The sequence below is a fragment of the Anastrepha ludens genome, chromosome 6, assembly GCF_028408465.1.
Source record: "Anastrepha ludens isolate Willacy chromosome 6, idAnaLude1.1, whole genome shotgun sequence".
NCBI lineage: Eukaryota > Metazoa > Arthropoda > Insecta > Diptera > Tephritidae > Anastrepha > Anastrepha ludens.
The window spans coordinates 59,796,724-60,085,081 of record NC_071502.1 but is presented as its reverse complement, the minus strand read 5'-3'; the positions used below and the strand labels follow the sequence as shown (position 1 = coordinate 60,085,081).

General features: G+C 36.7%; 3 protein-coding genes across 3 annotated transcripts; 2 read left to right on the top strand and 1 right to left on the bottom strand.

Moving 5' to 3' along the window:
* Positions 1–35,364: 35,364 nt before the first annotated feature.
* LOC128867740 (calcium-binding mitochondrial carrier protein SCaMC-3-like) lies at positions 35,365–36,444 on the bottom strand. The gene has a single exon (XM_054109199.1). It carries the CDS (start codon positions 36,404–36,406, stop codon positions 35,489–35,491), a length of 918 nt encoding a protein of 305 aa, XP_053965174.1. The 5' UTR covers positions 36,407–36,444; the 3' UTR covers positions 35,365–35,488.
* A 114,721-nt stretch (positions 36,445–151,165) lies between these two features.
* On the top strand, positions 151,166–282,976 carry LOC128867730 (cyclic nucleotide-gated cation channel beta-1). The gene is made up of 10 exons (XM_054109187.1): positions 151,166–151,829; positions 155,185–155,527; positions 163,911–164,920; positions 241,077–241,228; positions 241,933–242,074; positions 248,422–248,559; positions 277,039–277,206; positions 278,438–278,603; positions 281,544–281,710; positions 282,564–282,976. The coding sequence occupies exons 1-10, from the start codon at positions 151,274–151,276 to the stop codon at positions 282,884–282,886; spliced, it is 3,165 nt and encodes a 1,054-aa protein (XP_053965162.1). The 5' UTR covers positions 151,166–151,273; the 3' UTR covers positions 282,887–282,976.
* Positions 282,977–284,752: 1,776 nt separating this feature from the next.
* Positions 284,753–285,028, top strand: LOC128867716 (trigger factor-like). Its single transcript, XM_054109167.1, has one exon. The coding sequence runs from the start codon at positions 284,753–284,755 to the stop codon at positions 285,026–285,028; it is 276 nt and encodes a 91-aa protein (XP_053965142.1).
* The last annotated feature ends 3,330 nt before the right edge of the window (positions 285,029–288,358 follow it).

Below are 288,358 nucleotides of genomic sequence, written 5' to 3'. Positions count from 1 at the left end.
TTAAAATAATTTTTTTATTAAGTAAAGTAATTATTCAAAAATAAAATGGATGATTAATTATGCGCCACCTTGTATAAGCAACCTTTGAATGGCTAAGAAATCGTGGCGAAGTTTATGAAAAATAAGAAATGGGTGTCAAGGGCGATATAATGTAGGTCAAAATAGCTTTTTAAGTCTCAAGCTTATTTTGTTCTCACCTACGCCATTCGATTTATTTGAAAAAAGCAACTTCATACTTTGGATTCAATAACATGTGAAAAATTACACTTATTATACTACCAAAAGCACGCTAAAGCTTTTCATCAAGTTTAAAATCTTAATCTTCCTCTGGTGGTTTTACTAAAAAGAACTCATTCGTTTTATCAACAACTCACTCCCATGTGTCTTTAATTATTCCACAGCATTTTTAGCGGAGGGTTATTGCCCAGCTTGCAAGGAATGTCATAAGTAGTTCTTCACAAAAAGAATCAAGATTGTCCAAGCAATTTCAATTTTCGCTGCTTTATTTCAATTTAAAATCCGATACCTCCTTATTGATCCCCCTTTATTTACAGGTGAAGCGCAGAAATCCTGCTGACACCATTTTGCAAATGGAAGAATATGTCAAAAATGCTATTTGTTCCAAGTTCGAGAGTGAAATGTGGTAAAGTGAAATTCTTGCTATTTTACGATTTTATAAAGAAAGTAAAAAAATGAAAAAAGTAAAAAAAAAAACAACCAATGGTCGTGATTGAAGTCGTATCCAAAATTTCAACAGAAAGAAGTATATATAAGTAAGTGGGGTTTGGCGACAGTTCCCTAAAAACTGAAATTCATAGCAAGTTCCACAAGACGAGCTCACAATCTCTGCAGCATATTTTGTTACTCTTAGGTTTTAGTTTTACGAAGAAAATTGAATAAATGTTTTATTAACCTATTCCTTATACATAAAATTATATTCTGTCTGTCTACGGAGGTGTGACCGCCATAACTTTGAAACTATTTGAATAATTCGTTTCTAACAAACTGCATCTAACAAAGACAGTTATAGGTATATATCTTGAGTCATACTTTGCTTTAATTTCTGCGCATGTTGTGGAGGTAATCGGCTCCAAATGAGCCAAATTCACCTGATAACTGTTTTACCGTCCATATTTGTTTTCCTTTGCGTTTCTGCTTATTTATTGCCCAAAAATTTTGAATAGGATTGGCATCAGGCGACTGTGAAAGCCAATCCAATATTGTAATCCCATTTTGCTGTTTCCATTCAACACACCTTCGGCTTCGAAGTTTGAGAGAGTTGTCTTCTCATATAATCTAAGAGTGGCTAGTCCAAATATTTTCGGACCTGATGGCAATATTGCTTTTTGGTAAATTGTGTTCATCACTGCATTCAAAGGCCGTTTATCAAGGCGGTAAACGCAAATAAACAGCCAAATCCTTTTTTGGAGAAGCAAGGGCTGGGTCATGTTGTCCGAATGGATACAAACGCTCCGGCTCTGAAAGTATTCGATGCGGTACCAGCTGGTGGTAGCAGAGGAAGAGGAACGACTGGCGCGCTTTGTTAAACTCGGCCAAAATCGCGTAAGCGGTTATAGCGCCAATTAAGAAGAAGAAGAAGAACGCCAAACCTGAACCTTAACTGGATGCACATCAGAGTCGATGTGTACTATTCGCTCAAAACGAAGATTCATCCGTTAATATTTCGTTTGCCCAATTCCGTTAATAATTTGCCAGCCTTTGTTTTTTAGCTCGACCCTCGTAGCCGAATAGGTTGGTGCGTGACTACCATTCGGGAGTGCGGAGGAATCTCCGTGCATGAAACAGCAAAATGAAAAAAAAAATCTAATAGCGATCACCACTCGGCAGGATATCACAACACTCCGAGTGTATTTCTGCCATGAAAAAGCTCCTCTGCCATGAAAAAGCTCCCCATTAAAGTTTTAAGTGCATCTCCATTTGTGGAACAATATCGAGATGCATGTTACAAATAGATACAATAGCTCGACCAAACACGTAAGAGAAGTGTACACGCCGATTATTTATTTTTTATTTAACGAGAGCAGGGGATTTTTTAATATGCTCCGGAATTTGAGGTCTTCTGCACGTAGCCATCCTTGAATCGTATCTTTGGATACATTAGAACTGTTTTTCCTCAAAACTGCTTCAGCTTCACGCAACTATAAGCTCGGCTTTGTCAAAACCAAATCAATGATCTTCTGATCTTCTTTGGAGGTTTTTTCGTGTCTCATCCAGGGAAGTCGTGAATGTTTTTAACTTCGGCATACCATTGCATCTATTTATTTATGAATGTCTTCGACTTCTTGAAATATTTTGCTGCACAAGCACGTGACATTTTTGGGCCCTTAGGGTGCATCCATAAAAGTACTGCTTCAAATCGTTTTTTTATTATTTTTTCATAAAGTTAACAAAATGTAAGTTTTTCTTATAACCGAACTTTAGTTTGAACTTTGCTGATAGGCTTCTATTAGACGACTGTTTTATATATTATATATATTAATATATTTTTATACGGTTGGTGGACGTGTAACTGGGTAAAATTTCATCATATTCAGATCTATATTTCTATTGGTAAGGCAATAAATCGGAATGAGTATTACCGCCCCCATGGAGGGGTAGGCGTTGCAGTGAGCCAATCTTTACCACATACCATATAGTATTTCCTATTTTCTAAGTGAAAATAAGGAAAATACAAAATTGTAGCCAAATTAGTGTACGCTTCCTAATTTTGGCCACAACTTATATGGGGACGTTACCCTGTGCGGCACTTTTATTTGATTTCATAAAAACGTAAACGGATGGCATAAAAGACATAAATGTATTTTCCTACAAATACCTATACAAGTTTATGAATGCGCTGCCACATATACGCACATATGCATATATACTAATGTACGTTTAGCTGTATCAAACAAACTGATACTCCAACACACGGCCGCACGCATAACCTATGCTGCTGCTGCTGACTTTCATGCTGACAATAGTAAATGGGGACGCACACTTAAAGCCATCACGCCAACGCATTTAGCTATTTATTTGTGTTGTAGCTGTTGTTATTGCAGTTGCTGGCTTTCACTTCATCTCTGTCTAAGCTAAGCCGAGCATTACCTTACTGTGTGGCTGGCGCTTCATCAGTTTGACATTTATGAATGCGCGTCACAGTTGTTTGGCGGAATTTTATCACGGCTGGGTGTAGAAATATGTTTTTTCATGTTTGCGGAAAAGTTTCTGTTCTATGTGGTTCTGTTGCTTGTGCCTTCCTCATGATTATCATAAATATAGGCATCTACTAGACAGTAAATCTGATTGTGTGTGCAGTTGCATACGATGTATTCCTGTTCCTTAAAAGAGATATATATATTACGGAAAGTTTTAACTCTTTAATATGCACTATAAAGAAATATCCGAGTTTGCAGCCGATCTTCGTATATACTAGGGTGGTCCAAAAAAAATTTGTATGCTGCCATCCCCCAAAATAGTAAAGAATGAAAAATAAAAAGACCCGTATTTTTTTTTTTTTTAATCAGACCATATTTAATGGTGCCGCCGGGGCTTTGAAATATCCCATGTATTTTGCATGGGAAAAAAATACTTTTTCGTAGATTTCATGTAAAAACCTGGAAAATGAATATATTTTAACCGGATAACTCAGTTTCTCTTCATAATTGGTCAGGGAATAACAACCAATTATGAAATAATTAATTTTTTTTGTATTAACTATTTTTTATAGAACCCCAAAAAGCCCCCATAAAACGAAAATCTAAGAAAAAATCGAAAAACAATATTTTATATTACTTTTATGATATTTTTTTGTGAGATTGGTTGTTATTCCTTGACCAATTATGAAGAGAAACTGAGGTATCCGGTTAAAATATATTCATTTTCCAGGTTTTTACATGAAATCTACGAAAAAGTATTTTTTTCCCATGCAAAATACATGGGATATTTCAAAGCCCCGGCGGCACCATTAAATATGGTCTGATTAAAAAAAACAAAAATACGGGTCTTTTTGTTTTTCATTCTTTACCATTATGAGGGGCGGCAGCATAAACATTTTAATATAAATTTTTTCGAATGCATTTTTGGACCACCCTAGTATATACATACCTCCAAAGGTTAGGTTAGGTTAAATGGCTGCCCTAGCTTAGGGCGCACTTGGACAAATATTGAAAATTCGTCTGTTGTGACGCCATACAGGGGAGAGGAGAAGGGAAGGAAGAAGGAGCCTTGGGATTAGAGACGATGATGACCATTCATTTGACGATGACGCCGACGGTGGCTGATTTGCGTTCGTAATTAGCCGCAACAAGCTACTGATGAACTTCACCAAATTTGTGATATATAGACCCGCTATATACGCAAGCGTAGCGAAAAAATGAGATCTCAGATGTTTAAATCTTTGCCAGACGAGAGCCCAAGTCTCACAGCATGAACATTTAACGAACAATAATCGGTAAGGATACCCACCAAATTCGAGAGCTGGGGCTTTGTTAGCCTTAGGAGTTCTCTCAAGCGTCCCCGATCTACCCGTGGCCAGAAGGATCTCGTGACCTTGCACGTTTGCGCACTAGCCCAGCGCTCGCTGAATTGCCTCGAGGCTCATCTTTCCAGGAGCAGACCACAGGTTCTTAAGGGAACCCCAATCCGCTCATTTCGCGATGAAACCGCCTCCAAAGTTCCCTGTCTAGCCAGCTCATCAGCCCAGCAGTTTCCCTCTATGCCGCTGTGATCGGGAACCAAAATGAGCCTGATGTCGAAGTATTCGGATGCAATCGAGAGGAAAGCCAGACATTCCCGACCAATCTCGAAGGCAGAAGCAACGAACCCAAGGCCCTAATTTCCGCTTGGATAGCGGAGTAAATATTTACTTCCTTAACGGTAATTACCGAGGTAAGTAACCAATCCACCGCTTCCTTAATTGCGGATACCTCCGCTTGGAAAACACTACAGTGGTCTGGAAGCCTGAATTTAAGTTTTATGGAACGCTCCTTACAGAATACTCCCCCACCAACCCTTCCGTCCAACTTCGAGCCATCCGTGAACATGTTTCCTATGCCTTGCTGCCAAATGTTGCACCCCGCCCACTCATCCCTTGAGGGAATATGAGTAGAAAAAGGTCCGCTCGGACCAAGCGTGGGTGTACAGTGATCCAGCACCATGGGGATGAACTCAAAATTTTTAAGAATGCTAAATCTAAATCTAGCTTATGGCCCGAACACCTTAGTCTGATTGCGGCGCGTGCAGCGGTAGTTTTCCTACAATGTCCACGGGTGCCACATTCAGCATAGCGTTAAGCGTTAGAGTAGGAGTGGTACGGAGCACCCCACTGATTCCAATGAGGGCAGACTTTTGTACCCTCTCCAGCTTCTTAACTGATACCATCCTTTCTAGCGAATTCCACCACACAAGGACTCCGTATAGCAAGATTGGTTTTATAATCGTGGTATAAAGCCAAAAAGTGACTTTAAGCGAGAGGCCCGTCAATAGCGCCCCTGCAACCACACAAGGCGACTGTTGCCTCGCTAATTCTCTCCTCAATGTTTGGCTTCCACGTAAGATCTCTGTCAAGGATAAGACCCAAGTACTTCACCTTGTCAGAGAGCACCAATGGAACGCTCGCTATTGAGGGGAGAAACACTCTAGCTATTTTGTATTTCCTCGTAACTAAGACGAGCTCCGTCTTCAGAGGATGTATCGAAAGGCCGCAATTTGCGGTCCAATTCATAACTAGATTCAGATAACCCTGCATCAGTTCCATCAGAGTATCTAGAAACTTGCCTCTGAAAATAAGTGTCATCTGTCATCCGCGTAGGCAATCACCTGGCAGCCCCTCCTCTCCAGCTCCTTCAGCAGACCGTTAAGTATGACAATCCCGAGTAGTGGCGAGAGAACACCGCCTTGCGGAGTGCCTCTGTTCACTTGTCGGCGGGGAGAGGTGTCGCCCCAGTCTGCCACGACCGTTCTATCGCTAAGCATCATGTGGATAAGCCTTATAAGTTCGGTTCCGACTCCTAGTTTACCCAGAGACCTGGTGATTGCCTCCGGGAGGGGATTATTAAAAGCCCCCTCGACGTCGAGGAAGGCGCCTACAGTGAACCCCTTCTGATGGAGAGACACCTCGATGTCCTTAACAATTGTATATACCGTGATTTTTATATCGTGCGGGGGGCTACGCCCAAAGAGACGTTGAAGCCGTTCGTAGAAATGGTCTGTGGTTGCGTCGTTCTTCTCTTCTGTTGGGGCGTGAGACCCCTCAGAGTTAAAAAACGCATTAGGCTGCGCAGTCTCTCTCCCACAGCAAATTAGACACTATGGCCGCTCCGCTCCATGGCTGGTCCTATTGTCTTGCTCTATCCATCGCATCTCTTGGATGGTGATGATGTCATTCTTTACTTTTACAACATCATTAACCAACCGGGTAAAAGCATCCGCCCTATTAATGGATCAGATATTCAAGTTTTATGCCTGCAAGTCATTGTCCCTTAAACTTTGGCCATAGTCGTCATCAACAGCGGCCGAGCCCAAAATCGGCTCACAATTCCAAAAATACTTTAATATAGCCCGCCGCTGGCTTAAAGATGTGCCGCTTACAGCAGCACTTCCTGGTGAACATATGGTTGAGTTACTTTAATGGTTCCTTAAATCGAATGCGTCAGAGCTCTCACTCTTTCCGCCATGATCTATCGGCATACACGTGGGAGATTTCACGCTATAGGATCATCTTCTTGTGTCTCTATCTGTGCGGCTTCGTATCGAGGTTTATGTTTTTCCATAGTTTGTTCTCGAAGTAACTTTTTACGGTGCTCCGGCAGTCCTCGAGTTTGAACATTTTGCTAATTATATTGCTCGACGTGATATCACCAGTCCGCTTCCTCAGGGCATCTCTTTCCGTGTCATAGCTCGTCGCTTTGCAGTATATGCTCTTGGGATCGCTTACCTTGGCCAAGCGGTATAGGTATCTCCGGAAGTATCCACGGCCTGAGAGAAGCTAAGTTAAAAAGTAATTCACTTCCCCGAAGTTCCTTGGACCCATTTGTCTATTGATGGAACAAGTTTCGCCATCCTTCTGCCTCTCAGTTCAGCATGCCATCGGCTGGTTTGGCATTTCCGTTCCACGACGCTAGTGAAGGCGGGTTTCCTCTTGGAGTTCCACGCAGATCACAAGGACTACAGCGCGAGAGATAGTGCGGTAGGCTGAGGCAGCTCTGAGTGCTGCAGTTCGTTGCAGAGTCTCCAGTGCTTTGTACTTGTCTTTGCAGTTTAGCACATCTCCCCATACTTCGCTGCCGTACTGGGGAATTGAGCTTGTGGCCGCCATGATTAGCCTTATTTTGCTCTGTGTTGGCCCACCGATGTTAGCCATTAATCAGCTTAGCATTGTCGTGATCTTTGCTGCTTTGGTAGACGCATGCCGTATCTGGGCCCAGAAAGGAAGCCTACATTCAAGTTGAATACCTAGGTATTTCACTACTTTTAGGGTCACTAAGGAGGTGTCGGCTATTTGCATGTGGGCCTGGAGTGGCATGTGATCTCGTGTCACCAGGATGCCTTCGGTCTTATGTTTGCCGAGTTCAAGGGCATGGTCCTCATGACATATTTGCGTCCTTATCATAACTTGGTTCAGTTTCCTCTTTGCGTCCTCAGTATGTCGGGCTGGTACTATCAACGCTATATCGTCCGCGTATCCCACTAGATATATAATATGTATATCTTCTGGCTCTTCAATGCTCAAAATCTCGTCGTAGCAAAGATTCCAGAGATCGGGGCCAAAAATAGTTCCTTGGGCTACGCCTGAAGTTACCGCTTTTGTTTCCTGACCATCTCTCAAATATTTATTTTATATGCAGTGTCGGCAATTAGCTGTTTGTGAACTTTTACTTTATTTTATTTTATTTTTATTTCAAGCAATCGTAGTTTGTTAATATAACTAAAAATGGTTAACTCAATTTTCATAATATTTCTTTGCTCGAAAATTTGGTTAGCATTTGCGACTTATCCTTTGTTTTAAATTTTCCATGAGTTTTGTATGGAGTTAAGGCCTAAAGACTTAAGGTGCCGCTGCATTGTAATTATAACCTAATTTTCACTCACATCACTACGAGCTTTTGATCCTATTAGTGGTGTACTACGGTGCGCGCCAATCCACTGCGCACACTTTATTTCTCTGGAACCACGATTGACGACCTTTGCCGTATGTTTCAGTTCATTGTTCTGTTGGAAAACCTATATTAGTGGCATTCCCCACTCGGCATTCAGTAGCACTCTCGTTTGACCACACTAAAAATCCACCTCTGCTCAGCTTTCCTTTTTACGTGGAACTACCGTTAGGTAATGCTTCGCTGATGGGGAACGGTCTACTGCCTTTCAATGAAGATTTGCGGATACGCCTTTGTGAGCATCTTATTTGCCATATTCCAAGCAGAAAACCAATTGTCTTTTGACCCGGGTCATTAAACGGCCTTTCTACGTAGATTCGTGAGGACCAGGTTCACCAGGTTGTCAACCCTAAGTGGCTTCCCCACTTCATTGCTCAGGTAATCCCTTTCGGGATTAATTAAGATCGCCTTTGTGTCCGAATTTATGAAAGCAAAATTTTAAATATCCGTGTCCTGCCAGTATTTGGGTAAGGTTTCCACCTTTCATTTCCCTATGTTTTTATGACTTTTATCAACTGGAAACCGTTGAAAAACGTCAGCTAATTTTTTATTTAAATTAGTTTAGTTGAATTGCGGCACATAATTCATTCAGCTTTATGAGGTGGTGAGTTTTTTCTGGATTTTTTACAAGGGTTTGTTTGCTTTGGCATATAGGGTAATGTTTCGTCAGAAAAATGTCTTAGCTCCATTAGTTGTGTTAAATGAAAAACACTTTGTCATTGGTATTTTAATCAAGTATTTTAGTAATGGTTAATAAGGGCTTGGTTAAAATCCAAAGTTTCAAGCGGAGCAGCAACTTTTAAACGACTTACCACTCCTACTGAAAATTTATGGACTCAAACAATTCCCTACCATGTTGCTAAAAACTTTTTAGCATCACCAAATGAAATAAGTAGTAAAAATATTAACTTTTCCCACAAGGTGCTAAGAAAATTACGCTCATTTCATTTCTAGTTTCTTCCTGCGTGCGCACACTTTTGCCTCATAAAATTCTATTTTTCTCAGTGGACAAAGAAAAATTAAAATAAAAATGCAACTCCACGAAAAAAAAAACATTCGAGTACGTGTGGGTGTGCGGCATACACAAGCGCTCTATAGCAATCAAATCCTCAAATGTTTCTTCTTGCTTCCTTTCTTCCTTTTGATGAGCATCAGTTAGTCAGGAGAGTGTTAGACTTTTTTTTAAATTTTTTTTTAGACAAATTTATGGCGTAATTGTCTTAAGAATCAAATTAAGCTACGCTTGATGCCCACTCAGCGTTTTCATTTAAGAGGATTAAAAACTGTTTGCAAGGCGGGACAATGTGATGAGTGTAATTTTCGCGCAGCGACGCTTTTCAAGGGAGTACATTTTCTTTCGCCAACATTTTCATGTGACTTTCGATGTATTATTTTCAGTATTTTAAGTGAAGAATTTTTAATGAAAAATAAACGGTCGTTTTGAATGCTGAATTGGTAGCTAGCGAATGTTGAAATGATAGAATTGTTGGAAAAATAAAAAAATAGCAGTATGGCTAATGTAGTGGAGTGTGAACATGAATTAGAAGGCGGCAAAAAGTCATTTTTCGCAAGCGAAATATTTAAGGCAAATGTTTTGGCTAATTTTGGCAAATTTTTATTCCACGCAAGCTAACCAACTGGCTACGTACGTATACTCGTACGTACACGCCTTCAACACATCCACCGAATCACATACTTTCAAAGTGTTTGCACTGCAAAGCCTGTAAATGAAAATTCTTATCACGTCGTTGCATCAAATGCTGTAACTCAACTCACAGGCTGAGCAATAGAGTCGAGTCGAGTGTGGCTGGGTATTGCGGCTAGCCGCTGACTCGCAAGGTTGTGCATATGTATGTATGTAAATATGACGGAGTGCCATTTGGCGGATGCCATCAACACGCATCAGCGGCAAAACTGGCGCATCAGCAACGCAATGAAGTTGAGTGAATCAAGCGAATTGGTGTATTTGCATGCGCCGGAGAGTGTTTATTTGTTTCTTTGTGTGTTTGTAAGTAAAAGAGAGAGACTTGCAGATGACTAAAGTGCTGTCTCGCAGGCCAATATGATACACCACGGATATTTGTGGAATTGCTGGTCTAAATGAAGAGGCGAGAGGTGTGGCGATACGCAGCACAACCACATTAGCTTCTCGCATGGCAGTGACTGTGCTGCAATAGATGTTGTTGTTGGTACTGTTTTTTTGTACGTTAACGCACCAACACATTACATGCATTTCAATGCAGCACAAATGATTGAGTTTATATAGGCAGAAAGTGAGAAGAGAGGGAGAGAGCGGGAAAAAGCATGCAGCAAAAATTAAGTGAAAGTGCGTGGTAATGGGCTTTGCTTCAAAGGAAAAGCGTGCAGTGAATTTGCATTCATTTGTGTGTTTCTTTGGGTGTTGCGATTGGCCCAATGCAGTTGTGATTGTGGATGCGTAACGAGAATTTCGTGTTACAAAGGCAACGGGAGCGAAATGCGAAAGTAATTATGGTAGAGTTTACTCTGTTTTTCAGCGAAGCAATAAGGTGAAGGAAAAAAGGAAGGCATTGACCCTAGATGGCACTTATTCATCGAATCGGCAACGCAAATTTTTTAAGTTAAAGTTGATCGAAAAGTTCTTATTTGTTTATATAACCACTCGGTTTACTCACAAAAATGTAAATAAAAACAATTCAAAATAGCACAAAAAATAGTTTTATTATTTCAAAATTACATATATAAAATATAAATAAAATAAATAATAAAAGTTAGTCAGTTGATATTGTACGGTATATATGGTTGTAAAGGGTTAAGGTATGGCCCTGCGACCATATTGATCTATTGTGCACCCTATGCTGTCTATTGACTGTTAAGTATGCTTATGAATTGTACCAGCTCCTTCTGAGGGAGTGATTGAAGGTCTTCATCTGTAAGCATGAACTTGTTTAAAAACCATTTCCTTCTATGCGTCAACCCCGGACATTCGATAATGAGATGTTCTATAGACTCCTCATCTTCGCAGCAGAATCTGCAGGTGCTGGTGTTAGTTATGCCTAATTTAGGTGAGTGTTTGTTGCAGGTGAAGTGACCCGTGAGGGCGCCTGTGAGAGTGCGAATGCTCTTTTTGAGGGCTATGTTAGCTCTTTTAGCGTTGAAACTTAGGAAACTTTTTGGAGTGTCTAAGACCCTCTACGTTGTTCCAATGCTGATTTAATAGAATTTTGGCCCAGTATTTTACTTTTTGTTTCAGGTTGTTTTTGTTGAATCCGAAAATAGGACTAGGTCCGATGAAGTTTTCATCTGCCCCTTTTTTGCCTTGAAAGTCTGCCTTTTCGTTGCCGTCATATCCCTCATGCCCCGGTACCCAAATTAATGAAACATTGTTTTTGGATGCCCGGTTATTGAGTGCCTTGTGGCATTCTAAGAGGGTTTTTGAGTTGTAGGTATAGCTATCTAAAGCTTTTAGAACTGATTGGCTGTCCGAGAGTATTTTAATCTTTACTCTCTTGTGGTTTCTACGTTGCATGATGTTTGCTGCTTCCATTATTGCGTATAGTTCCGCTTGGAAGAGAGTGGTGTCCCTGGTGAGAGTGTATGATTTGTGGATTCTGGGCCCCACTACTCCTGCTCCTACACCATAAGGTGTATCAGTGTACCATTTTTGGGAATCATCATTCATCCATTTCGGGTTTGTTTTCCACCCGATCCTCTCAGGAAAAGTAACTGTGTATCCTTTTGTGAAACAGAGGGTTGGGTCAATGTGGTCAGAAACTTGAGCCATGCTTTTGGTGTTTTTGATTTTATTTAGGATATTTAGGTGACCAGTGAGGTTGCCCAATTTGAAATTTTCTTTCATGTGTAGTATGAGTGCTTGCATAGCTGCTTCCTCTTGGATTGCTATATGAAGTGGTGGGAGATTAAGGAGTGCTTCCATGCCAGCTGTTGGGGTAGTTCTCATAGCCCCTGTGATGCATAGGCAAGCAAGCCTTTGTACTTTTTCCAGTTTGGTTATCGCTGTTTGTTGGATAGATTTGCTCCACCATACAAGTGCCCCATACAGTATGATTGGGCTAACCATTTGGGTGTATATCCAGAGGGCCATACTAGGGCTGAGGCCCCAGGATCTCCCTAGTAATTGTTTGGTTGTCCACAAGGATTTCGTGGCTGTTTTTGTTATATTATTTATATGTGATTCCCAAGTGAGTTTTTTATCAAAGGTTAAACCAAGATATGTGACCTCTTCCTTTAGTTCTATCACTGTTTCATTTATTTTCAATGCAGGAAACTCTAACTTTCTTTTTCTTGTGAAGGGGATTATTGTGGTTTTATTACGGTATATAAAAAATAGCTCAAAATAAAAACCAACTGCAAAATTTTGGTTTATAAAATATAAGAAAAGAAACCATTAGCAGAAGCCGGTATAAGTGACGAGTAGCGATTAGCAAGCACGATTCGTTCATGTTCATGTGTCGGATATAATAAAGGGTTTTCCAATCAGAGGTGTTATTTTAATATTCAAAGAAAAATGCTATTTTTTAATATAAATGATCGCATGTTTATTTCATTATAAAGAGGAAGGTTAATAGTGGAAAATAACATCATACAAATGTCCACCACGACCACGCTTGCAGAACAATATCCTTTTCATGAAATTTCCCATAACCGAATTGCAAAGTGACTGCCCTATATCCTCGATAGCCTCACGAGTTCCATCTTTAAGGTCTTGAATCGACCCTGGGCTGTTGGCATAGACCTTCGCTTTCACGTGGCCCCAAAGAAAAAAGTCACAAGGTGTTAAATCACAAGATCTCGATGGCAAATTGTGATCACCTCTTCGAGAGATAACACGGTCCGGAAACGTTTCCCGTAAAATATCAATGCTTTCGTTGCATGTGTGGTACGTAGCGTCTTGTTGAAAATAAACGTTCTCCAGATCAATACCATCCAATTCCGGCCATAAAAAATCGTTAAACATCTCTCGACAGCGATAGATAACACTTGTTATTGGAAAACCTTATATAAACATGTCGAAACCTGCAAGCATCACTCGGGTTGATGCTTTAAAGTATGACCACCGCACGCGAGCGCGGTTTGTTCAAAATCAGTAAGCGAGTAATCTATATAATAATCGTATGCAGAAACTTAAAAATTCTACAATTATATACAAAAAATAAATCCTTTAATTGAAAACATAAAAAATCCGAATATATTTTATTTCGGAAGCACTGCACATCAATTTAAAATAGGTTGACAAAGATGGGCATTAGCGTTTAAGAAATAGGAAGTGCTATCTGCGGTTAATGTACATTCTTTTCCCTGGTAAGGTTAAAGAAATTGTCGACTGTACGATTGCCTTATTTAATTTATTGCGCAGCGCAAAAAAAAAGTTTCCTCATGAGAATAGCTATAGAAGTACATAAAATTCCTTCATACAGGATTGATATATGGATTTTATGTGAATGGCACACTAAAAAAATTTCCAAAATTCAAAAATTGCCCAACAATTTTTTATTGAAAAATACGTCATACATATCCTTCCGAAAAATTAAACTTTTTTTACATATGAGAACCTTAATGGTTGGGGAATAAGTTCGTGGCGTTTTTAACAAAAACTTTTATTTAAACAAAAAACAAAAAATATATCATTAAGTTAATCAATTTTATACTCGTCGTCGCTATTTACAACCTCTTCGTACCTCTCGACCCATTTGTTAATGCCGTTGCGCCAAAAATCGCCTGGTCTCGTGTCAAAGAAGTTGTTGAGCCAGTTTTAAGGACCTCTTTGTTATCGAAGGTAACTCCTTCATATGGTTTGACAGTTTCTGTTAATGAATAAATCCATTCCAATGCAGGATTGAAGCCTATTCCTGCTCGGACACAGTGACCTATGGTGAGTAAGTCACTGTGATTAAGGACTAAAAAGTAATTTTAATTATAAATACCAAAAAAAAAAGCTATCTATCATGTTCTTCTCAGTACCAGCTAAATATTTTTTTCCAATCCCTGACAATAAAAGCTTATAAAAATAGTTGCAACATTGCCAATATTAATAAGAGTGTGTGTGTGTCAATAAACACACCGCCAATAGCAAAGAATAATATTTATTTTTCAACGCGCATGTAGCTACTTGGGTTACGTAAACCTCCACACGCAAATACACTCCATTAGCATATCAGCTAGTTTGAATGGCTTAGCCATGGCCAGTCCCATCAAGCAGGACCCAAGAAAGTTCGTTGCAGCTGGGCACAGCTGGTCAATATGAATGCATTGAATGTAGAATGCGGGGTATGTAAGTGTGTATGCGTGCGTGTGTGTGCATGTAATATTGCTTGAATTCTGTTCTTTCGTATTGCAAGCGGTGCTGACGATGACAATGACACTGACAATGACAACAGCAGCGGGTTTGTGCGCTGCTGATTTGCACACACCCATACATACACAACGCTGCACGTGCAAAGCTAAATGTTTGCTCGTCTAGAGTTGGCCAATCACATATGCAAAAAGTTACTTCGATCTGACTTATATACAGTGGTGTTCACAATAATAGCAGTGAACAGCAGTGAATTGCAATTGACTAACTTTTTTATATTTAATTGTTGTATTTTTAATTCTTTATTTGATATTTGGTTTTTATTTCTTAATAAACAAATATTTCAAACTGCAAAAAAATCCATATAACACAAAGTTTCGACTTTTGTAGAAAATTTAACAAAGTTTAACAAATTTTCATGAAAATGTTAAACTTTTTCGTCAGAATTATTGGAAAAACGGAAAAACCGTATAACTCAAAGTACCAAACCTCATACAAAATTTGAACAAATTCAACAGATTTTTATAAAATTTCAAAGAATTTTGTCAGAATTTTTTGAAAAAAAAAATACTCTGTAACTCAAAGTTTTGAACTTTGCACAAAGTTTTAAAAATATAATACATTTTCATAATAATTTCAAACTTTTTTGCTAGAATTCTTCAAAAGAATACAAAAATCGATAGCTCAAAGTTTCAAATTTTATACAAAATTTTAAAAATTTTAACAAGTTTTCATGAAAACCTCAAACTTCAGAGTTTCTAGAAAAATTTTGGACATGCAGTTATTTAGCCCATTTAATTTTAAAATGCCGCGACAAGGAATTTATTTAGTAGGTGCAATGAAAAATCAAATTCTTGGCAGCAAGCTGCCTTCTAATCAAGATTGCTTATCTGTTTTATTTAATAATATGCGAAATGTGCGCTTGAATTTGTCAGAAGCGGCAAATTTAGTGATCGACGAGTGTGAAATATTTTGGCGAAAGGCAAGAATTCCGACCAAAGACAAGAGTGATAGTGTGAAAAAGTTAAAAAAATTGTATGAAGAATGGCGAAATTTAGAAAAAAGCTGTAAACGAAGAACAGATAACCAACAAGGTAAAGAAAAGGCGTTCAGCGAAAAGTTAAACAATCTGTTTGACATTGCCCATGCAAATGCTTTGAACATTATGTCTATTGAAAAAGACAAACAGTTTTTAATTGCCCAAAGAAAACCAAATCGTGTAGGTAGTATGCTTGGCATAGATAACAAGATAACTACAGCAGAAAAACGAAAAGCGGTAACTGAAAAAAAGAAAGAGTTGAAAAAGCAAAAACTACAAGCTGAAAAGAAAAAAAATCAAACCTACGGTAAGTAATATATTAAATTTATAAAATAGCAATTAAAATACATAAATAAATATTTCTGATTTCTAGTTCCAACTCCCAGATTTTCTTCTTCTGATTCAGAAACTTCTGAAAGAGGCAGCGTTTTTGGTGAGGCAGAACCTCGACTTCTCAATACTTGTTCCGATCCTACAGCATCATGGGAAGAACAAAATAATTTATCGCTTGTGCCTGATAATAGAAAACTCCGCAGAGCAAGAAATTTGATTCTGACTGGAAGACTTGCTGCTGCTTTAGATAAATGTCATGTCAGTGATAGAGATGCAGTACATATTTTAAATGCTTGTGTGGAAAGTCTTTCTTTAGATCCAATGGACTTTGTCATAAATCGGTCATCTATTAGACGAGCAAGACATAAATATCGCAAAGATATAGCAAAAGATATCGAAAGAAATTTTTCAGGCTTAAATGTTGACTTTGCAATAGTGTACTGGGATACCAAATTACTGCCAGATTTGACCAATACGAGTAAAGTTGACCGCCTACCCGTTATAGTCAAAACGCCTGTAATCGAGCAGCTTTTAGGAGTTCCACATATTCCTTCAGGATGTGGAAAAGAAATCTCCAGCGCAGTTTATGACACATTAGAAAAGTGGTCATTGCAACATAAAGTTGAAGCCTTTGTATTTGATACAACATCTTCCAATACCGGCCGATTAAATGGAGCCTGTGCCATGTTGGAAATGAAACTTGGTCGCAGCATTTTATATCTAGCTTGTCGGCATCATGTTTATGAGTTGGTGCTGCAATCGTCTATTTCAAGTGTAAAACTATTTAAATCTACTGGTCCGGACATTCCATTATTTAAAAAATTCAAAGCTAACTTTTCAAAAATCAATACACGAAATATCTGTGACTTTAGCACAAGCAGTATGTTAATGACATTATTAGAAGGAAAACGCGATGAAATATTACAATTTTGCTTGACAACACTTGAAAAAGAGCACCAACCACGTAATGATTATAAGGAATTCCTTGAATTATCGATAATACTCTTGGGTGGAACACTTCCTAAGGGCAATATCATACGAAAGCCAGGTGCTTATCATCAAGCTCGGTGGATGGCAAATGCCATTTATAGTATAAAAATATTTCTATTACGGAATGAAGTCGAAACAACGGAAGATGAAAAACAAGCATTATGCAGAATATGTGGTTTTATTGTTGTTAACTACATAAAACCATGGTTTAGAGCAAACAGAGCAATCGAGGCTCCATGGCAAGATATTTGTCTTTTGAGAAACTTGAATAATTACCTACAAAAAGACAAAACAGTGGCAAAAGCATGTATAATGAAGTTTATAAATCATCTCTGGTACTTGGCAGATGAGGCGGTCGTGTTTTCATTATTTGATCACAATGTGCCAATTAAAGAAAGAGAGAAGATGGCGCAAAAGCTTAAAAATATAATGCAGGATAAACAAAGTGAATCAAAAAATGAAACCGATGCCTCGAAAGAACTTTCTGTTCAATACAAGGGCCTGAAAATTTTTTTACAAAAAGACCTTCCAAGTTGTTTAATAACTGAAAATTCAATGAATTTATTTGAACGCTTCAATATAAATCCCGCATTTTTGAATGAAAATGCTGCTGAATGGCATCTTAACCCGAAATATATTGAAGGGGAAAAAATCTTGGACAACATTAATGTAGTCAACGACACAACTGAAAGGGGGGTGAAGTTGATGGAAGAATTCAACAATTCTTTCACTAAAAATGAAAACCAAAAGCAGTTCGTTCTTCAAGTAAGTAAAACACGTCATACAAAATTTTGTTATTTATTAAAAATTAACGATTTTCATTTATATTATAATTATAGGTTGTGGAGAAATATAGAAAAACTTACCCTAAACACACCAGAGAGGCTATGAGTGTCGACTTCAGTAACAAAAATAACAAGTGAACTAAGTTTTTATTCAAAAATTATTTGAATTTCTTTTTATTTATGTTTTTTTTTTTTTTAATGAGAATTTGCATAAAATAAAAAAGCAAAACAAAACATATCGTCAATTTTTCATATATCTTTTCTAAGTATGATTTCAATGGCATTGCGGCACGTGATAACGGTAATTTATCGGTATGAAACTTTAGGAAATATTTTTTTTTATCAAAAACAACATAATGAGAGATTCCTGCATTGAAAATTTTGATTTCGAAAAATAAGGACCACCCTAACACCCATACATACACAACGCTGCACGTGCAAAGCTAAATGTTTGCTCGTATAGAGTTGGCCAATCACATATGCAAAAAGTTACTTCGATCTGACTTATATACAGTGGTGTTCACAATAATAGCAGTGAACAGCAGTGAATTGCAATTGACTAACTTTTTTATATTTAATTGTTGTATTTTTAATTCTTTATTTGTTATTTGGTTTTTATTTTTTAATAAACAAATATTTCAAACTGCAAAAAAATCAATATAACACAAAGTTTCGACTTTTGTAGAAAATTTAACAAAGTTTAACACATTTTCATGAAAAGTTTAAACTTTTTCGTCAGAATTATTGGAAAAACGGAAAAACCGTATAGCTCAAAGTACCAAACCTCATACAAAATTTGAACAAATTCAACAGATTTTTATAAAATTTCAAACAATTTTGTCAGAATTTAAAAAAAAAAAAATACTCTGTAACTCAAAGTTTTGAACTTTGCACAAAGTTTTAAAAATATAATACATTTTCATAATAATTTCAAACTTTTTTGCTAGAATTCTTCAAAAGAATACAAAAATCGATAGCTCAAAGTTTCAAATTTTATACAAAATTTTAAAAATTTTAACAAGTTTTCATGAAAACTTCAAACTTCAGAGTTTCTAGAAAAATTTTGGACATGCAGTTATTTAGCCCATTTAATTTTGATATATTTAAGTTTAAGTGCAAGTTTGATATGGCTCAAAATTGCGTTGATTTTTGATAATTTTTATTTTTTGGTGACGGTGTTATCCATTTACTTCCATATAACGATGCCCGAGATTTTTTTATATGAAAAAATGCACAAGACCGCGAAGAAAAAAATTGTAACAAATCAACGCGATTTGTGAGCCAATTGAAACTTATACTTTTTTGTACCTACTAAAATGAAGTGGGTTATCAAATTATATACTCGAATTGTATTTGTATTTTCTTAAATTTTGTACAAAGTTTGCTCTACGACTTTTCTTGTAGCATGAAATATATTTGTAATAGCTAAAACATTAGACAAACATCAAAAAAAAAAAAAAAATCAATAAATAATAAAAAAAATTGTAACTTGTCGCACTGCTATTATTGTGAACATCGGTGTATATTAGCTTTACATGCTAGGGCTTGTCCGCTCAATGTACGGGCTCTCCGATTTTTTGCTGTGCCGCTGTTGCTGACATTTCATCGGTGAAAGTCAACAATGACAGGGAAGGCTGGCTGAGAGTTGTACTGGTTGTTGTTGTTGGCATTGTATGCAAGTTTGCATTGTTGCCAGTTAATTGCAATACTGCTCCAATTGAATTTCAAAACATTGCCATCACGCCTCCGTCTACCGTTGCATTTTCTGGAGGGGACTGCAGCTCCGGTTCATGCTAATAACTATTTCTGTCGTTTGAATTTTTGTCTATTTGTTTTTACCGTATTGTTATTGTGCAATTATTGCCGGTAAGCCACAATCGGTCTTTATTGTTGCTGTTATATTCGAAGTTTTGTACTTGCCGCCGATCTTTGCCAATAAAAGCAAAAGCCAGACAACTAATCAGCCATTCAGTCAACCAGTCAGTCAGCTATTAGAATTAGCCGCATAAGCCCCCGCATATGCCATATTGGCCATTAAATGCAATTGTTGTTGTTTCGCAGGAAAATTGCATTATTTCTACTTATTTATGTGTTGCTCTCTACTTTTTTCCGCCTTTTTTTCTCACTTTGGTTTTTGTAACACATAACAGTTTGTTTTTTTGGGGCGTTGAGCCTGTTAGGCAGTTAACGGCGGCTTTATTGCGGAAATGTACAGAGCCAACAGCCGAGAGCGGCGACTGATTTATGACAATTGGTGGTGATTTTTTGGTTGGTATGCCAGTGATTAAGCGCAGATTGCAAATACACAAATAGCGGCTGATATGCTGTTGTAAGCTCTACGGCTCCATTACTTTATTATTTTTGTAACGAAATTTTTTTGTAAATTAAAATTAAAATTTAGGTCAAATGTTCTCGTAGTCAAATAGTTGCTATTAACGTTCTTTTGGTATAGGTTCAATGTGCACTGTAAGCGTGAAACATCAAACGATAGAAAAAAGTATGTCTGTATACGTTCGACCTCGACATGCAATGGTGAGTCCCTGAGTGCATTTCCGCTATGAAAAAATTCCTCTCGGAAAACTAGCTGCTGTTTGGTGTTGGCTCAGGAACAGCAGCAGCAATTGGGAGAGAAGCTCGGACTAATATAAGTACTTTTATTTATATGACTTAGGACGTCGCACAGTTCTGTGGCTCCACATAAAAAGTGGACAAAAATAGGAAAATGATGGATTAGTGATCGATCTAATACGGCTGATACGGCTGAGAATTTATGATATTCGCATATCACTAAGAGCTTCTTAGGTTCCGATAACTGCACGGTATCACGATGTAAGACTAATAAGCGAAGCCACTGTTGTTAGGTGATTTATTGATAAGGTGCTGAGCGCTGTTCAAAAGAGTAACGGCGGTGCTCAGGTGATCTGCGAAAAGCGTCGCTGAGTTGTGACAGCGTTGTGCTGTAGTATGAGAGTGGTGTTTTTTTTCGTTTTTTTACGATGAGGAAGCATCGAAAATCTGCTCCCCATCAGTTTAGGACTTAACCCAAACTAAACCTCCTGCCGTCATGAACCGATCCCCTCCCGGTACAACCGTTAGGTAAATCGTCGGGAAGGCGGTTGAGCACTAGGCTCTACATCAGTTACATGCAGTCCGATAAAAGTTGCATGTACTTTAATCCTCCCCTAATTTTGTTTATTCCCGAAGGAAACCACCCTAGTTGTGCCTGTCCACCTCCTCCCACCATATTTGTAACACTTCAACTTTCGAGTCCGTTTCTTTGTCAAGTATCGTCTGTTTGGCTGCCACTTATCTCGTGTTTGTTTGCGTGCTTTAAGGCATGTTGCATATCATTGATTTTCGCCGAAATTTTATCCCATGCATACTTTGAACACATTATGACGTCGAATATCGAATCTTTTGATAGCGCAGCTAAATTGCCTGTGATAGTCGCAAATCGTGGGAATACGAAAAACACGTGCCTTGCATCTTCCTCTTCGTGGCATAATAGACATAAAGAGGAGTCACGTATCCTAAGCCGATGTAGGTACTTCTGGTAGCAGCCATGATCTGTCAAGAATTGTGTTAGGTGGAAATTAAGCTCACAATAGCTTCGATTTTCCATATTTGGGTTTAACGTATAGGTCCACCTTCCCTTTGTGGAGTTTTCCTAACGCTCTTGCCACTTGAGTGAGGATATAGCCTTCTCTGTTTTCATGATCGTTGCTATGCAAATAGCAGAGTTTAAGTGATGACGCTAGTTAGTAGTGTGCGTTTGCTGCTTCTCGGCCCCTCCTACGTTCGGGAGCATTCTAGAGAGTGCACTGAGCGTTCTTGATGCTTTGCGGGTTGTATACTCCGCATGTGGCCTAAAACTGAGCCGATCGTCAATTATGACACCGAGATATTTCAGCTGACGAGACGAATTAAATGTGTATGTACCTATGCTGAAGGAGGTTATCTCAGGTTTCTTACAATTATTTATGAGAACCGCTGCTATGGATAAACCAACACTATCCAGCCAGTTTGTTACTATTGAAATAACAATATTTGCCTTGAACTCAATATCGCTCACCAGTTTGGATACGATTACCAAAGATATATCATCCGCAAAGCCAATGATGTGTACATATGTGGGGAATGGCAGGCGAAACACTTCATCATATATAATATTCCACAGCGTGGGTCCTAGCACTGAACCCTGCGGCACACCTGCTGTAACCTCATACTTTTTTGTTCCCTCTTCTGTGTCATATTTCAACACTCGATTGCTCAGATAGTTTGCATGAATGTGTGTAGATAGTTATGTTGAGTGCATTTATGTAGTTATGTGCGGGTGTACATATACGAACAGCTGCGGTTTGTGCATCGTGAATTAAAAGTTGATTCGCTGAAAGCCGCTCTTGCGATGAAATGTAATTCATTCATGTTTAGAGTTCTACATTAAAAAAGAAATCCATAACTGCTCCACCAAATTACAAAAGAATACAAATACAGCTTGTTTAATATGTCTTGTTTGGATCTGTCAGCAAAGCAGGCAAGTCTTAAAGGAACGTTGTGCATTAAGCTTCCCATTTTTGTTGCCATGTTAATTGCTTAGATCTAGAATAAAAATTGCAACAGTTTTTACTGAACACGTCATTGTCATCAGGTGCCTCCCTCTTCCTCCAAGATTTTCATAAATATTTCATTGGAAACGAGTTTTACATAGACGATCCGATGTACAGCACAGAAGCCGCGCGATGCTGAGCTTAAACTTTTCGAGGCTATTTTTGTATTAATCGCAACATCATTTACCAGCGGTACTAAAACTTATATAGACTATATACTCCTGTGTTCACAATAATATCAGTGCGACATATTGCAAAGTTTTGGTAATTTATTTATTTTTTTTTTCATTTTATTTATAAAATATAGTTTATACTACAACAAAATCTATATATCTTAAAATTTCAAAATTTGCACAAAAATAAAAAAAAATTATTATCAGCATATTTTCATCAAAGTTTCAAACTTTTTATAAACATATAATTTTAAGAAGAATTTTGAGTACGCAGACTTAGAGCTTAAGCATTTTTGCTTTAACTAAAAGCAAGTTTGAAGTGGCCCGAAATTCGCATTTTTTCTTTGATGGTGTGGGGAATTTTCCCTATATAAAAAAATTATAAAAAGTCAGCGCGAATTTTGAGTCAATTTAAATTGGCACAATATTTTTCTAAAATCTCATGGGCTGCTCAACTGCATGGCCAGAATTTTTCTAAAACGTGTGACATTAAAAGAAACATTTGCTGATTTGTTTTTGTTTATTTTGCTCAAATTGTGAAACTTTGGTTGAGGTATTGGAGTATTTTAATAAAAAAATTAAAAAACCAAACAAAAAGTAAATAAATTTTGAACTTAGATACATATTTATATATATATTTATGGCGCATAAGCTCCTGCATGCTGAAATAATAGAATTAAATTTAGCTGGCATAAACAACGTGACAGACAATAGACGCTTTAAAATGCCACCTCTGAGCCACGGCTGCAAAGCAACAGCAAGGAGCTTGTATGTATATTTATGAAGGTGTATGTAATAATTTGAACTATGCCCCTGCATAACAAATTACAAATGAACAAGTCAGCAGCGGCATTCAAATGGTCGCTAAGGCATACAAAGTTGATAATCTAATAAGGCTTCCATAGCTTCGGGGAGCTGTTGTACCGCTTCAAATAATTTGTCTGCTGAACAAAGCGAAAATTACGCTAGGCGCTTGACACAATTTAGTATGAAATTTTAGGCTCATATCTAGACATTCTGTTGTTGGAGAGAATAAACTTTTCTGTTGACACTTAGTGAATTGGCATGGGGAGCTACCATTTAAAACAACTAAGGAGTTGGGCAGTGAAAAAGATGAAGGATGAACGGCTTACTTGGGGAATGATTGAAGGCTTGGCGACAGGAAGACGAAATGCAAAAGAGCGATAAGGGCAAAAACTTTTCAACTTTTGCATGACAATCATATAAATAAGTGTGCACATGCATACATATATTTGATTTTTAACAAATGTTCCTGCTTGTATTGCTAAGGAAACCAACAGCAGACGCGCAGGAATGTAGTGTTGTGGTGTGAGGTTTTGGATGGATGGAGAGAATGTGAGTGGAAAGTTGGAAGGACCAAAGTTTAAGATGAATGTGAATAACGACATGCTTGTTAAGCTTTCCACGCGTATTAACATACCAACAAAACAAAATAACATTAGGCCGGAGTTGACTTTTCATGGGTGGGAGGATCGAAAGAAAAATGGGCTAACGTTTAAAAGTAAGAATTTTAACTTAGACGCTCAGCTATTTGCAAAAGTACGTTAAAATATTTTTAATGCCAAAACAGAAAATAAGCAAAACAATGGGAGGAAATATGTGGTGACAATCGCCAGACTGAACGAACACAGCAAGTGTCTTTCATTGCACGAAATGGGTAGAATAATAACATAAACAGTAGGCAATAACAACTAAACAGACGAATAATAAAGTGAGAAGGCAGTTAAATGTAAGGACAGTGGATAGGAAAATGTTTGAATGAGAGTGGACGAAGTGAATGCAATTTCGGTGTGAATAAATTAAAATGTTAAAGATTATAATATAGAAAAAGTAAAATGAAATACATTAGCATAAAAATAAAAATATAATATAAAGTAGAATAAAAGAAAATGAAATAAAGTAAAATAAAAATATTAAATTTAAAAATAGTATGAAATAAAATTATAACATAAGTGAAAATAAAAAATAACATAAAATAAAATAAATTAATTAATTAAATAAAACATATAAAATAAAATAATCAAATAAATGAAAACGAAATATTATATTACAATACATAAATAAAAATTTATAAAATATAAAATAAAAATATAATATAAAGTAAAATCAAATAAGTTAATAGAAAACAAGAACATACCCTAAAATAAAGTAAAATAAATCAAAATAAAAAAATAATATTAGGTAGGTAGGTAGGTTGGGTGGTTGTCGTAGCGACACACTTAGACCTTTCGCAGGTCCTTGTGATACCACTGGAGCTTATCCTTACCCTCCGTGTGCCTTTTCAAACCATCCGGTAGCTTTAATAAACGAGCAGAGCTTCGTTAGTTTTAGATGCGCTATGTCCGCTACATCGGTTAAAAATGCTGTATCAAGAGTGCGCAGCCTCCTCATAGCTAAGCTTTCACACTCACATAAAAGGTGTCTGACTGTTTCCTCTTCTTCTGCATTAAGACAGCTTCTACAGAAATCGGGGGAATTTTCCTAAAATTGAAGAGTGCCCTTTCTGGTTCGTTCTGAGTAGGCCGATTCCTCTTAGTCTGAGAGCCGCGTTGGCGGCTGTTTGCTTACCGAATTGCTCTATTGGTTAAAGATTAAGCATAATGCTTAGTGCTTCTAAGGGCCCCGCAGATGCAAAAACTGGTCATTATTGGTACATGTACCATGGTTCTTTTAATATATAACTTATCTAAAGCCAGCCACCATACTAGTATACCGTATGTTAGGATTGGTCTAACAATTGCTGTGTAAAGCCAATATACGATAGACGGGGAAATACCCTAACTTAGTCCTATCAGCTATTTACAAGAGTAGTGTGCTATTGTTGCTATTTTTACTCTATACTCGACATTTGCTTTCCAACTTAGTTCTCTGTCTAGTCTTAGACCTAAGTAGCGGGCTTCATCACTGAATGACAGTGCCGTTCCACCTAGAGTCGGGGGAGCTATATTTGGAATTTTATGTTTCCTGGTAAATAGGATGAGTTGAGTTTTATTGGGGTTTACGCTTAGCCCATTAGCTTCTGACCAGTTTTCAATCATGTTTAGTAAAGCTTGCAAGGCTTCTCTAAGTGTATTGGGAAATTTCCCTCTTACTACCATTGCAACATCATCCGCATATGCTACGAAGTGTTGCCCTCTCTCCTCTAGGCTCTTTAGCAAGAAGTTTAATGTCAGCACCCAGGGGAGAGGGGACAGCACACCGCCTTGAGGTGTTCCTCTACTAACTTTTTTCCTGATCTTTGGGGTCCCTAGGGTTGCGATCAGAAATCTGCTCAAGAGCATGTTTTTGATGAACTCAACCAGAGGCCCAGAGATCCCGAAATCAGTTAGTGCCTTTATTATGGTATCCGGTAGGATGTTGTTGAACGCGCCCTCGATATCAAGGAAGGCTGCGAGTGTGAATTGTTTATTATAAATTGGCTTCTCGATTTCTGTAACAAGTGAGTTAAGTGCTGTTTCAGTGGATTTCGTAAATAATATTAAGTAAAATAAAATGAAAAATCAAATTTTAATTGTTTTTTGTGGGAGTGGATTTAGAATGCCGAATGCATCATCGCATTACTTCAGAAGAACATTCCATATTGAGAGCGAAAAATAAAATAAAACTAAAGCAATAACAAAAATTAAATATTATATATTAATATACAATATAAAAAAACCAAGAATAAACTAAAATTAAATTATGGTTAATCCAAAAATTATAAAAAACAAAATAAAAAAAATTTAAATAAAATAAAACAAAATAAAGCAAAGGAAGCATATGAAATGATATTAAAAAAAAAAAAATGTTTTACATTAAAACAAAAAATTAGAAATTGATAAAATAAACTGGTGCGAAGTGAAATTAAAATACAATGAAATTAAAAATGAAATAAAATACTTAAATTAAATTAATCAGTCCAATAAACAAAAATTTAGTTAAAAAATAATATATTGGGAGGTTGAATTAGTTTTAAAGGTGACACACAGATGGCGCTATTTATCACTTTATCGCGTTGGCAATACTGAATATATATTCATGACAAAGCCTCATCCCTAGGCTTTGTTTACCAGTATCTGTCATTTCGCTGAAGTATAAACAACGCAGTGTTTTCGTGCTCCGAGTATGTCAACTTTCGTGCCGTCGAAACGCAATTTGCGGGAAGCTTTGCTTTTCTGCTTCAATTTGAAAAAAAAAATACAGCCCAAGCCCGTGAATTGCTGCAGGAGGCCTACCCAGACCATACTCCGTCGATTTCAACATGTGAGTACTGGTTTCGACGATTCAAAAGTGGTGATTTTCGCACCGAAGACAAGGAGCGTCTTGGCCAGCCCAAAAAGCTCGAGGACGCGGAATTGGGGGAATTGGTAAACGAGGACTCGTGCCAAACCCAAGAAGAGCTTGCTGAATCATTGGGCGTTGATAAATCAACCGTTTGCAAGCGTCTAAAAGCGATGGGAATGATCCAAAAGCAAGGACATTGGGTCCCGTACGAGTTGAAGCTGCGCGACGTCGAACGGCGATTTTTTACGTGCGAATTGCTGATCGAGCGACAAAATCGGAAGGGTTTTTTGCATCGGGTGGTGACTGGCGACGAAAAATGGATCCACTACGATAACCCAAAACGCAAAAAATCATGGGGTTTGCCCGGCCACGCATCAACGTCGACGGCCAAGCAGAATATTCAGGGCAAGAAAATCATGCTCTGCATTTGGTAGGATCAGGTCGGCGTCGTATATTTTGAGCTGCTCCAACCGGGCGAAACAATCACGGGGGATCGTTACCGACTGCAATTGATGCGTTTAAGCCGGGCATTGAAAGAAAAACGGCCGGAAACGGTAAAAAGGCACGACAAGGTTATTTTGCAACATGACAACGCTCGGCCGCATGTTGCTCAACCTGTCAAAAAATACCTTGGAACGCTTGACTGGGAAGTGTTACCCCACCCGTCGTATAGTCCAGACATAGCTCCCTCCGATTATCATTTGTTCCGGCATATGAGTCTCGATTTGGCGGACCAGCGGTTCTCCTCGTACGAGGCTACCAAAATATGGGTTGAGTCATGGATAGCCAAGCAGCGGCCAGAATTTTGGAGAAACGGCATCCGGAAATTGCCCGAAAGATGGGCGAAAGTTGTAGCTAGCGATGGCCAATACTTCAAATAAAATATTTTGTACCGTTTCTTCACAATAAAGCCCCAAATCTTCGAAAAAAACCTTTAAAACTAATCCAACCTCGAATATAATCAAAAAACTAAATTAATTTATTAAAACAAATCATAATAAAGTATTAAATAAAATAAAATAGCGCAAAATAAAATGAAATATGATAAAATAAAGTAAAATGAAATAAATTTATGGAAACAATAGAAATAAAATTGAATTAAATTAAAAAAAGTAAGCAAATTGAAAAAAAGAAAAGTGAAATATTATATAATCAAATAAAACATCATAAAAAAAATGAGATAATTAAAAATAATATAAGATAAAAAGCATAAAAATAATTCAAATAAAGTAAAAAAGTGAAATAAAAAAAATTAAAAAAGTATAAAATAAAGTGAAGTAAGATAGAATAATATAAAGCCCACCAAAATGAAGTAAAATAGAGTGGAATATTATTAAAAAATAAAACATTTTTTATTACAAAATATAAAATATTAAAATAATATGAAATAAAATAAGATAAAAGTATAATAAATTAAAATAAAATCGAAGATTCACCTTAAATAAAACTAAATTCAAAGTAAAAACATTAAGGGGACAGATACCTGTAAACGGCCATATTTTCCCTCATTTTTATTAAAATTACTTAAAATGGAGAAATCAATATATTTTTTTCAAAATTGGCACACAGTTTATTTATACATTAAAATACTATTATATTTTTTTTTATTTTAATCATTTAAAATGGCGGATATACACTCAGTTCTTCCAGGAAGGTCATAGCGGGGCTTTTCAATCGGCGGGTATTGTAGCATCGGCGTCAGTGACCTGAATACAAAAAACCAAATTTTTTTTTGCTTATTAATGTCATAATTTCTATATGAATTGAAAACAAATGGGGGGAAAAATTCGAAAATGAATTTTGGGTCGAATTTTTCTACTATTTTTGCTTCGAAAAAATAATTTGTTTTTTAAATTTTCGAAAACTAAAATTCACATAGAAAGTAATATAATATCATAAAAAAGATGTGTGCAAAATTTCAAGCAGATCGGTCAACAACTTTTCGAGTTGTCGTGTACGCCAATTAGAAAAATATAGTTTTGAGAAAAACGCGTCTAAAGTTTGAATACAACATAACTATGCTCCCAGCGCTCGAACGCAAAGAATAGAGTCGTCAGGGTTGACGATCTAAAGGGTGGTTAAGTTTCAAGAGCCGGTGTTGATTTTGAATAAAATACAATTTTTTTAGAAAGGAATTGTAATTTTTCTTTATTATGATAATATTTGTGTGACTCAATTACGTATGGGACAAAATATTGGCCAAATGGCCGACGCCTCGGCGGCGCACCTCCATCCGATGGCCCAAATTTTCGATGACGCTGAGGCATAATTGAGGTTCTATGCCCTTAATATGCCAAATTATCTCATCCTTTAGCTCTTAAATTGTTGCTGGCTTATCGATGTACATCTTTTCTTTCAAATAACCCCAAAGATAGAAGTCCAACGGTGTCAAATCACATGATCTTGGTGGCCAATTGACATCGCCGCGACGTGAGATTATTAGGCCATAAAATTTTTCGCGCAAAAGAGCCATTGCTTCGTTAGCTGTGTGACAAGTGGCCCGTCCTGTCGGAACCACATATCGTCCACATCCATATCCTCCAATTCGGCCTATAAAAAGTTCGTTATCATCTCACGATAGCGAACACTATTCACAGTAACTGCCTGACCGGCCTCATTTTCGAAAAAATACGGCCCAATGATGCCGCCGGCCCATAAACCGCACCAAACAGTCACTCTTTGTAAGTGCATTGGTTTTTCGGCAATTACTCTTGGATTATCATTCACCCAAATGCGGCAATTCTGCTTATTGACGAATCCACTGAGGTGAAAATGTGTCTCATCACTGAAGATGATTTTCTTCGATATGCATTTTGATTTAAACACCCGTTTTCATAATAAGTCTGAATAACTTTAACGCGTTGCTTGATTATGTATCTTTCCATGGTTCAAATTGAGTTAGTGTTAAACTAGAAAATGTCAAATGACATGCAGAAAAAACTCGAAGCTTAGGTGTGGTTCACATTCAACATCGGCTTTTGAAATTTAACCACCCGTTATAATATAACAAATACTTAAATTTCCATTCTAAAATTTTTTTGGCATATTCTTAAAGGATTATGTTAACATTTTATGAAAAAAAAATTTTTGTTTTCGAAATTTTACAGGTATCTGCCCCCTTAAAATATTAAATAGAACGAATTAAATAAATTATATGAATCCGTAATTAAAGTAAGACAGAATAATTACAAAAAAATTTCAGATGAACCTGAATGTTATATATATTTATTTATATTTATATTTATTTAGCGCAAAAATAATTTAATAAATATTTGGAATACAAGAAAAAGGGACATACCTACAATTTAATGCCAGTCACGGACAGCAGATGGTTTTTATTAGAAGTTTTCTTCATGGCAGAAATTCACCTGAAAATTTTACGGTGATTGCCGAGAAAAAATTTGTTTTGTATCAAAGTCAGAAGGCACTGCTGGCATGGCACATATAAGTGTACCCGGCTACGGCAGCTATCATTGTATCCTTTAATTTCCGTCAAAATATAAGCGACAAAGGCGCATTATTTGAATCCCTTAAATACATACGCCAGTATATCACGAGTTTCGAATGCGGGGAAAATGGAGTGAATAGAAAATGTGTAGAAGAAGTTTTAAAAGCAGAACCGGTGTACAATGGCAAAAATGCTAAATAGGCAAGACAAAAAAGGCGAAGTCAAAAGAAAAAAAATAAATGCTAGACTAGACAATGCCATAGACAGATGAATCGGCTAAATCAGTAAAAGACCCTCAGACAGCTAGAGAAACGATTAAAGCCAAAACGAATATGGCGACAGCTGGTTTTCAACAACAATTGTTCACATGCTTGCGTTTGTAAGTGCGTGCTAAGCGGCAACGCTATATACGCGATAAATGAATCAAGTGACATATCCTACAAATGCATACTTACCAACATACATACATATGCAAGTGTGTACTCGTATGTATATTTACCACATCACACTTCGTTGTGGTCACAGATCTTTGTGTTTGTAGTTGTACCCGTATGCGAATGTTGGTTTATATACATATGTACATCCATACATACATATGTATGTATTTATGTTTGAGATTTTGCTGAATTGTAGTGTGATTTTTGTCGTTGACTTCGGTCGTACGTGATGTGTGGGCATTGCGAAAGGCGCCAGCATGGCAGACAGCTGAGGCATTGAAGTCAAAGATAGTTCATGAAAGACAAAAAAGAAGGATGCCATACATACAATATGTATATGTACGAATATATGTATGAATACACATTAGTACTCACATAAAGACGTCTACTTGTCTATTGACAATTGTCTGAAAGCGCAAATTATGCTATGAAGTTTAATTTGACACCAAGGAAATGATAAACAGGAGAAAGTCCAAAACAAAGTAAAGTTGGAGAGAGGACGAGAGGCACAAGGCGAGAAGGGAAATAGTATGCCATATTTTAGTTCGTGTAAAAAATATTATAATTAATAATATAAAAACAAAAATTTTCAACTCACTCATTATGTCATATAAATGTCAGTAATATTCACGACTTGCGCCAGCAATTCTCATTAGGTACACGAAATACCTGGTATATATTAAATGCTGTCTTTTGTCTTTTATTTCAAATAGTAAAGGTTTGCTCAATTGTGGTATTAGAGTTTTGAGTTCATAACAAGTCCAAGCACTCAGTCAGTAGACCACTGTACTACACCCGCATAGATATCAGTAGAAAGAATACAGATAGGAAATATAAAAGGTGGATGGTAAAAACGGATAAATTAGTTTGAGGTCACTCTTCCACAAATCTCTTGGACTCATTGATGAATTTTAAGAGATATGGAAAAGGAAGAGTATGAATTTTGTCCATGCTCAGTGTGTCGCAACCCAATATCCTAAGCCTGATTCTGGAAAATGCAGGACAGCTACAGAGAAAATCCTCTGCAATGCTGTCATTCTCAAGACAGGATAGGCATATCGGGCTACCACACCCATAGTAGCCATATGCTAGCCACAGACGTTGTGCCCTGTGATTATACCCACCAGCACTCTCAGGTTCTTCCTGCTGAGTTTTTTGTGAAAGATCGCTGTTTTCCTGTTTGATTCTTTCACAAAGCACTTGGCTACTCTGCACGAGTTCAACTCAGACCAACGATCTCTGTGGGTAGACCTCATGAAGTCGTCAATCCATAGTTGAATCGATACGGAATTGATACCTAGAAAGCGTTCATGGCCTAGTGGCATACTTGCAAAGCCTTCATTAGCCAATTTATCAGCTAATTCGTTTCCTGCAATACCACAATGTCCAGGCACCCAAATAAGACTGACTTTGTTGTGTTTTGCAATACTGTTCAGTTTTGTCTTACATTCACCGACTAACTTCGAAAAGCAGCGTGGGTTAGCAAGGGCTTTCAGTGCAGCTTGACTGTCACTACAAATTCCAATAGTGCTACTACGCCACTTTTTCTCAATTAGTCAGTACGCCACATTCAAGATGGCATATACTTCCGTAAGGAATACCGGGGCCATATGTTCTGTGGCATAGGAGTACTTAGTGTCTTCGTTTAAGTACCATCTAGATCCGCTCCCATCATTGGTTTTGGATCCGTCGGTGTAGAAAGTGTATAATAAGTTCTCTGGGCTTAACCATTGATCTCTATCTGGGATCAAAACATCATACTTCCTACCGAAGCTAACGACAGGCACCCGATTGTCAACCGGCATCGAGAACAGTGTACACCGCTCCGACAACTGGTGGTATATCTGACAGTGGCCAGTACTTACTTCATTTCCCCAGACTCCGTTTAATTTGAGCCTGTAGGCCGCCTTCATTGCTTCCTTTCGAATTTGAAGGTCTGGAGGTTGCAAGTTCAGAATGTCGTGCTCATGGCACCTGTGATACCCAAGCATACACTTCTCTGTAGCCTCTTTACTATGCTATGCCCACGAAATTTGGAGTTTTGACTCCCAAGTTGAGATTATTCTTACATTCTTAACTACTTGATAAACTACCCCGGGCATGAAGCACCAAAAAAAGGGGAAAAAGTTGTTTGCAATTGCGGAAGCTCCTCGAAAGGCAATGGCACGCTAACGAGTATATTTCTGTTTTTAATTTTTTAAATTATCCGGTGACTAGTGGTAAGACATTCAGATTTATTAGTTTGCTCTTTACCAACAGAGTTGCAGGCGACGATTAATTACAAACACTTGTTGGTAAAGCAAATTAGTAAGTACTTCCACTACCTGTATTAAATAAATAAATAATTGACGACCATACTTCCTACTTGTGGTGTGCGTCTTGACGCATTAGTTTTGCGCCCTGTATTTCGCACGGTGGCGAGCATTCAAAAGGTGTGGCCAACATCAGGTCATTAACCGCTTTTCAGCAATTTCGCTGATGTGACAGCTGTTTGCTTACGACAAAACTAAGATTGTGTTGGTGATAGAAGAAAAGATCAACGCAGCTTGGTACTACAAGTACTTCTTTGCCAACTGAACAGCAACGGACGAGTATGAAATGAGTGGACAGAATTCTGCTGTCGAATCCCCTATTCAGCATAACTCGTCAGCAGCCGAAGTTACTCTCACAATTTTGCTTCGGATGGCGAAACCTTGTAATCAATCATCCTTGAGTATTTCGTTCTTACCTGTAGCCTATTAAGACATTTGATTACACTCACGCGCTTGTGCACAAGAGTATTATAATTTAGTGCACATAACGGTTGTATGTAACAGACTTAGAGGCAGATTTATAAACATACCATGCGTGCCAAAAGGCTCATACCATGAATGATCCAATTTTCTCATGTGCGTCTATTCATCCATCCGTCAGTGCGCACAATGACTCGAGCAAAATTACTATAACAACGGAGGTAAAATTTTGAAAAATGGGCGGTGCCAGACTTTTTTTGGGTAAATGCATGCATCTCCATAATGACTCAAAAACTCGTCGGGGTACAAAACGAGTAAGCGATACTCATCAGTTGTTGTTGCCAAATTATTCTTTATTATTCTTATGACAACATTTTTGAAAAAGTTGATGAACAAAAAGAATTATGGTGTTTGCTTTGCCGTTTATAAATCAGAAATTAGGCTTGGCTTAAAATATACATCCGGACATTTTCAAACTACATTTCAATATTTTGTTTATTGAATGCGGTGAAATATATTTTTACTAATAGGCCTTTTCTAAAATGAAAGTTATAAATATATATTACATCGACTAAAAATGTATAATACTGAAAATTCATTATTTGTGCTCGGGTATTTACTCCAGTGTTTGCATTAACTACTTCGTAGCAGCAATAACAACGAAAACATTACTCAGCTCTCGCTACTGCTCTGAATTTGAACAAATGACTAGTGGAACAGGTAGCACAAAATGCGAGATCAACTGTTTTGCTCTGCTCAAAGCTACGTTTCGTTACTGGTGCCATTACTCAGAGCCATGATGAAAAGAGTTTTAATGGTGTGACCAATATTATACGGTTAGCCAACTCTCAGCGAACTTAACAGAATCATCGGATGGGCTGGCGTAGTCCGGGTAACGAATTGGTTTGTTTACGAAAATACTAAAAATGTGTGAACAACGACAGATTTGACGAGAGTGTGGAATTAACGTGCAGATTTTAGCTGTCGATGACTAGATTGTCGTAGTGACATACGAAAAACATCAACACAGTCTCGCTCATGTTGCTGCGTTGTCATCTGAAGAACAGCTGAATAGGCGAGTGTGTGAATACATGTGAAATGATCGTGCAGAATTCGGCTGACGTATCACTCCCGTTACGTAATAGTAAAGAACTTGGAATCGGCCGGAGCGCTACTTGCGAAATTATTTATGGTACTCCAGCTACTACTCTCGCTTCTCTTGCTCTGCTACCATTCCCATAGCTGCTATTCGAGATTTGTTGTTAGATCCATTTTGTATGCATTTTTGCGGGGATGTACTGAAAATATACTGTAGGTTGTAGATACGGTTGAACACTACTTAAAATTATATTATATTTTATTTTATGTAAGTCCTAGCCCACTAACATTTTATATTAAAAAATGTTTATATATATATGATGCACTGTGCAATGTTATGTAAATGCAAACAAGTAAGTAATATTTACGTAAAACAAAGGCTCTCTTTTCAACCATGAAAGTAAAGAAAAACAGCAGGAAACAAAATTTTTACTGTTACGGTTGCGCGAGCCGATGGTTCAGTGATCTTGAAACTTGTGCCATTTTCACGAATATTAGCAGGTAAGCGAGTGATAATGCCACAATTTGATTGAAATTTTTGCAAATGCAGGCTAGAGACTCTGGAAAAATCTAAAAAAATGCCTGATTTTTACAAAAAATGATTTAATTAGTGCAAATGGGAAAAGTTTGCAAAAATTATAAATCTTCCGATAGGATGCATTCATTGCATATGCATCATAATTAGGGTAGAGTGCGAGGAGCAAAACCCCGATATTCCTGAGTGACTAAGCCTATTCCGCCCATTCCACGCACCCTAGTAGCCAAACATGCCAAACTTTATTATTTAATTGCCCACTTAGTCCAAAAAATGCATATTTCGTATTTTCACTTTTCTTGTTATTTATTTGAAAAATATTGTATAAGCAGAATTGTACTTATTACACATTTTTACTTAATTTAAAGACATAAATAAATAAACTAAAATATACGATACTTTGTTTATATACTTTATGATCTGTTATATATAAAACTATATTTATATAAACCAGATTATACATTATATGTAAGTCTACGACCATCGTTGTTGTCTTTTCATTATTTTAAATTATTCTTTCCGTAATTTAGTATCACTGTCATTTTATATCACAGACTTCTTCGATCTCAAGCAGAACTATCACGTCATACTCACACCTAAGGCGCGACTTGAGTATTCGTACACCACGTAGCTTATGGACACGGCTGGTACCATTTTTATAAAGTTGGGTGTAATGCCACGGTACAATCCAAACACACCTTCATTATTCACGATCTTTCGAAAGACACCGATCATGTTGTCATCGTCGATTGAGCTCATTTGCCTCAGTGATAGTTTGAGAGTTGGTGGCATATTTTTATTTACGCCTTTTAATTGCAGTCGCGTTCGTACTAGCGCTAATGGATATGAACATATTTGTCCCAAGGTGCTAGAGACACTGCCGCAAGCCAATAGCACCAGGAAGCTTGGTTGTTCCACATTATGACTGCTTACATACTTCTTCTTCAAAGTTTCATACGCTGCAAGATCAATGCCTGCATAAGGAATAATACCCAACATATTTGGAACGTAACCACGATAAAAACTTCGTGCACCCTCTTGCAAATAGATTTTCTTCGCAGCATACAAAATACCCTTATACTGACCAGTTTTACTTAATGCTAACCGGGTTTTCAATACTTCCATTGGATAGATGGCAGTTTGCGCAATACTACCCGCCGTTGCACCCGCCATGAAACGTTCGCTAATCGTCATCGGCCGCTTTTCGTCCCCACGTATTAATCGTTTCATGTGCTCATATGCTGCAAACTTAATCGCACTCTCGGGAGCAATTTTCAAAACGTTCATGCCATTGCCACGCCACATACTGCGGATGCCTCCTTCATTTAGCATATATTTGACAGTGTCCGATATCGCAGTTTTATGTGGTTGAACCTGCAAGAATACCTTTATTCTATCCAATGGAGCTGTGCAGGTGCGTGATGCTGCCCCCGCAAGACCACCAGCAACCAAGTGACGCCACCACAAGCCGGTTTGAATTTCGTTTTTACCTTCCATAGCGCCGCAAAATATTTTATGTTTAGCAGTTTACTTCTCTAAAGGCACACAGAAACTGAGTTCGCTGCAACTCGAGCACCAAATATTATACTGTTTTTGCAGGTACAAAATACAGGCTACCCAGGTTCGCAAGAACGTTAGCAAAAATAGTGCACATACACATTTGCACGCAAAGGCTTATTTATTTGCGATACTGACGACACTCAGTTGTCACATCCGCCAAGAACAAAGAACAAAGTTCTCGGAAGGAATTCTTTCTGTATTCCCCTACAGCGCATTTTTACTTTTAGCTCATCTGGAAATTCCTATTAATTATCATGAGACCTCTTCTATTCGTACCTTCCCTGCTCGCTACCTCTATGCTCGATTAATTTAACGAAAAATTCGCATGTGAAAGCAACAACGAAGTTTTCCAGTAACTCTTGAAAACCAATTGTTTAGGCTTTTTCGCTGCTACTGAATGTATGTTACTTCGTGACCTTGAAATGCTCTTTATCTGCATGATTACCGTAATGTAATAACAAAGGTCAAATATACCGCTTGTTTTGAGGCTCTTTTAGCTCAACTTTGTGTTTTGGAAGTGTGAGAGAAAGGGAAAGAAAGAAATGCTACTTCGCGGAATAGTACTAAATCTAGTCATCTTATTCGTAGAAAGTACTACATGAAATTTTAAAAGTCATAAAGTATGGTAAATGAATGCATACACTAGTGACCAGAAAATTAATAAACGTTTTAATGCGTTAAATTTATAAAATTTGTATATACCGTCAAACTTCTATAACTCGAATCACCATCATTCCATGAAAATGTTCGACTTATGGAAACTTCGAGCTATAGAATATTATTATATTGTTTTTTTTTTTTTTTGTTTTTTTGAGAAACTGCAAATATAAATAAAAGTTGCAATGCATTAAAATAATTAGAAATTATTAACTGAAAACCTAATTTCCTTTTGGAGTTTTCATTAAAAAGATATTCTAATTTATTCAAAGTCTTATAGGGAGCGAAACTGATAGTGTCATTCGCTTCGAATTATAAATTATTACCTTCACTGAACCCTCATCAATATTTTCCATTCCACTTAAATCCGAATCCACTGCTGTGGTGCTTAATAATGTCGAAGTCTGTGGGTAAACCTACTACTGAAACTGGTTAGGAAACGTTACATAAAGAAGATACGTCAGAAAGAAAAAAAAAACATTGCTTTAAAAATATATTGAGAAGAATCGTAATTAAACAAAGAAACATAAGTACTTCACCGAATACAGTAAAAAAAAAATAAACACTAAACACAAAAAACTAAAACTAAACAAGCACATAATTTGGGATTTCTCTTAATTCGACTTCGAGAAGCATGCGCTAAAATTTTTATTCGAGTAATAGGAAATTCGGGATAGAGAAGTTCAGGTTATTGGACTAAAATTTAGCCTATATTGCTCTCTAAAAGCTACCGTCACTCGTTTAACTTCGAGTAGTAGACAAATCGAGTTTTAGAAGTGCGGGTTATGGAAGTTTAATTGTATTGCGATGTACTTAAATTTAAAAGGTAACTTGGTTTGTTTAAGACATTGTTCTTGTTTCTTCTTTGTTGTTGATTTTCAACGTTGAAGACAAAAACCATGACCATGTCGAAGCAACTTTTGAGTGGTGAACTAATCGAAGCGAAGCATAGAGCAAGTCATCAGTTTTCAGTACCTGATATTGACGATAACATCGCATTGGAACTTGATGAAGTAGGTCAAAATGTAAGCACCAAAAACAACACAAATTACCGGGTACCTGAGCTCCTATCAATCGGTACAGTGTGGGGAGATACTATATTGTGTACCTGAGAGATATAGTGTGGAGAAATAAAAACAGGAATGTTAGGATCAAAACACGTTTTTAAATACATATAAGTACAAAACATGTGCCAGCCCTATCACGATATATACAGTCGAAAAGAACGCAGATATGACCACAACACTGCGCCTATCCTTCCCACCATAGAAATGCAAACGCTCAGAGCGGTTTGTGGGCGTACAAGGCTTGATAAAGAGATGCGTTCATTATGTGATATTCAAGCCATCTGCAAATGGGCCGAAGACGACGGAAAGAGTGGTAAAAGGCTAGGGAGAGAATAGCGGCTGACCGTGTAGCAAAAATCGCAATCTAGAGTAAAGCTGCAATTAGTGGTGCCGTAGACATAAGGCGGGGAAAAACCAAAATTCAATATAACATACGACTACGGTTATGGTTACGACTTTATGGTGCGGCACATATAATCAGAACAGTGTTTGATCAGAACAGTGGTTATGGCTAAGGTACGGCACCACTAATTGTAGCTGAATGGCTGAATTGTGTATGGAGAAAATGATCAAGACAGGATCAAGGAAAAATATCATCAAATCAACGAGTTGGCTTACCAACATAAAACTTGCACTCTTTTACATTGAAATTCAATGGATTATACGACTGAAAACAAAAATATTTATAGAGAATCAAATTAAAAACCGTGGAATTGTGAAGGAAAACTTAAAACATTTTTTTAATTTTTGTGTAAGGTTTGAGTTTTGAATTTAAATTGTTTTTACCAGACAACCAGACAGTGTTGTTTGTTATTTACTTGTCAAAATCGCGAAAAATTAAGTAACTATTTTGGAAAGACGCCTTGTATAGTACTGAGTTACCTATATTCGACTGACTCATCTGGCAACCCTGTATCTTTTGACAGAGACGGCAGATCGCTTAATGACATACCGCGTTGGAAGCGTCAGTCCAGGCAGATTTTTACCATGGAACAGTACACGCCACGCGAGCGCTCCCAAATTGTTGAAATTTACATTCAACAAAAGAAGTCAATTGTGAAAAGAAGAAGAAGAAGAAGAAAATTGTTATTACACAATACATTCACGTCCAGCCGAGTTCATTAAAGGTGGTAGCACTGGATCACGAATAACTTTTTGTACGATAGAATGTCACGACAAAAGAATGTAGAAAAAGGACAAGGGACGAAATAAATTCAACATGCAGGTGAAGCTAGAAGCATTCGACAATGGTGCTATTGGAATGGCTGTTCGCTATTTCATTTTGTGCTAACATCCTAATGTAGAAAGAAAACAAAAACAATTCGGCTGCCCTAGTAATAACATCCTTAACAGATCCTTTTTCATTCATGAGAATAATTAATTTCTCTCAGAGCTAGCACAATATGACACAACAAACGGTACACAGAAGCTAAAGGTGACGCCTTCCGAAAATCCTTACTTTATTTTTCGCGATTTTGCCAAGTGATTAGATTTTTGCGAATTCAGTGAATGGCTTGGTGAATAAGTGGAGATGCGTGATTTTTAAATTGAACAAAATTATAAAAATTGGGTGACGCGTGTTAAATCGTGAAAGCACGAATTACAACAATATCGCTATCTTCAAATGTGTTTTTTAGCGTTTTTTGTCGATGACGCCATGGCAAGAAAGTGCGTGTGTGCTTATAATATCTCGTGGCAGTTTCCAGTGCTTTTAATCACTTTTCCTCTTCCCAAACAAGTAATTTCTCTTCCTTTTGTTTGTATATTTGCACCGCTGACGTCATGGCGAATTGGGAAGGCGCATTCTTGTATTCTATTCATTCTTTTATGTGCATTTAGCCTTTTATCACCTTCTAATGTACTCACAAAACAAAAGTGTTCATTTTGCTGCTAAATAAAGTAATGAGCTGATTTGATTTAATAATTGTGCTTTGCTACAAAAAATGTATATGAAAGAGCAAGACATATAATGACAGAACTCAAAATAGATACTTTTTTTCTCCAGCCTAGAATCGCACGCATATCCTCAGCATTGGAAATTGAAGGGTGTCATCCCTATGATTGTGCATTTCCAAGAAATCTTATTACAACTAAATTTTTCAGATCGCTGATAGTTGAGAATAACGGACAAGAACAAACGAAAGGTGGCCATCCGAAAAGTAGAGCACTCAGTTTGTCAGATGAGGGGCTAAATTCGTGATAGTTGCAAGACTTCGGAAAATTGTAAAAACATGGGATTATTATTTATGAAATGTTAAGAAAATGCAGCGAAAAAATTTAGTTGCTCGATTTTCGTTTATTAACGATTGATATTGACATCAAGCTTGATTGTTCAAGTCTCCCTACAAATTACATCAATTCTGATTTGCCATATGTGAAGAAAATTTACTTCACTGTTGACTATTAAGAAGCATTAGAGGGAGCAATACAGCCATGTCTTTAATTTGTCGACGAAATCCATGAGTTAGAGGAAGATGCAAAATCACACGTATAAAAATGTCTCTCTCTCTTTGTGCTGAGCATTGCTGAATATTTTCATTAATCCATCATACGATCGGCCGAATGACTGTTATTTTCTTGTGGGGGACGTTCCAGTTTAGCTTTGATAGCGATTGCTAGATATTTGGTTTTAATGTCTATATGAATGTCAGGATTACCTTTATAAATTATTATCTTATTATCTTGGACTGTCCTTTTATTTTAGACGGTGTCGATATGTCTGCTGTATACAGTGTCGGAAAAAACATATAGTGAGAATCTACTGCTGACACTATCACCTCTTACTCTGTAAAATATTTTTCTGAATAAACATAATAAAATTATTTAAAGAAAGAAAACATACACAATCATAAACTTTATTTTACAGAATTCATTCACGAAAAAAATTGCGCTTATTCAGTATCAATAATGAAGAAATGCTTCTTGAAGGATGCATAGAGGCGTGACCAATGTCATTTTCTATGTTCGCGTAAGGAAGTGTGACGCCGAGTCTATAATTCCCTCGATACCATAATAGACTGAAACCCATGTAATATTTGACGCAGTCATCTCGTTAAGAGAGCAGCAAATCATGGCTACCATGGAGGTTGTGGACTGCTTTGTGTGGAGTTCTATCGCCGTCTGACTGTCAGTGAAATGGAGATATCATTTGCTGGTATCGCATCTCACTGGATAGAAAAACAGTATTTAAAAATACCGCAGGTGATATTTGTAATAAAACAAATTTCATTTAAACATTTCATTAAAATTGGTTTGGTTTATGAAGAAAGGAGACATGAAACTTATGCCGCTTGAAATTGGATTTTCTGACGAAATGTTTTATGAAATTTGGTAACATAACATTAACACAGCATAATGAGCCAACAATTCAACGGCGTCAAAGAGCGCATCTAATCGGCTTCCCAGAGCTTTCAGCATCTCTGTAATAGATTCTCAAAATTTTTATGCGTTCTATACATCACAAAGACTAAAGATGACTGCTGCCAAACAGCAATGCTATACGTCGGTCAAACAACAAAAAAAACGAAATTGTCTTCAAATAAAACACTGTTAATTGAATACCCTGTATTATGAAGTATTTAATTTACTCAGAAATGGAAATAATTTATGCTATTTCGATTCAACTCTTGATAATTACGTCATTATTAATTCTCAATCCCAACTAGTCGCGAACCAAACATTTTTTATTTACTTTAGTTCCATATGGCTAAGCAATTTTTCTGTGAAGATATTAATTTATTTGTGTGTCTTGCTGATTGCTTTGGCCTTTGTTTAGTTTGCCTTTTGGTTTGCATTAAAAGACAAAAAAAAAAAAACAGTAAATACATCACCTTATTGGCATTAGTTGTGTCCTGTTAAGCCGCTACTAAACCCTATCGGCATATGGTGTCTACTGTGGCTTTGTTCAGGAATTATAGCAAATTTATACGCCTGTTGTGTTGGTATCGTAGGTGTTGTAGAAAAGTTCTTTGCAATGGGAGAAAATGGCATTAGGATGCTGCTTGCTAATATCATTGTAAGCTTATATTTACACGTGTATGCGTATTGGCTTGCTTGTTTGTATGCAAGTGTTTACCCACACATACACATATGGCTAAGCTATTTAAAGGCTTTCACTTCGTTGGTTTTAATGTTGCCTCCCCGCCAACCTTTGTTTTTCTAAAACCAACAGCGGTTTGCATACTCTTAATCACGTCGCCATGCGCGTGTTTGCATGTGTAAAACTATGCCGGCCGCCTTACAATGCCTAGCTAATCCTTTGATATGCGTCCCAGCACAAGCTAAACACTCATAAGGGCGCTCAACTCTTAAGCTGCAATTAGTGGTGCCGGACTTTAGCCATAACCGTAACCATAGTAATCAGCTGTTCTGAGCAAACACATAGGGATTACTGTAAACGAGTGTAGGTGCCGTACCATAAAGCCGTAACCATAACCGTAGCCATTTGTATCTATTGAGTTATGGTTTTTCCCCGTAACCGTAGGCAGCTGTAAATACTTTCCATTTATTTTGATATTTGCGATAAAAATCTGAACATTAGAAATGAACGACGAAAAATTATTAGACTTAATAGACTTAGTGGGAAATTATCCGTGTTCTTATGACAAAATGCAAATGATGTCATTAATTTTATTTCAATATCAGCTGTGAATGGTTACGGCTTGACTGATCGACAAATGCGGTATTGTTGCGGCTATGGTTATGGTTACAGGTATGGCGTTATGGCTACGGTGCCACTAACTGCAGCTTAAATCGGCTGCGAAATAATTTTTCTCTCTCTCTCTCTCTCTTTATTTTTCTCATGACTCAGTTTTTATGTTCATTGACTTTTCTTTATTAATTATGAATGTGATGAAATGAAAATGGATTAGTAAGTAACACTCGATAAGGTTGCAGTCTATAAAGTATCCTCTTCAAAGGGTAGCATAGCGGGGTCGGCAGCAGCGAGTGTGCAAGTGCCACTTCTGACTGTGAAAGAGTTTAAATATTATGAGTACTTATGATGACAGCCATATATGTAAAGTATGTAATAGTCACACTTTTGTTGGTGTTATTATCACTTAGCTATTTGAATGCCTACTTGATTGTCTGCCAAGTTTTGCTTGATTCTGTTTAGTTGATTGCCTACTTAATAGGAAGTGCACTCTTTTGGGTTATGTGTTTAGGCTTTTATCCTTAAAAGTAGATCTTTTAATAAGCGGAAATATTCAAATGACTTGTTGAACCATTAAATGGTTAATTTCTTACCCTTTTGACTTCGTAATTGGATGAATGACTAGTTAAAATGTTGACGACACCGTGTGGCAGTAAAAGGATAGGAAAATGTATATGTGCACGTGAAACTATAGATTCTATGTTATATAATAATGCTGCTTAATCACTTTGTCCTTTTCTCATCAACTAAATTTTTTAAAGGACTTTGAAGTTTGAAAGGAGTAAATTTTCAGAAAATAATTTTAAATACTTAAACTCACTCCATGACATTAAAATAGGTGCTAAACGAAAGACAATCCATTCAGCTATTCAACAAAATTTTTATATTTACAAATACAGTCCAATAATGCCCTTTGAAAAATGTATCCTTGAATATTCTTTAAATTGCCTAATAAATTATTTTGGAAAAAAATATATGTTAAATATTCCTACATACCTTAAGTTCGTCTTTCTTGTTGTCTTATAAAAATGTAAAAAAACAGTTAAACTCTTATAAAATAAAGTACAGGTAACGGAGTCTCTGTCTGCATTTCCTCTGTACAATTTTAAAGTCCTTTAAAAAATGTAATTGATGAGAAAATAAAAAAGTGAGCAAATTAAAAAACCAAAAAAAAATCTGAGTAAATTTCAAAAAGTTTAATTGATGAGATGGGGTATTCACCTGTAGAACCTTCGGACACAGCTCAATAGGAAAGTGGGGACCAGGTTGCACAGACTACATGACTCCATACTTTAATTGAAAGAGAAGATTTCGTGCTACAATTGAAGAAGAGTGATGGCACAAAGGCATGAAGCCTGACCATAGGACTTTTCACATCTCTAAAACTTTAGACGGAGTGGGAGCGGGTATTTTCTGCTCAAAACTAGGGACAAGGCAGCCACAAGAACAAGAAAGAACTCAACAATTAATATATACTATACTATACGTGGACAGTCAAGCAGAAATAAAAGCGATGAGCTCATATTGAATTAAGTCCAAAAATGTTCGACGGGCAGGGAGGCTATAGAAAGGCTAGCCGGAAACAGAAGGCTGCATATCTATTGGATACCCGATCACAAGGGCAGTATAGGGAACGAAATAGTAGATGAGATAGCAAAAAGTGCTGTTAGACTGCAATTTAGAGAGAACGACATACCAAAACCGCTAAATACTACTCGTATATACAAGGAAATGGACGACTACATGAAAAGGCGAGTGGAAGGTGGACTAATCTGGCTACATGCAAAACAGCAAAAGTTATGTGTAGAACTAACGACAAAAAACTTACTCAATTCGTACTTACGCTCTCGTGAAAGGACTGCAGAACTATCATAGGTATGCTAACAGGTCATAATCTATTGGCTGCACATGCGTACAAAATAGGGATTGCTAACACGGACAAATGCAGGAAATGCAGAGAGGATAACCTCCTAAAGGAGACTTTAGAACACTTTCTGTGCGTTTGTCCGGCATTATTAAAAACGCGTTTAACTCAGGCTAACTCAACCATCCTATGCTTGACCAAATGTTTATTAAATTATGTTTGCTATAGTTGTATACATGTATAAATAAAGGATGATTTTTTAAGAGCTATAGGAAAGGTTTTTCAAAAAAACACAAGTAAAATTCAGAAAAATGCATGACATTTTTATTTAAATCGATATAGACCAGTCCATATAATTTAATGTTTCAAGATTATTTCATGCAAATGCTGACTGCGACTGCGCTTCAAATGGTCCATCCGCTTAGTCCAATTTTGGCATACTCTTTCCACTGTTAAGCTTTAGCATAGCCCCGCAAAAAATAATCTAAAGGCGTTATATCGCGCGATCTGGGTGGCCAATTGACAGGTCCCGAACGTGAAATAAAATGTTCACCGAACTCGCCTCTCAACAAGTCCATTGTTACACGTGCTGTGTGGCATGTGGCACCGTCTTGCTGAAACCACATGTCATGCAGGTCAAGCTCTTGCATTTTGGGTAAAAGAAAGTTGGATATCATTTCACGGTAGAGCTCACCATTCACAGTTACGTTACGATTCGCAGCATTTTTGAAGAAGTACGGTCCAATGATACCTCCAGCTCATAAACCGCACCAAACTGTGACCTTTTCTGGATACATTGGTAGCTCTCGTAATTCTTCTGGCTGATCTTCACTTCAAAATCGACAATTCTGCTTATTTACGTACCCATTTATCCAAAAAGGAGCTTCGTCTCTGAGCACAATTTTTCGGCTTTAAACTTTCTTAACAGAACACGCATTTTTATAATAAAATTCAATGATTTGCAAGCGTTGTTTGTTCGTTTGTAAGACGATTCATGGTTAAATTATAGACCAAACTGAAGATGTTTGACAGAAACACGAAACGTGCGTCAGATGTTTAAACTAACTGTTTAAACCGATAATAGCTAAAAAATCACCCTTTATAAATAAATATATATAACTTTCAGCTTCATCTGAAGTCATATTATAATTATTCTATCTTACTTTACTAACCTAATTGATGAGAAAATTGAAAACTGAATAAGCACCATTCCTAAATAAAATCAAAAGTTTCCGTTGCATATGAACTTTTTTGTGGATAGCAAGAAAGTTTGGTTTTTGTTGCACGGTATAATTGAGAATGACGATGTCCAAATGCCTTAGTTACAATTGGTAAAGCGCTATTAATATTTATTTTGGAAAACTACGATGAAGTTATTATGCGTGACTACCATTCGGAATGGGTTGGTGCGTGATCTCCATTCAAAAGAGCACAGACTCGAATGTCCGGGCCTGAAACACCAAATGACAGGAAAAGTTTTTTCTAATAGCGTTCCCCCCTCGGCAGGCAATGGCAAATCTCCCAGAGTATTTCTTTATTTGTAGTTAATTAATTTATTAATAAATCCATTGTGACAGGCTGAATGAAATGATTTTTCGATATAATGTAGACCAGCTGACTTTTTCTTCTTGATTTTATGTGTTTAGAGATAAGTTTTATCCCATGGGTGGTGCTGTGATACAGCTTGAATCCAAATTGCTCATTTCGGGTTATTTGATTTTGATTTAAAAAATGTAGTGACGTTTTCCATTGAGTGACTGAAAGATTTCATTTTAAAATGTTGCTTAGATGAATAGGTCGGTAACTACATAACAGCAAATTTTGTTGGCTTACAGGTCTTGCGTATTCATATGATTTTAGGCGTATTCGAGTTGCTGAGAAAATAGTATAAATTGAGGCTAGAGTTTATTATAAAAGTGCGATGTAGTATTGCTTCTTTAGGCAGATATTTCAGTAGGAAATTTTTGGTATCACCATACCCTGCTAGTCTTCTTAGTGGTGCTTCATAAATAAGGTCTTGAACACACTTAGTATCCACGTACTCGGATTTTGAGATGTCTATTGATATCGCATGAAGTTGAACTTCGATTGAAACTAGTACAGAGATACACTGCCGGCTTCCCTCTTTTTCTACGTTCGCTTTATTTCGTTTTAAAGGAGTTTACGTGAGGTTGGTCGAGTATATATTTACGTAAATTCCTGAGAGATCAAGATTTTCATACATGGCATGGCAGGTAAAGATATACGACCGACATAAAGAAGTATTTCAGTTGTTTTTGTGCCATAGTGAACTGCGTCCACTTATGAGATCTATTGAGTTTTACTGCTTGCCCATATTAGAAGGCTTCTAATGAATTTGAGTACTTGCGCAGGCTTCCACAAACGAATATATTTTAGTATAATACTTCTTTCATTAATTAAAATGTTATCCTAATGAATAACCTATTGGATCGAGCTACAAGACAGATCATTAATTTTAGTTCTTTTTAATCGGCCATAAAAGCAAATTTTGCTTACGGTTTGAGTTTGAAGAGATCCTTTTTTCTACCTCTTGACGACTACCATGTTTTCATTTAAATAATTTCTGAACGATTTAACTCAATGAACTCAATTAAATAAAAGCTCTTATTAATATCTTACACTTCAAGTGACTACATCTTTTCCTGCTCCTAAGTATGAAAAACTTTTATGTAAGTGAGACGGAATTTTTAAATAGGTGTGTTTACAAAATGTATAAATATATGTATGTGTATTTAAATACCTTACATATAACTATGTGCATTTGTATATATGTTTGTATAAGCTTATTCAGCAAATATGGGCAGAGTGAGCATTACTTCTAAGTTGAGTGAAAATCTCTTATCAACTCAAGTGGAAGGTATTAAAGTGGAAAAAGGCACACACACACAAACAAACGCATTACATAGTTACTAGTATAGCAGTGAAAAATACAGTAGTAGAAAAACAGTTAAGACTTGAAAGTTTTTAGGTTTGCATACTAGCAAGCAAACAATCTGGCTCGTGAGAAAATTTTACTTGTAAGTATGTATGGGTAGGAAATTAATGTGTATACATATATGCTAAGGATGCCAGTTCCGGAATTCGGGGATCTCCGTATTTTTTATTTAAATCACCAACAATTCCGGGCTTACGGGATTTGTAATTTTCTACGAAGCAAAGCAAGCGGCGTAAAAAAGTAACATTGGATTACATTTTTGGCAGATATGGATGTGTTTGAACGTTATTTTTAATATAAAAAAGAATTCATATATATGTATGTATGAAACCCCTACAACACTTCACTCATTCGATACTTAGTGTTATGCACTTACAACCTCAACTCAAAATGTACACAATACTAACTCAGCATCTGAGCGAAGGGGCTTCTAAATAAGAAGCAAGAGTGCGCCACGATATCCGGCAGACATTGAACCGTTAATCGGTTCTCTGCAAGTTTGATTGAATCAGCTGATTTGCTGACGTAACAGGGGTTATGACAGCTGTTTGTTTACGAAAAAACTAAGACTGTGTTTGCGATATTCGCAAAAAAAAAATCAGGGCAGCTGCCGTCTGAACAGCGACTGATTCGACGAGTGTGTGATGTGAAATTCTACCACAAAATTCTACTACCGAGTCTCCGATGACGTGGCAGCCGAAGTAACTCTCACAATCTTACTTCTGATGGATAAACCTTGTAATCTGTAATCTTTGAGAGCGCACCTTACTACTCTGCACTAAAGAGAGAGAAACATGTTTGCTTTTGTAGTTCATTGTACTCATAACTCCAAAGGCATTTGTTATTTACGGTATTTCGATTTACTACCAATGAAATAATTTTATCTTTTAATTAAAAAAAATCATTTATAAGTTATTTATTATATGATAGGAGAGCTTCTCGAGTAGTACTGATGCAATTTATTTAAGTTGTAGGAGTCCCGGGATTCTGAAAACTACGGGATAGAAAAAGTTTAAAAACTTACATCCCTAGTATTTATGTACACAAATGTATAAACGAGGGTTGTTTGAAAGGTCCCTACAAAAATAGAAACTATGTAATTGTTTGGGGTACAACTTTTTAAACATGTTTGCAACAATCTCTTTTTAGGCTTATACACTTCGTCCAACGTTGTTCTACATAGTTTGTTGCTCCCTTCTGAATAATGCAATTTGTCCAAGTCTGAGGAATAGCCATACATTTCTGTAACCACCTCTTCGGTTGTATAAAATCTTTTTCCCGCCTGCCATTTCTTCAAATTGGGTAGCAAATAGTAGTTTGAAGGATAGGCGTGAGCCAAGTATGCAAAATAGGCGGGATTCGAAACGAATTGGAAGCCTATTTCCATTAATTTTGCGACCAAAACTGCTGAGTGTGCGTATGCAGGTGCTTTGTCGTCATGGAAAAGGAAACTCACTCGACTTTCTCGATTCAAATGAATGCCAAACGCAAAGGAATATACCGATCTGGCTGATACTTGGTGTGCGTTCTTCCAAGAGATGCTACTAACTAAAAATAACTCCGATATGCGCCAGTAGTGCCATATTTCTTACTTTGCACGGACTTTTCAAACGGCCCTCGTACACGTGAGTAGTCAGAAAAAGTAAAAAAACCATTCAAATGCAAACACGTGACGGATGCTGCAAGTAAACCAAGTACGAGTACATCTTAGTTATTAGTAGACGAAGTAAGAGTGGAGATAGCAGAAAACTGAGAATGAAAGTAATAATAAGAGCATGCTTTAAGATTGCATATTCAACTTGTTGTTGTTGCATACTTAAAGAATGCACAGCTATGTTCTATGTTCTAGCGACGCGTGTGTCTTTTGCTTTCCAGCTGTGCGCACCACCAGTTGCCAACTGCCACCAAGTACCAAGTTTAAGTACCATCCACCCACTGCGTTCGACCACCTACTCACCCTTTCACCTATTCACCTACCTGATTGTCTGTCGGTTTTGATGGCATTTTTTGTTTGCACAGTTTGGTAGTCACGTTGAGGCAAAGTGTGTAAAATACATATACGTGTACAGGTGCTGCTGATGCCACACTTGTCTGCCAAGGCGCAAACTTGCTCGTTTTTTTTTTGGTGCTTGCATACCTATAGGCGCTCGAACGCATAGTAATTTCAGTAAGTGTGTGCGCTTAATACTTTTGCTAGACGACTGTTGCTTTTCGTTCATTGCTAGCGACGAATGATTAAATCGTTTTAATTAAGCAGCTTAAAACACTTTAAGTGATTGGAAGGCGCTTAATTGTTGATCTCACCGTTGGATTTGACAATGAGGCAAGAAGGAAGACGTGTAGGTCTTTCAGAACTTGGGTTTCCTGAAAAGTATTTCCAGTGGTATCTAATTAGATGATCTATAATTTTGAAAGAAGATGAAAAACAGATTTTTATTTGTTGAAATAAAACACAGCAATGATGAGTCCGCCTATCAACAATGTAGCTCCGAGGTTTTAAGGGCTTAGCTGCAGATATTTACAAAAATAAACTGCATAATTTTTGGCTTAGTTAGAAACCATCACAAAAGTTTCGCTAAAATGTTTCCGAGCATTTTTGCTGCAACTGAGAAAAGAGAAATCGAACGCTATGCGTGGTTCGGTTCACATAGATTGTGTACAGTAAATATAGCACTTGGTCAGAACTTTTGACAAGTTACATGATTCTTATTTATTTTAATAATTTTTTGGGAAATATATTTCCAAGGCGAATCTATTAAAGGCGGTATCGGTAAATCAGCTGATTTGTTCTTTTTCTCTCGCCGTGTCCATGTGGCTGTCAGCACAGAATGAAACAAGGCGAATTAATTTTTTCCTTCTACTTTTTCAATACTTTGCCATTACAGTCAACATTGTTGTTGCTCTATTGCCACCACCTTTAATGAATACGCCTTATATATTTCTTTCTTCAACAAAAACCACAAAAATCCAAGTTTGTCACATTGTGCAAATTTAAAGATATTCAAACAAATTTCATGAAAATGTAAAAGTTTGAATCGGGATTTTTTAAAACATTTGGAGTATGCAGTTTTATAGCTTATTTAATTTTAGTATACGTTTGATTAATTTTTTTTTTTGTGGTGCCCCACTTTTTTTCCATGCTCGATTTATTTTTGATGTAAGGAAATGCCTAGCCCAGCACAGTCAACAAAAACAAATTTTAAACAAATAAAAATAAAATTTTTTTTGGAGTCACTTGAAATATCACTGCATACCCAGACAAATTTTAAAAATTCTGAAGTTCAAAGTTTTGACGGAATTTTACAAAATTTTTGGACCAAGTCTGAAACTTTCTGTTATATAGTTTCTCATTATAGAGTGAACTTTTTTTTATAAAAATAAATAGCAGTGTGTATCGATTAATTTTTTTAATAACTTCGTTTTGCAAAATAAAACAAAACGAAAAATCATGCAAACTTTTTAAATGCCCTAGTAGAGGTCGCAGATTTGATCGAGTAACTAACAAACATTTTTTTTAATATCCTTAAATTCTCAAATTATTCATAAAAACACCAAATTCACATGACTTCACCTTCAAAACAAGCCTTAGCTTCTTTAATTTTTTTTGTAAAATTAAGTTTCATTATCAGTAACAAATGTTGCTCAAATTGTTTGAATATTTGGGAAAAGTTTTCAGTCAGTCGGATTTTTATTTTTTATTTCAAGTTTATTGTCTTCTTTTCTACAATTTAACGAACACACAAATCATATTTTGAATAGAACGTTTTATTCTGAGCAACACAAGGAATCAGTATTTAAAATTAAATAAATGGTTATAAAGTTACGACGTTTTATATTGTTCATAGAGAGAGAAAAAATCTTGCCTACAAAAGGAATTCTGATTTTCAAATTCACGTCTGAGTTTGAAAAATTTAAGCAAGCAGAAATTGCAGGAGAGAATAGAATCAGACCACTAACGAAATGTTGTGAACTTGGCTGCTATATTGATCTCTCTCATTACCTTCTCTATCATCCCTAAACCCATCACATTTTTAAAATCTCTAAAATGTCTGTTAGGGTAAGCTGATAGTGATACTGCGACCAGTTGTTTTAGAAAAGGCAAAATTTATAGCGCCAACGGCGTTGCGGAAGAGGTTCTTCATTCGATCACATATAGAGATACTATAAAAAAAATTTCAAGTCGTATTTAGTTTGGCGTCTCGTATTTTTCTTAAAACTTAAACATAAAAATTTACTTTAACTTTAAATTATTAATAAACAAAAACTTATACCAATTTTCTCTTTTGGCACATCACCCGACATTTGCGCTTTAATTACCTGTCGATGGTTGGTTGCAAAAAATAGCGTAATGGTTCAAGGCGCTCCGGTACCAACCGTATGCTACTTAAGGAGTTGAATGCCCTTAAATCTTAGCTTCGAAACGCCAAACTCCGGTTCGCTTACGTTGATTGTAAGGTTGTTTTCTCTCAGCTGTTGAAACACCTGACGAAGGCAGCTTGAGTGATCTTCCACAGAAGTAGATGCAATGCAGATATCATTGAGATAAACGAATATGAAATATAAGTCGCGAAGAACTTCACATATTAGCCCTTGCAACGACTGCGTATCCTTTCGTAAACCAAAGGTCATGTGGAAGAACTGAAAGAGTCTGAACGGAGTCAGTAGCGTCGCTGTACTTATGCCTTCGCCATTTTCCGGTGCTTGGTAAAAATCTGGTGTTGAAAAATATGAATTTTCCGGCCAAAATGCTCGATAAATTATACAGGAAAAGCAACAGATATCCGGAACCGACACTGCATTTAAGGCCCGATAATCATAGCACGGTCTCCATGTACCATTTGACTTATGCACCATATGCCAGGGGCTCGCCCAGTTATTACTGCGTAGATGAGAAATACCCAGTTTCAGTAGCAAATCAAACTCAACTTTTGTAGCTATTTAGTTGAGAGATCGCGTGAAGACGGGTTGGCCGGCGAAGACTATTCGGTTTTTTACGGACAATTTTCTTGCTGCTGTTGAGAGGAATTGAGTGGGTGCTATCACTGAACTCTTCGAAATTGTATGATAAACTAAATTTTGTAGTTTCTTTGCTATATGAAGAAACTTTGTTAAGCTCATAAATCAACTGTAAATCGGCTTTGCGATCGAGGAAATACTTTTTTTTCAAAAGCTTGATTTGAGCTAAATAATTTTCCAAGTTTTTATGCTATATGTGGAAGCTTTGTCAAGTTCGTAATTGGTCAAGTAATTCGGTCCTCGTTGGTTAAGGAAATTTCTTCCTTTTAGATCAGACAAAAGCTCGTATTGAGCTAGAAAATCAGCTCTAATTACCGTTTGGGAGACATCGTCAATTAGAAAATTGCATAAAAGATCGCAACGTAAATTTAGTTTAAGTTTGGGGATAACCACGCCGAATACTAAGACAGGTGAACCGGTTTTGTACCGTTTGGTGAAGCTCGCACGGCGTTCGCGCTTTTTGGTAAAAAAAAAAAATTTTAAATGAATTTGAACTGACGCATCCTATATACGCGATCGGTATGTCTGAGCGGCTTCAGACTGCTTGGCTATATAACGTTGATCGACGATAAAAATTGCAAGGCTTTCGAAACTTAGTTGCCTTCTCGTCGAATTCAGTATGATACCAATACGTATTTTTATTAATTTTATCTAAGTGTGTAAGCGATCCACGCAACCTTGACTAAGACCGCGAATGAACGCATTGCACCTTTCTGCTCAACAGTTTTTGCCCCTCCTTGGCTGATTCAGATTTGTTAATATTGGGATGAGAAACCTTACCAACCGCCGATACCCCGTAACTAGTGGTTGCCACATAAACTAAGGGTACGGGTACATGAGGAAAATTAAAAATGTTCCTGAAATTGCTTACGTCAGATATTTCTGACATTTTCATTACTTAGCTTTTAAGCCCTCCGCTTTTCTTGAGTTTTCTTTTTTGGGCAAGAACGTAAATATTTCACAACCTTTTGCTTATACAGCTATAAGTAGTTATCTTAAATTTTAATTACTATTTGTATACATACTTACGAGTAAATATGGCCAGCTACCCTCCTTTCTTTGCAGCAAGAAATCAAAGAGATTTAACAACGACTCGCTTTTTGCTATCTACTGAGGAGTAAAAAGCAGATATGAACGAAATTGCGCTGATTTTACTTGGTATTTTATTTTGAGTCGAAATTTTATCATCATAATTTAATTACCATCCATAAGTTCCCAGAATTGAAGGCAAAAATTCCAAAAGTGTCCACAACCCGTGCGTTGCTTCCCGGCAATCATGAGAAAATGGAAGCCAAAAGACGCTGACGGTTCTTGCGAAAAATAATTTTATACATTATTGTACATATAAACAGCATAATTTATATACATACGCGTATATGTGTGTACTTATTAGCCAGCGAAAAGTTGACTTGCCATTCATGGCGTATGTTCGTACGTAATGAGAAGCGCACTCATTAAATTCTGCGAGTCATATTTTCTTTTATTATTTTGAACTTACGACTGAGCGTATTTTTAGGCATAACGCGCAGTAGCTTCTACCAGCAGCTTACTCCAAGAAAAGCGAAAATATTGAATATTTTATAAGTAGATTGAAGTGAAGCGGGTATTATCCTCAATTACAATGAATTCTTACTTCTCGGTCATGCATTGTTCTTGATTGGTGAGTGCGAAGCTCAAGGCCATGGAATATGGTTGAATTAACATGTCGCTCCACTTAAAATGGCAATTGGTGGAAAGGAAAAGTGGCACGTCGAATGAGAGATTATTATTTAAATTAAAAACGAAAACAAAAACAACTCGAGCACACCATATGCAGCTTGCTGGAGCTGTGGAAAAGGACAAAAAAGATTTGCGCGCGTTATATATCTTGGCAGTGGTAGTGATTTCTGCAACACTGATTAAATGCCCGAATTGATTTATTAATAAGTAAAGTAATTTATAGTTGGAAAGTGAGAAATCAAACATGAAATAATCCCATTTAAAAAAACTTATTATTTTTTTATTCATATTTGTAAACCTGGCCAGGCTTCACTGTGGCTCAATTTGCTAAGAAATTAAGTGAAAAGTAAACGAAAGCATTTGAAAGAAAATATACCATTCAATTCTACTTTGTTCATGCTCTCGTGAGAATATATATATATAAAATAGTCCCTGTAATTCGGTCGAATATAAGGTGGGGTCGCTCAAATAGAGCAGATTTTAGAGATCTTTGGATTACAGCATCATCAAACGAGAGTCAATTATGGACCAAATAAACAAAATTTTATTCGAGAATTCGTTGTTAAGGCGCAAATATGTTACAAAGTACAGTAAAATAGACGACTTACCACCTTGATGAAAAAGTTCTCGGAAAAACCGCCGGGTTACGGTCTAAGTCTTTTTGTTAGGTTTCCACATCTGGGATTAACATTCCTACCAAAATTTTATAGGCATTGCTTGACGTTTGTGAAATTTACGCCGTCTTAAGTACATCTACCTACGCATGTGTTTTTGATTTTTACAATTTTAAAATGGATTTGAATTTGCAACAATAAGTTTGTGCGTTAAAAACGGATTTAATGGTGCGAAAGCTAGAGCTACGTTGTTTATCAGGCTCCCTGTAGGAGCCGAAGTGTATCCCGTTAAACAGTATTTGTTGCGACCATTTTCCAACACTAATTTAAGCAACTATAAAATGAAATTGTATGAGAAACACAGAATAAAAGCAAGGAAGACTGTGGACTATGCTCTTTTGGGTGCATTACCAGAAAGTGGCAAATTTTAGTGGTCTTCTCAGACAAAATCTGTCTAAAGTGAACATTAAAATTTGCAGAAACTAAAATAAAGGGTTTTTCAATAAGGGCGGGTAGAGTTGCAGAATGTCAATCGTGGCGTTTGCTGTGTGGCACGTAGCGCCGTCCTGCTGGAACCACATGTCGTCTAGGTCCATATGGTTCAATATGGGCCATAAGAAATTCGTTATCATCGTTGTGTAGCGCTCGCTGTTGACGGTGACCGCCTCACCAACGTCGTTTTCAAAAAAGTACGGACCAATGACGCCGCCGGCCCAAAATCCACACCAAACGGTTACTTTTTGAGGATGCATTATCAGCTGGTGAACCTCGTGTGGATTGGTGTCGTCCCATATACGGCAATTTTGTTTGTTAACACAGTCATTCATCCAAAAATGCGCCTCGACACTAAAGATGATTTTTCGCCCAAAACTGGGGTTCTTTTCCAAACGATTTGAAGCCCAGTCAGCGAACAAACGGCGTTGTCTATGGTGATCAACTTTGAGCTCATGGGCCAGTTGGATCTTGTACGGGTGTAGGCCCAAGTCCCGACGCAAAATTCGCCATATTGAAGTATGCGAAAGGCCAAGTTCTTGTGCACGGCGAGGAATAGACTGCCTCTGGTTCTGCTGTACACTTTCACGGATCGCGGCAATGTTCTCGGCTGATCTTGCGTTCCTTGAACGTACGGGTGTTGGCTGATTGTTTACTGACCCGGTCGTCTCAAATTTGGCCACCAAACGTTGAAGAGTCGACTTTGAAGGGTCACCACGTCTACCGAAAATGGGCGCAATGCGCGCAACGTTTGCGTTAATGAACACCCATTTTGATAATAAAGTTTTATCATTTGAACGTGCTGTTCAATCGTGTAACTTGCCTTGATGATTTGGCATAAACAACTGAATAATAAACAAAATATTTGACAGATGTCACCAAAACGAAATGGCTGCCACAGGGCGCCAAAATCGACCCGTGCCAATTGAAAACCCCTTTAGTAAATAGTTGCCCAGTTCCTCTTATGATGAGCAACCCCTTTTGTTTTTGCTTTGCGGTATTTACTTTGCGAATGCACAGGGTTGCAATCTGTGTGTGTGACTTAGAAAAGGGTATGCTTAACTATATGCTCGTATTTTGCTTATTGCTTAACTACATATTCCGATTTTGTTTTGCTGGTCCTTCCTTTGATATTGAAGCATCACCACAAAAGTGCCTGTATAAATAATTATTTTCGAAATAGTCAAAATTCATTAACTCTGCTGTTAATATTTTATCAAAATTGATGTGATTTATTCTAGAAAAGTGCATAGAAAGAATTTTAAAGTTTTTGCTGGTTACCTGATTGTGCATGAATGCGTCAAGGGCGTGCCAACTTATCTGGATTACATCAACATTTATTCATAAACGTAACTAGATGCATTTGCTATAAAAACTAATTTTCCAACTGGGAAACAAATACACCGCATTTTAAGTTTGTTTGTGTACTTATGTATATGTAGAGATAACATTCACTTAAACTCACCACAATGGCAGAAGAAATTGTGGCCAAATGGAGTGATGGCAGCTTGCTATGGTGCTTCAAAAGGCAAGAGCAAGAACGTAGCAGCAATAACTCGACAAACACTAAGCCCATCTATTGAGCAAAGCTGATGACCACGGCAAAGTTGATCGAATATTCGTTGATGCTGTCTGCTTTACTAGTCGCCATGGGCTATGGGATTGTGACATATTGGTTATAGCCTCACTTGAGAAAATGTCAGGATGACAGAGATAATAATAATAGTTGGACTAACATAACCATAAGAGAAAATAAATAACAGCAAAAACAACTGCAAGAAATCTCATGAAAAAGCAAGTAAGCTCGAGCACACCATTACACACACACATACATACAATTACTTGCATTTACAATAGAGGGAAAAAATGTTGGCAATTCAAAAAGTACTGAAATGAAATTCAATCAATTACCATAAAATGTGATTGAGAACGTACGAATCATTGACGGAAAAGATGGTAGCATAAATTGTGCATGTGTATATGGGATCTACAAATATAAAATAGTTATGTATGTCAAGTAAAAACCGAATATCGAAGTAAACTTAAAAAGTGGTTGCCAGGCTTAGTGCAATTTTCACATTGAAGCCGTTAACAATGACCGGTTGCTGCACAAGCAGGATAACCAACTGACTGAGTGGTTGTGCGGCGATTGGTTGCTCGGTTGGTCAGTCGTTCGTCGGATCGGTCAGCTCAACATTCATTTCATTTGTTGACTCTTTTCAGATTTTAACGTTCAGCTTTCAATCTTTTCGTTTTTGTTTTATTTCTATAGATTTTTTAAGCATTTTTTTTTTGTTTTGGTTTGCCAATAACTTTTTGGTCCTCGATTTGATTGATGTGCTTGTGTATGGACGTATAAAAGCAAACGGTGCAAAAATATGCATGCAATTGAAATGGGCATTACATATGGTGAAGTGGATCAAATGGTGATGCTGTATGTGTATACATCTACGTTCACAATAAAAGCAGCGCGACATAGTGCAAAGATATGACTACTTATTTATTTATTAATTAATTTTCTATGAAATTGTAGCAGAACTGTAACAAATACCATAGAACTCAAAAAACAAAATTCAAAAAATTTTCATCAAAATATAAAATTATTTAGTCAGAATTTTTCGGAAAAGTTTATAAATTTTCATCTTCTTTAATTTTGCCGTAGGAATTTTTTTTTTTTTTTTGGAGGTGAGGCTGAGTTAAAATTGCCTTCGCACCATATAGTAACCGTCGCTACTACATGTGTGGTGATTCCACTAAAAATATCCCTCCTCTTCTCTTGGATTTTTCCCTCCACCCTGGGACTGCTTCCGCATTGCTTCGAGAGAGCCAAGACGGCGTCCTAAGAAGGACACTTACTTACTCACCCTGCGTCCAGGGTCGCCTGTTTTGAGAGACCTATGCTCAATGCTCTTCAGCATAACTTTCCATTTCGCGCTTCTTTTTTCGGATAATATCCTCCACAAAATTTTTGACGGCATTCCATTTTTCTTCGTCTATCATCATTTTCTCGATAATTTCTTCAGGTGTAAATACACCAATAGCTCGTTGCAGACCAGTTCTTTCTACGTTCCACCTCTCGCATTTAAAGAAGGTGTGGTCCGCATCATCATACTCAGTATCTCCATATATGCAGTTTGGTTGGCTCACTTTTCCCATTCGCCACAAATACTTGCGAAATGACTCACCGTGCTTTCTTTCTACCCACTGTTTTAGGTCGGGTATTAGTCTCCCTGTCCATTTACCATACCGTTCAGAGTTCCATCTTGCCTGCCAAAGTGTGAGCGTTTGAACTCTAATATAGGAGAAGCGTGATACTGGGATTCCTGTGTTTTTTGCTTCCCATCTCCGTTTGCGCTCTTGTGCTAGAATATTTATAGGAATGGTTCCGCTGATAACTAACACCGCTGCTTCAGATATTGTTCTGTATGACGAAGCCACTCTGAGAGCACAGGTGCGTTGCACAGATTGCAGAATTTTCCGCCGACATTGCACCCTTGGCGAATCTGCCCATATTTCGCATCCGTATAAGAGAATCGAGTTCGTCGTGTCCATTAAAAGTTTTCGCTTGTTCTGCGTTGGACCTCCAAGGTTTGCCATGAGCTTACTTAACATGCCGCTTACTTTGGCAGCTCTTGTGGCAGCATGGTTAGGTTGCAGCGGTTCACCATTATGGAACACACTTAGGCTCATAGCCCATTGTCATACCGCGTGGAGCACTGGTACTTACTTCTCCTAAAACTAGTGTGAACTTTCAAAAAATGTTAGAAGATCCCTGATTTTCACAGTACTGAGATCTTCTGGTCATTAAAATTTGCTTACCTAAAAAGGTGGATTTACTTCTGGATAGAGGAAGACAATGGCACAGAACGTGCGAGCTGGTCTCTTCCTCATTTAGTTAGCTTCTGCCCAAGTAATTGCGGGCAAATTTTGCTGTAAGAAAATTCAAGTTTTAAGTGGCTCAAATTTCTGTTGATTTTTGCAAATTTTTGTTGAAGGTGCTATGCAATTTCTTTCTTATAAAAAATGCGGCAAAATTTTTTATATGTGGAAAATGCACAAACACTTAAATACATAATTAAAGCGATCACTGAGCTCTTTCAAACCCATACCAAAATTAAATGAGCTACAAAACTGTATATTAGGAATTTTTTAAAAAGTCTGACAAAAAGTTAGCATTTTTTATGGAAGTTTTTGTATGTTTCTGTTTTTTACTTTGTACGGCTTTTGTGGCAGTATAAAACATATCTTATAAAAAACTAAATAAAAAATAAAGAAATTGTTAAAACTTGCAACAAGTAGAGCTGCTATTGTTGTGAACACAAACATATGTAGGTATAAGCCATGCCAATACCTTAAAATCATTCAAAGCAAAGTCACATCTTTTTGATAGTGGCTACAGTTTTTTTTTTTTATTTTACTTTTTTTATCAATGTGATCATTGAAAAATAAAAATATATTGGCACTTGTCAAAAATTTGCATACATTTTCGGTATTTGAGTGAGTCACGTCACCTCGTTTGACGCGCACATTCACTTTGGACTTCGAATTGTTTTATATGTTATACGAGTATGCAGTTTTTTTTTTTTCAAATAAATATAAGTAGATATTTTTGTTTTGACTACCTTTATGGAAAACTCTTTCAAACTTCAAACATGCAAGTACACACAACTCTAAGCTCTTCAAATAGTTTAGACAAGGCTGGAAAAACTGTAATCATATGGTATTTCGCCTAATATTTGATGATTTTAATATTTTCAAAGCGCTTTTGTCCGAAGGCCTGCTAGCTGAAATCAATGTGACGCGGCTAACCAAGGCACATTGAGCAGATGGTAGCCGTAGAGCAAAAATGGTGGGAGCATTACAAATAATGATAGGAACCATATTGTGCCCATCAGAGAGTGCGTGACGTCACGTATGCCGAGTTGTGCAGTGTTGCCAACCATTTGCTCTTCGCAATTAATTTAGTGCTTTTTTATACCCAAAATGAGACATTTTTTAAGTTTGGTGTTTGTTTCTTTTTTCTAAAGGGTTTTTCAATTGGCGCGGGTCGATTTTGGCGCACTGTGGCAGCCATTTTGTTTTGGTGATATCTGTCAAATCTTTTGTTTATTATTCAGTTGTTTATGCCAAATCATCATAGCAAGTTACACGATTGAACAGCACAAACTTTATTATCAAAATGAGTGTTCATTAACGCAAACGTTGCGCGCATTGCGCCCATTTTTCGGTAGACGTGGTGGCCCTTCCAATTTCTTATGGCAGATATTGAACCATATGGATCTAGACCACATGTGGTTCCAGCAGGACGGCGCTACGTGCCACACAGCAAGCGGCATTTTATTCCATTTCAACATATACCCGCCCTTATTGAAAAACCCTTTATTATACTCGTAATTTAAAGCTGTAAGTAAAAAAAACTGTATTATTGAACAAAGGAAGTTAAAAAGTTCACTATGAGAAGATTTTAGTACTAATGGAAATTTGTTGATTCTTATAAAATTTGAAAGTGCAAATTTAATTTTTTGTGGTTATGTTAGAATATTATATCTTCTTCTCTCAACCTTTTTACACATTTTAAAAAGCGTTTGAATTTACTGAATGCGAATTAAAACCAAAGAGATGTAATCGTTTCGTCCGCTCCTCAATCCTTAGTCGGGCATAGGGCATTAAGAGGTGTATTCGTAGTAAAAATAAGCAAAAAAAATACCAGAAAATACTAAAGAAACCATAATGACATTTTTACAAAAAGAGTACCTTATCTAGTTACATAACCTCAAATATAGCAAAAAAGTCGATCCCTTAACAAAAGAGTTTCTCTTAAACATGTCACGCATACAAAGTTCTTTAAGTAGTTCAATAAAAATTTGGTATTTTAATTTCTTTAAATGGGCATTTTAGTGCGTTTCTACATCCAAATCTGGTCAACACTGCAGTAGCAAGAGGGAGATTTGACTGCGAAAGCAAAAGAACGCCAATAACAACTGCAATCGCGGACAATGCTACCAGATGTTAGAAAAAGTAAAGCTAAATAAAACTAAGTGAATTATTGAACTAATTTTACAAAAATGTATATTTCAAAATTATAAATATTACTTTTAATTAGAACGGGCTAGAAACATGTAATGAAGGAAGAACTAAAACTCCGAGACTAAATAACAAACAGAAAAGCTAAATCAAGTTACGAAAATAGTAATCTGGCCATACTGGTGCTAAAACGATGTAACTCATTGTCAAATTCGCTGAGCGCAAAGTAACGGTACCACGATAGGCGCCATCTCATTATTCTTTCCATCATCGAGCATTACAGTTTATTTTCATTGCAAAATGTCAAAATCTATAATCCAAAGTAGACAATTTAGAGTAATTTAAGAAACATTTTGCAAAGTTACATTTGCAGCTAGTGTTGCCAGTGTAGCTTTGCGGCCAGTGTTGCCAGTGCAGCTTTTTTGAGGTTATATTCATCATTTTATTTTGGTTTTTAGCTTCGTTTAACGTTTGACTTTAAACAATTTTTTATTTTGAGCAACTTTTCGTTACAACTGCCATTTCATCTAAATTGCCCTTCCGCAACAAAATGGGGAAAATGGAGTTAAGTAAGGCACATGTGATTCATGAGCGACTGACTACCCGCTTTTTGCCACTAACTCTCTTCAAGCTTACACCAATGGGGCAGTTCGTCAGAGCCCTTGATAGGACTGATGACTCTTTTAAATACATATCGTTTCCCTTATGACCGAAGCATGAATGTAGAAATTTTCCATTTTTTAATTAATGAGTTCATTGAATTAACCATTGAATACTTTACTTAATACCAAAACCCAGAATACCAGGCACGCAAGGAAATCACAATTAATTTTGCATGTCACAAACGAAATCTTCTAATTTTACAAAAGAAATTAACTTTCAAATCTGATTTCCCAACATTTTAATTTTACACATTCATGTTTCTGGCATAAGGGGACGAAATGTACACTCCTCCACCATTTTTCTATTAATTCTTTTCTTCTTATTATTCATTCCAGGTATTTAAAATGTTGTTTTTCATTTTTGTTTAATTGCATATTTTCATTGTTGTTACACTAATTTTATTACAATATTACATTTTTACGTTTAATTCCATCGCCTCGTCGTCAGACAACTACGTAGCTTCTCCATACATGCATAATTTTAATGCAGACATATTAAATATTCACAGACAACATAACATGGTTGTGCTTACTCGTATTGTTGAGCTGTTGGCAGTGTGAGTAAGATAGAGAGAGAGAGAGAGAGGAGTGGTAAGTGTCATTGTCAGCACAATCATTTCTGAATCACTCAATAATGAATGCGACAATTATAATTTGTCTGGGATGTTTTTGTCGCATGTCACTGAGGACGTGTACTAATTTATGTCCAACTAAGAGATGAATATGTAAATATGTCGGCGAATGTGGTGAAATATTAACATACGCATTGCGTACTCTCTTTGTAACTAATGTAGTGTAAAATTTCTGTAATGTAAAAATGATTTGTAAATTGGCGCGCTTATATTCATTTGAGACATTTTTAAAGATATATTATATCTCTGCATTGTTTGCACTTGAAGTTCCATAATTAGTGTGAGTAAACATTTTTTACTCTATAGCCCTAATATTCTCACAATCTAAGCTTGTCAAGTAATAGATTTGAGACACTCGAAGCATTGTTTTGTGACTTCTCGCAATACAACTATATATAATTTATTTATTCTTAGTAAATATAGATATATATGAATTCCTACACACTACTACAAAGATCCTTAACGATTATGAATAAAGCAAGGTCGGCGTTCGGGCGAATGCATACAGTATAGGCGAGTTCATCTCCAATCTCCAGACGCACTAAACAGTGAATATTCAGCTTATGTGTGAAGTCGGTATTGTTGTATGGAAGTGAAACATGGACGTTCTCCAATACCAACACACAAAGGCTACAACCTTTCATCAACAAATGTCTTCGCATAATCTGTAGAATATTTTGGCAACGACGCTCTATGGAGATCAATGCATGAGGAGCCCATCCTATGGCAAATAAAACGCAGAAAGTGGCGATGGAGCAGAAGTCGCGGTCGGCCAAAGATTACTTGGAAGAGATCGGTGTTGCGCGAGCTAGTGCACGATGGAAGAGTCTTGTCGAGGCCCTATGCTCCCGAGTGGAGTGAACAAGAATATAAAAAAAAAGAAGAAAAAAAGTGCCTAAAATTGTAAAATTCTTCCACTTACGAAACAAAGTATTTCAATCTTCCGCTCCCATGCGAGTTGTTGTTCCTATCGTCACTCTCAATTTTCCCACTCACACGCTCCCACGAAAAGAGGTGCATCCTGTTTTTGATTCTTTTGAAATTTACCCGGCACCGGAGAAATTTTTTTGCAAACATTAGCGCTCGGTAATGTGGTAAAAGGCGAAAAATCAAAAGCCAAAGAATTTGAAAATTTATTTAATTGATTCAATATTCTAGGTATCGGAGCCTAAGAGGCATAAGCCGTTCTCACTCGCTCCAGAAATCATTATTCGGCAGGTTTTTTGTGAAACGTAAAATAAATGCGCTGTAAAAGAAGACGATAGTCAATTATACCACTGCTGCTATCAAAAATAAAACAGAGTGAAGGAATTCTCCTTCTAGTTTGTTACGATTTCCAATTTATTAAGGCACATCTTGCAGTATTCACAGGAATCGGATGAGGAAAACGAAGGGATCTGAGAGCAAAGCGAAGAAAATTCTTTTGAATTTGTTCAAGCCTATTAATGAAGAAAATCTGATATGGCCTCCATATAAAGATTGTATATTCCAACTTAGAACGCACAAGTGAGGTAAATATGTAGACAGCATGGATCGGTAAAGTCACCACCAAAACGCCAAATGAAGTCGAGTGTAGAATATGACTTAGAAATTAAATACTTTAAATGACTTAGGAAAAGGGATTTTTAATTAAAAATTACACCGAGATGCGAGACTTCATTCATAGTGATGAGACGCAACTGTTTAGACTTAGAAAACGATATGTGACTTAGAAAAGGATATCCTGAAAATTAAAAGAAATGTTTATCACATTGCTGAATAAAAAAATAATTGGCACGACACTTCTGTTAGGTGTCGAGCTCCTCCTCATATTTGTGACGTGCGCCTTGATGTTGTTCCTCAAAAGGAGAGCTCTATAGTCTTACAGTATTAGTCTCCGGACGGCTAATGGTTTTTTATAAGCAGCTTTCATATTAGAAATACCCTCAGAGGTTTGCCATTGCCTACCGAGTGGCGACCGCCATGAAAAAAAAACGTTTTCTATCATTTTGTGATTTCGTGCTCGAACCTACGCACTCCCAAATCGCTTCGGCTGGGCGAATATTTTATGTTAATAAAAACTCAACTACAAAAACTAAACTTATATTAGAATTGAAAAAGCCAGAGAGAACCTTCACCGAATCTAAATGAGTGTTGCGAATGTAGTTAGTCGTTTGGAGTGATTACTGTAGCCTCGCTACCTGAAGACGCTTCTTGAGATCCAAAAGTCTATTCCTTACCCACCATAAATGCAACCTGTCCAGATCAGCCTGAAGAGCGTGCGAGCCATTCATAAGTTTGATTTCATAGTAACTTTTAAAATCGTCAGCATAATGCATATAATTAGCAGCTGAGAAGCACGGTTCCATAGCATTTATAAATTAAAGACAGCTGACAGAAATTTACATCTGTTTGCCAGCCGTTAGAACTTCTGGAACAAGATAATGTGCTTTTTTTCGGTTAAATCTCCGGCATTGGTCATCTGCCGAACCTCCGGGTTGGTATAGTTTTTGAGCCTTTCGGCATGAGCTGCAGCGAAATGCTTAACAACTTCTGATACTGTTGACATTTCGAGGTCACGATGTACATTTGAATTCCTCACATACCATGATGCCTTGACTGCGCTTTTCATGAAATTGGTTTGAAATTGTTGAATTTTTTCAAGTTGAGTTTGTTTGGCACAGCCCCGCAGCTGTATGCTAAAAGTCCACACGGGTTTAAACACTTGGTTATAAATTAAAAGTTTGTTTTGTATGGAGAGAGGCAAACTTCTTCCAGTAAGCCAGTTTAATTTTTGCATTTTGAAGTTTAGTTCCGCATGATTTATTTTCACGTGCTCTTTCCAACATAGTTTGGCATCAAGCGACATTCCCCAGTACTTCACAGTATTGGAGTAATTAATTTGAGTGCCTGATGTGTATCATATTTAGGACGATATTAAATTTTTTTACTCGCAAAATCCACATGAAGTGAGTTTGCTTCGTTAAGTTTTAAACGCCACTTCATAGTCCCTTCGGTGATTTTGTTAGCATCTTCCTGAAGTTTCCGAGTGGACTGTGTCTCATCACCTTCGATTGCTAAAATGCTCCTATTGTCAGCAAAGGTTGCCGCAGTGCTAGTCTTAGAGACCGGTAGGTCTGATGTGAAAAGTATATAAAGTATAAGGCCAAGGATACTGCGCTGTGGAACCCCGGCTTAATTGGCTTTGGACTTGAATAAAAGCTATTACACTTGATCCTGAAATATCTGTTAATTAGACACGAAGTAAATATGTCCGAAAAGTCACTTGGAAGCAAGATTGCATGCTTATGAAGTAGTTCGTCATGCCATACTTTGTCGAAGGCCTGGGAAACATCGAGAAATATGGAAACGCACACTTTTTTTCTTTTCGATTGCTTCTTCTATCACGTTTGTGATCATATGCACTTGTTCAATTGCTGAGTGCTTTGCTCGAAATCCAAACTGGTGAGAAGAAATAAGGCGTTAGTTTTCAATCAAAGGCTTGAACCGCTGCAGAATTATTTTTTCGAGTAGTTTGTACATTAGGGGTAGCAAGGAGGTCGGTCGGTATGATGACTTTAGACTTTTTGAATGACGGGGGGACTTTTTGCCATGTTTATCATTATTACTTCTGACACTTTACAGTACGTTGGCACATACCTTAGCTTAAGGCATGCGTTTATAATTTTATATTTAATATAATTTAATTTAAATATAATTTAATCTTTAGCTAAGGTACAAAATTACATGAATCACATGAATAACTTTATTTTTAATAAGAAGCTTTAAAAAATATTCATATATTTCGCAACGTAAAGCAGAAAAGCCGTATAGTCCTTTGACCCAACCAGCGCCATGCAAAAGGAACAGGATGGCCGCTGGTGTGACTTCGTGGCTTCGTGGCAATAGCTGTGTATTGGCGCTAACCTCTTATAATCGATGTTGTTGCTATTATTTTTGCCCACAAGCAGGAAATTGATTACGGCAGAATGGTGTCAACTATTTTCATTTATTTCTCTTGCCATTTCCTTGGCTTCTTTAGCGATTGCACACACCTCCATGTCACCGCTTCCGATAGCGCCGCCTGTTTGTATGTATGCATGTGTATATGCTGCCTTCTCTTCAACTGCATATTTACTTAGCTTTTGCTGCTGCAGCTCCATATTTACGTCTTTACTTATTTTCATTTATTCCCATTTTTTGTAACTTTTTATTGTAATTTTTTTTTTCTTGATTTTTCTCACTCGCTTGCTTTGGTTGTAAAATGCAAATTGCCTGCGGTGATTCTAAAGTTATTGCTTACTTTGCTGTAGCCAACGTTACTGTCAATGACGGCGTCGACGTCGCCACTGCACTTCGCAACGAACGTCTACTGGCAATGCAGTCGGCGCTGGTTTTAAAGCCACAGCTGCAGCCGCAATGCAGCAATGCAAATGCAGCGCAAAATTGCAAGCGTGATTGTTGTTGTTGGACGTAGTTTGGTTTGTGCTTTTTTTAGCTTTATTTATCTGTATGCACTTGCTGTGGTGGTCACTGACCGAGCACCCACTAAGCGGATGGCGGATGGCGGATGGTATTTTAGCAGCAAACACCCCATATAGTGAAAATGTTGGGAGGCGCTGAAGTCTAAGCACAGCGAAGTGGTATGAAAGAACACCAATGTTGGCGAGCGGTTGGTAAACTCACCGCAACAGGATATTTGCGTATTTTATTTCTCTCTCGTTCATGATTGGCGTACAAACATTTAAATGTACAGTTGCGTCCATTGAAGTGTAGGTAGGTGTTAATTTACGAATTCAGTTGTACCCGGCAGCATAAAAAGCATTGATTTTTTATAAAAAATTGCGATAACTTATTGCTTATTAGTCGCGATACAAACTTTGCTCGCTTCTCGGTCGCACAAATGTGAGTAAAATTAGGGAATGGAACTATGTATTGTAATAAAGTGTGTGAATTTATATCTAAAAGTGAATAAGTGTTTCGTAGAAAAAACACCCGGAAGCTCAAAGTTTTCATGTTTAGTTACACTTAGGGTCATTGCACTTTTGATAGTCGTTACAAAGTGAAATAATTGGGTATGATCTTTGATGCCAAGTTATCATTGTTCAAACACTTTGATTTTATCGTTTGGTATGGGCGGTTTTATTTGACGGAAGACTGAGGTTTCTTAAGATCCCCAACCTCTAAAGTCAATTTACGTTTGTCGTTCCTCGAATTCTCGTTAAATACGGTTCAACAATGTGGAATCCATGTTGCTGTTGTTGTTGTTGTTGAGGTGGTTGAACATTTCTGAACTGAAATGCTCCTAATTAGTGACCAGCACCGTTTTACTACCACTATCTCGTGTGATGATGATGTTTTTTTTTTGTTTCCAAGTCAGATCCATTTAGTGAGATCCAAGTATAGTAGCAAATCCTTTATCTCGATGTCTGAGATCTCCTTAATTTGCTGTAGGAAAGGCTTACCGAAGGATCGGAGTCGTGCCCTGGCTAGTCCCGGACATTCACATAAATAGTGGAACAGACTTTCCTTCGCCCCTTCCGCTTGACAGCTTCTACAGATAGGATTGAAGGGTAGATTGAATCTAGCTGCATGATCCCCTACTTTCCAATGTCCTGTAAGGGTTGCAGTGATAGGTGAAATGTTTCGCCGAGAACATCCCAGCAGGTCATTCGTCCTTTGGATTTTGTATGACGGCCATGTGTTTTTTGTTGTAATACATGTAGGTATTTGCTTCCATCTTCTTTCGGCTAAAGCATGATAGTGTGAAGCAATGGATGCTTTTAGTGTGTTCAGTGGGGTGGAGACTGCCACCGCCTCTGCTATGTCTGGTGTCGAACCCTTTCTTGCTAGCTCATCCGCTATCTCATTGCCCCGTATGTTCCTATGACCGGGAACCCATATCAGAGTAATTTCAAGCCAGTGGCTGAGCAGTTTCAGCTCCTCTCTACACTGTAGGACCAGTTTGGATGAAATGTAGCTGGAGTCTAAAGCCTTAATAGCTGCTTGACTGTCTGAGAAGATAGCTACTCTTGCTCCAACTTCTTTGTAGAGTTCTAGGGATTTGCATGCTTCTCTGATCGCTAAAAGTTCTGCCTGGAACACGCTAGCATAGTCAGGAAGACGAATTGATTGAGATAGGTTGAGTGGCTCCGAATGGAAGCCAGCTCCCACTCCACAGTTCATCTTAGAACCATCGGTATAAAATTCGATATCGTGTCTTCCAATCACCTCTCCTTTGCTCCACTCGGTTCTCGGTGGAAAACGTACAGTAAAGCCTTTCTTGAAGTCGACGTCGGGGACTGTGCAGTCTGATCCGCTTTTGAGCAGCGAGGGTCCCTGTAGGAGGATCTTACTGTGACCGTACGACCTTGTTGTCCAGCTTCCTATGTCTCTGAGTCTCACCGCGCTACAAGTAGCTATTGTTTTAATGTGTAAATCTAATAACAATAGATGTGTTAGTACATTGAGCGCTTCAGTAGGACTGGTGCTAAGCGCTTTTCATTGTATCTTGTTCAGCTTAGTTTTGTTGTATTTTCTTTTGCAGGCCACCAAACTAGTGCCGCATATGTTAGTATTGGCCTTACAATGGCTGTGTAGGACCAGTTGGATAGTTCTGGTTGGAGACCCCATTTTTTTCCCAACATTCTCTTACACGTGTAAAGTGCTATATTCGCTTTCTTTACCCTGTACTCTACGTTGGACTTCCAGCTGAGTTTGGGGTCCAGGATAACCCCTAGGTATTTTGCCTGTTTGGTTAGCGTGAGGCTGACGCCGTTTAGTTTTGGGAGATTAAAGTTTGGCACCTTGGTTTTCTTGGTGAATATCATCAGTTCAGTTTTTCTCGGGTTTACACTTAAACCACAGTCCGTGGCCCAATTGCTGAGTAATACCAGAGCTCCTTCCATAATCTCACTGATTGTGGTTGGAAACATTCCTGAAACCATAAGCACTATGTCGTCCGCGTACGCCACTACTTTAATTCCCTTTCGGTTGAATTTGGGGAGGATGTTGTTGGCGACTAGTAACCACAGCAGAGGGGATAAGACTCCTCCCTGAGGGGTTCCCCTGTTGACAGAGCGTTTTACCGTGCTGCTGCCTACCTCACCGATGATTATTCTAGTTTTGAGCATGTTCTCTATCCATTCGTTGAGACCTATGTCTGTGCCTAAGAGCCTCAATTATAGATCTTGTGGTAACATTGTTGAAGGCCCCCTCTATGTCGAGAAAAGCGGCTAGTGAGTATTGCTTGTATTCTAAGCTCCTTTCAATCGCACTTACAACCTCATGAAGAGCTGTCTCTGTGGATTTTCCTTTGAGATAGGCATGTTGAGACGGTGAAATCGTTGTGTCTGTAATCTTTTCCCTGAGATATACATCCAACATTCGCTCGAGAGTTTTGAGGATGAAGGAGGATAGGCTGATGGGTCTGAAATCTTTCGCTGTATCATGACCGCGTCTACCAGCTTTGGGGATAAAGATCACCTTAACCCTCCTCCAGCTTTTTGGTATACGCCCTAGCATAAGGCTTTTTCTGAAAAAGACCTCCAGCCAAGGAATCGTCGTTTCTTAAGTGTTCCACAGCATGGCTGGGAATATCCCATCTGAACCGGCTGCCTTATATGGTTCAAAGTTGGAATCCATACTAGGAAATTTATGTTAGTTCGAGGGTTGCTATTTATATTTGTGGCCGTGGACACTACTAGTGTTGTCAGGCGCCACCTGACATTTCCATTGGAGAGTTTGGCTGAAACCGTTCTTCAGAATAATAATTTTTCGATTGTTAGGCCAGTAATATAAATAGAAGGCCTTGAACAGTAGAAAGACAAGTTTTAACTACTTTGAATTAATTGTGTACGAGATAAAATGGTCTTGCCCAATACATTGACCGTTTAAATTTTGTGGAACACACTTCAACGATATCCGGGTTTCAGTTTCACTATCACTGTTGGCACGATTGAAATCATGGAGCGTAGCTCTTATGACGCAATAAGATTTCCGGCTCGTAATGTAGGGATTTCAAGCAGTTGGCGAGACCTAACCGCCAGTCTAATTTTGCTTTGTGCTTGTCGCGATTCATGTGAAGGAAAGGGTCGAACAGAACTAACAAGAAATATTTTTTTTAAAACATGGAAATATTATATCAATGGGTTAACCACAAGGTCCAGTGGTTTGTACAACAATGGGTTAGCCAGAAGGTCCAATGGTTTCTGGTTAATTGAATGTACGGCGAACTAGTAGCTGTAGGTACTTTAATTCAACTATGTAGAAAAGTAAGTGAAATCCCATTATGAAACTTTTAATATAGCTATTACAGAAAAAAATCTGAGAAAGATTGCCTTTCAAATATGACAAAAAAATATTTTTTTCTCTAATATTTTCATCAGATAAGTAAAATTTCTTTTTAAAGAAATATTTTGTCCCAAAACTTAAAACAAAAAAATTAATATTTTTTATACAAAAATACATTTTAGAAAACAACAATCGAAAAATTTTTGTAAGTACCATGAATTTTTACATGCTCCGATTCTAATGCTCACACCTGTTCTGCATTGTAATTATTGAAATTTGGCCGCGAGATGGCTGATAATCTGTGTGTTTGTGTGGGATGTGTGCCGCCGAAGCTTTTAGCTTTCAGCTGTTAGCTATGAGTTGGTTCCGATTGCTTTTGTTGATTGCTGGTTTCTCGTTTACCTTCGATTTATTGTCTAATTATGGGCTACTCACCGGATATTGATGCTTGATAATTAGCAGTATTTTGTTGTAAACTGTGAAACAATTTGTTGCTATGCTTCGCAAAGCGTTGTTGGAAGGTGAATCAGAGCATCAGCAATGAAGCGGAGGACAGAACATAAAATTGAATATATTTAAGACTACTACACAACATTTCTAGGAAATGAAATCGTAGTTCAGCTGGCAACAAACTGCACTCATTAGACTTACACATTTTTGCAACTGTATTTAGTCTTCTTAGAAGAAAGAATACAAAAGGGAGGAAACACTGGTATATAAAACTCTTGCATTAAACAATTATGAGATTGAAATTTGAGGAGTTTTTACTGGCATTACGCGAAGTTATTGGCGATGGAGTTCGCGTAAGAAAAACTAATAATAAACAAATTCATTGAAAATCCTACGTCGTCAGGTTCAAAAGTGTTGAAATTACAAAAAATGATACAGAGAATCAAAGATACATTTAGCATTGATAGAGCTCAAAAAAGTAGTTAATAGATCGGCACTACAAACTTTTAATTGGACGGCGTTATATGTGCTCTAAAGGCCATAAAGTCTTTCACTCTGTTCCTAAGTTCGAAGATCTAGGTGCGATCTGGGACTCCATCTTTCATTCAAAAGCCACCTTAACTTTGTGAACATATTTCTTACTCATTTTTTTGGTTTTGTATGGCGTTATAGTTCAATGCACCCTCACACCCTCAAATTGTTGTTCACTTCATCTGTTCGCTATAGATTAGAATATTCGCAACTACACCAACCAGAAACTACTAGAATACAGATTACTCTCGAGCTGTAAATGTTCTATTTACAATAATAAGACTAGTTTTGGCGTTTGGCTATGCATCAAGGATGAAAACACTGTCCGAACTTTCGAAGGAATAATTTAACGTAAAGTGTATGATCCAATCCGGCATCAGGATGGTTTTTATAGAATTAGCTAAACGAGGAGGTGCTGCGTGTTTGCATAGGGGAAGATGTCGTTACGTTCGTCAAATTGCAATGTCTCCAATGGTTAGGTCATGTCATACCCGATTTAATGGAAGGCCTAGGAATCGCTGGTTCGAAGACGTCGCCGAAGATAAGAAGAAACTGGGAGTGCATAATTGGTGGTATGCTGCCTTGAATCGTGTAACTTGGAGAAGGCGGTTTGATGAAGATAAAGCTCACCCCGGGCTGTAACGCTACCTGATGATGATGCTAATACATACATATGTACATATGTAAAAGGATACTAGTAAACAATTTTCATTTCATAATTTAACTTGTTTTATGGGGAATGCATACTCGTACATGAGTGTAGAATGGGTAACTTTAGCCAGGAGCGCTCTTCTACTCTGAGTGGGACCACCGATGTTGGCCATAATTCTTGACAGTGCCGCCGTCACAATGGCTGCTTCTCCGCATGCTTTTTTAATGTGATCCTTGAAGCTTAGTCGAGCATCGATCATTACACCCAAATATCTTAGTGCCGCTTGTGTTGTGACGTTAAACTCACCAATGCTTAGTATGGTCGTTTCTAACTTTTTTCTACTCGCAATGAGAACTTCTTCTGTTTTTTGTCCTTCCAGCTGGAGTTTAACCGCCGTTAGCCATTTTTTGACCTTTGTTGTTGCCTCGCTGCAGATGCTCTGAATCTGAGAAATTGTTTTGGCGACTATGGTCAACGCGATATTGTCTGCGTATCCTATAATTTGCACTGCTCTCGGCATTGGGAGTTGCATTACCGCATCATATAGTACATTCCATAGAATCGGGCCCAGTACACATCTCTACGGTACTCCGCCCGTCACTGCATATCTATTAGGACCTTCATCTGTATCGTATAGAAGTGCGTACTCTTTCTGACACAAAATTGCTTATAACCCGTACTAGGTATGCTGGCGTTTTTTCTCTTCCAGAGCCTTCATAGCATGGGGCCAGTGTGCCGAGTTGAAGGCATTCTTGACATCCGAAGTGACAACTGCACATGTGTGTGTATTGTTGCCTACGTGTATATGTACAGCTGCGTCACAATAGTAGTAGCACGAAAAATTGCAAAGTTTTAACTATTTATTTATTTTTCATCTGTTTTTTATATTTTTTATAACTCTAACAACAACAAATCATAATGTTTGAAACTGTGTCCAAAATTAAAAAAAAAAAAATGTCAACAAATTTTAATCAGAACTTCAAACCGTTTGCTCAAAATTTTTTGAAAAAAAAAATACCAAAACAAAAAATCTTCAAACTTGTATCAAAAATTCAAACTTTTTACTCAAAATTTTAGGAATGTTCTGGGTAGTTATAAAATTCATTACACTTTGGGGAATAAAGTGCAAGTTTGAAGTGGCAACAATAACGCGTTGATTTACAAAAATAGTTTTTTGCTGATGGTCTTAGGTATTTTCTCCATACAGAAATAATTTTAAGAAATGTTTACCGCCATCAAAGAAAAAAATATTAAGAAAAATGGGCTACATAACTGCATGCCCAGAATTTTTTTAAAATAACTGAATAAAATAAAAAGTTGTTTGATTTTGATGAACTTTTGTTGAATTTTCTTAAAGTTTGTAGAAACTTTGAGATATATATGTATACTATGCCCTATGTTAAGTAATATGAACCATTTAAAAAAAAACACGAGTTAAAAAAATAAATAAATACATAGTTAAAGCTTTGAAATGTATTGTGCGGCAATTGTTGTGCACACAAGTGTAGGTAGCATATTTTTACATGCACTTAATTATGATGCTAAGATATGCACAAAACTCTGACAGCTATTAAGTAAAGTGACGACAACAACAATAGCAAAAACAGCGCTGCTAATGTTGACTTCAGTTCCGTTATATTTATGTGTGTGTACGCGTTGACATTTTCAAACATTAATTAAACTAATTTTCAAAAAATATTTTACTTTCTCTGAAAGCAAATTAAATCAACTTGAAAGATGGCTGTTGGCTGTTAGTTCCTGGCTGCTGGCTGCGCTTGTTGGCTGGATGGATGGATGCAACGAAGTGAATGAGAAAGTTTAAGAAAGCTGAGAAAGTTATGCTGCCGCTGAAGTTTTCAATAAATTTGCAGCCAACTTGAAGCGGTGGCACCGCATGAATCGACTGAGTTTTGGTTGGCACACATACATACCTATATAATACACGAGAATGCACACTAACATGATGCGTCATTGCGGTAGTAGAGTTTTGCGTCTTTCTCTCTAACACCCACACACGCACGCATACATACACTGAATTATTTGCATATCGTTGCAAAGCTGAGTGCTTTGAATTCCCTTTTTTGTTTTGTTTTGTTTTCGCTACTACACTTTCTCTGGCACAACTTATGTACTTTTGCATCCTTGCAGTTTCGTCGCATTGCATACATCAGAATATCATCAATCTTCGTTGGGTGTTGTTCGCATTCTTTGTTTTGGCTTGTGTGTCATTCTAAATCTTGAAGATAATTTAGCATAGACTGTGCAGTTACACCAACAAACACGCCCACGCATCTTCATAGGTATGTGTATGTATGTGTATGATAAGAAGTTTGAGCATCTAATGCCGCACCTATTTACCGTATCCTCTTTACGCGCGCAAGTTTGTGGCTTGCCACGCGAACGTCTGCTTGACATATTGTATGGATGAATGTGCGGTGGTTCAGTTGAATACCGAGTAGAAAGTCAAATACAGAGGAGTTCACAATAATAGCATTGCTATACTAAGATTCATAAATATTTTTTGAAATAATGCTTTTGTTTTAATTAAAACAAATTTTTTTTATAAAAATATAGGTCATTCTACAACAAAATTCATGTGGCTCACATCTTGTCTAAAATTAAAAAAATGTTCATCAATGCCCCCATTTAAATTTGTAGTAACATTGCCCAAGTTCAAAGTGGATAAAAATACGCGTTATTTGTGAAAATTATGCAAAGTTTTTTTTTTTTTTTTTTTAATTTGAGAGAAAATTCAAGACATATAATATAAAATGTGGCGCAATTTTGTTTTGAAGAATTTTTTTTGTTTATTTGTTGTGAGGGAGGCTGTTTTTATCGCCTCTAACACTTCTTCTCTGGACGCCATCTCGTCAATATCTTTTTATAATATTTGGATAGCCGTTTCTTGTGTTAGGGAGCGAACCTGTGCACTTTCGCCGAGTGCACCTTCTACTGCTGTCTTGAACTTCTCAATAGCGGATCAGCTTGCCGCTTTAGTTCGAATAAAAATTCATCCTTCGCCGTCATTCTAATGCTCTTTACGATATGTCTTAGTTACTTAAGCTCAGGTTGCGATTTAATTTTTTTTAGTATTTCCGCTTATGAAAGTCCACCGACTTTCTCCAGGACCAATGCGTCAGGTTTCGTTGATCTTTTTTGCGTGATTTTGGTCTTACCTTTGATCGCTGTTGACTAGCCTTCCCGTGATTGTGTGCCCTCCACGCCTAGCCCTCCACGCATTCATGTCTACGGTTGCCGCGCTTTGTTTCTGTCCAGCAGTCACTTCTTTTGGTTGGGTGGAGCAGTGTTGTTGCTCTTTGGGCCTGACCTCTATTGGTCCTCTCGACGATTCTAAGCTGATGCACTTTGCGCTTTGCTGCGTGGAATTGGGTGCATCCTGCCCGCTATTGGCAGCCGTCCGGGCTCTCTTTGCTTGCTTTTTGCGATCGTTCTCCATTGTATCGGCTTTTGTTTTTTTTTTTTTTTTTTTGTTAACGAAGGGGGAATCTTTCATACTGCCCCTCGTTCTCCTAGTGTATTGCCTATTATTGAGGTCAACTTGGTTTGTTCACCCGCATTTGATAGCTGGATGAGTATTTCACCTTTTTGCGTTCGCCTTATTTTTGAGACCATTTTACCAAGTTCTCCGAGTTTGGGGTCGGATTTTACTGACTAGTATTTCCGCATAGGAAGTTTCACACTTCGCTTCTATCACTATCGTGTCAGGTCTAACTCTCCTTGCTCTTGCATCCCTTGGCTTGGTTTTCTTAGCCACCGTTCTCCACTGACTTGCATCTGATTTTTGAGTTTCCCTCCGTGTGGTGGAGGTAGGTGGTGTTCCGGTAACTTGCTGTACGCCTGTTCTATTCTTCTCCAAGTTGGTCCACTTATGTTTTGGAGTCAAAACCGCACCATCCAGTTTCCTCTTGGGGTCTGGGTTGTGCGTTAGCCATGTGAATGTTTGTGAACCGCTGCTACTCCTTATTACCTCCTTGGCTTTTTGGTCTCCCTGCTCAATGGCTGCCAGCTTGTATAGTGCTTTGATACTCTCTATGGCATCTCTCATAGGCTGGTGTATAGAGCACCTTTTGCCATCCTCCAGCATTTTACCTAGGCTACGTATTTTCTCGCCTAGCCCGCAGAATGCCGTTCGCTTACTATCCGCGCCGTCCACGATATTACCTTTCATCCCCTCAGTCTCATTTTCGCGCGATACAGCAGCAATAACGAGAGATCTGAGAGTTTTTGATGTCCTCCGGAATGCATTGGCTTTCGCCAATCCCACCTCATTATCTCTACTGCCGTTATTGCTGCCGCTTTTTTCTTCTGATTCGTTGCCACTTAATAATGTTGTTGTTTTTGTATGTAGTTGTGTCTCCATTTTAAAAGGGTCCCCACTCAGGTCCGGTATCTCTAATAGTAGTGTATTTGCCTTATAACCCCATGGTTGTCTATACTATGTACTGAGCCGGGTCAGCACTAACCAGGAAAAAATTCAACTGGACCTACACGACCAAGTGAATGGTGACGCTTAGAGAGCATTACCTGAGGCCTGCCAAGGTTTTAACGGGACGGGGGTACTGTGACATTAGCCCAGGAGCCATTTCGGCAAGATGTCACCCTTGCCTACTAAAGTCCTAGAATAACACAGTAATCAGCCCATGTCGAACTAAATTCCTTCCCATTGCCAGCTTGCCATAATTAATATCTTACTGGTCTCGAAATTCTCAAAACACTTACTACCACGCTAGCACAGCTAAAACAAACTCTCCTTTCACTCAACCACGCCTGATCGAAACAACAGCTAAATTTAGAATAAATGAGTAAGAATAAATAACACTCTCTCTCTCACTCATTATACAGCCTTCAGGAAAATACAAAAAAAAAAAAAAATTAAGAAAGATAATGTAAAACAACTATTCACACTTTTCCCATAAAAAACGTAGCATACTTTAAGGGATCACGGAGGGAGTGCTGTACGTATACAATTTTTGCCTAAATGGGTGTACCTCGATCACCCCTCAATGAAATTCACCCAAACTGGGTACACGTATTGTTCCCAACCTCATTTACATTCGACATAAATAGTATTTAAATCTGATATAAACTACCCTCACTTTTTATAAGTTAAAACTGAATCTGATGTTAGAAGCTTTAACTCTTCCCGCTTATAGGTTTGTTTGATTCCAAAAATTATCATCCAGCTCAAGTTAAATTAAACACATTTTTCCCCTACAATTTGCATGCCCTTAATTTTAATATTTTGCCTGAGATATAACAATAGATTTCCATACCTGCATAAATAATATTTGTTAATTTAAAAAAGCTCATCTATTTACTTTACTGTTATTAATTGCTAGAAAGTAGCGTTATTCTAATAACGAAATGGTAAACATATGTTTCTCTAGTTATCATATACATAGCGCTCTCATTGTGCAAACTTCTCTTTCGTGTAAAATCTAGATAAGGAAGCACATCATCTCTTCGTCAAAATGTCGGAAAAAGCCGGCGCACCACCAGTACCTCAACTAAAATGTTCTATCAACATCTCAGCTGAACTATATAAAATTATTCTATCTAAATTCGCTCCCAATACACCAGTCGTTTGCGCTCAGCAAGATTCACAAATTCATATAAAGCCCACTTCACCACCTAAGGCGAACCCCGTTTCCAATATTTTCGAACAGCCGATAGCGTTGAATCCAGAGGACTTTGGGGCACGCGAGATGGTGGATGCTGCTGATGCGGCCACAAGAGAGGCTGAGCGAAGACATGAATATCTACATACATATATAATATTTAGCAAAATTTTCGAATGTTTCGAAAATTTCTAGATATATTTTAATTTACTTAAATAATTTTATTTAAATCTTCAAAGAAGCCATTTGATATGCTCATCTGTAATTTTCACCGCTTTAATTTTAGACCGCCAAGCACTTTGTGTCTAACTTTTGTTGTTGTTGTTGTAGCAGTACCTTTGCCCTGCCAGTATAGCGTAATCACCGGTCGTCTCCGTCTAGCTCATCTAACGGTAGGCCCAGGAAACTAGCTGTTTCGACGGGTTGGGTCCAGAGGGAGAGGGGTGTTAGATGAGTGGGTTTAATGGGGCATGTGAAAAGGTGGTTAGTGTCGTGCGGGGTGCCTTCACATGCTGGACATATCGATGGTTTTCGGTAAAAGTGACATAATTCAAAAATACAAAATACTGAGTTGAATCAGTTTTCTAGATAAGTGACGCGCCAATTCGATCACCTGACAAAACGACACTAAAGCCATCTCTCAGAATTGCTTCAAGATTAGCTTATGACGTTTTTCCATATAAAAATATATAAACTCTGTAGTTGTTTTTTACCTTTAACGGCAAAACTCCGAATTTTGACTTAATTTTGAGTTGTATCGCCACATCGATATGTTTAGTATGTCGGGGTCGATTCTGGATAAGTAGGAGTTTAACCTGCTACAATATCCAGAACGTAATTGCGCCAAGGTTACGCGGGACTCTCGGGGAAGTTGGAGCTCTTCGGCTGCGATTGCTGGTGGTTGAACTCCGGTAACGGCATTAGGTGTTCGGGAGTTTAAGAAGGAGGTGAGAGTCTCCCTATGAATGTCGTTTATGGTATGTCTGTACACTCTCCGATCCAGTAGCTGTCTGTTTGTTTTGTCTGAAATCTCGTCCGCGTAGTTGAGGAAATGCCTTCTGATATGCCTGGGAGGTGGCTCAGGCTCAAGCAGAAGTCTGCATGGGTGAGGCCTGCGGTGACACCCTAGCAGAAACTGCTTGCTGAGCAGTTTGTTATGCTCCTTCACAGGTAGCATATAAACCTCGTCATGCAGGTGTTGTATAGGGGACATCAGAAGACATCCTGTCGCCGTCCAATTAAATTTATATAAAAAATCATTAATTCGTTATATGATATGGAGAAAATGGATGAAAAATGAGAATGATATGGATAAAAATTGTCGATATTTTTGAGGAACTTCAAAGTTTCTATTTATTGCGCTACAATTAAATGGACTCTAAAACTGCGTGCTCATTTTTTTTATAATAAAAGTTTTAAATTTTGATGAAAATTTTTGGAATTTTTATAATTCTCAATCAAAGGTTAAAACTTTAATCTAGATGATATTTGTTGTTGTTGAAGTGGTTGAATATTTCCACTGAAATAATCCTAATTAGTGACCAGCACCATTTTACTACCACTGTCTCGTGTAATAATGTCTTTTATTTTTTATTTATTTATTTTTTTGTTTGTTTCCAAGTCAGATCCATATGTGAGGTCCAAGTATAACAACAAATCCTTTATCTCGATGTCTGAGATCTCCTTAATTTGCTGTAGCAAAGGCTTACCGAAGGAGGGGAGTCGTGTCCTAGCTAGCCCCGCACATTCACATAAATAATGGAAAGACTTTCCGTCGCCCCTTCCGCTCGACAGTTTCCGCAGATGGGGGTAGATTGAGTCTAGCTGCATGATCGCCTACTTTCCAGCGGCCTGTAAGGGTTGCAGTGATGCCTGAGATGTTTGGTCGAGAACATTCTAACAGGGGATTCGTCCTTTGGATTTTGTATGACGGCCATGTGTTTTTGTTGTAATACATCTAGTTCTTCTTTCGGCTAAAGCATGATAGTGTGAAGCAATAGATGTTTTTATTGTCTTCAGTGGGGTGAATACTGTCACCGCCTCTGCTAAGTCTAGTGTCGGACCTTTTCTTGCTAGCTCTTCCGCTATCTCATTACCCTGTATGTTCCTATGACCGGGAACCCATATCAGAGTAATTTCAAGCCAATGACTAAGCAACTCCAGCTCCTCTCTACATTTCAGGACTAGTTTGGATGAAATGGAGTTGGAGTCTAAGGCCTCTTGCTACTCTTGCACCAACTTCCTTGTAGAGTTTTAGTGATTTGCATGCTTCTATGATCGCTTAAAGTTCTGCCTGGAACACGCAAGCATAGTCAGGAAGACGAATTGACTAAGATAGGTTGAGTGGCTCCGAATGGAAGCCAGCTCCCACACCACAGTTCATCTTAGAACCGTCGGTGTAGATATCGATGTCGTATCTTCCAATCACCTTCCCTTTGCTCCATTCGGCTCTCGGTGGAAAACGTACCGTAAAGTCTTTCTTGAAGTTAAGGTCGGGGACTGTGTAGTCGGATCTGTTTTTGAGCAGCGAGGGTCCCTGTAGGAGGATCTTACTGTGACCGTACGGCCTTGTTGTCCAGCTTCTTATTTCTCTGAGTCTCACCGCGCTGCAAGTAGGGATTGTTTTAATGTGTAAATCTAATGGTAGCATGATATTTTTTGTAGTATTAACTATATTTTTATAAACAAAGAATAATTGAACAATTAATTTCTGCAATAAAATATTTAAAAATCTGTGTTTATGACAAAAGAGTACAAATACTTGGGTGGCGCAAAATAAATAACCCTATCGGAAGATTTATAATTATTGGAATGGCGTCGCATGTCAATCATATTTGACACTTGTGAACTAGAGAGGTGCAGCGTACAAAGTGTCGAGCAATGAAGGGTGTCAAGATGAAGATTTCCAGCAATCAAAATAATTTTTTTTAGCTATACAAAAACAAAATTTGATGATTAATTTTGCACCCTCTATCCGTATGTATTAGTTTCATCCAAACATTTTCTCAGCGTAATCTGTACATCTTCTTTTTGCCAAACGATTACTATTAAAACCGCCACTTTCTCAACCAACCCCCAGCGATCAGCCTTAATGCGGGCGAGTGCTTGTTTTTTGCCGTTGGAAAAGCAATTTTAGTATTCAACTTAAAATCACTGCTGCCAGAAATGCAATTTCAGTGCATTCCTCTTCATTTCCTCTTTTGCTTTATGATACTCGTAAAACCAATCGCAAAGTCAAAGGAGTAGAAGCCATATCGTACACAGGATATTTATTTCATTTGATCGAAACATAAAATAAATGCCTTGTACAGCTCAGTTTTATTGACAGGAAAATAACTCAAATTAGATTTGAAAATTGTTCAATGGAAAAGAGGCACAAATATTATGCGGAACTCAGTGGTTGAGATTGCTGCTTTTATAACCAGCTATAACTGCTTTTTAAGTACTAAATTGAACAGAACCAACAATTCTGAGTTTAGGCTGGCTTCTTTTTATTTCTGTTTTTGTATGAACTAAATAAAGTAGACACTAAAACAGCATTCTTACCGAAATACCGCGCATTTTGTTGTTATTTTCTATTGATTACGAATTTTAGAAGTTCGTTTGTTACCGCTTCACGTAAATTTAATGCAGATAGGGCTGGCTAGTTCTGGACGAGTACGAGATAAGCAATAGGGAGAATCGCTATTGTTGCATAAGATCAATCGAGTCAATAGTCGACTCGCTGAATGACTGTAACGTCGAGATGTTTAGATTTGCCGGAATTTTACGAAAATGTTCACGGTTTAGTTCCATTTTTTGGCCGAGTTGCATTTTTAAAGCCACTGTTAACAATACTAATATAGCTCATACATCAAAACGCTGCTGAGTGCGTTTATGGCAAAATATGTCAAACTTTGCAATGGAAATGCCAGTTGACGCCTGACAATACTTGAAATGCCCAAGGCCGAAATATAAATAGCAACCCTCATATAAGGCGCATCCCTCAGGGATTTCGTACTGTCTCGCGTTTGTTTCATTTCCTGTTAAGCATCCAACCCCTAGAGTTTGCTATCGTGACGAGTTTAGCATACAACTCCCCCAATAGTCAACTACTATACTTAGTCGTATTATGTGAATATGAAAATTTGTTATTGTATGGGTTACCGGAAAACTTCTACTAAATTCACCTTTAACTTCGTTGTTGAAAGAATTAAGTTTTTCGATTTGAAATGAATGTGGAATATAAAATACAGGGTGGCTGATGAATTTTGCTACATTAAGAAACTCAAATAACTTTTTTTTTAGTGTATGGAATTCATTTATTTTTTTTTCAAGTTGAAGATCATTAAATTTTATTAAATGTAATATAGCTTAACTAGTTTTAAAAGTAATTGAATTTAAATGCCCCCCATGCTCGCTGACACAAGTGCGGCATCTTAGTAAAAAGTTGTTCATTGCTGCTTTGAGAGTTGCGACAGGAATAGCCGCAATTGTTGCCCGAATGGATTGTTTTAGTTCATCCAAATTTGTTGGCTTTGTTTTATAAACTTCTTGTTTACATAAACCCCACAAGAAAAAGTCAGGTGCAGTAAGGTCAGGCGATCTGGGGGGCCAACGAAATTCGGAGTTTCTTGAAATCAGTTTATTGGGAAATTTTCGTCGCAACTCTGTCATGACAGTGTGGGCTATGTGAGACGTTGCCCCATCTTGTTGAAACCACACAGAGTTGAAAGGAATTCTCTTTCGGCGTAGTTCTGGATAGAAAAATTCTTTCAGCATTTTCAAATAACGGTCTCCAGTAACCGTAACGGTGTGACCATTTTCTTCAAAAAAATAAGGCCCGACAATACAGCGTGAAGAAACCGCACACCACACTGTCACGCGAAGAGGATGCAATTCCGTCTCGTGGAGTATCTGTGGGTTAGAAGTACTCCATATTCGACAATTTTGTTTGTTCACATTGCCGTTTAAATCGAAATGGGCCTCATCAGACATGAAAAGGCAGTTTAATATGTTTTGGTTTTCTTCCACCATTTGCAGGATCTTCTGGCAAAATTCCAGGCGAATCGGCAAGTCTGCTGTATTCAGTTTGTTAACCATTTGAATTTTGTAGGGAAATAAGTCTAAATCTTTGTGCATTATTGTTTGCAAAGACTGTCGGCTGACACCAAGTTGAGCAGATAAGCTTCTTGTTGAAACCCTTGGATTGCTTTGTATAACTGCAGCTACAGCAGCGATCGTTTCCTCCATCCGAACTGGTGGGTTTCGATGATAAGGCCTTCTTGCGACTGTTCCTTGCTCAGCAAAATTATTCACCAGTCTTATTATGGTCCATCTGCTCGGGGGATCGCCGCCAAACATCCGCCTGCACTCTCTCTGTACCAAAACTACGGACTCCAGTGCGTGATAGCGGCGGACTATCCAAATTCTTGTTTGCGTGTCCCAGTTATCCATTTTAATACATTTTAAAGATCAATCTGCAAATTTAAACAAAAATGGAACAGATAACTTAAAAAGAAAAAAAGTTATTCAATTTTTTTTTGGTAGCGGCTTTCATCAGCCACCCTGTATAAGCCATCTACCCTCATTTGTCATTATTTTTTTTTCATTACAAAATTGAGATATAAGAAGATTTGTCTTATGCGCACCACGGATACCAGTTTGTTGGCTTGTGTTCCTGGCATTTGCTGCGGATGGGTGCATTGTCGTGCATTTATGGTATGCGCGCGACATGGGCATTCACCGAATAATTTTGCTAAATTTTAATAGCATGCGCACAGATGTATATTATGATATGTATGTATGTAAATGATAACGATGATCATAATGGAGGCAGCCCTACGACAAAGGCAGCAACAGCGAATGAACAGCTAAAAGAAACAAAAAGGTCAATAGGCGGGATTTGTTGTTCATGAGTATAATGGGTAGCATATGACCGCCACCAAGCACACCAGCGAATGTTGAACAAGTCGACTAGCAACAGCAACAGCAGCAGCAGAACCAGCAGCAGCGGAAGTTGGAAGCATCCTAATGTTTTCCGCGGCAAAGGTGGCCTGCTGTCGTTTTGTGTTGACGCTGATGGTGCTTGTTATTGCTGGCTGATGGCTGGTAGCAACAAATGTTCGCAATTAAGCCAGTATGCATGCATGAATGACAACAACAGCAGTGTTGTAAATTACATAAATGTTGTGGTACACGAGCGAGAGCATCAACAACAGCAGCAGCAACAACAGCATGCTTAATATATAAATGAATATGTGTGTGTGTGTGCCCCTTCTTGTCCCTTCGTTCGTATAGCACGTCAGGCGAGTTTTGAATGCGTTAATGGTTGCCACATTTGCTATGCCATGCTTCTGTTTGTTTAGTTGTTGTTCGCTATGCTGCTGTTGACAGCCTAACGTTCGTGTTCATACGCCAGCATGCATCAACTCTCCAGCATTAATAGCAGCAACAGCAGCAGCAGCAGTCAAAGCGCCAAACAATAGTAGTGGCAGTAATATGGAAAATAACAACAACAATTACTGTGAAAAATTATAAAGCATACCGAGCTATGCACATAAATATGTATGTGAACAATGAAAAATTCTGCTGATGTATTCGTGGTTGGCTTTTTTTATTTTAATTTTGTAGCAATGACCGCAGCAAAGTGGATTTCTATGTTCTACTCCTGGTTGTTGTAGATGGTAATTATTGTTGATGAGCTTGCTCTTCAGTACAGAATATACATCAGGTGGCGCAAAATTAATCAGCCTATCGGAAGATTTTTAATTTTTGCCAATGCCGTCATACGTCAATCATATTTGATATTTGTGAACCAGACAGCTAAAGTACATACAAACATACAAGCAAGGAAGCGTGTAAAGGTCAAACTAAACATTTCCATCACTTAAAATCTGTTTTTTCAGTAAATAATCATTCAAACTAAAGTGAAATGCCTAGTAATGATTGCTAAAATGATTAATTTTGCACCACCTTCTACGAATTTACGTACATAAGTACAAGGGGAACTCCAAAATAAACAAGTCTGGCGTGATAAAAATGTTTTTGGTGGCGCCATCTTTTTATTGAGTAAGTGCGTTGGAAGTTACCTCCCTAGTTGACTTTCAGTGAAAGCTTGGTGACATTCGGTTCAGTGGAAGCGAAGTTGTTGCGTCTGAAGTGTCAGTATGTTTGTGTCATCGGTACGAAAATAAGTTTTGAACAAAGAGCTAATATCAAATTTTGTTTTAAAATCGGAAAAACGTTTACGAAATAATTGAATTGATGGAAAAAGCTTATGGTGATGATTGTCTATCTCGTGCTCGAGTTCATGAGTGGTTTACACGTTTCAGAGATGGTCGTGAGAGCATAAATGGCAATGAACGGCCCGTATAAGTAATCACCGAAGACTCCATAGAAATTATTCGTAAATTTATCAAAAATGAGCCGAAATCATCATTGAAATTCATGGAATCGGAGTTGAATATCTCAAAAACATCGATTTATCGTATTTTAACTGATCATTCGGGCTTACGAAAGGTCTGTGTGCATTTCATTCCGCACAAGTTAACTGAGGAGCAAAAATTGCTCAGAATTCAACATTCGAAAGACCTCATCAATAAAGAGGCGGAAAAAGACGAGAACTTTCTTTACAACATTGTAACTGGTGATGAAGAGTGGCGTTTCCAGCATGAACCTGAAACTAAGCGTCAAAGTGCCGAATGGAAGGCCCCAGACGAGCCACCACTCAAAAAATCGCGCTTGAAGAAGTCAAAAATCAAATTGATGCTCACTTGTTTTTACAATTCTAAGGGAATTGTTCACAAGGAGTTGGTGCCAACGGCCAAACCGTCAATGCAATTTTCTAGCTTGGTGTCTTGAAGTGTTTGTTGCATCGCATTTGTTGAATTGGCCCTGAATACCGCGAAGCAGGAAGCTGGCGCTCATTGCATGATAATGCACCATCTCATCGATCCACTCTTGTGACTGATTTTTTGACTAGAAATTCCATTTGAACCAGAAATCTCTCACCGTATTCGCCTGATATGGCTCCCTGTGACTTCTACCTATTCGGAAAATTGCATTTGGCCATGAGAGGGAAACGTTTTGCGTTCTTAGAGGTCATCCAAAAGGCTTGCACCGACATCCTGAAAGACATTCTTAGATGTGGATCATGTGGGCTGAACTGTGTTGCGAGTTTAAATGCGAAGGTTGCTTTTTATATTATTTGTAAATACAGTAAAATAATAAGGAAAACGGCATTCTTGTTTTTCAAAATATTGTGCACCCGCTTGAACTAATTTCCAAAGCCCTTTTGCACTCAGAAGTGGATACATTTAAAACGAGCTGTTAAGACGCCCCACCAGCTTTTTCATGCGTTAAAAATGTTGACCACGGATTTTATTTTTGACGTCCAGGAACAAAAAAGGCATCATTGACCATCAGCGAATGACCTATTAATTCGATATTTTGGGTGCTCACAAACTCACTTGTGTGAGCCGATACGAGAGAGCTCGCATTGTCTCGGTGAAGTGGGAGACAAATCCCGGCGGCTAAGTTTTTTAATTTTTCGAAAACTTCTGGCACTCAGAATTTACTGTTTTTAGTTTCTCGAGTGATACAGCTGTGACATGGCCAGATTTTCCCAAAACAAAAAAAAAAAAACAGGTGACCGTTTGCTTTGGTGTGCTTCTTCTGCGAACAACTTTTGTTGAATTAAGCTCGTCCTGCAACACCCATATTGTTTTGCTGGCTGTTTTGTTTCCAGGTCATACGCATGGATCTACGATTCGTCAACTCACACGATGTCATAGACGTGCTTTGAACCACCGTTTTTGATTTTCTTCAACATTTCTTTAAACCAATCCACGCGATTCTTATTTTGGACAATTGTCGAATCATGCGCTATCCAACTATAATAAATCTTCTTGACGACCAAATGTTCATGCAATGTTAAATATATGCTCGTCACACTAGTGCCCAAAGATGCCACATGACGATTTTGCGTTATCAACTGATGCATAACAACGATATTTTCTGGCACAACAACTGTTTACGGGTGGCCTTTGCGAAACTCATCCTGCACGGATTGCGGCCATGTTGGAATTCGTTTCACCAATGTTTCACAGTGGCTAAGTCGCTAAGTAACAAGTAGCTAAGAGTCGAGGTAAGTTCATTAATGCACTCCTGATCTCGATAAGCCACGTTGAAAATCGTAGTAAATCATCGCATGAAAATTTCCACGAGCGAGATGCATTTTTCAACTCACTGAAAAAAGAATAAATAAAGGTCGTAAGTGAAAACGTTATATATAAGTTTTTGCTAAAAACTACTAAACCATGCGATAAAAATATGGAATTAGCTTATCACACGTAGTGTTTCAAAGGCGACCCTATTAGAAGGCAACCCTCGTTTATTGGGCTATTGCCAATCGACTTTTTTCTTCCCTTTCTAAATCGACAACTGCGACTTGAGCATGCTCGCGGAAACCAATAAAAGGTGGTCTCTGACTATTCACTGCAAGGTCTCTGAAGCGCTCTGGCCGAGACTGAATCTTAAAAGCACAAAATGTCCACTTGGATTTAACAGATTCACTCCCAGCGCACATAGGTAGATTTTGAAGATTTAGGCGGCCAAAAATATTTGACTGCATAAAACTTAAAACTGTTCAATAACTAAAAATTTATAATAAGTTGTTTTACTAATTGGGTTAATTAAAAAAGTTTATGTATTACACTGTGTAACACTGAAAAATACCTTAGCAGTAAAGCTCCTTTTCTTGTAGTATGACAAGAACTGTCAACACTTGTTTGTATCTTATTGTGGGCTACACATTGACTTTATACAACAAATCTTGACCTTTCCCAAAGTAAAAATAGAGCCCATATTTCACTAGTATTTGCATAAAAGTTACCTTAATCGATTTTGAAAAAATTGTTTTATATATAATAGAAAAATATTTACAGATATATTTGTTAAAAATACACCAAAAGCACAATAGATATGTAGGTATATACAGAAATTGATTAATTTATTAGTTTTCGCCTTCTGAATTAAGGTGTTCTGTCACATCTTTGTCCACATATTTAAAAGATACGAGCAGCTTAATTGTGTCTGGGCTTAACGACTTTGATTCTTTTTTCTTTCTTCTGCGATGAACTGAAATACTGCTCAAAAAGGGGTCCGAGTTCAACAACAATCGGTGGTATATGTCGCGATTGCACTCTTCTCGAGAAAACGTCCGTGCATAATTTTCTCGATACATCCGGAAGTGCTTGTTGCGCGCCTCTTGAGCCTCCTCTGACAGTTGTCCTATTGGTAATAATGAGTTTTCAATTATAGCAGAGCCATGGACTAGTACTTTGTGCATTGTGCAGAACGGGTAGTCCAAAATCAAGGGAATCTAGGCTAACTTCATTCTTTTTGTCTAGATTGTTAAAGTCTTTCGATGTTGCTTTACACAAATAACATTGGCTAGTGGATCTGGTATCGGTGGCAGCATTACAAACCTTACCATCAATCATCGTCATCTTAAAAATATGCCGGAAAACCAATTTATTTCCTTGCAGCTCTATTTCAGACGCAACTAAGTTGTTTACTGAAGATTCAACAAAATTTATTTCTTCTGTCGTGACGTCTATACTTTCTTTGATAAACCTAAATCTTATCGGTCTACAGAATCTGAGAGATGACGGAGAGGGGCTTTGCCAAACAATTTGTCTGATTTCGTTTCCACAGGTGATTTGTAGTGGCACAAAAGAGCTAAGAAAAATATTGGCATCCGAACCAGAAGTATCCTCAATTTTTTGTTTATATTTAGCTTGCTGGGAACCATCGCGTCCCCACTTGCGTATTATTGTAAGAGAATTTCTTTCGTCCTCGCTTAGAGTGAGGAGCACCTCCTCTAAATACATTGCATAAGCGCATAATTGTCTTATCGATAAGGATTTGCAAGTCAGTTTCTGCGTAAGAACTAGTTACCCATGTTTGCGTTTGGTAACATTCTTTTTTAGCTTCTAATAAGCGACCGTAACAGGGATAAAGGGTTTGTATTACGAATTATTTCATATTGCTCTCTTGTTAAGTCTGCTTCTACAAAAATAGCTAAGGCTGCATGTGGTGTCAATATATTACCTCTCCCCGGGCTTGTTGATTCTTTGTATGCACTTTTGTATTTTGCTGCGCGTGATGGTGATTCTGCGATTTCTTTCAGAATTCGCGAGGCGTCCCTCTGCCCTTTTGCTATTAAAGTGGATTGCGCAGCATGTATAATAACTGTACCTTCTACCATGGAACCGACTTCTTCCGTTTTCCTGCGTTTACTTCGCTCACTACACTTTTCGAATGATTTCAATGGACGGCCAGGGCGAAAATGTGACTTATTTGGAATTTCGATTGTTCCATTTAACCAAGACTGGTTAGCTTTTAGAAAAGCGTCCTCCTTTCTTCTGGCTTTAGTCCACTTTTCTTTAAGGTGTGCTTTAAAATCAGAAAAGCTTTTCTTAAATGTTTGCACATATTCAGCTGAATATGCATGACAAGACAGCAGGTTATCTTCTAAGAAATCTAATTTTTCCTTCAAAGATGTCAAATTCTGTCCTTTCATTTGATTGTAGAGATATTGACAAGTTACTTGTCTAGTGCCTTATGAGCTGGCAATATCTAAGATAAGCAAAATTGGCTTAGGAATCAAAACAAATGCAATATTTTTTATATTGACTTTAGACAAGCGTGTATAAAACCCTTTATATGACCCTCTATCTGCAAGTATCTGCAGCTAACTTTTATGCGCGTGACGAGCTAATTGCACCAGGTATCATGTTCAGCACTAACTTTCACTTGGACGGACTTGGAAATATACCAAACCGGGTTTTCAAAACCAAAAAACACAAAAAAACATAAATAAATTATAACCTAAATGAAATAGGCGCTACTTATCCATTTATAACTATTAATATCACAACCACCATTAACAAATGATAATATTCACCTGAAATATCATAATCCATCACGGTTACTCAGCTCGGTAACTTAAATCCGTAAATATTCACGTTAAAACATATGATTTTACAGCGGTTAAACAAAAACGATAACGTGCGTTTCAGAAATAGCTATGTTTTGATTAACTGACAGCTAATGCAAAGTTTGGGATTGACCGTAGGAGGTTGAATTATTGTTCTTCGGTCTATTTTCAAGTTGTGGGAGTGCTTTTTTTTGTAGTTGTGACAACTTTCTGAAATCCAATTATGGCCGCCTAAATAGCTTAAATCTACCTATGTGCAGCGTCCTCATACTACCTGGCATACTAGCTAGTAGAATAGATGTACCTCAAGGTGAGTTGTGGCGATGAAGAAGAAATTTAGTCGCTACAAAGCCTCCTCTGTGGATGTCCTGCACCTGCAATGCCGCCATTCTAAATGGCTTGGTGATTATTTCGTTGACAAATGGGTGGAATTTGCAAAATACATCGCAATGAACCTTAAAGTGTCTTGCCTTAGACGAGCAACCTGGCTAACCCAACCCAATTGTAAACTTAACATTACCAACGTCAAATAAAGTAAAGGCGCCAATTGGCGAAGTAGTAAATTGTTTTTACTGACTGAGTTACTTAGTTCGATTTCAACTGACCAAATATCTTCATACAATAATTCCAGTGACAGTTAATTGCGCATAAATATTAAGTTTAGAATGTTAGTTTACTGCATTAAATTATGGCAAATGGTTTTTTAATAATTATTTTTAACAACACTTGAATAAATATGTATGAAATAAATTGAATTTCGAAAATCTAAAATTATAATTCAGAAGCAATAATTTTAGCAACTAATTATTCATAAAATTTCACACATCAACACTGATCAAGTGATGCCGAAAAAAAGATATGCATATTTATTAATTTATCCAACACAGTTAGAAACGTATGAATGTATGGGCAAACTAACACATGTGTACTTGTATGTATAATTGTAGAAATTGTGTCAATTACATTTGCATTGACAATTACATTTGTTAGCGATTAGTCAAAGCTAAAGTGAAATGGAGAAATGTGCGTTTTTGAAAGTGTTTATGCAAATGAATGTCCAAATGCTATCGGTTAGAAGCCAAAATCGAATAATTACGCATCGATATATGCATGTACATATTTATTAATAGGTGTACACTCCGCAATAAAACTCTACTATATCAATATTTTGAACGATTTTGTCTATTTTGCTATCTTTTTGTAATTTTCATTTATTTAAATCCAATTAGTAAGACTCTACTTTATTCTTCTTCTTTTTCTTCCACTTCTACTTTATTTAAGATTAGGTATTGTTATTTCAACGAAAGTTCTCTTAAGGCTAGAAATTCATATACTAGGTTGTTCAATAAGTTTCGCGGTTCAATAAGAAAAGCACAATTTTATGGCTTGAAATGCACTTTATTATCCAGTATAGTCTATATTCTATTTTATGTGTGACCACGCACAAAATGCATACAGACGCACCTATGTAGGCCAATGCACGTCCTGCCAAATATTGAAATTAAATGAAATAATTGTATGTGTATTGTGCTCATGCAATGCATAAAAATGTGCATATATACGATTATATAATAGGACTATGAATAAGTTCGTGCGTTTTTTTTCGAAATTTGAAACTTTATTGACGTAAAATGGTTACAAATTTAATATTCAAAATATTGTCCATCGCTTACTACTACTTTTCCCCATCTTTCTGGCAATTCACGGATTCCCTTTGTGAAAAATTCGGTCGGTTTTGCCGCAATCCACGAATCGATCCATTTTTTGACTTCATCGTAATTACGGAAGTGCTGGTCAGCCAGGCCATGTTGCATCGATCGGAAGAGATAGTAATCGGATGGCGCAAGGTCTGGACTATACAGCGGGTGGGGTAGGACATCCCATTTGAGCGTTTCTAAGTATGTTTTGACCACTTGTGCAACATGTGGCCGAGCATTGTCATGTTGCAAAATAACTTTGTCGTGTCTATCGGCGTATTGCGGCCGTTTTTCTCGCAGTGCTCAGCTCAAACGCATCAATTGTCGTCGGTAGACATCCCCCGTAATCGTTTCATTCGGTTTCAGTAGCTCATAATACACAACACCCAGCTGGTCCCACCAGATACACAGCATAACCTTCAGGCCATGAATATTCTGCGCCGACGTCGATGTTGAAGCATGGCCAGGGTATCCATACGTTGCCCGACGTTTTGGATTGTCGTAATGGACCCACTTTTCATCGCCAGTCACAATTCGATGCAAAAAACCCTTTCTTTTGTGCCGTTGAAGCAGTTGTTCGCATGCCATAAAACGGCGTTCAACGTCTCTTGGCTTCAATTCATACGGCACCCAATGGCCTACCTTTCGGATCATTCCCATGGCTTTTAAACGTTTGGAAATGGTTGATTGATCAACTCCCAAAGTTTTTGCAACCTCTTCTTGCGTTTGAGCCGGATCTTGATCGAGCAATTCCTCCAATTCGGTATCCATGAACTTTGGCGGCGCACCCTCGCGTTCTTCGTCTTCCAAGCCAAAATCACCACTTTTAAAGCGTGCAAACCACTTCTGGCACGTTCGCTCAGATAGAGCATGCTCACCATAAACTTCCACCAAGATACGATGACTTTCGGCTGCTTTTTTCTTCATATTAAAATAATGAAGAAGAATTCCCCGCAAAAACACATTATTTGGCACGAAATTCGACATTTTCAAGTGTGGTAAAAATATTGTTGTTTACGCTTCAAATAAAAAACTTATACTGACGTTTGTGCCTTACGACAGTAGCTCTCCAATGAATGTTTGGAAATGTGGATCGATGGAATAATAATCAAGTTACGCCATCTGTTGTAAAACCGCACGAACTTATAAATAGACCTATTACATATGTGTGTACGCATTTGTTTACTGCAAACCACATTTGTTGCAATCTGATATTGCCATGTGCTGCCACATGGCTACAATTTGTGTGGTCATAGCTCCTGAATTCTTAGATATGCATATCGATGACTGCGCATCGATGGGCTGAAGCTTTACCAGCCTTGGCTGCCTTCTGTCATCTACCACAAATTCCTACACAATGTTTCTGCATATTTAGTAACAGCGTTTTATTACATATCCGCAAAAGTTGATCGTCGTATAGACTCCTTAATCATAGACCGCAATTATACTTATACTTAGTGTCGTAAGTCTACGCTCCTTTGTGGATAGTTGAAAAAGGAACATGAAATAAAAGGTTTTTAAGTAAATGAAATAAATTTTACTTAGTTTTAACTTATGTAATGACAATTTATGAAAGGAACTTTTTTATCAGATTATTTAGCAAATAAATAATAGATTTTATTTGAAACGCAAAAATGAAAGACTCTAAAAGTCCACTTTCATTTTTAAAAATTTTAACAAAAAACACTGAAAAATATTTATATTCATTTGGTATCTTCTAGGATACCCACGATATTTCAACAATTCTCTTAGTCTATTTTGCGTAGAGTTTAGCAATTTGGTAGACTCTTCGACATCAATCTACTTCAACTCCTCCCACAGAACAACTTTCGAGACCTCTTGCTTGTCATGTTGTGCTTCTTTATATTTCTTTGTACATAGAAGCGCCCATAAGTGTTCAACAGGGGTTAAATTGGCCACTGCGGAGATGTTGGCAGTAGTTTGGCGACATTATTGCGAAGCTTTAACGATAATTTGTGAGTCCTGTGCTTGGGATAGTTGTTTTGTTCTAAGTAGTAATCATTTTATAACTCCAACACTCCAACGGCTTGCTTTAAATTTTGTTTTAAAATATCTAAGTTAGCAAACTTATTCTTTGTTGCATCAATAAACTGCAAGTTTCCCACGCCACCAGCTGTCATACACTACGTACCATCACTCCACCACCATTATGTTTCATTGTTGGTAATCAATTTTCTTTTTCTTTCGGCGCCATACTAGATTTTCCCCACACAATTTTTCTTCCTTTTATAACGAAAATGCAATATTTGCTTATATCCAAAAAAATAACCCTTTTCCAAAATCTTGCAGGTTTATGTAAGCTCATTTTCAAAACCAAAGCGTTTTTGCCTTTTTACTAGGATAGCTGACTTTTCATACAACTCTTCTGGCAGTTGAAGCACCAACATTTTTTTGAAACTAAATGTGTTACGATTTCAGCTAGACTAAACTACTCATAGATAACGGGAAAGAAGGATGATAGATTTACCAGATTTGGCCCTTGGTTATAGTGAAAAACAAAATTGTGCGAGCAACTTTGGTTGTTACGTCATCGGGATTCGGCAACAGAATTCTGCTCGCTCATTCACATGTTTTCTTACGCTCATCCAATCGGGCGTTCTTCAGACGGCAACGAAGTAAGCTTAGTAAAGGCTGCGCTGATTTTTTTTCCTATATCACTAACACAATCTTAGTTTTTTGGGTTACATGTTAGCCCATCGTGACATGTTAGCTTCGTGACATGTTAGCCCATCAGCTGATTCTGTCAAATTCGCTGAGAGCCGGTTATCGGTCTGATATTGGCCACACCTAAAAAAATAAGGTTGGATTATTATATTATGAAATTAAAGCTAAATAAATGTTAAAATTTTAACTTTGTGTTTTATTACCTTTAAGCGCGCGCCTTTTTATGTCGCCTAGTGTAGGCATGTGAGTGAGTGTGCGTGTAAAAGTAGATAATGTAGGTAATGCAATTTATTCTAACATGCAATCTAATTATTGTACGAAAATTTACTAATTCTACCCTACTACACGTGTATCTGTTGTTATGTGGTGAATAAGGAGGCGGTTGATGGCTATTATTTGCTCTCATGAATGTATTTCACCTAAGGCAAGCAGAAAACATAGCTTCAAACTAATTGCTCATGCATGATTGAGTTGTTTGCAACATTCCTGTTACATAAATTTTCAATAAAATTCATCTAGTTTGTGTATTTTGGGACCAGCTAACTTTTGTAGATGTATCCTTAGCTAGGAGAAATCAGTTGTTGCCGCAGAGTTAAAGTAATTAATTTACTGTGATTGGGGAATGTGAGGCGACATGCATCCCATTCAAACACAGATCACATTAGAACTCTTTAGCAAAAGTTATTATTATTTCATTTGGATTCATATATTTGAAATAGGTGTAAAAGACATGAGCCGGGTTAGTTATGGGATAGAAACAGAGATAGTTCTTGCTGCTCAGCGTCATAAAGTGACTTAAACCCCAAATGGGATAAAGCTGAACTTTTCAGGCTTCTTTAGAAGTAGCCCATGCGATTTTAAGATAAAAAATTTAGTTATAGAATAATGCCAAACAGCGCAACAGTGCGTTCTCTAAATGAGTACTAAAAGACCCAACCAGCGCGACAGCGCTTGTTTTATTTTATGTTGAGAAATACCAATACGAATACAATTTTTCTTTTAAATGTACTCTTTCTTTTTTATAGCATATTATTCTACGAATTCTAAAAGTTACTATTTATATAGGAAGAAGATGTGTGACTTACTTCCTTCAGCAAATCTGAGCGCGCAACTTCAACACTCGGGAAACGCATCGTCAGTTGTCCACAGTTTATTGTTCGAGTTGTTCTGGGTCTTTTCGATATAAAATCTTGCGCTGCTTGGGGCTCAAACGGTTAAATTAAGGCAAAATATCTACTTTTTCGAATTCATGCCAAAATATGGGTACGAATTCTGCACCAATGAGCAACGATGAAAACATTTGATCAAAATGTGGAGGCGAGGGTACAACTCCTAGGCTTAAACTTTCCTAAAACAATAGCAATGAAATACACGTAGGAGCAAAAAGTAGCAAATCAGTGGGCAGACCGTAAAAAGACAAAGGAGAGAATGTTGCATGCGTCCTTTTTTGCTTCCTTTTATTTGTTTGTAGCAAGCGTATATACGGCCTGATTGTAGGAGCTTATGTTTGTATTGTGGGAAATTGAAAATTGGCGTGAAATCGCTAGCGTTGGTCGCGTACACACAGTAACACTAAACAATACATACATACATGTGCACAGCTGGGAAGAAAAAAATCAACAATAGAAGCGGAATGAAAAACCAAAACATGTTTTGGCACTCGTGTGATCCGCTGCATTTTGAAAGAGAAATGCGAGAAATATGCAAGTGGACAGCGAGCTGCACGTAATTACTATTTGCACGTATGTATGCAAATATGTATGTGTATAGTGGTGGACATAAAAATGTTTAATACCCAAAAACAAATCGCAAATCCTTATGCTTTTCTTTTAAATTTTCTGTTCTCTTCAAATTTTTTTTTATGGAAATCAGTAGAAAACATTCTTAGTTTATTAAACGGAAATTTTTCTAAATGGTATCGATTCTACAAAAGTGGGAATTTTATATTATATATATATTTTTTTTTATAACTAAAGTAAAGCGATAAAATTCTTGGTTTATGAATGTTATATACAAAACAGTTCAAAAGCAAACTTTTAGTAAATTTTAAAGTACTTCAGTCTGAGGAAAGAAACGAAATATCTTAGTGGGGCACAATTAGGGATGCCCGTATCAAAAATCTATCCATATATTTCTTAGCAGCAATAAAATAAATGTACATCGATATTTTTCGATTTTCATAGAAGTTTCACAGTTTCTTATTATTACTACAACTGAGCTAATTATGTTCCTAGTGGACTACTGACTAAGGTAAAAAAAATTTAAGTCACCAAAAGTTATCCCTTCATTTTTAGGTTTCTAAAAAACCCTTGCTTGCAGGTCGGTTGGCCATTTCATTCGATATTATGTTTTCTCGTTATCACTTGCAACGTAATTTAAGGAGGTTTAGGAGGCCAAATTTTGGTGTTTTTCGGGATTTTTTTAAACAAAGAAGGAATAATCAGAAATTGTTTAAGTTTAGAGGATATTTTATTTATATTTTTAGGTACACTTTTAAATTTTTTTGAAGCTATTTCCGCGGGAGATAGTGGCGTTAGAGCGTCTGTCCATTAACGATAGCCATCCGAGTGTCTTGCTGGTGGGAATTCCTGAAGTTGTAATTTTTCTTTGAAATCAACAGCAATTTTTTTTTTATTAACAAAATATTTCCAAAGAATATCAACCTAATTGTGGTAAAAAAATATTGAAAAATTGTTACCATATTTTTTCAACTATTTTGCTTAAAAGAAATATTTTTAATAATAATATAAACCCAAAATTAGGTTCAAATGGATGAGGATTGAATAAAGAATACTTCGAAAAAAATTTATAACGATTGGTCTGTAACTTTTTGAGCTAGACTGCCCACCAGTTGAAAAAAGTAGTTTCGAGAAAAACGTTGTTCTAACTAACGCGCGCTATGGTGCGGAACCGACGGGCAGTCACTTAAGTGCTCATAGAATCAGGAATAATGCGAATTTCGCTTTAAAATTTTCACCACATATTCTTGAGTAGTTAACCTAACGATTTATGCAATAAAAAAAAATCGATTTTTTGATCGATCTAAACCAGTTTTTCCCCCCTTAATTTGATATTGGAAAAATGTGGGCGAAGACCATAAATAATGCTTTAAAAATCTAAACTACTGAAGACAATTGCTTCATTCGTGAAACTTAATCTATTTGAATGGGATGAACAACCAACCTGAGACGAAGACTTTTTCTAAATAACCTACAAACTAGTACAATTTTTTGTGCAAAATAATTTTTTTCAAAATTGGAAAGCTAAAAAATACACTAAAAAAGACACTTTTCCAAAAACATTGTTTCATCGACTATTCACAGCGCCTTTCAAATGGCGCGCCTAGATATTGGACGCCGTAGCCGAATTGTTAGTGTGTGACGAAGGTAGGTTGGAACGGTTACCCAGGCAGTGGGCACACTTTGACGAAGATAAACGGATTCGAACCGAAGGGTTGAAAGGGGACGGCGGAGAGAGGTGATGGTGGGATGATTAGGAGGATGGGTTTAGAGTGTTTGGATTATGAACGCGTTTGCGTCAACCGCTTTTTATGCTGCTGTTGAAGTTCATCAGATTTTTAATGCCAACGCCAGCTATATCAGCAGGCTTAGCAAAGAAGTAAGAGCTAAGATGCCTAGATTTTTGTCCCGACAGAGCAGAGCAATGAAGGAGAAGGTGCTGAGATGATTCTACCGCGCATAGTGCCCTGTGAGAAAACCCACGAGGTTTGAGAGCTGAGATTTTGTCAACCTCAGAAGTTCGCCCGAGCGCCCCCGTTCCACACGTGGCCAGAAGGATTTGACGACCTTACAAGTATGTATAGTTGCCCACCGTTCGCTGAGTTGGCGCGAATCCCATCTTTCCAGGAGCATACCGCAGGTAGCCAGGGGATCCCAATTCTCTCCATTCGCGGGAAAATCACCTCACATGTCATGTTTGGTTTCTGATGAACTTATTTGTGATTGTCTTATATCCATGGGTTTCTGGGTTTTGTTATAACTTAGAACATCCAAAGGTTAATTGAGTCAACACATTGACCCAAAATTGAAAAATCCGCTCATTCATACCACAGGCATAAGGGCGACGATACGTAATTCGCAATAGCTGATACTAAAATCTGAAGAGCCGCTAAATTTGTTTTTGCTGTAGGCAACCACCCTGCGCAATTTATTGACAACAACTTTGTTGTGAGGTTTTTGTTGTTTGCAATTATAAAATTTTTCACAGATTTACTAATATTTTTTTTTATTTTCAATTAAAACCGGCTTCCACCTCTGATCGCTTTGGGTTTCTATTTTTAATTTTTATAGCCGCGCGTATTTGTTTTCTTATGTTTTTTTGCTTTCTCTACTTCTTTTTGCTCGTTCTTTGCTGCACTGAACTTTTTTTCGATTTTCTCTATACGTTATTTCCTATTTAGCGCATATTTCTTAGATGAAGAAATACAAAACAATTTAATTAAATGCCTCAACGTGCTCAGCGACCTTAGCAAGTGCTTGGTGGAAAGGAAAATTTGGTCTCATTAATTGGCAATCGTTCTTTGGTGTTCATTTGTATTGCCATGGTAAATCATGACGAATGAACGATATATGTATATATATTTTTTTCCATTTCCATTTGTATAAAACATCGAGACGCACACCACAAATACACAATGGATTTTGTAAATCTGTATGTGTAAAAATTTAATTAAAATTTATAAGCCTTCTTCACCAGTTCATTTGGCATCGATTTCTAGGATTATCCAGACAAAGGGGTGCCTGTAAAGAGCGTAAGAAAATAATTTAAATAGTGGCAGAATATTTCGCCAAAGGTTTAATAATATAAAAAAAGTGGTTTTAGGTAGTGTATATTGTGATTTCCAGATATGTCACGGCCAGTTAGGCAATGGGCAGCTAGTTTGACTGAGCATACATACCATTATTATCCTGATCTAACTATGATCTAACATTTGTAAAATATTTACTATAATAATTAGGTAATTACATAAGCATATTTCTTATTATTATATTACAAGGGGTCTGTTGGGGTTTTTCGTTTTAGTCTCTTCTTATTGAATTTTTCTTCATCGTCGGATTTGTGTGCGTCAGAAGTCTCCTTATGTGCCTGCTGCTCGCAATTTGTATTGCTTCGTCAACTGTGTCGATGTTTAAGTCGCGGTGAATGTCACCGACTGGGCACGTTGCAGTACTGCCAAATTGGATTTAGAAGCTGTGCCCCAAACTTCTATACCTTCCTTCCAAATTGGTGCAATTATCGTTTTGTAAATTAAGGTTTTGTTTTGCAGCGAGAGCTTTGACTGAGGTCCTAGCAGCCAGTACAGTTGCGAAAATGAGGTTTAATTTCGTTTCTTTTTCTTTATTATATAGTTCTTCCAGTTTAGTTTAGAGTCAATTGAAATACCTAAGTATTTAGCTTTCGTATCAGTAATCGCGTCAGAGTTTACAGTCTTTAATGAGTACATGGTTACCTTTCTGTTCGTGTAATTGACTTGAATTGTTTTTTGAACCAGTCGAGTGTTTTGTTGAGGTTGTTTTGTAAATTTGTTTGTGCTATTTTCGGGTCTCTATGAGATGTCATTAGTACAGTGTCATCTGCAAACGTCGCAATCATGCTATTTCCTGAAGCCGGTTCCGGTAAATCTGCGATGTATGTAGATAAGATACAGAGTGAGTTCATAGGTTCAATGTATGAACATGCGTCGTTATATTTAATATAAAATTTTCTATCTTGGATATACCTTTTTGGCATTAGAAAGTAGTCATATGGCAACCAAGATTGGAGTTTGTGCAGTAATCCAGGATGCCATACTTTGTCAAAGACTTTGGCTATGTCGAGATATACAGCCACACATACTTGGTCATTGATCAGGTCTTTTTTAATTTTGTGAGTGACTCTGTGCACTTGTTGGATTGTCAAATGTTTTCGCCTAAATTCGAACTGATGTTGGGGAATTAAATTTATTTTTGTTATAATGGGCTCTATGCGATCAAAGAGTAGCTTCTCAAATATTTTTGATATTGTCGGTAGCGGACTTATTGGTCGGTACGACGTTGCAAACGTCGCGTCTTTAGTGGGTTTTGGGATCGCAATGATGTCGGCAATTTTCCATGTCTCTGGGAAGTATTTGAATTTAATAGCAGCATTAAAAACGTTCCTGAGATAAATTATTGCTCTGTCGGGCATATGCTTTAAAATTTTTCCCGAGATGAGGTTATATCCAGGGGATTTGTTGTTTTTTAATGTCGAAATTAATTGGTTTATCTCTATTAGTGAGCTTTTTTTGATGATTTGCTCGTCTTTATTGCTCGTTGTATGTGTCAAATCGAATTTGGTATTATTTTCATATGAAATATATTTTTAAGATGTTGAGCTAAATAAGTCGCTCTTTCCGATGATGTTCGGGCCCACTGTCCGTTTGCAATTCTTATTGGTGGGAGGAGTATTGTAGCTCTGACCATCTTTTTTGACGCCTTCCACAATGAATAGCTTGTAAATTTTGTTGCGTCAATATTTTTATGGTAATTGTTTAGTTTTTTGTCATTTTCATGTTTCAATAGTTCTTTAATTTTTTTAATTAATTTGTTAAGTTGTTTTTTGTCATCCGGCAATCTTGTAGTCTGCCATTTTTTTCTTAGTTTTCTCTTTTGTGTTAGTTTCTGCTTTATTGTGTCAGGAATGTTATATTTTTTAGATTGAGGTTGAAGAGTTGGTGTGGATCGGCTTAGTGACATAATAGTCGTGTCATTAAGGTATTGCAGTTTCAATATCGTGGGTAGTTTTTAATGGGATTTTCCTGCCCAGGCTTTGTTCCAATATTTCCATAAAAGCCTCCCAGTCTGTTAGATGGTTATAGGGTGTCCGACTAGGTGTTGGTTGTAGGCGTTTTTGAATTGTCAGGATTTTTGGTGAATAGTGAGCCGAAAGTTCAAGGCAGTAGTTAATTGTCAGAATTTTGAAGTTTCTTGATTTTGTTATGAAAAAGGCCAGGAAGTCTGGTACTTTACCAACACAAGTTGGCCAGTAAGTGGGTTCCCCTGTACTTATAAAGTCGCAGTTCAATTCTCTGATGACGTCAAGTAGAGCTTTTCCGTTGCTATTGGTTTCCAAGTGTATTTAGGTAGTCGACATAATGGCTTATTTTATTATTAAATTTTGGTGGACAGTAAATATATATTATATATATCAGCTGCATATCTACCATATGCCATATACCATATCAATAGGCCATGAGTGTCATTAATTTGAATTGTCGTTGCTTGTAGGTAATCCATTTGGAATTTCTCCTTTTCATTACATATAACATTAAGAAACTTAAAACAGTTAATTTTGGATTCTTGAAAAAATTGTATGCCCTTATTGGTATGATATTGATTTGACAGCTTCAGTGAAAAACAATTTTCTTTATAGATAAAATGATCTCTAAACATCTTCTGTAGATGTTGGATTTTACATTTTTGATCTTTCACTTATCAGAGAAAATTATTGATTTTAAAAATAAAAAAATTAGTAAATGTTAGTCACGCACCAACCAATTCGGCTGCGGCAGCCACCTAACAATATTAGTCTTACATTTTCTAAGTAATGATGGAAAAGATAAAATACACTTACGGTAAAAAAAGCCGGTTTGGGGTAATATTTTTAGTATATAAATTAGGTCCATTTGCATTTGATGGTTATTAGATAGTTAGAAATGTTCGCTTGCGAAAAGCTGTAATCGGTTTTAAGGCTGTTCATCCAATAATAATAAAAGTAAAATGCATTTTATGGAAATCACATTCACATGCTCATCTAGGTCAAGTGACTAAAAAGGGTTATTTGTATAAAAAAGTAGATACGTTTATGCTTGTTGTATTGTTTTATTAAATTTTTAGAAATTTTATTAATAAAACACGTATTAAGTGGCTTTAATAGCTGGTATGACCGCCTCTTACTTTTATGACACATTCCATCCGAGATGTTATGCTTTCACACAGTTGTTTAATCAGGTCTAATGAAATGCCATTATACCAAGTAGTTTTGGTTAATTGTTTTAACATTTTGAAATTAGTCGGCTTCTAGTGGCGTATTTTTCTTTTTAAAATAGACTACATATTTTCAATGGGATTAAGCTCCGGACTATTAGCTGGTCATGCCATTGTTTCAATTTCCTAAAGAGTTTTATACTCATTTACCTATAAAGAGACTATTATTGTAATAGGTAATGTCATTTCGTTAAAAGAAATTGGTGTAAGTTTCTAATTTCAGTGGTATGCTACCGACGTCGATCGATGGCAAGGTGTAGAATCATCCGGAAATATAATATTTCTTTCGTGCTCCGACAGCTGTTTCATTATTGGTAAACCGCCTTGTTCAATGATTTCAATATTCGTATGTAGAAGAATTTACATCTACTTCAAGAAAAAAAATTCTCCAACATCGTAGCTTGTTATTGCCCGCCAACCCGTTACATCAGTCGATATGTGTCCAATTTCGCCTTTCCTGGCAGCATTTTAAGCAGGGAAACGCATTTTTGCTCTCAGAAGGGGTTTTAGCGGGTATGTGATTCATTAAATTTGCTTCTGTAAAGCGACGCCGCACAGTTGAGATGCTGATTTCTTTGTTATGGCTATGCTTTAAATCTGCAGCAATTTCTGGAGCAGTTCTGAATCAATCGCGCAGAGCTATCTTGACCATATCTCTATCATCATGCTCAGTTGTCTTTCGTTCCACTTCCAAAACGGCGTGATAAGCTTTCCGAAGAATCTTCTAACGGACAAAAGGGATGATATATTCACTTGCATACTTAACATGCATATGTATTCGTTTGAATGATTTAAAAAGTTAATTAAAAGGCTAACGTCAACTAAAACAAATAGTCATGCATAAATCGTTTCAAGATTGGTACAAATCTGGTCGCATTCGGACGAGTTCGATTACAGTTAGGCAATTATAGTCGAAATTAACATTTTTTCTGACTAATTCGGTATTTCACCGCAGGGCAGAACTATATGATAGTATTTGCTTGGTATATTATACATATATAACTGGCGCTTACACCCGTTTTGGGTGTTTGGCTGAGCTCCTCCTCCCATTTGTCGTGTGCGCCTTAATGTTGTTCCACAAATGGAAGGACCTACAGTTTTAAACCGATTTCGAACGGCAGATATGTTTTTACGGGGACCTTTTTCATGGCAGAAATACACTCGGAGGTTTGCCATTGCCTGCCGAGGGGGACCACTATTGGAAATTTTTTTTCTTAATTTTTGTGTTTCACCGAGATTCTCTCTGTGAATTTCGAATGGTAGTCACGCACTCACCCAGTAGGCCACGGCGGTCAACTCATTTTTTTGTTTTGTTTTATTTTTGTTTTGCCTGGTATATTAGGGTAGGTATAACTCAGCCAACGACAGTAAATTCGCCAAATAACCAACAAATTGAAATAGAGCCAAACATCTATGCAACTCATACCTAAATATGTGCATATGTTTTTTAGATATGTAGATACTTCATCTGTTTTTGCCCTCAATGGACTTAAGTACTTATACAAGTGCTTGCGATATCAAAGTGAATGGTATAGTGAATGTGTATGTATGAAAGGATTAGTGTTAGCTGATTGTCGTATATTGCCAACCAGCCATAAAAGTGCCAGCGAGGGGTTGCGGAAAGTGCATGAGAAATTAGCAACAAGCTAGTTTTTACAGCAAAGTCAAAATGTATTTGGCACACTGTCACTGACTGCAAGCAGAATTGCACATACCAACATATACATATGTACATACATATACATATATGCAGCTACATCGAGCGCATACATTACAATTTCCTCTGACAACACAACTGGAAAACTACTTTGGACAGACGTCAGAAGAACTTTGAACACTTTAAACTATTTATTGTATATACAGATTTGTGTGAGTAAGCACGTCCATATGTAGACAAAATCCAATGAGCTAAAGTTGGCTATTGAATAAATGTCCAGTGGAAAGACATTTCTAAACTAAAGAGCGAATGCTTGTTCGATGTGAGTTGGATGCATTAGAAAATATGTGCAAGCATATTCACAGCAAAGCCAATTGAGTGCAGCAATGTGACGTTTGTAGTCAAGTTAATGCCAGTTGAATAATTGTTGCCTGCAAGGTATTACAATATGCAAGAATTCGAGAGAGCATAATGGCAGTGACAAAATGATATATGGCTGTCTTAGCTAAGCGGTCATTGTCTCAGGAGTTGAGACTGCTAGCGGCAGGCTTTCGGACACAAACATTCACTTACTAATACGTATTAGTTATGTCGTTATAAATTATTATCTTGTCGAATTGAGTTGTTTTCGCATACCATACACAAGTTTTGAACGCTTAGTGAATTAAAAGGGGAATTAATCTTAGTCATTCCATATGATTCTCTCACCGCTCTCAATTTACGTAATTTACGAAACTTGTGAATCAAAAATCAATTGCTCTAAGTTTCTTAAGGCTGGTACAATCATTTGTACATGTTTCTCATTTCACAGGTTGCTCTTAAGTTTGTTAAGTTACCTTTAAGTAATTACATTAGCTTCAATTTCAATATTTTCGGGGGTATTTTTCCGAGTGTATTTCTGCCATGAAAAAGCTTCCTCTTAAAAGACCGTCTGCCCTTCAGAGGCGGTGTAGAACTATAATATATAATAGATCCAGTGTTGCCATTTTGGTGATTTTGGAGCTATATTAGATTTAGCTCTTTTTTTTTAAATTGCTCCAAAAATTTGGATTTAGCTCCTAGCTCTTTTTTTAGCTCTTTTTAAAATGAAATAGTTCTTTTTAGCTACAAATATTTTAAATATTTAAACAAAATAATTTACTACTGTTTGTACTTAAATTAATTCGACGTGTTTTTTTTGTTGCCGTGTGGTAACTCCTGTAGCCATGAACGATTTCTATGTTCTATAATCGATTAGTTTCAAAAGTATCATATCTAATACTATTGGCGCATTGGCACTTAAAAACGCGTAATGGAGAGGTAAGCTTTTTTTTATTTTTCTAATTAATAATACTTTAAGATCACTTTTTACTTATGCAGATTTATAAGCAAAAGACTGCCGACTGCCGCCAATGAGGGTTCTGACCATGAATGTTTGGCAAAGCAAATAAGGTAAAATTTTTGTTATTTTGTTTAATATAAAAATAACCTCTTTAATGCTTATAGGAAGTACGAGCAAAAACCGCGATCTACATGGCTTCAAGTCAAAAGATTCAGGAAGTGGTTGATCGAGACTGGAAAAGGTTTGCAATGTAAGTACTGCCACTGCAGCTTGAAATCCAAATTACACGGCCTTATTCGTCACGCTGCCACAAGCAAGCACATACATGCAGCTTCGCCATTTATGTCGGGCTCTCAGCCGACAGTTTCATTTATAAAAAAGCAAGAAATGGAAGTACACAGAGCGGAATTGGCTAATGCGTTATTCATCGAAGTACACACTTCAATTAGAGTGGTTGACCACCTAACCATTTTGCAAAGCGGGATATTTTCGGATAGCAAAGCTGCACCCAATTTGAAGCTACGAAGATCAAAGTGTAGCGCTATACTTAAAAATGTGCTAAGTCCCTATTTTAAAAGTTTGCTAATGGCTGATCTCGAAGATAATAAATTTAGTCTAATTATCGACGAAGCAACAGACATAACTACAAAAAAATATGTGGGCATTGTAGTCAGATACTACAGTAACTCATCGAAAGTTTTCGTTAATACTTTTTTAAAACTCGCGGAGTTGGAAAAGTGCACGGCGGATGGCATTGTGTTAGCCATTTCCAATACATTAAAGGAATTTAATTTAAGTTTTGAAAACATGGTGGGTGTAGGAACAGATAATGCTAGCGTTATGGTTGGGGTTAATAACGGAGTCATTACTCGACTGAAGGAATTCAATGCCAATATCAAACTCGTTCCTTGCATTTGTCACTCAATACAACTAGCTGTTTGTGCGGCTTCGAAATGTATGCCAAATGAAATCGAATTTATAATTTCCGAAACCTACAACTGGTTTTCAAAATCTTCGCTGCGACAAGCACAATACGAGTCTCTATACTCTACCATTAACGAGCGTGTGAAACACGGTGGCTGTCAATCGAACCAGCAGTCAAAAGAATTGTAGATCAGTGGTTGGAACTTAAAACTCATTTTGGCATAGCCGCTTTGAATGAATCATGTCACTAAGCCCAACTTCTTTCAAAAATGTACACTGATGAAAATTTGGCATATTTCCAGTTTTTAAAACCAATTTTAAGTGAAGTGCAAAAAGTGAACAAACTTTTTGAAAGTAACATAGCTGACCCTATGAAATTGTTTTCCGAAGTTGTATATTTAATTTCAAGCTTGTGCATCAGTATAGTGTCACCTTCTGAAGATTTGAACCCTTTAACGTCTGAATTAGACAATTTTTTTACTCCTATTCCTTACTTTCATTATAATTTTGAACAATTTATTCGACAAAAAAAAGAAGAAAACACCATAAATGAGAGCACAGAAAACGAAATTCGTAATATTTGTCGAAAATTTATAATGAAATTAATTGAACAGTTGAGGCAACGTTTGCCACATAACATAAATACTTAAAAAAAATTGATTTTTTTTCCACTGAAAATACTCTAAAAACAATAAAGCCTCAAATTTTTGATTACTTTGAAAACGAAAAAAATAATTTCAATATAATATAGATGAAATTACATGCTTGGAAATGCAGTGGCGCAACATACATTTATATGATTGGAAAAATGTGAACAATACTTTAGATTTTTGGATCGAGGTTAAGGAATATAAAAATTCTGTAAATGATAATCCGTTTAATGAACTGGCAAATTTTGTATTTTCTCTTCTTGTGCTACCACTTAGCAACGCTGAAGTTGAAAGAACTTTTTCGATGATGAATTGCATTAAAAATAAACAACGCAATAAAATTAATTTGGTTATGTTAAACACTTTGTTAACAATAAGATGTGGGCTTAAGGTACTTGACCACCTTATAAGTTTCAAAAAATTAAATTTTTTTTTTTACATTTTTTCAATCCTTATACTTTTAAAAATCATCACCTGAAACTGTTTTTTTAAATTCGAATTCTAACAAAGTGAAATCAGTGAAAATGTGCAGGCGCATCCTGCACTCATTACTTGCTGACTCAGCTGAAAGAAAATAGCAAGTTTTAACTTTAAACGCGTTTTTCCAGAAATTACTTTTTTCGAATGGCGGACACTTTATCTCCGAAACTGCTTAGCCGATTTTAATGATTTTGGTCTTATTTTATTTGTTAAGATGTTTTGTATGCCAATTTACCACATTTTGCAAAAAAAAGGTTAATAAAGTATTGCTTTTTAAGCATAACATTGTGAAAAACAGGGGTGTTTTCTTAACTTTTTTTCAAACATCCGCCATTTTTTTATTATTTTTTTTCTTGTCAGTTTGTGGTAAATTCTCACGCAAGGAACCTTCCTTTTGAAAATTTTGTTTCTCTCTTTTGTTTTAGAATTACCATTTCTAAGATTAACTGTCCGCCGCAAGACATGATTTTCTTCAGGCCTCGACTTTGGCGCCTCCTGGATATATGTTAAAAAAAGAAATTTTAATAAATCAATTTTTTTTTTGTATTATATAAGCTCTAAATAAAAATTTAAAAAAAAATTTATTTTAATATATTATACAGAACATGAAAAAAAATTATTGAATATGTTGTACTTTTTAGCTTTCCAAGGTGGTCAAGTACCTTAAGAGACTTAATGAGTGTTGCCATGATTTTGTCATAAAAGATGATCTCTTAAAGTTGATGAGAAATGATATATACGACTGCAACAATATTGATGATATTGTAGAAGATTTTTGTGGTGATGAAGAATTTGATATATTTTGATATATTTAAATTGATATGTTATATCGTTACACTTTATTTAAAAAAAAAAGTAAGAAATGTATTTTTTTCATTGTTTTCCATACATAAATGTGTTCCTAATGAATTCTTTAAAGTACAAGATTTATTTAATGTGATGTTTAATAGACTATTTTTTTTTTGTTTCTGCTTTTGCAAATAAATGAATATATTTTTAGAAACAGATATTATTTTTGAAGTAATTTTCAAATCGGTTAAGCTAACGAATATTCTAATATTTCACTGTACCTTAAATATCTTTGGTAGGTAAGTACGTCGAATGCTTCGTTTTTGAATCAGTATCTGTATGTACGTTTTATTAATTTATATCAATGAAAGTGAAAAAGAGTTAAAAATGAATTCTACTATGAATGCCAGTTGATATACAACAGTATCATTTGAGGTGCCCGAAAAATCTTAATCTATTTATTATGTCTGAGAGCTTTGCTGCCTCAGAGTAGCAAAAGCTTCTGATGAGAATCTGATTAGAGGCGAACTCATATTCGCTTGTGCAACATAGAGAAATGTTGAGAATTCCCAAGAAATAGAGAGAGTTTTGGAAGCAAATTCAATCAAATCTGTGTTGCTGCTACGTGTAATTTTTATTGCAAATTGAGTTTGACTTACTTTTACCTCCGAGTATTTCTAGCTGCAAATTAGTTGGAACACAAACTTTTCAAAGTAGAAGAAATATGTCATGATGTAACATACATTTCTTTATGATGATTTTAATAGAAATATTGACTGTGATTTATTATTGGAATCTATAAAATCTCATGCATGAATAAAAATTTTGCGGCGATGCAAGATATTTTTCGTTGACGTCTCTAATAGCAGTTATGCCGTGAATCGGCCCATCACACGCACTCTTATTGAATTTACTAACGTTAATAAACAAAACTTTATCGATTTTTCTCTAAGTGAGACTTCTTTTAAAAATATATTAATAATTTATTTCGGAAAATGTATTGTTTTTATATTTATTAATTTTACCAGATTTTGATTTGTGAGGTCACATATTGACTCAATAAATTGAAATAAAAAATGAAAATGAAAAAAAAAATACGCTGAAATGTCTATGTTATTCAGACAAAAATCAAATTAATCACAGCAAAATTATGGGAATAATTTAAGAAATGTAGAATGAGAAGTCATACAAAATTCTTTGCAGCCGCTTAAAAGTGGATATGTTTTAGTTATTTCATCTTGGTAGCGAAATGAAATCCTCAAAAAAATATTAGCTACTTATTATTTTATGACATTTTTACAAACAAATCAAAAGCATTTTTATAAAAAACTCACTAATAACCGTTGTTGTTGCGGATTTATCAGATTAAAAAAAAACTAAGAATATATGTATGTATGGGTGCATGAAAATATTTGATTTAGCTGAGCTTACGCTATTCAGCTCTTCCTTTTGTACAAATAGTTCATTGTCAATCTTAAGTATATACATATACTCGTATACGTGGATATTGTACGCGTGCATTCAATGTCTGCGTCGATGGCCTTTTCATTGCTACTTGATAGTGTCTGCCACAATTTTCTCGCCTTTTAATTTGGCGTGTTTGGCAATTTGTATGGCAAATATCCTCGAGGTAATTTTTTTTGTACAAATATCGACCACCACCACCGCAGCAATAGAAATGTAGAGCAAAGATGGGAATGTAACATGTGTACATACAAGCATATACGAGTATTACAAAAAAGGAAGACCATAGTGAAGGAAAAAGAAATGCATACATCCTAGGTTGTTCAATATATTTTGCGGTTCGACAAGAGAGGGCGTTACTACTAGGGTAATTTTTGTTGTTGGTACACTTTGCATATGAACCTATGAAGTTTTATTTTAGTCTGCCAATTTATTCTTTGTGTACAAGCCATTTAGTATCGACGTGTCACAGTAATTTCTACGGGTGGGCCATATAGCGTTTGCTTTTTGAACGACCTATTTTTGTGAGAATGACATGTCAAATGTGTTCATAATTTACTTAAAGGTTTGACATTTACGAAATGGGACGTTATACGCTTGAACAAGATTTTCTTCTTCTTTCTCTTTCTTTTCTGATTTTCACATCGGTGGCTACGTCAATAAGCAAAATTGTCGGATTTGGGGCTCAGAAAATCCACACGTTACTGTAGAGAAGCAAATGCATCCACAACGAGTCATCGGGCCATTTTTTTTCCAAAATGAGCGAGAAGCCGCGGTTACAGTAAATGGCGAGCGTTACCGTGACATGCTCAACGAGTTGTTTCCAAAAATTGAAGGGACGATATGGACGACATTTGTTTTCAACTTGTCACACTGCCAAAGTTACACTTGAACTTTTGGCTACCGTTTTTGAAAACCGAATAATCAGCTGAAATTCCGATATCAATTGGCCGCCTCGGAGCTGTGACTTAAGCCCGTTGGACTATTTTTTGTGGGGAGCCGTTAAGGGCAAATGCTATGCGAACCATCCAGAGACGATTGACGCTTTAAACACGAAATCGAAGTTGCCATTCATGAAATTGGAGCCCAAACAATCGAAAAGGTGCTTAAAAATTGGGTTGATCGAATAACCTCCTGTAAGGCCAGTCGTGGCAGTCATTTGAACGATATTAGTTTTCATTCATAAATGACAATGTTCAATCTTTAAAAAAAAAAAAAAAATTGATTAGTTTTTTTTTATAGCCGATTCAAAACGCAAATTTTACATGGCCCACACTATACAATGGAAAAAGTCATTGGGTGTCAAAAAGCCGCATGGTTGCCGCATTCGCTAAGAATGAAAAACCCCCATTCGAAAGGATAAAGTAAATATTCCGCGTCAATTCATAGACTTGGGTCTATCACCATGATTCCAAATCAAAAGAAAAGCATCAGTTTTTTTGGATGCGAAAGGAATTTGCAATCTGGTAAAAAAATAAATTGTGGATATTATTTCAACCTTTTAGACCAGCTGATATAAAAAAAAGTCGTTAAAAAAGACTCAGTTTGAAAAAGAAAAAAATATTTTTCATCATCATGCACCGTGTTGCAAGAGCATTTTGTCAATGGCTAAAATCCGTGAATTAAAGTTCGAGTTGTTGGATCAATCATTGTATTCAATAGATTTGGTCCCTAGCGACTTTCATCTGTTTTCAGAGCTGAAAGATGCATGCCCGGAAAACGTTTTTCATCAAATTATGAGTTTATAGCAGGTTTTCCAGTTTTACACTTCAGGGTTGGAGTTCATAAATCGGAATCTCATTGAAACAGTGTATTAATATTCAGGGAGACTATACTTAATAATAAAGTGTATTTCAAACCATTAAATTGTGTTTGAAAAACTTATCAAGCAACCTAGTACAGAACGTATAGCATAGTGAAAGCACCCTGCAGCAAAATATAATTTAAAAAAGTTGATACTCCCTAAAACTAAATGTACTCCCATTCTCATGACTGATTCTAAAATTTATTTTGGGAAATAATTTGGCAATTTTTTCTAGAGGAGTCTCATGCACTTTCAAACCCCTGTATTATGCGAGATATACTCGTATGTGATAGACATGATATCAAGGTTGCTATTATTATTTGTCGTTTTCGATTCAATTCTTCTCTGCCCGCTAGAGAGAGAGAGATAGCTTATAAAGTGACTTTGTTTATAGTCGCTTCGCTCACAAGCGGTAAGCTTAAACCAGTGCTTCCAATATTTGTTGTATTATGTTTTGCATACATTAGGTGCGATGCTTTAAAAAACCATGGAAATACGTATGGTGAGGAGCAGGACGCTTGCCTATTGACCGTTCCATGACGGCATCAATTTTGCATAGTTTCAAACGGAATGCTTTGAATAGCAATGCTATTATATAAAAGTTTGTCAACATGGAAATAACGCAGTGCTGCCAAATCATAAGTTGCACTCAAAAGACATTTTTTGTGGATTTTCCCAGTGGTGGGTGAATCGAAAGCAGCTAATATTAATGTTGCGCATAGACAATTGCAATCTTCAAATATATTGTGAACCTTTAAGAGTTCAGACAATATTTTTTGACGTGATAACGTCTTATTATTCGATTTAACAGGCTGCACGCACGAAAAAATGTGTCGATACCTTGCTCATTAGTGTTACCTTGCTCATTTGTCGTTACCTTGCTCATTGCCGTTACCTTGAATGAACTGCAAGCGAAAGCGCGGAACGAACAAAGCAAACGAACGCAACGTTCGACATCTTGTTCTCTCCTACTTAAGTGAGCGTATATATGTATGTATATGCGCATATGTACACATATAAATTCACGTATTTGTATTTGCATATGCTTTCTTATTGATTATTATTAATTTGATTTACTTGAAGAATTTAAAATAAAAATAAAGTTTGTTAATAATACCTGCTGTTTTAATGTTATTATTATTAATTTTTTTATTATATATGAAGGAAAAAATGTATGGTAATATTTACCACATACCTTATAAGATATATTGTATACTAATATATGTATATAAACATGCATATACATATACAATTGCGCGCAATTTTCAAAAAGAACAAATCTATATGTAAAGATGCATACAAATCATATGGACATATCAAATATACGAATCTATTCCGTACGCAAGCAAATGTAAGCTAATGTGCTTGAACTGCAAGCGAGAGCGCGGAACGAACGACAAAGAGCACAATCGGTCCCCGCGTTCGGCAAAGTTCGACATCTGGCTCTGTCCTACTTGAGTGAGGATATATATGTATGTATATGCGCATTTGTATATGAATTCACATACTTGTATTTGCATATGCCTTCTTCCTGTGTGCATGGTAATGAACCAATTCTCTGTTGAGAATAAACGATGATAGGAAAGATAGGAAATGAAAGGGAGTGTTTCAAGTGTAATGTGTCTTGAGAAAGTCAAATCGATGATGATGCCTCTTAGTGTTGTTGACTTATTAACGTCTGATGCAGAATCGAAATTGAAAATATCTTTCATGAATTTGATAAATATTTCGTCATTTTTCACGTTTGTGTAAATGTAACTTGACCTATTCCATTGCAATTCCATTTACCTCCTCCTCCATATACAAACAAAATATATATCAAACAAATAAAATTAAAATTTTGTTTTGAAAATGGAAACCATTCCATCAATATTTTCTTATGATGTTGTCACGTTAAACTATCGTCAGTAAACCGACTTTGCAGACAACCTCTTTTAATCCTACTTCTAGGATCAACTTTTGTATGGTCTCGAAGTCACTAGAATTTATAGTTATTCGATGGTCACCCAGATTTCTTGCCGTTTCTGCATCATTGCAGGACGTTTCAAACGTAGAAATTAGTAATTTCGTTAATCGATAGTAGATACATAATTTTTAAAACTGCTTGTATGTTGAAAGTGTAATAAGCTTGATGAGATTTCCAACTACAGTATTTCATAATATGTTCCTTTTGATCCCGCTTTCCTTAACCGAAGATGGGTTCACGCCTTATGAAAGGAGTTGTTGCTCCTTCTTTGCGAGTTTGTTAGCAATACTATTTAGATAAGTCAAACTTGATTGGTCATGCCAAGTGAGTTTTGTTTATTGATGCCGGTTTGGAAGTTACCAGGTTGTACCTGACGGCGTTAATAGTCGCTTGACTTCAAAGTTGGCGTATGTGACGAGGATTTCTCACTCGAAATTGGGTTAAGTGAATGGAAAGTGGAAAAAGTGATTTATCGGGCCACTTTGGCCAACTAAATACAAAAAGTGTCCTTTTTTCGTGTTTGGAAAGAAGCGCTTGGGACATTTTTCGAGAATTGCAATTTTTGAGTATTTTTACAGTTGATGGTAAATATTCCTGGAAAAAATCAAAATATTGGCATAGACTGCAGATATATTTAATTTTTGCTTAGTATTAATGTTATCAGCATCCAGATTCTGAAGGCAACATATTTGGAGAAATCGAAAAGTTTAGGTTAAGAACTTTTCGTTGCAAGGGTTAGAGAAAATATGCCGAAATACGCAAATGGGGTGAAAATTTATTTGAGCTAAACAAATACATTTTTTTGCATTCATCCCAGGGTTTCTGGTTCGTTTAAGTTACCTCCTTAAGAGTAGCTCGCATTTAAAGGGAGCCGAAATCTTTTATCGATATTACTTACTATCGATATATCGATACCAGTTTCTCTGTGGTTGTGTATAAATGCGACAAAATGTAGTTGTGTATAGCTGTTTTATAGCATATTTGGCAAAAAAGCGTGTTTACTCCAACAAAATATAAGGAAAAATTAATTTAGTTTACGGCACCGCAAATTTATTTAAAAACTTAAAACTATGGGTATTCATTTTTTCAATATACAAACATTCTGGGGGTGTCGTAACAAATATTTAGTACTTCATTTGGATTTTTGGAGCACCCCAATTTATACCTCTATTTATGGTGCGTTTGCTGGAGGAACGTCATAGTTGAGAAAATTGGCTTTAGCGCTTTTTAATTTATTATTCCTCTCAAAGTATAAAAAATACACATTTTCTTCTAGTGGGATACTGTTAATATGCATGTATGTATGTGTATGTAGATACCACTGGATAAAAAGCATAAAAGAAGAACTAGCCGGTGTACTAACCTAAACATTTATCTGTGTTATATTAGACTATGATGCGGTTGCAGAAAATGTATGCAAGGTTTTGATAATTCTGACTGCGTGGTATTTTAGGACACATTTTTCACTGCAAGTAATTACTTCTACTATTGCATACTATTGCCCTTTGTAAAGATCCTATATTTATGTAGGTTCTAAATTGACATCGTCACTTTGCTTACATAATTTTGCTCATCACCTTTTACGACATTGAAAAAATGCTCAAGTTTTTCCTTTTGAGTATTTATAACATTTAATAAATCTATTCATATTTCAATGCGTTGCCATGCCGTATAAGCTACTTTAATATGAATAGCATCCAGAGAGAAAACGAACTATCACTGTACAAATCCATATACTCGTATGTGTAACAGCTGTTAGTGTCATTTATGTTAACTACACAGGGTCAGAAGGGGGAAAAAAATTCAGCTTACTTGGATTAAACTATTGTTGTCCTATTGGTTCTGACTGCGAATTGCAAATTTCGACTTAAGTTGTTCTGCCTCCGATTTAGCTGCAGCTGTGACCAACAAAAAGACTTGAGTAAGCAATTCTGATATTTGACTACATACAGATAGTACATATGTACGAGTGTGTTTATACAATTGCCAATGCTGACATGTGAACAGGCTACGTGCTTTCTTGGGTATTTGCTGTATTCGAAAACTTTGTAAACTGTTGAATGCTTGTGAATGCCTAGCAGACATATTTGCTGGATAAATAAGACAATATTTAACATTTGCCCTAAGGTCATTGCGCACAGCCGGTTTCCGAGTAGGCCAATTTTAAGCAAAATAGGTGGATAGTGGAAGCCAAAGTAGCAAATAGAAATGTATGTAGATACAATGAGAATGAAACTGAGTTTTTTTGGGACTATATAGTCTGTTGCAAAATTATAAGATCACCACATATTGACAAGTATTGATTTTTATTTGTTTATCTTTTAATTTCAGTGATTTTTTTATAAAAACTCATTCTATAACAAACACAATGCTGATAACAGTTTCAAATTTTGTACTAGATTTATAAAAATTTGACTAATTTCCTACAAATATAAAACTATGGCTATAAACTAGGCGGTTTTACAGTTTCTTAAAAAGTTTTGATCAGAACATTTAGCTTTTTAAACATAATTTTCAGTAAACTTCTAGGTGTGCTATTTTATAGCGCAAAAAATGTTGGTCATCAAAAATGATGTAAGCAAATGCATATATTTGTCCTACAGAGAAAATCTGCAACATCATCAAGAAAAAATTATAAAAAATCCAGGAGGATTTGAGCCATTTCAAACTCACTTTATTATAATAAAATTTATGTAGGCAAAAATATTCTAAAAACTCTCAATAATAACTGCGAAAATTCGGTGGAAATTGCGTGAATGTTTAAAAATTTTACCTATACATTAAATTTTAACCAGGGACTTGTCTGGTTTTTGTTAAAAATGAAATACATTTTTTTGGAAAAAATAATTGAAATTAATTTAAAAAAAATTAATAAAACTTAAAACAAATTTAGGTTACCTTATTATTATGTACTCATTTAATAAGTAAAAATAAAAAAATAAAATATTTAAAAAGATAGCTGAGTGACCTAACGTACGCTTTCTTTACTTCAAACATAGCACGTTTACTTATATTTCTATACAATTTTTATTTATCTACTATGGCCTTGGCATGAAGAGTGCAAATATTGATAGTCAAAATTACGGCGTTTGTTTGTGGCATAGAAGCTGCTGTCGGTTTGCGGAAGTCGATGCGCTAAAAATTCATTACGAGCGACCCATTAGCAGATGTTTCACTAAAAAATATACCAAAAATTCGAATTATCTACCAAATAGAAAACAGATAAAAAGAAAAAAATCATAGCAAATGAAATTAGGAATTTGAGCTGGAATGTATATCTAAGTACTGACCAGCTAGAATGGCCAGTAAGAAGAAGTAGAAGACACATAAAAACCAATTCCTGAAGGCACAAATATATAGTTAAAGGCGAACTCAATGAAATAAAATAAAACAAAATGTTAAGAGTGGAAGTTTTTCAAATCAAAGGAAATTCGGTGCAAATTGAAAGCGACAATGTGTATACATGTTTGTGTGTATGTACATATATAGTAAATGTATAGAGACCCATGCAGCAGGAAATAGCAGATGAACCCCACCAAACAAACGGAAGCAAAGCGAAAGTAACAACAAATACCCTCAAAACGAAATATCAGCCACCCATTTTCAAAACCAACTACAGGGTGAGCATCTGATTGTGGTGATTAAGGGGGGAGCCTGGTTTATGAGGTCTAAAAATTGCATCTCTTTGCGATTTTTTTTTTTAAGGAAAAAATTAATTTAGCACTGCAAAGTTTTTTCTATCTTTTAATGAACATTTAAAAAGTATAAAACATTTTTGTACTGGGTTAAAATAAGTTGAAAAAAATGTTTAACATAGATATTAGTAGAGCGTTGCAACGCTGCAGTTTCCAACTGGCGTAAAAGATACAGCTCGTAATTATTATCTAAAGCAAAAAATTCAAATGGATTTCTAATTATCATGATTTTTTATTCTAAATGAACTAAGAAAACTGAGAGAAATTCCAAAATTTCAACTCTTTGGAGGTTTTAAAGAAAAAAAATGCCTTTCTATAAAAAAAAATTCACTTCAACTTGGTATAAAAATCTTGAAAAATTTTTTTTTATCTATTTTGTTAGTTCAAATAGAAGGGAACAAGCTATGATTCATTTCAAAAGGTTCATTAGTTTTTTTTCATTCATGTACGCCAATTCAAAGAAATCATAAAAATGAAAAGTCGAGAAAAGAAGATAAAGTTTGTACTATAGCTGTCCGGTCACAGCGTAACTACCTGACGCTCGCCTACCTTTGGCTTTGTATCTACGGAAATATTGAGAATTAGGCTCTGTAACTTTGTGTGAATATTCTGAAATATATTAGGAATCGCTTAAAATGAAAAAAAAAAAAAATTGATTTTTTAGACCTTATAAACCAGGCTCCCCCCTTAAAGTCTTTTATATACAGAGCAAGTATTTGTGTAGTTTATATTGCATTGAAAGATTAGTGAGTTGTTGGGAGTAAGTATCTGCAAAGGTCATCAAGTTTTTTCGCACTCGATAGCTGGTGCTGTGAAAAAAGTGCCGCTTCGAAAAACCGTACATACGGTCCGATTAGGTTCGTAGTCAGTACATATTTAACTACTCAAAGCAAATATTTCTGGAGAACAACAAGCACACCCGCTGGGAGGAGTTATGATCGGTGTATTTAAAAAAATTTCAAACATACCACCTTGATCAAAAAGTTCCGCAAGATGTCTTCGAAACAACAGCTAGAGTTCTATTTTTTGTTTTTGTTTTTTTTGTTAGCTTGCCACATCTGTGATTAACATTCCTACCAAAATTGTATCGCCATTGCCTGACATTTATTTATAACAGTCATCTTGAGTAAATCTATCATACCTCTGCACGTGTTTTCGATTTTTTACAGTTTTAAAAAACGACCGCTTCGGAAGAGATCGTGAGCCCATGGAGGATGATAAACGTAGTGGCAGGCCGTCGACATCGAGAGTTAGGAGAAGACTTGAAAGTTGGTCCAAAAGAACCTGAATTTCATGCAATAAAAAATGGAACTTCTAAAGACTAAATCATTATTAGAGACACGACGTGAGTTTATAAGTACGGAAGCCTCTCCAGACATCAGGCGATTAAGTTGAGAGCTCCGAATGTAAATTTAACGAAATTCAACACATTTCCAGAAAAATTTTGAGTAAGCAGTTTGATAGCCCGAATAGGCCCGAATATGTAGTATCAAATGATAGTCATACATAAACTCCCTTATCTATGAACAAAACCAAGTTTTTCATTTTTGGCATTTTCTATCCCAATTACCAGCGTTTTGGATAGGTTAACCGCCATTTCGGCTCGAATTTTGAGTTTGAGCCCTTTTATGATGTTTGATTTTTTTTAGCGTAAACTTTGCTATTAGAGATTCGCCGCAAAAAGAAATGCAATGGAATCAAATTCTAAAGTGTGGGCGACCAATCAATATTGTCTTCTTTGTAACCATACGTTACAGGAACTTTCGGTGGCACAAAACGTCCATTGCCGAGCTTTGCAGTCTTGCATGTCACATCGGCAGTGGGAAGGAAAAGTGTTCCCTACTTTTCCCAAGTATTATATTTGCGGTAGCACAAAGTGTGCTAAGTTTCTACAGTTCTGTACAAGAATGACCCAATGATGTTATGTGAACAAAAGCGTCGGCCCAGTTGGTCACTGTCGGCATATGTCGTTTACTATGCCGCACCCTGTAAAAAGGAAAATTGCAGAGCAACACTAAAAATACAAATGAAGCTAAAACAATTCCACAAATACGCGACCAACAAATGAAACGAAAGTTGCATACAAATGACGGCACAATTGGCGGATAGTTAGGCAGTTGTAGACAAGTATAGACGCACACGCGCGTAATGTTCACGAACGTGCCTGACCATATACACAATGGCACACGTTGGTGCACTTCCGTGTAGGAATTTCAACTCCATTTAAATATAATTTACATTTAAATGCACTTTTTCTTAACTATTGTCAAAGATATTTTGATTATTTGACTTGCTTTTAACTGACTACTATTTCATGACGATGTCGCCAAAGACGGAGATGATTTTAATTGGAAAGGATCGGAAGACTTTAGAGTAGATTAGATTAGATTAGATTGGATTAGATTAGATTACATTAGATTAGATTATATTAGATTAGATTAGATCGGATTAGATTAGATTAGATTAGATTAGATCGGATTAGATTAGATAGGATTAGATTAGATTATATTAGATCAGATTGGTCTTCATGAAGCATAGCAGCCTCATTGTCACTCCGATCAGAACTAATCTATTGCGAAAAATCTCTTCTAAAAGGTCTTCTCTGATCTACGTCATTTAATGTACCCCAAAATATGGTTGGTGAGATTTTGTGCTTCCAGGGAGAGTCGCTCTAAGGAGCGAAGGACGCGACTGGTAAAGGCTTCATTTATGTATCTCGCAGCTTGTACTAAACAAAATATGCTACGCTCAAATTTGGCACGTGGTTCATTTCACTGCAGTGAGAAAGACAGTGACTACACTAAAGTAATGCTGGGTAAGTTTAAAGTGGTGAATCTCCTTGCTGAAATTTCCGGTTTGAAAGATCTGACTTGTTTGGCAATGCCCCTATGCTTACTGTAATTTTGAATCGCTCATTCATCCAGTTTCATGCCAATCCAAGAAGGGATCCTCTTTAGTGAGGTCCTTTTACCGCTCTGTGTGTTATACACTGTGCGCAGGTACCAACATGAGTTAGGTATGTCCTGTTCATTAATTATTAATATTTGAAGTATCTCAACTTCAGCTTTAAGCTGAAGGATTTTTGATAAAGACCATTTATTATAAAAGTAAATAAAAGTAATAGTTTTTGTAAGTGATGGTAAAAAATATCAATATTTTTCCCCCCTTTTAAACCTGAAGTTGGCTTAACCCCTTGAAACGTATTGTTCATAAATTTATGAATTCGAAACTGCATCAAAATTGATCATACAAGCAGATTGCTTTAGTGTTAAAAAACTATTTTGATATCTTCTTTTTTTTTAATTTGACCTCCTACTAACCCTGCTTAAACTATCCTAAACAACAAAAAAACGAATATGTTTCACCTCTTGGCGCTTCTAACACTCCATGATTGCATCTTGATGATAGTAATATCCAATTAGTGCGCAGCTAAGCACAGCTTCCCATTAAACATTCAACAAGAGCTTTCAACGACTTTTTGAATCTTTATTAAAAACGGTGAAAAAAAAACAAAAACTTCGTTGTGACAAGCAGCAGAGCAAAAAATTCGCCGCAAAGAACGGAGAATTTAATTGTCATAAAGAGTTAAGATGTTGAAGGCAAACTTTGCTTGACGCCGAGCAAGTCACTTTAATTAATAAAACAAAGGAATTGAGAAAAAATTAAAAATAACCAAAACTTTGGGTTCACTCAAAATAAGTAGAGGACAGACAAAAAAATGTTTTAAACTATTATGAAAATTAAAAGAAAAAAACGTTATGGCCAACCAGGTTGCATTACACTTGAGTGGTGGCAACTTAAGCAACAGAAAAGAATGAACAATGTGCTTGCATATATATATGTATCTATATATGTGCGGGTGTATGTGTCTGTGTGTGTGTGTGTGAATATATGCTACTTTAATAACGTTCGGTGTTTTCTACCTGCCTACAAAATGAAGTGGAACAAATTATTTAGTAATGTCGGAAGAGGTGTACATTTATTCGCATAGAACAGCAAATGGCTGGGAGTCTGTCAAATACAGTGTAACAGCAACCAAGACAGGGCGCTAGGTACCCAATATTCTTACATACATGCACAGATATAAGCTGATGGAAACTCGAAATTTACAATTACAGGAAACCATGTTATGAGCTATAGATGGCGAATGGCCTAACAGATGAGAAGAAAAAAACAGGAAAACACGTTCATCTCCTAGCAAACCTAGCAGCACGCTTTACTGGCTAAAATGATAAGCGTCCAGAACAAGCCACAGCATTTACGGTTAAGTTGCGTTGCCGACCGTTATTGGTCCTTTGACAGTGCTTGGCTGTTCAGCACTTTGTAGGGCTGCTGTTTGGTTGCTTGGCACGGGTAGGCAGGTTGGATGGTTAGCTGACCGGTTGACTGACTTCTTAAAGAGTCAACGAGCAGCTGCTGTCACTTCGATGTAACTTAAACTGTAGGAAATCGGCAGCAGCAGCAGCAACAATAATGACAAAAGGGGGAAAAGCAATTTTTACTTAAATGCTTTTATAGCGCTTCTCTCTTATTTTTATTTCTACTTTCATTTATAAACCTTCATCTAAGGAATAAAATGTAAAAAACAAAAGAAACTCTATACTCCACTAGTATATGAAAGAGAGCTTTGAGGCGAACTTAACGTAGAGTGTCAACACATTTTGTGCTGTCAATTACATTTATTTTGAAAAAAAAAAAACAAAGAAAATATGAAGTGAAAATTTAAGTCAAGAAAAGTGAGATACTATTGTGGTCACATAATTAAGTCTCTATATCTGTTTGGAATATTCGCTACATTTTTCGTGCACCATTTTGTTGCTTTAATTTTATACAATATAAAAATATATTTTCTAATATTTAAACATTTCTGAAGGTACTGTAAAATATGGAGTCTTTTCAAAGTACATATTTGACATTTGAATTAAAAAAATTAACTGAAATTAGGACTTACAAAAGTTTTGGTTTAAATAAAAAAAAAACAGAGTAGTGATATTCTAGTGTAGCGACCAAAAGGTAGGATGGGGAGGGAGTAGAAAGAGGTTACTACACAAAGAGATTTGGACCTGCAGTTTGGAAGAATCGGATCGCTCTAACAAAGAACAAATCAAAATTTCCAACTTTTAGTCAGAATCTTTAGAAAACTTCTAGGCATGCAATTTTATTGCTCATTGAATTTCAGTCTGACAAAGTGAAGGCTTGAAGTGACCAAAAAATTGCTTTGGCTTCGGACATTTTTTCCACAGACGATATTTGGTGACTTCATCTACATAAAGAAAAATGTTAACCATGCGTTATATGGAGAATATGCACGAAACCGCCGGCCAACGGAAAAAAAACTAACCTATGTTGTGAAAAAAATTCAAATAAAATAAATAAATAAGTCCCAGTGAGCTATAACACAGCGCACTCAACCTTTTTCTAAAAACTCAAAGTTTAAAGCTTTTATGGAAATTTATTGAATTTTTCATTAAGTTCTAAACTTTGATTTATATAATTTTTGTAGCGGAATAAAATATATTTTCATACTATATTGAAATTAAATAAATTAAATTATTGAAATAATTAATAACGAATAAATTTTTAAAAAATTTTGAATAAATTCCTGCGCTATAATTCTATTTATTATTCTTTTATTAAATTATCATAAGCCTTGAATATTTAATATAAAGAAATGCTGATACTTATGTATGGTTTTTCAAAAGAAGAATAAGCAAAGCCTCTCTTGATCGAAAAATAACAAAATAAATGTGTATGAATGAAATGTATGTATGTATAGGACAGTTAAAAGTAACCGAAACAAAAGTAGGTATTTATAATTTTTATCACACCCTAAAAACGTAACATTTTGAATTTGTTCATTGAAATTTTGATTTAGTGCCTTTATAGACTGTTTACAAGAAAGATACATCGCGAAAGTTTTTTAAGAAATATTTCTTTAATTTTTGTTTGCAAAAAATCTGTGTTTTATGTTTAGTATAAAATATATTTTTTAACAAAATATTTTTATTATTTTTTGGCTATACATTTATACTCAGAAACGCATTACCTTTGCATAGATTTTCACTCATAATTTTTTTGCTTGTTATTTTGTGATACAATTTGCTTCCTAAAATTTTTTTATTGCAAATGGAAATCTTTTTTATATTTTTTGATGACAATTTTGCCCACATACTCACGAACGCTGTATTTCTACACAAATTTTCGCTCGTTATTTTTTATAATTTTTTTTTCGTTTCTTTTTTATACTTTTGTGGTAAAACAAGAATGCTAGAAACAAGATTGCGCCCATCCGAGAGTGCGTGACGTCCCGTTTGCCGAGTTGTGCAGTGTTGCCAACCATTTGCTCTTCGCAATAAATTTAGTGCTTTTTTATACCCAAAATGCGAAAATGTTTAAGTTTGGTGTTTGTCTCTTTTTTTAATTCAAAGCTACCGAAACTTAAAAAAAAACTGTATTATTAAACAAAAGAAGGTTAAAAAAGGTCACTGCCTTTTTAGGTTATGCCAGAATATTAAATCTTCTTCTCTCAACTCTTCTTAAGATTAAACGTTTGAATTTACTGAATGCGAATTAAAACCAACGGGCATCAATCATTAGTCGGACATAGGTCATTAATAGATGTATTCGTAGTACAAATAAGGGGGCGTCCATAAATTACGTGAGATGTTTAAGGGGGCGGGTCGAGTCAAATCTGATCTAATCTTACGTTGGAGAGAGGGGGGGGGGGGGGGCAAATATCACGCAATTTTTTTCTGATTGAAACAAAAAAAATTGTACATGCTTAAGATTTAATCTCAAGCGTAATCGTAGTATGATTAAGATCATTCACTAATTCGTTCAAAAGAAAATAATTTCATTCATACTTCGACGTTATACATTACTACTGTCAAACCACCATATTTGTTTTACACCAAATAGCTCAATTTAATCTGAATTTGCGGTACAGTGTAGCCCGTCGGTTGTTTTCGCGCCACTATGAGCCGAACGCCCTATCACTCAGGTTGACGTTTGACAATTCCGGACTTTAAAGAACATGACGGAAAATTATTTGCTCCATTTCTAATACGCGTACCGATTGAACCGCTGAATGCCTTCATCAGCACACCTATTGATCTCTATTGCCCAAGTATACGTGATGATTTAGAGAAAATATGCAACAGTACATGCGGTATTTACTTCGCATCTATCACAAGAGCTGCAGAGCACAGGCGAGCAGCTCACATTGCACCAGCTAAGCAAGCGCATATGTTCCGCATAGTGCGACCCTCACGGATTGTCACAAGACGAGCTAATGAGTTACTGTGCGCAAGCGTCAACGGCTTAGAGTGGCTAGATTAGAACGAAGTTGAAGGAGCACATGATTTTACTGAATATCATATGGACATGTTGGTCCCAATAGTCTCTCTTGAAACCGCGCATGATTCTCCATGGACTGAATTAGAGTAGATATTCTTTTTTTAATCGCAGTAGTTACGATTTAAGTCTTCTATTGTTAAATTTTTATTACACTTATAACTCTCAGCAATATTGATTACTAGTCTTAACTAGTCGTAAATAAAAGCACGAAGCAACTTTTTTTTCTTTTTACAATAACAATCCAACGCGTTTACATAAGAAACCCTCATTTTGAAAAATCTCACGTGAGATTGGGGGATGGGGGAGGGGGTTGAATAAAATCTCACGACATCTCACCAGGGGGGGAGGGAGGGTTTTTCAGAAAATTGAAAAAAACACCTCACGTAATTTATGGACGCCCCCTAAGCAAAACAAAAATACCAGAATATACTAAAGAAACCATAATGACATTTTTACAAAACGAGTACCTTTTCTAGTTACATAACCTCAAATACCTCAACAAAATAGTTTCTCTTAAACAAGTCACGCATACAAAGTTCTTTAAGTAGTTCAATAAAAATTTGGTATTTTATTTTCTTTAAATGGGCATATTAGTGTGTTTTTATATCCAAAGCTAGACAACACTGCAGTAGCGAGGGAGAGATTTGACTGCTGAAAGCAGAAGAACCCCAAAAACAACTGCAATCGCGAGCAATGCTACCAGATGTTAAAAAAAATGTAACGCTAAATAAAACTAAGTTCTTTTATTGAAATAATTTTTAAATTATATTATGTATATTTTATAAACAATGCTTTTAATTAGAACGGATTAAAAAAATTTCATGATGAAGAACTAAAACTCCGAGACTAAATAACAAAAAACAAAAGCTAAATCTAGTTACGAAAATGGTAATCTGGCCATACTGGTGCTAAAACGACGTAACTCATTGTCAAATTCGCTGAGCGCAAAGTAACGGTACCACAATAGGTGCCATCTCATTATTCTTTTCATCATGGTGATAAAATATACTTCTTAAAAAAATTATTATTTTTAGAATTTTACGCTCACAAACACTTAACTTACATAGGCTTTCGCTCATACATTTTTTTTTTTTTTTTAATTTTTCGGGATAAAAGTTACTTCCTAAAAAACGTTTATGGAAAATGGAAATCTGTTGACAATTTATTCCATATACTCACTTCCTAAATAATTTAATGGGAATATTTTTTTTTCTTTTTTGTTGAAAATTTTTGGAAAATTTCTTAGTAAGATTCCCATAATTTTTCGAGTTATATTCAAATGCGTTCAGTAATTCACTGCAAAATACAGCTCAAAAATATAAAAATCTATAAAAACATAAAAAGAGGCGAAGCTATTTCACATTCACTTTCACTTGGTACTAAAATTTTCAACATTGCCCAAATCTCAAATAATTAATTTTTGCCAACATTTCTTCACTTTGCTTCTTATTGCACTCCAGCCTACAAATAAACCTGTTTCGAAAAAATCGACGACAATATCCAAAATTCTCGAATCACTTGACAGAGAATCGCTCAGTATGTTTGTGGCGCTCTTTCTATTTCAAAGTATTTCGCATTGTGATCGAACATAGTAGCGCACTGCTCCTTACATAGTAGCAACTTGCATCTTTGAAAACTTGCATCCGGAATCCGGTAAATCATAAATTTATTTATTATGTGTAATAAAATTGTTTCAAAGTTGTATCGCATTTACATTAAATTTGCAAAAAATGTTCGACACTTGCCAATAGCTTCAGATACATCCAGTTACTTTATGTAATTTCCGCAGAAAATAAGTGAAAGCAAATACACACACCCACACACAGAGGCACATCAACAACAAAAGTTTTATATAGATACGAATTTTTTATGTTGGCAGTAAAAATTTAAAAGTGCAACAATATTGCAACTTCTTAACCCTGCAAAAGGCAAGTGCGTGTTCCATTGGAGGGAAATTTGTGAAAGTAATGCTGGAAAGGGTCAAGCAGTTCGTCATGCAATAAGTAACCATTGAACTGCAGCTGTCGTCTGTATTTATTTTACGTGCATACCTATGTATCCAGCTTGTCCATTTTGTAAGGGTAATCATTTAAAATATATGCAATTTTGTTGCCAAAAGTTTACAAGCTGTGCTTCGTTTTGCATCATCAGTAACAGATCGTTAAAGTGTAAGTAAATTGAAAAATTGCCAACCGGCAGTAAAAAATAAAATTTGTAGAGTAAAGAAGAATTGAAAAGTCATTACTTGATCGCTTGCTTTGAACTTTTAACACCCTTTTGGTTCTCTTAGTAATACCCTTTCACTCTTTCTACGCAAAGTAGCAGTCATTAAACCTTTGCAACTCTCAACTTTGTGTACTTGCCTTTGCTTATGTTTGTATGTATGTATATGTGTATTCATCTATACGTATATAAATCTGTATCCCCTACCATCCTCGGAGTGATGGCTTATTTCATGAAAATTCATTTTCATTGCAATCTTTAATGGTTGTACGCGAATTTATTTTTAATTTGACAGTTGTTGAGCTTGGTGTGTCTTATATAATTTTATTGTCTGTTACTGAGTTTTGCTGAGAGCATATTTTACTATAGCCATAAAGTGGGAAACGAGTTTTAAAACTTCTGTGATATCTCACTTACCAAACTTAATTTATCTGTATAGTGACGAGCTGTATGATGTTCGAATGCTTGAAGATTTTACGGCTAAAGCAAAAATTGCTAGGCAATCAAGTAAACACTTCGCTAAGTGCCAGAACTGTGCGGTGGTCGACTAATTTTCCAAATTGTTTTTTGAATAATTATTATTCTGCTTTATTTGGCCTACGGTAGGACGGAATGCACTCAATGTGTGATTCTCTTGTGCTTGCGTCAATATATTTTTCAAAAGGGAATTGTGCATGCTTTCAAAGACCTGCTATGAGAAGTTCCTCAAATCATGGAAGAGAAATCTACGCGCTGGACTAATTATAAAAAAATAGATATTCTTTTGGGAGTTTTCTTAATGTGTCATGTTTTGTCGGACAATTATTATTATTATTTTTTTTTTCATATACGGAGGGCAAAGTTCGGTAAATTGAATTCAAAATAGATTATATATTTTTTTTTACTTTTTTATTTTAATCTTCATTGTTTTATTTTATTATCTTCTCATCATAATCACCTTTAATTTCACAAATTTTTTTAATTTGTAATTCACTGTTCTCAAAATTGCGTTTTTGCAGCTTTTTATGTGCAGAATTAACTGAATTGCTTCCAAAGAAATTCAAACTCAAAATTTTGAATTTTTGGAAATAATGGCGTTATAGAATTTCTTCAATGTCAGAATACCCAACGAAGTTACGTGCCATTTCAACAGTGTTAGCTGGCGCAATGTCGTTCTGTAAGAAATTGTCCTTGTGGCGGCGCAGTTCTTCGTTTTTTTTCTATTTGCAAGAAAATTTTTGAACACTTTTGGTAAGCAATTTTCAGTAAACCATTTGATAGTTATTTTCTGAGAAGCATCTAATGAAAAACGAGCAACCATTATTGCTCTGGTGAAGTAAATCGAAAGACTTTTGGCTCCATACCATGGACTGCTTTTAGGTTTCCATGTCACAGTTAAAACACTAAGTTTCGTCACTTGTTAAGATCATATTAAAATTGCTAGAATCTACGTTTTCGAATGTTCACTACATATAATTTTCTGTAATAATTTGTGGGTCTCCGTAAACTTTTCGCTCCACCAGGGCAACATTTATCTCGTCGGTCGACGATCTTGGTCGTCTTTCTCGTTCTTTACAGAGAAATGTCCGGTCTGAAATCTTTGATACCCTTCACAAAGAGATGGAGTGTTCATTTTACATGCAATTTTGAAGTCACTGAAAATTTCCACAGGGACGCTGACGTCAAAAGCTGTAAAGTATTTAGTAAAGAATTTCCTATTGCGTCGTTGGCGGTATCTTTATTGGTATTGCAGCAATTATTTCGCATTTTCTCTTCTTCATTTTGGCCTATTTTTCTGAAATTTTAAATGAAACATCGTAAAAAAATAAAAATGAAACATACCATCAACTAACCAGTCTTTTTTTATTCCCCCGTAGCAGATACAGACGTTTACTTATCTTTTACTGTTAAAAACTGTTCCTCATTCTTCCTCCATTTTGTTAAAAATTGCATCAATGACATCATTATTTGACATAATGCAAAGTATAGGACCGTATTTTGTACCTTCATCAGTGAGATATTGTCAACTATTAATAATTCGTTTCACAAATGAAAGTAAAGACATGAAAGAGATATGTATAAGTAGAGCAACAGACAAAAGTATTCACCTTTGAGAGGTTTTGACATCTCTCTAAAGAGAGGTGAGCCTGTCATTGATACCGAAATGATTGATGAGAAAATATATAATGAAATTAGTTTTTATTGATTTCGAAGACAAAATTGTTCAAACATGATTACAATTTTAACATATATTCACTTTAGCTCAATATGACCACCTTTTGCCTTGACTATAGCCTTCAAACGGTCAAAAAATGAGTTGCATGCTGCACGAATGTGATCTTGAGGTATTTTGGCCCATTCTCGTATAATTGCTTTTTTCAACGCATCCATACTGGCATATTTTTTGGTACTCACCTTGCTCTCCAAAATGGATCAAATGGAATGGTCCATCGGATTTGCGTGTGTGAAATGTGGAAAATGATTTTTTAACCATTCTTGGTTCACGCGAGCTTTATGAGTAGGTTCTGAGTCTTGTTGGAACGTCCATGATCTACGACCGAAATGTTTGCGTGTCCACGGCTCTAAAGCAACTTCTAAAACATTTTCCCGATAATAAGTCGCATTCACTTTGGCACCAGGCTCGATAAACACGATTGGTGAGCGTCCATCTGCGGTCATTGCGGCCCAAACCATTACTTGCGATGGGAAATTGCTTCGAGTGGCATACGTAGGCTCAAATTCTCGTATGAGCGTTCGGTCAAGTAAACACGATCGTTTTGAGTGTTTATGAACTGCTCAATTGGGAAACTTTTTTTTATCAGAAAACACAATGTAAGGAAATTCGCCACGTTCGTGCAAGCGCAACAACCCCCTTGCTCTTTTGCACCGAACTTTCTTTTGCTGCGGTGAAAGATCGTGTGCTTTTTGAAACTTGTAAGCCTTGACCTTGAGCTCATTTTTCAATATGCGTCGAATGCTGTCTTGCGATATTTTCAGTGCTTTGGCCATTTTTCTTCCACTTCGACGTGCATTTCGTTCAAGTCAAGCCTTCACTTTCCGAATCATTTCTGGCGTTGTTGCGGTTTTTTTTTGGTCCACCTCCATAGCGTTTTGCCATGCTACCAGTATCATTGTAACGTTTTATAGTGCGATACACAAATATTTTATTCACTTTGAGGTGACTGAGCTCACGAACAATGGCTGGTTGTGACAGACAGGGCTAAAATTTATATCAATTCTTATGACTGACATCCAGTGCTTCAAAAACTATTTATACATAAACTTTTGATTCATAGCGGAACAGTGATAACAAAAGCTATACCTAGGTATTACCAGCCGGCTAGTTGTGTGCATTACAAGGTACATATTCCGAGAAAATTTTCAAATGAGCTATACCACCGAGATGTTTTGTGTAAATTATTGTTAATTATTGTAAATTATTGCTAATTTTTGAGCTCCAGTAGACGCAGGCCGCAAAGGCTAAGCCAATTTCTTTTAGTAGAATCATATGAACTTCTAATTTTCGAAGAACTTTACAAATCTGTAGACACCATTTAAGTGACAATGACGAAGAAGACTCGGATCGTAATGATCGAACTGATTGTGAAATGATTAATTAAACATAAAGAAGTACAATAAAATTGTAAAAGCGATGGTTTTTGACTAAATGATTTTACATTTTTGAAGATAAAATATAGTTTTTATTTAATTAAAGTTATTTTATAATTTCTAAAGTAAATACCCCTCTATGCGCCGTAGCCGAGTGATTTATGGTTGATTATTATTCGGTTGAGCTCTAGTCCGAAATTCACTTTGGGCAGGAAACACCAAATGATAGAATATTTTTCTAATAGCGGATGCTCCTCGGCGGGCAATGGCAAAGCTCCGAGTGCATTTCTATTATGCAAAAATTTTTCATAATATTGAGAGATAAAAATTAACCTTAAAGAATATCACAAAATAATGTAAAAGTTATAAAATACTTTAAATTCATAATTTTATGTATTGAAAAAATTATGTCAAGCACAAGATGGCGCGAAATTAATCTTCTTATCTGAAAAAGTCAAATTTTTTACAAATGGCGTAATACGTTAATCATATTCGACGCTTGTGAAGTAAACGGCTGCACTATACAAGGAGATAAGAAATGGAGCGCGCCAAAGTCAAATTAAAGATTTCCGTGATTCAAAATCATTTTTTTATTTAATAAAAACGTTATTAAAACAAAGATTTAGATGATTAAATTTGCCCCACCTTGCATCATACTTTTGATAAAAAAATTGTTTCACCTCATTTTACAAAAATATTGTGTCTGCCGTCTCTATGCCGGGCTGTTGCTTTTCCATGCTAATCTCTGAAATGAGTGAAAACATTTTAATGCAAATTTTACTGACAGGTGAACAGATCTGTGCTAAGCCATAATAAGCACAGGCTTAGCACACTGACTTCCGTCCTTCGGGCAGACATGTTCAGAGAATAGGCGCGCAGAAACATAACATTTTTCAGAAGCCGCTTAGATGAGGAAGAGGTAAAGACGAGTCTGCACCTTCTGTGCCACTGGCCTGCTCTATCCAATACACTTTGGCATTAACTTACAGCTACAGCTACGAACACAATTTTTTCGAGTTGGATAAGGCATAATTTGATAATCGCTCAAAAAAAAAAAAATTAAGAGAATTAGGTCGATTGCTTCAAAAATTACCTGTCGAATGATAACATTATGGATGCAGAAGAAATTTTAAATTTTCCAACACAAATAAAGAATTAGTTGAACTTATGTTGTTGGTGTACCCTTAATTCCTCTCCGCAACATAAAACATAATCTTGATAATGTAATCGACCAGCCATCAGGCGGAGATTCAGTGATAAGTCGAAGTTGGAGTATGTTTTGTTACCAAAACTTCCTTTGATTCTCACAAACTTGACATTTGTGTTCAAGCCTTTGCAGTTTCTTTTCCCGCTCTAAAAACAGATAACGTAACTCGCGCCTTGAGTGGCGAAGTGTTTCCCAATTGGCGAAAACCCACCCGCGACTGTTCGCTAGTTACGGGTTTTCATGCAGAGTCAGTGCGCTTACATATCTATGTGCGCAGGTATATAAATATTGTAATATACAAATGAATCGTGCTTATTTGAGCTTGAAGAGGTCTACTATTAGTAGTAGACTGTCGACGAATTGTTCAAGTGGCTCAGGCTTAAATACTCTTATTTATTTATAGGCTCTGTATGCTCTTATTCACGCTTCTGAATATATTTATATGTGTATTTACATATGCACGCGAACGAAGTGTGAGCCTGTTCGAGTGGATAAAATGCACTTATTTAAGCATCCACTTAGTTAAACAAAGCCCTTTAAATGAACATATGCCAGAAAGGATTAATTAAACACAGACACATAAGCATTAATTAATACATACTCGTACATCTATATATGTATGCATGCATGTAGATTCATTTGAATCCGACGAATAGGCTTGTTAGTTTATTTAATTTTTATTCTCAACTGCCAGGTAAACGGGAAAACTTTAATTCATATTCACAGTTAGTTATGCAAATTCATGCTTCTATTGTTTTTGCTTTCGTTGCTTCATTCAATGGCCTGCTCTGATTGACCTTAAAGCTTCTTAAAGCAGCTGATACTATAGACTGAATATGTTGATACGAGGTGTAGCTATCAAATAACTAGACATTTGTAAATGTTATTAATTGAGGGAATTTCCTTGCGGTTCATTCAGCTCACAGCCACTTGAAATGGAAAATCTGAACCCACGAAAATTAAAATTAATTGTTTTTAGTTTTGTCAAGTGGTACGAAAATGAATGTGCTGCGCTAGTGCGCTTCTAAGTAGTTTGCTCCCTTTTCCAAAAGCAAGCCACACTAATATTTCTGAAATGAATGGCATTTTTATGTAATAAATTACTTTAGTATTCCCAATTAAATTATTTTTGGCAATAATAATTCCAAGAAATTAATTTTATTTTTTTAATTTATTTATAAAATATTTATAATTTTGTTTATATATTATTTTGAAAAAGCGGCCCGAAACTCTTCAGAAAAAGCAACCGTGTAAATTCAACATTTTAAAGATGAATTTAAAAACAATAATAACGACAAAAATCTCACTGATACAGCAGACGAGGTTCAGAGCCATATTAAAAAAATCGCACTTACAGAGATCAAACAAATAATAAAAGCTCTAAAGAACAATAAATCGCTTCGATACAATAAAATTTCGGGAGCAATTATGAAACATATGCCTGACATCCAAGATATGTTTCCAATGATGCTATAAGCCTTAAATGTTTCCTTAGGATCTGAAAAGTAGCTGAAATTAACAAACAAAAACGCTACACTAACTACATCATATCGACCAATCAGCTTGCGACTGACAATCTCAAAAATGTTCGAAGAACTACTATTTGACCGGCCTCGGTAGTCTAGCGTAAGTGCACTAGCCTGCCATCCCAGAGGTTGTGGGTTCGAATCCCACGTAAATCACGGTTCTCACACTTTTCAAAATGTATTTACTAACAGGGATAGTAAATACAAAAATACAAAAAAAAACATTTAATTCCTCAAAGCCAAAAACTTATCCTCTCAATCCTTACTCACGCACAATAGTCAGCGTATTATTTGCATTGTGGCTGCTAAAACAAGCAAAAACAAACAGTTACACATATCATCCGTGGTGCCAGCAAGAGGAAGCGGGAAATCACGGTAATCGCGCAGCAACACCAATTTAGCGGAGTCCTCAGCCATCTGTGTGATCCTTCTGGTACAAAAATGTGACGCACAGATGGCGCTCCAAGCACTAAGAAGGCGTTATTCCTAAGCAACGACAGGAGGGCATTTACCTATTTTTACCGCTTAGGACTGGTAGCGGCAGGATAATCACCTACCCTGTCAGAAATCAAAACAGATTAACGAAACCAAGTAAATACATGCCTTTCGAGGGCCTATGCGCCCGAGCGGAATGGACAAGGAAAACAACTATTTGATCGCGTAAACCCAATTATAATGAGCATGAAGCTGATACCCCAACACCACTTTGGATTTAGACGAAATCAATCAACAATCCAGCAGGTTCATAAAGTGGTTCATAAAATTACTGATGAATGATGTCAATATATATCGATGTAGCTAAAACTTTTGACAAAGTATGGCACTGGGTTGCTTCATAAATTAAAACCATGGCTACTTAATGACTTTTACCTGATGCTTAAGAGTTACATCCAAGACAGGAAATTCTATGCTAAATATTATGACGCACGTTGAGACATTCAACCTATGAACGCGGACATTTGCGGATGACACAGTCCTAAAGGTACAAAACTAGCAAAAAAATCCACAAAACGAGTTAAATGTGACGTTAAACTGGTTCAAAAAGTGGAACACCGAAATTAACACAAGTAAAATAATACAAGTAAACTACACAAACCGAAGCATAACCCCCGAACCAATTACGGTTGGCAATTCCGACGTGCATATTGACACCAAAGCAAAATATCTGGGCATTACCACTGACTCAAAATTAAGGGGGTTGGTCCAGAAGCGCCGAAAATGCGGCAAAAGAAAAACTGTTTTTAGAAGGGATAACAATAGAAATAAATATAAAAAAATGTACATACTGTTTATTAGTACTTAAGCTATATAAAAAAAGTACTTTAATTTTTCTTTAATAAAATTAGTACATATATAAAAAATCACATGACCCAAAGTACAATGAAGAGAAAGTAGCTCGACGGTCGGAATCATTTCTCCTTGAAGTGTTGATTGATCTCTAAAAATTGAAAAAAGTTCTTGTAAAATAAAGTTGTAGTTAATGCCTGTCTAGCCAGATTTTTATATTTCGATGAATTTAGCAAATTTACGCCATTTAAAAAAAAGTATGCGTTTTACGTCATAAATGTCACACTTTAATTCTGCTTATAAATTTTTTTAAAACAAATATCAATAATCTAATCTGCAGAGATTATCAAAAAAAATCGCATCACAAAATTTTAAAAACTGTATGAGTTATCATGCAGACCGTGCCGCAAATAGTAGTTTCGGGAAAAACCAGTTCAAAGTTTCAGGTACAGGAGCGCGCGGACCGCTCTCTACGCAGTTAATGGGCTGTAGATATTAAAATACTGAGAGTTTGCGCATGGAAATTACGCAGTATAGTCGTAAGATACTATACCTTCGCAATATCGAAACAAATTCTAACCCTTTAAACTCGCAGAAGTACAGCACATAAAGGAAAAACGAGAGGAAGTTAAAAATCGTTTTAAGAAATTGTACTGCCTGCTAAGACCTCAGTCAAACTATCATTGCAAAATAAAGTACTTATGTACCGAACGAACTGGATATATAGAATCGAGTTTTGGGGCACTGCTGAAAAAGTAATCTAAGCAAACTACAACGAGTTCTGTCTAAAAAAAATAAGACCATGACTGACGCATCTTGGTGCATACCCAACGCACATATCCATCGCCATCTTGACATCGATACTATTAACGAGGCAATACAAAGCGCTAGCAGAAGACAAATAAGCAGACTATTGACGCATACAAATCTTGTGAGGAGAAGGCTCCTAAATAAAGAGAAATCTACCCAAAGTCGGCTTAACCGTCAAACACCAACAGACCTTGAAAACCTAAGAATTATGAACTGTCAACTAATCGTACATGTCCTTGTTTGTTAGTCAATCGTTTTAAATTCCATGTATATTTCATCTAACTAAGCTTGAGAGCATTGGCCTTTCAATATCAGTCTCATTCTGTCTCATTATAAATAAATTTACTTATTGTCTAAAGACAGGTGTATTATTTTGAGGAAGCAAATAAAAAAAAGAAGAAAAATTTTGGTTTGATTGATTACTTTTTGATTAATTTTCCATTGAGACTGCCCCTATTTCATTCTTTATTCGCAAATTGTAAGATAAGTTTTCAAGTAGCCCAAATAGCAAATATGAGTACATTTGTTTAAATTTTGAACCCTTCGTATTTTAGATGTGCATTCTATCAAGACTAATGTTACTTACATAAATAATTGTCGAAAAACTTTATTTTATACTTTACTGCAAATATAAAAGACCATGTGGAGCTGCAGGTACAGCACTTCGTTATTGTTTATATACATATTAAATGACACATTAAAATTGAGAAGTAAATATCGAAAGAGTTAAGGTTATAAAAAGTTAATGTTCAATCGTGGTATTAAGCCAAAACCATTACAGTTGCGTGACGGTATTTGCATACCGAAATCCAGGTGCGTGCACGAGCATGCTTATGCGATGTGTTTCAAATGTGGCTGCAGCCCAGTAGTGTAAGCAGTGAATGTTAATGACATTGATGTAAGTGCACACTAGCATGTATGAGCATAGCATAAAATGTAAAAAATGTTAAATAAATGAGATATGCCAAAGTGCAGGTATGTAAAAGTTGCTTGCGCCATATGGGGTGAGGAACTACATTTTCAGGTGCCTCAATAAAGAGAAACATAAAAAATAACATTAACATTGTAAATTAACTGCAAGTCTTCACATTAAAGCGGGAAAGTGTATGCCATGTTAGCGAAGTTCACGTAAACTTTTGGCGTATGTTAGCAACAAGCAGTTTAATTGTGCTGAGTCAATAAGAATTTTTTAAAAACAGTATTACAAGAAAATAAGTGTTTGAAGAATCTTGAAGATAAAAATATGCTGGAAAGTGTTACGATACCACTTAAAAAGTGAAGAAAATGTATTGTGTTTTTTTTTTGTGTATTTACCTTGAAAAAGCTGCTCATACAAATATCTGCGGTTCGGAGTCGACTTGAAACTGAAGGTCCTTTCATTTGTGGAACAAAAGCAAGACGCACGCCACAAATAAGAAAAGGAGCTTGGCCAAACACCCAAAAATGTGTACACGCCAATTATATATAATATATACCTGGGGGCAAAAAGTAAGGTGAATTTGGTTGTAAAATGAAAAATCTTTATTTATTCTTGTAAATCAATTTCATCCCATTCAAAATAATCCCCTCTCGATGAAATATACTTATGCCAACGATTTTTCCAATACCCGAAACATGCCAAATAGTCCATTTCCGGTATAGCCATCAGCACCTTCTTCGATTCAGCTTTTATCTCCTCAATCGACTCGAAACACGTTCCCCGGAGTGGTCTCTTGAGTTTTGGGAATAGCCAAAAGTCACACGGAGCCAAATCAGGCGAATACGGTGGTTGGGGAACGATATGCGTGGAGTTTTTGGCGAAATGGTCACGAAGAACGAGTGCAGTGTGAGACGGTGCATTATCGTGATGCAAAAACCAAGAGTTGTTGACCCATAATTCTGGTCTTTTTAGACGAATTGCTTCACGTAAACGACGCATAACGCTCAAATAATATTCCTTATTCCTAACAGTTTGACCAGGTGGAAGGAATTCATAGTGCACCACACCACGAAAATCGAAAAAAACGGTCATCATGACCTTTTTTTTTGAACGACTTTGACGTGCTCTTTTCGGTCTGGCCTCGCCTTTAGCACGATATTCGCTTGATTGGTCGGTTGTTTCATGGTCGTAAGCATAAATCCAAGTCTCATCTCCCGTAATGATGCATTTGAGCTTGTCCTGATAGTCTGAAAGCATTGTTTCACACACATCAACGCAACGACTTTTTTCCAAGAAATTGAAAGTTTTCGGTACCAAACGAGATTTGACTTTTCGTAGGCCCAAATGGTCTTTCAAAATGGTTTTCACAGATCCTTCTGATATTCCGAGCATATCAGTAAAGTCTTTAACAGTCAACCGACGATTTTTGAGCACTAACTCCTTCACTTTATTGGCGTGTTGGTCATCTGTTGACGTCGATGGTCGTCCGGAGCGCTCCAAGTCATCAACACGTTCTCGACCCTCTTTGAAGTCTTTGTACCAGTTATAAACATTTTTCTGCGACATGGTCGAATCACCAAATGCCTTCTGCAACATGCTAAACGTTTCCGCAGCCGAAATTTCATTCCGCAAACAAAACTTGATGGCTCTTCTCTGCTCAATCAAATCAAACATTGTAAAAATCGAAAATTGCACTCTTGGTCGTTTGGTAAACGCAAGCGTAAATATATTACTGATAATGACATTCACATGAAAGTTGGCCCAGATGTTATTAACAGTGCTGCCAACTCATGAAAAAAATAACTAGAGCGAAATTTCAATCCCGCGAAGTTTGACAAATAAATTCACCTTACTTTTTGCCCACATACATATATATTTATGGATGTAACATAAATAATATATATATATCAGAGTTTTAGTTAAACACAAATTTCAAATATAAATTTTACACTGAATATATTTGAGAGTTTGTGAAAATATATTCGATTGCTGCCAACTGTTTAATAGTTTCTATAACAAACTGGAGCGGCTAATCACCAACCCTGTTAGAACTCAAAACAGATTAACGAAGCCAACTAGAGGAGTGAACCAGGAAAAATAATTAGCAAAGTGATTTTTCTGCATGTATGCATTCACGTTCATATATTTATGGGTACTGAAATGGCTTATTAATTAATGCACTCCAGAGTTTCCGTATTTTCTCTCAAGTTCAGCTAAATTTTAATAAAAATTTCACGCAGAAAGTCAGTATTCGAAAATACTCAAGCATCACTTCACTGAGAGTTTTTTTCTTACAAATGTATATATTATATGTACGTTTCTACGTCTGTATGTAAGCATTTCAACCCCTTGGTTGAGCTTTAAAATCTGTTTCAGGAATCATTTGAAGCATTAAAAATGAATATTCTAGAGCTGGCATTGGAAAAGTCTAGAAAATATATTAGGTGCACAACTAGGTTATCGCTGTTTTTTGATGAAAATACAACTTTATTCTGAAAAAAAATGTTACAAGTGAATCATTGAAAGTAATGCCCATCGCTGGCTATTACTTTTTCCCATGTTTCTGGTAGATCTCGTATATAATATGGCGAGTGGGGTAGGATTTCCCATTTCAGTGTTTCCAGGTAGGTTTTAATGGGTTTAGCAACATGAGGCCGAGCAGTGTCACGCTGTAGAATCACGGAGAGGCATGAAACTCCGCGTATTGCGGCCGCTTCTCGCGCAGTGCTCGGCTCAATCGCATCAATTGAAGTCGATACCGATCCCCAGTGATGGTTTCGCTTGGTTTTAACAGTTCATAATAAATAAAAACTAACTTGGTCCAACCAAATACATAGCATAACCTTCGCAGCGTGAATATTGCGCCGAGGTGATGACGTAGAAGCATGACCGGGCAGTTTCCATGACTTTCTTTTCTTTGGATTGCTGTAATGATTCCATTTTCCATCACCCGTCAGGATGCGATGAAGAAACCCCTTCCTATTTTGCCGCTGGAGCAGTTGTTCACAGGCGAAAAAACGGGGTTCAACATCCCTTGGTTTTAAGTTCTAAGGAACCCCTTGTCCCCTGTTTCTGAATCATTCAGCATGCAATCGCTTGGAAATGGCTTGGCGGGTAACTCCTAATACTGCAGCAAGCTCTTCTTGCGTTTGACACGGATCCTCATTGAGCAATGCCTCCAATTCAACGCCCTCGAAGGTTTTTGGCCTTCCTTCACGCGGACGGTCGTCAACATTAAAATCACGGTCTTTGAAGCGACGGAACCAAACTCGGCACGTTGTTTCACTTAAAGCAGCATCTCCATAAACTTTTTGGAGCTACCGGTGCGCTTCAGCTGCCGTTTTTTTGGAATGAAGGAGGAAAATCAACACTTCCCGCAAATGACGATAATTCGGCAGGAAGTCACACATTTTCACAAAACCAAAAGTATATGATACCAAAATAAAATCACTAATGTGTTGAGGCAGTTTGTTTACCATATGTCTAAGCTTGGTTTATGACGTTTAGGTTATGTTAGAATCAACTAGCATACACTGCTGGCGGCATCTATTGACAAACAGCGGGAACTTTGTTGCGCACCTAATACAATAGGGTATTTTAACCCTCCGTTGAGTACCCTAGTCTGACCAGACTTTTTCGACTTTGAACGTGAATTAAACATATTTCTATTATAGCTAACGGCTTGTGCGTTCAGGTAGTTTCGTAAAATTTAATTTTCTATTGATTTATGGATATAACCTTTTAAAAATGATCCTCGAAGAAGAAGAAATAAGGCCAGAGCCGGTTGCGCAACTGAAGGTTTTAAAAAGTTGTCCAACGGAGGGTTAATAGGTGTGCCCAAATGTTGACGGTGTATAAATGCAATGTAGGTAATACTGCACCATTCAAATTCAGCGGAATACATACACATTTAGTATTGAAATTTACCGAACACAATTAAACAAAGCGCTGAGATTTTCAAAGTATCCAAATCACCATCCAAGTTCTGTATCCTGTATCCATTTTATGACCTTCGTTGCCGTTCGAGGTGCATTTACGATTGAACTACTTCGAAAACAAGGAAAATTTATGGATTTTGAACGACGGAAATCCACGAGATGTTCATCATATACTTCCGCACTTTCTCTTTGGTAGGAAATTAGGTCTAGCGATAATATCATAGCTGCACGCACTATCATTCACGACATATAACGGTCAATGATAATAAACTTTCTGTGCCTCTGGATCCATGCTGTTAAACTAACAAATATGTGGTGAGAAGCATTGAATTTATTTAATGAGACACTCGGGGTGCTCATCATCTCGCATGAGGGTATATGAAACAACCTATAAAAAATTGCCGACATGAAAGTCAACATAATTCACATAATTCTTCATGAAACTGATTACCATTTATGTAAAGATGTTTTCCAGAAGTGCTTCACTACAATGCAGGACTTTCCATAGCGCAGTCATGTCAGTCATTTGCTCAAAAGTGTATCCCAAAAACAATTCGATTTTTTAAATTTCATAGCTCGAGTGCTCATAATAGAAATACCTATAAAGTACGTATTAGTACACAGAATGTTATATTATATAATATTATGAACATATATATAATTGCCCCTTACACCCTTTTGTGTGTGTTTGGCCGAGCTCTTCCTCATATTTGTGGTTTGCGCTTTGATGTTGTCCTACAAACTGAGAGACCTACAGTTTCAAGTCGACTCTGAGCGCCAGATGATTTTTCTATGAGAAGCGTTTTGATAGCAGAAATATACTCGGAGGTTTGCCGTTGCCTGCTGAGCTGTCACCCATATTAGAAACAAAATTTGTTCTACCATTGTGTTTCATGCACTTCCGAATGGTAGTCACGTGCCAACCCATTCGGCTACGACGGCTGCCATAGGTGTTTATTAAGAGGTTTGTTAGATTTATATTTAAAAAATATAGAAACTTGTGCTTGTATATGTATAAATATTGTAATTTGGATATCGTATTAAGATTTTGAAAAGGTGATTACATAAAAACACATCTGAATTTAAATTTCTTACCAGAGAGTTTTGACACACAAGTTTTGTCTTAATAGTTCAGATCTAACTACATGCAATATAAAAAAAATGCAATCCAGTTAAAAAGATTTCATTTTAAAAAGAAATTAGCACCGTTCTTTTATAAAATTTTGAAAAAAAATTCTTTATTATACGATTATTATTGCATTAAAAAAATTATGAGCTCTACACTGCAATGAAATGAAAAAATTAGTTTTCTGATTTATTGTGGCAAATAGGAAGACAAATGAGTTATCAAATATTCAAATCAGTATTTTTTCTTTTCTCTTATGCCTTTCAAATCAAATATTCCAATATTCCCACATGATGCAACACATTTTGTGTTTGAAATTTGTTATTTTTTGAGAAAAGCACGTACAGATATAGTATTTATTTTTTTGCCTCTAAGGAACTTAGTTTTCAGTTCTAAGTAAATGATATTTTCTTATTCCTAATCAATTGTAAAAAAAGTCGTCATGTCAATATTTCAATGACAATCACTAAGGGTATTAAAAGTTTACAGATATACCTACACAAACATATATATCTGATGCAAAATTCAAATAATTTGACATGATTGCTAATACTTTCTTGATACGTAGCCGGCCTCTTACTTTTAAAGTCCATTTTGCAGATTTCCCCTAATTTGAGCTAAATATCAGTCACGTACGAAAAGCTCATTGCTATTTAAGTCTACCGCAATTTCCTTCTTTCTTTTTATTAAATTTGTAGTTTAGCTTAGCAAATTCAGTTGAATTTATTTGCTGGCAAATATAAGTGTGCTGCTATTTCGTAAGTCCGCCACCCCATCATTACTTTTATTTCACCAGGTAAAGGCTGCCAACAAATATTCACACTCTCACCAACATATCAGCCCACTTACTATATGTACACTACCGAACAAACAAGTAGCCAGCAGAGAAATCGACTGGTTTTGCACTACTTTACCGCCACTTTGCTTTGCAGCTCAAATAGTTCGTATTTTATCTTCTTTAATGCTAGCATTCCCTCTTCTACGAAATGCCAGTTGCCAGCCTCTGTATCAGCATTATACCAGTTACTGAACTAGTCCATTATAGACAAAAAAAATTCTTGTCCAATTTATGACGAAAATCTCCACTTAGGGATGAGTTGCAAAAGTAATTGAAGATGGACGAAAGAAAGTTTCAAAAATATTTTGTTACACCGTGCAACAAATAAATAATTAATTTTTTTTCACACTGCAACAGGAAACTATGTATTTTGTATAGTAATGCTACGTACTCAGGTTTTAATTTGCTCATCAATTGTATTTTAAAAGAACTTTAAAGTTTCAAACACGAAAACTTAAATAGACGTATCCATGGCGTATACTTTACTTGATAGGAGGAAAGTACGTGTTTTTGTTCCCCAAAATAATTCATTCGGAAATTTCAAGATTGTTTAAGGTTACATTTTGCAAAGGACATTTTTGCTCTATATAAGTATAAAAAAAAGTGAACAAGGATTGTTTTAATAGGTCCATATATCTTCTTTCGTCGGATTGGGAGACCTTTCACTGTTTCACAAAAAACTTATAATTACCAGCAGATGTGATTGGTTTATTACATCCAGGATAGTTAACGAGGAAACGATAAGGTTCGCCTTCTCGTCATTCGAAAATTTTAAGTCCCCAGGACCCGATGACATTTACCCAATCATGCTCAAGCGGGGCGGAGAGCAACTAATGAAGACTCTGAAAAGAATCTTTACGGCATGTCTTCCGCACGCTTATGTCCCACACTTGTGGCGTTTGGTGAAAGTTGTATTTGTCCCAAAGCCAGGCAAGGACAGCTACGCTTTACCAAAAAGTTTCAGACCTATAAGCCTGACATCTTTTATGCTTATGCGTCTGGAACGTATGGTGGAGAAGCACATTAGGACGAGCGTTCTAAGTCGAAACCCTCAAGGCTACAATGGTTAATTCCAAAGTTAAACCCCTAAACAGGCTACAGAGAAGTGTGTGCTTGGGTATCACAGGTGCCATGAGTACGACATCTGGTGATGCCCTTAATGCCATTCTAAACTTGCACCCTCTAGATCTTCAAATTCGAAAGGAAGCGATGAAGGCGGCCTACAGGCTCAAGTTAAACGGAGTCTGGGGAAATGAAGTAAGCACTGGCCAGTGTCAGATATACCACCAGTTGTCGGAGCGGTGCGCACTGTTCTCGATGCCGGTGGACAATCGGGTGCCTGTCGTGAGCTTCGGTAGGAAGTATGATGTTTTGATCCCAGATAGAGATTAATGGTTAAGTCCAAAGAACTTATTAACGGGATATCAGCACACTTTCTACACCGACGGATCCAAAACCAATGATGGGAGCGGATCTGGATGGTACTTAATCGAAGACACTAAGTACTCCTATGCCACAGAACAGATGGCCACGGTATTCCTTACGGAAGTCTATGCCATCTTGAATGTGGCGTACTGGCTAATTGAGAAAAAGTGGCATGGTAGCGCTATTGGAATTCGTAGTGACAGTCAAGCTGCACTTAAAGCCCTTGCTAACCTACGCTGCTCTTCGAAGTTAGTCGGTGAATGTAAGACAAAACTGAACAGTATAGCAAAACACAACAAAGTCAGTCTTATTTGGGTGCCTGGACATTATGGTATTGCAGGGAACGAATTAGCTGATAAATTGGCTAATGAAGACTCTGCAAGTATGCCACTAGGCCCTGAACCCTTTCTAGGTGTCAATTCCGCATCGATTCAACTATGGATTGACGACTTCATGGGGTCTACCCATAGAGGACGTTGGTCTGGGTTGAACTCGTGCAGAGTAGCCAAGTGCTTTGTGAAAGAACCAAACAGGAAAATAGCGACTTGTCTCCTAAAACTCAGCAGAAAGGACTTGAGAGTACTGGTGAGTGTAATCACAGGGCACAACGTTTGTGGCCAGCATATGGCTACCATGGTGGTCATAGACAGCCCGATATGCCTATCCTGTCTTGAGAATGACGACACTGCAGAGGATTTTCTCTGTAGCTGTCCGGCATTTTCCAGAATCAGACTTAGGATATGGGGTTATTTTACACTGAGTATGGACAAAGTTCATACTCTTCCTCTTCCGGATCTCTTAAAATTCATCAATGAATCCAAGAGATTTGTGGAAGAGTGACCTCAAACTAATTTATCCATCTTACCACCAACTTTTTATCTTTACTATCTGTATTCTTTCTACTGAAATCTATCCGTGTGTAGTACAATGGTCTACTGACTGAGTGCTTGGACTTGTCCAACCCCCAAAAATCTAATCTAGTCCAATCTCACAAAAACTCCTTATTTAAATTAATTTATTTTATTTATAAAAATCACAGAATTCATGAAATTTAACCCTAAGTTCTGTTAATGATTGAAATTTTATCTTTTATTTCAATACTTTCTTACCTCATAGTTTGCCTTCGAATTGCTTGGACGGCCAAGGCAGTATTGCAGAAATGATAAGATTGAATTTTAGAATTCACTAGATAAGCGCACGATTGGCTCTATGAACACTTTTATTTGTCTAATTCTTATTTCATGCATTTTTAACGTTCGAAGTTTTTATTTTTAATAGAAGAAAACTTTCTTTGCATAGACTTCAAATTATCCGTTTTGCAACTGATGCAATTCTAGTCACTTTTTCAGTTCAAGAACCAGAAAGTAACTTAATATTTTGGTCCATACTGGGTACATATTCGCATATTCCACTACTCATACATCTGTATGCGTGTACTTTTGGGATACTTGTAGAGCCACCAGTTTAATGTCGAATGCGCCTACATTTTGCCAAGGCTGTTAAAATTAAATAAATATTTAATGATGCCAGTGTGTGCGCGTAAACAAAACCACGCGAAAATTATCTCATGTGAGCAAGCAGTAATAGCTCTGGGGTGTTGTAGGTAGTCAAGCCGAAGACAAGCTGTCAAGCGTAACCCTGCAAGCTTACGACAACGACAAGAAAATGAAGAGAAAAAGCATAAAAATGTAAATAAAAGTGTGGTTCTAGGAAATTCATCTACGTAGGGATTTCTTGCCTTGAATTAAATGTAGGTATGAAAATAACAATCAGTTTCAAATTACGAAGGTAGAATTCCTAAAAGTGCGCTTTTACTTTATTGCTTATAGTACGAAATTGCAACCCCTATTCAGCTAGTTTTTATTTTTATTTCGTTTTTTTAAATCTTTTTTTCTTTTGTTTTTTGCTTTTTAGTAGATGTTAGACGTCTAATACACTTTACTGGATTTTGCCAAATCTAAACATCTTAAATTATGCAACTTTTTCTGTTGTCAATTACATTATAAATTTACGAATAAGAAAGCATTAATTTCCTCCAGAAGCAATAAATTTGAATATTAGGCTAATACACACAAAAGCGGTATCCACTGCTGTTCAACGTTTAGTTTACTCAATGAACAAAAGCTAAGGATCTAATTAAATTCAGTGTTGGAAAAAGATATAAACTTTTTATATGCAAGCCATGGATAGAATTCTTCAATTATATTCCCAATTAGGAAAATTTTCCTTATTACTTAAATTTAACTCGGTTTTGGTTTTTACGAGTGTGATGCTTTTTTTACGATCAAATGGTTGTAAAAAGAACTGAAAACTGTCAAATCCGGAGTAGATGCAGAAAGAAAAGGTGTTTGCCCCATTCACATAGACCTTTAAATCAATTTCCTTAAGGGGTTATATACCTTGTGTTTTTCAAAAAAATCAAAATAAATTTTATTTCTTTATCGTAAAGTACAATCCCTTGAGAACGTTTTCCAAAAATTTCATAGAGGTCTGAGCAATAGATCGAAAGTTACAGCGTTTTAAATTGTGCGTCGTCACGTCCTGAGCGTACGGCCTCATGCGGCGCTTGAAACTTTAAACGCGATTATCTCAAAAACGTGTTTTTCCAAAAATGCTTTTGCGGTGGACGCGATTGCAAAAAAAGTATTCAACCGATTTTTATAATTTTTTTTTTAAATTGTTCGTAATTGATGTCGCCTCTTAGTGAACGATCAACTTTTTATGTATAAATTTTTATTTTGCAGATATGAATTTTTTAATGCCAATTTTAGGACTGTAGAAGTGGAGTTTTTTAAAAACATGTTCCTATTTTCACAAAAATCAAAATATTTAATATATTGATCGTTCACTAAGAAGATATAACCCTATACTAATGAAATCTTTTCGATTTTTTGATTTCAGTTGACTTGGTGGACTTGAATCGCGTCCACCGCAAGCCTCTTCCAAAAAAAGGGTCTTGGGGGAAAACGCCATAACTCCGCCATTTTTAAATATTTTTACACAAACAAAGCCTTTTTTTTCTTTACACATTGTAATATCCAATAATAAAAACTTTTATACAATAAAATTATTGCTACATATCTTTAAAAAAAACCCAACTTTCGCTAATTTCACCGGACCACAAGGTATATAACCCCTTAAAGCTGCTCCCCTTTGCACACAACCGATCGGAGCAGCATGTTTCTTGGGCCTACCATTAGATGAAATATACGACGACAATCACTGACTAAACCTTACTGGCCAATTTTGTTATAAGATTTTAGTATTTTCAGAGAAAAGCGACTCAAATATGGCACCATAAATTAAATTTCTGATACATCGCGGTTGGTATTTTAATAGCTAAAATAAAAAAAATCAAGAAGAAAACGAATAACTCAAATTTCAAACGCTACCTGAATGACCCTGTGTGTGAATGCTGAAAAGTTACAAGAATCTGTTAATTAACAGTTAATTAGTAAAGATTATTTCAATATTCATACATACATTGGTACTTTTCTTTTCCAAATGTGTTTTATTTCGTAGTGAAAATACAATATTTATAGCGGTTTCTTAAGCTCATTAAAGAAGCTAAGCTTTATTTGTTTTAGAGACAACGAAATGGCAATTCACTAAATTATGTGATAAATTTATTAGTGCCATAAAACGCGTATAAGTTACACAAATAAAATATACCATACAAACCTTATTGACATTATTATTAATATATGGATTATTGTCACTAAAGTGTTTAATGTTTCGAATGTAATCGAATGCAGAGAATTTTCTAATGCGCCCAAGTGGATGTATGACTGAGTGTGTGTTTCTGTGCAGTAGAGCTGTGATCGTTTTCCAAATATTTAATTGTTTTTTATGAAAGTCTATTTAAGTGTTTAATACGTTTTTGTAGAATTATTATAAATTTGCACGTTGTTATTGGCATGTTATAGACACAAACCAAAAAAGTTGCCGGAAAATGAAATTTCCACTGGCTTACAGAGAAATGCGTAGAAATTAATGTCAGTGTCCAATTCATTTGTAGAATTACGATCAGGTTAAGAAAATCGAGTTTTTTTTTTTAAGGACAAATTTTCGAGATACGCGCAATTCACCGTTACTCGGCCAAAAGAAAAAGTAGTTGCAGTTAATCACTTACATATCTACATCATCTTATGCAATTCATGAACAACCTTGATAGAAATAAAGGAAAAGGAAGACAACAAAATTCACTAGAAACAGTGTTTACACCAATATTCGATAGGTTTCAGATTACAGTTGCTGAGAAATTTATGAGTAATTTCGGGGTTTTTATGAAAAAATTTCCAGCTTTAATAGGGCAAAAATTTAAAGATAACTATCTGCATATTACTACTACATACTATATAACTATCTACATACTATGGCGGAATAAAAGTCCACACACATTTTTATTAAAACTTCTCCCTGTTTTCAACTTCTTCTTGTTTTTGATTGGCACTCTAACTGCTTACGCGTTTCTGACCGTTTCGTTCTCGTTCTACCCAGAGCCAGTTGGACACACCAAGTAAGGACAAGTCCGTCTCCACTTAATCTCTCTGACGCAGAGGAGGGGTTTCTTCCTCTGCTACCACCAACTGGTACCGCATAGAATACTTTCAGAGCAATAGCATTTGTATCCATTCTGAGGACATGATCCAGCCAACGAAGACACTGGATCTTAATTCATTGCGCTATGTTTTTATCGCCGTAAAGCTCATACAGCTCATCGTTCCATCGTCTACAATACTCGCCGTCGCCAACGTGCAAGGGTCGAAAAATCTTCTGTAGAATCTTTTTCTTAAACACTCCAAGTGACGCCTCTTGCATATAGTCATCGTCCAATCCTCTGTGCCAGATCGAACATGAAGAGAGCCTTATAGACAACTGCAGCATGCAAACTAGACAGGCGAACTACCCTGGTCAAAGTGAAGGTCAGAATAAAAATACGCATCACTGTAAAAAAGTTATTCAAGAACAAAATTGGATGATTACTTTTGCGCCTCCTTGTATATAAATATGCTATAAAATTGGCTTTTATAAGGGGTTACCGGGAAACTGATTCTAGTTACTTAAGGGTCATATGGTTTAGATAATTTCTATGTGCTACATAGTGCGGCCCTAAATAAAAAAGAACGCAAATGTCACAGGGACGATTCAGTGTCAAGACAGAAATCAGAGAATTCAGTTCACGAGCCAAGTCATGCAATCAGCGGAAGGAACAATCGAAAAATTCTAGTGGAGTTTATTTTTATAGATCTTTTCCACGAATGAATCCCATAGGCGTAATAAATAATACGCGGAATACATGTATATAACTTCCTATGGTTCCGCGAGGGCACAAAGGACCACGTGGTTTCGTTGATAGGTTTGAGTTTAAGATTTGCAGGTTATCAGCCTACTTCTCTGATTCCGGTGTCCCAAACACGTGGTACCAGCTCTGTTTGTAATATTATTTCTTCTGTCACGGATGGTTAGGTTATACCACCTATACTTGGTCGTCAGAGCCCCATTAGTTTTGAGACAGGGAGTACCGCGTGAAGGTGAGGTTGACATTTGGGAGGGGTAGACTACATATTCGCATCACCATTAGCTTACATTTTATAGGCCCACAAACTATGCGGAATAGCTTCCATGCGTTTTTTTTGAATGATGTGAAGTAGCAAACACTTAGAGAATAATCGTGAAGTAAAAACTTTATCACGCAGACATTTTTAACAGTCAAGGCTTTGTTCAAATATTATTGATGACTTATATTAACTGATGCATCTTTTAATATCTAAATCTTCAAAACAGTAAAGTTTTGGACATTAAGTGGTAAAACAAAATTAATGAGAAATGACCCATGTAATAAGGTGATTATGCCTACGGTTTAACTAAACTACCCGCAAGAGTCAATGCCGTGCACTAGCATCTAAGTTTTGTTAATTAAATAAATAAACAAAATAAACAGTAAGCGTTGCGTAGAGCGAATTATTTTAATATGCAAATACATCAAATAGAAAAGATTACAGTTAAACTAAGTATAAATTATGTTAGCAAAGTTAAGTTATTATTAAAAAAGTATCATAAATAAATGTATTAGTATTCGTAGCATATCCGCCAGCTCATGCCGGTCGCTGTAGGTATACATTGACAATCCGCGACTTGGTTATCTTCACCAGATCATACACAACTATTATTATTTACGTAGTTTCTAATTATTTATTTACGTAGTTTCTACGCTAGTAGCTTGATTTTTTTCTTAAAAGAACAGGTTTCAATATAAAGGAACAAAATTTAAAAACAACTCGATTTTCGGAATCATAGAGCAATTCTACAAAAGATTTGAATAGTAGCATGGGCTGCGCAAAAAAAATTAAATTTGTAAACCAGTGTTATTAGCAAATAATCAGATACAGCTGCATAAGCTAAAAAATAAGATAAATATAAAAAATAAAAATAAAACAACTTCAACCAAGATATAAAAAACTGTAATATGTAGAATAATAAAAAAATGTTGTTTCATGTTAGTTGTACCGTTCAAAAGTGTGAATCCACTAACACTCCCACAGTCATTTATAAAGATCACCACCAACCCCACTATCACTAGCATTACCAATACCACCACCACCACTAGTAAACTGCCGCCCAAATCCACCGCTATATCCACAATGCCCAAAATGCTGTGTTGTCCACCATTACTGTTGTTGTTTTTTTATTTGTTATAGTTCATTTCAGGTAGTCCATAAGCTAGTCAATGGTCCAATTTGCAAAATAGTCAGCAAACACAGACAGCAAGATATTTATACCACGCTTAGTAGAGCCAATCGCCCGCCTGCCACCACTACCTTGCTTGTACCTAGCCTAACACATTTTCGTTGTTACTATTCGTTTGTGTTTTTGTTTTTTCATTATGTGAATGCTTTTCACATGTTTCTCTTCGCTTAGCCATAGCGATTTGTGTGAATTATTGAATAACCACATTTCCAACGGTCTATTTCTTTCTCTCTCTCTCTCTCTCTCTCTCTTTCCCACACACATATATATAAACATGCTGTCTTAATCCTCTTACTGTTCGCCAAATACGCCAATACATCGTATTACCTGTATCCGCCTTCCGTTTGTACTCATATGCGTCTGCACAAATGCCCGTTCGCCCGCACCATAAACCATTTATCGACTCCTCAAACTACATATACGTACATATTTTATAATGCAACAACAACAATCCCATATAACAACTAAATATATAGACTTACCACCAACTTCACCAATTTCCGGTTATTTTCATAGTCACGATGATGGGCAGCGGATCTTAGATGTGGACGAGCCGGAAGCAAATGGTCAAGTGGTAACGACCAAGCGGCATCGGTTCAATCAGTTCAAACCGAAAAACGCTAGTAAAATAGCAAAACTAACAACAACAGTTACAGCGAATAAAGTGACAGAAAGCAAATGCTCCACACACACAACCAAAGCGAAGACAATTCAAAGTAAAACTAAAAAAGTGATATTCAAAGCCAAAATCGCATCGTTTAGGCGCTTGAAAATGAGCAGCGATATTGGTGGCGTTATTCGTGCAGGCAAAAGTAATGGTGGTAATGGCAATGTTGGCACTGGCAGCGGCCCATCTTCAAACTTAAATCCACGCAATTACTTCTCGCTGAGCCGACAGCCACAGTCTTCGCAAAAGCCGCGTGCCAGTTATCCCGAGATAATGCATCCGCGTCTCTCCTTGAACGGTACTTTGCGCCATTTAGTGCCCTCCCCACGTCCGCTATATCGTGATCACAGTTCACGCTCGATACAACCGCTCACGGCCAATGAACAACAAATGGCTGAGTTAGATGGCAGTTTCTATGGCAACACTTTGGGTTGCTTCAGCACGAGCGGTGGCGGTGGAGGTGGTGGTGGCAGCAGTAGAGCTGGTGGTGGTGGTGGCGGCAGCAGTCGTGTGGGCTTTAGCGGTGGTGGTGGTGGCGGTGAAAGCAATACGGGCTTTCACACGACAGAGTTGTCGATTACGCCAACGCTGATGGGCGATGAACAATTTATCGATTTGGGTAGCTTGCGTCGCTTTTCAATCGATCGGCAGAGTTTTCTTGGTAAGCCTTGAAATCAAATTAAATGTGTAGTGTTTAGTGGCATGCTGGGAAATGTAGAAAAGGCTCATTCATATATAATATTATAATATTCACTAACATATGTGACTTTGTTGCATTATCCAGTCAGAAGCTTTTCTGGAAAGATGCAAGCTTTAGTTGGAAAAGCTTTCACGAACCAAAGCTTTGAAAGTTTAGTTTTCACGCCGTTTTATTTGACTATATTACGCTCATGCTTTAATGTCTTCATTTAAACAGGCCAACAATTTTACAAAAATGTTACCTAACACGAACAAGAGGATATCTACAGGATCAACTGTGTCGAAGGCATTACTAGTCCAGAGGGTATGAGTGAGTTTTTTAAACTGTAGCGTTTTGGTTGAAAGTGCGAATAGTTTATTGAAAATATTATGTATAAAACTATTTAAATATGATGAGATTGGAGTGGCTAAGGCTTCTCTATAAGAATTTAACGAAGAGTTTTTGCAGCACATTTAATCTTCTATATCCTACCTGAATGGGCGTCGAATCAAGCGTAATAGAAGCTCACTAAAAAGTCAGTTAGAGCGTTAAATTGTTACGCAGAAATTTTAAACCGACAATTTTATTGGAGATCACTGAAGACGAAAAATCATACGGGGTATGATGATTGCGCAAGATCGCTCTGTCCGAGTTAATGTGTGCGCATTCGGTATTGATACATTGTAAACACATTCTACTATGTGCACTTGGAAGCATAAAAGTACAAACTAAAACAGAGAAGACTAAAGTCGTACAAAATCCTTACTTTGATTGGGAAAATTACATTAAATTAGTTTTTATATCATCCCTTACATTACAGTAAGTCAAAAAAAATAGAAAAAAAGATTTCGATGCAAATTGAACCTCCCTTGTAACTATTTACAGTTTTATGTGTTTTAATGTATCTTTCCGCCGCCATAGCCGAATGGGTTAGTGCGTGAAGTTTCTTCTAATGGCGGTTGCCCCTCAGCAGCCAACGGCAAAATAATAATTTTATTGTGTATAAAATTGTGTATTTCTGCAATCAAAAAGCTTCTCATAAAACCATTTGCCATTTGGAGTCACCTTAAAAGTGTAGGCCCCTCCTTTTGTGGAACTGTATCAAGACGCACGCCACAAATAGGAAGAGGAGGAGCTCGGCCAAACACCTAGGAGAAAAGTATGTTCCAATTATTTTCTTATTTTAATATAATCTTCCAAAATGTTTAAAAATTATGTTGTAAAAAGCTGTTTTCGTGCACTTACCTTAAGCCATAACAAATTACGTCCTGTAAATGTGTCAATTTGAAATTTATGCGGATCATTTTTTCCACTTAACAGACTTTTTAATCAACTTTCATTATTCCTTTTTTAAAAAGGATCATCAATGCCCATTTTGGTAGGAGATAAAGGATAAAACTGTACTACAAAAAATTTCCCCTTTAAATTCTCTTATAGAAGTCTGGTTACAGAAATAATATTTAAAGACATTTTATGCATAATATTCGTGATAAACTATTCGTGCTTTCACTAAAAATTTTAAAACTTCACGCGTTCGCAAAAAAAGTATTCAGACCATCTGAACTAGCATTGCCTTCGGCAAAGTTGAACATGTAAATATCCTTCTTCTTACTAACTAGCATTTGCTCGTGTTGAGTAACCAGTGTTGGATGGTCTTGTTATTTCCCGTTATTTTTGTTTACTGAAACCCATTAAAATTTGTATTTGTCTTCAGTCTGATTGGCTCTCATCAGTAGCACTTCCTTCCACTTTTTATACTCTTATCTACTTTCTACTTCCAAATATCCTACACCCAAACCCACTCCAATCTACTTCTGAAATACCACTGTACTCCAATCTTGTCTATTAAAATACACTTTTCTCCACTCCCTTCCAATCCACTTCACTGTCATGTACTTCTTACATCTCACTTCTCTTCCCTCCACTCTATTTCAATGTCACACTCTACTCCAATCCATGCCACTGCTACCTACTTTGTGCTTCCTCCATCTTACTACTCGTCACTCCACTTTTCACCTTACCCCACTCTACTTCAACCTATATTTTCCTATATCACGCTCTATTATTGCCTTCTCCACTCCAATTTAATCCTCTAAAATCCATGCCTGTTCATTCCTATTTCCTTCCCATATATCTCCTTCCACTACTATCTATTTTTTGTTTGTCAGTCATCTGCTTTTTTATCTACTGGATGCAATCTGCTCCATTCCGGCCGTCTTCATTTCACTCGTGCCTTTATCCCAAACCTCACTGCCTTCCGTTTCTATCTGCTTGGCACATCCCACGCCACTCTATTCAACTACACTTCACTTCAAACCACCTTATTTTTATCAATTTTATAAATAATAAATATATGCAATATATCGGGTGGCAGAACCTCGCTGGCAAATAGAAAAAAAAATTTATCTGCGAAGCGAAGTTCAGAGCATTGGCGGCATCTTCGGTCTTTATTTCTTTTGAAATGGGGAAGGAGCTGCTGTTACGGTGAATGGCGAGCCCTACCGAGCCATACTAACTGAATTTTTGTTTCCAAAATTATTCAGCTAAACATCGACAACATTTATTTTTAATAAGACGGCAAAACTCGTGCGCTTAGCAATCAATTTATTGCAATATTCAAGCCACGACTGACGACTTACGACCAGCTTTATTGGACTCGTTGCTGCGGCGAATATATCCCGGATATCATATTAAAAAAATGCCATGAAATTATTTGCCAAATGATAATATAAAAAAATTAATTCCAATATAATTTCTGTTTTGTATTACCATTTTAAGTTCTCAAGCTCTTGAAAAACACCCGATATAATATATTCCTATATTTCTCTTACCCTCACCCCACTCTACTCTACTCCACTCCACTCTATTCTACTCTACTCTACTGTACTCTACTCCTATGAGCTTTCACACTCTCACTCCACACGTTTTTTTATCTTTTTTGGTACATTCCACACTCCACACTCCATCGCACATAATTCGACTCCACTCCCACACCACTCAACTTCAAATCAGTATTATTAATATTGATTTTCTGAATTCAGTTAATTTTATTTCCATACTTCTCCTTTTAATTGAATTCCAGTTTATCCGGTCTATCCAGTCTATCGTTCAAAATCTTTCAATTCCGCCTCTCTCACTCATTTAGTTCAATTCTAATCTTTTCAGCAAAGGCAGCGGCTCCTTGAATATTTTCTTATAAAACCCAGCCAGTTCATATTTTAAATGAGTTTATACACATTTTTATGAAATTTTCTCTTAAATTTCTATTAAATTTTGTATCAAATTATTAAAATCACAAATCTTTTTATAAATATATTCTCTTTTCTGCTTCTCATAGATCTCGGATCGAAATTTAGCATGCCACAGCCGAAATTCGGTCAGAGCGTCTCACAGCAAGGTTTCTTCACATCACACGACAGCCTCGCCACACCATGTGCATCACGTGCCTCCAATCCACATGTGGCCACTGTAAGCACTGCCTCCGAAATGGATTTACTGCACAGCAGCAACAAACAGCGACGCAAATCGCGCGGCCGCCTGAAAGCGATGTCCGGCGAGCAGCCTTTGCTCGATTCGTGGCAACGATCGGCGACGGCGCGCGGTTCCCAAGACAACACATTGGCCGGTGGATTCGCGGGGAGTAATCAATTTAGCGGGAATTTCTGCAACGGCACTGATAGGTGAGATTTGATAGTTTTCATAATATTCAGACTTAAACTTACTTAGCATTAAATCATTCACAAAAGGTGGCAATACTAGTGCTGATTATATTTAACTATGAACTTTGAACAGCTTGCAAAGCGAGATACTATATTTCAGTTCGCTATATGAGTTAATAATAAATTAATATTTTGCGACTGCCCAGTGCCCTGGAACAATTTACAGATTAGCTCATTCACATTCACTTGATACATTTTATAGGGTATATAAGAATATCGCCGTTTCAGAGCGGAGGCGTTAGAAAAAAGTACTTAAAATGAGATGAGGACGTATGAAATCATTTACATATGTATCAATAAAAACTAATGAGTTTGAAGCGAATCATTAGAAAAAAACGATCAGCATAGAGGAGAATTGGCACAGTGGAAAGTTGAATCTTCAATTAGATTTTTAATGTCTGGGTGCACGAAAATAGCTTCTTTGATTTTTGGTTCAGCTCCGCACAATTGTTATTGTCTGTCGAACTACAGTTGCTTTCTGTTTCCTTTTAACGTTGAAGTGGGCTCTTAAGAACAGGTTAATTGTCGGATGTGTCTGTGGTCTTATTATTAACGACACATTGTCATACATAATTTCTTGTTTCGATTTTTCATAAAACCTCTTTAATTGCCCTAGACCGAAACACCAATCGACGGTATGATTCAGACTCAGTTCATATCATTGACTTACTAAATGAAATTTGGTGTTTTTCGCCTTAAACAAGTGCATTCAAATATTTAATATTAATTAATCAATAATTGTTACTGCTAAGTAGTCTAATTGGCTCACTCCCAACAATGGGAACTTTTTGACACATGGAATTAGCTAAAAGCAGATTGAATGCCGTGATTTCCGATGGAGTATGATTTCTTATTCCCACCTTTGCTTGTGCGTAGGTACAGGATATGCCAGTGGCTAAATCGTCGTATTTGTAATAACCGCTGCGACCTATTGATGAAATTCATCAGGTGTGTAAACCTGCTATACTCGCTGGTGTGAAGAAGATTCTGAGATGATTTCATCCCATCCTCAAGACATCTTTGGTAGAGAAGTCTTGAAACAATGCCAAGTCTCATCGCATGGATACGTAACGGACAATTCCCGCTAAGGGTTCTCTAAGAAAACCCATATAAATTCCCCTGAATGTCTCCGATCTACTCGTGGATAGAAGAATCTCGGGACGTTTGCGCAATAACTCAGCGCTCGCTGCGTTGACATGAAGCCCATCTTTCCAGGAATAGACCACAGATTCTCAAGAGAACCCCAATTTTCTCATTTTGCGGTGAAACAGCGTTCATGTTCCCCTATCTAGCCTGCTCATCAGCCAAGCAGTTTTCATTGCCACTGTGCCTGGAAATCCTGTGACTTATTTCGAAAGCACAAACAACGAGCCCAAGGCCCTAATTGCCGCCTGGTTGTCGGAGTAGTTATTTACCTTCGTTCGGAAAACATTACAATGGTCCGGAAGCCTGAGTGAAAAAGGTCCTCAATATAAAGTTAATCATTTTTTGATATGAAGGATATTTCAATGTATCGAAAACTTGAAACTATCAAAGTGAGAGCTGCGTTTGTCGAAACTGTGCAATGCAGAATAAAAGAAGTCAAAAGAAGAAAAAGTGCTTAGCAGTTGTTGTCAATATATTATTTTTTAAAGACTTTGAAAGTTCAAAGATATGATTTACTCAACAAATTATTAAAAAAAATTTAGTGCAATTAAGAATAAAAAATAGAAATAAATAAAAGCAAAAAGGTAGCAACTAATGCCGGAATCTTTTTTAAAGCACTTTAATATTTTAATGATATGATTAACTCAATTTTTTCTCAAATTCAGTGCAATGTAGTAATTAAAAGAGTAAACTATTTGGTATAAAAGAACGCATAGATATTGAAAATGGCCTTTTCAATCTTCATCCTTGAATATTCGTGACACTTTATGACAGTTAACTCCACAAAAATAAATAGAAAAGTAAATAAATAAATAAATGAATTACGACAAAGCGGAAAATAATTAAAAAAGTAAACAAATAAATAAAATAAGACAAACCCCGGACGGCCACGCACAAATACACTAAATGCAATATTGCTAAAATAGGGGGCGTGGCCAACTCAAAATTTCTTTATCAAACTGGCTTTATAGATGAGCTACTGCAAATCAGCCAAATAAACTATTTGAATCAAATGATATTCAGTAATTAATTGGAATATTGGTTGTGTTACTAATACAATGAAATTCATTTTCTATACAACTTTTATGGGGAAACCAGCCGGTGACCTACCTTTCATGTTCAAATGTTTATTTCTGACAAAAAATGCTTTTGACTAAGTTTAATACCCAATACTATATTCACTCATAGGATTACCTTAATTGTCATTTCTCACATATAGGAAATGCAGAGCTTCTCAATTATTTTATAAAATTTTTCCAATTTTCAAAACCACAAATCCACTAAAACTATTTGCTAGTTAAGCTTCTTATTTGTGGTGAAAAATATTCGCGCATAAAAGGATTTTTATTGATTTCCTTTTTGTGTAATGCATTTATATCTCTTGGTATTGCTGAACATACAGCCACATATTTGTGAAAGTAAGACCGACGCTCCTTTGCGCATCAACCAAATGTGTTAAAATATTATGGTATCATGAATGAAAGGTAAATTTACCCAGAAGGAATTTTTAAGCAATAAGGAAATAGTGGAATATTCCTGTCATATTCACTCTTCTGGTGATTTGATTTATTCTTCATCATGCTGGGGGCTGCAGCCGCAGCCCTGTGTACCTCCATAGATCCCTGTAACGGTCGTGACACGGGATAGTTCCTCAACAGTTTGACCAGCGTTGCCTTTTTTTGACAGTGTTATGCACTCTGTATATCAAAGTTACTTTTTTATATAGCAGAATGAGCTCAAAAACTAATCAAATATGTTTATCCGTGGTCCTTGCGCCGTTAGATCTGATCATTGCCATGGTATGGCTTATCGAGCGTCAGACGTCATAAATCTTAAACAATGTGATATTGAACAGTCTAAAGTATGCACTCTAATAAATACGCATGAAACATCTTTCTGGAATACTTAGTTAGCTTAGCTTAGTTAGATTAGGTTCGTCAGTCTTCGCTGGGGGTCACATTAGGCTTCTTGCCATTTATGATATCACAGAGAATTTAGAATTACCGCCATCTCTAAAAACCAATTTATTCTCAGAATAAATAATTTCAGGTTATTGATGTTCACGGACGTCTAACAAGCGTTAAACCCATTCACTTCCTTCTTCTCCACATCGCTGCTTACAAGATAAATGGCTTCTTAAAGCTGCCTCACTCCTTATTGAATGAGAACACTCTGAAAGGATACATCGTACCCGAAAATCCACCTTCTTAACCCAAAAAATGTCGAATAAAGACAGACGAAATGTTTTTCTCTTGTTTATCCTCCTCCCGAAAGAAGACAAATATTGGATTACAGATGATGCCTTTGGTAGCCGTCCGTTCACACTAGAAATATTACGCCACGATCAACCCAACCACCGATCGTATCATAGTTTCTTCCCTTTCAGCCCTATAAAAATCTTGTTACCTCCTGTTCAAGAAGCACTTAGTAGCTTATGGCTCGATTTACTTAACAGTATTTACGAAATCTGGAACATAATTGACTCTGATTCCATTGGATGAGTCGCAGATACAGACTTCGCCACTTCGTTAGCCCAGGGTAGCAATATCTTGATACCTGTTCATGTTCTAGCTGGTTTACCTTCACATACACAGTCTTTGAGTGCATATTTTCAGTGTCTTTTGCAGCAGCCTGACTGTCAAGACAATCTGTTGGACTACCCATTCCTTTGCAACTTCAGATTTTAAAATCTTGACATAATACCGCTAGATAATATCGTATATTAGTTCCTTTTCGGCCCAGGAGCCAACTATAAATAAATGTTTTTCTCAGACCGATAATGATTTTAGATCTCTTTATTGTTCTCCAGACGACATACTTACAGTGTTTTCCACAATAAAGGCTACTTCTAGAGCCGAGTAGAGTAAGTAATGGCAGACGCGCGTCGTGTAGTGTGACCCTTCTATTCTTGTCTTATGGAGTTTCTCGATATAAAAAAAATCGAGCATGCGTCATACCACCAAACAAAAAAAAAATATATTTACAAAATTATGAAAAAATAAACGCGAATTTCGAGCCACTTTGAATTTACTTTTTTTTATACCAAAATTGAATGAGTAACAAAACTGCTTACCTAGCATTTTTCTAAAAATTCGAATTGAAAGGTTTGCAATTATAATGGAAATTTATTGAATTTTATTAAAATTAATACCAAGGTTAGAACATTGAGTTATATGGTTTTTATTGCAGTGCGAACTACATATATTTTAACAAGAGAAAAATAAAAAAGTTGGATAAAATATAAATAAAAAAATCTTGACAATATGTCACACTGCTGTTATTGGCAGGTCTTTCTCACATCCTCACACGCCCATTACTTTACCAAAATGGGCCAAACCCCAATCGGATTGGCTTGTGATTCACTGTCCTGCAGGCAATTTGCAACATTTGATTTCCAAATGTCGCGCTAAGCGTATAAATTTTCCTCTCACGTTGCTCTCAATGCATCACACTAAATCCAAACGAATTTATGGATTGCATTCGCTTGACGCATTTAAGAATCCAAATGGATTGGTGCACATGCAGTGAAGCAAATACATAAAATCAATTTGCCTGCTCGTACACACACTCGTACCTCTCTTCGCCTTTTCCGCAAAGATTTATTTGAATTCCTCGAGGTGATTTACGCGAGTTGAAGTCACGTGGCAAATTTTAAAATTTTCCTTTTAAAATTCAGCCAAATTTCAATCAAATTGCTGCAAATGTGCGCGGTTGGCTTTGAGCTTTTATGTGAATTTATTTTATTTATTTATTTATTAGCATATTTAGTCTATGAAACAGTAATTTCGTATAGACTAATTAACAATTATACTAAAATTAAAGCATCGTATTCAGAACATCAGTACACATTTTTTTAGGCAAAGAAAAGAATCAAAATCAAAAGTCGTTGAGATTTGGTTAAATTCTCAAGTATCCCTTCCAATGGGTGCATTACGTGCATAATTCACTCTGAAATTGTCTGCATAGAAAGACAACCTAAGCACGAATATACCTGAGCGGAATATTAAAATTTATTCTTTCTAAAAGTGACTGATAGCCATAAACTTCTTGCATCTTGCAAAAAATAAAAGTTAAAGATTATATTGACCTTCTTTTGTCCAGGGATTTCAAATTGAGCAGCGCTAAACGTGCAATATACAAAGGCATTAGATCCGAGAAACCCATTGCACGAGGCAGATCCTATCCTATCAATGTGGAACTGGTGGAAAGGGAGCCAGATTATTGCAACATACTTGAGATTTGAGTGAACAAAAAGGTATCAAACAGTTTTAACCAAGCATAGCTTATGCCTTTGTAACGACAAAATGAATATTACTGAACATAAAATATAACTGAAATATCAAAGATAACGCCAAGATCCTTAAATTCTTGAAGGGATTGCAATATTCCTCCATAGAAGCTTTACTGCATTTTTAATAACTATATGATTTTGAAAAAGAAACATAGACGCAATTTTTAAATATTTAAAGAAAGATGTGGTCTCAGCTACCAATAATATAATTCATGTATAATATGTATTTCGGATTGGAGTTTTAGTTTTTACTATTCTTAACCACTAAATAAATCTTCATACTGTCGGCGTATGATAGAAAGTTGGCGAAAGAATAGCAAGAACGGATGCCATTTATAAACAGAATAAACAGGAATGAACCCAGAATGTTACCTCATGGTACACCAGAGGTGATGAAAAAAGGTTCAGATTGAACAACATCGAGTTTGACAACGCACTGCCTTCAACTCAAAAGGACCTAACCCACTGAAGAAAAGTAGAATGTAAACTTAAGCAAGCGAGCTTGTCGATCAACACCATAAGTGAAACTTTGTCGAAGACTTTAGAAAAGTGCAAAAGCTGCAAATGCAATCAACTTGGCACCCAGAACAGAATGCTGAGATAGAATACTCACTAAAGACAGACAGATTTGTAAACGTAGAACGACTCGGCACAAATCCATTCGGGCAATTGAACTAAATTCTATGTTTGATGACGCATTTCAAAGGCTGAAATGCATTAGTGGGCATTGAGATAGGTCTATACTTGCTTATATCACTCTTATTGCCGCTTTTGAATACATACCTATATAGAAGTTATGGAAGCGAGTTTCCAAGCATCAGTGAATTTTCCAGAAGATAATGACTTATTGAAAATCTATATATATAAAAAGAAGTTACATTTCCTTGGTAATCTTATAACTCAAGAACGGGCTCACCTATCCAAACCAAATTTTTAGGCTTTGTTTGGACTATTCAGTAGATGGTTTGTGTTTTAAAATTTTAAGAATCGGATACCAGGGTCTCGAGAAATAGGCCAAAACGTGAACCCGGGTAACCCTAGGATGTGTTTGTACAATATGGGTAGCAAATGGAAGCTGTTGATGATTCTATAGTATAGAGTATTTTTGATGCCGCTCCGTGACTAGGGTCTCGAGATATCGCCCAAAATGTGGACCCCGATAACTTAAGGATGTGTTCGTACAATATGGGTAGCAAATGGGAGCTGTTGATGATTTCTATAGTATAGAGTATTTTTCATACCGTTCCGTGACTAGGGTCTCGAGATATAATCCAAAACGTGGACCCGGGTAACCCTAGGATGTGTTTGTACAATATGGGTAGCAAATGGAAGCTGCTGATGATTCTATAGTATATAGTATTTTTGATGCCGCTCCGTGACTAGGGTCTCGAGATATCGCCCAAAATGTGGACCCCGATAACTTAAGGATGTGTTCGTACAATATGGGTAGGAAATGGAAGCTGTTGATGATTTCTATAGCATAGAGTATTTTTCATACCGTTCCGTGACTAGGGTCTCGAGATATAATCCAAAACGTGGACCCGGGTAACCCTAGGATGTGTTTGTACAATATGGGTAGCAAATGGAAGCTGCTGATGATTCTATAGTATAGAGTATTTTTAATGCCCCTCCGTAATTAGGGTCTCGAGATATCGCCCAAAATGTGGACCCCGATAACTTAAGGATGTGTTCGTACAATATGGGTAGCAAATGGGAGCTGTTGATGATTTCTATAGTATAGAGTATTTTTCATACCGTTCCGTGACTAGGGTCTCGAGATATAATCCAAAACGTGGACCCGGGTAACCCTAGGATGTGTTTGTACAATATGGGTAGCAAATGGAAGCTGCTGATGATTCTATAGTATAGAGTATTTTTAATGCCCCTCCGTAACTAGGGTCTCGAGATATAGACCAAAACGTGGACCTGGATAACCCTAGGATGTGTTTGAACCACATGAGTATCCATTTCGGCAAAAATGTAAAGCAATTATGGATTTAATCGTGAAATTATATGTATTTGGGGAGGTGCGTTGCCATATGTACTTCAGCGAATGGCAGAAAAGGGGATTGCCGCACGCACATATACTAATTTGACTGGTACATAAAATAACTCCGGATCAAATCGATAGCCTTATATCAGCTGAAATTCCTAACCACACTGCTGATCCTGGGTTATTTCAAGTTGTCGTTATATATTACATTTCTTGGTAATCTTATAACTCAAGAACCGCCAAACCGATTGACACAAAAATTTTAGAGTTCTTTTCTATCTTTGAGGAGGTGGTGTGTGTGAAGTTTGATTGAAATCGGCGCAGCCGTTCCTGAGTTATGATATTTTATGTGAGTAATGGTTTCCTCTCATACGAAATGCCTGTATGGGAAAAACAATAACAAATACACAGCCGCTTATGAGCGTTTCGGTTGTACTGTTGTGGTTGTGAGTGTATTATGTTAATATTAATTTTGGGCGAAAATATAATAAAAACTGGAGCATTCAAGGAACTGGAAAAATATTTTTAACTTTATTTATTTTAGCATAATTTATTTAGCGTAAAAAATTGAAATGGAAATTAAAGAATCAAAGTTTAATTACAAGTTTTTATCGGCTCTTTCACCTTACCTGTATATAGGTGACCACCACAATCAAATTTTAAAAAAGTACAGAAAAGGCTATTGTGACATCTTTAGAAAGTATGTTGAATGAAAAAAATCAACTAATTCAACTGTTTAAACATTTTACGAGTTCTATAAAGAAAAACTAATATGAAAAATTTCTTGCGATATAAAAAAAACATTTTATGTATGGTGGTGCGAAGCCCACTGGGTGATGCTAGTTGCTATATAAAATGAAATATTTTCTTTTGGTTCATTTGGTAATTTTTCTATTCTTTCTCTTTTTTATCAGATATCCCCGCTCACGTTCCGGTACCTCTACGACCACTGCCCCGCCACATAGCGGCCCCTCACAATCGCATCACTCGTCACATCAGCTGCACCATTCGGCATCGGTGTCGCATGCGCACCATCCTCATGCGCATCATCAATCGCATTTATCATCAACACAACAACAACAGTCCGCAGCGTCACATCATCAGCAGCAACCACATCGAACCGCCTCGCAACGATTTCGTGCCGCCACTGCCTCGCGTAAATTCCACTTTGTGTTCGATCCGGCGGGGCGTCTGTGCTACTACTGGTCGATGGTCGTATCACTGGCGTTCCTCTATAATTTCTGGGTTATAATCTATCGTTTCGCCTTTCAAGAGATCAATCGACGAACGATTGCCATTTGGTTTTGTCTCGATTATTTCTCAGATTTTTTATATCTCATAGATATATTCTTTCATTTTCGTACCGGTTACTTGGAGGATGGTGTACTACAAACGGATGCAACCAAATTGCGTCAACACTATATGAATTCGACAACATTCTACATTGACTGCCTATGTTTGCTGCCATTGGATTTTTTATATCTATCAATCGGATTCAATTCGATATTGCGTTCATTTCGTTTGGTGAAAATCTATAGATTTTGGGCATTTATGGATCGTACCGAACGACATACAAACTATCCGAACTTATTTCGTTCGACAGCGCTGATACACTACCTACTTGTGATATTCCATTGGAACGGATGTCTGTATCATATTATACATAAGAACAATGGATTCGGTTCGAGGAATTGGGTATACCATGATTCCGAATCGGCCGATGTAGTTAAACAATATTTACAAAGTTATTATTGGTGTACGTTAGCTTTAACGACGATCGGGGATTTGCCAAAGCCCAGATCGAAAGGTGAATACGTCTTTGTGATATTACAATTGCTATTCGGACTGATGCTGTTCGCGACGGTGCTGGGTCATGTGGCGAACATTGTGACGTCGGTGAGTGCGGCACGTAAGGAATTTCAAGGTGAGTAACTGAAAACAATTCAAAATAATTTAAAAATTCTAAACCTTCAAATATGTAATGAAATCAAGATGAACTTATATTTACTTGGCATAAAAGTTCTTCTAAATTGATTCTATTAAAAAACAAACACTTTTAGATTCTTATTCGAATTATAGTTTATTTCCATTAAGAACTTAACTGCAGTAAAGAGTTTAAGACTTTGCTTAAAATTTTATCAAAACTTTCAACCTTTTACCAGAAGTTTTAAAATTTTTCCGGATAGGCAGTTTTATAGCCCATTGAAAAAAATGCATGACAGCACAACAAATTGCAAAAAATCAGCGGTATTTTTGTAGTCTCTTTAAACTTGCAATTTGTTGCATTAAAATTCTGGTTAAAATATTGAAAGTCGTGATGAAATTTTGAAAAATTGTATACAAAGTTTGAAATTTTGTGTCACCTGGTTTTTTTTTGGAATACGGACTATAGTTTTGTATGAAAAATAGTGATGTGTTTATAATACACATTGGGGTGCATATGAGAAGGGGTACGAATACTTTGATCGAGTTTTATTAACATATATTTTTTTCTACTACGAGTGGCTGTCAGGGCTGCTCTATTTTTATCACAACAGGGTTACCTTCGAGTTTTATGCTGAGGATTCTTTTTTAGCATTTGCAATATCCAAATAATGAGTATTTACGTTTACCACCAAAAATTCAGACGTACGAGTACACCGTGAAAATGTTACAAGAAAGTATTTTTCTGAACCCACTTTTTTATATTCAGTTGATAGAATCTTATCATTTGGAAAACCAAAAACAAAAACAAAATGTTTATACTATACCTAATTTTGGTTGACTCTCACCAAATACATATTATGATAAGGTAAGGTTAGATAAGACAGGCTAACACCCATTAGGGTTTCCAGGAGAGATTTTTTCTGCATTATATTCTCTATAGCTCCCTACTCTTACATCAAATCTGTACCTTAACTGTTTTAAAAAATTTCTCCAGTCCTATCCGCAAATTTCTTTAAACCATACTTTCTTTTTGGCGAATCCAATCTACTACCCCATCAAATCTATGCCTAAACTGTCCTGGTTCTCGAAAAATTGGCACACCAGAAATCTATTTAAAGCGCTTTCCTCGAAGGGCTGCTATACTTTCCGAACGCTCAATGGACTCTACTCTACTTCTACATCATGACACACACATATAAGTACAGCACTTATAGAAATAGTTCTGCGCCAATAGTGTAGTGCGCTGTTAGAATTCTTCCGGGAAACTGTTATATTCGTTGTTGAGGGCCTTTGTAAACTCGTCGTTATTCGTTCTCGAGTGTTAACCAAAGCGAGCGCGATAATCTTCAGTTGTCCATATTGGTTCACTTACTGTTGGTAGCTGTAGATATTCTCTTCTATGCTTCTAAAAACAGTTCACCCAGGGAGGCTTTTATTCCTGAACTTGATTACCCAAATCCTTCATCAGATACTTTCTTCATGCACTCATCTGCTTTCTCTAAACTCACGATGCCTCAGCATTAAGCACAGATGGTCAATGTGCTGTTACATAATATAACTGTATGACAGACTTGTGTACATTTTGGGTTGGTAATTATTGATCTTAACATTTTTATGACAGCTTGGTCATGGAATGGACTAGGAGGAGAGTTTTGAAGCAACGAGATCCATTATGCTTACTAACGCTGCAGTGGTCTGGCTGTCTACAAACTTATCTCATTGAATGCAGCTGGAAGAAATCACCGGATTCTCCCCAAATATCCATTTTCAAACCAGCCATAATAGTTGTAATCTCATCAGCGCCTGGAAGGGTATCCGTTTCTCAGTTACTTCTATTGAAAGGTATGGAAGTTGTGGCAAATGTCGATCTCCGTGATCTATGAATACTTTCTCTGTTTAACTCCCATTGTTCTGTTTCTAGAGCGTACCATGGCTTCTGCCCATTATTCGCAACACCCTATACTTTAGAGCACACTGGACACTCTTATATTATATTATAATTTTATAGGTGAAATATTCGGAAGCATTCTGCTTTTATTACAAGTAGGGCGGATGGGATTTTATGTAATCCATCTCCCAGCTGACCAACGCGCGAGAGAGGAAAATGGGTTTCGCCACCGCTGTAGTCATCTCATTTATTATCTGCTGATAGTTAGGATAGAGCGGAGTGGAGTATCATAGATGTTGTTTTGCTTGTTTTTCTCGATTTTAAAGTAAGTTAAGCCGAAGCCAATTTTAACTTGTTGTAGGAATTTTTCTTGAAACATTGACATTTACATATGTATCTTCCTTTTCAAACAATTCTACAATAACGCATGATTTCGCTTGCTCTTGGTTTGAAATTCCCATTACTGCGGCGCGAGTTAATGCATTGTTGGACTGTCTTGCGAAAATTCTCACCCTTTTGGTAGTAATTACATTGTGCGTCTATATATGTAATTCTCCACGACTAAGCCGCAAAGTTCACAAATGCCAGCTGTCAAGCAACAGCGCTGGTAGTTCGACACACACTACTATTTTCCACCACCAGAATAAATGTTAAAAGGTCGTTACCATGATAAGATATAATAACAAAGCTTAACTGAAGAGTGAAAAAATATTTGCCAAACAGATAAGACTACTAACTATACAGAATATTGAAAGCGTGACTTAGTGTACAGCAAAGGGTGAATATCAAAGCATAATCAACAACAATCATAACAGCAACAATAACTATGCATAAGTAACATTCATATGCGCAAGAATGGCAGAGGAAAACGCTAAAGAGGCGTGCTTGTGCGATACAAGCTAAGAGTTAAAAGCATGATTGAATGAATGGTTGAACGAAAGTAGGAGCTTAGCAAGTACGTGAGTGTGGAAGGGCAGGATATTCAATGGTTCTATGAGCAAATGGGTATTGAAATCTTAATTCCACTTGACTTCATTGTCGCTTGATAATACCCAACAAATGTAACGAAATAGACAGTAATAAGAACAGCACAAGTGGCAACAGCAACAACCAAAACCCATATAGCGCAGATACAAGTCACTAGAGACAAGAACAAGCAAAGAATTATAGTGGAGTGGAAAGGAGTCGAGTTTAGTGCTGAAGAATATGAAGAGTAGGTCAGAGTTGATAGTGGAGGTAAATGTGCGATACGCCGTCAAGAGAAAAACAAGAGCGCTGCTGCTGTTTGAAACCTTCATTTTCAGTAAACGACAAGGGGCTTGAACCGCCCAAGCATACTCAGCATACTCGTACACGAAGGTAAAACTGTGGCTATGAAATATGAAAATGGCTGGTATGTTGCAAACAGAGGCCATTGGAACCCATTTCAACTTCAACGCTTTCGCTGATGTCGAGAGTGGGAGTGGGAATGAGTGACGTTGAGTATGACGACGATGATGTTGCTGATGAATTTCCAGTTGAATGAAGATGCAGATATAATGTTCTTCCTTTTGCTGCTCTCGCGCCAGCAAGTAGGTTTTCATTATACTCATTTCTAGTTTGCTAGAAAGCAAAAAAAAAAAAATAAATAAAAGAGATGAGTTAAAAGACTTATGGAAGGAATGAGGCTGCAACTACTATAAAACGATTTATTAGAAAATATAGCCAGCTCATGAAATCATTTTTTAGTTAAATAGTTGTTTTAGATAAAGGCAAGAAAATGATGAGTGATTGGAAATATTTGTAAGCTAGAAAACGTTTTTTCCCTTCCTCGATTTATAGCCTTTAAGTCATTGTAGTGGCGGAAGAAGAACATACTTCACAAATTTTTAAAGCAGGTCTATGAAATAAATAAAAATTCTGAAATAGATACTTTATTGCACCTATAAAATTTATTTTTTCCGACGTACTATAAAACAGAATTGCGGTTGCTCAGCTTTTCTTCGATAAAACTTTTTTTGAATCAAGATCAAGGACGTACGTGGGAGTTTTTGGTATATGCTATACAATTTTGCTAAAACAACTAATTTTTTTAAGAAATTCAAAATTAAAAACAAACTAAATTAGAAAAGGTTTGTTTTAAATGTTCAAAATTAAAAGAAGGTTCGAAAAAGTTCAAAAAAGTTGAATTAAAAGGTTATGTTTGAAAAAATCAAAATTGAAAAAAAACCACACGTTTTTTACATGTAGGGAGTTTTACATAATTCAAAATTAAAAAAAAAATTAAAAAAGTTGGAAAAGGTTTTTTTCTTTAGCTCAAAATTAAAACAAATTTCGATAAAGTTAAAACAAATGGATTTCTGAAAAGTTCAAAAGGTTAGTAAAAGGGATTTTTGAAAAGTTCAAAATTAAAGGAAAGTTGAAGTTCAAAAAAACTAAAAAAATGTTTTTTTGAAAAGTTCTAAAATGGAAAAAATAATTCAAAATTTTTTATAAAACAAATATCATAAATCTAGTAATTCAAAATTGAAAGCAAATCTCTAAAAAGCTAAAAAGGTTTTTTAAGTTGAAAATTAAAAGAAAGTTAAAAAAACTGAAAAAAAAAATGTTTGTTTTAAGTTCAAAATTGAAAGAAAATTCATAAAGAATTTTTTTGAACGCTTTAAATTCAAATCAAATTAAAAAAAAGTTGAATACAGTCAGCAAAAATGGTTTTGTTTTTTTGAAAAAATCTAAATTGAAAAAAATATGTCCAAAAAATATTTATAAATATCGAGGAGTCCTTTTTAATGTAATTGTGTATAGTCAGTGAAAATGTAAAGTTAATCAATCAAGATTTGTTCCAGTTATATTGGTAGAGTATCACCACTTTGATCAGTTTTGCCTATTTTTCGTGTTTTTGTTTTCAATTTTCATGCACTTGCACTTTATTATAATATATTAAAATTTAATAAGCTATAAAACTGCATACCAAAACTCTTTCTAAAAATTTTAATTAAGAGTTTGTGGAGTTTTTCTTATTTTTCAAACATTTTGAAATTGGATTTATATAGTTTTTTTAGACAATAATAAGCTGTACTTTTATACGAAAATAATGCAAATTCAAAAATGAAACCAAAACGAAGCAAAACTTGTTAAAATTTCAATCAAAAATGTTTAGGTTAGGTAGGATCGCGGGCTGTATGAATTCAGTTAGCTGGAAAAATTTCGGTTCGAAAAAAATGCTTTTAAAGGTTTTGGTATAGCGGGGCAAAAGTGTACCAGAAGAGAAGTGCAGCAGTCGAGCAGCACTCTTTGCAATGGAGAGCGTCCAACGCTCAAGATTCCGCTCCAGATGTGAATACATTGGAGTACAGAATTGGAGAACATAGCCTGTCGAAGGCCTCACAGAAATTTGGAGAGTCTTCAACAATCTTTGGTTTGAGCAGCGACGTCAATATCCATGGAAATCGTATGTGCTACAATATCTGAATGGTTTAATCGTTTGAGGGCTTGTATAAAAGCAAATGGTGCCCATTATTGAGCCTTCTTTTGCATTTTTTTGTTTTTGTTGGTTAAGGTGGGGTTGAAAATGCCTTCGCATTTACAGCGACCATTGTCTACTGCATCGTATGGCGTGGCAAATAAAACAATCCCCCCTCCTCTTCTGGAAGACTCCCTTCCCGGCGCTACTTTCTGCATTACTTCGAGAGCGCCCAGAATGTCGTCCATAAAATGGACCAATTCCGGGTCCTTCATGCTTGTAGCCAGCTTTATGTTATATAGGCTCGTCTTCTTATGTTTCTGTCTGTGAAGCTTCGCTTTGTTGTATTGCGTCGAGATCTATCTGTTTTCTCCGTAAAACGCCTTCAACGTATTATTTAACCGCATTCCAGTTATCCTGGTTCAGCTGATATGATCGCCGATATATTGTCCGCGTATCCCACGAGGTATTTGTGTTCTGGCAATTCTATACTCAGGACCTCATTGAAGCTCAGATCCCCAAGATCGGGTCCGCTAATAGATCCTTGGGCTGCCTTCTTTTACATAGGTCGAGACGTTTTCTAAGGGAGCATTAGTTACACTCAGCGCTAAATTTTTAAGAAAGACGGTACATATATTACAAGCTACTTTTTGTTTTTAACCAATTTTTAATTATATTTAGTAGTTTACAACTTGTATCTATAAATTAAAGAAATGCACTATTGGCCACTGACTTCTTATTAGATATTATTAGACTGTTCAAATAGCCCTGTCAATGCGTCTTGCTGTGATTTTGAATAGAGGGATGATCCTATTTTTCCCCTTTCTCCCTGCTTCCAAAATGCAAAAATAGATTAAGGAGTGCCAAATTTCAGTTGTCACTAAAAACAGAACCTTGTATTATAAAATCATGCAAAAATACTAAATTTCAAAAAAAAAGAGGTTGTCTGTAAAGTCGGTTTACTGACGATAGTTTAACGTGATAACGTCATAAGAAAATACTGATTGAATGGTTGCATTTTTCAAAAGAAAATTTTAATTTTATTTGTTTGATAGATATTTTGTATGGATATAGAGAATGAGTTAACATTAACATAACATAACATAACATAACATAACATGCTGTTCAAGCAAGGTAACGACGCATTTTTTGGTGCGTGCAGCCGGCTACATAGAATTATAAGACGTTATCACGTCAAAAAATAATAACATTAAAACAACAGGTATTATTAACAAACTTGGTCTTATTTTAAATTCTTCAAGTAAATCAAATTAATAATAATCAAAAATAAATAATAATAGCATTAAAACAGCAGGTATTATTAACAAACTTGGTTTTATTTTAAACTCTTCAAGTGAATCAAATTAATAATAATCAATAAGAAGGCATATGCAAATACAAATACGTGAATTTATATATGTACATATGCGCATATACATACATATATACGCTCACTTAAGTAGGAGAGAGCAAGATGTCGAACGTTGCCGTTCGTTTGCTTTGTTTGCTTTGTCGTTCGTTCCGCGCTTTCGCTTGCAGTTCATTCAATGCAATGAGCAAGGTAACGACAAATGAGCAAGGTAACGGCAATGAGCAAGGTAACACTAATGAGCAAGGTAACGACATATGAGCAAGGTAACACAAATAAGCAAGGTAACGAAACATTTTTTCGTGCGTGCAGCCTGTTCAATCGAATTATAAGACGTTATCACGTCAAAAATCAGCCTACTTTTTGTTAATCTCAAGCCTATAAATAAACTAATAATTTTCAGAAAAATGGAACGCCGTAGAGTTCTGGAAAATTGTTGAGACAAACAAGTATATGGTATGGGAATAAGTTTCCGACCTTTCTTAGCCAAAGTTACGAATTATTTAAACAATTAAATAGTACCTGCTATCACGTGAAGTATGTGCCTGACGAAAAATTCGAGTTCTTTTGGCTTGCTCCATTCATTGAGCCAGTTTGCGATGCTTTCGCAGAAGTGAAGAAGTGAACCGCTCTTCAATAAGGGCTGACTAAATTGATCGGAGATCGGAACAGATGGTAATCAGAAGGTGGAATGTTTGGAGCAAAATTTCCCAATTCAGTCCCTCTAAATATTTCTGGATCGATTTAGCGACGTGTGCCCTGGCGTTGTCATGCAGCAAAATCAGTTTGTCATGTCTACCGTCCCATTCCGGCCACTTTTCTTTGAGAGCTGGATTCAAACGCATTAGCTGCAGCCGGTAACGATTGCCAGTGATGGTTTCAGATGGTTTAAGGAGTTCATAATAGATGAAACCCTTCTGATCCCACCAGATGCACAACATAACCATTCGCTATCGATGCACCTGGTTCACCTGGCAGACTCCAACATTTTCGACGCTTAGGGCTATCTTAGTAGATCCATTTTTCATCGCCAGTGACGATGCGATGCAGAAAACATTTTTGTTTTTTGTCGTTCAAGGAGCATCTTACACACGTCACCAAACGTCTTTCGATATCCCTCTCCTTCAAATGATGTGGCACCCAGTTATCTGCTTTCTGGATCATTCCCATCGCGTGCAAACGTTTGCCGACGGTTGATCTGTCAACATCCAACTCTTTAGACAAAGGTTCGACATGCGTCTTCATCCAATAATTGTTATAGTTGAGTATCTTCGAATTTCTTCGGTGCCCCTTCGCGATCTTTATCACTCACGTCGAAATTGCCACTTCGAAAGCGTCCAAACCACTCTTTACAAGTTGTATTTGATGGAGCGCGCTTACCATAAATATTGATCAAAATACGGCACGCTTCAGCTGCGCTTTTCTTTAACAGGTAGTAATGAAGCATGACTTCCCGCAAATGCTGTTTTTTTTTCGGAACGAACGTAGACATTTTTGACGACAGATAAAAAAGGATCTTTACGTTTCAAACGAATGTCAACTGCTACGAACGAGGGCTTACACATACACGTTCAAATCACCAGTATATTACTAGAGCGAACACAAATACAGTATGAGCAGCGACACCTCTTTTACGAGGGCGGAAACTTATTCCCATACCCAATTTTGGTTACATCATACATGTATGAGTGACAACACATTTCGCTTTTACGCCAAGCGCTGAGTGGCTAATCAACAACTCTGTGATGGTATTTCCGGGGGGAGGAGTATCAACCAATGGTATGCCTTTAGGAGCTCTGTCAAAGCCAAACTGGTACATGTACAAATGCAACAAAATAGAGTTTCTGCTTGACGTGTTAATGCGCCGATAGTGTTAGTTAGTCGGCTTCGAAGTGCTTATGTGTCGCCGTTAGTGTTCGTGTGTATGTGTGTGTGTGTGAATGGACAGGTGCGAGCGCTTGAGGCAACTATGCATTTGAAATGCTGTTTATTACCGCTTGTTGCTATTAGTAATGCTGCTACAAAGCACTTTTTTCTCTTTCATAACTTTTAAAGCGATGTGACCTTCTTTATTGCACTTGTGTAGAAGGTTTTGCATTTTACTTATAGTCGTTACGTTGCGCTGAAACAAAGAAGCGACAAAACAAAATTAGGAAAAATTTCACTCATACCCCTTTATGAGCTCACAATTCAGGTACTACATTTTTCGGTCGAGTCTGTCAATTTTACAAGAGTAATGGGAAGTTGGAAGGGTATATTCTGTTGCTGGTTGTAGATTAAGTTTACCAAGCGGTTATCCACCTTTGCACTCACTTATATCATGGGTGTATGTCTGTATTTGTGTACATTTGCTGTCAAATTAATAGCTGAAACGTGTTTTTGAATTAATTTCGAGTTGCTCATCATTAACTAAATATAACAACACATATTTCTTAATGAAAATTCAGCAACAATACCCTTCCTGACACATCTGTTTCTGCACACACTTTCTTTCGACCTTTGCACCTTGCACCTTTTTGCAGCCTCTCCTACACCTTTTTGCTACCATTTTTTGCGCAGCCATTTCTGTTTGCATGTGTTTACGGAAATTAAGAGCCGAAAATTACCATCTGATTAGATCTAATGATACTTTAAGTGACAAAGCATTTTTACTGTGCTGGGGGCATAGAGCTCGTGCGCTTGGAGCATCTGTTTGGTTGGCTGTGCATACTATGCATACTATGTATGTTATGTATTTCATAATCAGCATAATTCATTTGCGGCAAACGTCTAAAAAAACGACGACGAAAAACTTTTCCACTTTATCAACAATCGACTTATTCCTGCTCTTCCACCTCACTAATACATACAAGTACATACTTACGTAGGCACTTCTATAACACTTTCTTCAGCTTAGCTATCCAATAAATCTACTCGCACCACTTAACTGAAAAGTTTGGCCTATTAAACTTGATTTATTTCGCCCTTGTCAAGTGTCAATAGTTTTCTGCATATTAGACAATATTTATTTAAGTACTTAATGAGGTTAAACGATGATTTATCAAAGAAGTCATAAATATTATTGTAGTAGAAGTATTGACAAGTTACCCAACAAATGCGAAAATTATATAAAATGTAGCGAAATATCAAATTATCAAGATTTGTTTTCCTCTTCAAAGTAGCTTTTGGCTAATCGTAATATTCATACATTTTCTTTGGGTCATAGCTTTGGTATAACACAAAGCTTTACACACATATACATATATACACACTTTTCTATGATTAGCGAAATGAATGCCTTACGCTGAGAGCCTACAGTATATTTCAATTCCAGTTTGGGTCCTGAATAACTTTTTTTTAATGTTTTGTTTTTCCACCAGCGCATTTGTGCCTAAGGATATTATACTTTTGTCACGGTTGTAAAAGGTGGCTAAGTTTCAAAGGCCGGTGTTGGTTTTGAATAAAATACAAGTTTTTTAGGAAATTATTGTCATTTCTCTTTATTATGATAATATTGATATGGTTCAATTCTCTTTCTTAATTGGCGCGATAACCGCTTAAGCGATTTTGGCCGAGTTTAACAAAGCGCGCCAGTCGTTTCTTTCTCGTGCTAACCGGCGCCAATTGGACACACCAAGTGAAGCCAAGTCCTTCTCCACCTGATCTTTCCAACGCAGAGGAGGCCTTCCTCTTCCTCTGCTACCACCAGCTGGTACCGCAGCGAATACTTTCAAAGCCGGAGCGTTTGTATCCATTCGGACGACATGACCCAGCCAACGTAGCCGCTGGATCTTTATTCGCTCCGCTATGTCTATGTCGTCGTAAAGCTCATACAGCTCATCGTTCCATCGTCTGCGATACTCGCCGTTGCCAACATGCAAAGGTCCAAAAATCTTACGCAGAATCTGCCAGAAGGATGGTTCCATGTGTAGAAGTCCACGCAAGCGAGGAAAGTTACTGATCGCCATTCACTTGGGAGTGGCCAGGGCGATTCTTCTGCATATGGTTCAAGCAGCTCACAACGTGGATTAGCTCACATATCCTCTGGGTAGCTTCCGAACACCCGTTCGGGAGTGAGCTAATGTGAGAAGGCGAAGCACTCCAGGTTAGCTGGTTGTGCGCTGGGTTTGGGACCCGCCACTTAAAAAGCCCCCCCAATGAAAACAGCAACAAAGCCTCAATTACGTACAGAATAAAATATCGGCCAAATGGTCGCCGCGGCATCGGCGGCACACCCCCATCCGATGGTCCAAATTTTCGATGACGCTGAGGCATAATTGAGGTTCTATGCCCTTAATATGCCAAATTATCTCATCCTTTAGCTCTTAAATTGTTTCTGGCTTATCGATGTACATCTTTTCTTTCAAATAACCCCAAAGAAAGAAGTCCAACGGTGTCAAATCACATGATCTTGGCGCCCAATTGACATCGCCGCGAAGAGATTATTCGGCCATCAAATTTTTCGCGCAAAAGAGCCATTGTTTCGTTAGCTGTTTGACAAGTGGCACCATCCTGTCGAAACCACATATCGACCACATCCATATCCTCCAATTCGGGCCATAAAAAGTTCATTATCATCTCACGATAGCGAACACTATTCTCAGTAATTGCCTGACCGGCCTCATTTTGGAAAAAATACCGCCCAATGATGCCGCCGGCCCATAAACCGCACTAAACAGTCACTCTTTGTGGGTGCATTGGTTTTTCGGCAATCACTCTTGGATTAGCATTTTCCCAAATGCGGCAATTCTGAAGCTGATTTTCTTCGAAAATTGGTCATTCACTGTTGCCATTTCCTGCCACCATTCTGACTATTGACGACGCTTGAAATGGTCAAGAGGCTTTAGTTCTTGAGTCAATTGCACCTTGTAAGCATGTAAATGCGAGTCTTTATGCATAATGTTCATCAACTACGAGCGTGAGAGGTGCAATTTTTGGGCACGACGAAAAGGTGAGGTGGACGGCTCTTCAATCGCGAACAGCAGCAATATTTTCTGCAGTACGAGCTGTACGAGCATGCACTGGTGTTTCCACATCTTCTACAGACCCGGTTTGCTCAAACTTTGTCTCAATTTTTCCGATTGTACGTACATCTCTGTTATAAATGAAGCAAAATTACTCAAAATTGCGGCAAATTGTGAATTCAAACAACAAATACGAAGTGAGTAAAATTGATACAGATAAATATTTAAGATGCTATCTGCACAGTATCCAACGTTTCTTGTCACCTAAGGTCGACCTATAGTTTCACTTGGAAGGAGATTTGATATAAAATTTCCACTGCGTGAGCAATAGCGTAATCCATTGTCGGATATTTTTTTTTACTGGTGGGTCCAAGAATGCAATAGATTCTGAAACCGCATGGTACTCAGCCGATATTAAAAAGTATCATTTCGCTATGAGAGAAATGGCAACTGTTCTCCAAACGGAAATTTTTGCCTTTCTGAAAGCAGCAGAATGGATAATTGAGAGGAGATGTAACGGGAAACAGGTTGGAGTCTTTAGTGGCAGTCAGGCTGTAATAAAGGCTCTGGAGAACGCATAGCAAATCTAAAAGAGGGTTCAAGAATGCAAAAAGAAGTTTAATTATGCTCCAAGACAGAATAAGTTTGTACTCATATGAGTTCTAGGACACTGCGGTGTTCAAGGGAATGAAATTGCCGATGAATGTCCAACTGTGGATCAACGGTTACCCCATAGGGACCAGAGCGATTAATCGGAATCAGTTCTGCAGGAATCATGAAGTGGATCAGCGTTTGTGACAAGGGCGAACAGAAAACTGTCGAACTTTCTTCTAAAACTTGGAAGAAAAGACGTTCGGTTGATGGTCGGTATTATTACAAGTCATATATGACCATCAATGGAATCATTGAGGACGGATAGCACTGATTATTTTCTCCATGAGTGTCCTCCATTTGATAGATCAAGGCTGCGAATTTTGGGGCCGATGTCATGAGAACGGGAAAAATTCGTTCTCTCAAACTGCATGATATTTTCTGATTTACCAAAGATTCTGGAAAATTCTCACAGGTCTAGCTACTTCTATGTCTCTATTCTATCATATCCTTTTCTTTCTGTTGCTTCTCTCCTTTCCTCCTTGACTTATCATTGACTTTTTAGCCTGAGTGGCTTAGGAGTTTCAAATTTCTCTCGGTGGTTCTTGTCTCAACTTTTCAAATTTCATTTTCAAATAAAATTTTGAAAAATTCGTGTCGCTACTCCCACTTTTGGGCAACTAAAGCGGCTTTCAACAGACACGCCTAGGGGGTGCTTTAAAATAAAACATGTGAAAATGTATCTTTATTCTTTAAGGTTTCACTATTTGCTTTCAAAATACGGTTCTTAACAATTATATTTGAAAAATGGCATCATTTGAATATATAGTACGAAACCGACTACTGGTGAAATCCGCCAAACAGTCAGTTTATTTATTTATTTATTAAGCCAATGAATATAATAGATTCTTATAGACTTAGTGGACGTATTTTAAAATTAGTAGACAATAAAAAAAGAAAGTACAATACAATTAAACTATTTATAATAAATATTCAAAGATTTTAATAGGTGATCTTTTGAGAATGAAAAATCTATCTCAACAAATGTAGAGATTTTATTAATCTCAATTAAGGTTCTAGTAATTGGAGCATTTTGAGCATGAAAGGATTCTGAAAGACCAACATAGAAGAACTCCGACCTACGCAGAGCTCTGGCCGGAATATTAAAGAAAATCCTCTTAAGAAGCACCGGACAACCAACAGCATCACGGATTAAGTCAAAAATGAAAGATAAAGTTAGGATTATTCTCCTGCCCTACAATGCATTAAGTTGATCAATAAGCATCGCGCTTCAAATGCAGAGATAGGATTCAAAAAGCGTAAATTGCGCAACGCGAAATGTAAGAATACATTTTGGATTCGTTCAATTCTAGCAGCATGGCACGTATAATACGGTGACGAAATGAAGGATGCATACTCCAGCTTCGAACGTACAAACGCCTTATACAAAAGCTTCAGCGTATAAGGGTCAGAGAAATTAGAGCTATGACGCCTAAGAAAAGCAAGCATGACGTAAGATTTCGAAATAATTAAATTTATATGACTAGTAAATGTAAGTTTCGAATAAAATATTGCACCCAAGTCTTTAATTTCACTTCCACGTGACAGGGGTGTTCTTGATGTGTGATAAGAGGAGTCAGTAACAGTGGCACGCTTGGAAAAGGTAGTTTGAAAGCCCTTATGTATGTTGAGCGATAGACGATTATTGCGCTGCAGCACCAATCTTCTCAACAGAACGTCCAGTGTTTAGTCAGCCAGTTCGTTTTCTATACTCGACAGAACCAGTTTCTTGAAATTTATTCACCAACCTTTGAATTCTCGGCGCATTCGGACGATTATTTACACCAAAAAACTCACGAATTATTCGTTGTATTGCTTTTAAAGTCGACCATTTTCATAATAACTTTAATAATTTTATCTCGTGAAGTGCTAAGGGTTGCACTTTTAGCATTTCGTTGAGCGCTAACAGACAGCCAACTTGTAGCAAATGTGAAGCGCCCCACTTATCCCAGTAAAGACGCACTTTTGAACTCTCTCCAGCTTCTTTTAGGAAGTTGTCCTCTCTAGCGAGTTCTACCAGACACAGACTCGACATTACAGGACTGGCTTTAGTATGGTAATATATAAGTATATCCCAGCCTACGAGTGTATTTCTCTCATGAAAAAGGTCCTCATAACAAAACCATCTGCTGCTCGTAGGCGGCATAAAATTGTAAGTCGCCCCATTTGTGGATATAAGGCTCCATTGCTCCAAATACATTTCCACAAGCAAATAAAGTGTTAACAAAATCAATCAGTTGCAACAAAAGCGTCATGCGCACACACCGATATATGCACAGATAAACATTTATTTGAGTTTATATTTTCATTTAAATGACCGTAAATTGTGTGCCGGAACAATAAAAGAGTTTATAAATTCCAATTCATATATTTGTATATTACACATGATTATTTTGTTAACTTTGTGAGCATATTCGTTGTTTTTGTTTTTAAGTTATGACACTTTGACACTTTTTGCTTTCATTGATGTCGATGCGCAAAACTCAAAACTATGCAAATTGCTAAAATGCCCATGAAAATAAAATAAAATTGTAATTTATTGCGTTGCGCTTGTCCAAATACAACAACTGTAGTAAATAAATGGATCATAAATAAATTGAAATGTCCGAAAATGAATGTGTCACAAAAACGGAGATAAAATAACTAACACGAGGGTTTACTGAGTGAATGGAGGGAGCGTTTGAAGTCAGTTGAGAAGTGTAACGTGAGTCAAGCCTGTGAATTTAGGCTGAAAGTTTATCAGTGTATAGAAGTTGTATGTTGATTATAGCTCAAATGTATATTTTCAATCCTTTATCTATTTTATTCTTTTCTATTTGACATTTATCACAAATATAAGATGTATGAAAATATATGAATTTTTGTATAAAGAAGTTATTTTCGGGCTTTAACAATCTTGAAGAATATTTAAATTACGGTGTTTGAAAGAAAAAGTAGCAGCTACTAATAAATATTAGGTGAAGTAAAGCGTTTTTATGAAGAAGAGAGTAGCAAACTCAATGACCATGAAGAAGAGAGGAAATAAATTTTTACACAGATCCAAGCTAAAAATTAAGTAGGCCATGGAGTGTTTTCAAAACAACTAGGATTAGAATTAACTGTCTGACTTCCAAATTACTGGAACACCAATCAAAGAACACCTATACCAGGTTGGGCGTCAAGAGCGTTGCTCAGCATGCCATTAATCATGCGACAAAATACGCCTAGTTTACAGCACTCTACAATGGAAATTAATATATTAGGATAATTATATCCTCATTTGGGACTCCTTTCTGATGGAGTGCATTCCAGATACATTGATGTTGAAGCTGATTAAAGGCCTTCTTAAAGTCACTGAAGACTAGGCAGAGGTTATCCTGCTCTTCGACGATTTGTTCTATTATAATCCGGAGCACTATTTCTTATATTTGATCTACGCACGATTTTCTCAGTATAAATCCAGCTTGTTGTCTACGTAATGTGACGTCGACTTTTTTGTTTATTCTGTTTTGAGTGGCCGTACGGAGGTCTTTGAGAGGTACACATAGCAACATGATCCCTCTCCGATTCCCACACTTGAAGCAGCGGCCTTCTTCGGAATCTTCATCAGTATGCCCTCCATCCAACCAAGAGGCTGCTTCCTTTACCCAGATGGTTCGCAACAACCGGAACAGCTTCTGCGCTGATAGCTTCAGTTCGGCTTTTAGTATTTCCCAGATTTCACACTTCCAATAGCAGTCTCACGCGCTACGCGAAGATACGCCGGTAATTTTTTGAATGAGCCGTCCGAGAATTGCTGTTGATGCGGGCTCATCGGATATTTCGAACACTTCACCGCTTGAGTTGCTCACGAGTGTCGGTTATGAGTTTTCCATCTTTGCCTTTGATAGGCATTTTGGAACGACATTTAGCTCCGGAGATATATATAAATTCCGGAAGTACTTGTCAATTTTTAAATTTAACTGGTTATCTACTTAGAGAAGATTGCCCTTTGATAAGAGTATTTTTTGGATTTAAGCCCTTGAACTTTAAAACATTTCCCCACATTAAATTGCTTCCACCGTGTTTTAATGACGTTTAGATAGGCCCATCGGAGCCGAACCGATTTATTTTTGTTTTATCGGCTCGAATAATTTGTGCCGAATCGTTATTGTATGATGCGTATACACTTTTATTAATTTTTGGCGAAAAAGAACTCCACGGAAGCATCAGTCAATGGGAGAAAAGTGTGTCGATCACTGTCTTCCAGCAATATTTACAAACAAGCATCGTTCAAGAGTAACTTTTGTCCGGCGTAACAGCGCATTCTTTTTCTATTATATAAACATTGAAGATTTCATACATCTGCCTTTGTAAGAAAAAGTCTCAAACCCTCTGCTGATTTGCGCGAAAAAAAAATTCAAGAGAAATGCTTACAATTTTTAAAATTTTTATTAATTTTTCATTATCTGTTTCAATATTTTCAGCATATGGCTGCCATGGGAGTCCTAGACAGCCCGATATGTCATGAGGATGACGACACTGCAGAGCATTTTCTGTGTAGCTACCCGGCGTTTTTTAGAATCAGACTTGGGATATTGGGTTGCGATATACTGAGTATGGATAAAGTTCATACTCTTCCTTTTCCGGATCTCTTAAGATTCATCAATGAATCCAAGAGATTTGTGGAGGGGTGACCTCAAACTAATTTATCCGTCTTACCACTCACTCTTTATCATTACTATCTCTATTCTTTCTGCTGATATCTATCCGGGAGTAGTACATTGGTCTTCTGACTGAGTGATTAGACTTGTCCCGAAAAATTTAATCTATCTATTTCAAAGTATGGGAAATGTGACTTCTGGCAGAGGTAACACTCTTTCAAAAATTGGAAAACTATACTCTACACAGCGTAAGTTTCCAGTGCATATACCACCATTCTATTGTCAAGAAAAGCTTACGTTTATACCTTGATTGATGCACAACCAAAATCTGTGACGTCCTCACTTGTTTCTTGTACCTTTTTTATTCATAACAAACTGTGGAAATGTTCTATATTCTATAACTTCAACTTTTTCAATCATTGGGATTAGATTGAAAAGGGTAACTGTGCGGAGTACATCAGTACTATTTAACTTGCATAATAATGTTGTATGATATCGTTCCACCTAGTAGTTCCTACTTGAACATTTGCCTTACACGCAAGCGGCTCGTTAGCTTTCACATATTTCCTTTTAAACGAACATTTTTCAAACTACAACGACAGCTACCGTAGTGGTGCAAATTTATGTGTGGCTGCCATGGGATTGGTCACTGGTTCACTACTCATTGTGGAAGGGAAAAATTAACTGAATGATCAAATGATGAATGAATTTTTTCTAATGACGGTTGGCTCTCGGTAGGAAATACAAAACTTCCAAAAGCGTTTCGGACGTGAAAAGTTTCTCATGAAAACCATTTATCATTCGGAGGCAGCATAAAACTGTAAGTTTCTCCATTTTTGGTACAGCTTCAGAATGAGAACACAAACAGGGGGCGAAGCTTGGCTACACATCAAGCATTGGATGTGTGGAGTAGCATTTATGTATGCGTATATATACATATATATACATATATATATATATTGATTTATTAAATTTATATTATTTAACTAGATATGTCAATCCCACGATCCCGCGAAGAAACTTGTTTCAATTTGCTTTCACAATAAGTGGTGAATAGATTTGAATTGAAAAGTTCATGAAAAAAATCGTCCAAACAAATCCACTCATGCATTAAAGCTAAGTATGTTTTTTTGTTGTTTAAAATTTGTTTTCAATCAAGTATTTAGTAGTATTCTAGTAGTATAAGCTATGAGTTTATCCACGAACAGGGCTGCGAAAAAAATCGTCTAGAGACTTTAGGACAATAATATTTAGGTCAGATTAATTTCGTTATATAACATGGACCCACAGACACACAAAATCGATACTGAATCGTATGAGACCCGATATGAGAAACACGACTAACATTGATACTAACATTGCCTAATTGGAAGACATGCAAATAGACTGGAGGTACCACTTCATGACTTTTGTCGAAGCTGTCAAGATATTGAAGAAGAATAAACTGTGGAACACTTCCTGAGTGTATGTATTGCTCTATACAGAAAAAGGCTTTCTCCATTCGTATTCACTTTCTTGACGCATTGAAGAGATCTCACAAACAGGTTTGCCAAAATTATCAAAATTCATTAAATCCGCATGTTGCTTCAGAAAAGTCACAGGAGTGTAAAGACGGATGACTGCCACTCAACTTAACATAACCTAACTTTTGACATGATGTAGAAAACTTAACCGTTTTCGAGATAATCGATGTTTAAGATTATTAAAAAAGAATCTTTTCTTGCTCGTACGCCCACTGTTTTTTTGAATGTTAGTTTTCAGCTCCAATTTTTTTCTGGTTTTATTTAAAGGGCATGTGAATGATGTGAAAAATCGTAAACTCAATACTTTTTCAAGCAGATATTTTTGAACATCAGGGCTTGGCACAAGATTTACCGACGATTTTTATTATAAATATTCCTAATAATTTTTATATTCTAAATGTATAATTTGTATATTCAGTTTATCTTAAATTTTAAATGGTTTTATTTCATGGTGTGCTCAAGTGCTTTCTATTATAGAATATTTTCTCATATTAAAAAAGTTATAGTCCAAGGTGAGTCCCAAGACGCTTGCCAGGATCCCGAAATTACTTTACAAAATTTATTTGCATGCCTAATATATACCCATACAGTGTGTATGTATGTGCGCTTATATGGTACCTACAATATATATTTATACAGTGAGACTTCTATTGAGCGGACACTCACAGTCAGCCAATTTTTGTTCGCTTAAGAGAGATGTCCGCTTAAGAGAGATGTCCGCTCAAGTGGAGGCTGTTTATTTTAAAAACTTTTTAATATTTTATTTAATTTAAAATTATTTCTTATTTTAATTAAAAATATCATTCAAACAAAAATGTGTATGCGTTTTTTTCAAAAGCGCAGACTTTAATGATATGTTTAAGTGCATATAAAGTAATAATGCAAATAAAAATAAATACAGTGGACTCGCTCTTAAGCGGACACATAAGGGACTGACAAATTTGTCCTCTTGTGAGAGATATGCGTCTATGGGAAAAAATATAAAAAGAGTTCATAAAAATGTGTAATAGATGTATGTTTAAACAGTTTTATTTCCAAAACAAGAACATTAAAACATACAAACATATAAGGAAAGGAAAGGATTTTCATCAAAATTTGTTCAAGAATGAGAAAACAAAATTTATTAATTAAGATATTTAAATTGATTTTAAAAAGAGAGCAATTTTGTCTTGGCGAGTTTTTCTTTAAATTTCAATATCTTGAAGATGTAAAGGGTGGTTAAGTTTCAAGGGCCGGTGTTGATTTTGAATAAAATACACTTTTTTTTAGGAAATTATTATCATTTCTCTTTAATATGATAATATTGGTATAGCTCAAATATGTATAGAACCGGCCAAATGGGCGCCGCGGCCGCGGCAGCACACCTCCATCCAATGGTCCAAATTTTCGATGGCGCTGAGGCATAATTGAGGTTCTATGCCATTAATGAGCTGAATTATGTCATCCTTTAGCTCTTGAATTGTTGCTGGCTTATCGACGAACACCTTTTCTTTCAAATAACCCCAAAGAAAGAAGTCCAACGGTGTCAAATCACATGACAAAATTGGTCATTCACTGTTGCCATTTCCTGCCACTATTATGACCCTTGACGACGCTTTAAATGGTCAGGAAGTTTTAGTTCTTGAGTCAATTGCACCTTGTAAGCGTGTAAATCTAAGTCTTTATGCATAATGTTCATCAACGACGAGCGTGAGAGGTGCAATTTTTGGGCACGACGAAAAGGTGAGGTGGACGGCTCTTCAACCGCACCATCGCGAACGGCAGCAATATTTTCTGCAGTACGAGCTGTACAAGTATACACTGGTATTTTCACATCTCCTACAGACCCAGTTTGCTCAAACTTTTGCACAATTTGTCCAATTATACGGCCATTTGGACGATTAAATAGACCGAAAAAATCACGAAGAGCGCGATATGCATTTTGATTTGAACGCCCGTTTTCATAATAAGCCTGAATAACTTTAACGCGTTACTCGATTATGTATCTTTCCATGGTTCAAATTGAGTTAGTCTAAAATTGAAAAATGTCAAATGAAATGCACCACCCCTTATTTGAAGATCAGTAAGCAGTGCAACGCTCTTAAGGTCGTTGTAGTTTATAGAAAGAGCATTTAGTTTTCTTGTAGTATAATATGCCTCTTTATAAGAAGTTAACTTGTGTTCAAACTCATATTCTATTGTATTTCATCTTAAGACGAGATTCTTGGAATATTTGATATTTTCCAACTCATCATCATTAATGAATATTTCAGTATCTAAATTAAGATAGTATTGCATATTAACTTGGATTTCGCTGTGAACTCGATTAACAACATTGCAGAACTGAGCAAGTGCTGATAGCGGAGTTCATCTTCTGCGGTCCAACCGGTATCGTTATTGGGCGTATCTTTTTTCCCAAGCCCAGCTCTAATGAAACAATTTTGTATTGAATGTGGACTCACTTGCTCCCACGCTTTGTGCATGAAATAACCAACATAGAATAAATTGATTTTGACAACTCCATAGCAGAATTTGTCTCTTCCATCCGAAACAAAATGTGGTTTTAAAAATAACGATTCATGCATGAACTTAAAGTCTTTTATAACGCCTTGGTCAAGGGGCTGGCAAATGCTGTTGTGTTTGCTGGGAGAAAAATAACTTTAACATTTTTCAATTTTAGATCGCGAGTATAAGAAGCCGCATTATCTAGAAATAGAACGACGCTCTGCTCTTGAAGTTGCATTTTTCTATCGAAATGCACGAAAAAATATGTCATCAAATCAGACATCATCCAAGCCTTTTTGATTGATCGCCACGCAAGGGGTGAATTATTCAAATTTATGTTGCGAAATTCCCGAGGTCGTGCAGATTTCCCAATATCAAAAATGCGTTGTCTTTCTCCAGCCATATTGACGTATAAAATCGACAGCCTCTCCTTGGTAATTTTTCTACCTGTGTATTTTTCACCTTTTAATGAAAATGCTTTATCGAGTACTGCTCGGAAAGCAAGCCAGTCTCATCTGCATTATAAATGTTTCGCGAGTCAAATCCTTCAATCAAATATGGTACCTTTTCGGTAAAACTTTTGATGGATGATGCACTAAAATCGTCGTAATTGAGTCTCACTGAAATTTCTTTGGCTTTGCTCCTTATAAGTGTGCCTGACAAAGGAATGCCTTTATTTCGTGCCTTCACAAGCCATTCGTAGCACAATTTTTTGATATTAAGAGCTTTGGGCTTTAGCAGACTCATGAAAAACAAGTTCTTCGTTTTTACGGGATTTCCCTCTATGCCTGCAAGTGTAGATAGTAAACGTAAAAACAATGTTGTGGGCTGGCCGGTTATGGGGAATTGAAATACTCTTTGGGATGGAAAACAAGTGTCCACGTCCTGTTATGAGAGGGTTATCCGCTCAATAAAAGGAAAATGTTCTCAAAAACCCTTAAGGATTTTAAGTACTGAAAAAAACTGTTCATTTATGGGAGATGCCCGCTTAAAAGACATGTCCACTTAAGGGAGGTGTCCGTTAGGAGAGAGTAGGTCGGTAGGCAGGCGAGAGTACACTGTACTATATTTCAGTAAATCAATTACACAAAGCATGATAAGTATATTAGATTCATTGCATAAAAAACTGGAAAATTGTCGCTTGATGTAAGTGCAGATGGTTTTCCAAATTTTTTGCTATTCCAATGTAGTAAGGACATGGTATTTATTTTATGTATTTTATTTTTCACGATGAGCGCTTTTTAAAAATTGTCTAATAAGAAAAATCGGACTTATTTCTTTAAAATTTCATACATATACTTAGTGATGAGATTACACCAAATTTACTGAATGAATTATTTTTTATGAATTAAGGGGTTAGGCCACTCTAGGATTTTCAAAATATCGAAATTTTTTTTTTTTTTGCTTAAAAGATGCTTTAAACTCTTTAGAATATAAAACAAAAAGTCCTATGCGTGAAAAAAATGTTTATCTCTAATATTTCGCACTTTTGCGCGAGCGCCTCTGACGTCTCTGACACGACTATTCAAATTTAAACCGTGTTTATCTCAAAACGTGATTTTTCAAAACTGCACGCAGCATAACACAAACAATTTTTAATATTTTCACTTGTAATTGTACAAGGATCTTTAGAACATTATTCCGCACTGAAATACGTACGGATTTTTTTATTAATTAATTAGAAAAATTTTTATAAACAATTAACGGTTCCATTTTAGATGAAAAATTCTACTTTTGACTTCAAACATCTGCAAAATACACAAATTTCAATATTTCTAAAATCCCGTATGTATTTCTACAGCTATACTCACGTCGATTGAGAAGAATTTTTTTAATTTGGTTTAGGTGGACATTTACGTCAGTTGTACTGCGTGCCGTGAAGTGCCTTTTTCGCAGGGCGCGTTCAGAGATTCACTCCAAAGGCGCCATTTTGTAATATTTTTCAATAAAAATATTTGTAATTACACTTAAATACATGCTTAATAATATACTTAAAAAGTTTTTTCCTAGCACCTTTCTTTCAATGTAAAAAAAATCCTTAAAGAACTGCTTTTTTTACAGTAGCTAGAGTGGCGTAACTCTTAACCCATTAATGGTCACACATAAAACGGGTTAAGATAGGTGACTGAAATTTTCACCAAGTATTTGTGTTGATGTTAAACGGTTCATTTCCATTTTTCAAAAAAATATCTCAAAAGATGTGGGCGTGGCAAAGCGTATGATATATCATACATAAGCGTATTCGGAGAGCTACTTCTATGAAAATAAAACTTCAATATATACATAGGTTTTGAATTCAAATCAACATTTTATTTATAAAGTGACATATTATACATCTATACATTTTTAAATTTCTTAGTTATTTGATAAGTCAGTTACATGATATTTGTAAAAACAGTTATCTGGGTGCAATCCGAAACTACCTTTCATGCATATAAGTTTCGTACACTTGCCACAAAATTTGCATCGGCGTTGAATTCTTGAGTTATTTACGTAGTGCTTGACTCCATCGTATCTAGTTTCGTTTTCTCGTTTCCTCTTTCGTGTTGAAACTGGACGAAGTTCTACTGGTTTTGAAAGAATGCTTACCAAAATAATGCTTACAGAAAATGAAGTTCCGAGTGGTTTTCCAAGCTCTTTAAATTTTGTATTTATATGATCCAGAATAGGCTGTGCTTTGAATGCTTTATTATACACTACAATTTGTGTATTATTATTGAAATGAAGGTACCGATGTATTTTTTTGAATTTATTCCACGCCATTGAACCTGTCACTAAATGGTTGTACACATCACTTTCTGTCCCCCAGTACATCCGAATAGCTGGTACCTAAAAATGCAACTAATAAATTTATCAGGTAATCAAGTGAAATTATGGTTGAGAATAGTCACTTTGTTGTACCCACCCTATATGTGTACAATTCCTCAAGATTTAGGGTCACCGCTTCATATCCTTTGTTACGTATTTTATAGTCTGTACTTGTATATATTTCATAAAATCGTCATCAAAAATTAGTTTAAAAAGTTGTAATGGATTTAAATTGTTATTCAAAATATCTGCTATAATATCCGGAGTGTGAATGCGTATTTTGTGTTTGTGCCTTCTCTTGTTTTTAGTTCTATTTTGGACCACTTTCGACGAATTGTGGGTTTTTTCTTTTTACTTTGAGTGGAAGTCACTGACTGCGAGGTTTTTGAATTGATCACATCATTAAAACAACTGTACATTATCCACGGCCCAAGTCGCCCAGTATACCTTCATCGTTCCCATCTGCATCATCGTAATCGGATAACTCTTGTTCTTCAGGTGGAAATAAATTCACATCGATTGAATTGGCATTTCTGATGTCGTCTTTAATAACTGCATTATCGTCCTCATTCAGATCTTCGAGCCATCCAATTATCTCCTCAGTTGTTGCTTGTCTATAAAAAGGTATTATAAATGAATGCCTTAAAAGCCAAGCTGGGGTAGGGTTTACGTATGATAAAACATACGCAATGATTTACAAAAATCTAAACCACATTTCGGGGCGAATTTTTCACTGCATTTTATATGTATTCGATGCTTCATGGTTTCAACTTTGAGTTAATGCACGTATTTATGTATATAATACTGTTGCTTGATTTTTTTTAAGATATAAAACTCACCTGCGTGGCATTATTCACTTTTCCGAAAAACACTGCATGAATTGGCGCGAAAAATGTAAATAAAAGAGCTTTAAATGACAACTAAAAAGCTTTTCTTTTCAAATTACTCTTTTATCTCACTCGCCCTGTAAATATAAAAAGCTTTTATATAATATTGGGTTTTGGGTGAATTTTTGAAAAAAGCTCTTTTTGCGTATGATATATCATACTTTGTCATTAATGGGTTAATTATTAATTATGTTGGCATGATTTGATTAGTAAAGCTTACCTACTGGTTAATATCTGGCAGACAAATTATTTTCCTCGGAAGACTAAGACTTCTCAGTCCGCTCGATAGAGTTTTTTGCGTAAGTTTTATGAAAAATAATTGTGCGCGTCCGGCCACAGAGTGTCCATTTAAGAGAGAGTATATGTTCCGAAATTTATTCTTAAAACTTGGTACAGAAAAAAATTGCCACCCAAGAGAGATGTCCGTCTAATAAAGGTGTCCGTTAGGAGAGGTTTCACTGTACTCGTATGTACTTCAGTTAAGTTTTGTCGCTTAATTGCTTCGGAAAGCAGTTGTCTCGCAAGATTGACATTTGGTTGCGGGAGCAAACATGCATACACTTGCTGAAGTATATATTTTATATATGTATCTACTTACTTGTACTTGGGTATTGTTGTTGGTAATTTATGTTCCTTTAAAACGACATTTAACATTCTTTAAGTTATGCCTCGTCAGCTCATCCAAAGGTTCGTATGCAAAAACTACTTCATCAGAAGCCTAACAATTCTGTATCACTGCCCGATATACAAACCAACAATGGTTTTTCGCGCTCGAGCGCCTAAATGTATGCAAAGCAATGTTCAAATGTCATTTATCAATTTATCAAGCGCTCTGTCGTCCACCGGCTATGCTAACGTATGTTTGTGTGTGTTTAATTGCCATACGCTTTTTATGCCTGTCACAAACATTTGCTTTGCAATAAAAAAATGACTGTTTAACAAGCATGACAACAGCAATAACACCCTCTTACTATATGACATACCATGGGAACGCTTTGAAAACTATTTGTGACTCAGTTTGTAGCTAAAATTGTTTGCATACATTTTTGAGAACCACCTTACAGTTGCGCCAACATTTAACAATTGAATTCGTACTGCGACAATTACAATAACAACAATGCAAATGACAGCAATAACAGTTGCTATCAACGTCATTCGAACCGCAGCCATTCAACCGCTGACAACACTGCCCAGTGTGAGTGCCAGCCTAATAGGGGATGACAGGTGATGAGTTTGTCAAACACAACAACAGTCAATGGAGAGCATGGTAAGGCAGCTACAACACACGAATAAAACGTGAAAATTGCTGTTATTCATTTTTTGAGGGCTGAAAATAAAATTAAAATTGACATTCAACTAGACACAGTTATAATTAGGAGAAGCAAGTAAAATAGGTATCTGAAAACGTAACGCCAGGCTAAGGAAGGGTATTTATATATATATTTTTTTTTTTCAAAAGTTACGTCTATTATTTTTTAGTCCATGTTCGGCAAAAAATGGGGACTCAAGCCACAGGTTGTGCTGTGGATGTACGAAGTTGTGATTCTGCCAATTTTAACGTATGGATGGATGGTTTGGTGGGAAGTTCTTCGGAAGGACTAGAAAATTTCTAAACTGGGGAGAGTGAAAAGGGCTGCATGTATTGGCGTCACAGGAGCATGCAAAACTTGCCCCAGTGCTACCCTGAAAGTCGTTTTGCATTTATTTCCCATCGACTTTTATGTTATGTCCATCGCAGCTCAAAGTGCAATCAGTATAAAGGCAGAGATCGCCTAGGGATATGGTAACATTTTTCAGCAGTTGATACTGTATTTCTCCGATCTTCGAACAGAAGATCTCTCTATCGGCAAGCTGGAGTTCGAGGGTCGTGCTAGGGAGGGGGAAAATCTACACTAAAACGTGCTACTCTGTCTTCACGGACGGCTCCAAGACAGAATACTGAATCGGAGCAGGGGTTTTCTCTAAATCAGCTAATTTATCTATATTCTTAAAATTACCGAATGCTGAAATCTTTGCAATACTGCAGGCATGCAAAATGCTTAGAGAACGTGGAAGCAAGGGAAATATTAGCATTTTCCTCTGTTGTCGAGCCGCGGTCAAGCGCTGACCAAGCCATGGTGCAGAAACAAACTAGTCAAAGGGGAGGTCAAACCTGTGAATTTGTTTGCATCTGTTTGTACATTTAACCTCCATTGCACAAGCTGTGGTGATTTTTCACAAAAGGAGAGTGATGAGTACTTTCTCTGTAAAGGTACGGGGTAGGCGATTAAAGTTATTGGGAGCTTCCTTCTTCGAAATCCAGGTGCAGTGCGCCGGCCTAAGTCCCCTCAATCAATTATATGAACAGCTCTGGCTAGCTGTAGATATCTGACTGTTGGAGGTGTCAGAATGGTATCAAAGTGGGGCTTTAGAGCTACTTGGAGAATGCCAGACTGGTACCTCAACCATTTCACGTACCTACCTACCTACCGTCACTAAAAATTTGAGGTTTTGAGTTTTTCTGTAATTTTGAAAATTCTAGTTGTTTCCAAGATGGAAAATGTACTTTCTTCCAAAAGTAATATTTGTTTTTGTGAAGATATCTTATTCCGTCGGTTAGGCAGATATCAAATGAGTTCCATGAATTCGGCAATTAATTTAAATAAGTTGTTCTATGAAACACAAGCAATTTTAATTACGAGATAAATTTTATTACCGACCATTGCACTAGTCTTATCTAACTCCCCACAATGATTCCAATGTTACCCTTCGGGAGAAAACACGAAAATAACCCGCTGGTATCGCTCCTTCACCTCCTATAAGTCACCATGATGAGATCTATTGAATTGTGACTTCTTCTCGTGGAACAAGAAAAAGGCTTAGAGAGCGAAGCTATGCTGGAGCTGTAAAATGGGTAGAGCAACACCAACACGCCTTTTTCACCAAAAGCTTTAGCGTAATGAATGGATGCCTGCGGAATATGTCGGTGGTGTAAGATTCAGCTGCTTTAAGATGCCAACATCGAACTGTACAGGCACTCTCAGAAATAAATTCACAATGAATGATGTCGGCAATAACGGCACCACTAACATTGCCTCCGACCGTGACTTGGAAATAATCGCTTTCGTTGACCGCTCTTCATCCTTTTTCAGCCACTGCTGCCTTTTATTGTGGCTCTCGGACTGAGAATTTTACTACAGGGTTATCCAATAAGAGGTGTTATTCCCGTAAAAGATCAATGGTTTCGTTGCTTGTGTGGCACCTAGCGTCGTCTTGTTGAAAATAAACGTTGTCCAAATTAATATCATCCAAAAATCGTTAACCATCTCTCGATAGCGCAGTCCTAATTCCAAAAAACAACGAGGAATGGACAAACCTGGATTTTCTTCAACACTTTCGGCTACAACAGCAATATTTTCGGCTGTTTTTGAGCAACGCGCACGGGTTTTATTCTTCACATGACTAACTTGTTCCAACAGCTCGAATTTTTTCGACAACGATGTAAGAAAAATTGTTTTTGGAAGAGATATTTTTGAAAATATTTGCCTTAATAATTGCTTTAACACTTGCAAATATGCGTATCAATTTTTTAATACATAAAATATTAGAAAATAAAAAAATACAAACATTTGGCGACACTCCGCTGAAATAAATGATTAAATAAAATGTTAAATAGGGGCAGTAGTTTTTGAGTGATGCTCTTTTGAAGAAATTTTTCACGTTTTTTTTTTTGGTATTCACCCTTTATTGGCTATTTGGCCGAGCTCCTCCTCCAATTTATGGTGTGCATCTTGACATTTCTCCACTCTCTGGAGTGACTTACAGTTTCAAATCGACTCCGAGCGGCAAATTGTTTTTATTGGCAACTTTTTATGGCAGAAATATACTCGGAAGTTTGCCATTGTCCGCCGAGGGGTGACCGCTATAAGAAAAAAGTGTCATATACGCCGAAAGAATAAGATAAAATAAAGTATGCGTGTAAATATATACACAAGTAGTGCCGGTAAAGGTCGAACTAGAAACTTCTTGCTATGCTAAAGAAATAAGATACTTCTGGACAACATTGTTGTCGCACCGGTTTTGCGGCGTTCGTTGTTTCAACAATCTGGGGACGCCACCCGGCTTTCGTATCTTTCTGAGCCTTCACAAACAGAATAGTTACCTATTTACAGACTTACTTACACGCATGTCTCGCACATCCATCAATCATTCTATTTATTCATTCATCCGTTCATCCGCTGCTTCACAGACTACTCAGGCAAACAAGCAAGTAAATTATCAGAAAATATTTAACATAAGCTATTCATCATCATCTATTTTCATGCCATCATTTTTGCCAACGCATCTTCTTATTTCTGTTGCTTGGTTTGTTGCTTTTTTGTCCCTCAATTGACTCACGAAATTTGTATTTATTTGCATAAATATTATAGAGTTGTGGTGGTTGCTTGCCGTTTGCTTGTTACAGCTGTAAACTAGTCTAATAAAACGAGGATAATGCGTATAACCCTCTGCTGTTTTGCATATATTTTCCTACCATCGAACTCGCTAAATTGGCTCAGTTGGCGTTTTGCGCTTCCTTCATCCTTTTCAAACTTTGTTTTGGTTCATTTTTGCTTTTTCCTGGCACTTCAATTTTAAATCTTTTTCTGTAAGCTTTTTCATTCCAATAAGCAAATGTATTCTTAACTTGTCTAACGAGCCACACTTCTAATGCGTTTTGCATGTTTTATGCGCAGGCACGCAAATTAATTCGGAATGTCATTAATAATTCGTATAAATTGGCAGTTAACCACTTGTTGGTGTACCAAGTCGAAGTCATAGCCATTTAAATGTATGTAAATAGTTCGTTCTAATGCCTTAGAAAATAAGCAAATGGGCAATCGTTGAAATGCGAAACTGCAGTTTCATTGGTAAATAAGTTTTTATAAGAGGTTTCATCCAAAGTATTCTTTAGTTTTTTTGTATCGCTCCATGGTGATGGTTTTATCGTTCTATCTAATTTGATTTTTCTAACTCTGGCTAAGAGCGGTTTTTTACACACTCATCACGACAGCGCGAGTGACAGTGAATCAGGAAAGAGTTACTACCACAGGTAGTGGTCCACATTATGGTATCAAAACGGCACTTAAGTGCTACTCGAAGTGTCCCTAGGGTACTCTTGCCATCTTACCAACTACCTACCTATAGCATAAAAATACTATGAGACCCCAGGAACTAAATTTTTACAACTTGCACTTTATTGGAATAGTTTTCTTATCCGAGAAAGGTTTTTGTAAGGATTCGGGATGGTAAGTAGGTAGTTGAAATGGTTGGACTATAGTCTATAGCTATCAGTCTGGCACTCCCCAAGTAGTACTAAAACGTGGTTTTGATACCATTCTGAGATCTCCAACAGGCAGATATCTACAGTCAGCCAGAGTTGTGTTATAATGGAGAAGATTGATTGGACTTAGGTTCGACCACTGTCCCAGGCTATCGAAGAAAGGAGCTCCCAGTGACCTAAGTCATTTAGCTGCCAAACTCGGACATTTACAGAGAAAATCCCCAATAGTCTTCTCCTCTGAAAGGTCCCCAAAGATTCTGCACTGGGAGTTAAATGGTAGCCCTACCTTTTTTGCGTGTATGCCAATCGTCCAGTGACCGATAAACACATCTACGAGTTTGGAAATTGAATGACGAGCAAGCCAAAGAACTTTCTGAGTCCTTCGTATATCGTATTAGGTCCAAAAGGTTTTCGAAATAGCACATGCAGAAATGGAACTCCATCTTTCCTGCGCTTTCCTGAGAAATAATTTGTGCAGTTCCCCTTTAGCAACTGTCAGGGGGATGCCGATGATCGAGTAGGAGTTCTCTGAGACCAATTACGTGTCTTTCCTGGCAAGCACATCAGCAATATCATTTCCCTCTACGTTCCTATGTCCAGAAAGCCAGATCAGAGAAATGCTACCTGCAGACACAAGAGATTTGATCTGCTCCTTACAGCAGTTAACTAGTTTGGTTGTGCACCATGGCTTCGTCAGAGCTTTAATAGCGGATGGGGTCACTCAAAAAGTAATTCCGCTACGGCGGCCGTAAACATAACTTGTTGGTTCTGGAATAAATTTTAGCTATGCAACAATGTGAATTTATATTTATGCCATTTAAATGCTCGGCTACGGCAAAAATAATTTGTGACTTTGGCCGGCACACACTTTAGACACAATGAATTAAAATTAAATATTTCATGTGGAATAAAAGCCATGTTAAAGTAAATAAAATAAAAAATAGAAAAACTGGAAAAATTTCGAAAGAAATGTACGTATACTTGCACGAAGAACAGCTTCGAGTAAAAATTGCAAAAATCAAAAGCTATCCACTTACACGTAATGTAACGAACTGAGACTGATGGACTAACCGAATGCGCTATGCACCTCATTCAATTGCCTTTACAGTGCGTGCATGCCTCGCTTACTTATCTAAGAGAGTATTAAATATGAGCTTAAGTCCCAAAGTATTCATATGCTGGTCACCCGAACATGCTGTTCAGGCAATGGAAATATTTGAAGTACTGCAATTTATCACCAAATATGTGTTTGTGTGTATATACTCGTATGGTTTGTGCTTATACCTGTATGTATGGACGAATGTATGAGCTGAAATATATTTATTTGTGGGCGAGAATGTGCCTCAAAGAGTTGTTGACGTATTTGTGGCAACTTACGTTTTTATATACATATTTACTTACTTACACTAAATACACTCATTCATTTGTGAAAACTTACCAATGCTTTGTGGTCACCAGACAGCACCTTGAAAGCAACTTATGTCCTCAGCACAGCGAACAATTGATTGGGCTTACAGCATAGGTATGCATATGAGTGCCTTTAATACATGTGTGTGCGCACATTTTAAATATGTATGTATGCATAGATTTGTCACATGCAGATTGCCGCAAATCATTTACCTACATTTTGCATGTTAAAATAGTCTGCAGTTACCGCTTGTCACTGTGATTTCCTTCGTTTACCTGGCAAAGAAGCTACACCTATTGTTAGGTGTTTTTGTGGTTGATATTGTTGTTGTTGTTACTGCTTGTGAAGCAGAAAGCTGATTGAATTATATTGTTTACGCTTAAATAGTGATATCGGCAGTGTGGTTAAATGCAAGAGAATTTCATTAATAGCCTCACATATTGAAATGTTACTCATACGCCCCAGCGTTATAAATTTATTAATAAAATTGTTTATGCGCTTGGCATGCATAGATGTATGTATAAATATATTGTATATATCTTGTTTCACTTCTTAAACAAATTTTGGAATTATGTTATATAAAAATTCATAGAAATATTTCCAAAAATTGCATAAATTAATAGTTTCAGTGCAATAACTTTAAATTGAGGGAAAAAATGTAATAAATTACAACTGCATTATTGGCCTGCAGCATTTGCAAATACCACAAATTATAACAAAAACAGCAATTATGCGAATAACAGTAACAACATCAACACTTGCGGAGAATTTATAAAGTTAATTACTGTGACATTAAATTACTAAACGATCCGGAAAACAATTAAAAAATGACTCAATTTACTCCAACGTTAGTGCCATTAACTCGGCTGCATATACATATACATATATGTATTTATACATCGTTATTGTTGTCATGATAGATATTGACCGCTGTTGGATAGGCCACAACAAACTGGCCATGTCCTGTGACACAGCACTGCGCACTTGTCTTTCAGTACTTTTTTTTACATTACTCGTTGCTTTCCAGTTTTCACACCTTCCTACCGTAAACGAACAGTTTGCAAATGAGTTTTTGTTGAAAATTGCATCTCTGTTGTTGCAGTTACCTAGTGGTGTACTTCTTACAGAAATATATATATAGATGCATACATAAAGTGTATTGGTATATGTGACATTTTATTGGCGCTCAGTACATAAACCTAGCAAGGCAATTATGTTTCCTCGTTTAATACGGGCTGGGTATTTGCAGTAAAAAATACAGCATACTTGCGTTCATCGACAAGCGTAATAGGCCTAAATGAGAATCTAAGTATTAATATGGGCATGAATATGAGTTTTAGTACGTGTTTAAGTATGAATATGAGTATGAATATGAATATGAGTATGAATATGAATATGAATATGAATATGAATATGAATATGAATATGAATATGAATATGAATATGAATATGAATATGAATATGAATATGAATATGAATATGAATATGAATATGAATATGAATATGAATAAGAATATGAATATGAATATGAATGTGGATATGAATAATGAAAATGGTTTCAGAATGAGTACGAGTAATAATAAATACAAATATTAATGGAATAAGAATATGAATACCCATTTCGATATTTTTTTACTCCGCTTAGCTACTAACCCTAAAAATATGCAACCATGTTCATATGTCTATAGTAGTCTATGTACAAAAACGTAAAATGTTATCTGGGCATTCCCTTTTCTCGCCCGCTCTTTTTCGCACACCTTCAATATTCAAACTTAATTGGTAGTTTTGCTTTTACAACGTGCCACATTATTACTTTTGCACTTGCAACATATTTTCGTTGCGGTTTAACGCTATATTGAAAATACTACATACTATATATAAAAGCATAATGGCATTTTTGGTTTCCTTTCTTTTGTTTATTTTTGCTCTACTCGCTTTTGTGTTGAGTCCTTCGAGATAAGCTCCCGCTGGATGTAGCGGTGCTGTCGTATCGCTGAATTTGCTACTACAATCGGGCAACAATTGCCACCATACATGCCAACTCGTACGTGCATGTGTTAATACTTAAATTTAAAATTCCACAACATTGACGCAACAAACAATGAGAATGAAAAAAGAAAAACAAAAAAGAAGCAAACCAACAAATAAAAACCACTGCATGTGTGCCAGCATTGAGTAACTAAAGCGACTGACGGTAAAAGCAACAACAATAGCCATCAGTCGTTGGCCGCGCAGTATGTGACGTCTGATGACTGACGTCGACGTGCCGCATGCCACAAGCTGCATGCCGCATGAGATGGAGAGCAGTGATAATTTCCGCAGCATTAAGCACAGCAGACGAAATTTGCGTTGCGTCGGTTCGTTTTTTCCTCTTCTTTCGTTATGGTCTTTGTATCGCTATTTTTTACTCAGCACGTTGCTCTTTTTGCGGAGGTTATTCCAACATTTTATCCAGTTTTCTGCATACGCACACACTGGTATTTTTGGGTTAAAAGTTCACGCGAACAATGCTTGGCGTCAACGTCGTTCTGATTGCTTTGATTTTGTTTTTTAGTGCAAACATTCGCTTCTTCTTACAAAAAATTCCAAAAAATTGCAAAATAGGTGAAAACCAAAGTTCTGACATGGCAGTATGATATATGTATACGAGGTGTGTTCAAAAAGTATCGCGAAGTTTGTGTTTTTCAAAAATTATTTATTTATTCATTAATATCTATGTTGTCCCCTTCAAAGTAATCCCCATGAGATATTATGCACTTGTGCCAACGTTTTTTCCAATCTTCAAAGCACTTCAAAAAATCATATTTTTTATCTTGTTCAGCTCCTGCTTCCATACCGTCTTTGTCTCGTCAATCGTACCGTAGCGCCGTCGTTTCATGGGCCTGTTCAGTTTCGGGAACAAGAAAAAGTCACAGGGGGACAGATCTGTGAAATACGATATGTCTAGGACCTCAAAAACTTCTTTAACGGTGATTTGATGATTGGCCAATACTATTTTCTTCACTTCTTCAATTTTTTCATCTGTTGTTGAAGTGCTCGGGCGTCCGGCACGCTTTTCGTCGTTCACATCTTCTCGGCCTTCTGAGAACATTTTGTACCACCAATAAACGTTGCTTTGGTCCAAAGTATTGTAGCTCCTCGGTATGACACAGTCAACATTCGGAATGCATCCGCACCCTTAATTTCGTTTTTCGCATAAAATTTGATACTGGTTCTTTGATCCATATTTTTGAATAGATAGATATCGAGGACGACAACAATTAATTGAACATTCAAATGGCCGAACTCGCCGGCATGAGTGAGAGACATGAGTACCAACATATCGCCACAAAAAAGTCGAAATTCGAACATACGTAACCTGCGAAAATTCAAAATTCGCGATACTTTTTGAACACACCTCGTATTTGTTGGTGCTTTATTCGCACACGGTGTTATTATTAAAACTTAAAATTTAGCGCTGGAGTAGTGGCGTAAATGTGGTACAACTGGTTACGCGCCATTTAAATGCCATTTCAAAACAAGCAAAAAAAAACATGCATAGAGATTGAAAATCTTCTTTATTGAATCTCAGCATCTAAATTAAAACAAAAAAAATGTGGTTTATTCTTACTATCTTGGTAAGATCCAATAAGAAAGAATTTTATTTCGGCCGATAGACTTCTTGGTAGTATAAAGCAAAAACTCCGGAAATTTTGTTTCCTGAGAGGTAGTATACTCCACTCAGGCTGCTCAGGTATTTTAGACTATAGAACATAATTAGTAGATACCGCCGCGTAGTAAAAACCTAGTAGTTTTGAACTTACGATATATGCCTTAATAATACAATAGTTTGATTGGAAATTCAATTAGTTCTTCTTGTATCTATTTTAAATGATAGAAATTCACATTAGACACAAAAAGGTCAAGTCCACTTTGAGACTGAAATCACCAGTTTCGGATGAATTGAGAATATAAATAAAAATCGATTTTCGAAAGCGTAAAAATATTTTATTATGAATCAAAGCATAAGAACATTTTTTCTTATAATGAAATATTTTGTTCGGCTTTATAACATTTTACAAGTTTTTCAAAAATTGCACTTTTAATGACTTCCAGCTAACCGCCTCGAATGTTATTTTGTTACATCTTGCATATTGCTATGTAACTGTAATATATATGATATATATATAGAGGGTGCGTATGGGTGTGTGAGAGTAAATCTAATTAGCTTTTACCTTGAACAAAATTTGCATTATAAATTTAAATAAAGCCATCGACGCGGCTCTTAACTCAGGAGCTGTTCCTAAAGTAGAAGTGCGCAATCGTGGGCTTATAAACCTACCTAGTGATATACTACATTTAATTTCTGAAAAGAAACGATTACGTCGCACTGCGTCAAGATGTATTAATCCTCAGAGGAAAAAGACTTTGGCAGCTATAGTGCGTAATATTAGTAAGATTATAGAAGAGCGTATTTGTATACACGAAGAAAAATACTGGACAAATTACTTTTCTAATATACGCATGAATAACAAAACATACAATAAAATTAAGGGATTATGTGGATTAAAAAAAGTGTTAAAGATACCAGACCTTGTAATTAATAAAGACTATATTGATATTGACTTCCCTTATGCAAATCCGGCTGGTAACAATAGTAATGACACCATTGTTCTTACAGAAAACTTACATAAAATAAATGCATTAGCCTATAAGTTTGAACAAATACATCGCCAGAACCAGCAACTTGGAGATACAAATTTTAGAGCTCATGTTGAGAGTAGTGTATTAGAATTAGCTAACTCAGCTGAGCCAATTGTACATTTTACGAACAGCATAACAGCTGATGGTGAACAAACTACAGTTGAATCTCAATACACTTTTATAAATGCGGAGAAAATTGACATAATCTTACGATTAAAAAATAATAAAAAGAGCTGTGGGGAAGACGGTATCTCAAACTTTTTGCTAAAGAAAACAACAAACACTTTCTGGAGATTCTTAGCAATTATCTTTAATCACTCACTTAATATAGGCTATTTCCCACTGGAATGGAAAACAGCAAAAATAAAATGCATTCCGAAACCAAACACTGACCTTAGTTCTCTTGTTAATTATCGCCCAATATCTCTTCTTTCAAATATTAGTAAATTATTGGAAGATTTTTTGCTTGAAAAAATAAAACAACATATCGAAGAGCGACATGTTTTAAAATACTATCAATTTGGGTTCCGGCCATATCATTCAACATGCCACGCACTAACTTTACTCTCTGATTTTATTTGTAGTAATTTAAATCGACGACAGGCGACGATATTAGTCAGTCTAGATTTGGAAAAAGCATTTGATACTGCTTGGGTGGAAGGAATCTTATTTAAAATGTACAGGAAGTTCAACTTCGAAAAAAATCTTTGCATAATGTTGTATAGTTATTTAAAAGAGCGATCATTTTATGTTAATGAAGGTATATTTAATTCTTTGACAAGAGACGTTAGCTCAGGTGTGCCACAAGGTTCTTTGTTGGGGCCAATTCTCTATAACATCTTCTTAGCTGATTTCCCTGACCCACCATTAAGTTCTGAAATTAATAATTGCGATATTAAAGTGCTCATATACGCAGATGATATAATTATATTGGGATCTCACCAACGCATAACCAAAGCTAATGAAGCCGTTAACTCATACCTAAATGAATTAAATACATACTTTCACAAATGGAAGCTAAAACTAAACTTCAATAAAAGCGAAACAACTATTGTTAAAGGAATACGTAAAAATTTATATCCAAATGCTCGTAAATATGAGCCTCAAATTAAAATAAATGGATTCAACATAAAATACAAAGAACAAATCAAATACTTGGGCATAATTTTGGATAGCAAATTCACCTTTGTAAGACATATAGATTTCATTTTGACAAAAGCAAAAAAAATGCTCTTTAGCTATTGTAATTTATTAAGAAGGCAGGGTGGACTATCGAACTGTATTAAAATAAATATTTACAAACAAATAATTAGACCAATCATATCTTATGCTCATCCGATATGGTTCAACATTTCTTCGAGCCAAATGGAGAGATTCAGACGGTTTGAACGATATGTTTTAAGAATTTGTAGCGGTCTTAATCGCCAACCTTACAGAAGTGGTACTTTTCGGAAAAGAGTTTCTAATAAAAGTTTGTATGAAAAATGTAAAATATCACGCATAAACTTTTTCTTAATGAAATCGTCAGTAAGATTTGTTGATAAACTGACATTCATAGAAAATGAACTGATAAACAAATATCTGTCAAAGGCAAGGGAAATATCATTACCTCTAACAGAAAAATATTTATCACCAATATATTTAAAAATACTAAAAAATAATAATATGTTACATAAAAATAGTAAAGCAATATATTATCATAGGCGATACAATACTTACAACTTCAACGATGAAAATTTAGTTTATAACATTGATCAATTTATAGCCAAATAAATTAAAGAAGTTTATTATACATACGTTATCTCCTTTTTAAGCCCTTTTTGGGAGAATATAAATAAGTTTTCAAATTATGCCAAAGACATTCCAAATAATAATGATAACCTATTGTATAATCAAAAGAAAAATAAGTTTTAAGCTCCTAGATAAATACAAATGTATGTTAAGATAATGCTAAATAATCTAATTTTATCATAACTTTGTAAACTCCTATGTTAAAATGATTTTGGGCAATAAATGAAATGAAATGAAATGAAATGAAATATTTTGTTCGGCTTTATAACATTTTACAAGTTTTTCAAAAATTGCACTTTTAATGACTTCCAGCTAACCGCCTCGAATGTTATTTTGTTACATCTTGCATATTGCTATGTAACTGTAATATATATGATATATATATAGAGGGTGCGTATGGGTGTGTGAGAGTAAATCTAATTAGCTTTTACCTTGAACAAAATTTGATGAAACTTCAGGTATTTTTACTCCACATTATCTTATTATAGGTATGCCCATAAAATCATTCAATAACATTCCCATTGGCTGTAATAACCTTCTCGGTGCGGCTCGAACGGAAACGATTGCATGCCCGAATCAAATGCTTCTGGTTAACATTCATATTGACCATAACAGTATTAATTGCAGCCTTCAACATAGTAATCCAGTGCCTCCAGGGGTTAAGGTCTTGAGAGTTAGGCGGCGTTATATGGTCATAGAAATTTTCAGTTAACTCATCTCGTGTCGCCATCGCTTTGTGTGAAGGATCAAAGTCTCGTTGAAAGATGTATAGGCTGTCACCGCGTACAGGTTGAAATCTTGAGTAAAGAAATACAGTGGTATGACATGCTCTCTGTAGCTCATAGTTTCTAAACCCGTAACAGCAGCTGGAAACTTCGTGTGCATGACAACAGGAGCCTCTGTAGGATGGAAACATATTTATCTGCCATTTGTGAGGTTTACATCTCATGCGTTGGCCAGTGGGTTAACATCTAAAGCGTTTATTTAGAAGGCGTTTTGATCGCACTGCCCACAGTTCCCATATTGACTTCTAGGACTTCTAGGACTTATGCTGGAGATTTTCATGGGCAATTCAACAAATAAGACTCTCAGAAACATTAAGCTCCTTCGCAAGGACCTTCATTGGTTTTTAAGAGTCGTCGTCAGTTGTCGCTTGCATTTGTTGAACAAATTCTGCAGATCGGACAGTGTCAGAAAATTCCGCGTGTTTTTTGCATTTCTTCAGATTCTATATTACATCGCTGCCTTATGCTTCCAATTCAAAACTTAATGAGTGAATAAACGGGTGCAAACAAGAAAATTAGAGATTTTTATATCGGTGTGATTTGCATATATAGCGACGCTGACTGCATGTATCTTCATTTATAAGTTAGTTTATAGAGCTCCACGTCTTATCTGAAGAAGAGTAAATAGAAAAATAATGGTTTTCGCAAAGATATAGCCAAATATGTATACGCAACTTTTCAAATAACGTATTGACGGTATCTTCAGTATTATGCCTACTCTGAAGGGCAGTTGTTGTTGTTGACAGATGACAACTTTTTCATGACAGAAATACAGTCGGAGGTTCGCCTGTGTATCACTTGGTGTTTCATTCCCGGAGCTACGAACTCATATACGGCGGTCGCCAGTATAGATATTCTTCTTCTTCTTAATTGGCGCGATAACCGCTTACGCGATTTTGGCCGAGATTAACAAAGCGCGCCAGTCGTTTCTTTCTCGTGCTAACCGGCGCCAATTGGACACACCAAGTGAAGCCAAGTCCTTCTCCACCTGATCTTTCCAACGCAGAGGAGGCCTTCCTCTTCCTCTGCTACCACCAGCTGGTACCGCATCGAATACTTTCAAAGCCGGAGCGTTTGTATCCATTCGGACGACATGACCCAGCCAACGAAGCCGCTGGATCTTTATTCGCTGCGCTATGTCTATGTCGCCGTAAAGCCCATACAGCTTATCGTTCCATCACCTGCGATATTCGCCGTTGCCAACGTGCAAAGGTCCAAAAATCTTACGCAGAATCTTTCTCTCGAACACTCCAAGCGTCGTTTCATCGGATGTTGTCATCGTCCACGCTTCTGCGCCATACGTTAGGACGGGCATGATGAGAGTCTTGTAGAGTGTTAGTTTTGTTCGTCGAGAGAGGACTTTACTGCTCAATTGCCTACTTAGTCCAAAGTAGCACTTGTTGGCAAGAGAGATTCTTCGTTGGATTTCAAAGCTGACATTGTTATCGGTGTTAATGCTGGTTCCTAAATACACGAAGTCTTTTACAACCTCTAAATTATAACTGTCAACTGTGACGTGGGTGCCGATACGCGAGTGCGCCGACTGTTTGTTGGAAGACAGGAGGTACTTCGTTTTGTCCTCGTTCACCACCAAACCCATTCGCTTTGCCTCTTTATCCAGTTTGGAGAAGGCAGAACTAACAGCGCGGTTGTTAAGGCCGATGATGTCAATATCATCGGCATACGCCAACAATTGTACGCTCTTATAAAATATTGTGCCTGAGCGATTAAGTTCTGCGCCTCGTACGATGCTCTCCAACATCAGGTTAAAGAAGTCACAGGACAGGGAGTCACCCTGTCTGAAACCTCGTTTGGTATCAAACGGCTCGGAGGGGTCCCTCCCAATTCTGACGGCGCTGCTGGTGTTGAGCAGCGTCATCTTCCATAACCGTATTAGTTTTGCGGGGATACCAAATTCAGACATAGCGGCATACAGGTAACTCCTTTCCGTACTGTCGAATGCAGCTTTGAAGTCGACGAAAAGATGGTGTGTGTCGATTCTCCTTTCATGGGTCTTTTCCAAGATTTGGCGTATTGTGAATATTTAGCCGAGGGTAGACTTTCCAGGTCTGAAGCCACACTGATAAGGTCCAATCAGTTGGTTGACGGTGGGCTTCAGCCTTTCACACAATACGCTCGCTAGAACCTTATAGGCGATATTTAGAAGACTAATCCCGCGGTAATTGGCACAAATTGCAGGATCGCCCTTCTTATGGATTGGGCAGAGCACACTTAAATTCCAATCGGCAGGCATGCTTTCATCCGACCATATTTTGCATAGGAGCTGATGCATGCACCTTACCAGCTCCTCGCCGCCATGTTTGAATAGCTCAGCCGGCAGTCCGTCGGCGCCCGCGGCTTTGTTGTTCTTTAGCCGCATTATCCATATTCTCACCTCGTCATGGTCGGGTAACGGAACTACAATTCCGTCGTCATCGATTGGGGTATCGGGATCTTCACATTCTCTATGACATGCGCAGCTGTCACTGTTTAACCGGTTCGAGAAGTGTTCCCTCCATAATTTAAGATTGCTCTGTACGTCAGTCACCAGGTCGCCGTCTTTGTTCTTACAGGAAAACTCCCCGGTCTTAAAACCTTCTGTAAGCCGCCAAACTTTCTGGTAGAATTTTCGTGCGTTGTTCCTATTGGCCAGCATCTCAAGCTCCTCGCACTCACGTATTTCGGCCTCTCGTTCTTCTGTCGGATAATACGTCTCTCTTCCTTTTTCAGCTCTCTGTAGCGATCCCACATGGCTCGCGTTGCGCCCGATCGCAGCGTGGCTCTATAGGCGGCATCTTTTCTTTCGGCGGCAGCATGACATTCCTCGTCGTACCAATTGTTTTTTCGGGCTCGCCGGAATCCGATTTCTTCTTCGGCGGCGGTACGTAGGGAACGAGAAATGTTGCTCCATTGCTCGCGCATGCCGGTGTGTTGGGCAGTGCTCTCCGAGAGCAGGAGTGAGAGTCGAGTGGCGAATCTTCTGGCTGTCTGTTGTGATTGCAGCTTTTCGATGTCGAACATTCTTTGCGTAGGCAGTTTGGCTGCAACAAGGTAATGATCCGAGTCGATGTTGGCTCCTCGGATCGTCCGTACATCTAATACACTAGAAGCGTGTCTTCCATCTATCACAACATGATCGATCTGGTTTCGCGTTTTTCGATCAGGAGACAGCCAGGTAGCTTGGTGTATCTTTTTATGCTGGAATCTGGTGCTGCAGACTACCATGTTTCGGGCCCCGGCGAAGTCGATCAGCCTCTGTCCGTTATCGGATGTTTCGTTGTGCAGGCTGAATTTTCCGACTGTGGGACCAAAAATTCCCTCGATGTCCACCCTGGCGTTGAAGTCGCCAAGCACGATTTTTATGTCGTGGCGGGGGCAGCGCTCATAGGAACGTTCCAAGCGCTCATAGAAAGAATCCTTGGTCGCATCGTCCTTCCCTTCCGTCGGGGCGTGGGCGCAAATTAGCGAGATGTTAAAAAATCGCGCTTTGATGCAGATTATTGCGAGGCGCTCGTCCACCGGAGTGAACGACAGTACTTGGCGACGAAGTCTCTCTCCCACAACAAATCCGACGCCGAATTTGCGCTGCTTTACATGGCAGCTGTAGTAGACGTCGCAAGGTCCTATGTTTTTCTCACCTTGCCCCGTCCATCGCGTCTCTTGGATAGCAGTGATGTCAGCCTTTACTCTCACGAGGACATCAACCAGCCGGGCAGAGCACCTTCCCCATTAAGGGGCCGGACATTCCAGGTGCATGCCCTCAAATCGTATTCCTTATTTCGTTTGCAGGGGTCGTCATCAGTAAAGGCAGTTCTCATCCGAGGCTTTGTTGCTGTTTTCATTGGGGGGGCTTTTTAAGTGGCGGGTCCCAAACCCAGCGCACAACCAGCTATGCTGGGATGCTTCGCCTTCTCACGTTAGCTCACTCCCGAACGGGTGTTCGGAAGATGCTTGGACCATATGTAGAAGAATCGTTCTGGCCACTCCCAGGTGAATGGCGATCAGTATAGATATTAATCCCCATTAATTTTTAGCTGCTAAAAAAGTACAGTTGAGGCGTGTACACCCATGGCGAACTATGGCGGGTGTTTTTCTCTTCATAGTCGTATATCATATTTTTTGTTGACTTAGCTATTGGAGCTAGCCATAAATTTCAGTGAGATAAAATTTCACCCGAAAAAAGGGGCATAAATCCGTATTTTGAATAATTGTATTTAATACTCAATTAGTTTCTCTCCTTTTGCTCTCGTTTCAATCAGCCTACACACGGGCCGTCTAAACGGTCACTAGTAGGTCTACACTAAGAGATTGTTACTCCGCTTCATCTGAAGGGGTTATGATTCATAGCAAGAAGTTTCTCTCGCCACTTCAAATTTTCCTTGCAGGGGTTTTCACTCATATCCACACACAGGGCGCGCGCCCATACGCTGTCATACAGTGGCATACACATAGGTGTATGCATTTTTCGTATTCGTGTTAACCGGATTATTTACGAAATGTTTCTGGTCACGTTTGCGCAATTTACGTTCAGCAAACAATTAACACTCATCACAACAACAGGAAAAACGAACAACAACTACTGCGGCAAAACCGATCAAAATACTACATAAAAAATGTTGTGAGAACAAAACAAAAGTACCAACAACGTAAAATGGTCACTCTCATACACACTTACACCCATACATACGTAGTGGATGAGCCCTACACCTAACGTTACTTGTCCTTTGTTAGCTTTTAGTTGCCAGTTGTCAACAACAACCGGTCAGGCCAACGGACAATGGGTTGCTTCTGTTGCTGTTCGGCACTGCGCTCTATTTTGATAGCCTGTTCTGGCAGTGATATTTTTGTTTACTTAGCGCGTGTCAGTGTCGTTTGGTACGCCCACAATCGAGTGAATAAGTAAGTCTTTGTTGGCAAACAAATATAGCATTTGCCTTACTAGCTAGAGCTTCTATGAATGTGGTTATGTTTGTACATATTTTTTTGTGGTTATGCGGAGTGACGACTAACCAGATATGTAAATTGTGGCAAGTGAACTATTCCACTTTTTTAATTTAAAGTTATAATCTGAAATAAATACACGCGAGCACAAGTAACCGTGTTTTCAATAGCAGCATAATAATCAGTATTTAAACACAAATACATCCTTATATTTTTTTGTGGTATGATTAGATGATGGAATTCAAAAATGAGCAAAGGTGATTGCGGATTGATTGATCACATTTTTATGTTGTTTAAATCGGTCGTGATGGGATAGTAATCTAGGGCGTGTGTGTTAAATGTTTAAATTCTAGATACTAACGAAACGACTACAGCCACAAGTACATAAATTTAAAATTAGTCAATTTCCCTCAACCATTCCCAATAATTTGGATTCTCTCTCGGCTTAGTTTTCGATCAATTTTTCGCAACAGGGCTGCATTTAAAAAAAATTTAAATTCACTCAAAAAGTGAATCTTCTAAATCGTTTACAGTACAGAAAGTTCAGTAATGGGGCTCTGCAAAAATTTGGTTATGCCCCTATTAAAGAACCCTTTATAATTTAACACGAGTTGGGTAGAAAATTTGTATAGTTCACTAATTTGTATTCAAAATTATGTATTAAAAATTGTGGCTACTAAAATTCCGTATTGTGAAATTATTAATTTGAAAATTCTGACTGCTCAAATTCTGCAAATTCTGTATTAAGAATTCTGAGAGTTATACGGATAATATTAAGGAAATATTATTCAAATAAAAAATGCTAGTCGGAGAAACTGGCGTACGCTGAAGCCGAATGAGTTGGTGCGTGATTTCCATTCGGAAGCGCGTAGGTTGCAATCTCCGTGCATGAAACACCAAAATGATAGAAAAAAGTTGTTTCTAATAACGGTCATTCCTCATCAAACAATAGCAAACGTCCGAGTGTATTTCTGCCATGGAAAAGCTTTTGACAAAAAATGTCCGGAATCGGCTTAAATTCAGGTCCCTCCTTTTATGAAACAACATCACGCACGCCACCCAAAAAGGTTGTTGACATACTGAAATATTGAAGTAACTTGCACTTTTTTAACCAAAACCATCGCTTCTTATTGAATTTGGAGAGCCTTATAAAATTACTTCATTAACTTACACAGTTACCAGTACTTCGCAAAGGTAAAGCAAAAACGAAACAAATGCTTCTCTTTGACAACTGAGAGTCTCTTTGCATATCAATTTTCAGCATCGTTTGCTAAGATTTGATTTGATATACCGTTATCTCACTGATTTGTTATACTAGCTCTAGTTATCAATCAGTCGCAAAGTGGTCGTAAGTGGTCAAAATATCCAATCTGACGCAAATTATAAAGAACGCGAAAATGCATGGAAATCGGGCATCGCTTTAGATGACTCAGTTGGTCTGTTGTAACTATACAATAAGAAAAAGTGTGCAACAATTAACAGAAATGTTTTATTTAAGCCCGCAAACTATTTAGAACATTATAAATGAAAAATAGGCTGGAGCTAAAACTTGCAAGTAGAATACCACGCAAAATATTTGACCGCACCGAACGAATTTCGTTAAGAAAGAGCAAACCCGCAGATTTCGACTAGAAATCTTGCTAACAAGCAGAATTGGGAATAGTGCACTAAAAAATTAATACAAAAAGCGGATTGTTAAAATAATGGAAAATAGTAAAAAGGAAACTCTTATTTTAACTAACACCCAAAAATTAGTGATAGCGCAATTTAGTGATAGTTCAAATTGCACAACCTTGCTAGCAAGCTTAGAGATGGGTGTGGGGTTAAAGTTGCTCATGAAACAGTCCGCACAGTTTGTAAAAGTACAATTATACTTCACGAGTTGCTCGAAAGAAGCTTTTGCTCTCTGTAATAGCATATTGAAAAGCAGTTATCTGTCGCTAGAACGTACCTAGTTCAACCAGATAGTTACAGGAATAATGTGATATTCAAAGATGAGACTAAAATCATGCTGCATTACAACGATGGATCCAATAGACTCCGGTGGTAGCCATTAAACGCAGCGGAATGGCGGAATATTATACCAATAGAGAAATTCGACTGTCATGGTGTGGTGATGAATATCCAGCAAGGCCGTAGGTGATTTGGTGTTTACAGAAGATAAGATGAATGCACGACAATATCTGAGTATTCTATAATACTTTTGCAGGAAAATTTGACTTCGTTGTTGATAACAAACCTCAGTTGAAATTCGACCCAAGACATAGAGCTAATATGGTCAGAATGTGACTTCTGTTTAATTACAATAAAGTATTGGATACACCAGACAAAAGCCCAGAATTTTGTGGGCGTATTTCAGGAAAAAAATGAAAAAAAGACACTCCAAAGGCCTTTCTATCAGGGCCAAGGTGGGCCAAGTACTCGAGGTAGTCACAAAAAGATTCACAGATTCAGATTTCATTTTTTAAGGCATATAACTTAAAGCTATTAACTGCAAATATAGAAACACTTTTTACAATTATGTTTGAGTTTATATTGTTTGCTTTTTATTTTTGTATAATTGGTATACGGAATAACTTTATTTTCTTCTACTGAATTTAAATTATTTATGAACTATGAAAAATACACATTTTTCTCCAGCAATATGCCTGAATTTCGCTAGATAAGGAGATGTCAAAACACTTCCTTGAAAAACTGCACAAAAATCGTTGTCTCACTGAATTTGAGGTTTTTGCCTATGTTTAGTTTCCAACAAACTTCCGAGCAAATTAAAGACTATAAAAGTTTTGCTCTTTATTTCGCACTTTTTTTCTCTCCTCCTTTTGATGGTATCGTGCAACAGTAAAAGTTAACCAGGAAAAAAATCATAAGCATATGGAACTATAGATTGTATATATAAGTAATACTGAGGCTTACTCAGCTTTCAATTTTCTCATAATTTTAATTTGTAAAGGAGTTCAAAGTTTTAATGTACTAACTTTTCACTAAATGATTTTGAATAACCCTGCTGACGCTTTGATACTAATATGGATATCAAACAAAAGTGATTATACCCAGCTACTGAAAAATGTTTGATTACTTCTTAACTTCATTCTTTTTGCTGTAAAAAACTAGTACAAAACTAAAAATTTAGTATCACTTCAAATACTTTCAGTACTTTTAAATAAAGTATACGCAATGAATACTGAAAAAAATCTATATTTGTTCTGTCGAAAAGTAGGCAATATTTTTATCTTAAAAAGAGGCATCATACTCTTTCGTTTCATGCCCATATTAATGTCATAGAGTGAGCATAAGTGCTTAAGACTACATTTTTTTTTAGTCCTTCGATCCTTTAAAGTCCTTTAAAAAGTTAAATTGATGAGAGAATGAAAAATTGAGTACGCAGCGAAATGAAAAACCGACTACGCAGCATTACTATCATAAAAGCAATCTATGATTTCGCCTCTAAAAACTTATTAAGTGAGATTTATCGCACAGGCATATCTTTTGCGTGTTTTAGAGAGATTAGAATTTTTTGACATCTGTATAAGAATGAAAATAATCCAAGGTCAACAATCTTGTCATCGGACCTATTCGGGATCTAATCAGATCCTAACCACTAAAATCTGTGATTGACTGTTTTCCTACTTTGCCTGCTTTGCTTCACATTCTGTCAAGAAGGAATAGAAGTATATTATAATAAATATTTGAAAGCTGGCCAAGTCGCAGTTTTGCTTTATACGCTTGAAGCGCTTTAAAGTTTCGAATAGCGATATATTTGACAGCGATTTATCGACCTTTGGCATTTCAATTTCACAAGCGAAATGAAATGTTCGGAAAGCAAACAAAGCTAATAAAGGTAGTCTGCATTTAGGTCGAATTTCTATATCCCACTTCTATTACCCTTGATATAAGCACCTGAAGTTTTCTTCTTCTTCTTCATTGGCGTGATAGCCGCTTACGCGCTTTTGACCGAGTTTAACAAAGCGCCCCAGTCGTTTCTTTCTCGTGCTAACCGGCACCAGTTGGACACACCAAGTGAAGCCAAGTCCTTCTCCGCCTGATCTTTCCAACGCAAAGGAGACATTCCTCTTCCTCTGTTACCACCTTACTTTACTCAATGGGTTTAGGGGTACAGATTTCAAATTCTTCCTACTGCTTCTGTGGTAGTAGTAAAGTTATATACATATATGCCTCTCCGCCTCGCCTCCAATTTTTTGATATAGATGTCTGGTAGTCAAAGATGTCTGGTAGCCACTTTAACAAGATAATAGTAATGTTAACACACGGACGCAGATATGTTAGAGAAATGCTAAAAGACGAGCAAGAATGTGAGAAGCAAACGAAATAACACACGAATAAATTTGCATGTTCCGAATCACCAATTACACAAGTGTGACGTCACACACATAGCCTATTCTCTCCAAGTCAATGAGCGCGGATTAGCGGTACGAAATAAGCAGAAACTTTGTATTCTCTCAGAATTAGGGAAAGCCTTGCAGATTGTAGCCGCTTTATTGATTCCGATTCATCTGAGGAGATTTGTAGGGTTCATAATATACTCAATATACCCATCTCATCTAAGGCAGAGAAGTTTCGAGCAGGCATTTGTCACTGATATTCATCCTTAATCATACTTACCTTTGTGATCAGGAGTCAAATTTTAAAGGCGAAAAAATGAAGCATATTAATTCAATTTTTTTTACAATTTCAAATTAAAACACTTTTATAGATCAGTTCAAAAATCTAAGTAAACCTGTCAAGAATTATTAAAATTTCAATTGAAACAAATTCGCGGAAATGGCACGCGGTCAACGGCCGTGAAAATATTGTTTTCATAGATGAGAAACTGTTGCAGAAGTTTTTAATAAAAAAAAACAATGCTAAAACTTCTAAAGACGCAAAAAAAGTGGTTCCAAGGGTTCATCGTGGCCACCATCCAGCCTCCGTAAGTGTTTGGTGGGGAATGCCTTGTAAAGGCGTAACGCCTCTCTTCATTTCTGCGAAAAAGGGTTAAGACCGAGGCAAAAGTGTACCAGGAGGTTGTTTTAGAAGACGTCGTGAAGCAGCTGACCCCTACTCTCTTCAATAGAGAACGTTGGATTTTCTAGCAGGATTCCGCTCCAGCAAAATCCACCCAGCAGTGGTTAAAAAACAATACTTCTGGGTTCACAGCCGCAGAATATTGGACGTCTGGAAGTTTAAATCTGATTCCATTGGTCTACAGTTTGTGGTCAACATTGGAAAACAAGGCGAAGACCTCACAGAAATTTTGATATTCTCAAACAATATTTGATTCGAGCAGCGATATCAATATCTATGGAAACATTGCGTGCTGCAATAGTTGAATAGCCTAATCATTTGAAAGCTTGTGTAAAAGCAAATGGTGATCATTTCGATTAAAATTAATAATTTTGGTTTTTAATATTTACATGATTAAATAAAACTAACTTCGTTAAAAAAATTATTATAATTTCATATCTATAACGGGCTTAACTTGTAACGAGACTTATGACAGGACTGCACCCGAAAGCAGTCTGTACGAAATGATTTAAGTGCGCATTTAGACCAAGAGTATTTACCTAAAATATGACCTATAATTATTTTATTTATCCAGTCAACTACATTAACAAAGCTACTTGCAAACTACTTAGAGATAAGTGCAACACTTTACAAAAGCACACTTCATTTAAAAATAATTTGAATTTCGTCTTAGGCAAAGAAAAATTCTTTGGCTACAGAATTTGAGAGAATAATAAATTCAGTCAGTTCGGGCGCACTATTACAGCGGATTCTATGTAGAATGTGAATGCGGATTCTATGGAAAATGTGAATCAATTACACCCTTAACAATGTCAGGCATAGAGGCGAGCAAAAGCGTAGTTCCTTTACATTGCAGAGATTTTAAGCTAATTAGCGCACATCTACTTTTGTTTAAGAGAATTGAAATAGCAATGGCTCGTGCCTTGCATTATGACATTCCACACAATTTAAAAAATGATAAGTAAAAATACTTGCCTAGATTTAACTCTAGACCATCGGTTCGACATCAGGCCGCGACATTATCAAAGTCAGTTTGGATCTTAGTAGAGTCTAAGGAGTTCGAAATGGTTGCAAATATCCTCAACTCGTCGGCATACAAAAGTAATTTAGAGTTAGTAAAACAAGTCTATATGTCACTGCTAAAGTTGCGAAAACTTTGAATGCCAGCAACTATATTCGAGTCTAACTACTAAGAATACATGTTTAATAATATATGATATATATATAGCTAATGTTTACTTACTATCCCAGCGTTTGCTTCTTTTTCAAACAATAATTTAACATCCTTTATCATCCCAATTTTCTTTGTACACCCGTTAAAAAGTGTAGAACGTTGTCAAGACATTTTACAGCAAACCCAAAAATTTCCCTAAATATCTGTTTGATAATAATAAAAAGTAAAATTCAACGACCGTAATTTCGCCCCAAACTATTTGTTACCATTTTGGATATGTTGCTGTTTTCCAAAGGCCACCTAACGTAAACAACATCAAAAGGCACACAAATAAAGCTAGCATAGCACTAAACTTATATGAAGAACAAAAAAGCAAACAAAACAAAAAATGAAAGAAAAAACACAAAACTACATTTAAGGCACCAAAAAGAAAGCAACAAAGTGAAATGGAATGAAAACAAAGCGTTAGCGTCAGGAAACAACACCTAAATTGAATCAGCTTCTGAGCTGGCAACTTGCCTGCCTGCCTATTTGACTGCTTAGCTGCCTACCTGGCACGCTGCCGTCAATAATGTGTTTCAATGTTGCAACAAGAAGTTGCATACAACCACTTATCCACATACAATGCATACTTTTAACTGCAAGTGCTCGCACACACAACCCAATACCCGTGTTTGCATACACACACACGTACATATTAATATAAAAGCTCTAACATTACTTGCGGCTCATGCTACGTACGAGTGACTTTCCATTGCCATTGCTAGGTGGGAATGTGGCACGTCAAGGTAATGACATATACGCATACGTGCATTTTTCTATGTCTGCTTGTATGTGCACTTGTTTGCGCTACCCACCGACAATGATATCCTTGGGAAATGCACTTTTCAAGGATATTAGCGTCATGATGTGAAAAATGCAAAACCAACAAAAATACTCACCTCAATACAGCACATACATGTATAGATTTTATTTTCATTTCCATGTTTTTGTTGATACTGCAAACGGACGCCAGCAGAGAAGTAGTAGTAGCAAATAGCAATAGGTAGTAAAAATAGAAATACGGTACACACGCAAACACCATTTCACACTCTGTTGGTAGCTATAAAATATGTACTACATACATACGCATGAGCTAGTGTGTGTGTGTGTGTGTGTGTGAGCAACCCATATTCTAAAAATAGAAATTGTGGCGACTGTTGGCGGCGAAGCTACGACGGAAATATCGATTAGGAAGATGCAAAGTGGGTAGGAAAAATTTTACGAGTTTGTAAAATGAAAGAGAAAAATCTTTTGGAATATAAAAATTTTTGGTAAATATAAATGCCACTGAGACAAATTTTTTTTCCAAAATACCTAGATTCCAGCAATGGATTATGTTTACCTTCTTTTGTTGTTGTCAAGACAACTAGCAAGTACAGCACTCAGACACAATTAAGTTCATTGTACTGCACTCGGACTCCCTTTTAATTTTTTATAAAATCTACCCTACGTCCAAAGGAATCTGAGTAGATCTTATGGTGTCAAGGAGCCAAGGAGGTCACTTTTTAACACGCCAGTGCCAAATGCCTCAAACCTGATTCGAGCGAAGGCGGAGCAGACTCACAGCAAATGGTTCACCGTCTCATCCTCCTCTTCCCAAGCTAGGCCGAGGGCACTGTCTGAGATGCCTACCTTTCCATGTGCTTCGCCCACAGAAAGTGGTCCGTCATCAGTCCAACCAGCTGTCTGCAGTCTCTTCTGCTTAATGACAGGAAGGCTTGCGACTGTCGGTCGGACATGACAGGTAACATCAGTTTAGTCCATCTGCAGCCTCTCTCAGCCTGCCAAGCTCACTTGTGGGTTGTAGTAACCCATTTACTAACCGTGACTGTGATGGCTGCAGAAGGGAGTGGCAAAATGGGCTCTGAGGCGTACTTCTTTGGCCCTAGCTTCTAGCTAAGGAGTCAGAGGTCTCGTTATCCCACGATACCCACGTATCTCCGGAATCCATATTAGCATCAGGCTATTATGTCTACCGACATAGTTCAGCCGCGATTTACAGGACTCGACTACCCCTGATGTGGTTGAGGGGCTGTCCAAAGCCATGAGCGCAGCTTGGCTGTCGCTGCAGACAGATATAGATCCTCCTCTTCATCTGTTTTCCATAACAAAGTTCATCGCTTCTGGAACTGCATACACATCCGCTTGAAACACAGATGCTTGCATTCCAAGTGCAAAGTGCTGGAGCCATCCGTTAGAATGCCAAAAGAGAATGTCAAATGTTTTACTTAAAAGTTTGCGTCTGCATTTTATTTTAGGAGTAATCAAAGTTTTCAGGATTTTGCACATTTTGTGATCCCTAAATTTTACATGTATGATGAGCTGGGAAATTTTATATGAAAAAATAACGCGGTAACATTTTTCGGGATATACTAACCCTCTAAATCTTCAAGAGATAAGTACTTTTTGTCGTTTTTGCGGAAAAGAGCAATAAATACCCATGCATTGGAAAGTTAGAAGGTTTAAATGTTACACAAAAACATTTGCCATGAAATGCTGATATAAATCTTTAAATATCCCAAGACTCTAATTTCAACCGAAATGCCAGAAATATGACAAAAAAGTAAAGGTTAAAAGGAAAAAATGAATTTGTTAAAATTTCAATATACGTAAGTTCTTCTTCTTCTGCTTGATTGGGGTGATAATCGCTTACGCGATCTCGGCCGAGCTTAACAAAGCGCACCAGTCGTTTCTTTCTCATGATAAGCGGGACCAGTTAGACACACAAAGTTTTTCAATTTGCTTCTTTTTGTACTTAGGCTTACAAATAAACAAATTTTCAGAAAAATGTATGACAATCTCCAAATTACCTAGAACCGCTCAGTTACAAAAATGTATTTATTGTCAGTGTATTTAGAATTTTGCAAATTAATTTCCGGCCTGGGATGCTTCACGCTCTCTAACTCGTACAGTGCGCCATAAGTTGAAAGCAGAGCAGTAACGGAGTACAAGGACGACGAGAATGTGCCGCTTTAAGGCGACACCAGCCAAGTACTCGTATATTTTTTAGTGCTTTCAAAAGTTGACTATTAGGTGGATGCTTTAATAGAGAGAAAGTTCAAGAAGCAAAGATGGTACCGTAAGAAAAAGAGAGACAGCGCTAAAGAGAGAGCGAGTACACGCTCTGATGATGCTATTGCAATGGCATTGTAAGCGTGAAACTGCATCGAGAGAATGAAGGAGTGAAAGACGAGCGGGGAGCAAGGACCAAGAGACAAACGTTAGGTCGTCGTCAGGATGAAGGCAACGCTCAAAATAGCATAGAAATTATTTTTGACGCTATTTTTAGAATATCTGCTGTACACTCACATACACAAGCGTACATGAACGCTGATTCGCTTGCAACGAACAACAACGGCAGCCAAGACAACAAAAATACAAACAACAAATTGTGCTGTTGAGCAGTAGATGAATAATACAAATAACAAATACAACGTAACTATATTCTCAACAACAAAAATGCATAATCGCATTGGTAACGAACCCGTTGAAGGTTATATGCACCTATACTCGCAGCTATTGGCGGCGGTAGAACGGAAAGGCGAAAGTGTGAATGCTGGACGCTGAATGCGTTAAACTCGTAAAAGTGCAATTGAGTTTGTAAGAGTTTATATCTATGTTATGTACATACATGAAATGGGAGCTGCTTGAGCAGTATAATAAACACAGGCGTTGGGAGCGAATGAAATGAAAAAAAAAAAAAAAAACAAATTCGCTTAAGAAATTTAATTGTTACGTGATATTGTTGTGTGTGGTAAGTTGCTGCTGCCGCTCAGGGTTAACAATGGTTGTAACGAAACGCTCTCAACTTTTGAACTATTGTAGCGATATAACTGAGTGCCATCAGCCATCAGTGGCGCGAGTGTAGCGTATTTCACTTGAAAATCGAAACACTTTCTTTACTGCCCTGCACTTTTGTCGCACCAACTTGCTTTGCTGATGTTTCACGTGAAAGTGAGACGACCTGAATCGGCGCGAAATATGTGTAGGGTGCGTGTTGAGATAACTTATGCTGCGCTCACCTTTGTGTTTTCACAAGCGAAGTGCGTACATTAAAAGCGCATAAATTACATGGCGACCCAGATATATCTGTCTGCTTTACCTTCTTTTCTCAGCGTGGCGTATGAGTAACTTTTCAAGCATAAAGTATTTTATTATGGAATTGTATATGGGTAGTTACAAAGTTGCAAAGTTACGAAGAATACAGTGTTGTGGTTTTTATTTACAAAAGCAGCCTAACACAGCAACTATAACAATAACAAAACTTAAAATTGCAAAGAGCCTTGCATGAAAAGTTGTTAAAATTTTTGAAAATATTGTAAGGCATGTTACACCAGGCCGAATACTCCGTTTCATCGAATGAAGTGAAATATTCGAAATATTTCTTCCAGCTCATGAAATTTTTAATGCATTCTCCAGCTCATGCAAAGGCATCTGATTAAACCTTTAATATAATTTTATATATAATTATATAATTTATAATAATTTTTATTATGAAAATTAAGCAAGTATTAGCGATAAATAAAACACTGTGCGTTGCAGAATGTTATTCAAGATTTATTTCGTCAAAAAAGAGCCTGCAATTGGTCGATAAAGGGCAACATATTCAACAGTTATTCACTATGATATTTAATAATATATATGTACGCATATATACCTTATGATCAGAAAGTACCGGGCATGTTTAAATATAGCAAAGCAGAGTTAAATTTCAGGCAAATATATTTTGACTCGTCTGAAGCAGCACACATGTGCCAACGTTTAACCCAGTCCTCCATGCACTCCTGATAGGCCGACGAAGGGATGATCTTCAGCTAATTCGTCGTATTCTCTTTGATGTCCTCTATCTGTGATAACTTCAAATTAGCGAAGAAATAGAAGTCGCACGCGGCCATATCAGGTGAATACGGTGCTTACACGATGGTATTTACTTGGTGTTTAGTCAAATAATCCAGCACAATTTGGGCATCGTGCAAAATCCAAGAATTGTTTGCCCACATTTCCGGCCGTTTGCGACGTACAGCATCTCTCAAATGCTTCAAAACGGATAAATAGTGACAGATGTATGTATTAGAGTCCTACCTACATAAAAAAAAAAATTTGGGCCGGTTCCCACGTGCACGGTTCGTTTAAATAAACATTGCCGGTACTTTTTGATCATAGGGTACGTACGTTTATAAAAACGTAGAAAATTTCTTCGAAGGAATATTACTCAAAAATTGCTACACTCACTTTAACAGTTTTAGCAGATACGAGTATAGTTAGCACAGCACCACAAAGGATGCTCCAGAGACATTATTTTGTTAACGTTGCCACCTGAATTTTATGCTAAAATGGGCATCTTATCACTATTCTAATTTAGCATATTAATGTGGATACCAGCTGAAATGCATTTAAATGAGTTACAAAAAACTAATATTTAGTTGGTGTTGCCACCTGTTTACATAAAAAATGTAAGTAATTTATTAAAAAAACACAGATATAAGTATTATCCAGGCGATTATTTAAATATAAAATTTATTCCAAAAACATTTTTGGTAGCGTTGCCACCTGAATTTTGTTGCAAAAACAGCAACTTAACAATATCTTATGAATATTAAGATATATATACATATTTTTGAAATGAAAAGCATTTAAACAAGTTTTAATAACCACATATTTTTATTTGGTGTTGCCACATTATTTATTGCAAAAATAGCAATTCACGACAAATTTCTTTTGAATACCAAGATATAGGTGTTAGATGAGATGTATTTAAACAAGCTTTAATAAAACAGTATTTTTGGCTGGTGTTGCCACCTAATTGTTAACACAAATACATTAATTGTAAAAGAAATATGTACACATGTATGTGCATGCCAGTGTCAAGGTAAAGATAGTTCTAATCCAGTGACATTTTTAAATGGCGTTGCCAACTAATTTTAACCCTCCCTGGACATCTTTTTTAAAAACTTCGGTTGGATCATTTCCCGGAAAAACCACTTTTCATTTAGTATGAGAAATTTTATTTTCATCCGATTGCAACGAGATTTGAGGGTATTTTTGTAGTCACACTCTGAAAGGGTCTCGCGTTTTGTTTGATCCGGAGTTACTTAATACTAAGTTACCTGGCATAATCACGTGTTGGTTTGTTAAAATAATAGCCGTACAATTAAGTAGACTTCTTCTTTCCATTTCCGTAATCAGTCAAAGTACGACGACATGTGAAAATCGTGAATCAGACACTCACAATTTTCACTGGCATGCCCTTTTATACGCTGCTCCAGTTTTTAGGTGAAAGCAACTATAATTGCGTTGATGATTACCAGAAATATTTTTCCTACAAAGGACACACGCTTTCAACTATTCTGCTATTTTCTCGGACTCTATGTGGCAAATTATTTTACACCAAAGAACTTCCTCAAAACCTCCTTTCTAATTCAGCACTATGAAAACATGAAATTCTATTAAGATGAATATATAATTATCTTCAAGACTCGAGGTACTATCGGAGAAAAGTGTTCGAAAGCCAGGGAGTTAAGCTAGTTCGAATTTTTTGTATTTTTTTTTTTTTTTTGGTGGTTGAAGCAGGGTTCCAAAACCCTTTCGCACTTACAGCGAACGTCGTCTCCTGCGTCATGTGGTGTGGCCAATAAAGAAATCCCTCCCCCTCTTCTGGGGAGACTGCCTTCTCGGAACTTCTTTCTGCAATACTTCGAGAGGGCCCAGAACGACGCTCATAAAACGGATCTATTCTATTCACTCACATTTGGATCCACAATATTTGTAGCCTCGTAGCTCGTCTTCTTATTTCTCTGTCTGTGAGGCTCCGCTTTGTTGTACTGCGTCGAGATCTATCTTTTTTCTCCGCAATACGCCTTCAACGTATCTTTTAATTGCACTCCAGTTAGCATCGCATTCAAGCATCTTGTCGATCACATTGGTTGGCGCAATGTCGCCAATCTACTCCCACAGGGTATTTCTTTACACCAGCCATCTGTCGCAATTAAATAATGTCGCGATATATGCACCTGGGGTCAGTACCTTACCCGTGCGGTATAGGTATTTTTGGGAGTATCCGTGGCCCGTGAGGAACTGAGTCATGAAATAGCCCACTTCCCCAAGGATCCTTTGAATCCATTTGAACCTATTTTACCCACTTGACGGTTATTTTGCTGAAAAACGGTTCTACGTATGAATTGGATAGTGGCATACAGAAAACAAAAAACCAAAATTTGTGAACAGCTGTTATCAGACTCTCGTGTATACAGATTTATATATATACTAACACAGCATTAAATACTTATATGTCAACAAGCAATAAATTTTCACACTTTAGGCACCCGAAGGATGCAATTATATACCTTAGAGTAATGCGAAAAATACACCTAAGGTCTAAGCGAAATCTCATTCATATTTATTTTCAAAACAAAACGAAATAAAGATGAATTATTGTAGTTTAAAGACAAAAAATATGTCAGAACAAAAGTTTTAAAATGCAAAGCAATGAGCAAATATAAATATTTTTCAGAGAATGTGGAAAAAATAGCCTAGCAAAAATACAAAATGAGTGTATATGTATGTATAGATCTGCCTGAAGAATACAAACACTCGCATTTATATGAGCATAGAAGCACTGCATGAACTGTATGGTGAAAGAACAGCCTTTGCGGAAAAGGTGTCAGCCAGCGATGAGACTAAATGCAAACGTGCAAGTTAGCAAAAAAACAAAAAGAAAAAAAACAGAAAAAAACCAGCGAAAAAGCCAGAAGGGGGAATACCTGTCATGAGCAACTGCTGTCTCGAACCGGAATTTTCAAACAAAGCACCGAGCCACTGATGCAGCACTTGCAGCATTTGTGAATTGAGTGCATTTGGGCTAACACACCGGGGCGTATGAGTTATTATTGTTTAGTGGCTGTGATTTGAAAGCGACGACGAGAACTACATAGACAAATTGCTATAGCTCCCGTGCGAGTTTCAACTAATCCAGCAAGAGTGCTAAGCTTTTTGGCCTGTATTTATGTCTGTATGTGTGTGTGCAATAGAAAAGCGCTCCAATGAGAGAGGGGGAAAAACAAAACAAAGCGAAAAGAGGAACGGAAGAATAAAATAAAACAGCGTACAGCAAAATTCTCTATATTTCAACTAGGCTCAAAATTTCCCTTTTTTGTGTGAGTGAAGCTTTGATAGCGCTTAGCTAAGCATGTAGATATATACGAGTATGTACATGCGAACTGGGGAAGGTAAAATTTATATACCAGCTGTTTATTTTCAAAGCAGCAGCGGAATAAATTTGCTGCCTGCGCTTCCTCAATGATTCTCCCATGGTCCAGATATTGCTTATTTCTTCGTTTTTCAGCGCTCAAATTTTTCAGTAAAGATAAACAGCTCTCAACATTGCTATGAGTCAAGCGCTGGCTGATAGTGTGGCACAAAGTTCTGAATATGTTTCTATAAAAATCTGCTGTTTATCATAAAAGTTGCAATGTGTGGAGAATACAATATGGACAAACGTCCAACGTCCAACTTAAATATAGACGGCTGAAAATTTATTTTAAAATTAGCGCATTTTCTTGTAGTAATTACCCAGCCTCACTTTTAAACTTTACACTTTTAAAGTTATCCAGCAAAAACAAGTTGCAATTTAAGGAACTGCTTTTACACATTCGAATTCCGAAACAGATCACAGCTTCTCTGAGACATTTTCACAACTGCAATCGCTTAAATTTTACGGTTTTAAAAATTAACTTTTTAAGCAGCCTGACACAGGTTGTAGGGATGGGCGAATTTGTATGTATGCATTTTTTTTTTAATTTTCTAACACCCTCAATAGATAAACTGTCTAAGTGAGTTGGTTTAGAGCCTGACTGCCACTTCTACATACTTAAGACCCTCATATTTTCAACTTAATTAAAAAAAAAAATGTTTCTGCAAAACCCTGCTTCAGGGGCTAAACAAAGTTGACTTCACTCCTATTTTAAACAACCTTAGAATTTTGTAGTGGTTTAGAGAATATAAAAAGAGAAACATTTTAGATATGTGCAAATTTTTCGAAAAAACTGGAACCAATATGGATTTTTACTTCGATTCTTAGCTTACTTAAGAAATTAAAGGTATTTGAGAGTAGCCCGCACGTTTTTGCTAGGCTAGCAAATGTATACTCCTGTTTTTTTAGCAATTTATTTTAATTTTCTACAATTTGACAATTAATTCAATTAAGCTCACCCAACAATTGAAATCTTTTGCTTGAAATTAAAAATTTTATTCTGATTTAAATTTCCTTAAATAATAAATGTCTAAGACAGTAAATAAGGCGTCTGTAGTCAAAATAATATAATATTGCATGTTTTGAAAGATCCTTTATTTGAAATGGTGGTAGAGGGGTTTATACCTATCCTAAATTTGTTGTTAAGGTTGTGTAATTTGGTGCTGCTAGATACCTGAAAAGAATTAAGTTCCTAGTATGGAAGCTCCTGTGAAATTTACAGGGATATTGTCTGTAAGTCCGCAGTACGCTCACATTCTTGATATATATATGTATAACTGGCGCTTATACCCTTTTATTGGATATTTACCCGAGCGCCTCCTCCTCTGTGTGTGTCTTGATGTCTGTTTCACAAATGTTCCACTAATGCGTAGAACCCTTAAAAATTAATTTGTTAAATAATATACATGTAGTACGGAAGCACGATACCCACATACCCTTTATCAACCATGAACAGAAATACTTCATTTTTGTTCATATTTTTATTTTCATTTGCAGGCAATTGACAAGTTAATACTATTTTTAGTTCCAACCAATTATTATTCTCGTATAAAATTGGAAAGTGATTAAGTCCATTTATTTTTCATTGAAATATTTTGAATCGTAATATAAATACGTAAAAAAACGTGCCCGATAGCATATTTTACGAGTTAAATTGAAGTTTTCGAAGAATGGTGAAGTTGCTAAAGCCATTTCGAAGTCAAATCATTTGAAAACTAGAAGCCATACCTTGTAAACTATTTGACCAATTCGGTTCGAAGTAAATGCATTTTATAGGATTATAATAATACTTACACGCAGTACATTCAATAAAATGCAAAATGGTCACCACCATTAGCTATAATGGCTCTCCATCTGCTAACCATATTTTGTGTTCATTTCTGCACAAATTGTCGTGGTTATCGGCTTCAAATCACCCGAATGTGTCCAAAAATGTTCAGTAAAGTTGGCATCGGGCGCCTGTGGAAGCCAATCCCATTTGGCTGTTTTCACTATACACACCTTCGGCTTCGATTGTTATCTTCTTGTAAAATCCAAGGTTGGCCATTTCTGCCAAACATCTTCGCACGTGACGGCTATATTAAAATGCTTTTAATTAAATTTTGCTTATCAAAACTGTATTGAAATTGGCGGTAAACACAAATAAGCGACCAAATCCTTTTTCGCAAAAGCAGCAACAAACATGAATTTTAAATTAATGCCTAGCAGTTCGTTGAAGTCATCGAGCAGTACACCAGGACTGATGTATGGAACTCTTCACTCAAAAGGATGACTCATCCGAGAATATTATTGTTCCGCAAATCCATTCGGAATTTGCCGAAGCCTATGCAATCTGATCCGCAATTTTAGGTCTTCTGCATCTAAACGTACGCGAATCGTGTGTTTGTATATACGAGGTGTGTTCAAAAAGTATCGCGAATTTTGTGTTTTTTCAAAAATTATTTATTTATTCATTAATATCTATTTTGTCCCCTTAAAAGTAATCCCCATGAGATATTATGCACTTGTGCCAAAGTTTTTTCCAATCTTCGAAGCACTTCAAAAAATGATTATTTTTTTTTTAACTTGTTCAGCTACTCCTTCGATACCGTCTTTATCTCGTCAATCCTAGCGTAGCGTCGTCTTTCCATGGGCCTCTTCAGTTTCGGGAACAAGAAAAAGTCAAAGGGGGACAGATCTGTGAAATACGGTTGCTGTGGCATCATTAGTGTGTTGTTTTTGGCCAAAAAGTCGCGCACGAGCAACGATGTGTGAACAGGGGTGTTATCGTGATGCAAGAGCCAATTTTGGTTCTTCCACAAATCCGGGTGTTTTTGATAGATTGCTTCGCGCAAATTGCGCATAACTTGCAGGTAATATTCCTTTTTGGCCGTTTTACCCTGTGGCAAGAACTCATGATGCACAACGCCCCTGCAATCGAAGAAAACGGTAAGCAAAACTTTTACATTCGACCGAGCTTGGCGCGCTTTTTTCGATCGTGGCTCGTGCGGCAGCTTCCATTGAGATGATTGAGCTTTGGTTTCCACGTCATAACCATAAACCCACGATTCGTCACCAGTTATGACTCTCGGGAGCAAATTTAGGTCGTCGCGGACAGAGTCCAACATCTCATTAGCAATGTTCATGCGATGCTGCTTTTGGCCAAAATTGAGCAGTTTTGGTAAGAAATTTGGGGTGACCCGTCTCATGCCCGAATCATTGAAAAAAATCGAATGGCACGAGCCAATTGATATGTCTAGGTCCTCAGCAACTTCTCTAACGGTGATTTTGGCGGTGATTGGCCAATACCATTTTCTTCACTTCATCAATTTTTTGGTCTGTTGTTGAAGTGCTCGGGCGTGCGGCACGCTTTTCGTCGTTCCCATCTTCTCGGTCTTCTGAGAACATTTTGTACCACCAATAAACGTTGCCTTGGACCAAAGTAGCTTCTCCGTATGACACAGTCAACATTCGGAATGCATCGGAACTTTTGAACACACCTCGTATTAGTACTACTTCTCCATAAAACTGCTTCAGCTTCATGTAACGATAAGTTCCGTTTTGTCACAAACAAATCAATAATCTTCTGATCTTGTTTTGGAGAGGTATTTTTCTTTTGTCCCCGTCCGAGGAAGTCGGTATACCGTTGCACACATTTATTTATGTACACCTTCGTCTACTTCAAATATTTTGCTGCTGATGCATGTGGCTTTTTTGCACCTTTAGGGTGTGTACATAAAAACACTACTTTAAATCGCTTTTCATGGAATTATTTTTGTAAAAATAAAATCGCTTTCTAACATTCTAACAAAAAAATAAAATTTTAGTAATCCTAAGTTTGAATTTTGCCGATCACACTTCCGTTAGATAGACTATGCATTGTCTGACTCCAACTATTGGAAAGTAGTTCGAAAAGTTACTCTAAGTTACTTTTTTAGTAAAAGAATTTTATACATACGAATATAAGGAAATTTTTTGTTATCTGCAAAAGTAGAAGTCCTGAGCGGTGTGGACTAGAAATACCTATTGAGTCTCACCACATAGATTCCGATTAAATGGTATTCAGTTAATACTCAAAGCGTCATTAATAAGTGTTGAGACTTTGAACGACATAGAAGCCCACTTGATCACTTCAAATATACTTGGCGTGAAACACTTTGCAACCCAGTGCTCGCTGGGACGCATCCATCAGGGAGTAGGCCAGAGAAAACCCAACAATCGTTTTACACAAAGACTGCAACTCAAAGGTGACCTGCCTGAACGGCTCATCAGTTGTGCAGTTACCTGCATGCTCAGCAGAAAATGAGAAAACTTCATTTAATACTATTTTTGTATTGCAGTGTGAACAACAGGTTATTTTTTGAATAGAAAATGTTCCGTTCATTCAAGTATTCCACCATTCGGTTAATCTTGTTAATACTTTCCACAATAGTTTAGTTTGATACTTGCTGAAAGCACTCGTTTGCCATGTCTGACTGCAGCCTTATAATGCAAGTGCATATACCAACATATATATAATACATACATATGCACATACATCTGTATTTACAAAAGTGACAAATAGCAGTTTCCGCGCTACTATTCAAACAAATGTGCACTTCTCGTTTAGGAGTGTAGAAATATGTTTGCGCATATGTAAATACGCAAATAGTTCACATGCCCCAACTTGTTTATGTACAGTGTATGTATGTATTAATGCTTATAAGTATATCATTTACCTCTACTGCAATTGTTGCCGACATACTTTGTGCTCTTGTGCCGAATTGCGAATGAAGTTACTGCTGTTTGTTCGCAAGGATAACCGTATGGACACAAAGGTGTTTATGTGTAGGTAAATAGGAACATTCACCTTATTTGTCAACTACGAGTTTGTAACTGTTTGTTCTCTCAATTTATTCGTGATTTCCTATTATTTACTTCAGGTGCTCGTTTATTAAAAAAAAAAAAACTGTAGTAAAAAAATGTTTTAATTAATTTTTTCAATTTCTAGTTCCCTCATCGACCTTAAAAGAAATAGAAAATCAGGGTTTCTACGAAATTTGTAAAAATGCTGTTCACAGCCAAATTGATGCAGTTCTAAAAATTATTGCTTATAACTAAAGGATTTTCCAATAAGAGGTGTTATTTTGATATTCAAAGAAAAATGCTAATTTTTATTGTAATATAAATGATCGGATATTTATGCCGTTAATAGTGGAAAATAACATGAGGCACATGACCATCACGACCACGCTTATAGGACAAAATCCTTTTCATAAAATTTTCCATAACCGAATTGCAAAATGGTTACCTTATGTCACGAATTCATCGTGAGTCTTAAATCGACCCTGAGGCGACGTGGCCCCAAAGAAAAAAAGTCACAAGGTGTTAAATCACAAGATCTCGGAGGCCAGTTGGGATCACCTCTTCAAGAGATCGCTTCATCGGATGTTGTCATCGTCTAAGCTTCTGCGCATACGTTAGGATGGGCATGATGAGAGTCTTGTAGACTGTTAGTTTTGTTCGTCGAGAGAGGACTTTACTGCTCAGTTGCCTACTTAGTCCAAAGTAGCACTTGTGTAGCACAAGATAGATTCTACGTTAGATTTCAAGGCTGACATTGTAATGGTGTTAGTGCTGGTTCCTAAATAAACGAAGTCTTTTACAACCTCGAAATTATAACTGTCTACAGTGACGTGGGTGCCGATACGCGAGCGCGCCGACTGTTTGTTTGAAGACAGGAGGTACTTCTGTTTGTCCTCGTTCACCACCAGACCCATTCGCTTTGCCTCTTATCCAGTTTGGAGAAGGTAGAACTAACAGCGCGGTTGTTAAGGGCGATGATGTCAATATCATCGGCATACGCCAGCAATTGTACGCTCTTATAAAAAAATAGCCTTTTATGTATTTAAATATCACCTGATATTGGAAACCCCTTTATTATAGTAATAAGCACTTGAAAGCTATATTTGTTGGGTATTCCTTTTTGTCGATAACAGCTTGGAACTTCTGTGGCACCGATTCCACCAAGGAAAAGTATTTGCAACCGTTCCTTTTTTAACACCTTTTTCAGGTCAGATTCCATATTTTTTCAAGTTTCATATTTTTTGGACGTTTACAACCGACCATAGGTTAACAATAATATTCAAGTGTAGCGATTGCCTGCAATTCTTAATGCGCCTATTCTATACAATCGTCGTTTTATGCTTCGGGTTGTTATCCTGATAGACGCGAAAATTGTATCGATAGTTTAATTTTGTGGGTTTTCGAAGCATATTTATATTAAAGATATCGCAGTACTTTTGCATATCCGTATTACTTTCAATAAAACCATTCCAGGTCATCCACCGTGTAAGAGTGTGCTCCGCAGATTTTGAAGTTGTTGCTTTGCATTTGTTTTTTCCAAACAAACTCCAAAGCCGTCTGATCTGAAAAGGCTAAATTTGCTTATGGAGCAAAAATTTTGTTGTTCCATAAGTTGTCATCCTTAATTCTATGTTTACTTCAAAACTTCAATCTGGCAGTGCGGGATTTAGCGCCGATAAATAGCTTGTTGCGGGTTATGCGTTCATGGAAATCAGCTTCTGTTAGGAACCTGCGGACAATTTAGAATGACGTTAAGGTATTTTTCACCCTGATCTGTAATTGCTGCAGCACTTTCGTGTTCGTGGACTTCCATGCACTCTTCGGAAGATCCATCTAGATTCATTGTCATTGTAAATTTTGTTATTTACAGTTTTTGCTTATTTCGTACACGGAGCTCGCGCATAAAACGCCCAATAATCCGTTGAGTAGTGGCGGGAGTTAATTTAACCATTTCAGCGACTTAGCTATGAGTTTTGCCATTCAATACTATTTCACGCACTTCAACAGATACTTGATGACTAAAGAAAGTGGATTGATGTTGACTGCTATTTTCGAAAATATCACTGAATTCAAGTACTTGGGTTTTAAACTATCGGCAGAAAAAAACTCGGCGGTAATTTTTAACGAGAAAGTCCAGGCTGCAAATAAGGCCTATCATTCTAACATAAAACTATTTAAATCAAAAGATTTGTCCCGAGCACAGAAAATAATAATGTACAAAACAGTGATACGACCCGTCCTTACATATGGTGCGAAAATATCGACAAATGATATTCATCAGTTGCTGTGCTTCTAAAGATGCGTCATAAGGAAAATATATGGTCCGGTTAAACAATAGACGACACTTACCGTTTTCGCTACAACAATGAAACCGAAGGAATTCCATCAAAGACAAACTGTAAAACGTTTTAGTTCAATTAGTCAAAACCCAATGGATTCGATGGGTTGGGCACTTTCTGCGTATGCCGAAAGAGCGAAATACTAAGAAAGATTTTATTTAACCACCATTGGAGGACGAAGAAGAGGGCGCCCACGAAAGAGATGGTTAGATAATGTCGAATCAGATCTTAAGAAAATCAACGTCGAGTTGAAACCATGGATAGAATAAAGTGGAGAAATTGTTGACGAAACTATGGTCCACCACGGAGTGTGAAGTGAAAAAGAAGAATTTTGCTGTTAAGTCAAATACACTCTTGGCATCTGGGCTCCGTACTCTGTGCCAATCGCTGGAAAGTCGGCACGCCATTAACTACGCGAGCGATATTTTCTTTTATATGTTCTTTAATGTACAAACTTTATTATAGCAGTAAGATGAGGAAGAAACATAAGTGGCAACATGTAACCTACTTTGGCATGTATATATGCTAACTAATTGCTCTCTATACCGGTATGTACTAGGACCCACATGATGTCTATGCTGTTATCGTGACGGAAGAAGGTGTCGCGTTCATTCTAGTCGTTAGTCGATTTAATATCGCTGTACATAATCAGTCTCCTTATTAATGTTCAGGCGAATAGAACCGTTTCGGGACTCTCAAACGTAGTAGAAGCAGCCGTTTTTGACCCGTCGATATACTAAAAATATTATACTTTAATTAAACGACCGCTCACCTACATGGGAGCTTTCAGCACCACCCAAATCGTTTGCCTGACTAGTTACTATCCTTCCAAGGACAACTACTAAAATACTTCGAAAGGATTTCCTTAACACCAGAAAACAGATGTACATTGAATCACAAGAAAACCGGCCACTACTTTACGACGAAAACAATAAAATCCGTAGAACAAATTGCCGCAACGGAATACAATTGCACATACAACTACACACACACACAACTGACGCATTCAATTGCCCAGGGTGAATTGCTGTGAGGTAACCGAAAATTCAATGTCCTCAATGTAGCCGCAAACTTTATCGCCATTGCGGCTGATGCCATGGCGACTAAAACTTGTAACTTCAATTTCTTACTTTGCCGCTGTCTGCCCCAAAGCAGCACACTCTGACATCGCGCCACTTAAGCCAACCGTATTCAACTAAACTCAATTCAGTTCAACTACTACAAAGTTTTGTCTCGACAACTGCAATCAATTGAACTGCATCGCAATTGTGGCATGTGGCAAACAGATTTCGTGTTGCAAGCATAATATGAACTCTTCTTATTTGCTACTTGCTACTTGTTACAGTGAAGTGGTTGCAGTTGTAAAGCCAGCCGCCGTTTGTGCTGCCGCTGCTGCTGCTTAGGTCACCTTATCGTAGCGTGTTCACGAATTGTGGCGACGAAAGAGAGGAGGAAAAGACGCGCAACATCCTTTGCAGTGGTTTAATATATCTCATATATATGTACGTACACCCATACCTACATATATAGGGCATATTAAAGTGACGGTGGTATTGTAGGCGATTTTGGTGTGCATTGCGGCAGTCAGTGATTTTCCGTTATTGCTCTGCAATTGCCGCGAACACATGTTGCGCTTTATTTCAACTCAATTCAAACTGCCTTGGGTAGCTTATGCTGCCTATCTTTTGCTTACACTTTTGCGGCACCAACAGGATAAGATTACTATTTTACGGCTAGAAGAGAGAGAAAAAGATATGGAGGGCATTGTTGGTACTATTGGTGGAGATTGTGGTAGTGCTGGCAAACCGCAAAATCGCATTCGCTTTGCCTACTATAGAATTAGTTCTTCGCTGTCACTGCAATAAAATCTGAAATACACTGGACGTACGAAAGTATGAAAATGCAGTCAAAATGTTAGAGAAACTGTCAGCGTAGAGACGGTCACTTGGTTCTAGTGCCTTTTAGCGTCCCATTTTTAGTTTAGTTATTTATTTTCCTGTTGTTTAAACAAATTAACATATTTTAATTTCGTAATTCAATGGCCAGCACACATTTTTGCCTCGCTTGCAGATGTAAAAGTTTAAATTTTATTGTCAAAGTTTTACTCTCCGCTGCGGCTAATGTTTTGTGTGTACAAATCATGTGTGCATACATATGTATGTATGTACTGCCCTGTCGGAAAAACCAGATGCGTATTCAGTACACTGATATACCAGATACTTTCGACAGATTGAGCGACGTAAAGTACAGATATACCCAGCGCCGTTTCCTTTTGTACGTCGGGGCCCCTTACTTCGCGAAGGGGAAGCGGCATTTTGCCTTTCTAGGACATTTGCTGAGACGCTCCGCACGATGCAACTTTGTGAAGATTTTATTTGCTATATTGCAAAGAGCGGACTAGTTTTCTTTTTACTCAAGCATAATATTCCTCAAGTGATTTACCCATGTGTGGCTTGCCCAGCTTATTGCCCAAGTCGTTCCTTCCGTTTCAAACTGGGGATAGACGAAGAAACAATATACTGCGTCTTCAATAATGTCATTCGTACAGAAGGTGCGGTAAGAAATGTTTCCATGCTTAAATTCATATAAGTATGATTTGAAGCCGCCACAGCCGAATGGGTTGGTGCGTGACTACCATTCGGAATTCAGAGAGAACGTCGGTTCGAATCTCGGTAAAAGACCAAAATGAAGAAAAAGTTTTTAGCTAATAGCGGTCGCCCCTCGGCAGGCAATAGCAAGCCTACTACCATGAAAACCTTTCTACCTTTCTACCATGAAAACAATAAATATCAAAAAAAGCATATCATCATATCAAAATATCTGCCGCTCGGAGTCCGCTTGAAACTGTAGGTCCCTCCATTTGTGGAACAACATCAAGACGCATACCACAAATAGGAGAAGGAGCTCGACCAAATATATATATTTATATATATGATTTGAAGCATCCATGTCCTATAAGTATTTGGACCAGGTGAAAAACCACTTCTCCATGTCGGAATTAGGCAATAATGAATGAATTGCTTCATCGACCCTGCCACTTATGTAAGCAATTCCAGTTCATTGCTTGATGATTTGCCTTATTTTTCGGGAGCCCAGGCAACTCCCTTGTCAAAATATCTAGTGGGAAAAACAAAGCTATTAGAAAGCCCAGCTTCATCTGATGTAGTTTGGAACACGCCAAACATTCGCGTACCGCAGAAGCGTTAACGCCAAAAGCATTGAAAATTTAAAAATAAAACTCTGCTCGGTTCTATTCATTATTTTAATTTTTTTCGCTTATAACACATTTTCTCATACTACTTTATATTTTATGTCTCTGGTATTTTTTTCCAGCGCTTTATTTAGAATTTTTATTTCACAACTGTTGCTGACAGCCATTGTGTCTGCTAGAACATTCGCCGAGTTTCAGACTCCACTAAATTATAAGCAAAAAAAGTGCAGGCGAACTCGTATGCAAAAGAGAACAAAATCGATGTGTGCAAAAACAATATTCTGTACAAATTGAAATACAAATTTAATATTCACATGCCACTAAACAAAATTTGGTGACTTTATCGAAATATTTCGAGATGATTGAATGAAATTTCATTTCCGTTCGAAATCAAAGTTCAAACTTCTTCACTTCGGTGCGTTTATACAAATGAAACGCGGACGTCGTAGTCTAGTCTATTTTACTGTGTCATATTAGCAGCAGATATTGGTTTGAGCACTCTTACGGAAATTAAATTCACTAGATATCCAGAATATTCTGAGATCGTTCGCCTATCGTCTGGCAATAGAAAAAAAATACTTCGCTTAAACACCTTCTACCATTGGAAGGTAGGAGACGTCATTTTTGGAGCCAAATCGCACTGCACGCAAAACAAAAGTTGGGGCAGCAGCCTGGATTGAACTACATTCAAGCATATTTTTATTTTGGTTAAAGATTTTGGCCGAAACTTAAGTCTGTACAGCCATTGAAAAAAAGCAAACCTTGATATATTCTGGCCTAATATTTATTCATTGGCACAGAGTGGCCAGAGCTCAAGTTTCTTTATCAGCATTCTTTTTGTTTTTTGAAAACCGTCACAGTTCGTTGCTAAGTGAAAAATTAAAAATAGAAATTCGCGAAAAAGATGATATCACAAGAATCGGATTCCATTTAGTCACATCAGAGACTAAACTTGGGTGATTTGGGCGCTAGTCATGGTATTTGGCCATTACCGATTCCATGTCAAGTGACCCAAGTAGTTGGCATATTGTCGTGAATTTTTCCATAAATTGGTTTTTGTTGGCTTAAGTATAATGAATAGTAAACTGTTTTTAAACTAAACTATTTGAATAATCTGATAATTTTGAGACTTACTAAAATTTTAGTACAGAACTGTTTTAAGTGAAATGTCTGTGATTCTTTTTCAGAGTTTTATACATTTTTAAGAATATACCTAATATAGTTATGCATAGTTTTTTCCAAAAAACAATTATTTTATGTTCAAAATTTTTGAGATACAAAAATGTCATTTGTCATATTGAACAAACGCCTTACTCTGATTCGTTTATTATTAATAATAAGTATGAATAATTAAGACTACGCTCTGTAATTCCTGACAGTCTCATAATAGGATTACTATAACTATTCGAGTAATATTAAAATACACACAGTGAGCCAATGAAAATCAGTGATAAATATAAAGTATTCAAAGGAGAATCTCTCTTGCTAACAAGTGCTACTTTGGACTAAGTAGGCAATTGAATAGTAAATTCCTCTCTCGACGAATAAAGCTAACACTTCATAAGGCTCTCATCACGACCGTCCAAACATGTGGCGTAGAAGCTTGGACGAATACAATATTCGATGAGGCGTCCCTTGGAGTGTTTGAGAGAAAGATTCTTCGGAAGATGTTTCGAACTTTACACGTTGGCGACGGGGAGTATTGTAGGCTATGGAACAATGAGATGTATGAGCGTTACCACAACAGCTGTTAAAAAAGAGCCACTGGATCATGTCGTTCGAATGAATAAAAACGCTCCGGTTCTGAAAGTATTCGATGCAGCTGGTAGAAAGAAGAGGAGAGGAAGACCTCCTCTGCGTTGGAAAGGTCTGGTGGAGAAGAGCTTGGCTTCGCTTGGTGGGAACGACTGGCGTGCTTCTTTTTACGTCGGCCAAAATCACGTAAGTGGTTATAGCGGCAAGCAGGAATAATAATAAGTAGCATACGTACTTGCACATTACGCCCCTTTGCTAATCCATCAAAGTGTCATTTTGTAGATTAATGAACGAAAACATGGTGTTTTGCACCGCTGTACATATTTGAATACAACTCGAAAAGTTAATTACATCGCTGTATAAAACTTGTACGAATTGTTGAGCATAGTCAGGGCTATTAATAAAAATTAGGAAAAAATCTGACAAAAAAAAATTAAAAAAAAAAAAATTTTAATTAAAATAAAATTAAAATAAAAATTTATTTTTTTCTGAAAAATCTTTTTTTAATTCTATTTTATTCCAAAAAAAATTAAAAGAAAAATTATGAAAATGTTAAAAAGAAGATATTTCTATTTAAAAACTTCTGTTCCTAAATTCGCTACATTGATTAGAGATCAAAATTATACAATTTTTACCAATATTTGTTCAGTTTACTTACTGTACTCAAATAAAATTTTCGGAAAAACAGACGACAATGTCCAAACCACCTAGATCAGTTGACATGCAATCGCTCCTAATATGAAAAAAGTCAGAACCAATGGAAAAATATTTTGCATTTACTTTAATTTATATATTTAATCCTAATAGGGAAAACACAGTTTGCTCTTACTCTAATACGGAAAACTCATTAAAATTGAAGTAGCAGAAGGTTTTGAACCCATAAATTATTTTATTGGTTAAGGTTGGATAAGGAAAAAATATTAAATTGCTTTTCGGCTTCCGTTTTACACTATCAAAAATACGAAGGTTATACCTTAAAATTACATAGGTGTAAATACTTTCATTTCTTTCATATTTGAGGGATTATTCCACTCTAGGAAAAATTGGTTTCTCAAAATTACGAAAATTTTAAATAACTTATATTTTCAAAGTCGTGCGGGGATACTGAATTACACCAATAGACGGAAAAAACGTTGATATCTTTCAGAACGTATGTGCATCTAATTTCAAAATCTGACGAGCACCGTTCATATTTTTTTACAAATATCTAAAACACGTACATTTGACTACTGAACTTTATGCGCCCCATTGCTTACCTGAATGTAGATTGCAGCTCGTTCACAATTGTCAACTTGATTGACTTACAACGCTATTTACAAAAATTATAAATCTTCCAATACTTTTTGAATTAAAAAGTAATTGGCAACGCCATTAAAAAAATACTTTTTAAGTAAACGATCTCTATAAAAACTAGCGTGGTATTGAAATCCTAAGTCTTAACTCATCTGTACTGTTATTTACAACTTTCGCCTTGAAAGGTTGATGGTAACGTCAAAGAAAAAAAAATTTAAAACAATACCCTAACTTCTTATTAAATATTGTCAGCAATCAAAATGTTTTGCTTGGAATTACGTGGCAACGCCGTTTAAAAATATTATTGGTTGCCAGCTGTCTTCCATCGATATATGTGTTTCTGTAAAAATTTATTGATGTCCGGAAAAATAGGTGGCAATACCAGCTAAAGATATATTTTTATTAAGAGCTTTGCTAGCCAAGACTTCGACTTAACTAAGTTTCCATAGAATCTTAGAGGATGTAACTCAGCACGTCATCATAATTGCACCAGCGATATTTTCTACCGTCGATGTTTGCAATGTTTTGCTTTGTATATTTGTTGCTTTGCCTTTATTTTCGCTTTGACGCGTTTCCGTATATTTTACATTTTACGAAAAATCTATTTCCGGTGGAATATTTGGAACCATGTTATTAAAAATAGGGGTCACAATTATATAGCAGCATGATTCACTCGCGGTTCTCAATTTATGTAAAACACACAAGTTGGTAAACTAGAACCTTCTCCTCTCGATGTTTTCTAAGTTGATTGGAGTTTAACCAGAAGCACGTGATGTTCAAGTCTTAGCTAACAGAGCTCCAAAGCTCGATTTAATACCTTTTATTCGATGATCATATTTTAGTATTAAAAAAAAAATTAGTTATTGGTTACTATTTTGCAATAAAACTATGTGGCAAAACAAAATAATTTTTTTTTTTTTTGCTTAAAAGGAGTTTAATTTCATTTGATATCTATATATTCTTATTCAAGTGGAATTTGAGATAAATTGCTAGTTTGCAATAAAATTCAGGTGGCAACGCCATAAAACATATGCTTTTAGATCCAGATATATCGGTTGAAAATTTCATATCATCATATACTGAACTTATCTTCTCTCCAGTACTCTATCACAAATACTTTGTGATGTATGGGAGGCGCCACGGCCGCAGAGGCTAGATAAGGGGCTGGAGATAATAGCTATGCTATATCTTAAGCTGCGCTAGGTGTTGACGCCAGTGTGCGAAATTGCATGATGTCGGTTGAGCAGTTAAACCCTGAAAGCGTAACAAGCAAACAGACTCTCTTTCTCATATATAAAATTGGTAACGATTAACCCTATCACTCTCGTGAGGCACCATGCCATTCTAGTCGAAAAAACATAAATAGTGAGCAAAACCTTCACATTTGGCTGAACTCGGCGTGTTTTCCGGCCTTGTTTCTATAATGGTTGAGAGACCCTTTTAAGCAAATCTGGATCATCGTTGAAGTCATTCAGTTGCATACATACATATATATATATTTTGGCAAGTGTGCGAGGAAGTCCAAACAATTAATTTCACGTTATGAGCAAAGTCTTGGCATTTATGCGCCAGCTACTCGGCGCACGGATCGTTTGCCGATAATTGATAAGCGATTTGATAATAAATTTTAAACATTTCAAAACAAACTGGAATTAAATTTCATTAATTGAATTCAAAGCTTATTTAGTGCAACATCAAAAAAACATTGACTACCATTTAAAAATTTTGCGTCAATACTTTAAAATTTTTTATTCCATGGCATCACAGAAATGCAAATTTTTACCAAACGAGAATGCAAAAAAAACAAAAAAAAAAATTGAAAATACGCGCTTTCTTTACTTCACACAACTTTCATCATAATACATACTCTATATATACATATTTGTGTTGGTGTGCATAAATCTTGATGTGAGTTAATAGCAAATATTAAATCGATCCGCTGTCGCAGCGTCATTAACTCCTCTGTATATTTACAGGTCATGCAATAAATTTCCAAAGATATATATATCCATACTTACTTGCGTGCATACGGCTTTTGCTTACGTACATACACACACATTTACCGACTTTCAGTGAAGCATCACTTCATTTCCACTGTGGCTCATCACCGGAAATGTTGTCACAATTAAAAATTGATGTCATTTAACTGCCTATCTCCAACGCCATGGCGTCCACTCTACAACGCTTTCGCGTGATTTTCTATATTACGTAACACTTCTCTGCCGACCGAAGGTTGCGATTGTACCACGCAAGGTGTAAATTTGCTAAAAAAGAAATAAAATAGAATCTTTCATTTTATCGTTAAAAATTCGAAAAATTTTATATTCGATGCACTTCGCTCAATTCCTTAATGCACTGCTGTTGTTTCGATGCATATATATATATATGTATGTATGCAGGTGTATGTGTGTGAGAATAAGTGTGAGTGCCTTATACTCGTATGTAGTTGCGTAAGTTGTGTCAGTCGTAATAAGTCATTTAAAGTAGTCAAACGAATAAAGTGAAGTGGATTGCATAGAAGCATTTAATGGAGACTGAGTTAAAGGATTATGAAGGCCTGCCCTACTTGAAATCAGTGCGATTTACAAAACTCATTTCGCAGATTCCTGAACAAAAATCAAAAGTGAGCTGCGGGCCCTGATGTGTATAATTATGTGGCATAATCCGTTTAGGCGACATATGGGTGCCCTATTTATTGTCGAGAATCCATTGTGTGCATCTTGTTTGGAGGATGAGGATAGTATAGAGCATTTTCTCTGTCGCTGTCTGGCCTTCGCCATACATTTTTCGGTCGGATGGACTGAGAATGAGCGCGCTACATTCTCTTCGCCAAGACAGAGTATTGCGACTCAGGAAAGAGTCTGAGATGTTTGCAGAAAAGCAATGAGTTTCCACGCCACCTGTTTTTAAATCCTCTCTTAAGTAAAATAGGCACTATTGCCTCAAGGCTGTCAAAATTCCGGTCGTAAATAATGCCATTTCATTCCAAGGTTTAAGTAAAGCCCTACTTTTTTCTCTTCCGCATTTTTTATCGTTTCATAATTCTTGGGACATGCACCGCAAGTTATCGAGTAACTGCTGATTGCACTACACAACACGGAAAAAAATAATAAAACTCTGATAATGGGCTTTGGCAGAGAGGACAGAACAAGCATATTTGAAAGTTTACGTATGAATTTTAATTTAAGAGAAGTAAAAGTTTTCGTCCTATTATGCATTCTTATGGCAAATCGGCATAGGAAATCAGTTGGAGGGTTAACATTTTCCACAAAAATGTTTCCCTTGAAACTCTACTACTTATCTCTTAACACACCTCTCAAATAACAACTTAAATGCCAGAAATAGGACAAAACGGCAAATGCGTAAGGGTTAATTTCGTTTGCGTACATTGAAAACATTGTTTTGGAAAAATTTCAAATATTCAGAACCTTGTTGTTGAAAAAACTTTGATTTTGTCATACAGTGTAATGGATTACCTTTTTTAAGGATACTTCATATTCTCACTTTCATTTAGTTATTTTATAAAAATGAGTTCGTTATTAATGACACAAATAAAAACCCCTACTCAAATAATTTTAAAATTATTCACTTCAAAAATTTTTTTTTTATATACACAAGGTGGCGCAAAATTAATAACCCCGTGGCGTCGTACAACAATCATATGGGGGTATTTTGAAAATCCATGCAAAAATAAAAACTAATGAATTGTTTGGGATAAACTTTTTTTACTTTTCGATATAGTCTCTTTTTAGGCTTAAACCCTTCATTAACCGCTATTCTAGTTTGTTGACCCCTTTCGCATAATACGTTTTGTCCATTCAGAAAAATAGCCACTCATTTCTGTTATCACCTCCTCGTTTGAAAAAAATCATTTCCCGTCAGCCATTTCTTTAAACTGGGAAGCAAATAGTAGTTTGAGAGATCCGAGTGAGCCAAGTTTGAAGAATAGGTGGGATTTGAAGCGAATTGGAACCCTATTTTCATTAATTTTGCGACCACAAGTGCTGAGGAGAGAGCTGGTGCGCTGTCATCATGGTAATGGAAAATCACCCAACTTCCTCATTTTAAACGAATGCCAAACACAAAGAAATATACCGATCTGGCGTAAACTCGCAGCACGTTCTTCCAAGAGATACTACTACCGAAACACAACCTCGATATGTACCAGTAGTCTGATTTTTCATGGACTTTTCAAACGATCTTCGTGTTTGACACTTGTGAACTAGACGGCTGTGGTATACAAACAGACATGCAATGGAGCGCATAAAAGTCCAAATAAAGATTTGCCTCTCTTAAAATGATTTTTTATTATTTAGTAAAAAGTTGTTGAAAAACAATATTGTATTATTTCCGCCACCTTGTATATCAAGTATTGACTCTTTTATGCCAAGTAAATTCATGGAAATTTAATATATCGAAACTTTCAATTTATACTTTTACTTAATGAAGCCAAAAAATCTAATTAATGCAACTTGTCGTTTTTATAAATACACGCGCTCGTATATGCTGACTGCTGCTTGTTCGTAAATGGCAAACTTATATTTGAATTGCAAAATTCTTGCTTCCCTGGCTGTGCTGGTGAATTCAACGCTTATCTGGCTCGTTGGCACCTCAATACCTGCAACGCCGCAATGCAACATCTCGTCTCATCGAAATACGACTGCCTCTATTAATATCTCTACTACCACTGCTACACTGGTTACTAATCGAATGCAGCCAAACTGGATGGCGTGAAAACGTATATGCGTATGCGTCGTGTGCCCAATCATCTGCAGGTGAAAGTCATTAAATGGTTTGATTACCTGTGGCTGACCCAAAAATGTTCCGACGAGGAGCGAGCTGTATCCTGTCTTCCTGATAAATTAAAGGTAAATATGGTCAAATGCATTCATGTACATACGCACACATTCACCAGCATAAACATACATACACAAAAATAAAAAGCAACAAAGCAGTGGCGCCTATATATAGGCAACACTTGATGGTACGTAAATGCAGGCGATTCGAACCTATGGCGAATGAATAGTTGATGCTTTTGCATTGCTGTAGGAAACATTTCTGGCGATACGTACATCTAATCAACTACTGGTAAAAGGACACTTCAGACATTTTAGATGTATACAAACATACGTGCATACCTAGTATTGGCTTGTGCATTTCGCATTCTATCGAGCGAATGGTTTGAACTGGGCTATTGGTTATTGGGCAACGGAAATTTGCATTTGGTATCATTTGGCAATTGTCGTATTTTTGTTTGATGCCCCATCTCCCTACGGGTGACATAGTGGCCGCTTTAATACACATAAATCCATACTCACACACACGCGTATGCAGCAACACGTAGCCTAGCGTGTTTGCAGTCGCACGCATTTACAACTAAATTGCCATTTCGTTTGAGTTGATTTATTCGTAATTATATTTTCGAGTTTCGCATTTCGAGTACAATTTTCACATTTCTATTTTCATCGCTATTTTCCTGATTTTTTTTTTTTCTGTTACTAATTTTGAAGCGAATTCTCTTTTTCTCTACCAATCACAAATTTATTTTCAAATGTTTATTCCTCATTTGCAGGCTGAAATAGCAATTAACGTCCATTTAGATACACTTAAGCGAGTTGAAATTTTTCAAAATACCGAAGCGGGTTTCCTATGCGAATTGGTGCTACGTCTGCGGCCGGTACTCTTCTCACCCGGTGACTATATTTGCCGGAAGGGTAAGTGATTTCAAAGGCATACACACAAAATTTGTTGCAATATATACACACACACATATGCAGGCAGCTGGTATTTAATGGCTATTGGGAGTTTTTGCCGCAATGCCTAGTGCCTGGTAATGGTAATTGATACTAATCGCCCATACGAATGCATTGCCTCGAATTCAGTTTCAATTGGGGATTAGAATGGGTTTACTATCATTTGGTGAATCATTTAAAAAAAAGCAATTAAATTAGTTAGTCTTTAAAGTACTATACAGAGCTTGATTTTTACGTAATAGTTTGCAGAGCTGCAGAATAGCATAAGAGTTCAAATTATCTATTCAAATGGAGTTACGCCTTTTATCTGAAATCTCAGAAAAATCACTTGGAAGTAGTTTGTATTGAACCGTGAGACAATAAAATGTATCCAGGGAAAATTTTATATGCATGTGAAGCTACAGATTTTATATAGTAATGATGCGTACTTAGATTGTCATTTGTTCAAAGGACGACATTTTCAAAAACAAAAAAAAAGCTTTTAAAAAAACTTGTTTTTCTTTTCGCTAAGAAAAGTTTCCGCTTTTTTAAGTAGCCATTGCGTATACTTTATTTTATAGATGGAAAGTTAAATTTTTTTTACGTAATAGGACTATGTATAAGTTCGTGCGGTTTTTTTTCGAAATTTGAAACTTTATTGACGTAAAATGGTTACAAATTTAATATTCAAAATATTGTCCATCGCTTACTACTACTTTTTCCCATATTTCTGGCAATTCACGGATTCCCTTTGTGAAAAATTCGGTCGGTTTTGCCGCAATCCACGAATCGATCCATTTTTTGACTTCATCGTAATTACGGAAGTGCTGGTCAGCCAGGCCATGTTGCATCGATCGGAAGAGATAGTAATCGGATGGCGCAAGGTCTGGACTATACGGCGGGTGGGGTAGGACATCCCATTTGAGCGTTTCTAAGTATGTTTTAACCACTTGTGCAACATGTGGCCGAGCATTGTCATGTTGCAAAATAACTTTGTCGTGTCTATCGGCGTATTGCGGCCGTTTTTCTCGCAGTGCTCGGCTCAAACGCATCAATTGTCGTCGGTAGACATCCCCCGTAATCGTTTCATTCGGTTTCAGTAGCTCATAATACACAACACCCAGCTGGTCCCACCAGATACACAGCATAACCTTCAGGCCATGAATATTCTGCGCCGACGTCGATGTTGAAGCATGGCCAGGGTATCCATACGTTGCCCGACGTTTTGGATTGTCGTAATGGACCCACTTTTCATCGCCAGTCACAATTCGATGCAAAAAACCCTTTCTTTTGTGCCGTTGAAGCAGTTGTTCGCATGCCATAAAACGGCGTTCAACGTCTCTTGGCTTCAATTCATACGGCACCCAATGGCCTACCTTTCGGATCATTCCCATGGCTTTTAAACGTTTGGAAGTGGTTGATTGATCAACTCCCAAAGTTTTTGCAACCTCTTCTTGCGTTTGAGCCGGATCTTGATCGAGCAATTCCTCCAATTCGGTATCCATGAACTTTGGCGGCGCACCCTCGCGTTCTTCGTCTTCCAAGCCAAAATCACCACTTTTAAAGCGTGCAAACCACTTCTGGCACGTTCGCTCAGATAGAGCATGCTCACCATAAACTTCCACCAAGATACGATGACTTTCGGCTGCTTTTTTCTTCATATTAAAATAATGAAGAAGAATTCCCCGCAAAAACACATTATTTGGCACGAAATTCGACATTTTCAAGTGTGGTAAAAATATTGTTGTTTACGCTTCAAATAAAAAACTTATACTGACGTTTGTGCCTTACGACAGTAGCTCTCCAATGAATGTTTGGAAATGTGGATCGATGGAATAATAATCAAGTTACGCCATCTGTTGTAAAACCGCACGAACTTATAAATAGACCTATTAGAAATCCAACTATTTTTTTCACAAAAAAACGAAGTTGAAAATTAAACGGAATTTGTTCTCAGTAACCGAATAAGTCACCTAAAATCAGTATCAGGGACTATGCTTTAAATTCTTTTTTGGAAATTTAGTCCTTCGAAACTTTAAAACCGTTTCAAAAATTAAATTAATGAGGAACCTAAAAGCTTATAATTTCACGTGCATATGAACATTTTCCGGGCTAAAAAAAAATTTATTTTTGGAGCATGGTGTGAAGTAATCAATAGTTTTGAATATTTCTAGCTTTAAGATGTGGATAAAATGCTAGGACGAGCATCGGTAGTTTGAAGTAGATATGCTTTTTTGTTTCTAATAGTCCACTTTTAAATGGTATTATTTGACCTGTTTGATTAAAGATGGAGTTAAGTTATGGTCACGTGCTAGAAGTATAATAATTTATCCTTAAGATTGATAGGCTGTAACAAAACTCTACCCGATTTAATTCAGGGGTATCTGAACGTAGTTGTTCGAGGGGCAGCGGGTGAATCCTTTTAAGATGGAGCTCGTCCTTTCCACGAGGAAATATAAAATACCCAGAGTTCGACTCCCCTCGATGAGGGGCGCTCCATTGGTGCTTTCTGGCAAGGAGAAGTACCTAGGTCTAATCCATGACAGTAAGCTAACGTGGAAGCCCAACATTGAGGAGAGAGTAAGGAAGGCAACAATCGCCTTGTATGGATGCAAGGGCGCAATTAGCAAAAGATGGGGTCACTCGCCTAGAGTTTTATTTTGGCTCTATAATACCATAATAAAGCCAATCTTGTTATATGGAGCCGTTGTCTGGCGAAACTCAATGCAGAGGACGACATCAGTTAAAAATCTAGAAAGAGTTCAAAGGTCTGTACTCATTGGAATCAGTGGGGCGCTTCGAACTACTCCTACTCTAGCGCTTAATGTAATGTTAAATGTGGTACCTATAGACATCGCAGGGAGAATTGCCGCTGCACGTACCGCAATTAGACTGAGGTGTTTGGGATATAAGTTCAATCTCACATACGGGCACTCAAGCATTCTCAGAAACTTTGAGTTCAACCCCTTGTCGACGGATCAGTGCGTGCCTTCGCTTAGTCCAAGCGGAACTTTCTCCACCCATATTCCATCAAGGGAGGAGTGGACCGGGGGCAAGGCCTGGTTAACCTGTTCACGGATGGCTCGAAGTTGGACGGTAGGGTTGGAATAGGAGTATTCTGCAAAGAGCTCCCCATCAAACTCAAATGCAGGTTACCGGATCTCTGCAGTGTGTTCCAAGCAGAGGTGACCGCAATTAAAGAAGCAGCAGACTGGCTACTTACTTGCGTAATAACTGTTAAGAAGGTAAATATTTTCTCCGATATCCAAGCGACAATTAGGGCCTTAGGCTCTATTATGGTGCATTAGAAACTAGCCAGGAAATGGGCAAGTCCACGAACGTGTAAGGTCGCGAAGTCCTTCTGGACACGTTCGGATAGGAGGCGTTCGAGGGATATTCTGGGGATGACAAAATCTCATCTCTCAAATTACGTGGGCATCCTCACGGGGCACTGCCCGCGGGGTACACATGCCGTGAGACTCGGAAATACTTCGAGTCCTTTTTGCGTCAGCTGTATGGAGGATGAGCACCTGCTCCTTAGCTGTCCAGCTCTCGCGGAACTAAGATTTAAGCATCTTGGTTCTCACTTCTTTTCCGCGCCTGCTGATATAGCAGGTCTTGATAACAAAAATTTGCTGAACTTCATCAGCAGCATAAAGAGGCTAACACAGCCGCAGACTAGTCACCGTTCATAGTCCACAAACACTCAACCCTCCCCATCCCTTTCCCTTTCGTACTATAGTACTTTTCGCCCTCTTGCAGTGGTATCACAAAGGGTGAACCAAACTTCTTTCGTCCAAGTGGGCCCACTCTCTGGGCAACCATCACTACCAAACCTCACCTAACCTAACTATACATTTTAAGCACATTTCCTAAGTGCACACAGGAGAAACCAAATGAAAGATACAATAGTTTTTAAAATGTCATAAATTCATTTAATGAGTGCTTTAACCAACAGTTACTTTAAATACTGGATATTTTGTATATTAGCAGGAAATATGAAAACTTTAAAGTTGAATTTTGGCCGCTGTTGCATGCCTTCTGGCCCTCTGTGGAGTGTTGTGTTAGGAATTGAAAACGCCTCAATTTTTCTAAATGCCACTTCATGTAGTTTTCTCGTACACTTTTACGCGTATTCTACAATAATTTACAGAACAGTGGATCGGTTTTTAATAGTGGCAATAACTTTAAAGATCTAAATGTCTTTTTTGACCCCAAGCTATCTTTTATTGCTCAGCTATCCTTTATGTTCGAGATCGGACTCAAATTTAGAATTTGTAATAGAAATTCAAGCGATCCTTTGTACAATTTCACTATCAAATTACGCTACCAAAGTCAACTAAGACCCATTCTTGAAGATTCATTTATTCAAATCATTTGATAATTTTGCACATGCAGTTTTATAGATAAGTGAAAATTTGAAGTGGTTAAAAAATTGCGTTAATTTTGACTTTTTTTTGCTGATGGTGTTGGTTTTCTGCGTTCATATAAAAAAATGTGGAGTTAGTGTTAAATGAAGAAAATGCACAAGACCGCGACTAAAAAAATTCTCAAAAAATCAGTGTGATTTTTAAACTACTTGAACTTTGCACTTTACTACACCAAAATTTAATCGTCTACAAAACTGCATACCCACATTTTTTTATAAATTCCTAGTAAAAAGTTTGAAATTTTGTATGCAAATAAATTGTTTATAAATTTAGTGCAAAGTTTTAAACTTTGCGTAATATGTCTTTTGGTGTAGTATGAGCTATATATTTATAAAAAAGTAAGCGAAATTAAAAAATAAATAAATAAATTATAAAAATTTGCAGTATGTGATGTACTTTGATTGGACCATGGCAGTATTTCTTACAACATAAATCAAAAATTGGCGTATATTTGCAAAAAAAAATTTTTTTTGACTAACAAAGTGAATACTGGATGACAAACATACAAACACTTAGGCATGCCGCAAATACACATTGCGTGCTAATAGTTTTTAACGCATTATTAGTCGTTTAGGTATTAGTGCTTCCCATCTGGCACAAGAAAGCTCAACTAGCGAACACTGTACTTGGAAACGGCTATTAGGTTTCCACTTCAAAAATAAGTCAGGTGAAATATTTGTATGAGCCATTAATCTACCATGCATATGTGTGTGTATCAACAATAAATACCCCTTAGCTACTCAAATTTACTAACAAATATTTTCTTTTCATTTATTCTACACGCTGCAACACCACAACGACACCGTGAAATCTCTACTGATTGGCCAAACGCACGCTATAACAACAAACTATTGTGCCCTTGGTTTTTGTTATTGTTTTTGTTTTTGTTACACCACTAATTACTCTGCCAACTGTGGCGCCAACGATGATGCCATCGTAAACTAATATAAAAACAACAATACTTTCACGGATATGTATTAATGCTGGAAACTGGATATAACAAAAATGTACACGAAAATTTAACAACGCCAACAACAACTAAACCAACAACGAAAATGTGCAAAAACCCAAATGATGTGCCAAAAAACGCACACACACCCGCATAATGGGATGTGAAAATGCACATATGCATGCATGGCACACACACATGCGTGCTAATTCTGTGTCCGTTTGGCTGCCCGTCCGAACTGACGTTTTGACTAATGAACTACGCGTTGCATTTTGGTCACGAAATTCTGCTACCAAACAAACTGCCATACGATACTAACATGACATGCTGGCTATTCTTGTGCTTATGTGCTTATGTGCATATATGTATGCGTGCGCGGGCATGAGTGTGTGTGTGTTTGTTTTGTGTTTCATGCAACTTTCTTATGCAAACATAAATGCCAATGTCCTTACGCACTTGACGACGACGATAATGAATGATCTGTTTGGCTGGCATCCTACAATACAACCAACAAAAACAACCACTGTTACTGCAATTACTTATTTCCTATGGCTTCATGTGATTCGGCACAAATGCTGGTATTATAACAACAATAACACTATGTGTGCATCCTCGCATTCACGCACCACCAATAAATTACCCATTTGAACATCTTAACAACGCTATTGGGGATTTCGTGATCCACACTCGGCTACCACAACAACTATCATTGCCATGGTTATGTGTGCACCACTTGACCGCCGAAATCCTCAACACTCAACTACCATAAACCACTGAAATCAATGCAAACCACTCAAACTGCTAACCCTCTACAACTGCGCGGTAACCAATGTTACATTCAACCACTCTACCGGACATCATCGCTCTTATCTGCTGGCAACTACATTTATGCTGAACAAACACTGGCACTCTGCACTCCATCTACTTTTGCCAATTACCACTCAATCCAGGTGAGGTTGGGAAGGAGATGTACATAGTAAATCGTGGCCGTCTGCAGGTGGTGGCCGATAATGGGAAGACGGTGATGGCTTCATTGAAGGCAGGTTCCTATTTTGGCGAGATTAGTATACTGAATATGGGCACAGCAGGTAAAGAACTTGGTAAATATCAGTTTTAGTGCGCCAGGCGGAACAATATACACGTAAATAAGAATGTTTTGAAATTTGTGAGAGTTCCCTTAGCAGTCGATGCTTACACCTTTTCAAAAAAAGAAAAGTAGCAGAAATATCACGATACACCCATTAGATTGTGTAACTGCTTACCTTCCACAAGTACCTTTAATTTTAGTAGCTAAACACATACAAAACAACAATCATTACCCTTTAAATCTACGACACACAACTTATTATTATTATTATTATTGACATGTTCAGGTGTTACAATACATATAGGTATATGTACTAAGAACTTAGTCTATCTACAAAAGATTTCCACATATTCCGATTGCTGGCTAGGAATTTTAATTCATTGAATGGCTTTTTGGATTCCTGGTTAACGCATCTACGCCAAGTCATTTGGGGACGCCCTCTGTTTCTAGTGCCTTGCGGGTTCCATTGCACAACTTAAGTGCAATTTAATGGTGTTTGTAATATTATTATTTGTTATCTTATAAATTTTTTACATATATGTGTGTATGTTTTTTTTTTTTATAATTCGCTTAGGTGTTCAAATATTAATTTTTCCATGCCCTACCGAGTTAATTCTTCTTGAAATTGTGCAACCCGTTGGCAATAATAAAAATCCCAATTACATTTTAATAGCACACAATAACAAAAATAAATAACATAATGTAAAGGTATCCTTCCTCACATACATATGAACACACAAACAAATATGATCCTGTTTATACATCACGCGACAAAGCACATCAAACTTTGACCAATTTTAAATTTAAGGTGAACAGCACTTTTATCTGTCTCAGCAACTTTCTTCCATAGTTGTTATATGTGGCTATAGTAGGACTATGAATTAGAGGAGGAGTGTTCGTTCCTGTAAAATATCAATTCTCTACAATGGCATACATAATCAGCGCATGCCCAAGAAATCTTTCTGAGATTCCTGTTTTTGACTCCATACGGCTAGGGCGAAAGGTTTAACTGCCAATTCTTCTTCAGGCCAATTTCCTCTATAGCTAGTTGGCTTATATGTGTGATATAATATTTTACAATTATATTACTTATAAATAAAAAAATAAGCAAATACTTCTAGGTGACCACTGAGTCTATTTCCTATATTCACGGCTGCTTGTACATGATTTCCCAATATGTGCGACGAAAATCCGTAAACATTTTTTCCAAGCTTTGACTCATTTGTTTTGGGAAGCTACCCTGACTGACCGTCTCCAAACAACTTGCAAATAAAAAAATTTCCTTAAGCCCGCTTTGCAAAAATTGACTGTCACGAAGCCAAGAACATCGTGTAGCGTCGAATTCAAAGAAGCCACTTCGATAGTACTGCCAATTAATTTCAATTGCTTTATAATTTTTGGACCTTTATTAATTTGAAAAATTAGTAGATACTCACAAATGGGTGAAAGAATCTGATAATCATAAATAAATACGCAATAAATATTTTTTGATTACGATGAAAAAATATTTACTGCCTTAAAGCAAAATTTATTGAGTCTTTGATATCTCTCATAGCTATCTAAGACACTTTACAGTGTTTCAGAAATCTTATCTTTGGCTAAAAAAAGTATTTCATAAAACATTTGAAATCCAACGCTGCCACACAACTTCATTCTACTATATTTTGGATTTCACTATTTAACGTTCCTCCATTTCCTCACTGAAAATATTACGTTGATGGAAAATCCACGTAAATTACTCAAAATTGGCTCTTATGAAATGTTAAGCCACAGAGTTCCATCACTTTTGAATTCATTTATACTTAATATGGCCTAGGAAGGGACGTTGAGCTAATTGAGACCAGTGCTGCAGCACTTTTTACGGAAATTAATGATTGAATTCAATAAATGCATTGCTGTTCGCTCCCTAAAGAAGCTGACTGCCTATGACATCTTCTAGGGAACTTCACTAGACATGAATTACACTCTAAGAAAGAGTTTCGTTTCTTATAATATAGTATTTTACTTTTAAAGTTGTTTTGCGAGACCCTAAAACTAAAATAATAATACACCTACACATGCAAATAAAGTTGATCTGGTATTTTTGAGCCACTCTGTGTAAGCAATTTCTTCAACAAAACGTCTCTCACAAAAACAAGAAAAAACTATTTGTCTTTAATTAATATGCAACGGCAAAATGTTAACAATACAACTACACAAGTAGATTTTTCATAAAATACTATTTTGGTCAAATCATTTTTATAATATACATATGTATGTGACTCCTTTCCCTCAATGCTATTAGTATGAAACTGCGTGTAACAATTATTTGTATTTTTCATTAATATCTGTATGTTATTAGTACCCATTTTAGATTTTTACAAGCAATTTAATTTTTTAGAAACTTTTAAAATATGATTTTTCCATAATTAATATTTCTGTTGGTATGACTAAAAATGAACTTGGACGACCTGACTTTCTAAGCAGTTCGTAATGCGCAAAAATTTAGATTTCTATCACTAACTTGATGGCTATCATAATAGCTCCATTTTTTTCGGCCCTTCAAGATGCATCTCACGCGTCACCAAACGTCACGCGATATCTTTCTCCTTCAATTGATGTGGCAGACAGTTACCAGCTTTCTTGACCATCCCGTCCCTTCGCCTGCAAACATTTACAGATGGTTGATCTGTCAACATCCAACTCATTAGACATATCGTCCCCTTAGTATTAAAATAGCCTATAAATTTTTTGATGTTTTGAGAAAATGAATTTCAAACTTTTTGTCGAAAGTAGTTCTCACTCAAATCTCGTTATGTCTGTAAATATTTATTATTTTTTGACTGACGTTTTGACCCACTTTGTGAAACTAGAATTTGACAAAATTTTGACCACATATAAAATCGACGATGGAGAATCCAAAAATTCAATAAAAAAAATAATAGCCTATGAGCACATAGGCTATTGTTATACTAAGGGGACGATATCATCCAGGGTTCGACATGCGTCTTCATCCAATAATTGTTGGAGTTGAATATCTTTGAATTTCTTCAGTACCTCTTCGCGACCCGAAATTGCCACTTTGGAAGCATCGAAACCACTCTCTACAAGTTGTATTTGATGGAGCGCGCTTACTGTAAATATTGATCAATATACGACACGTTTCAGCCTCTCTTTTCTTTAAAAGGTAATAATGAAGCATGACTCCCGCAAATGTTGTGTTTTTCGGGACGAACGTAGACATGTTTCACGTCAGATAAAAAATAATCTTTTCGTTTCAAACGAATGCTAACTACTGCAATCGAGACCTCCTCACATATACACCTTCAAATTCGCAGTATATTACTAGAGTGAACACAAAAATAGTATCAGCAGCGACACTTATTTTACGAGTGCGGAAACTTTTCCCGTACCCAATAAATAAATTTTGTAATTTTTAAGTCTAAACTTTTTGGTTTATACATTTTTTCGTCATATTGTCTTTGAGCTTTCTAATTACCTTTCCATTTTTGCGAATATTCTTAAACCGTACCAGTTTTTAAACGTGAAATCTCGGCATTTTTTCAATCTTCTTTATCGAAGGTATTTTTATCTCTTCATTAGAGTTTTGTCTTTTACATGGTGCTTTCCAAGCCTAATCCATTGGTTGGAAGATGTGGTGGTTTGCAAACACATGCCGATGTTAGCAAGTATGAATGCACTTATGTTGATATGGAAATAATGTATGTGTGTGTGCGTATGTGCTTCATCAATTACAAAACCCGAACTTTTTTTTAAATAAAAGGAACTTATGGCGGAATTTGGAATTTTTTTTTAAATCAAGCAATGTTGGATTACACATATTGTGAAGTTGAGCCTTCGTTGAAAATAAGTTTTAGTTAAGGTATTTTCAGGAGCTTTCGTTTACAATAAAAAAATTAAAAACGATATTTAATTTTTTTAGGATTTTTATTTAACTTCTTTTACATACAAAAATGACAAAATATATATTTTTTTTAATAATTTTAAGTTGACCCTACCAAAAACTTGGACCTGGTTGTCCATTTCGGCTCTTCTATATATCTGAATCACAAAAATCAAAGCAATTATTAATCAGTATGACTAAAGCTATGTCCCGTACTAGATTAAAAAAACAAATTTGACAAAATGGCCCGGTTTTGAATTTCATACTCTAAAAATCGGTTTTTTTCTGTTTTTTAATCAAAAAAATACGAAATAAATGAAAAAATTATATGATTCTGGTACGGGCGAAAGCTATGCATGTTGTGGACTACATATTCAAATTTCATTCTGTCGAATAGTTTCTTTTTTTTTTCGAAAACATGACGCCGAAAAAAGCTGTTTTGATATAAATGAACTTAAAGTTTGAGGTACAGGAGCGCGCGGACCGCTCTGTACCTAGTTAACGGCCTGTAGAAGCTATAATATTGAGAGTTTCCGCATGAAAATCTCACAGTATATTCTTAAGATGCTATACTTTCGAAATATCGAAAAAACAAAAAATCGATTTTTTGAAATTTCTAGACCACCGGGTCCCCTTAAGCTCTTAAGTGGATGCCAATTTGGTGTGGCTAACTACTTTTTATCAAATTTATTGAGTCGTGTGACTTGGGACACTCTTGGAATGAGTGATTCTTATTAGGAGAGGTTGGTACAATGCAGCAGAGGTATATAGCTCAACTCAGTTATTGAGTTTATTTACTTAGTGAATCGGAAGCTCAGTTGATATACCGTGACTCATTTCTGTTCATATAAATATATAAATAATAATATAAATGTATTAGTACACTCACACTTTGCATCTTGGAAGTGGTGTTGCCATTATTATCGTTCGGGTCGACTCTTATTGGTGGGTCTTGCCTGACAAAGCTTACAAAAAAAGTTATATAGGGATTTCTTTGCCTCCGAAATATTTTGCACACATTAATGCTTTTTCGTAGCATCTAGAATACAGATATACTTTTATATATTATATAATTGGTGCTTAAACCCTTTTTTTTTGTGATGTTTCGCCACGATTCCCCTCCTATTTGTGGTGTACGTCTTGAAATTTTTCCAGAAATGAAGGGATCTATCGCTTTGTACCGTCTCCGAACGGCAGATGGTTTTTTATGAAAATTTTTCGTGGCAGAAATACAATCGGATGTTTGCCTTTGTTAGCCAAGGGCGACCAGTATTAAAAAATTTTTTCTAATATATCATTTAGCGTTTTATCTCTAGCGTTTCGAAATTGGGCACTACTAACACAACTCGGCTAAGGCGAAAGATTGTAGATATACATAAATGGCGTTTATAAGTAAGCAATTTGCTCAGGCAATGGAGATAAGTGTTGAAAATATTAACAAATTCACGTTAGTTTGCGATGCAAATTGTAACGCCGTCATTAGGCTTCAAAATGAGAGGCAAAGGCAGCACAAATCAATAGAGTCTAAGGTCAAAATGAGTGTAGCACACAAAGGGTCAAATGTGTTAGTTGCTCGCCTTTAACCGTTGTTAGCCTTTAACCGCTTATTGATTTTGAACGAAAAGCGCTCGCATCTGGTGGACATACTTTAACGCACCAACTCGGGTGGTGCTCGCAGATTTCGGCACATGAACGAATCGCGCTTTCCACTCACTACTTGTCATTTGTTATTTTTATTTTTAAACAATATGAACTTTTTAAATACAAAATAAAAGAAACCTTATTTTGGTTATTATGAAAAAAAGCAAGCTCCGAAAGTGGTCAAAGTGAGTTGGAGTCATTGAGTCAACTTCGGAAAATGTACTAAGTTACCCATTCCTTCACCGCATAGCTATTGTATACACGCAGATTACGCTTTTAATTTGACATTTTATAGACATTTGGGTGATGCAGGGACTTGCTCGTCAAATGAATGGCGAGAAGAAAATTTGCCCAAACTCGCTTAAGTACGGAACCATCCTCCAACCATACTATATCTTTTTTCTTCAATTTGTTGTTAGCATCTTGATTTTATCCTCAAAACATAGAGCCAAGCAGTTGTATGCTTCTTTCAGGCAGAGTTTCACTCGAGCATGGCTATTTTTATACATTACAATGTTTCATATTCTAGATGTTGGTTGGCAACACTTTTTCAGTTGCTTGAACATCTCGACATATTTACTGCCACTAAATTGCTCGTTTATAAAATTTCCCCTCAATTTTTCATGACACATTAATTCCTTTAACGGCTTGGAACTCCATTGAGGTACGAGCCGCTCAGATGCATTGTCATACATATAGTCACTTGCGCTCATGTAATTGTTATCATTAAATTGAATATGCCTTCTAGTATGGATGAGTGTTTTGTGCAAACATAATTGCAGCTGTTTAAGCCATCCAATGAGTACATGTCAATCCTCATTAATCGTAAAATAACTGTAATTTAATTGCATTATAATTGCAGGCGCAATGTGGCGAATATGCTACAAAAGCCAAGTTCGAACTCACAAGCATAATTGCTTCAAGTGTATGTATGTCTGTATGTCTGTATGTCTGTATATGAGTTAATGTGCATAGTTATTCAATCAAATGGGCGAGTATGTATTTCTGCGAATATTTGCTATTTATAACCAATACATACTTATGTATATGTATATAAATATGTACTTATGTTTTCCAGCCTATAATTGTTATCGTAGCTGTAAAAGCGTTTGTGGTTTGTCTACTTGTGCTAACGTCATGCCTGTAAATACATGAGTACTGATGCACATACATACGAGTATATGGTATGTATACAGAAAGTTTTCAGCGAAATAGAGCCACTGGAAGTTGTTTCGATATTTTGCATCTGACGCTTTTTATTTCAAGAATATCATTACACAAGGTCTCTCGCAGGAATTTGCGGCCTGCCTTCATACCTTAGCAACCAGTCTTAACATTTCGTTTAGTAGGAGCTGAATTATTGCATCTAATGTAGCCGTACCTATGAACCGTCGGTCGAGAAAAGAGTTTTGCACGATGAACCAATTCTAAATGTTGTTTTAAAATCGATAAAGCATAATCTGCGATGCACGAAATGAATAAAAAATTTTACGGTTTTGAAGATTTATCTCGTAACTCTATTTTGAGGCGGTGATTTAACCGTGCAACCTAAAGAAGGCATAATAATTTATCTTTTATTTAACTTTTTTTGGAAACGTTAAGCATCTTACACTTTGTGACCTTTTTTCAAGAGTTTCCATATATCATTTTTTCATAGTTCCGTTTTATACTAAAAGAAAACACACAAAAAATATAGAACTTATAATCCAATCCTTAAGCTTTAACACTGTACAGCACTCGGCTGGGTATTAGACCAAACCAATTTTTTTCTTAAGATTGAGTCATAAGTAAAAAAGAAATTTCTCCGATTTTCAAAGTTAGCCTCCGAAAACGAGACAGTAAAAATATGGTCGTGATCCGCTTATTCCATCTATTTAAGGGGTTAGGTGGGTTACAGAGGTTCAAAAAAAGGGTATTTTTACTTTTTTTTAATATATACAATCATATATTTTATTTAAACAATTCAGCATATCAAAGATACATATTTAAACCGTATTTTGTGAAATTTTTATTTAAAAATTCCGAAAACTCAGCCGTTGGTACCTCATCTCCCTTCACGTCTCACAAAAAAATGCTCTTGCCGTGGACAGCATAACTCATTATTGGTTCATCTAAAATCAAAAAACCAAAAATATTTCGTTAGTACATGGATAAATCTCGTTACTGGACGAAGGAAAAAAAAAAATTTAATTTGAATTTTTGACAGACTTTGAACAAAAAAACACATTTTTTGGTCAAATTTTCGTCATGTGTTGGCTCGAAAAAATTAGTTGTAATAAAAAAAAAAAAAAATCCTTCGTTCAATAACTTGATAATGTTATTCCAAAGATGTGTGCAAAATTTGAACAAAATCGCTTCATAACTTTTCGAGAAATCGTGTCCACCGACTTAAAAAATCGAGTTTTGAGATAAACTCGTTTAAAAACGAAACGCTGCACTGACATGGCCTGATGGCGGAACTTCTGAAGGGTCTATCTCGTAGAATTTTACTCTGATGAATTTGAAATTTTAGGAGAATATTTTAAACATATTATACTATTTAATAAGACAAAAAAACAAAAATCGATTTTTTGAAATTTTCAAACCCACCTAACCCCTTAAGGGGGTAGTATGGTTAATTCGGTGTAAAACAAGCATATTTTTCGAAATTTTTTTTGTCGACACAGTTGATTTATTCAAAATTTTAAAATTACTTCATTATAAAGTCATATTTAAAGAATATTGTGTGAAATTTTCATTGATTTTTATGAAGAAATGCGTTGGTGGCAGCGAATCTTCGCGGACGTCTCATAAAAAAGTTTTATTGCGGTGTCCCTCAGAATTCATTACTGGATCAACTAAAATCAAAAAACCAAATTGATTTCATCAGCTAATAAAGTTTCGCAGGTAACAACGTCGAATTTTTTTTTTTTTTTTTTTTTTTAATTTTTTAAAGCGCTTTGAAGTCAAAACACCGATTTTTCATAAAAAAAACCTGAAAACTTTGTTGTTTTAAAATATGACAAAATTTAAAAAAAAAAAACTCGACGTCATTACCTCGTGAATAAAGTAAAGAAACAAAAAAACCAAATTTGAAAAGAATCGGTGCAGTAGATATGAATCTACAGTGGACACCGACCGTAAAAAAGGCAAGTGTGAGAAAAACGCGTTTAAAGATTTGTGAAGATTGTGAAATCCGGTTGGAGAGGTAGATACTTAATCCTTTGTGTCTTTGTCAATTTTACTCTAATGCACTTCAAACTTTCACACAATAATCTTAAGATGTTATAGAATAATTTAAAAAAAAATAAAAAAAAAAAATGAAAAAAAAAAAATACCATACTACCCCCTTAAATAGCATATCACTTTTTCCGTACAGAATTTAATTACAGGTGCCATTAGGGGTCAAAGATTAAATCTTCAAAAAATTAAAAACCATACATTTATAAAAAGTTGTGACCGATTTTGAAAAAATTGGTGCTGTCGTAAATGTGATTAAACGCTCTTTCCTTGTATATAAAATTAAAAAAATTAAAAAAAACTTTTAGAATGAAAAAACATATTTTCTTTAAAAAAAAAACAAATTTAAGAAAATTTTAAAACAAATTTTTGTGAATAAAAAATTTTTCAAAACAACTTCGAAATTCAATACCACATTTGTGTCTGATTGGCTGTGAAGATATATGCAATATTACCCAATGCGACAAATTTCAACTTTTTTTCTCAGATATGAGAAACTCGATAAGAGCGCAATGCTATGACTCAATCAGAGTAAATTTGTGTATTTAGTATTTCACAATGACGCCAGGATCTCTTTGAAAATAAATCAAAGTTTCTGTTAGGATCCCGGATTGGAAAACAAGATTATCCTAATTCTAAAAAATTATATGATGTACACAGGAATATTGGTATCAAATGAAAGCAGAATTTCAAGAGAATTCAAAAATATAAAGTTTTCCATTACAATCGTATTCTTCTTGACTGGCACAATAGCTATCGATTAAGCGTTATTGACCGAGTTTCAAAAAGCGCGCCAGCCATTTCCTTCTCGTATAACCGGCGCCAGTTGGACACACCAAATGAAACCAAGCCTGGTATTCTACAAAGCAGAGGATACCTTTCTCCTTCTCTGTCATCACCAGCTGGTACCACATCGAATACTTTCGGAGTAGAGGCATTTGTATCCACCCTTAGTCAGCGAAGCTGCTGGATCTTTATTCGCTGCACTATGTCTGTGCCTCCCTTAAGCTCATATAGCTCATTGTTTCATCGCTCATCCAAACATTTTGTGCAAAATATATCTCTCAAATGCTACTAAGGACGCCTCATCAGATGTTATCATAATAGTGCCGTTGTTAAGTTCGATGATGTCAATATGATCGGCATACGCCAGCAACTATATGCGTTTCTCTAAGAGATTAAATTCTGCGGCTCGCACAATCTTTCCCAGCATCTATTTAAAGAAGTCACCCTATCTAAGACCTCGTCGGGTCAGCGTTTAAATTTAATAACGAACTTTAAGATCACAAATGGCATTCTGTCTATCAACCACTTCCCGGATTCTCTAGATTTAGCTCCGTGAGACTTCCATACACGACTTCCAAAAATAAGTTACAAAAAAGTCTTTTATATACTTTCCAATCGTGCAAAGCAATGTATTGTACTTTAAGTAAAGTAAATAAATTCGGTCGAAATTTTTTTTTTATTTTGATAATTCTGCATCACCCAAACCAGTGTTGAGAGTGAGAGATGCTATGATTCACATGGTAAAGCAGACATTCTCTCACCACGAGGGATGCACATATATATTTTGGAGCGTTGTTTCAAAACGTTTCAAAACGTGTAACTAAAGAACATATAACTAAAGGACGTAACTGGTCTAAGCGTTACTCCAAGTCAACCTGCTCAACCGAACCTAACCTAAATATGGTGTCCGAGCCGGGGTTTCACCAGCAATCAGCCATTTGCTTGAACCTGATGTATCCGTGATTTACAGTGGACTGTAACTTGCCATTATTTCGATCCGTTGATTATATCCGCCAAACCACATGCCTTCCATTAGATTTAAAAAATACTAAATTTTGAGTTATCTGTAAAAAAAAAATGCTCCACAGTTGTTGAATGCACAATATATCAAAGAAAATATAAATAGTTCGGTTATATTCCGCGAATAATTTGTTGTATGCAAAAATCGTACAAAAGTGAAATTATGGGTAAAATACGCACGAATATGGACTGAACTGATATTACTGTAAAAAAAATTTTTGAGAAGTTTCCTCGGTAATGACAAAAAAAAAGAAATTCAAATACGAGCGTATTAAAAACCACAAATTATGCTATGTAATCAATTTTAAATGTGCGATTAAAAAATTATCGGTTAGTCGTCTATATTATTTCTTCCAGCACTGTATATTAAATTTCCGCATTTGCTGAATCTCTTACAACTCGATACACTCGCTCATTATCAGTTTGTAATTAATAATAACAATTATAACGGAAAGTAATCGAATTGGAAACGAATATTTTTATGTCGTATTAAAATCCTGTAATGCCTGTTTCCGCACACTTTTCCGTTGCGTATTGATGAACATGAGAGTGTTTGTGTGCACATATTTGTAAACGTTGTTGTTGCAGCATTCTTTTACAAAACACGGCAAAATTACTGCATCCCATGCCAGTCGCTTGAGAAACATTTCTCGTTGTGAAATATTACGAGAATAATCAAATTTGCATTAATTTCATTGAATGCCTTCAATCAGCCTTGGATAATTGATAGCACACATACATATACTATATAAAAAGTACATACGTATATTCGCTATCATTAACTCATTATAGGGCAATCAATATTATTCTGATTCAATTGAGTTTCTTTTCCAATAAATTAGTCCTGACTGTTTAAAAAGAATTTTAAGTAATTTGTAAAGTAAATTCAAATGGAAAAAAACTTGGAACTACCAATGAGCTGGTAAAACTGAGCTTCACATCATACCTTGTATGATCGCTGCCTAGAGGCACTGGAGAAAAATAAGTGCCGGATAATTGCTTACGCGTACGATTTGGTACTTAATGTTAGTGGCCAAACTGGCCGCTGACTTCAAGCTATCTGGGAGTCCTCGTCTTATGTATGAAGAGATATAGAACTCTTCCCCTCTCAATGGCAGCCTCTTCGGTGAAGGTGAAGCTCCTCGGTAAAATACTTGGCAGAATCTTAACTTGGAAGTCCATTATCGAGGAGAGAATCAAGAAGGCACCAGACGCTGAATGTGACTAAAGAGCTGTCATTGAAAAATATGAAACTCTCTGGAAAATACGGCATAAATAAGCAGCTGGACAGAATGCAAAGTTCTGCTTTCATTGGGATGAGCACGAAGTTTCGAACGAACCCTTTTCTAGCGCTTAAGGCAATGCACAATGTGTTGCATGTGCAACATGGCAAAATTGCCGCTGCATATGTCGCCACCAGGTTGAGAAACACGGGCCGTAACCTTGATTTCTACGGACCTTCAAGAATTCTCTTAAGCTTCGAGTTCACTCCTGAGATAACTGACTAATGTACACTAACATTTTATTCAATTGGCACCTTCACCATCTACATACCCTCGAGGAGGAGTGAGCGTAGTGTAAAAGTTGAAGGCAGGTCTTGACTTTCTCCGAAATACGGAAGTTGAGCATTGAAGTTTGGGAGGAGATGTTTGAGAGAAGCTCTCCATAAAGCTAAAACTTAGGCTTCGTGCCACTGCAGTGAGTGTCGAGCTGGAGTAGCTGGGTTCTTTGATGGTGCACTTAAGACTGGTCGTGGAATGTTTCACTTTTCATTCGAGCTCATATGGATTCTCGGCCACAGAGACGTTGCAGAAAACTAGTTGGCAGGTCAGTGGGCAAGGAAAAGGATTCGACTGCTAGTTTTCCGGTACAATAAGGGGATTGGGACTCCTTTGGCTAGCCGCATATATCACGGGAGCTCGAGTGCACTCTTAAGGCTAACAAAGTATCCACTTTCAATGTGGTGAATACTCTAACTGCCATTTCCCCATTAAATATGCACGCAGTGAGACTGATTTGGTATTATTTTGAACCCGCACCTCCTTCACACCCCTTCATCTCAGCGCCTACTTATCAACTGCTCCAATTCTTCGAGGCTTGCATTCATGCTCCTGCATTCATTGCTTAGATACTCCTACAGAAATAGCAACCCTGAATATCAGACCGCTGTTGAATTTTATCATCTTGGTGGAAATCTTTATTTTGACCTTTACGCCCTGCATTGCTTGTCTATTTGTATCATATAATGTGGCTGTCTAGATCACAAACATCAAATACGATTGCCGTACGATGCCACTGCACTGCAAGTTCCTCTACAAAGTCCCTTGTGCACATCAAACCAGCATTGCTTTAGAGCAAAATGTTTTGCAATTTTTAAATTACTCTTATAGAATCACCGAGCGCAAGAAGTTTAAAGTAATTATGGTATTTCGATTACTTTGAATGCATCGAAAACATACATTGAATTGACAGTTTGTATAGTTTGCGTTTAATCGCGAAAAGGCAGCTGGGAGTGAAAAGCGGGAAAAAGCTCAAATTTAATTGAAACAAATGTGCAATACGGCAACGGGTCGTAAATATGATAATTTCACAAAGACGGAAGTCCCGCTGTTAATTTTTATCAAGCTTTTCCAGGGTTTCAATTCCTTTTTGTTTGTGTATTGTCACTGCTGTTGCCACTTTTCACTTTATTTTCATTTGCAAATTTGCTGGCGCATTAATATTTTTAATTAATTAATTAATTTAACTGTGCGTTAGCTGTGGAACTGTGCGCGGCGTGTAATGTGCCTACATATCTAAGTACGCAAAGTGCAATTAATGTGTCATGAAATTGTTCGTATGTATATAACTGTATGCAGGTATACTTGTGAAAACAGCAAGCGTTTGTATGAATGTTTATGGAAGGACAATTTCATTAATGATGGCAGTAACAATTAATAAAACAAAAGCTGCTGTCAACACGCAAGTGTACTCACCTAAAGGTAGATAGACATTTTTATGCACTCAAGAACACGCGAGGCAGGCATACGAGTATAGTACATATACAGGTAGTTGTGCAACAACCCTGCAGTAAAACGATCTATCGCACCGGTGTTTTAAGTAAAGCATAAATAATCAGCATCCAATGAGGCGCCTCTTGGAGTGTTTGAAAGAAAGATGCTGCGGGTGATTTTTGGAAAGATTAGGCGGAGAATGACATGGCTTCACTTGGTGCTTCCAACCGGCGCCGGTTAGCACGAGAAAGAAACGACTGGCGCGCTTTGTTACACTCGGCCCAAAACTGCGTAAGAAGAAGTCAAAGTCACCACTTTCATTTTTAAATAACTTTTTTCCTAAATAAAAAATATTAATTTTAGGTGAAAGAAATAATTTTTCTGACCTCTGCGCGCTCCACTGCTTGACTGCTTGCATACTGCAACTGTCTAGTTCACAAATGTCAAATATGATTGGCGTACGACGCCATTTGCAAAAATTATAAATCTTTCGAAAGATGATTAATTTTGTGCCACCTTGAAGTGAACACAGCAGATAGAAGGATCCAGTAGAAGGATTATGTGAGCACAGTCACAGTGTAACGTCACAATAAACAAATAAACTAAAATAAAATAAATATAACGAACAAAAACAACCACGCGAGCAAATTAGTTAGATTGTGAGCTGCTGGTGGAAGACCTGGCATCGCCTAGTCAAACCTACTCAACTACTATAATAAATTTTACGCGGGCGGTTCAATAAACATCCTTGCTTGATAACAGAGGGTGTTCCTGAGGGAAGTTGGTGTTAGCATCGTGGGCTGCCATCTATCAAACGACGCAAAACAAATTTCAGACTGATTGATAAGTTAGTTTGGTTTTGGCAGCTATTCGTGCTTCGTGATTTTCGCTAAGATGGAAAAAGAGCAGTATCGTTCGGTAATTCACTTTTTGCCTTTGGATGGGAAAAAATGCGAGGATATAGAAGTAAAGTTGGATGCTGCCAATTGGGACGCTTCGCCATCTATGTATGACCACAGTTAGATCTTGGTTCAACGAATTTAAACGTGGGCAAACAAATGTTTTTGATGAATAGCGACTAGGACGCCCGGCAGACATGGTTACCAAGGAAATCATTCAAACAAATCCACGACATCATTCTCGCTGATCGACGAAAGAAAGTGCGAGAAGTAACAGAGACCATTGGTGTGTCGACCGAAACGGCAAATAATATTTTACATGATAAGTTATCGATGAAAAATTGTCGGGACCAGCGGGCCGCGATTGCTCACAAGCAACAATAAGCGGATGCAGTTGTTTTGTCGGGACCATCGGGCCGCGATTGCTCACAAGAAACAATAAGCGGATGCAGTTGTTAACTTCGAGGCAGTGTTTGGAACAAGTTAAGTGAGATCCAAAGGAATTTTTGTGTCGAGTTGTCACTATTGTTGAAACATGGGCTCATCATTTCACAGCAGAAACTAAGCAACAATCAAAGCAATGGATTTCTGCCGGTGAATCTGCTCCAAAGAAAGTGAAGACAGTCCCATCGGCCGAAAAGGTCATAGCCACGATTTTTTTTGATGCGAACGGCGTCATTCTCATGGATTTTTTAGAAAAAGGAAGAGCGATCACTGGTCAATACTACAGTGAGGTTTTGCATGGCTTTCACAAAAAATTGAAGGAGACACGGCCGCATTTGGCGAAAAAGAAGGTGCTGTTTCATCACGATAATGCACCAACACATTGACCGGAGTTATCGTCGCCAAACTGCATGAATAGCGTTATGAATTGCTGCCGCATCCCCGGCATTCATGCGATCTGGCTCCCAGCGCCTTTTTCTTGTTCCTTAACAAATTACCTTGTCGGTTTGGTTAGTTTAAGTGGTGATTCTTCCTGAATCCAACTAGCGCTTCCGCACCATTTTGTTGCCATATCCTCTTACCAACTTGTTTACCTGTTATTTACAGCATGATTATATCCAGTCTGTGTGGTTCAGGAACCTTATCAGGTTGTTGACATCTAGGCCAGACAGTTGTACCAGACTCTCGAACAGCGGTTTACCCAGGGTTAAAATTCTGGCCTTCCATAGGGCAGGGCATTCGCAGAGCAAATGGAAAATCGTTTCCTTTTTCTCCGGTTGTTTACATTTTGGCAGCTTGTTCTCCCACAGACCAAAAGCCAGTTATGACTGCCGTTAGTCTCCAGGCGTCCCGTCGTTTCATGTTTATTAATGTTGACGATTGCTTAAGGTTGTAGGTGGGCCATAACGTTCTGCTAATTTTGCATTTCGTCTAGTCTCTCCATCTACAATCTGCGATTCGGAGGTATCTTAGGGAATCGCACTCTTGACTGCATTTAGTGGTGTGAATACCGATACTGCAAGAGCGTTATTCATGGCAGATCCCCTTCTTGCAAGTTCGTCTGCTTTTTCATTACCTTCAATGCTTCGATGTCCCGGGACCCAGAATAAGGTAACTTTATGCTTTTCTGTCAAGGTGGTAAGGCTAGTATTGCGTTGCTCTACCACTTTAGAGGTTGTTGTAGCTGATCCCAGTGCCTGGATTGCAGCTTGGCATGAAGACAAGACTCGCAGAAAAAAAATTTTGTTCAAACGTGGAAGTCATCGCCGGGACAGAGGTGTATTTTGAAGAGTTCGGCAAATTCTATTTTTTGATTTTTTGGGGTAAAAAAATGGTGGAGCGTTGGGAGAAGTGTATCTTTCTAGCTATATATATTCAACAAGGGCCCGGTCTCAACCTGTGCATTCTAAAATAAAACTTTGTGACGGATAACTATATATAAACTATATAAATATATATATATGTATATATATCTTTAATGTTTAAATGGCGTTTACACTCTTTATTGGGTATTTGCTTGAGCTCCTCCTCCCATTTGACCTTACTAACGTCTTTTTCAATCCCAGGAACTGAATATACCTGCGTTTTATTTCTAAATCTTAACGAACGAAAGAATTATTCGGCTAGGAACAAGGAATTAGCTCAATGTATATTAGACACTGAAAATTCAAGTCTAATAGGTGGTGAAAATCTTCCCAAAATTGAAAATGTGAAACAGTAAAAAAAATTAGTGAAAAAATTATTCGTAATAGACAGTGAAAATTCCAGCCTCGAATATAGCAAAAACTCAACGATTTGAAAGAATTCAAAAAGTAACAAAAATTGGTATATAAAAATTTTAAAACTATTTTATTATGAATTAAAATATAACATAAAATTGTTTGTTATAATTAAATTGGTTGCTCATTAAGTTGTTTACTTTAAGTCGATGGTTTTTTTTTTTTTTTGTTTAAATTCCGTATTACAAATTTTTATTTATTTCAAAACTGAATGAAATCAACTTCAAATAAAAACTATTAAACAATGCTATTTAGAACTAAAACAGAAAACAATAAAATCAACAAATATAAGAAAAGAATATTTGTTTTGCATATATCCGTATTGGGTCATTTTGCAACTGGTACACTTCTAGCCACTCTCAAATTAGTATGACTTCTTTCATCAAGTACCGGTTCATGATCTAAAATTTTTGCTGGTTAGTTTAGGTGTTCACTGCAAGGATGTGAGGTAAATAATTTCACAAATGGACAGCACTCTTCCTCTACTATTGTATCGGAAATAATAGGACTATGAATAAGTTCGTTTCGGTTTTACAACAGATGGCGTAACTTGATTATTATTCCATCGATCCACATTTCCAAACATTCATTGGAGAGCTACTGTCGTAAGGCACAAACGTCAGTATAAGTTTTTTATTTGAAGCGTAAACAACAATATTTTTACCACACTTGAAAATGTCGAATTTCGTGCCAAATAATGTGTTTTTGCGGGGAATTCTTCTTCATTATTTTAATATGAAGAAAAAAGCAGCCGAAAGTCATCGTATCTTGGTGGAAGTTTATGGTGAGCATGCTCTATCTGAGCGAACGTGCCAGAAGTGGTTTGCACGCTTTAAAAGTGGTGATTTTGGCTTGGAAGACGAAGAACGCGAGGGTGCGCCGCCAAAGTTCATGGATACCGAATTGGAGGAATTGCTCGATCAAGATCCGGCTCAAACGCAAGAAGAGGTTGCAAAAACTTTGGGAGTTGATCAATCAACCATTTCCAAACGTTTAAAAGCCATGGGAATGATCCGAAAGGTAGGCCATTGGGTGCCGTATGAATTGAAGCCAAGAGACGTTGAACGCCGTTTTATGGCATGCGAACAACTGCTTCAACGGCACAAAAGAAAGGGTTTTTTGCATCGAATTGTGACTGGCGATGAAAAGTGGGTCCATTACGACAATCCAAAACGTCGGGCAACGTATGGATACCCTGGCCATGCTTCAACATCGACGTCGGCGCAGAATATTCATGGCCTGAAGGTTATGCTGTGTATCTGGTGGGACCAGCTGGGTGTTGTGTATTATGAGCTACTGAAACCGAATGAAACGATTACGGGGGATGTCTACCGACGACAATTGATGCGTTTGAGCCGAGCACTGCGAGAAAAACGGCCGCAATACGCCGATAGACACGACAAAGTTATTTTGCAACATGACAATGCTCGGCCACATGTTGCACAAGTGGTCAAAACATACTTAGAAACGCTCAAATGGGATGTCCTACCCCACCCGCTGTATAGTCCAGACCTTGCGCCATCCGATTACTATCTCTTCCGATCGATGCAACATGGCCTGGCTGACCAGCACTTCCGTAATTACGATGAAGTCAAAAAATGGATCGATTCGTGGATTGCGGCAAAACTGACCGAATTTTTCACAAAGGGAATCCGTGAATTGCCAGAAAGATGGGAAAAAGTAGTAGTAAGCGATGGACAATATTTTGAATATTAAATTTGTAACCATTTTACGTCAATAAAGTTTCAAATTTCGAAAAAAAACCGCACGAACTTATTCATAGTCCTATTATAAAGCTATGTTTCTCTATAGATATATATGTATGTATGTGTACGATATATGTGTGCATTTATTTGTGCATATTTTTTCGCAATTGAATGTGTCTGCTTATTCACGCTCGAGCGCATTTGCAACAATTGCTCATTGATAGCAAATTATTGATGCAACCGTTTTTCCGCTGCAATATGTGATTGCTCACAATCGGCACATTCAAATACATACATACATATGAATACGAGTACGTACATATGTGCGAGTTCAAGTGCACGCTCGTGTAAAAGTTGATAGGTACATAATTATCATTGCGTTTCTTTATTAAAATTACCAATTGATAATGAACAAACATTAATGAAATATATACGTTTGCAACGGTAAATGAGTGAAAATAGAATTGCAATTTGCAATGGGCGAATATTTTTACCTCGCTTTTATTAACTTGACATGTCACAATGCAACTCAAACTGGTTCGAAAATCATACGATGTGCGTGTGATATGGTACCGGGTGATAGTACGAATGGAAGTTGCTTTCAAATTTCGTATTTTTTTTTTTGTTAGTTTTGCGGCTGAAATTAGTTTTTGTAAGAGTACCGCATTTATTAAATGTATATTTACTAACGGTTACATCTTTTTATTAACCAATTTTATTTTATTTTAAGTATTAAAATTAGGCCGGGGACAAAAAAGTATAAAAGGTTCCGTCCTTTCTTAGCCAAAGTAAGGAATTACCTGCTATTACGTGAAGTATGTAACATTTTTTGACATTAAGTACGTTGTTTAACAATTTGGTCTGGATTTATAGTAAGTAACCTGAAGGTGCAATGTCTGGGGAATACGGCGAGTGGGGCGAGTTTTGCCAATTCATACAGCAAAATCATTTTATCATGTATTTTCTTTAAGAGAAAAGAGCATTCATTACCTGCAGTCAGTAACGATCGCCAGTGATGGTTTCACATGGTTTAAGGAATTCATAATAGATGACACCCTTCTGATCCCACCAGATGCACAACATAACCTTTGAAGCATGAATACTTTTATTTCGCTGTCGATGGACCGGGTTCACCTGGCAGGTTTTTCGACGCTTAGGCTTATCATAATAGCCCCCTTTTTCAGTGGCGAAGCGATGAAGAAAACCTTTTCTTTTCTGCCGTTCAAGAATCATCTCACACGTCACCAAACGTCTCTCAATATCTCTCTCCTTCAATTGATGTAGCATCAAGTTACCTGCTTTCTGGACCATTCCCATCGCGTGACAACACTTACCGACGGTTGATCTGTCAGTATCCAACTCTTTAGACATATCATCAAAGGTTCGACGTGCGTCATCATCCAATAATTGTTATAGTTGAGTATCTTCGAATTTTTTCGGTGCCCTTTCGCGATCTTTATCACTCACGTCTAAATTGCCACATTGGAAGCGTCGAAACCACTCTTTCCAAGTTGTATTTGATGGAGCGTAATCACCGTAAATATTGATCAATATTTGACACGCTTCAGCTGCACTTTTCTTTAAAAGGTAATAATAAAACATTACTTCCCGCAAATGCGAACGTAGACCTTTTTAACGTCAGATAAAAAAGGGTCTTAACGCTTCAAACGAATGCGATCGAGACCTCACATATACACCTTGAAATCACCAGTATATTACTAGGGCGAACACAAAAATAGTATCAGCAGCGACACCTCTACGAGGGCGGAAACTTATGCCTATGCCCCACCCGGTCTACTACAGAATTTTGGGTTCAAGTTAAGACATAAAATACTCAGTAACGGTTTGCATTAGTAAATGGATTAATCAACATAAAACAACAGATTAAAGAGAAAATTGTGATTGGAAGTTTTATAATTATAACTGTCGTACCGATAATAAATACGTTTAGAATGTACGACATTATAAAAAATCTATACGCGGTTAAAAAAACACTTGGAAAAGTAAGTTTTCTAGCAATAAAACTAATATATATTAGCGATTCAGACTCCAATGTATCGAACGGTCCTTAAAGAACGAACAAGCTGGATTTTGCCCTCACCGAAGCTGTGTTGACCAAGCCAGCACTCCTTGCATCATAGTAGAACAATCAGTTGAGTGACGCTCCCCACTTAGCATGTTGTTCATTGACTTTAAGAAGGCATTCGATGCAATCAAAAGAGGCTCAATATGGCTGGCGTTGAGTAAAAAGAGAGTTCTCGCTAAGATAATCCACCTTTACGATAACTTCGAAGTATCAGTGCTTCTCAATAGCAACAGCAGCGACCCATTCACCACCAACGCCTCTTCTCTTCGCCATTACAACCATCACTCACAAACTTACTGACATGCACGCGAAGGCGGACGGACTAGTCTCGCTGGCACGCACTATCGGACTGGAGAGCAACATCACCAAGAAGAAGGCTATGACAGTCAACTACCATAAGCAAGACAAATAATGGTTGACGGGTGCCCGGTGGAATTTATCGAAAGTTTCTGTTACCTCGGCTGCACTATCGCAGCAAACTGTGGAACATATAACGGTGTCAATGACAGGCTACACAAAGCAAGAGCGGCGTTCGGGCGAATGCATACAATAGCGAATTCTCTAAACTGCGAATATTCAGCTCATGTGTGAAGTCATTATTGTTGTACGGAAGTGAAACATGGATGGTCTCTAACACCATCACACCAATACTAAAATCTTTCGTCAACAAATGACGCTCCATCATCTATAGAATATTCTGACAGCTATGGAGAACAGCGAATGAGGAACCCGGCTTATGGCACTTCAAACGCAGAAAGTGGCAATAGATAGGCCACACGCTTAGAAAATCAACAGATAGCATCAGGAGAATGGTATTGGATTGGACCCCGCAAGGGAATAGGGGTCGCGGTCAGCCAGAGATTAGTTGGAGGAGGTTCGAACTTGTGCGAGCTAGCCGTTGCCAACATCAGATGGGACCAGGCAAAAACAATAGCCCAGAACCATGTGCGATGAAATTGCCTTCTCGAAGCCCTATGCACCCGAGCGGGATGAATAAGGAAAACAATTGATTCCCAGTATTTGTTGCTATATCTAAAACAATTGGATTGCAAACGTTAATGTTAAAGGACTCTTTGAAGCGACTTTTCTTATATTGATTTCAGTTAGCAACACCAATATTTTTAAATCTAACTATCCTCTTTCATGATAACCCTACACTGCTCCTTAGCTCTTGAACTATTTTAATGCGTATTTCGTTCAAACTTATATTAAAGAAGGTGGTAAGTCTCAAAGTATTTTTGGAATGAAATTTTTTGAAACCAGTTCTAATTTAAAACCCATATGTACATTTTTCGAGGTATTAAAATAATAAAAAAATCCTAGAGCACTCAAGAGAGAAGACAAGATCCGAAGTGGTTCAGTAGTTCCATAGATTACCCGAAAAATACAAACTCACAAGTATTCCCCTATAGTATAGATAAATGGGCAAAATACGTAATATTTAATTTTAAAAGGAAACAAGTGTAGTATTTCGGAAGAAAAATTTATACGATATTCGCTAAAAACAACAAACTCTGTATATTGGTACACCTAAGCCTCTCCACTTACAGCATCCGAAATATTCACCATACCACTTCCCATTCATCGCATTACATTAAGCATTCGCAATTCATTTTGCCGTTTAACTGAAGGTACAATTAATTACTAAACTCCATTGCCCCCGAAATGATTATACCCACACATACTCGCACATAATAACCCCCACGTGAAAGGCGAATTTTGCGCTATAAATCGATGCATTTTTAATTTCGGATATTACTTCTGCCAACTGTGCCGAAGCGCAATTGAACTAAGCTAACGGTGAATTTAGTGCACCCATTTAGTGCTCCTCAGTCGTGCATTATTCTGCCACACATTTCACCCCTCACTCATGCACGATTTGTGGGGCTGACTCCTAACTTCCTTGCATCTGTATATATTAGGAACAAGAACAAGAGTTCTATTCCACTTAAGGCATTAATTTCATGCAAATTACGTACGAGCACAAATAACTATTGCATCGATTCAAACCATTCTAATGTTGTGCCACGCCAAATTGCCCCGAATACTATAATTATGTATTTAGAAATTGTCTAAGTCTCAAGCATAAATTAACTACATAACTGCTTGAATTGGCATGCCGCTAATGGAATGGGGGAGGCTCCAAATCGCTAATTTCCCTTTGATCCAAATAGTCTAATACAGGGTGTCCCGTAAAACAATTAGGTTTTAAATTTAAAATTTCTGCCCTTACCGCTGAGCGTATGAACAGGGAGGGCCCCGCGTTAGCTTCGTTATTCGTTCGAGTTATTTAGTCAGGCGGCTTCTGTAGCCCGAGGCAATGGCTTGTCGCGTGACTACCATTCGGAATTAGACAGATTCGAAACCTCGGACACGAAACACCAAATCATAGAAAAAATTGTTTCCCATAACTGTCGCCCATCTGTGGGCAATGACAAATTTTGAAATATATTTAGGCTATGAAGAAGCTCCTCGGCTGCTCTAGTCACCACTTGACTGTGGGAGTAGATATTTACATCCTTTATAGGAAAACACTACAATTGTTCTGAACCCTAAATTTAGACTTGAGGGCTTAGGGAGTTCCTCGCAGAATACTCCCCCATCAACTCTTCCGTCCAACTTCGTAAACATATTTGTCATGCCCTGCCTCCAAATGGTACTCCGCGCCCACCCTTGACGGAATATGAACGGAAAAGCTCAGCTCAGATCTAGCGAGGCTGTACAATAAATATTATTAAGAACACTAGAGTGTCCGCACTGGCGACCGCCGTAGCCGAATGGGTTGGTGCGTGATTACCATTCGGAATTCACACAGAAACCAAAATTAATAAAAACATTTTTCTAATAGCGGTCGCCCCTCGGCAGGCAATGGAAAACCTCCGAGAGTATTTCTACCATGAAAAAGTTCCTCATAAAAAATATCTGCCGTTCGGAGTCGGCTTGAAACTGTAGGTCCCTCCATTCGTGGAACAACATCAAGACGCACACCACAAATAGGAGGAGGAGCTCGGCCAAACACACAAAAAGGGTGTACGGGCCAATTATATATTATATATAAATAGAGTGTCCGTAGCTTGAGTCTAGCTTATGGCCGAACCCCAATCTGATTGCGGCGCATGCAGCGGCAGTTTTCCTGCAATGTCCATGGGCGCCACATTCAGAATAGCGTTGAGCGCTAGAATAGGAGTGGTATGAAGCACTCCTCTGATTCCATTGAGGGCAGACCTTTGGACACTCTCCAGCTTTTTAACTGATGTCATCCTTTCCAGCCAGCCCCACCAGACAAGGACTCCGTACAATGAAAAAGTGACTTTATAATTGTGTTATAAAGCGAAAACGTAAATTTACAAAAGGCCCCATCTAAAAAGCGACTGTTGCTCCATAATTCTCTCCTCAATGTTGTCCACTTTAGCCCTCTTTCAACGATAAGTTCGAAGTACTTAACCTCTTACACATTTCAAATATAATGACGAAAATTAGTGGATCAAATGTTATTTATTATTAGTTTAATTTTTATTTTTTCTAACCCATATTGATAATCATTATAGATTGTTTGCGAGCCTTTTACTAATTTTTTATATTATATTGCATTTTTTATATTATTAGAATTTAGTGTGTGTTGATATTTATTTGTGTGATACTCTTAATTTATTTTAACTGTATGAATGTTATCGCACTTACACCAGTATGCACTGTAAGACCCTGGCTTACTCCACTTTATCTCTCTCTTTGACTGTGTTTTGTATGTGTCACTCCGCAATCAGTAGCGAATATACAGTAAATTTACATTTTTTTAAATTTATGGTTAAATTAGCAAACGAATATTTATAAATGTTAATAAATTGTTGTTGAACTAATCTTTATCATTTATATTCGTCAGTAAGACAATACCCATACATTTACACCACAAAACAGGTACAAATAATAAGCAGCTCTTCGGTGTTGCGTGGCCGTTATACAACTACAACAAATAATATAAAAAAAAACAGTTAACATAAATATTCCAACTATACATTGCATATTTTATTAGCGTTAATCCTCCTCGTTGTATTGCTTTGCCTGGCAGTAACTGAACTGTTTTTCCAGCATTTATCCCTATTTATTTTTTAATTAGTACAACATTTTTTCTTGCATTGACACATTTATTTTTATTTTTTATTCCACTTTTAATGCAACCACATACAATAAATCGTTTTTCCGTTCCGGTTCCTGCATTTTAGAGCACTTTTTCCATAAATTCATATGTGTGCATTAATGTTTGCCATTTACATGCCTACACCATTTTTTTATTCATTTTTTTCCTTATTATTTAGATTACATAGATTTTTTCTTCAAGCGCGCGCATATCAGCATTAAAAAATATGTTATCGCACTCAATTTACATTATTGAAGCAAATGCGAAAATCAACAGAGAATGCATTTATTTTAATTTATTCTGTAATCAAATATGTGTAGGTAGAAAAACATATTAGAAATATTAAAAGCACGCAAGTGATTATAATAAATAAAATATTTGCATAAAAATTTACAAAAATTAGTTTGTATATTCTACGGGTTTAAGTGATTATTTTTGAAAGTAGTTACGAGAATAAAATAGTATATGTGTAAGAAATGATAGAAAAGTATAGGGTGCTTAATTCCACCAACACTTTGAAAATAATTGCACAAAATTCTCTCTCTACTATTAAACGTCAGTCTTTTTTGTTAAATATTTCAATTTAATTGACACTGATAGGCTATTTTCTTGCAGCTGATCGAATTCTTTGCAGAAAATAAGTAATTGCAAGACTTAGTATTCAATACACGATTTTTGGTCAGATTTTATTTGAAAAAGAAAATATACTTTCTTCGAAATACACATCAAACTGTAAGTCTAGTCAAGTAGAAAAAAACTGCATACTCAGAATTTTATATGGACCCTCAAAATTTGTACATGGCGCCGAAAAACGAATTTTGTATGTATTCTGTGTACGCTGTGTACTAGAGTGGGCCGAAAAAAAAATTTTTTTTAGGATCAAATTCTAATAGTGCGGAAAAGTTGCACTGTTAGACTAATAAAGTGTGTGCCAAATTTCAGCCCAATCAAACGATATCGCCAGCCTCAAATTTTGAAATTTCAGTTGATATTCTGAAAAATTTTATTTTTTCAGGATATTTTTTTTCTCTATGCATATATTCCGGAGCACATTTCATACCAAAAATAAGAACTATAAACTAATTAGAAATAAATGTATCCAAGATTAAGCACCTGTACCCCTCATTTTGGTCCGGTATTAACTGCGGTTCCATCAAAACCTACTATTGTTAATTCCTCGAAACCATCCTCTTCATAACCGCTTCATAAATGCTCTCTGTAATATCCACAGCGCTGCCTGATTTCGGTGTAACGTGAGCAAATATTGCGCTCCAGGCTCAGATAAATCAAAATATGTTCTTCTTTGATCACCTGACGGTAGAATTTGTTTCCCCTTTTTGACCTGAATATACGTGTCGTATCTTCGAGCATAAAAAAATAGTGTCTTTGGAGCAACGGCATTGACGCGATCTTTGAGTTGTATTTTACAGCACACTAGGTTTTTCTCGCGTCTAATTTTGTTTTTATCTGTTATGAGGTTTCGTGATTCGGAAGAGATCAAACCAACATCTTTAAGCACCTACTGAATTAACAAGCATTGCCGTCGCTCTATCACTCACGCCATATCGCTGGCTCATAACTGCAGTTTCCTGTAATCTCATACGCATTTGAGAAGTAGAGGGGGAATCAAAACCAATGAATAAGTTCGGCTGACTAGTATCAGAATTAGAGGTGTCACTTTCTGAACCATCATTCACTTCCGATATATTGCAGCCGAACGTAGAGCAAGAGGGATAGTTTTCTGGACCACAGAATTTTTGATTAGTTATTTGATTGGTCACATCATCGTGTCGTCGTTGTCTTTCTATAAGTTTCTTTGTTTCAGGTATGTGCACCATTCCGATAAGGCCTATGCGAGCACCTCTTCGGTCTAACAGAAAAGCTTGCTCTTTTTGAGGATTTTTTTTTTCTCTTGGACATGAGCAAGTTGTAAAATCTTGACACTTACAAGCTGAAATATCAAAAAGTGGGGAGGCATTCGCCTTAAAGTCATCAGCACGTTTTTTCAAAGCAGGACTTCTATGTGCAGAATACAAACCCTTTTTAATTTCTCTGTACTTTTTATGATACTCATCTATTATGTATATTATGCGTGAATGTGAAACTGTGGGAATAGAAGCCTTGTTATAAATACAAATGATTTTCTTGGCAACTTGTCCGGCTATGATCTCTGTTTCCTCCTAACTCTACTCCCAGTTCCCGTCTTTCAAAAAAAAAAACAACATCTCATAACATCTTCATAACTTGGTAGTTGATGATCTGACAAATCTTTAGGACTTCCAAACAATGGGAATTAAACGTTTGTCTTAGGGGAAATTTGGTTAATGCCATTGTCGTCATATAAACTTTTAATAAAAGATTATAATTTAATGCTTTTATACGAAACAATATCAATTTCAAATAAAGCGGAAGAAAAAATAGACAAAGCAATTGCTGTAACTTCAATTCAACTCGCAGTACAAGGACGAGCTACAGGGAACTCCATAAACGCATTGCTTGATCAAACAAACAGAATGGAGTGTAATGAATTAAATTGTTTCGGTGGGCCTTCTCATATAAAACTTGTATTTAACATATTCCGGTATGATAACAAATAGTATTTTCAAAAAAGTTAAAATTGTTCAGAATTTAAACTGAAATTTCAAAATTTGAGGCCTATGCTGGCGACAAAAGATATAGTTCGATTGGACTGAAATTTTGCACATACTATATTAGTCTGACAGTGCAACTTTTCCGCAATATTAGAATTCGATCCTAAAAAAAATGTTTTTCGGCCCACTCTGCTGTGTACCCATGTTGTTATTGTTATTGCGACTTCAAACATCTATTGTGTCCCCTTCAGGCATTCAGAGTATTTCTCTGAACTCAACTTCCTCAATAAATTGAAGCTGCAATGACGACAGTTTTCTCATTGTCACCAAGCCTATTCACTCAGCCTATTAGCGTTGAGTTAATGCTCATAATAACAAGTTGAGCTGGGTATTTTGCCGTCTCTTACGACAGACATCTGTTAACCCGCTGTGGGATTGGAAAATATTGGGAAAGATTATATTTTGCCATTAAACAAGCAAGAAAGCTTGAAATGACTTCCACAACCGGCTTTTCAGTAATCCATGCGGCCAATTAAGTTATTTAGAACATTTTCGTGAGTGTCGTCAGTTATCTCACTAATTGCAACTTCAATTCCATATTTCGGCTCTTGAGCCGTGTGCGAATGGCTAACGAAATATCTCTTCTTGGGCACAAAAGATCATAAGGCCGATGTGTAAAGCTTCCTCTCTCTCATTCCTTCAAATTTTATACTTACAAATCCTGCAAAACAAGTAATCTAATGGAGCCAAAGTGCAGCGTCTAAATGCCCATTATTCCATTTTCGAAAACAGTGTGGTCAACTCATGATTTGCTGTTGTTCAAGCAACTCACATCCAAATTTTTAGACCAAAATATATTCATGTGGAAAAGTTACAAATTTATTCCAGCTAAATCTATGAAATCTCTCTGGCTTATCATGAATAAGATCCTAGCTGTCAAGGTAATAAACTCTATACACATAAAACTAAAATGAGAAATATCCTATGTTGACGAGGAAAATATTTATAGTATGCTTAAAGTAGTAGCATATAATTAGTTACTGATTTGTAAAAAAAAAAAAAAAAATATCAAGAATTATTGCTAAAACACCATAAACATTATAATTTTGCACATTCCAACACATGAGTTCATACACGAACATGCATTCAGCAGCAGCATATCATTCTTCTCTGTCTTCTTTTTCTGTTTGCACGTTACATTAGCTCACAGCCATATTCAAATCTCTTAACACTATACAGCCACTAATTTTTTTCTACAATTTTTGTATTTCGTAAATATATTTCACTAAAATTATGAAGGTAATCGTCGCACTGCCTCGGTACGCTCGGTTGGCTACAGTGATCTCTTTGTGCTGAGCAAAAAGGATATGTGGGACGTGTTGAAAGAGTATCCGGCGGCGCGCGTGCGACTCGAATCCATAGCGGTAAAACGTTTGGAGAAATACAAAAAGGCGCCTCTCGAGAAAGGTATGTAGATTGAAAATGTCAAAAATTATTCAAGTAAAATAAAAATGCACGAATACCAAGGAACAGAAATTACTTTCCCCTATAAACCTAGCCTCTCACCTCGTTAAACTACTATAGCATGATTCCATGTCAAGTGGACATAGTCGGCAAGTATTTTGAACATTGCCGTCAATTCTTTTAAAAATTTGCTTATTTGTAGGTTTGCATATAATGAGAAGTAAACTGAAACTGAAACTATTAAAAAAAAATCAATTATCTTCAAAATTATTCCGCGTTGAAATTTTTGGTATAAACTTTCTTCAAGTGAAATATAATAATAAAAGAACTTACTTTTTTTATTAAATTTTTTATAATTAAATGTAACTTCTAAAAAAATCACACATATTTTTTTTTTATTTTTGAAAAAAAAATTTTTAATATTTTGGTAGTTTTTGAAAAAACCGTTCTAAAAAATATAAATTTTTTCAAAAATTTTTTTCGTAATTTTTCAAAAATACCTCCTCTCTCTTAAAAAAAAATGTAAGCTAAAAAAACACAAAAATTATTAAAGCTTAACGCTTTAGATATTTCACATTAAAAAACTTTGACAATAATCTTCATTGGAAACTACAATACATCTGCGCACTTTTCTTCTCTTCATTTTATCCTTACCTCCCATCTACTTTCTCCTGGATAAGCTATATAAATATTTATTTCTTTACAAATTCTAGACTTACATGTATATGTATCTATTTTTTTACCTTCCTTAATGTGTTTTTAATGTGTTCGAGTAAAACTTTAAATATTAGTTGATGTACATATAAAAGACTAAGTTGTCTTAGCTATACAAAATATGAAATAATAAATTGAAATTAAAATTAAATACCAAATTTTCAGCATTTCAAATTCAGTTTTTAAAATTATTAAATTTTTCCTGTGGACTTACTTCTTATTATACTCAAGCCTACAAATAACCCAATTTTGAAAAGAGTTTACGTCAATGACCAAAACACTTGAAACACTTGACATGAATTTTCAGTTTAATGTTTAGTCCATCAAGTAGTTCTAAATTAAGCAGGTTTAATTTTAGTTTTAGTTATATTTTAGTACTTAGTCCAATACCAAAATGCCACTTTGATTGTTATTTACAAAAAAAAATATTATATTATCTTTTATCAGCACACCATTTGTTTCCTACCCGAAAAATTGATTCGTATTTTATTATTTGTATATATTGTGTTTGAAAACATAGTAAAATACTTTAATGTAGTTGCCATGGGACGATGCCAATCGACGCCGGGCTTGGTGGAGAGCTGCGGACGCACAACTTTGGAAGATATGTGGCTACCACCACCGTCAGCACTCACTTTTGCACAACAGCAACAGCTACAGCAGCAACAGCAAAGTGTACCTTACAGGTAAGATTAGACAATTTTTAATAGCTTTAACCTTGATAAATCAGGCGAACTATTAACTGAGATAGAATTTATTTTTTCTTATATAAATATACTACACATGCAACCGAAATGGTTTTGGACACTTTTATAACTACCTTTTTTGCCATTGGGGATTTAAAAATAAATTAGTAGTAATTACTTTGTGGCAAGTATTGGGTTGGGGAATAAGTTCGTAGCGTTTCACCGAACACTTTTATTTAAACAAAAAACAATAAATATATCAATAAGTTAATCAAGTTTATATTCGCCGTTGCTGTTTACAATCTCCTGCCACCTCTCGACCAAAAATCGCCTGGTCTGGTGTCAAAGAAGTTATTGTACCAGTTTTAAGGACCTCTTTGTTATCGAAGGTAACGCCTTCCATATGGTTGGACAGGGAGCGGAACTGATGGTAATTGGTCAGTGCAAAGTCCGGAGAATACGGCGGATGCTGAAGTACCCGCCATTCGAGCTCTTGGAGTGCGGCTTTGACGACTTGTGTAACACGTGCGTTTGACAATGTCGATCAAGTATTTTCAGTCGAATAGTCTCATTCACACGGTGCAGCTGAACAATATAGAGCTCCTTGTTGGCCGTAGCATTATTTTCGAGCATTTCGCAGAGTACCATGTCCTCCTAGTCCCACCAAACTCATATCATGATCTTCTTTGGATGAAGATCCGGCTTGACTCTAGGCATTGGCGCATCTCCTGGAGCTACTCACTACTTTCTTTTCTTCGTATTGATGTATAGGCACCATTTCTCATTCCCCGTGTCGATTCGGTACAAAAAGCGTTGTTTATGACGGCGTGTTACTCGATGGCCGGCGACATGTTGAGAAGCAATTTGAAAGTAACTTTCTTTGTTTTTTTTTTTCATTGAGCTCGTGAAGCACTCAGGCTCCCGGTTTTTCAGTAAATCCCTTTGAATGAAGGTGAGTGAGAATAGTTTTGTGATCGCAGTTCATTTTTTCCGCCAATTCCCTACTGGTTTGTCGACTGTTCTCCTTCAAAAGTGATTTGAGACGCTCTTCATCGAATTCAGAAAACCTTCGCTGCGGGACGTGTCAAAGTTGCCGGTTTTGAACTTTGTAATCCATTTCCGTGCAGTAGACTCGCATACGACATCTTCTCCATACACTTCGCAAATGACCCGGGCTGCTTCGGCAGCTGTTTGACCTCGAAGAAAAGCAAAGAAGAAGCAGGTGTCGAAAAAGTTCTTGCCTACTGCATATTCCATTTCTAAAATTAAAATAAAAACAAAATTAAATCAAAAACACAATTAACATAGTTTTGTAAAATATTATAAAAGAAAATATAAAGACGCTATTACCTTATTCTCAATGTAACAAATATGCGATAAGCTTAAACTCACTAAAAAATTATTACAATTTATGATGAAATTTTATAGTTGGGCAAGGCTTGAGTTTCATATTAGAAACTATTTTTCATTTTTTCTGAAGTTTCACATTACTTTTAGACTGTCTTGGTGCGATTCTAGATACGTACACCAATAAAATATTGATTGGATTTATTTAGGTATTTTGAGCGCTATCCGCATTCTACATTTCGTTTTCGTGGTTTTTATGATATTTGTTTAGGTTTGATATTATTTTTTATAATATAATCTCTGATTCGAATGTTTCAAGCATCACAGACCAGAATTTTCGAATAAAGTAAAAAATCGAGTAGGAGAATGCGTAATGAAATCCACCAATATTTTACTGGTTAAAAAATCGAAACTTTTGTGTTAATGATGTATATAAGTATATCTATGTATATTCGTTTTTTTTGTAATCCATTTCCTCATAGTGATCTATTTTTTAAACATTAAGCAATATTTTTACTCAAAGCTATTTAATTCATTTAAGAGAAAATAAAAATGTTATGTTAAGGGAGGCACTCCTGGAACTTTCAATTACTCCATTTCTTCTTTTTTTCTGGTTTAAGAATTCATTTGTAACGTAAAGAATATATTCTCAATATTTTAAGCTTAATAAAAAGTCTAAAAGGCCCCTATAAAGTCAATGAAGTAATGAGCCTCGAAAGAAAAACGATAACTAAAAAAATAATCCAGATATCAACATAAAATTTTGCCGGAATATTTTTTAACATATTGGTCTTTGCATGTACCTCAAATTTTCTATTAATTGTCACTATTTTGACCAATTTGTTTATTCAAAAAAGTGTAAGTTTGTTCATTTTCACTTCAAATTTTCATTTTTTTTTGTTAGTGCAAAGCGAAGTACACATCTTCGTCGGCTGGTAGATCAAGAAAAAAAACTCTTCTCATCAGTTTTTTGCTTTCCTTTTTTCAACGATGAAATTAACATAACTCGCCGGAAAACAAACCCAGACACAAATTTGGAGATTTTGTTTTCTTAATTTAATTTTAGCAAAGTTTCAATAAAAATATAGTTCATACATATGAAAAAATCATTAAAATTTCCAATTTTTTTTTATATAAAGTTTTGAAGGAAAAGATCAGGATGAGATCAACATAAAAAAAAAAAATCTAAGTGAACGCGATTTTTTAGATTTTCAAACCTTAATTTTTTATGCTAAAAATTAATGAGTTATGAAAATGCATACTCAAAAGTTTTCTGTAGATTCTGATTTACCAGTCAAAATTTTGGCGAATTTTTCCGAATTTCGTAATATAAAAAAAGATTTTTTTTATCTAAATTAAATGTCAAAATGTACGAAAAAATGGAGCTTGGATTAGTTTCATTGGATGTAGTTATGACTGTCCGATTTAACTTAGATATGTGCATTTTCCTCAATAAATTTTATCCATTTCAAAGGCAATTTCAATACTCAACGATAAAAGGACTTCTCTTGATATCAAATATAGCTATTCATACTACTATTTTTTCGGAATATATATGAATGTATATTCGCTTTACCATTTCTTTATTTTCAGTCGTGCTCCCAGTCCCCGCTCAACACTTACATATACGGAACGCATCACACGTGCCACCGACTCACCCGGCTCGGTCAGCCCTAGTGTGCACAGTTCAGATGATCGACCGCGCAGTAGGGCAACATCGCATCCCTCGACACGCCCCCAATCGCAGCCTAGTCGTACAGGTAAGCATTTTTTTAATAATTATTAAATGAAAGACACGAATTTTACAAAAACTATATTAAATTGAAAAATGAATTAATCATTTTTCATTATTTTTAAGCTATTCAATTTGCGGTAGTTTTAAAAAATTCAGGTTTTTTCGCCAATTTTAAAATATCGTTTTGTTTAATTAGTTTGATAAATAGCATATGTCATTATTTTTTTAGCTGTATTGATTTAAGAAAAGTCGCAGTACATGATATTTTTTTTAGTGCTCGGCAGAATCGATACTTAAAGTAGAAAGTACTCGGTTTTCAAAACAGTCGACAAAATATACGATTTTTAAAAGAATCGATGCTGAGTATTTTAAAATCGAAAATTTAGTACAGTATAAATTCATGGTACTCAGTGTCAGTTCCGCAGTAGGCATTAACTTTGTCCTCAGTGCTGTCTTACAGTACCGATAAAAAGTTATGACTTGAGTATATTTACTCTGCTACCCTATTTGGCGCCAGTAACACTAAATTGGTTCCTTTTTGAATTGTTTTCTTTCCGCATTGAAGCCCTTAGAGTCTAAGCAGATTGAAAATCTAGTAACCAGCACTTAAAATAATCGATAGCGAGATACGCGAAATTCAAAACTATCGATGCTGCTCATCACTAATTTTTATTAACTTGTATTTTAATATTTTTCAGCACATTTGAAAAAATATTTTTTTTAAATGTCCTGCTAATGTATTATTTAGTACAATGAAAAAAGTTTCAAAATATATTTAACAATTTCATTAACGCAATTCTCCTCTTTACTGTCTCTCCCTTCTCATCACTCTCTTTACTCTCTTTCTCACTAACAATTTAATTGCCGCCATTACTTAGGACAAATCTGCGATTCCAGTTCGCATTTAGAATACGGTGGCGGCCTGTCCGTTGCCAGCGGTGGCATCGGTGGTGGCGGCACTACGCCATTACTTGGTTCACATGAAGCCTTAGAAGACGAGATCAAACGGTTGCGCGAACGTTTACATACCGTAGAATCGGAGAATCAAGCACTTAATACGAAGCTCTCACAACAACAATGGGACTTAGAGAATCGACTGGCCGAGATTGAGATGCAAATATGTGGCGTCTCATCAACATCCAGTCTCGATCCGGAGAACGAGACCGAGGAGATGGAACGCAATCGTGAGAGTATCATATAACACGGGAGCGAGCTGCCCCATCAGTCGATCGGTATGATGTACATATCATGTTTCACATGACTCGCATTGTTGTTGTCGTTTAATGTTAAAATTGTGGCTAACATTGTCGTTGTACACAAAAACATCACCACCAATACTACCACTACTACAAATAAACACTACCAACTATACTGTCACCAACAGTGGAGGCTTCCATGCAATATATTTACTGCATCACTACATCACCTACACTCTTAATCGCCGCCAGCCGCCCACTCGATTTTATTTACCTATGAACCAGAACAAATTTAATTTGTATGTGTGTGTATGTTTCGAAGCATCGCATGTCTGTCAATCACTCAATTTTATATTCAGAAATTCGTTGATCAATGCGATATACCAGCGCGTTTATATTCGTATACAAACATACATACATGTGTACATACATTCACATTTAACACCATTACTACCACTACAATTACTACCAAAAAGTGAACGTTTCATTATGTTTGCTCATTGCTGTGGGAAAAGCCAACAACTATCCGGCAACATTTTCAATTTCCGCTTGCAACAATGTTTTCATTTCTGACTGCATTGCCGCCTTTGTCACTACCATCAATATTGTCATCATCATAATCGTCAACCACATCATCATCATCGGTTTCAATATCAGTGTTTAGAAAACGTCATCGTGGCCATCTCCGTCACTGTCATTGCACAAAATTCGAATTTTTTTAATAACTTCATACTCGTACATGTATGTTTATGTGTATTTTTTCTTAAATATGCACTAAATTTCAATGAATATTAAGTATCAGAGACTGTAGCGAAAAATAATTATTTTGAATATAACATTAGTTAATAGCCAAAGAAATCCATGAGCCAGAATATCTAATTTCTACGTAAAATCATGCCCTGACTCCTAGATTCCAAATTAATTTTTTTTTTCCCCCAATTTTTTGGTATGCAGTTTTATATATTAGCTTATTCAATTTTGGGTATCCAGTACAAGTTTCAAGTTGCTAAGAAAGCCTGCTGATTTTTCATAATTTTTTGTCCTTATGGTGTGGCGCATTTATTTCATATAGATCAGAGATTTCATATAGATCAGAGATTTCGTGGATGCGTAACATCGTCAGAGGAAAAAACTATAAAAATCAACGGGATTTTTTAGAAGCATTACACCTTGCACTGCTTACCAAATATTTTTTCAGAAAATCTAACCTAAATTTTATATAAAATGTAAACATTGGATTAACATATTATATGTGATTTTTGTTAGGCAAATGAACCTAAATAATGCTCATTCAACAGAATAAAAAAATCAAATCTGGTGCTGATGATGATGTGCTAACGTTTTGTTCATGAACGTTATATTCACTATAAAAAAAAGAATCTTAAGCAAGCCCTCAGCAGACTTAGCGGCCTCTCCGCGAATTTTTTATTTTCTCGCCCATTAATTTGCCACCAGAAACAGTCTCTGATATAAATGTGTAGAATTTATTTTGAACTTAACTCACTTTTCTAACACAAAAAAAACCTCAAACTTTAAATGTACTATAGATGTTTACTGTTAACACGCACTGCTAGTTCAATATAAAAATCTTTTACTGTCAATTGCGAGAACCAACAAAAATAAAAAATATTTACATGAATATGTACTTCTATACTGCTTATGAAATGCTAAAATGAACTCACACAACTAAACCCACCCTAATCCTTCACCCATATGTGTTAACAACAACAACACCAATACTAACAACAGGAGCAGCGCCAACAACAACATCAAATCCAACGGAAATACGAACCGCAACTAGAAAACTTTCAACTGTTACTGCCACAACAGAAGTAGAGTCCACAAAATATACGTGGTCGCGGCACTTGAATATGGCTACACAAACGCCACCCTCGCGACGCCATCAGCCCTGTATGCAAGTGGACAGCGCTGAAGATGGTGATGACGACGATGATGATGATGATGACGAGAACGATGACAACAATAGCAAAGATGATGAAAATGACAATTTGATTGACTCCGATGCAGATTGTGAGGCTGCTGGTGTTGGCGGCGATGGCGGTTGTAAGCCCCATGCTTCCACTTCGGACGGTGCTAAAGCTCATGATCGGCACGCTGATCGGGCAGCCAAGTATTCCTCCATTTGAGAATTTCTGGAATATCGATGGCAGCTATCGTTTGGTGCATTCACTTGAGGGGGGCAAACAAGTCACTAAAACGCATTTGTACATACTTGGGTACATGCATGTGGGTATGTTTAGTTAGAGTTTAGATATACTTATGTATATGTAATTACTTGCCATTAGTTTCGTTTGTATGTGTTAGCGTTGGAGATAGATATTTATCGAATTCAATTTACGAGCCACATATCTAGTTGGCACAAAATTTTTGTATTTACATAAGCATAGCATATAAAGAGGGTTCTACAAGCTCCCAGTCATGCACACATATACATTCATATATGAATTCAGGGGTGAGAATATGTAGGTATTGTAAAAAAAGTTAGTCAAACCTGTGATTGTTATTTCACGTTTTCGTTTTTGCCTTTGTAGTGCACTACTCTCTGATTTTATATGTGATTTATAAATCGCTTTGCACTTACCGCTAGTTGGTTCTGTTTATCGTTGTAGAGAAGGAGAAACTCTTTATCAAGTATAACTTTCACATTCAAAGCTTAGATTACAGAAACTAACTAAATATTTCAGATTTCAAAGGCTTTTGGATTAGATTAGAAAAGGAATTTGCTTAACATACTTTTCTTCGAATAATGTGCAGCGTGATTCAGACCACTTATTTTCTTTTTGGAATTCATTACAAGAAAATTTTTGAAATTATTATATATATTTGTGTTCTATTTCATCATATTTTTTAGTCTAAAATTCATTATGTGTTAAATGTGCACCACAGCTCTTCTTGAAGCACAGAAATGAATTATTACCCACAATCTTTAGTTACACCCAAGCCCTTAGCTGCGGACATAAGTAATTCTTGGAAGAATTGTGAGACAGGAGGATTAAGTTGAGCGGCTTAAATAAAATTTTCGAAAATATGTCAATACCTCTTAAACCATTGCCTTTGGGTTCACCACATTAAATTTTTCAATTTATTCTCTGTTAGAAATTTGCAGTCGCGATTTATCAGACAGGTTGTTAGAAGCATATTTTAGGGCTTTCTAGCGTCAAATTTGCCCACGAGAACGCAATAAAGCAAATTCGAAATAGTAAAAATCATCAATGTTTTCATATCATACATCACCACTGCAGTCAGAGAGACTATAATTTACCGAAAAAACGCATAGCATGACGAAGTCACCCCTGCCATATTTGCTATTCATTATTTACCATTCGCTACGAACTTTGCTTACCCCATGAAATAATAGTTCAATGAAAGATGTGCCTACTTGGCAATATTTTTCTTTTCGGCTGCTCCACATGACCGTTATAACTTTGTGGTGACCCGTTTTAGAGTAGCCAGTCACCCGATTTTTACATATTACCCAGGAATTTCGTTCATAAGTGGTGTAAAATATTCGATTGATAAATTCACATTTCTTTCCAACTCACAAGCAAATTGAAAATGTCTGTCCAAACAAATGTTTCGTCTTTGACCCGCATGGGTCAGTGCCTACAACTAAAAAGCTCTACTCGTTATATTAGTAACTATCTACTCATCTAAGAAAGTCACTAGTTTCATCTGATAGGGTATTCGGGAAACTCTGAAAATAATTAGGATAGAATTTGTTTAATATTTCATTTGGAACAGCTTTGCGCAGTGGCTTTTTAACTGTCTTTAGGAGCCAATACCAGATCACAGCGCGTTAATCTCGGAAAGCAAATCTTTATGTTTTCAATGGCCAAAGTTGAAAATTTATTTTCTTCCTTTGGGATTGCCTTAATATTTGCTTACTTTTATACACTTTTCATAGCCGAAAATCTTCGATTCCAGAAATGAATTTGCTTAGCACCTGGTGACAGCCAGGTGGATTGTTCGACTTATATAGCGAGCTGAAGGCGCAGAACTCAACATAAGATAGTTGGCATACGTTGTTATAAAACACTTGTAATGTTGTCAAGTGGATACTCTTAATAGAGGTAAAAAACAAGAAAACACAAAAACAAAAAAATGTTCAATCGCAAAAATACCTCAATTTGAAAAGTAAGTTTGGTAAAAAAATATTTTTCTGTTTTGATATAAACACTAAATTTAAATAGGAGATTCAGAGCAATACAAGTGGTACATCTATCGTGACTATCTTTCTGCCAGAAAACTTCTTAACTAACTTAATAGGACTATGAATAAGTTCGTGCGGTTTTTTTTCGAAATTTGAAACTTTATTGACGTAAAATGGTTACAAATTTAATATTCAAAATATTGTCCATCGCTTACTACTACTTTTTCCCATCTTTCTGGCAATTCACGGATTCCCTTTGTGAAAAATTCGGTCGGTTTTGCCGCAATCCACGAATCGATCCATTTTTTGACTTCATCGTAATTACGGAAGTGCTGGTCAGCCAGGCCATGTTGCATCGATCGGAAGAGATAGTAATCGGATGGCGCAAGGTCTGGACTATACGGCGGGTGGGGTAGGACATCCCATTTGAGCGTTTCTAAGTATGTTTTGACCACTTGTGCAACATGTGGCCGAGCATTGTCATGTTGCAAAATAACTTTGTCGTGTCTATCGGCGTATTGCGGCCGTTTTTCTCGCAGTGCTCGGCTCAAACGCATCAATTGTCGTCGGTAGACATCCCCCGTAATCGTTTCATTCGGTTTCAGTAGCTCATAATACACAACACCCAGCTGGTCCCACCAGATACACAGCATAACCTTCAGGCCATGAATATTCTGCGCCGACGTCGATGTTGAAGCATGGCCAGGGTATCCATACGTTGCCCGACGTTTTGGATTGTCGTAATGGACCCACTTTTCATCGCCAGTCACAATTCGATGCAAAAAACCCTTTCTTTTGTGCCGTTGAAGCAGTTGTTCGCATGCCATAAAACGGCGTTCAACGTCTCTTGGCTTCAATTCATACGGCACCCAATGGCCTACCTTTCGGATCATTCCCATGGCTTTTAAACGTTTGGAAATGGTTGATTGATCAACTCCCAAAGTTTTTGCAACCTCTTCTTGCGTTTGAGCCGGATCTTGATCGAGCAATTCCTCCAATTCGGTATCCATGAACTTTGGCGGCGCACCCTCGCGTTCTTCGTCTTCCAAGCCAAAATCACCACTTTTAAAGCGTGCAAACCACTTCTGGCACGTTCGCTCAGATAGAGCATGCTCACCATAAACTTCCACCAAGATACGATGACTTTCGGCTGCTTTTTTCTTCATATTAAAATAATGAAGAAGAATTCCCCGCAAAAACACATTATTATGCACGAAATTCGACATTTTCAAGTGTGGTAAAAATATTGTTGTTTACGCTTCAAATAAAAAACTTATACTGACGTTTGTGCCTTACGACAGTAGCT

Bases quoted from the DNA above. Each gene is read 5' to 3' on its own strand.
- LOC128867730 (XM_054109187.1), top strand. From the start codon at position 151,274: ATGAGCAGCGATATTGGTGGCGTTATTCGTGCAGGCAAAAGTAATGGT. The intron at 151,830-155,184 runs GTAAGCCTTGAA...TGCTTCTCATAG, and splicing joins CGATCGGCAGAGTTTTCTTG to ATCTCGGATCGAAATTTAGC. The intron at 242,075-248,421 runs GTAAGTGATTTC...CACTCAATCCAG, and splicing joins TGACTATATTTGCCGGAAGG to GTGAGGTTGGGAAGGAGATG.
- LOC128867740 (XM_054109199.1), bottom strand. From the start codon at position 36,406: ATGGAAGGTAAAAACGAAATTCAAACCGGCTTGTGGTGGCGTCACTTG.
- LOC128867716 (XM_054109167.1), top strand. From the start codon at position 284,753: ATGGCTACACAAACGCCACCCTCGCGACGCCATCAGCCCTGTATGCAA.